The 288358-nt window shown below is 38.1% G+C and overlaps 1 protein-coding gene across 3 annotated transcripts; it reads left to right on the top strand.

Moving 5' to 3' along the window:
* Positions 1-132599: 132599 nt before the first annotated feature.
* Positions 132600-264844, top strand: CBLB (Cbl proto-oncogene B). Of its 3 annotated transcripts, XM_051635894.1 has the most exons (19): positions 132600-132696; positions 133710-133868; positions 142852-143102; positions 197334-197480; positions 209367-209523; positions 213619-213740; positions 216446-216583; positions 218182-218269; positions 221079-221210; positions 224959-225162; positions 233030-233215; positions 235416-235781; positions 239490-239584; positions 245897-246040; positions 250547-250635; positions 250736-250867; positions 252175-252315; positions 254361-254480; positions 260999-264844. In XM_051635894.1, the coding sequence occupies exons 2-19, from the start codon at positions 133722-133724 to the stop codon at positions 261259-261261; spliced, it is 2922 nt and encodes a 973-aa protein (XP_051491854.1). In that variant the 5' UTR covers positions 132600-132696; positions 133710-133721; the 3' UTR covers positions 261262-264844. The 3 variants fall into 3 exon arrangements, with proteins under 3 accessions (XP_051491854.1, XP_051491871.1, XP_051491862.1); XM_051635911.1 differs by lacking the exon at positions 142852-143102 and having other exon boundaries at positions 132618-132696; XM_051635902.1 differs by lacking the exons at positions 132600-132696; positions 245897-246040 and having other exon boundaries at positions 133692-133868.
* Positions 264845-288358: the final 23514 nt, after the last annotated feature.

Genomic DNA, 288358 nt, shown 5'->3' with positions numbered 1-288358 from the left:
TATTCCTGTTCTGGTTTGGTTTGGTGGGTTTTTTGGTAGCTGGGGAAGGGCCCCAGGAGTGGCTCCAGTAAGAAGCTGAGAAGCTCCCCTTGCTTCCAAAACCCAGCTAAAGATCCATTAGAGGGACAATAGATGCACCTCAGTGATTAACATATGAAAGAACTGGTATAACACCTGAGCAGAGAAGGACTTGTGGGAGAAGAGCTGTGCTGGAGAAGGAGAGAGATGCTGGTAGTTGGTGAGGAAGAAGGGGAAGAACATGCCCAAGCAGAACTTTCCCTGCAGCCCATGGCGAGATGGCAGCTGTCCCCCTACACTCATGGAGGAAAGTGGTGGAACGTTCCCTGAAGGTGCCAGGAGGGGTGAACTTGGTTGGTGGACTTGGATGTTGTGGCCAGTGGATCTGCTGCTGCAGACTCTGATTGTGCAGCTTTGGAAGACCCCAGGGCCAGGGGAGGTGGCTGTTCCCGAAGGAGCCTGTGACTCTGTGGGAAGCCCAGGCTGGAGCAGCTCCAGATCTTGTGGGAAGGACTCATGAAGGAGACATTCGTGGAGGACTCTGTCCTATGGGAGGGACCCTGTGGGGAAGCTGGGAAGGACTCATGAAGAAGAGGATCATGGAGGACTGTCTCCCATGGGAGGGACCCTGTGGGGAAGCAGGTGAGGACTGTAAGGAATCCTTCTTCCTGAGGAGGAAGGAGCAGCAAGAACCACCAGCCTGTGAACTGACTCTAAACCCCATCCCCTGTCCCCCTGTGCTGCTGGGGGGAAGGAGGGAGAGAAATCAGGAACAAAGTGATTTGGTCCCGGGAAGAAGGGAGAGGTGGGATAACATATGCAAGTCCTGCTCTTGGTGTTGTCTGTGTCCTGTGTGTGTTTGATTATTGTGAAATTAAATTATTATTTTTCCGCAAGTTCAGTCTGTTTTGCCCAGGACCTTAATCAGTGAAGAACCCTCCTTGTCCTTTGTCTCAACCCAGGAGCTTTGTCCTCCTCATCCCAGAGTGTGTGTGTGTGTGCAGGGGTAGTTGAGTGAGCAGCCATGGGGCTGTTCCTTTGTTGTTGTGTTGGGCCCAAACCAGGACAATTCTTAACCAATGCCATTTTTATGTATGGCTGTGTAAGATACCACATCTAGAATGCAAGAGGCCTGGTTTTTGGATTATGTTTCTTTTGGGACAAAGCACTGTTGCTCCTCAGTCAGTGCAGTCACTTCATAGCTGCTTCCATGATAAATTGGCACAGCATTGTACCATGGAAATTGGTCTTCAGTGCATTATACCAATTGTTGCTTATTAACCAAGTAGCTTGAAGCATCAATGTAACACCTGCTAAAACAAAGTAGTGATGATTGTTGATTGTAGAATTCCAGCACTTCAGAGCAGAAATCCAAGGCTCCTCTAAGGAGAGAGGTGTGCCTCTTAAAATACTGGTGACTGTAGCTAACCAAACGGCTTAGGGAAAAAAAGCCATTAAATAATGGGATAAACAGGTTTCATCAGGCAGGTTATTTAAAAGAGCAGAGAAGCTCTGTAGAATGCTCAGTGGTGCGAGATCACAACTACAGTTTGAGGGTGAAGAAATATAAAATTTCCACAAAGAGGGGTATAATTCCTGTGTGATACTTATCCTAAAGTTGTCAGAGGACTGAGAAGCTGAGAACACACATCATATAAAACTGAACTTGAAAGAAAAAACCGTGCTAGATGATAAACTGAGGACTTTTTGATAGGAAAGATCTGACAGAAAAAACAACCTTTGTCTTCCAGTGCACCTAGCTCTGGGCAGCACAAAGGCATCATTACATCCCAAAAGGAAAATACATCACTGGGTGAGAATTCAGGTGCCTGGCTTTCTAATTTCAGCTCTGTTACAGCTTTAGAGAGTAACCTTGTCCAAGTCATCCTTGAGTAAAATCAAAATAACAAAATCCTTCATCAAGTATTATGGGAAATTCTGCAATCTGCAAAACATCTTGAATGTACAAAAGCCTTCAGTACTTCATGGCATTCTTCCCCAGCATGAGTGAGTCCCTTTATGGGGGCAACTTCTGCCCCTCTCCTGAGCAGGGCATGGAAGGAGAATATCAACATGGGTACTTTTTTATACTGCAGTTATCAGCTTTGCCTGACTCTGGGGTAAGATTCATTGAAGGACTCAAGGACTGAGGTATGCCCAGAATGATCTGGAGAATATTCCAATTTTTTCTGAGCATGACACATTAGACATCCTAAGGGAAGAGCTAGTGCCATAAATCCTAGGTGGATCCAGTGAACACAATCTTTTACACTGTGCATTTGTTTTTCTAGAAGTGACAATAACATTGGAGAAGGAGGAGGCTGATTCAGTGCTCTGCCTGTGGTCTTGCAAGTACGTTCTTTTCATCTACCCTCCCTCCCAGCAACATAGGCTCCAAGCATGTCAGGAGGAAATGGAGCGAAGTTTTACTTCATAAGTATACCATGTAGCAAATGGAGCATTAGTTCCCTCATCTTGAACTTAACAAGTATTATAAAGGTTAAGAAAAATATTTTTAGGTTGAAAGGAAGTATTAAAGCATTCTTCAGTGCTTTATCCAAAGACAAAGATGAAGGAAAAACCTTGGAAATGGAAGCAGGGCATCCCACTAGCTGAACTGAATAAAAGATCAAAAGGGAGAAAGCTGTGTGAAATAATTCTCCAACTATAACTCAATCTGCATTCAAACTCAATTTGTGGATGAATGAATGATGGAGATCAGCTTAAGGGAAGTGAGCTCCAATCACCATAATTATTACTACATGAGAAGATACAATCACAGCAGTCAAAACACTCACTAAAAATACCACCTTCAGCCCAATACTACCTTTACAGTAATTTTATTTTTAGGCAATTTCAGTTTGTGAAAGATGCATTAGGTTTCATGACCCCTATGTAAAGGAAGCAATATTTTATTTGAAGGATATGCTTGTATTTGAAGATCCAGGAACACCAACACTGATCCAGTCAAAGAGGGAATGTATTTGTTCCTACAATTATATTCAACAAAGGGAACTCTCTACTCTCTGTTCTGATTTTGGATTAAAAATGCTATGCTTAGTATGTAGCAAAAGTATAATCATATATAAGTAATGATTTTAATTGTAACTAATCTGTTGTTATTACTGTTGTTGCTATTATTATGGATCTAAAGGGTTCCTAGGAATATTTATGAGGCTCTGAACCTGGAGAGGTTAAAGACAATACACAATGCAGACGAATATTGCAAAATGCAAGTGAATTTGGTCACAACTTGTAACAAAGACATGCCAGAAAAGAACAAGTCCCATATTTGAAGCAGCATTTCTCAGTGAAAGCTGAACTTCTGGTCCCTGAGACAGGAACGCATGACAAGTCAGCTAGTGAAATGGCCAGAATAATTCAGCAGTGTTGTCATGACATTTTTTATTTTCTTCTAGTTCTGAAGGGGGTACTAGTTAGCTCTTAAGAAAAACCACACATATGGAGTTGGCTGAATTGCTGCATCAGACATGAGACCTGGCTAGACATTCAAAGTACATGGTTGCCTTTCCATTTATGTATCAACAGTGCAACTGATGTAATGTAACAGTATAATTTACAAATGCAGAAACAGTGAAAAACTCATTTGTAGAAACATACTTCTCCAGACTACACAACATATTCACTATTTATCATGAGTATTGCTCAGAAAGCATTCATGACTGATCCCACTAACTCGCATCATGTGCTCATTGCAGCCACGGAGCCATCTGCTTCCTGACCAAATGACTCCCAGACCACGAGCAGCACTCCCCACGTTCTGATTCAAATGTATAAATATTCACAGCAGTATTCACAGATGGATTTATGTTGGCAGGAGTATCTATAACATTTTCCACCCTGGGAAGTAAAACTTTTTAGGAAATAAATCCATGGAGGTAAGGGAAAAGGGGTCAGGCATTCTGTAAAGTAAACGTATGTGAATGGATATTTGGACACCTTTCTTTTTTAAGTGATACTCAACCATCTTTAATCACAGCAATTGCACCTAAAAGAAGAAAAAAACCAAAACACAGCAAAATCTTCTCCATAACAGAGAATCATCATAGAATCATAGAATGGTTTGAGTAAGAAGGGATGCCTCTCCATCGTATCTGCCGCTCCCCAGGATTTTCCACCTAATAATTGTCAAACAATCCTCTAACAATTAATAAAACCTAAACAAACAGAATAACTTAATTAATGGAAATTTTAAAAAGCTATAACTTCATAATAGGCCTGTGCTGATATAAAACCATACTGATGTTAAAGCTGAGGTCACACAAGACCCCCAAGCCTGAAGTCTGTTTATCTGTGACAGTTGTTAATTGTATTTCACCTCACTTTGGCTCTTCCTTGATTTGTGTGTCAAACAGCCTTTGATGAAGTAGGTAATTAAACATTTCCAAAGCTATGCAATTAGTGTTATGGTTTTAATGAAAATAAACACAGTAACAAAGCTCAAATGTCTGATTACCCCCACTCCCACTTTTTTTTGTATTTTTATTTTCTTCTAAGTGAAAAGTAAAACTGGGAGAGGATCTAGCTTCAGCTTTGCCCTTGAAAATCGGGTAGTGTTGTACAATGTGTTTTGAATTCAGTTTGCACTCACAGCACACAGGCACACGGCTGTAATGCCACTTTGATAGCAAAAGCAGACTAAAATTAGAGCTGCAAATGTCCGTGACCTCGAGAATTATCGCTACTGATATTACAAGCAGCTTATTAGTATGTAGGCACATACAGGAAGTTAAACCATTAAAGTCTGATCCTCATGGATATTGTTGCATCTCCTGGAAGACATGAGAAAGACTATTTTTAAAACTCTGTGGCTTCAGGATTAAAATCTGCTTGCACAAAACTCTTTCCAACTAATGGTTCTCTCTTGCAAGTATGTAGTGACTTGGCTGTTTTTCTTTTACATAGAAAGGATTCAGAAATTACAATGGTAGCTGCATAAAAGCATAACCAGATGTACAGTACTAATACTGAGTATTGTGGTTCACATATACTCTAAACCAAATTGAAATCTTAGTTCCCAGGAAAGTCTGTACTGGGTAATAAGTTTTGGATAAAAGTCTCTCTGGTAGCTAGTGTAGCAGAAATTCCAGGAAGCCGTTTTCAAAGCTTCAAGATTCACTTTCAGATCCATTTCTATGTGCTTGGGGCCAAAGAATATTTAAAAAATTAAGTCCTAACAAGTAAAAGCACTCTTGTATTCCAGAAGGAAGACATTGAAGGGAAAGGAAGACACACATTCATAGGAAGCATCAGGCCAAAGTTTATGATAGGTCTTAGTTTTCTCTAAACCCCACTTTTTGCTGGGTTTTTGTGTGTTTATCAACAGCCTTATGTCTAGCAGTTAAAATGGCAGAAAATATCCTTAAAATATTAAATTAAGTACATAACGGTAGCTCTTCCAGTTTTCTCACAGCATTACATATGCAATGTTTCTCTTCAGGCTGCAGATCCTGAGAGGACAGGGGAACAATAAGGCAAGATTTTCCATTTCCATTAGAAATAGTTTATTTTTATCATTCACGGCTGCAGAGAAAAATGTGCTCAGAAATATATTTCACCAGCATTCTAGAGGCTGAGAAACTGGGGAGGAGGTGAATCTAAACTGTATAACTGTATTTAATCCCAAGATATGGGGCTGGGGGAGGAAAGGAGAAATTAGCATACTCACAGTGTCAGAAGTGATGGCACTAGCAGTATGACCTGACTTTGAAGGCCACCTGCATGCAACAGCCTTCATTTCATGTATTGTTCTCCAGATGCTGAGGATAGTACTTCAGGTGGCGACACTGTTTATGATGCCGCTCTTGGGCAGAAAAGAGGGCTGACTGATCACATGAGGAAGATTTACATCAAGCATGGCTTATATCATTCAAACTATGGTGATTCAGACTACCAAAGGTAGGCTCAGAAAGCTGAAATGTAATACTGCACACTTTTTATGCTATGCAGCAGGGTTACAGCAAGGTGTAATTCATTCTCTTTGGAGAAGGAAATCAACTTCCATGAGCCCGGGGAACCAACAAGGCAAAAGTGTTTCAAACAGATGTTACAGAATAAAGCACAAAGACAGCATGGGAGAGAGACAAGGAAGGGACAGATGATTGTAAAGGGCAATGCTAGTCTCTCTCCATACAGAGGTGTTATTTGCTAGCAATAGCTTTATTAATGGCACTATCAATCTCTCTTTGAACATAATAAAGTAGTTTTGCCACAATTTCCCACTCTATGCCTGAGCTATAGCAGGGGAAGCAACAGTGACTGGCATGCTAAATTTGGGTGTCACACTGACATGCTTGGCACAGGATGAAATGTCTGTGCTGGAAGCTGCAAGCAGAGCTGTGTTCACATCACCAATTCCCGGCTGACGAAGCACACTAGGGCTGTGGGCAAGGCATCATATCAAGCTTAACAGGCTCTACTGGGCTTTTTCACTTAGTCCCTGCAGCAGCACTGGCCAGAGCCAGCAGAAGAGTAGGAGAAAAAGCAGCAGCTGCAGCACAGGTGCCATGGAGACATGCAGAAGGGAAAAGAGCATGGGAGATAAGAAGACAGCAGCAGGCATTTCAGACAGAAGGGGGACCCTTGCTTGTAGAGGGCAAGTGCAAACAGATCAGAAAGGTTATGGCAGCCACAACTGTGAGTGTCACTCCAAAAGCTTTGGGAACCAGCAGTCTATTCATTTATCCCCTTAGCTGCTATCGCTAGCAGAGCCAACCAAGGGTAGCAACAGTGGGGAGTTTGGGCAGAAGTTTCCCAGTCTGAGCACAGCCCATGGTTCTATTATGTCTCTCTATAATGAAGCGTTTCACTGATGCCAAGACAGTTCAAAGAGCAGATACTCTGAAAAAGGTATTCTCAGCTGCATTTTTCAGCAAATCGCCTCACGAGCAAGACTCACTCACAATTAGTTATGTTGGCAGCCAACATCACATTGCACCTAGTGAGAGGCATTCACTAACTGAATGTGACATGCCACCATAATGACGGATCAAACTAGGACATTTCAGAAGACAAAGTGTTCCAATATGAGAGGCTTAAAGAGACACTAAAGAATTTATGGAGAATGAAACAGCCTCAGGGAGGGTGATGAAATTATCAGCCTCACCAAGAGCAAGCACGGAGCCAAATGGTGGGATCATATCATCCCATGCTACTCACAGACAACCTTGTTAGGAGGCTCAATACATTCGTCTTCTTAACTGAAGCTGAGCTGAACTGATATGAACATGTTAGCACCATCAGACAAAAAAAAAAAACCTTCAGAGAGGAAATTTGTAAACTTTTTAAAATGTTTGAACAGTGAGATATTTAAATTAAGAATGAATGTTAAATGCAATTAGTGAGCAGGAGCTGGTAGATTTTTTTTTATCAGAACTTTCTTTTTTCTTTCTGAATATAGATATATTTTCTTAAAGATGTTTGGTTTCCTTTATATATTTTCAAATTTTCACATTAAAAAAAAAAAAAAGAAAAAAAAAAAGAAAAATAAAGGATTTTAGAGAGGAAAAAAAAAAGTGTTTTCTAAAAAGTTAAAAAGTCACTTCACCTCCCTCCAAAAGTCCCCCTCTGTGATTTCAGTGAATGCTCAAAAATACTTTATGGATTAAATACAACAACTCTCCACTCCCTTCCCTACCACCACACTCTGCCTTACTTGAAGTTGCCCTCTTACAACAAGGATTAAGAGACTGATTCAGTGACTTGATTTTAATGAGACCTGAAAGCACTCAGTTCTCTGTGGAAATGAGTCAATGCTTCACCGTCTAAGTCCTTGAGATGCGGAGTGGAGCTATGCTTTTATTCCAGCTTGCTACCTGCAGGCAGGAGGATGTATCCCCAGCAGGGCTGGGTAACTGTTGCACATTTTCTGCATGAGGAGCAACAGCGTTAAGGAGGCTCTGGCATAAACTGGGCAACTGGGCAGTTTTTGTTACACAAGACTGATCTGGTCAGGCTCAGCCACCAACCAAAGCAGACCCTGCCAGCCTCCTCAGCTGTGTGCTGGCAAACGCAGCCCGTGCTTTTGGCATGTGTAAACGCTCCCCTGGAACTCAGCAGAATTGGCTTCAGCTCCTCCCTTCCAGAAAGACTTCCTATGAGACCCCGAGAAAGTCACATAAGGACAAAGGTTTTTTAAAGTATTTAATTTTTGCAATTTTAATGTTTTTAAATTATTCAGACTGGGCTTGTAGGTATTGTTGTGTTAGATAGATAATGTTTACACCAGGATTGCAAGGAAGGGCAAAATGTGTGACCAATACAAATGCATACAAGTTGTGAGGTATCCAAGTAATACACAACATGGGCCATGTTCTGCTGTGTAATTCACATCATTTCTGTAGAACTGTAATATTAAAAAAAAAAAAAAAAAAAAAAAAAAAAAAGAGAAGCTTTAAATATGTAAACATCCTTATCTATTTCCTACAGGTTTGCACCTTCTCTTTGGGGTTTCTTCTCCTCTACTGCAATAACCTGAGCCTCGCACGTCCCCCCACTTCACACCTGCTAGGCAAGAAATGGCCATATGCTGTGGGTTATCTGTAGATACATGCCTGTATATTGGCAGGACACTGTGTATGTGCTAATTGATTAGTTAGTTCGTGCAATTGCCAAGTTTTCTTCGTTTCTGACAGTATGGGCAGCATTTGGACGGATTTCCTCTTCCCTGATGCCAGTTTATAAGTACTTAATTATCTCTAAGACAATTTCAAATTTTCCTGAAATGGAGAGAGAAGGCTCTAAACTTATAAGACACACAAAACAACTGCATTAATTCAATTTTATATATAAATTGGTAGACTACAACAATGTGGGCCTAAATCATCTTACAAGGGGTTCTAGATGGCACCGCATTACAGTTTGAAAGATGTGCAGACCAGGAAAGCCACCAGCATGTCCTAATCCATACAAACAGAAGCCCATGGAGTGCTGGTTTCCAGCTACCAAAATGTCTCAACAAAACCTGCCTCTTCAACATGCCCAATGTCCCAGCATAGCCAACATATTTAGAAAAATAAAACACTGTATTTGTACAGAAACCCAAAATATTATTTGAGATTACCTGAGCCTCCATTTTCAGTCTCAATGTCACAGGTGCTTCCAAACACCTTAAATATTAATTTAGGGAGGAAATGTATATACATTGTGACTGCTCAGACTCTCCTCCCAATAACATGGGAGAGAAGGGACAAAAGAGAATAAAGCAAAACTGCTTTGTCCTTCCATGGTCCACTCTGTGTCTTCCTTGAAAGTCTGTTGAGCCTGAACCCAGCCCTGGCCCTGGCAGCAAAGAGAAGGCATCAAGGGAGATTATGTGCAAAAAGGAGTATTACTGGGAGGACACCAGTGCTATATACTCAGAGCAAACATCTTAAAGTTCAGAAAACATATAGAGTAAAAGGCCTTATGTTCTTCCTCCATCCAGAAAATGACAGGCTTGAAAAAACATTAGGGAGGACACTATCAATTTTGAACTGGCACAGGCTACCTCTCACAAGGAGGATTGCTCCAGCTGCCATAGAAGGATGGAGCTAGGCATTAAATTAATTGCCTCCATTCTCCTCTGCTTTTTTGGGGACAGTGATGTCCTCTTTTAGAGGGCAAACCACAGAGTATGCCCCCTTTGGAAGCTTCCCCAGTGCTCACCTGGAGCCTGAGCTTGTACTGACCTCCTGTATAGCACATCCTGCGTTTAATTCAGGGGAGCTGTAGCACATAAGGCTCCCACTGGGGCCAAGGCCACTCAGCACGTTGCAGGAGGAGGTCAGGAGCTTCCATGGCCCAGCTCCTATTCGAGGCTGACAACAAAAATCCAACTGCTCAGGCACAGCTGCAGCAGCAGGGCCCCTTTTACTGAACTTGAGTCTGATATGCCAAGCCCTGCTGAGCCTGTGGAAATCAGGTTTACAATGGCAGCTGCAACCATTAGCTCCCTCTTTTGTTATTTCCAGCATTATTATGCCGTTTGCGAACTTCGCTTTAAATGACAGACTATATAGGCTGGGACAGATGAGACTTAGCAAAAAAGCACATGTACACACTGACACACAAAGTGTGACAAACTCCAATGGCAAGGTTGTGCTAATAGCTTGTTATTTAGTGACAGAAAATCACTGTTAAGATAATACAGGCAGCCTAAAACTCTAGCAGGCACTTGACTGAGACAACAGGCAGACCCAGAAAAAGCCCCTTTCACATCATTCCACACAGCACTTAAATGCACACAGGACACAAAAACTGCAAAGAAAACAACTACCTTTCTGCCAGAAAAAAAAAAAAAAAATGCACTAGCTTGGCTCATGTATGTTGCACAGGGAGTAAAGCATTCTTTTCACAGAGGAAAAAGGCTGAACTTTGGGAAAGTTTTACTTTAAATGGGACTTCTAAAAGCAGCTCTTAGAAGCAGCTGTTCTTTATTCCCTTTCCTCCCCCATACAGACAAGCCTTCTACCTTCAGACTAAGTCTTGACCAGGATATCAGGGAGAACAGCAGCAAAAATAAAATAAATTCATGTTTCTAAAGGCCTGTTCCACATTTGAATGCTGAACAGACTTTGGTTACCTAGTTGCACACTGACTGATAGAATTGCACTTCTGCGATTACCTAGGGATACAGATTTAGTGTTCCAAAGGCATTTAACTGACCCCTGTGCATATGGAAATAGAGACTGTGTGGAGAATGCAACATCCACTGAGGCAGTTCACATCCAATATGGCATATTACTTCAGACATCAAATTGTCTTTATCTGACACTAACTGCATGCAGAGCTGATGCAGGTGTGGAAGCATAAGGTTACATTCAGGTGGCAATACACCTGTGAACACATGGAACTCAGTACGGCCATGATATGTTGCTCTGCCTGGAACCAGCTCAGGTTCAGAGCTGGTCCTGAGCTGATCCCATGCGGCTGTTCATACAACATACTGGTCAGTGCTCCTCAGCACAGACAGGGCATGTGCAGTCCCATCTCAGCATAACCATTCTGCTCAAGGATGCAAACTGCCTCCAGGCTATTTGTGCTTGTAAACCTTTCCACATGGGAGCACACTGAATAGTCCAAAGACACCAAAGCTTGTTTACGTGAGCCCCTCTCTAATGAGAAACAAGAATATCAAAGGTTCCATAATCCAAGATATCCCTCTTCCCCATTGCCATATACAATGACAGCCATGCAGGAGACAAACAGATGCCATTAATCCATGCATATCCATGCAACCAGCACAGCTGAAGAGGCACAGGTGTTGCTGTCAGAGGAGCTGTGTTAATTTATATCATCTAAGGATTAGTATGCAAGGGAATACGCTAGACAGGGGTGGCAAGGATTATTGCAGTCACAACAAATTTGTTCCTACTGAGCCAAAAGGACAATTTCTCACTTGACAAGGCCAGTAAGCCACTGACCCACTGACAGCCCTTGTTTACAAGAGTATGTCTCTGTAACCCAGGGAGGGAGACATCCCAGTATACCCCACACTTCACTCTATGACTGCTAATTGTCTTGGATGACACTTTATTTATATAAATAATTTAGTTGGTGTATCCTGCCAAGAAGACACCTGAGCCCTACATAATCTACTAATGCTAACTTTAATGATCCATGTCCAGCACATGGGCACCACCACTCCCTGCTTCCCCAGCCCCTCAATAAGTCCTTTGCCCATCTGTGCAGAAGGACAGATTAAATGATCAAGGACTAACAATGGCAAGACCTAGGATGGAGTGACTTAACAGTCTGCATACAGCTTCTGTGGGATCTGATGGGCTTCCTCAGAAAAAGCGCTCTGGAGATGAGGCCTCACTACAGAGTCTTACTGTCTCTGGCCTCTAGTTAACACAGCTGAATTATTTGTAGTAAAACAGTTGATCCAGTCAATTTAGATGCCTCTTCTCATCTTTGAAACATGGAGGATCACATTTGTGAATGAGTCTATCTTTCATCTGGTTTTAGTAGGCAACAAACCTATTCCAGTTTATTAAGCTGTTGGGGTATTTTCCTAATGCTCTAGAGCTTAGCCATGAAAACTTAACCTAAATGTATGTGCTTTTTGTAAGGGATGAACATAAGCTTCAGTAAAATCCACAGCTTTTAAAGTTTTAAAAACTTTCAAATTAGGCTGAAATCTAACCTTGTAAAAGGTGTCTATATAGGCCAGGTGCTTTTTAATCCATTACAAGTAACAGATGTTTTTAACTGATGTCTTTGTGTCTTTTCATAGTACCAGGACAGGCACTGTAAGCTTTGAATACAAATGGAGAGACTTTATTCTTGTCTGGAATATGACAGCTGCTTCATACTCATTGCCTGACATACAGTAAAACAACCCCAACAAAACAAAAACAAAGAAACAAAACTAAACCAAAAACCAAACAAATAAACAAAAATACAATGCCGAAACAAAACCAAAACCCTATGACAACTGAAATACATAAAGTTTGTAAAAACCTAGTGTAACTCCACCTGAAAAGCATAAATTTGTTGCCAGTGTAGATCCCAACAACTCTGTATCATGTAGCTCAGCACTTCAAGAATGGTGCTTTACATTTCATAACACATTATTACCTATTAGTGAGAGACATTTGTGCCACACTATGTTATAGAAACCATATGATATGCTGAGTTGTATCTCAGACTCTAATACTATAGCACTCTCTAAGGACCCATTTCTTCAGCTATGTCCATCAGTACCCTTTCCTCACATATTTTGTCCCATTAAAGCCTGCTGTTTTAATTTTATGGATTATGGATAAAACTTTGCAAGATGAAGCTGGATTGCTAGAGTGATGACAACCTAGAATCAAAGAATCATAGAATCATCCTGGTTAGAAGGAACCATGAACATCATCAAGTCCAACTCTAATCTAAATCCCCCTACCATAACCTAATGCACCCATTCAGTCCTTAAATCATGTTGCTAAGCACTATATCTATGTTTCTTTTAAATACTTCCAGGGATGGCAACTCCACCACCTCCCTGGGCAGCCTGTTTCACTGTCCAATCTGCACATGGAGAGCTCAGAAAATTTACACAATAGTCCAGGCTGAACATAATGACAGTCAAATGTTTACCACTGCTGGAACAGAAGAGTGTAGTGCTATTGCTAATTCTCTCTCTTCTACAGCTAAACAGTTTCAGTCTCCAGGATAACAAGTGAAGAAATATTTACCCATATAACATGCATGCACTATACAGCAGAGCTGCAAGCACACCACATGCAAGGACACTAAATGTCAACAGTTCAGCCTCAAGCAGGTGCTCACATTCAAAACCAAAAGTATTGGTAACCTTTTTGCCAGATGTATTTGGCAGAAAGGTCTATGTTGAAATATAGGCTCCTCTATAGCCTCAATAATGGCTTCTATAAATATTAACTAATATCAGGAATGTAGGAAAATGTAAACAGCTTCCCTAGCCACTGTAAGCAGACACTGCTTTCCCTCTTGTAAATACCAAGTGTGGATATAAAACAAGAAAAACCTTTTATTATGAAAAAAATGGGAAGGCAGGGAAAAGCACTGCTGTCTGATGGTGGAAACCCCAAAAACTAGTATCTTCATTATTCTTGGTCAATACCAATGGACATCAAATACCTCTTTTTCAAGTATTCCTGACAGTATTCCTTTGCTTTGGTTTCCTCGTGAGCCTTTGGTCACTTCACAAAGGCAAACACCTTTTCATTTGCTACTGTTACTCCTGTGCCATATCCTGTATTTGACAACCACCTCACAGCTTGTTGGTAAACATTAGCAACATCCAAACATGTCAGACTGTTCCATGCCCAGCCTCTCAGAGGTCTTGTCCTACATTTTCAAAACATTTTATTGCTCTGTGACATTTATGACACGTAAGTCAGAAGACATGAGTCAGTTCTCTCCATAGTAGGCAACAAAATGCCTCCTACTCTAAATTCCTTCACCTCCACCTACGTCACTACTCTCATCGATGTTACCTTCACACAGTACTTCAGTACCTCTGGATCCCTCATTAGCTTTAACAGCAGTAGAGCCAGATTTTGATTCTCCTGACCAAAACCTACTCTAGCATGGATAAAGAGGAAACCTGATCCAGATTCCTATCACATGTCAGTTTTATTGTGATCAACAAGAAGGTTCATTAGCATTCACAATCCTGGTACATAGATAATACCACTGCTAATATTCAGTATTCCACATGCCTCACCCTTGACACTTTACAACAAGAACTGAAATAACTTGACACATGTACCTTCACTTACAATGCTCTCAGTGCAATTATGTGACCTCTCATATCACATAACAGAATTAATATTAGTCACAGTTTATTCACTCATATGCCTGGAATGCATGGGAGGTGCCACTTCAGCTAACAGATCACACGTCACCTTTCTTCCCTCTGTTTCAGGCCTTAAGAATTCTGGACAACTGAACTATTACAAGATATTAAGCATCAACATCTGAAAAAGATAAAAAGGTTAAGACATGTGGTTACCCTTTTGTTTCCAGTTTTCAATGAAGAACAATAGGCCGTTTCTCGCTTGGCAGTCATGAGTTACAACTCTTTTGTCACAAAGGAAAACCCAGTCCATCACCCTGTACATTGTTCTTCACTTAGAAATTTTGACTGATGACTACATTCCTTTTAATTTATACCTTCTTCCTCCTTTCCCAGCAAAATTCTAAAACTGGCATTAAGACTTTTTCCCTGCACGTGCCTAGTGACTCAACATGTGCTTTATTTGTGTCTTTAATGAAGTTTCCTGTACTCCATTACCACCCACCACAGAGGAACACTGCCTTCTGGAAGCTGCAGAGCAATGTGCTCTAGATATATGGAAAGAAAAGGTTTGTGTGCCAAGCCCAGCAGAACAGCAACTATCCAGGTTATCAGGAAACAGGATATTCTCTTTTCAGTCTGCCATTAACTTGCTTTACAGACCCAGAGACACTCAGCTGTATGTTTCAGCATGCCCCTTTTGTAAAGCAAATAGAGCAGTACCTTTGTGAAATGCTTTGGGCAGAACACACTTGCTAGGTCTTGTCTAGAAGCCACACTGGTCATCAAGAACCCTCCCTTCTGGCTTCCCTATCAGATTGTACTCTATGGAGTGCAAAAACATTGGTACACATAAAGATGTACATTGACGTAGCATTCAATGGTGACTTACATGAAAGTGTGGGTTTGCTCTGGGTTCTCTGTAAATACAGCAGTGACCAGATCTAAACAGACAGTTTGAAAAAAATTCTGGCCTCAAGCTTCTTCCATGAGCTTCCATTGTTTCCAGAGGTTCTCACAAGTTTATCCTGATCTCTTAGACGAAATGCTACACAAATCAGAAGAATCTCAGTGCCATGTTCTTTGGTGAATTCACAGGGAAAACAACTTTCTTTTAAGATTAAAGGATTTAGTAACCTGTCCAATTAACTATTCCCTCCTGAATTAAATTCATAAGAAGAGTTTTCCACTCCCAAAATCTGTTTTCTTAATTCTTAGCCATTCTTCCCTCAGCCACAAACCTTTGTACGAGCAGTATAAAGGATTTCTAGTTATCATGGGAGATGCTATCTCATTTTTCCCCATGCTGGTACTAATGAACTCCACCAGAGTGATTAATTTATCTTCTTCTTGATATATTTGCTCGTGTCAGCTCCAGGAAAGATTCTGTCAGTCAGGTTAACATTAACATTACAGTATCAACTCTTCAAAGCTTTAGCTAGATCAGATATGATGTAGACATGTCACGGGGATGGTTTTCATCTATCTGACTCAAGGAAAGTGAAAATCAGGTGTAGGAGACTTACTTTCGTCCCCTGGATTTTTCTCTCCACTCAGTCTCTCTCACATGCTTTCAGACAACCAGGGGTTATGCTGTGACAACTGGGAATGCGTTTCTCAGGTTCTCTTTAGATTTGCAATATGATTTTTTTTTGTCCCAGCACATCCCTTGATCTCAGAATTAAGTAACATTAGAATGGTTAAAGTATGAAGAGTGACATAAATGATTTACCATGCTTTGCAGGCATATCCAATGGGAGAGGTGATATTCTCTTTAAAGTGAATACACTTTCCACTTTAAAGTGGCAGAAGCTGTATGAGTAAGAGAAAAATATAGATATTAAAAGAAGATATATCCCTGTTTTCCCCAGGCATAAACATCCTTCTGTCTTCTTATCTATGTTTCAATCATCTGGTTTTAGATCATTAGACTCCCAACATATATATAGTTGGGGGTGATATATGGTAAAGAGAGGAAGAAGAGCAGAAGCAAAATTCTTATGAACACCTTCTGGGCCTGATTTACAGAAGGCAGCAATCATGTGGGGTGTGGCAGCTAGGAAAAGCTGTTTCTTCACCTAGCTACAGAAACAAGGTTCAGTAAAATGAAAAGACAAGATGCATGCTTCAGGACAGAAGCATGTGGTGCAGGACAGAGATTGTGCAAAAAAAACCCTCACAAATAAATATAGGTATGTTGCCTTTCTACCTGTCCCATCCCTGTCTCCCCACAGCACCTCTGATCTCCCTTCTCTCACAAATCGAGCTGGGGCCTCTGAACTGCAGACATTTGGTCGCCCTTCAGGAAGCACCTCTGGTTGAAAAACGTATCTCCTCTCCCCTGATGTTTCCTATTTGTTAATATTCTCTGCTGGAAATGACTTCTCCGAAGTTACAAACTGTGCGTCACACAAACACACACTGTTCTGCTGGGAGAGCTTCTGCACAGAAAATCCACCTCAGAAAAAATCAGCAGGTTAGCTTAAAATGTTAATTGGGTGCTTTGAGTAAACTTGACTAATGTTCCCTAATTTGAGGTTTAGGGAGTGCTCACACTAATCACTGGGCTTCAGGCAGTAACTTCTCATTTTGGGGTTCAACGTGAGAAGCCTGAGGGAAAAAACATCTCCAGCTAGTTGGGCTGTAACTAAAAGGAGGTATATATTTACTGTTGCCTTAAAGGAAAGATAATGTTTAACATTTTGGGAATATGCTTTACAGACCATAGTCAGCTATCTAACACACTCTAATACGAAAAACTTCAACCCACATCTGAGACAAACACAACATGCTGTTTAAGAAGTCATTGATTAAAAAGCATCAGCTAACATACCACTTTGTTAAACTTGACAAAGGTCAAGACTGTATTCTCTGCCAAATCCCAGTGTCCCACACACCCTCCCCAGCTGAATCTTGCACTAATATCTTCCATCATTCCTCACACTACTTTGGCTGAGCATGCAAGCCATTGATCACATCAAACATGCAGCTTAACTCAATATTATCGTGGTGCTTCCAACCTCACAAGGTTTGTTCTTTCCTTAGAGATACGAGTAGTAGAAACATTAAAAACGTTATTAAACGAAGAGAGGACTAGAAAGACCCTGTCTTGGATCACCTAGACACTGCTTTCACCACCACAAGCACTGAAAAATATATATATATGTATCTGCAAAATTTAACAAGACAGAATGAACTTACTAAAGTTAGAATTTTAACCACAGTAAAGTGTTCAAATTGACTCCCCCATCAACTTAGCTGATACAAATTGTCCAAATTTTTATGTATGCTTCAATAGTAGTTAGTAGCACATCATCATCTCCTGGGTCATGAGGACCATACCCACCAGTATGTAAAATCACCATCCCTTCTATATTAAGATGAGAACTAGAGCTGGTTTAGTGGATGGTGAAGGTTGCTGAGACAAGACTTCTGATTATGCTGCCTTGGAGAATGCAGGAGGTTTTGCGGGAAGAAGAGACCGATTCTATTTCAGTTTCCTACAGAACAAGACACCACAGCTGCACTGTCATTACACAGGGTAGAGTCCCAGCTTTAAATGAGTTAAGTAATGAGTTTTAAAAAATCCATCTCATACTGTATAAGCAATTTCAAGGAAAGAAAAATCTGTTTTAAAACTGAATTTTCTATTATGAAAATTATGAAGTCAAAGGTTTTCTTCAAATGTGCACAAGAGGGATGAAGTTTTCCCCACTTAGAAACTATGGCCATTGAAACATGCACTATCAAAATCAAAGTATAGAGTACTGAGAAATGAAACAGAAGTTTCAGGTTTGAGTTTCAGCAAAGCTCTCAACAGAAGACCAAAATTATGTAGAAAGAATGAATGTTGATAAACACAATAGAAAACAAAGCTTTAAGGACAGTTGTTCTCTAATTATTTATAAGCAATTTTTTTTTATTTTTTTTTTTTTAAAGGGCAAGGGTTTTTTTGTGTGTTGCTTCAAAACGCAGTCAGTACAAAATGTACAGGCTCAAAATCCACCCTGTGTCCAGGATGTGGAATCCACACAGGTTGCCATTACAAATTACTCAGGGGACACCTGCCCTTGAGACTAATTCCCTGTCTGTGTCACGTAGATCCTTAATTTATTATCTTTTAAGCACAATGTATGTCTCTGTTTTGTACTTAGGGAAATTGGTCCTATGATTGCAGCGTGGCAAGGCACGCATGAGGCAGCTTTCAGCTGACCAGCTCATATTACAGCTGACAAGTGGAAGGAGCTATTATTGGTCTATGACTTCTTGGTAGGTGACTCCTAATACCTCTGCCACTTACATTAAAGTAGAAATTACAGCGTAGACATGCTTTTAGCATGTCTCAGCATAAACAACCCTGTGCTACATGCTCAGGTGTGTACAGATAGATATTGATAGACTGAGGAGGCACGAACACTCGTAGCTCTTTACAGTGCAGAAACCTGATGGGAGGCTGAGCTACTGTCCTTGCTGAAAGCCAGCCCACGTTAACTCTGCCTTATACAGGCAAAGCCCCAAACATTGCACAGAGGGAAGGAAGTTATAAAAGGGATGCCCTTAGCTTACTACTGACAAAAAAAGTGAGGGCTATCCAAATCTGTCTGTTTGTCTAACAGTTCTTTTCTTTGACTCTGTATGAAGCTAGGCCAACTTTAAAAAAAAAAAAAAAAAAAAAATTCAAATGGACAGTTGGTAATACCTGAGTAAACCAGGAATCAGGTTCAAGCCATGTTAGTATCCGCTGGTGCTTTCTGTGGGAAAATCACTATTAATCACTGCACCTGGCCTGAACATGGGTAGGTTAAAAGCTTGGCTATTTTGATTACTTTCTTGGCTACTTCCCTAAGTCATCATTTTGAAATCTCAATATGAAACACAATTAATTGGGGGGAAAAAATAGCTAAGTCTGATTTTTGCAAACACAGCTGTGTAAGAAATGTGTGCCCTACATAACCCAGCTCTAATGAGCACAGATAAGTGCAGATCTGTGTTTCTATCCCAGTGTGATTTGGTTAATCTGTGCTTTCCTACAAACATTTATAATTTGAAAATACTAAGTGTAATGAAGAATTAATACTGTGGAGTTATAAAAATGTTAGAATATCATATATGCAGCCTTTATATGCAGCTCAAGTAAAGCAGGCCCTGACCCAGCAAAGCACTCCAACACATGCTTCATGTTAAATCTGTGAATATTGTCACTGAAAGCAAATGAGAAAACTTGTGTGCTGAAAGTGTTTTGTTGAATTGAATCCTAAAGAAAGAGGGGAACTGCACAGAAGACTCTTTATCAGAAGCAGGAGAGATAATTCCCACCAATACCAAAATATGACAGGACACTTTCTCCACTGGTTATTTGTACATCTAACTCCCATTTACCCATGCCATATAATCATAAAATTCCCAGGAGTAAAAAAAAATTTTTTTAAAAATAAAAAAATTTACACAATTAAGGGGAAAAGGGAGAAGGAATTTTCCTTTAAATCATGATGAATAATCTGTGACTTCAAAAAAAATTATTTTGCAATATATCATTACCCTTTTAGGCACCTAGAAAATTATGATAATAAAATAAAAGTCCTCACCAGTTATAGAAAGCATTAGGTTAGTGAAGGACTCACAAAAAAAAAAAAAAAAGAAAAAAGACATGGCTCTTTCTAAAGCAAATTATTTTATATATTACTGTGATAGTATATAGGCATCTTGGGGAGAATAAAAATTAGTCCAAAGTCACACAGACATGGATACATGCAAAAAACACGAATCAGAGTAAATTTCCACTTGAAGGTGAACCAGAATACTAAGCAGACAGGCCAGGGAGAACATGTCAAAGGGACAAAGCAAACTGGATATTTTATTGCATCCCAGGCCAGTGAAATGGTTCTGATCTCCTGAAATGCAATCCCCTATCTCTTTAATCCAGAGATGTGCAGGTCTGCACTGTCCCTCCTGCTCTCACTCTGAGTCACAAGTAGATGCCTGTAGCCAAAAAAACCCACAACGTATCAACATGGATAATTAAAGAATGAAGAGCAAAGAGTGGAAAAAGATATCCCTTTATATATCTCATCTTCACTGTTACTCTACCACCTCAGTCATCATGTGTGAATTGAGTGTGAGCATGACTGCATCATCGATTATACCTAAGAAAAGTATTCTGTGAACAGTGGCCTTATGTCAGTAGTTTTTAGATTTTCTATGCTGAATCACAAACCTTTGTATGAAAACATGGTGAGGAAAGTGATAGAGATATTTTGACCAATTTGATGATTAAGCCCTGGTGAAAAGTTGCACATCCTAAATAAAATCTTGCCAAAACCAAACCTCCTGTCAAAAAGTGCTCATCCATTGGACTGCTAAATGTTTGCAGGTTTTGTATAACTTTGCATACGTGCATCAATACTTTATTTGCTGCTTTGATTCCCTGAAACAAAGTTGTCACCTATCATTTCAGTCCCACGCAAAAGCTCCAGGCTGCTGTCAGAGTACCTTAGCGTACCTTCGACACAGAGAGAGGCAGTCGCTGGTGTAATGTCAGCTGACCTTAATAGCACACTTCCTGGGAACAGAATTCAGCCTTATCAAGAATAAAGAAAATTTGTATTTTGAATTTGGAAAAATGAAAACTGTATTTTCTTTACTGAAGCTAGTCTCATCTCATTTCCACAACCAGTAAGATTACTTTAACTGACAGGTTTTATTCAATTCTGTATCACAGTGTATTATTTTTTCCAGTCAGTCATTTTCAGATTATTAAGGAAATATGGCAATGAGCAATTTCCAGTAGTTTGAGAAGCACATTTAGTACAACCCATACACCTCTGACGTATGTTTCACCCAGCTGAGGGCAGTGTCTTGTACATAATAACACACACCCCTCATGAGAAACCCAACCACAGACACATCTCGGCTCATGCTCCTGAGACTCTGTAAGCCTCAGATACCAGTCTCAGAATAATCATACTGAAAACGACAGCTTTCTCAGTGTCAAAGATTACTTCCCTTGAGGCTTCTCAGTTCCTTCTTCTCAAACAGTTTTCCTTCCTTCATACTCATGACTTGGTTCTCATCTACCTCTCCTCTTCCTCTTTTTTCAACTCAGTTGTCTTCTTTATTCTCTCCAGTCTTTCTGTCCTTCTTCTCTCCCCTCACACTTAACCCTTCGGTAAAAAGAAGAGAACCTATCTCCATTATTTATGCATATGTCCACAAATACTTGTTTGAGGCTTGATTCAGGGACATCTCTCTTAAAATTCCTACTGACACATAAAAACAGTAATGCCTACAGCAACAAAGCAGTTTACAAACTTGCAAGGAAAGATGAAATATTCTCTGAAGATCTTTATCATAGAATCAACATACGCTCACTTTTTTACCAGTGATTTCGGGCAGCAATGAGTTGAAGATGTCTCAATCTCCATCATAAGGGGGAAAAAACCCACACCAAACCTTAATGCAAATATTCCTAAACAGAAATCAGTTTGAGTAGGGGTGAATGAACAACATGGTTTGAGTTTGTTTTGTATATATATAAAATTAGTTCTCTTATCTCAAGACTCTCTTATGTTAATCTTCTCCATGTGTTGTGTGAAATATTCTTTATTTGGGAATTTTCTCACATCAGTTTTGTGTGAAGAAAGAAATCAGACATACTTTACTGCTTAGCTATCTTGTGGAGTCCAAACAAATAGTCCCACTAGGTGACATCACCCTTACTAACCTTTAAATAATTCCACCTACACAATACTCCTTCAGCAGCACTTACACACCATGAGGAGGAACATTAAAAAAAAGAAATCAGAAAATGTTTCCAGTTGGACTGAGTCAACTGAACTTTTGACCAGCTCATGACCTCTTCTGCAGCTCCAGGTTGAAATGAGACATACTAAGCTGCACAAGTGTAAAACTACGCACATGCACTTAAATCTCCTTCTATAGATACATACTTGCCCTCACAAAACCATTCTACATGACTGCAGTAATATTATGACTATCTCATACATAAACTGAAGAAGTAATGAAATGGCTGTGACCTTCTTATACAAACAAATTATGGAAGAAGGCAGATCACATTTTTGCAATGTTAATTACCTAGGTACAGCTCTACATATGCAATATTCATAGAATAACAGAATAACTTAATGGTTTAGGTTGGAAGGTACCTTAAAGATCTTATACATCCAACCAGTCTGCCATGGGCAGGGACACCTCCCACTAGACCAGATTGCTGAAAGCTCCTTCCAGCCTTCCAGGGAGGGGGCAGCCACAATTTCCCTGGGCAACCTGTTTCAGTGTCTCACCACCCTCACAGTGAAGAATTTCCTCCTAACATCTAACCTAAATCTACCCTCTTGCAGTGTAAAGCCATTACCTGTTTTTCCCGCCACTACACACCCTTGGAAAAAGTCTCTTCCCAGCTTTCTTGTAGGCCCCTTCAGGTACTGGAAGGCCACTATAAGGCCTCCCTGGTGCCTTTTTTTTTCCAGGCTGAACAACCCCAACTCTCTCAGCCTGTCTTCATAGGAGAGGTGCTCCAGCCCTCTGATTGTCTTTGCAGCCCTGCTCTGGCCCTCACTCCAACAGCTCCATGTCTATCTTGTGTTCTTCAAAATGAACATAAATATTACACACTGGTTTCTCACATCATAGCTGCTAGATGTTGGCATGCCCATCTTTGCTGCCTGAGAGCTCTCTGGTGGTTGTTGTCAGATTATTTATGTGCACAAGATAAGGTGCATATGCTCACCAAAACTAAAGTAGAAAGAGTTTATCCTTCTTTTGCCATTGCCTTAGTGGAAGGAGTCTACAGAAGAACTATTAAGATCACACTTCCACAGTTTCAGTCACTGCAATTGGCAGTGACTATTCTGGCAATCCCTACTTTTATAGCAGTTAATAAAAATACTGTAAGTTAAGTCTAAATAAGAGTTTAGAATCCTTTCACCTTTGAAATAAAGTACAATCATGAATGGCTATGTTCCAAAATACAAAGATTTCTGTTCCTGCTTTTATGTTGGCTTCTTACACAAGAAAGAAATCTAAAACAAAATCCCCAAATGCAGCAGTTTTCCTTACTTTAAATAAATTAAAATGCAGGCACTTTTCTTCCATATTCTAATGCTCTGTATTTTTACACAAGAGGACGTATGTTAGCTGTAGTGCCCTGGAACACCAATGGAGAAAAATAACAGGTAGGTAAGAAATCAGCTGTCTCTTCATTTAAGAAGTGTTAGAGTGTTGATAAAGCAACTTTCAAGATGAGGGAAAAAAAGTATTTTCAGCTTTCATCTTTTTTTCTCTTCTGTATTTTGTTTTCTACCACAGCAGATTTTAATACTTTTAGTACAGTTCTCATAACACATTACCTTTTGTCATTGATAACCCGTCAGGGTATCATAGTGATGCTCTTGCTACATCAGTGGCTTCCTAGGGAGAACACAACAGTGACAGATATTCATGACTACAGTTCCACTACCGGGTTATATTTTCCCCCAATTCTCTCATTTTCATTTATCTAGCTAGCAATATTTCTTCATCTCTCATTTCTGGAATAGCCAAGGGCCCAAATTTACGGAGATAGTTAAACTCCTACAGATGGAGATAGGGTTTGGGTTGTTGGTTTGGTTTGGTTTGGTTTGGTTTGGTTTCAAATGTTCTAATTCTCTGAATGAATATATATTTGCACCTTTAGGTACTTCAGTCTGTTCCTATCCAGCCCTATGGATAGGAACATCCATATGTTTATGGAACAACAACTTGAATACATAACCTTGACTCTTAGATCACGCTTAATCAGTCTAACCTCAGCTGAAACACATCCCTTGAGTACCAAACCCTTCCTCTCAATGACTTTGGAAGTATTTAGCCATTATTTGTTAAGGTTTGCATCTAAGGTTGGTACCAGTTTCCACAGTTTCTCAAGAGATCCTAAGGACAGGTCACTGTTTCTTCAAATGCCTTTAAAGGTATGTTTACACTGCAAGTCAAGCCCAAGTTTGAAGTTGCTCTCCAGGTCAAACCTGCTCAATCTCTTTGTTGCTTATATTCCAGCATACACCCAGCTACAGACTGAAAACAAGCAGGCTCAGGAACTCCCTGAGGTGGAGCCTGGACACTGACAGCAAGGTAATGCAGGCTGACCTTTCTGTTCCTGGTGATATGGGTAAGACTTACTTATCCAGAAACAAGAAGGCACATCTTATTCTATCCTAAGCTCCTCCTAACCAGTCTGAACATTTTTAGTCCAAGCTATAGCAAGTTTGTATAGAATCACACAGGCCACAGAAGTCACCGAGATTAACCTCCTCTGAGCATACTCTTAATCTCCTAATGCATTCAAAACCAAACAACTTAAAGTGAACAATAAACCAGTGCAAAGGTCCTTCAGCACTCTCACTACAGTTCTATAATTATACAGGACAAAGTTCAGATAATAGAGATCATACTTACACAAACAAGCGGACTAGCACACAGAAAATTATGTTGCTAAAACTAAATCCATGATGTGTCCTCCTTTTAGGTAAACAGGCTTAAGTCTTCCATGCACACACACCTACTGAGAAAGAGAGTAGAGCTTGTGCATTCCCCTGTTTTAAAACAGGCTGTTTAAATTCCAACTTGTAAATGACCCTTGCATTAGTCCTTGTTAGCTGTTGGGAGCAAGGATAAAATACAAGAAGACAGCAGTGTTCTCCAGGAGTACCTATTTCAACTTACTCTGCCAGACATGTGAACAAGCACCAGGAGACTGGACACTCCAGCTACTGCCAGCTGTGCAAGATGTACCAAGCAGCTGCAGTGTCACGGAACAGCACATATAGAGAAAGAGAAACACCATGCACAAGTTTATTGATCCACTCTCTCTTGTCCTTGCATGACACTCAATAAACAGAGCTTGAGGCATGGTGTTGTAAGTTTAACATTTTAAAGGCAAAGGAGAAAAATCCAAGAGCATTTACAGAGAATAAGCAAAATATGACATATGCCCACTCAGTGGGAGTAGCCAGATGCCTAATGGTGATTGCTGCACGCTCTTTCATCTAAATAGACAACCAGAAAGGAACAGATTAAAACACTTCATGTCATAACGCTAGGTTACTTCATGTCCTTTAATTCAGAAATCTGTGTGCAGATTTCTGCGGTGCAAAACAGTAATAATAGAGTCCCAGCTCAGACTGCTTGAGCTCATAGATGTTACAAAAAAATACAAAACAAAACAAACAAACAAAAGACCCAACCAAAACCAACATGAAAACAAAACTAAAACAAACCAAATAAAACAAAAAAACTAAAACAAAATTAACACCCATCCTTTTGAATGTCCTTGGCACTATTCTCCAGGCAAGGATCAATACCTATTTCCTAAGACATTTATTTAAGGATTTAAGACTTCCAATTGAGTCCTGTCTAGGGAGGTGTTCCCTTCCCTCCACTGATTTTTTTTTCAACTTAAAAATGAAAGACAGACAGGCAGGCAGACAGGTAGACAGACAGAAAGAGAAGGAAGGAGGGGAGGCAGGGAAGGAGGGAGGGAGGGAGGGAGGGAGGGAGGGAGGAAGGAAGGAAGGAAGGAAGGAAGGAAGGAAGGAAGGAAGGAAGGAAGGAAGGAAGGAAGGAAGGAAGGAAGGAAGGAAGGAAGGAAGGAAGGAAGGAAGGAAGGAAGGAAGGAAGGAAGGAAGGAGGAAATTAATTTCCTTATTCTGATTTTGACTTCCATCCTCTCTCTCACCTATCACAGTTTTTTTTTAATCTCACAGGTTTCCTCTTACAAATTCTTTCCTTATTACAGTGCTTCAGTTCAGAGCTATGTACCACAGCTGAGTTTTGAACACTGTTATCCCAGCAAGGTTCAGCACATTTTAGGAAGACCCTCATTTCAGACAAGATGGGTTAATTATGAAGCTGTATGTTCACAGCACTATTGATTTATTTCAAGAACATCCAGTACATACAGTTTTCTCCTGGAGGGACAAAGTTTGCAAAAGAGTATCCAGATAATGCAGCACTTTCTGGCTGTTCAGAAAGGTTTAAGGCCAAGTACTGCTCTATTACAGCTACTGTTTCCAATAGGAGCAAACACACAAACTAACAACAGAATTTAACCCTTTGCTCTTCCACAGCAGATTCTCTCCAGACTTATGTGAGTGATGATAACCAGACCAAGTCTCAGAAGTAATGTTCCCACTGCTAAATTTATTTGTTTAACTTTTCAGTGACTATGTTAACAGAACCCACATAATTCCAGGAAAAGAAGGAAGTGCCTTCTGAAAGTCATCAAAAATTGCTCATCTGTTAGTAAGCATGAATCACTACTACAGCAGGGTTTCCCAAAAAGCATCGTAAGAGTGAAAAAAAAAAAGAAAGTACTCTTCTTTTAATCTCATTAGTTTTTAAGTAGGAAAATTAGGTAAGTAGTAACAGGTTTTATATGTGTACAAAAGACAAAACGGTGTCTAGTTTCCTGTTTCTGGAACATCTAATCACTTAATCATAACTTGATTCACACAGTAAGAATTCTGTGTTAGCCTTCAATATACCTGTTGCAATGTTATATAAATTACCTGTACATTTGCACGAGGCTGAATTTCAGAAAGGCTGAAAAGAATAATATGGACATACCTAGACTGGCAATATCCCTATGTACCAGACCAAAGATACTAGAACATGTGGTGACTAGCAATTGGACATATTTTTTACATATAATGTCAGGGTTGTATAACCTGCATACCCTGAGAACAGCTGTTGGGCTAGACTAAATAGAGAGTGAGTACCCACAGTGTTCTTTGGATTTTTATGAATATATCCTCTTTCCTATAACTTAAATACAGTCATGATTTGATTATCTTGGAAAGACATATTGGCTGCACATTCCCAAAAGGAAATTAAACAATCAGATAGAAAAGTTAGAAAAGTTGCAAACTGTCATAGGAATTGCTCACCAGAGTGAAATCCATGTGGCACAAACTGAGCCCTGGAATTTGAGAATGGTGCATTCAGTCACCCACAGTTTAAGAGGGATAAAAGCTGCCAACTTCTCTGTCTGATCATCTGAATGAGATGGGAAGTAAATACAACTGGAAATCATCATGCCTTGTAATACTATTTTTAGCTTCTCTTTGTTTGCTCAGTGCATTGGGCATAAATATTACAGTTTTGAGATGGAACAAGTCTTACTATGCCCTCTAATACATCCTTCTACAGTTTCCTAATCAACCCCGGTGGAGCATTCTATTTGCCTGTCTGTGTTTGCTTAATGAAGTTTCCACCATTTTCTCTGAAAACCATCTTACATCTAATACAGAAATTATTCCACCTGAAAAAGGCTGGGTTGCAAGTTGTCTAACCTTCTTATTGGTCTGCTCTCTTTTTCCAGGTTGGGACTTGCTGATCACCTAGGTCTTTCTTTCTAACACTGGCTGCTATTCAGCCTAAATGCTTTCTGCCTCTGGGTTAGCCCCATTTCACGTGCCCACACCAATTCCTCCTGTTTATCTTCATCTGGCACTTGAATAATCAAGAGGATGATCCTGTGCAACATCACCTGCTGCTTAGCCAAGTTAGGCACTTAACACAATTTGAATCTCTCCTTGTAAGCAGTCATGTCAGGCCCTCTGATCACCTGTGTTGCCATGTGCTGAATTTCCTCTGATTTGCCTGTACCTAAGCATCAGGAGCTTCCAGAAATAGTATCTGAAACCGCATCCTATTCTTATGCAGGGTTTTGAACTGCACTTGGACAAAGTGTGGAAGAGGGGAAGATGCAGCTTAAATTCCAAGTGGCCAGTTACTCTGGCAGCTGCATTCAAGGTTCTCACAATTCCATGCCACAATGCACTAATCTGCATCCAAACTACTCTTTCACAGAGAGGAGGTGGGGATGGAAATAAGCAATGCAAGAGAGCACTGCAGGCTCAGGGTATTTTTTACCAGGGAAAAGTAGAGGCAAGAGCTCTTTGCTGTTAAGGACCAAGAAATGGGTATCTGTAAGCTCTAACACGTCAACAGATCTCAGCTGTTGCAGTACCATCCACACTGAGTGGTGCAATCATATCAAGCTTTACCAGATGAAAGCCTTTGAGCTGGATTTCTAAATGAACTGGAAGCTAATTCAGATATGAGGAGCTCCAGTATCTTCCCACTGTAAGAAACAGTGCTGCAACCAGGCTGTCTGCTCTCCTTTAAGTGATGCCTCCAGGAAGAAGGTGGAGGGGGGAAGTCTCCTACTATATTTCAGCAAGCCAGCATGAACACAGAAAGAGCATGTCTCATTCTCTAAAGGGCACAGCTCAGAAGAAAATGACTGAATCTCCTCCCACCAACAAACTCTATCTTCAGGCTCTTTTTTAGAGCTCATTCAAAGGCAAATAATGACTTTGGCTAACTACAGTGAAATTATGTCACTGAATTACTGAGAATGAAAGAATATCTTGGCTGTTTAACGATGAAAGGCAGGTACATGCAATGAGAATGCTTTCCCCATCTCAAGACAAAATAGCTTTTAAAAACCTGCTTAAATTGAACACAAAATTAAAGGAATCCTGTAAATGTGAGCATTTGCATGCTGTCCCCAGGAAATGCTCAGCTCAAATAATGTTGCCACAGCTCAGAGATGCCAATAAAGAAAAAAAAAAAGAACTTGCATATAAATCATGTTGCTTTATGGTAATAACAGCTTTCTTGCCAAAAGGTGTCTCTTCATCTTTTGTTTTATTACATTTGTGAATCTGCTCACTTTTCTCAACAAGAAAGCCCTAAGCCAAAACGGGTGTTACAGTATTCCCTGCAAGGAGCTACACCTCAAATCCTTGCTGATTTCCAACTGGCTAATGCTACTGTAAATATGGGATAACAGTGCCAAACAAGGTCTCACAGCCAGATCCTAAGTGAATATAAACTAACACTTCAATCAACTGCTGTGACTGAGAACTGGCCTCTTTATTAATTACTTTCTCTTGTGTGTTACAGGGCTCTTCCACAGAGCCCCACTAAAGCCCTGGTTAGTATGGGACCATATTTTCTGTACCTGTGGAAAAACCTTATCAGCATGAAGCATGGTAAGCATACAAACAGTTGTCAACCACTTAGCGCTTATTATTCAACCACATGACAATGAACACCAGGTTTGTACAGCTCTGGCTAGAATTGCTTTGCCACCAGAAAAGGGATCAAAAAATAAGCTAGACTGAAACTAATCTGACAGTACTATAACCAAGGTCATGTTCTGTTCATTGGCTGCATGAGCATGTGAACTCTACAGTTAACACCAATTCTGGCCTACCTTGAATTATGCTTATCCAAGACCTGCTCTGTTCCAAAATATGCTGATATTACAGTATTTTTTCTCACATGACTGCAATGCCATTTATTGAATTTTTCTTGCAAATGAAAAAAGGGAAGTGAACTTTGTGCAGGGCCTGCTAAACTGTTACACTAACTCTGGGACATTGCCCAATGGAAACATCTCCTGTCAGTTCAAAAGATAGTCAAGATACTGACCCAACTCACCATTTCTTTCAGTGAACTATGATGCCTCCAGCATACACATCCACAAGACTTTTAACACAGTTTTCTTAACATGGTCTTTGTCAGTTTCTTACAGCTTTCTGTGTCCCCTGTCCATGTACCCCCTGACTCCCCTCAAGATTTACAGTTCTCTGTACACTTTACACTCCTTTGAAGGCAATGATACTTGCAAGCCTAGGAAGGTTTGGATATTGCAGGTGCAGCAAGCAGAGAAGGCAGCTTTTCCAGCCTCTCTTCCCTCTGGGGTTCCTAAGAGGAAGATAACTATCAAGGACTGAAACATTTTTTCCATGGAGAACTTCTTGCTGCATAGTGGTCCTCCCTTTCAGAAAACTCTCCCTCTGTGTGGTAGATGGGCTTCCCTAGGAGTCATGGCAGTTGTGTTAAAGGACCTGGGTTACATGGCTCTCTCAAAGACCCCAGGGACCCCACAAGCCTGAGGAGTTGGAAGTGGAACCTCCTCTGAGTCGTTCTGTGAGCAATCAGGCACAAACCACATGGGTTGTGATCATACAGACACACCTTGTCCAGGGAAACCAAAGACTGCCCCTCACCCCATAGCTGTTCTCCGGTGTCCTCCCTTTTCCTCCATATGAGACAGCAACAAACTTTAACCAAGGATTTGGGTGCCTGAATTGATACAGTAGTGGTCTCTGATTTATTGCTTTCCACTCCTTTCTGTTATTCCAGAACTTCTTTTTATCTGCACTCTTCTCAGTATTTACCTTCCACCCCTTCTTCTCTCTGTTTACAGGACAGACTGATTGCAGCAAATTACCAGTTTTTCACAGACCAGAATTTATGACTTGGATCACAAAGGATAGCAGAATTATTTAAAGAGTAGAAAATATATTGTATGTTGTTTTTTCTATGACTTTTCTAGAGATTTTACTATTGGAAGGGGTAAGAACAAGCAATATTTTAATAGTGGTGTCTCTTACACTTAAAGGCTGCTCTATGTTATTCAGTGAGGACTGTCTGATATCTAACAAGGAGAAGACTTGGAAAACTGGAAAAATAGCCTGAGGGACTTCAGTCTATTCCCACGGCCTCTGAGAGCAGGCCAGACCCAGAGATCTGCTGTTGATGCTCAGTGTTCAATGATCAGGCATGTGGATTCTCTGCTCACTGTTACCAGTCACAGATACATTTATTAATTTTGACACACACACACCCTTCCCTCAAGCTTTCCCCCAATTTTCCTTCACTTCATACCACTGCTGAACAACATCAAAGATCCTCTGTCTTTAACCAAAGGCCCATGTGAGCAGCTTTCTCCTGAAGCTTTCTCCTCAGCACAGCTAACAACAGTCTTCTCAATTCAGCATTGTTCTGAAGCATCTTTACCCTTGAAAAAAGGCTAAATATTTTTGTTTGCCAAAGGCTCTGTGAGTCATAGGCAGCATGACTCCTGTGGTACAAACGAAGTTCAAGACTGAGGTTGCATAGTCTATAAGAAGAAAACTCTCAGGCAGTGGAAACATTAGTAGGTCCAGATGCCAGACTTCCTTCAGCAGAATTCATGCAAAAAAATGTCACATTTCAGCCTCCTGATTTGAAGACACCATGGTTCAATGCATAGGCAATATTTGGCTATACAGCTCCTCTCTCAGAAACAAATGTAAATTAATGATTTACATTTTATTAGCTAAGAAGTTAGTAATGAGAGTCATTTTTGCTTTACTGTATTTTGCTTTGGGTTCAAGGCACATCATGGGTGCATGAGTTTTCTTGGGAGGCAGTGAAAGTCAAAGGGATATTAATATGCATATCAAGGGAGGTATTGGCTTTTTGTTACATAAATACATGTGATAAGATCACACAAGCTGTCAGGATCAGCTACAGTATGGGGCACTTACTGAGGTGGTTATGAGTTGTGGTTGTTCCTGATAGAAATTTCAAGACAGAAAAAATGCAATAGTATATTTTGCCATCAGGAATACCAAAATAAAATTTTCCTTCCCGTTTTCCCAATAGGGTTTCCTCAATATCAAAAGGAAAATATGAGTTCAAGTGTAGTGTATGGCATTGGGTTGGTCATGTTGCCTTGTACACTTTTTAGTGAAGACAGCTTTCTATGGATGTATTCTAATCTTGCAACCAACAGATTATGCTTACTCAGGCATATACCAAAATTAAACAAAAGAGATCTCTGTGGAACTCTTTTCCAGTAAGCTTTAAGCTGGTTTCGTCAATGATATAATTTGAACATCTTTTTGGGATAAATGTCAGTGAGAGACTTGCAGAGAAAATTTTAAAGGAAATGAGTATAATGACACTGCTGAATATTCTACATTTTAAAGCATGTATTTCAGGAAAGGGTATGGAAAAAAAAAAAATCAATGAGAATTTTTCAGAAGGGAAAGATCCCACTCTGTCCTCCCTATTGCAAAAGGGCCCCAAAAAGCCCTCATCCCTATAGCCTCTACATACAGCAGCCTCTAACACCAGCAATGTGGACCAAGGTTAAAGAGCTTTATTCTGAACATTCCCTTGTATGTTTTAAGGACATGGCCAGGGCAGCAGCATAGCAATTATGGCTACATAAAGCCTCGAAGCCCATTTTGTAAATTGTAGAAGTCATGATAATTTTGGTTCCTAGGCCTGTCTGTGGGTCTACCAGGGCAGACATGATCTGAAAGTCATCGGTTAAATCTTTCTTTAGATTAACAAGTGAATTCTTTGTTGCATTTCCCTCTGGTCAGTTTGCTACAGGAAAGCTCTGCCATTCACTTTTGCTCTGCTTTTACTATGGAGCAGGACTGGCAGCTTGGTAGATTGTTTGGCTTTTTCCCTCCTACAATTTAAGGGGAAAGCCAGACAAGATGCAACTTTTCTCTAAATTAGAACCATGGGCTAACCACATTATAGGCTCTGTTCTCACTCTTTCCAATGTGCCTCCCTGCTCCTTTCCCCTCCCTGCTCCCACCAACGTATTTGTGCTCGGTTTAACTATTTATAAAATAGCATCAATTACATTACATCAATTAGATTACTCTCACAGTAATTTTATACTGAAAAATTGCTTTTATGGCCCTTTGATGTAACAAAGAATGTCTTTTTTTCCCCTTGTTGCCATGCCAAGCAATAAGTCATTGCCACATTTACAAGAATCACAGAAAAAGTGCTGAAAGTAAACATAAAGACAGCTAATCAGCTCCAAATGCACTTATCTTCACTTTTCTCTGGTGTTTTTTTTTCTGACCTGTTAGTAAAGACCTGCAATGACAGAGACTCCATGACCTTTGTAGATGATCTATTCTGGCAGTTCACTTGTTAGAAGACTTTTCTCAACAGCTATCTTTAATTTCTCATATTGCATTTGAAGCCCATTATTTCCTGCTCTATCTGGAGTGGACTACAAAATTAGCAAATGACTGGAGCTATCAGCAAGACTCTTCCACATGAGAATATAAAGTCTCCATTGGCAAGGACATGGTTGAATTAGTCACTCTACATCTTTTGTCAATAAAGAAAGGTTCAGAATGCACTCTTATCCACAGACTTCTTGCATTTATTAGTAATTCATTTTCCAAAATAAAACTAAGTTTTTAGATTTACTCAGTCTGCTAGATTTGGCATCTTTCTATCTGTGGCAAAGCCCAGCTACTTTACTGTTGGACTATGTATTAGATAGTGGTAATTCTCTATAACTATATTTAACATGAAAAAAGAGTTTTTAGAGTTCTACAGCATGAACATACCAGTACTAGATCAATCTTCAGCTTAGAAGTACTTCTGGATTTTTCAGAAAATAATAATTTTTATCTTGGCAGCATCCATGCGTAACACTTTCTACAATATCCAGTTGGCTGGTGACTTCATCCCATCCCAGGAAGTGCTGATCTGGCTTTTTCTCTTCTTATCTAAACTCCAGCACAGTGATCTGGCATGAAGCCACAGCCCTTGAGAAACTCATGCTAAAAGGAGGATGCCCAATGCTTCTTCAGCTATATGGCTGCCAAGGGAACATCAAACTTCCAGTGCTTTGCCCTGCGGAGCTGTGCCAAGTTCAAAGTTTCCATCATTATCGTCAAAGTGGTCCACAGTCTGGCCTATTTACTTGGCAATTTTGGATGAAAGACAGAGAATAGCAAAAGGTACAGGATAACTGGGCATGTTTGTATGTTTGTGCATACGTGTACACTGTGCTTTCATTAGGCTGCAGTGACTTTGTAGAGAAAAACAAACAAACAAACAAAAAACCAACAAACAAACAATAAAACTTCTTTATATGTGGGGAAAGTTAAGAAAATTAAAAGGAAAGTTGTCGCAGTTTCCCATGTATACAGTAGAATCTCTTCACCCTGATATACCACAGGCACATTTTTTTAAGCTGAAATAAAAGGAGGTTTGTTTCTCAAGAGTTCCCAAAAGGCTTAAAAAACCACTATTTCAAAACAAATAACATCTGAAAATATTTAGATAATATGATACAGCAACATAAAAAAAGCCATAAAAAAAATTTTACCTCTGGCATTAAATCACATTTACCTGCTGCGGCTGATAAACCAAGGGATGGCTCTGATGCAGTCATAAGTAAGCTCACAAACTGAATTTCCTCTCCCAAGGAACTTCTACCACTGACTTCACTGGAGCCACAATTTCACCCATCCCATTTACTTCCTGATCACAGTGATTTTTCTGATTTATGTCAGGGTAACATCTTGTTCTTCTGAGGTATGGTCTGCACTGTATTGACTGGAGAAAAACACAAGTATACTGGTTGTTCTAACAGCAGCTCTTCAACTAACTAAAACAGATTTCCACTCTTACCCGCTTAGATTAATCAGTGACTTTTGGAAATAATCACTTTCTCTGCATGCGTTTTCATCAGCCTCCTAGCAATATTTCTGATCTCCCCTGCTTCTGTATGTTGCCATATATAATCTCAATCCATTAGAGCAGCAGTGGGGCTAATTGTGCACCCTCACTTTCCAGTGGCAATGGTCATGCATATCCCTTCACTCCTTTACTCCATTAGAGCCATACTGGGTGCCTACTGTGTGCTTTCTCCTTGTGAACACTACCATACCATAATATTTTGATGTACAAATCACACAAGTGCCTAGCTATGAAGTTTTCAAATAATATGCCTTTTAAGAAGGTGTAATTACTGGCTGTTTATTTTTAAAGTGATGTCTTAAACTTGTACTTCTGAATTGTTCCCTCAGTTACTGAGGGCAACCAGGGGCAAAGTGAAAGAAAACATGTATTTCACCTATTGTCTTCCTGCAGGAAGCTCCCAGTTTGTTGCTGAAATCCTACAGGAGCAAGTGCTTCTGACAATACAACCTGCCTAATGAGGCAATATCGGTGAAGAATATTGGAAACTCATCTAAAGAAAACTAAAGGGGAATAAATGAAAAAACAAAACAACAACACAATTCTGACTTTTTTTTTGGACAAAGACTCCAACAAAATCGTGGTCTCATGATGAAGCACATTCCAAAGGGTTCTGCTAAGCTTGGGCATGCCTCAAAGGGACTGGTGCCTTCTGGAAAATATTCTGGTTTAGAACAATTACGGTTCTACTATATTTTTCCTGGGTTTCTCTCCTTTTTCTCTCTGCCATGAAAAATCCCAAGGTTTTACTTGAGTGAAACCATCTGCTCCTGTGGCTTAAAGAATACCTGAGTTCTAACGCATGGATTATGAAAAAGCTATCAGCCCTATAGTTGGTAGTTGCACTTAAAAACATAATTTTGGCTCTTTAATAGTCAGCAAGACCCAAAAGTGGAAGATATTCAGGGCCCATAAAGTGTATTTCAGTCTGCCATAAGCACTATACTTCCCAGGCACAACACGGAATTTGAGGTTAGAAGCATATGCTTGACAATCAAAAGCCCAGACAAAAGAAATAGTTAATACACATAACATCACATCTCTAGGTCCATTGGGAAAAAGAAAATAAATGCTCCTAGCATCTCCTCTTCTTTCCTGGCAAGTCATTGTGGATCACAGTGCTACTAGCAAAGTTTGGTAAAGTAATTTCACATTTTCACTTTTTAGGTCCGTTATTGCAATAAAAGCCAACCACCCTCTGGCTCTGTGTTCTCTCTAGAGGCCCACAAAGAAAAGAGCTTATCATCTCCTCTTATAGAAGGCTACAGCAGAAAGATTTTATTTATTCATCTGTTTACTGAAATATTGATTTTGTAGCTTATATTTTTCATGGAAAATAATTAAATCTGGTAATCAGTTATTACTGTCCATCAGGACCCATAGCATTTCACAGTGGAGCAAGACTCCTGTTCCTAGGATTACCAGCATGCCTACAGTAATGAAAAAATATTGTTGCAGAGACAAGATTAGCACAAGTAAACTCTACTTCAGATGAATATTTTAAATTATATATTTTGTTAAATCATTTATATTAATAAGGCTTAGTGAAGTGTTTATAAATTATACTTTATATGATTAAAAAGGCCTCTATTTTTTGAGCTTGAGAGATTTGTAAGGAGCAAAATAGAGCACAACAGATGATAATGTTTCTGTGTTTCTGCCTTCACAGGAACATGCTGCCTGGGAACTGTAAGACCTCAGATCTCCCACTTTTTTACATCCAAAATGAAATTAGTTTGTAACAAGGCTTCTTTCTCCAGATCATAGCTATTAGAGTTTGTAACCGGATGGATGAAAGCTTGTTTGATAAATTCTTTATTACATATCCTCTTGCCAAGCTTTTCTCAAGGTGAGCCTGCACTTCAGTGACTACAGTGACATGACGTTGTTAACTTTACGGTAATTATCTCAGCACCTTACCACTGTAGCCATGTCAAATCAAGCCACAGACCTAAAATCCAAGTTCCATTAACCTGTGCAGTGTTCCAGGCTACTGCATCAAACATGCAAAGCCTGGTAACAGAAAGTTATTTTTAATATATTTGCACTACTTCCAAACTTAATAGTATAGCTTAGATGAATTCTGCACTGGCCTTAATTGTTCTCAAGCACATAGTCCTTCAAGAAGATTGGAGACCATAGAATTTATTATGTAATTACATATCCACGTTTGTCATGTAGAACCTAAGCAATCCTTTTACCTACCTGCAAAGGGAAATCTCAGTCAGTAATTTAATGGTGGGCTTTTTTCAGGCTTTTCCACATATGTAAAGACCTTTCTTGATGCAGTGTAGGAGAATGGAAATACAAGATGTGGCCCATGTATCTCTCCACATGTCTTCTCTAACAGTTTTTATGTGCTGGCAAGTAGATGTAAGCTCATCTCCTCCCTCCCTCAGACAATGTTCTGTTGGCACAGTAGGAAGCAGATGGGAGCTTTAGTGAATTTTTTAGGGGTCAGTGCATGGAAATGCAGCTCTTGAGCAAACTCTTTAGCATAACAACATGTGGCACTAATGCTCAAGTCTGCTGTTAGCAAGGTTGGGATCAAACTGGAGAGTTAAGCCAAGCTGTGATTGTTTCTATAAGTTTTTAAAATGACATGTTTGGCAGCTAACAGCCACCTCAACCTGGGAAATCTTAGAGGAAAGGGACTCCCACTTTTTTCTCTCTTCTTTGCTCTTACAAAATCGTGGTTCTAAACAAAAGCGATTTGCAAGGCTGTGGGACTCAGCAGACTCATTTGAAACAATTCATAATGAAAAACCAGTTCAGACAAATGTTCACTGAAACATTCAGAAACAAGATTAAGGCAGGGGGAACCAATTGACTGAATCCTGAGTTCTTGCAGCTACCAGAGTATAGTCCAATTCAAAAGACCTTGGAAAAAGATGGCCTTGGCAAAGTAAAAGGACCACACCGGTCATCAAGCAAGTTCCCAAAACACAACCTTAATCTGGTTAGATCACCATTCTTTTTATTGAAAAAGTGATCTATCATGTTAAAAAAATCAAATTAAGAATATATTGAATCTGAGGAAGAGGAATGGGGGCAGAAGTCTTTAATTATAAGCAACTGTCCTTAATTTCAATGCACCTCATAAAAGTTGAGACACCTCAGACAACTATAGATTATAACTGTACCTGAAGGTTTAGACTCTAACCCCACACTCTCTCCTCCGTGCTACTTCTTCATCCTAGCATAAGGGGAGAATTTTCCTGCCACAAAGAGATCCTCAAGTGGCATAACAATAACCAAGTTATTACCTCAGAACAGGGGCACTTCTCATGGGCTGTGGGAGGAGATGGAGAATAGTAAGAGCACAGAGTATCTGAGAGCAGGGCACAGGGCACTGTTCCAGCTGATGTCATATATAACTTACCCTTCGGATGCTCTAAAACATGCCAAGAACTGATGCAATCTTCATGCTGTCCCAGGAAGAGAACAGACAGATACCACCTCTCTGTAGCACAGTGGCTCCTGTTCTGTGCTTTGTAAACTATGGGATTTGGCTTCAAGTCTATATGGGAAATTCCAGCCAGACATGCAGGTGGGTTCCAACACATCTGACTCTCTTCCAAAATTGGGAAACTATCAATGTAACAGGCTGTGTCACTTAAGGTGGACTGGTGATTTGCAGCCATAGGGAACCCAAATGGTGATGCTATTCCACTGCTTTTCCCAAAAAATCTTAAAAACCCAACTGATCCTTAAAACAGACATTAGAATCACTTTCATAAAATGAAGTCGTTTCCCCTAACTGAGCCAATTCAAATGAAATGACAGTATCTAAAAATACTTATTCCAGACTTTTAACTTTTTCTATTAGGAGCAGCCTAAAAAATCTGTGTGAGAAAGCGAGACTTGGGCTTTGTCTGTGACGCCTTTGATGGTGGCATTCAAAGTCATGTTCTAAAGATCAATAGCAAAGATGATTAAGGAAATTGTAGTCCATGTTTGATTTTCTGTAAGGAAAGGGAAATCTAGACTCTAATGGATATTTCTGCCACTATTTAACAAAGGAACTGTGCCAATGTTGGCTTCTGCATAACCCAAGCACAGATTGAAATTCTGCCTCAAGGCTGAGGACAGAATACAGTCCTTCAGAAGTAACTGCTCCAGAAAATGTATGTATCCCCTAGGTTTTTCTCCTCACAGTGTAGTCACAGGTTGGTGTTGCAAGTTCTTCAAAACACAGTGCTTTTCAAAAACATCAATGGGGTCTTGTTTCCAGGTTTAGCCTGTCTGAAGGCTCTTGACCATGGTGAGCAGTGATGCTTTCTGCTAAAGGGACAACAACAAAATAGCACCCTTTCCTTCCATCTACACACATGCAAGAAACACTGGCACAAAATCTTTCGGTATAAAGGCAAACTCTGCTGTGAAATCTGCTTGATCAGAGGGCTGATGGCTAGTAAACCTTCCTTACAGTTTGTCAGTCTCTCCAGAAGAGATTCTGGGAAAGAGAATTGCTAAAGACAAGGGATTCACACAAATTTTAATAAGAAACTAGGGTAGGTAGTGGCGTTGTTTACTCTGCATTTACTTCTGGAATTTTGCCATGGGAAAAAGCAAAACACCAACACATTGGTAAGTTGCTGCAGATTGCAATACTTGTAGAAGGGCTGAATTTTAAGTTGTTTGAACACACCCAAAATCAGAAAATTGAGATAACACCAACAACTGATGATGCAAATGTATGTCTTTTAAATAAAAGCATCTATACATAATGACAAGTTCAGTAGCTCCACCGTGTCCTTGTGATGCTGAGCACAGGCCAAGGACAATAAACTACAGCTTCCCAGACTCTTGAAACCTTAGCTACCTCTACTCTACCAGTATGCAGATACCGGTAGTTCTTCAAACACATTCACCCACATAAACAGTTAGCCTGTGAAAATCACCCACTCATTTGAGTAAAAGACCATCTATCAGACAGGAAAGCTGCAGAGAAACATTTTACAAGGGCATGTAGTGATAGGATGAGGGGCAATGGCTTTAAACTGGAAGAGGGTAGATTTAGGTTCAACATTAGGATGAAATTCTTTACTGTGAGAATGGTGAGATGCTGGAAGAAGTTGCCCAGAGAATGGATGCCCCATCCTTGGAAGTGTTCAAGGAGAGACTGGATGGGGCTTTGAGCAACTTGGTCTAGTGGGAGGTGTCCCTACTCATGACAGGGGGTTAGGAACTAGATGATCTCTAAGGTCCCTTCCAACCAAACCATTCTATTATTCTAGGTTTCCCAGAGTCTATTTTTTTTTTTTCCCCTTTTTTCTTTTTTGCATATGCTTCCTCTGGTGAGCTATCTTGTTGCAGGTGCTGTGGCATGGAACTAAGTACCTTCTTTTGGAGCCTTGTAAAAAAGCTCACTGAGAGCCTCACCTTACATTTAAGTTTCCTCTTACGGTGCTCATGCAGCCAGAGCACAATCTATAGTGCCCATCACTGCCTGAGACAAACCTGTACATGCATCGCGCAAGAGGGCAGAAAGTCAAACAACAAAACACCAAAGGAGCAGAGAACAAAGCAGCAGAAAGCCATAGAGTGTTATATGATTTACATGAAGAATTAAGAAAGATGCATCTCCTCTTCCCTTTTCTCAGCCTTCAACATTACTTCTACTCCTGCTTTAGGCAGCTGCAGCACAGCCTGATCCAAGCTGTGGCTGCCTCTGGTCCTCAGGAAGACAGCCAGCACATGCTCAGGAAATGTGGCTCTGAGAAAAATCCTACAGGGAGCGAAAAAAAAAATGCACTTCTGATAAGGGCTGGCTAGAAAAGAGACTGAATTGTGAACAAAGCCACCATAAATATTCTTTGTAAGTAAGCAGGATTACATGTAAGGAAATGCCTGACTTCTAACATAAATTTTTCTTCCTACCCAGATTGCTGTGGATTTTTACAAACTACCTAGTTAAAAATGGTTTGATAATTTCCCTTTTTATTACATGAATTCTCTATGCTTCTTGAACTTTATATCCACCAAGATCTGCATTTTCACAGATTCAAAATTCCCAGACAATAACTTGCTTCAAATAATTTATATACAGTTTCTGTCTCACCAATAAGCCACCCTCCACTCTTGCCTTGCTCCATAACACAATCTTAGTGATACTGATAATTTTCCAGGAGCAGAAGCAGCTATTTACGGCACATGAGCTATTACCCAGATCCATCCTTACCACTCTACCTACCACTTGGATGGGATGGAGAAGGTAAATTTTAGAAAGAAATTAGATAGCTGGCAAAGCCATAAGCAGCAGTTTGAGAAAAATCTTTCTCATTTGCACACATCTGACCTCACTGGTACTCATAACTGATTAACATCAACTGCCATAGTAAACAATTCACACAGAAAGCTGTTACTAGTTTTACTCCATTGATACTGATGTCTGAAATCTGTAGCTACAGTGGATTACCATTAATCATTAATTATGGCCATCTATTTGCACAGAGCATGCCTGTGTGATGCTGAAGTCAGGTGTTGAATCTTCAGTAACAATTCATAAGATGTCCACCTCTGTGGCTGTACAACAAGCCGCTTTACCTCATCTCTCATGCGCTGCCACCACTGACATTAGCCCTACCACAGGTGCAATGTGTTTTCATGTGTAAAACTCAGGCTTCTTTCACACTTCTGAGTAGGGGAGGAAGTTGCAAGAGACTAATGTTTCTTATTTGATGAAAAATACCAGAAGAGGTGAGAAAAGCTAGATGGTAGCCAAAAAGGTCAAGACGTCAAAATATGCAAGTGTGATACATTTATTACTCTTAGGCTTCTAGTTCAGAAAGACACAGAAGTCCAGCTCCTGTCAGAAATCTAGGGAGAAAAAGTCCACTTTGCCTCTGTATTTACAGGTACACTTACTGAAGTTTCTGTAGTGTTCAAAGCCCTTAACCTCCCTCTCCAGCAGTGAACAGGGTTGTAAATTTAACTTCATACACATGCTGATGTGTTGGGCTGGATTAAGGCCACAGCACTTGGTACCTTTCAGGCTCATCTCATGAAGCAACTCCAATCTACCTCTGCACAAGGCTCCCATGAGCAACTGAGCCCTGGGTGACTAATAAAGAAGTGAAGCAACAGCTAAGGCAAGCACGGGTTTTATACCAAAGCAGATCTCACAGTTTCCAGCTATCGTTACTCGCTTGAGGCCAGACCGGCAGAGTCCCACGCAGCACTTCGCAGCTCACAAGAGGAAAAAGTGAACCAGCTCCCTTCGTACCCACACCACAAACCACCTCTCCTGGGCCAGGACTGCTGCTCTGCTCCTCGCTGCACTTTCAGGAACCTGGCAAACAGCCAGGGCCAGCTTTGCTGGACTATTTCTCATGCAGCTGACTCGATAATTTCTAAATAACTATAATAACCATGGCTTAGTGTGCAGGATTACAGCCTAGTCTCAGCATGTTCTTGTTGCATTTTAGCTTGCCTTCTCTCCCAAAACTGGGCAACCCAAGAGCCACTGACAGGAATAGCCTAGTGAAACTGTGAGAAGAAAATGAGCCTCTGGCACCAGTGAGGTGCCTGGGAGAATAAAACACCAAGGAAACTGTACAGATCTACAGGTCACTACTTTTCTCTTGCTCTCCTTACATCATCTCCCAGATGCAGAAAATCCTCAGCCACAGGCTTATAACACAATAAGCTTCCACTTTGTTTTAATATATTTTCTCATATTAACTTCAGCCACAATTAATATAATTTTCCTTTAAAAACAGTTTCCTCTTTCAACAATAAATATATTTCAATGAGTTTAACCATTTTTCTAGTGAAAAAATATGTTCCTTTTATTGTAGAGAAGTTCAGAATATCTTTTTTATTTCAGTTTCCAAGAGATACTACATAAATTGATCAAGGTGGCATTATTCCACCTGGCTTCTAAGCTTCAAGACAGAAAAAATCACTTTATTTGAAAATCCTTGACATTTCAGGAGATTACTATACTCCCATTAGTCTGCAGTGTCACTATCACTACTTTGTGATGTATATACATGTCCAAGCTAAAAAACCCTTCAGCATCTTCCAGATTTTGCTGTTTCTAGATCTCTTTTAGCATGAACTTAGTGACTGTTGCTTCTGTCATCAAAGTCTTCAAAATCCAACAGATATTTTAAACATTTAAAAATGAAAAATAAGAATTGCCACATCATTTTTTTTTTGTTCTCTTACTCTTTTGTGGGGAGTTCCTCATTGACAATCCTGTTACAAAAATCTAAAGGAAGAAAACAAGTGGATTTTTACAGAAATGCTCTACACTGGGTTATGAAAAAAAATCCTGGCAACTGCGACGTTTCTACCTAATCCTGTGTTTCAATCAGAAGGAAAAAAAAGAAATTTAAAAAAATTGACCAGTAGTATTATATTTGGGTCTATGATTGTATTTCCAGAATTCAGCAATAACATCCCAGCACATTTTTTTTTTCCCTTGGCATATATTTTTCAGATATGGAAACAACCTTTCCAACATATGTGCACTGGTGTGAGAAAACGCACAAACACACCTAAATATAGATAAAAATAATAAAGATAGCACTTTTCAGTTTAGAAAGTTTGCCAGACCTCCATCATTAAAATTCATTAAACATAAGGCATAAATTATTTAGAAGGAATTAGACATGCTTCTAGATAGAGCACTAAGGAAGGAGGCTCCTTATGGCCACAAATGATTGATAGTGATAGCAATTAGAAAATATGATTGTGTTCTGCAGGAAATTTCAACTTTCTAAAATTTATTTTTCTTCCAAATCTGAAAGAAAAACTGACATTCTCGTGAAACCTAAAGTGACCCCCTCTAGGCTTTTCAAATAAAATTTAAATTTTTTTCCTGTAGTTTTCTTGTTTGATCATACAATGCAAAACACATTGTAAACAAAAGACAAATGTCTAGATGAATGTCATATTAATATTTGGTTTTCAATTTCTTTACATGCAGTTGTACTGAAAATGGCATGTCCCTATGCAAAATCTCTGTTTAAGTGAAACAGCATTTTCCAACAGGAAAGTGTCTTTTCAGTTAATTTTTTCCAGCATCTTAGTTTTTTTCATGGTGCTCATCTTGGATGACAAGGAAACTAATTTAGTGCAAGCTTGAAAAAGTGGAGGCTGAATTCTGTCTTCTTGTCTCTCTCATCTACTTGTTCACAGGAGGGGAGCTGCTTCAGAATCACTGTTTTTTAAAAATAAGCCAGAATTAACTCTTCTTTCACCATATCACAAGCTATGAAATCTGGTTTCCTATCACCCTTTGCCTTCTGGTGGATTCTCTTGTGCCTAAGGAGGTGAAAACTGACTGAAGAGTTTCCTGCTCATTCCCTGTCTGTATCATGAAAACTCTCTGACATTCCACTGAAAATGGGAAATGTTGCAGCCTTTCCCTCAGTGGTAATAGTAATTGAGCCCCTTTCCTGTATTTAGTCTTCTATTTCCCTAAAATGTTTAGGAAATTTGAATATTTTGGACCTCTAGTGCTCTGTCATATTTGGCTGAAAGTGCTCTGACATTATTAGGCAGGCACACAGATACAGATGCATGTTGTGGTCACAAAAGCATAATCTCCCAGGAAGACAGGATAAAAAAGAAAATTGCAATAGCTGCCTGTATATATGATTGTTGGAAATATCCTCCCACTCTTTTGCAGCCACATTCAGGCAAGGAACTGTCTATGCTATGAGATAATTAGCAATGTGATGAGCAATTCACAAATGAAGAATGCTACATGAATCCCAACATCATTATAGCTGTGAACAAGGTGATTATTACAGTTAAGATTGCCTGAATACTTGCATTCCTAGTTTGGGGGATTCTTATTTTTTCCTCAAATACGCATAACTCTACTTCTTAGTCCAATCCTACTCTCTTTGCCCTTGTGAAGTCAACTTCAGTGAGACCACTGAGCTTCCCCCTGCCATCTTCCTGGAGCTGATCTTCTGGAAGACTCAATTAAAGGAATTCAGCTGCTGTTAAGAGGAGTTTGCTATGGTGGGAGCAGCAGAAAGCTATACATTTGGATTTAAGAAGAACTTTAGCTTTCTCCAATAATAGAAATAAGAGCACAGAAAGCATATCAATTGCAAAATGGTATCTGCAGCCTACCTTTACAAAAGTATACCTTCCAGCCTTTTTTCAGAGGGCAATATATTCCTCAATATACAAAGGTCATTTGCATTACAACCAAAACAGGAAAAGAAATAACCTTAAAATACAAATCAATAATATATTCAGTATGTAAATCAGTATCTTTATAAGCTGTGATAATGAGCAACAAGAAAATCAGTACTATTCCAAACTACCTTTTCTTTCTGTATTCTCTTAGTATCAACAGATAAACAGAACTGGATGATCTTGCTAACTGCCACTCACAGCACCACAGTCAGTATATATATATTATTTTAAAACAGCACATAGTAACTACATACACCATTTAACCTTGTGAGAAGCTCTCTGCTTCTAATCTCACTTTTGTGCAAACCAGGGATTAACCTAACCATGTACATGTAATCAGCCTCATGGCAATGTAAAGCTCCAGAAACTACACCCTCACTGAACCCACACCACTTGTTAAGTGTTCACAAGTTATAAACAAAGTAATCAAAACTCAGTAATTTGCTAAAACCAAATGTAGTGATCATGAGCCATCTTCTAAGGATTAATCAAGCGCTTGAGCCTTTTGCATTGCCACACAAAATTCAGGCTACGGATTTATGAGTTCTCTGCCATGTGCATAAGGTACCACCCCACAGCAACCAGCTAGAAACTGACCACAGACAGGCTTTTAGTTGTAGCCAGTGAAGGGTCCTATTAACTTCTGCCCAGGTAGGGCCAGATTGCCCCAGCCGATGTTTGTTGAGAGTCCAGGCATGCACACAGACTGTTTCTGTGGAGCAGATGATGTATGACAAGATCTTACCCAGTGCTCACTAGGTGATGTGTCAAATTGCTTAATTAATGCCTATGCCAGCTGCTGGTATGGAAAGTGTTCCTGCCAGGAAAACATAGAAAAAGGTGATATTTCTTTGTTCACCTATTATACAAAGCTTCACACAGAAACAACATGCCTTGGAGAATAAGTCATGCAAGCTGCTGAAGAGCTAGATTACTCTTTAAATTCACAGGCAGTTCTTGAATCAGATTTACTCCCTCTGAAGAGTTTGGAGCTCAAGTTTCTGACAAAGTGCCTGCATTTTTGGTGACCATCCCTCTTCTAGGAACAATTCCTTAGTATATATACAAAAAAACAGACCACTATCTGTCAGTCTTTCCCTTACCGATTTTGTCCAACATTAGGAAGCCAACTCAAAGTTCTGGCACTGCTTAGTAAAAAAGGCAAGCCTAAAGACAAAGTGGTACAAGAAGGGACAAGAGTGTCACATTTAGGATTACTTCAATGTAATGGGTCTTGTAAGAGGAGCACTGGTTGTCACTCAGGCAGACAGTCTGTCAGATCTATTCTGAGTCCTTGTGAAGTACCTGGCTGCTTGTTGAGGTTCACCTGCAAAATCATGCTGGGGCATTAAGGCTGGCCAACAGATTCGTTTTTCATCAGCACAAGAAAATGATACTTTGCAAGGCCCCTTCTACGTAGCTTGGTACAAGTTTAGAGGTCAATGAAAGAAATATAAAATAAATCCATTTGCATTTGCAAACAGTCTAAATAGCACACAAAGAGACAAGGAATGGAGTGGTTTTATACTAGATTTTAAAGCCAGTTTTAGAGACCTCAAGGAAAAAAACAAGTATTTTATTAGCTCATTTTTACAATCTAAACAGAGGTATTTGGAGAAGGACAGACAACTGTACATCAGTCTTTTTTTAGGAAAAGAAGAAGTATGCCTAGAGCTGGTATCCCTTGTTTTCACCTACTGTAATTATGGTAATACACAAAAAAAAGAAAACAAAAAGCTTACGCAGCCCTGATTGTGCAAACATCTGACCCAAATCAGAATGTGTCAGCAGTCTTCCTCTAAACAAAATGTACTGCTTCTGTAAGTACTGACAAAAATGAAAGGATCCTTGTGTGCTTTGCAAACATGAAAAATATCAATACAGAAACTTGCTCAAGTCAACTGCTCTCAAACTAAGGTATAAAAAATATTTCAGTCCCATCATGCAGTGTGTAATATCTGCATGTGGATGTCTCATACTCATAACACACTATTTGGCCAAAGGCCCAAAGACTTAGTTATCCTTTTGCCTAAAAAGCCACACTTTCTCTACCCATGGGAAAAGCAAAGGAGATAGTTTTCAGAGAACAGTAAGCTTTCATTATGACATTCCAAGATTTTAATTTTTTGAGTAAATATACTGGTTTTTATCTTTTTCATAACAGAACTCTTCAATCCATGTTAATATAATGTGTCAGCCTGAAGCTTAACCAACACCCAAGGCAGATAATTAATTAAACAGAAATTAACACTGGCATGGTTCATTTTAGGTGTCTTAAGTGGTTTTAAAAGTTTAATATAGAGAAGGCTGTGAAAATACAAGGGCTAAACACCCAAGGGACACTAAGGAAAAACTGTGACCTTTTGGATGTCTGACTTTGCAGACACAATTGTTTCAGTGGTTTTCTCTTTCACACCATTGTTTTTTTGTTGTTTGGTTTGGGGTTTTTTGTCTGCTTCTGTCTGAAATTCTAATTGAGACAAGCTTCCCAAATGCTGCTACCCGGAGGTCACAGGAGAGCCTCCTGGGAGCTCTTCACATATCTCACAGCACTAGATTTATGCTTTGCATGAAAGTAGGCTAACACAACATCCTGCAGCTAAGCGTAGCTTTCAAGACTCCTTTACAGATATGATGACCATCAGTAACCTCATATTCTATTGCTTGGTATCAGTGCTCTTCTCAGAGCTGACAGGAAGTATTGCTGAACAATTTTGAACAAGTCAGTTTTACTTCCCTATTTTCATGGTTTATTATGAGTTTTGCCTATGTGTCTCAGCCAGCCCCTGAGTTTTGCTGCCTAGCTCCTCCACAAGCAGATTTTTACTGCCTCCTTCCACAGTTTGCTTGTTAAAAGGTTAAAATGCTATCATAATTTTACCTCCACAGCTAAAAAAAACCACTTCTGAAAGCAGCATAGTTAGCACAGAAGACCTAAAGAAAATAATGCAGGGAAGCTGTGGATTAAACATTCAAATTTATTTTCTTATTGCCTTGTTTCCCTGGGTGCCTTTAACTTCCTTCTACCAATAGGAGAATGTTCATTCTGAGCAGCACCTGCACTGAGAACGACACAGCCACCTGGGAAGTTCAGCTGCCTGCAACAGTCACAGATCAAGCAAAGCTCCTCGGGTTGCCCTCTTTGCCCCAAAGTCACCACAATAACCTGGAGCCTTGTCCTACATCTTCTCCTACTTAGGCCAAATCCTTGGAAGTCAGATTTGCAGATAAGACCCAGCTACCTCCAGAGGTGACACCATCAATGAACCAAGCCTAAAATATTCTTGCAAAAACAAGAATTAAACTCCTAGCTAGTTTGGGAGATACAAATACATACAGAGAGAGTATTTGGAGCAAATCTCATAGGATTCACCTCAGAAACTTGAGCTTTTGCTAGCTAGCAGAGAAAATTAAAATGCCAATGAGGATATGAGACAACAGTGCTAAAGCTAATGCCATTTCAGGCTCCTCCTCTCTTTCATTACCTGAATGATACCTGTGGTTTCTGCTGCTCTTTAGCATTGCAAGTATTAGTGTCTTCTGCATCTTGGCAATGACTTGTTCCAGCTAAAGTTGTGTATTAATTTAGCAGGAAAATCCATTTTAATTGCCTTCCCCACCCTCCCACCCATTTTTTGGGCAAATTCATCTGATCTGTTAAATGTCAAACATGGTAAAGATTAGGGAGTTCCACTAAGTGGCAGAATGAATCAAATGTCTTAGTTGCACAAGAGTAGGCTGGCAACTCTCTGTTAAAAGCCCACGCAGTAAATTTGGAGCTGCTCTTTCCCCCTTCTAATCAGATCAGCTGTTTGACAGTGTAATGGCTGTGCCAGAACAGTTCAAGGAGAAAGAATTGTCCTCAGATACATTTCCATGAGATCTGGACATTCACAAGACAAAAATGAAGATACAGCTGAATAACTACAGGAAGCAGTAAATAATTATTTTAGGGAATATTAAGCAACTTCTAGATTTCCAAAAGTCTACCTCACACAGAAAAGGACTGCCAAATCCAGCTTTTGGTTTTGAAAAATCTAGTGCTTGTACCTTACCTGACAGAGTAAAGCACCAAGAACACAAATCTGGATAGAAAGTGAGCTTAGATGTTAGAATTAGGCACTCTGCCTGACTGCCCCTCAAAAATAAATAAATAAATAAGATATTTGATTTTTTAAAAACTTTTGCACGCATGCCAGGAGCAAGTCTGGCACTCCCTCTGCTTGGAAGTGCCATATTCCACATTTTAAATATGAGGTTATGGCATACAAAACCTTATCCTCTTTAATCAATAGTTCAGCCCTGATTGGTGGTAATTCAAAATAATCTCTTTCTGAGACAAGTTTTCATAGGCAGCTTGAAATAATTCTGTCTAGTGCCCAGGGACCTGAAACAGACATCACAAATGGTACTCATTAGCTGAGCCATCTGAGCCATGGGGTCTTAACTACCCTTCTGCATTACTGGAAGAGCTTCCCCACTAGAAGCAGAAAAGAGCAGCAGAAGAAATATTATTCTGTGCTTATCCTAAAGAGTATTGTTAGAGCCAGTTTCACAATCCCTAAATTCAGATCTACAAAATGGAGTCTCCTGAGGTGAACTGCTATTAAGGAAATACTACAGAGTCTCTGCTGGAAAAGTAAGACTTAGTTTGCCATTCCTTAGAATCCATTGTAATGAATTCCTTTCACCCTAGATTGACACACTGCCCAAGAAAGATTATAAAACACGTGGCTGTCACTATTAGTACTGAACTGCTGGATCTCCAAGACTTTCTGGGAAGCTTTATCCTATCCATTACAAGTAATGTATTCAGGAATTCCTATTTCATAACCTCAGCCTTCTCTAAAGAAATAAATTAAATTATAGTTCAAATGCAAGCCAAACAAGTAACTTGAAGTCTGAACTAACAAAGATCATACGTCTATCACCAAAGCTGTTAGGCTTCGTCCTTTTGTCCTTACATTGTCCTTCTGCCTCATTAAGTTTGTTCTGTCTTAAGAAGCATACAACTATGTGAAATTCTAAGAATAGCAAAACAATAGGAAAATAATATCCACAGATATACTCATGCATTCCCAGTTGTAATTTATTCTGGCCTTCTTTATTCCTCTCTGGATATTTTTCCAGGAACTTGAAGATGAGTGGTTAGTACTCATGGAAACACTGAGCTTCTGTTCTTAGCAGAAATACTCACAGACTGTATTTGGAAAGTAGCTGTGCTTAAGGAAAACAATACCTTAATAATTTAAAAAACATTAAATATACATCCAGGTAAGGAAGACGCCCAGTCTAATATCTGTTAGGCAACTAAACTACAGAGTGGACCACCACAGGATTTATCAAACAAACAATCCACCCTTATCAATTCACAGGTGCAATAAACAAACTGTTTCTTACAAATTCACTGGATGCTTATTAGCAGGATCACTTACTGAGAATTAAATCAGTGGGTGGGGCTGGGTGCAGAAAGGAAAAATAAAAAAACCCCACAGCATAAGCAGAGCTGCCTACGTATAAAATGTAGGCCATTTTCACAACCAATTGCTCAGTTGTTAAACAAGTGGTGAGCAGTTAATACATACTCACTTAGCCACAAACACATTGTGTGACAATTATAATCAGGAAACGGAGAATGCAAGAGCTGAAAGAACTAAGGAAACAAGTAAAGGAAAGCAAATGACTTAATCTCTGGTCTCTTAGTTTGAATCAAATCTGTACTAGTAGACATGAAGTTGTAACCTTCCACTGTCTGACTGTGAACTGGCCCATGTAAAATGAGACAGTAGACTTTGTCTTGTCCTACTAAATTCAAGACTCAGCAACCTCCTCTTCTCCTCCTCTTATGCACTTGTGTACACCTTTCTCAAAAATGGAGATAGTATTGGCAATAATAACAAAGATAGACCAAAGCTTGTGAGCACCGGTACATACTGACTTCCGAGCTCTTAGACATCATGAATGTCAGAAACAGAAGCAGCACAGCAAAATATAAACATTCAGAACCACTGTGTATTTTCCTCAAGGATGTAATCTCTTTCTTACTACAGAATTTCCTTGCCTGGCCTGACCATAATTTTCCCGTCACTACAGAATTACTATCATGCTTTAAACATTAATGTCTGGCCAGTTGCTGATTAAGGATCTAAATAATAATATCTCAATTTCAGAAGCTCTAAGGCTAACAAGCTGAACTAGAGAAAGATGTCATGCTCTCTCATGCATAAAAATTGAAAGAAATTATGTCTTATGTTAGAAAGATTTAGAATTTGTTCAACAAAAAGTATGTTACAAATTTTACACTAAAATGTTGAAGTTAGTGGGTTTTTTTCCCTCAAGCAAATAAAGTGTTAACTGACTACAGTTTTCATAACCCTTGTGAACATATTTGTGGGGCTTGGATCCAGTTTTGAAATAGCTATAAATTACTATATTTTGGCACCAATATTTTGTAAAGATAGAGGACATGTACAATTTTTATTTGCTGCAATAATCATTCAAGATTGTTTTATATAAGTGGCACCTACAATCTGAAACCTGCAGGTTTGATGTTAAAGACACCTGCCAAATAGAATCTGAATTTGCCTTCATGGGCTGTTAGCCAAGAAAGCTCTACATGAGCACTGGTTATGACCTAGTTTTTACGACCTTTGAGAACTAAAGAACAGGGTACAGTTAGTGCTACCAGTTCTCATCTTTTCAGCCTTGACTAATACTTTGTCAGAGGCAGTGAACAACAGTTTCAATATAACTCAGTTTTTCATGACTCTTTGGAATAAATTACCAAGATCTGCATTCAAAGAGAAAAGACATGGGATCTAGAATTAGCAACAACCAGTTCCCCAGTTTCCTGATACAATAAAAGAACAGGAATGATAAATTGCACTTACATTCTGCCAAAGAGCAGCCATACAAAGTCTCAGTAATTTGGAAAGCAATTCAGCCCCAAAGCATTTGGATTAGATTCCACCAAATGTTGTTCAATTGTGAGATTCACCTGGCTGAAGAGCAATACTTCCTGCAGCAGAGGTATGGGTACTTCAGGCTGTTTTGGGTTTTTCTGGGTTTATTCTGTTTTGGTTATTTTCAGGGAAATCATCAGAGTCCATTTTGAGGCTTATCCTGCTCCTTCAGACGCATAAGGCCCCAGTGGGGTTCAGGGATACCAGAGCCAATCTCACCCCCAAGTCTTGTTGTTGAAGCTGAGCAAAGGCACCAGCATCAACAACGTTCTCCCTTTCCATCTTTTTTCCTGGAGAGGGAACGCAGACACTGCAAACTAAAGAGCTGATTGCAAAGTGATTTAGTCTGCAACAGCAATATTTGACCAGTTCATAGAAATGAAGTCAGTACAGGCCCCTTCCGTGGAGCCCTCATAATCACTTTTTAAAGTGTCGTACAAACGAGGCTGGCTGAAGCCAAGATGCCGACAGAACTTACATTGATTAAAGACAGTCTTACCAGCGCTCTCATGCACCAGTGGTCTCTAAACTAATTCAGCATCATCAGTAGCACCTTCACATCAGTAGCAACTGGCCTTATTCACAGCGAGTTACCACTTCTGAGGCAACAGCTGAATTCAACAGCTTGTAGGCCTCCCTCCCACAGACATCTCATCATGTAGGTGTGGAGGACTCAGAGGTGCAAAAGCAGGAAGGAGCTGCTGATACCAGTGTTTGATGGCTGTTGGCAGACTTAAAATTTTACAGACCACACACAATGTCTCTCACTGCTCCCTGTTTTGTGTCAGCACGTTTCTGCTCATAGAAGGCTATGAGAGCAGTAGATACCATCAATATATATGTTAAAATGATTGCTCTATCACCCAACAACACAGGAAACATTCAGCCTAATTGTATAGATTAAAGTGTTTTTAAATGAGCCACCAGAGACTGAGAGGCTAAAAAGAATCCATATGTCAAGCTGCTTGAGATTGTGTTTGGTTTTATTTTCCCCCTCCTTTTATCTCCTTTAACACGCATATGTTTAGCTGCTTGAGTCCCTGCCTTACAGAAAGTGGCTATAGCAGAATGAAGCCTCACCAGCTGAATGAAATTGAAAACCTGTGTGTGGAAGGTGGACATGAGCTGTGAAGGCATCAAATTTGTGCCTAGACCTGGAACATGTTAGTCTGAAGATGACAGGTTTGGTGGGGAAAACCAAAGAGCATTTTTTTCTAGCTGAGGTGCAGATCTCAAAAATAGTCTCAGCATTTTAAATACATGGAAGAATGTTGACATACCCTGCTTAGTACTGGACTAAAAATTATTTTAGCTCATCTTCCAAAAAATGCAGTGAGTGCAGTTGGAGGATCAGAAGGCTGCTGCCAGTACAGCTCTGCTGGAAGAGCTGAGGAACTTCCTGAGTACTTTTGTCTAAAACAAACAAGAGGCTTTCCAGGAAGTTCTGAGTAATCATCCAACCTTGTGCATAGCTCAACAGCTACAGAGGGAAGAAACTATCTTGCGATGGGGAGACAAAAATTTAAATAATCAAGAAAATGCACAAGCCTGCTTGAGGATATTAAGAAAGAACAGACTGAAACGTGCCCTAGAAATTTCAGCAAAGAGTAACTAATCCACTGAGACTCATGAGAGAACTCCAAAAACATGAACAAAATTCCAGCATTTGTAAAGACAGCCTACTGACTCCCAACAGGGGATTTCCTCTGGTGTGTAACAGATGAGTCTTCCCTCCCCTTCAGAGTTAAAAGTTCTTCCTGACTTAGTGTGGGCCTCTTAAGGCTTTTGCCAACTAAACCAGCCTCTGTCTTTGGAGACAATAGGGGTATCTATAGATAGGGATATCTTGTACAGAACTACAAGAGACTAATGTGTTTCTTAGCATCATAACAATTAAGAGACCCTGCAACCTTGATGGTTTGGAAAGGGATCCCATACCCACCCACAAACATAAAATCAACTCCTGTTAGCAATACTACTCTGTGAGCAGTTTTTCCAACCAAAGCAAATTAACCAGCAATAACAACGCTATGGCCTTTCCAGTCAGACAATCCTGCTTTCTATGCTTTGGGTTCTCCTGCACTAGGAAGCATCAAAGGGACTAAAATAAAGAAATAAGAACAAGAAACCAAAACAAAACAAACAAAAAGTAACACTCCCCCTCCCAAAAAAAAGATGAGCAGAAAGAAAATTAGCTTTTTCATGCCTATGAATGGACACTATAGAAATCTTAATACTGAATATCTCTCAAATTTAATTACAACATGGATTTTTGTGTTTATGCATATGCACATGTATGTATATAAATATATGCAAACAAGTGTCTATTCATGTGCTACAGCTGCCTCCTCAGCTCTTAAGATTGGCTGTCTTTATGCCTGTGTAAATACCTCTATACACCAGAGAAAATGGAATTAAATTCCTGGAAATTCAAAGGGGGCCACAAACACACACAAATACACACTCCCCCACCCTCCCCACCCCCACATGCCCCGTTACAGGTCTCTGCTGTTACTTTGCATTACATAAATCATAATTGCAATGTGGTAGGTTAGCAATAGTTTTAGGGGCACAGATACCACAGAATGCAGTCTGTACTGAAGCCTTCTCTACCATTCCCCCTTGGCTATCAATACTTCCATGTCAACCCCATAGTAGAAACCTTAACTGGTGGCCTGTATTGACTGCAGCTCATTGGGTAGCCCTGCAAAGATTTGTCATGCTTTAAGCCAATTTTGTCTTGTGTGCAAAACAAAAATGAGCACACCCCTTGTCTCTGAGATAACCCTCTTTAAACCTTCATATCAGCACAGAAGTATTTCAGTGGTTTCTTATATCCAACTCAATCCTGTCTCTGAAGAATCAGAGCAAGAGATGAAAGAAAGACTGGATTACAAAGAGGAATTTAAATAGTAGTGTTCTGGCCTTGTTACAAAGTAGTAATTGTGTTTGTGCAATGTCTAAAAATACATTTTTATTTTTAAGTGGTTAACGACACCACTGTTGGCTTGTTGGGTTTTTTTTCAATCTGTACAATTTTTTTAAGATAAGCAGATTCTGAAGTGTACATTGTCTCTTGTTCAGTTTTCAGGAGAACTGTGGGGCTTTTTTTCTTTTTAGCTTTTTAAAACTAGGATTGCAAACAGATGCATGGATGCCTACCCCACCCTCCTTTCCTGCAAAAGAAAAAAATAAACAACCAAGGTTGATGATTTCTTTAGAGCAAACACCAAAATAGTCAAGACAATAGAAGTTGTATTTCAGATTCATAACCAGGGTCAAGCTTACAATCTGCAAAGCATTCACTCTTGACATGCTCAGGAGGAAAGGACAGCTCTGTGTCAGCATCAGTCTCCTCTGTGGAAATACAAACCTAATTCTATGCCCTTTGATCTGGTGGTGATAAACAGTAGAATGACTCAAGACACCACTTCTTTCCACTACAGTGTCAAAAAAAATGAAGCAGCAAACAGTTACAACCTGCATGAATACTAATACCCTAGCAGACACAAGAATTTGCAAAATGTAACACTGATCTTCCTGTCCCTTCTATTTCCACAGTTGCATTTTGGTTTACATTCATACAAACGTCCTCCTTTTGCACAAAAGTCAGATTCTAGTCACAGGAGTTAACCTGGGGAAAATAAATTTCAGATTAAAACATAGGCCTGATTTTGAAATTACAGATGCTGGTATAACGTAAGAGATTAACCAAACCTAGTGATGTTGCTTCAGTGCCAAACCAGAGTCTGACTGGCTTATGCCACTAATTTGACAAACCAGCAGCTAGTCAGCTACTCAAGACCATGCTTAAAGTTAGAAGCAAAAGAACAGGATTATTGTTATGGTCATTATTATTTTTAAATAATCTAAATAGGTGTAGTGCTTTTTTATTTTTAATATATTTGTGTATAATACATTAACTGTATAATAGGTTATACTACAAATTGCAGACATTTCATTGAAACACACTGAAAAACTAAACCAAGACAATTACTTTAGTCCTCTTCAACTCTGGAGCTGGGACACCAAAACCTGTGATGCCAAAATCAGAACAGATTATGATCCACTAAAAGCAAATAGCTTCCATGAAGCATGCAAGGAACAGGAGCTCATGGCATTGGCCTAGTGTTAGAGGGACTTCAAATTACACTCAGTGTCAGGGCACAGCAAGGAAATATTGCTCACAGTGTAACTCTGGGAATCCCTAACGTCCAGTGCATCTTCACATGACAATGAGGATGAGCCAGGGGTTCTATCCCGGTCTAAGCAACATTAAAATTTACACCTTCCTTGAAAAATGCAGTCACATGATTATTCTTAGGAAAGGAGACTGGACAGTCTCTGAAAAAGCTTTTCACAGAGTAAACACCACCTTGAATTTCATCTGGAAAACCTGTCATTCAAGGATCACAAAGCATTTGTGCACACTAATCATACATTTCAATACCTATGTAAACTGTAAGGCATAACTGTGTCCAGTGTACAGGACAAAAAACAGTTCCAGAGAAGATAAGACAACATTCTCAAGAATGCCTATTCATTTGGGAAACCTTGGGGATTAGGGGCATTCTACCTGCAAATCTCTCCATAAGTGAAGTACCAGCTTCTTTGGTACCTTTGCTCGAATAGCCCTTTTTAAAGTTCACAACACTTCCAAGAAAAAAGACTAAGATTTTTCAGGATGTTGAGACCTTCAAAATGAATGGACATTTTTGGAAGTGTTAACCTTATGACTGCACTAAGAATGTATGCTGAGCCAGTGACAGAGTTGGAAATGAAATTTCTGGGTCCTAACTGCTTCAGAAACTAAATAGCCGTACTTTCCCCTCTCTCCCCCTTTGGTTGGTATATGGATTTCATCTGTCATCTAAGCTGCCCGCACCTGTAGCCCAGCAGCTGACCTCCAGCAAGCAGGCAAATTTTGAGACCACAGTAGAAACCGGGCCCACAGTCTTCTCATTTTGATTTAGCGTATTCGTATAGAATGTGGATAATACACACAATAATGTTTTTCTCCTTCTCAAAAGTATTTTGTGTCTCTCAAGTATATTTTTAAAGTCTGTGAGCAGGTAAGTGCATGTCTACAACATATGGCATTTCTAACAGCTGGCTTGGACTTTTCACTTCTATTGCTTTAGAAATCCATTCTTATGAGACATCTAAGAAAGGCTACAAATGGGGTAGAAACACACAGGTCAGTAGATAATCCCCCATAGACCAAAACAAAATCTGCCATTATGTAAAATGCTGCTACCAACTGCACAGGACAAAATTTAATATTAACTCTTAAAAACTGAGTTTACAGGTCTAACAGTTTTACCAGAGCATGAGTAGCAAACTCAACCTGCAGCATTAATGAATACGCCCACAATACATTAGGAAGGAATGGCCAAGATGTTTTTTTCAGCTTATGCTCCTTTTTAACAACGCACACTAAGTTAGGGCCAAATGTATTAGGACAGTGTGAGAATTTTGTATAATGAATAAGTACCCCACAAATTGTTCCTTCACATAAATTAGTCCAACCCTAATGAAAATGAATCCTGAAAACTATATTCTATGCTCTGAAAAAAGGGTCTGGAACAAAGGTGTCTTTAGAAAAATAGGATATCTGATAGCACAAGTGCAAGCAATCACTTTACCCTGACAAAATCTGAGTATATATTGGAAGAGCAGGAGTAGGCAAACTAATACTAAGGGACCTCTGCATCATTTACAGGCCATTTACACAGGATCAACTCCCAAAAAATGTTTTCTGAATGATGTTTACCCTGAAAATCAGACTAGCACATGGCTGCATTGAAAATCTTTCAATGGCAAATGACTAGTAAAGGGTCTCTCTATCTACTCTTAATTACTTGAAAAGCAGAAAATGCTGCTTCCGTCCATTCTCCGTTGCCTCTCCTTCATTTCTGCTTGAGCCTCAGGCCCAAATGCTTCAAAGGCACAGAGCAGTTCCTCAAAGGGCAGTCTGTGCCACTCTATTAGGGTGAAGCTTTTAGCTAGTGGTAAGAGGGATAACTCCTTTCATCACTTGTGATTCTGCTGGAGGGGAAAGCTTAAGAGGGAAGTGCATGGACTCCGGGCATGAGTGACAGGGAGGGAATTCCTTCACAGGAGGTGGGACGAAAGCCAACACTAAAGCTGGGTGAAAGTTGTCCCTGTAGCAGACAGCCCTATCTATGCCATAATGATCGTGGGGGAATGGAAGGCACACAGCGTGGGTATAGATTCAGCTCTCCACAGGATTACCTGCAGGCCATCGGGGATGGCAGCAGCAGCAGAGCTGATAGTGTCCCGACTGCTCTCCCCAGCCACACAAGCACCAGCCTCTGCAGTCAGAACACTGCAAGTCACATACAGCTCATCCACCATGCCAGATCCCGTGACTTGTGTTAAACTGTATTTTGTCACTAGTGTCACCTGGCTGGGTCAGTCCTTAAAGAGAACATTTCCTACCAAGGGGCTTGTTACTGTCTTCACTGTGAGTTTACTTGGGTCATCCAAAACAGATACATTCAGTTTAACAGCTGACAAAAATCACAGCCTGCAGCAGCAGTAAGGCTGCAATGGCATTAAGCAACTGAATAGCAGGATAACATGGCATGATTGCATCCACACATTCCTTGTTTCCTGTGCTGTAAGCGTGCTGTAAAACTAAAAACTCACCCTACAATTCAAATATGAAACACTGCTCCCCCACTGACCTGCCTTTTCCCTTATTATCTACATGAAGCTGGGGAAAGTTCTCACTAAAAGATGATAATTCACTAATTAATTGCAATCTGGTGGAATTTGTATCTTCTCAGTGCAAACATCAATAGCTACACAAGGCTGCAGAAAATGAAGACCCTCCTACCATAGCTACTGAGATTGCAAGCTGTTTCAGACAGAGATAACACAGTTTTTTGTGCCCAGTGCTGCACTGAGCACAGCAGAGTTCAGATCCAGAGGACTTCTCTAAGTGTAAATGAGACTTTATGCAGAATTGGACAAAAGTTGCAAAGAAGAAAAGGAGGGGAGCTACAGGCAGTATTTAATCTTCAAAATACACCACAAGCAATATCCTAACATAATACAAGCACAGCTCCACTAAGCCAGGCACTTAAAAAGCCATCAAAGATTTTTATCAAAGATTTTTAAGAGTTATTAACCTGTTTAAGACAACTGGGCTTCCACAGTCCTGAGCTTCATTTCATACATCTCTCCTCCATGATCCTGCCTGCTTCCCTGCTGGGTTCCAGAGTCCACTATCTCCTTCTAAAGTGGTAAATGGAAGTTGGAAAGTGAAACAAACCAAGATATGTTAAGAGTCAGGAATACGTACCTATGCTGTATCACTGACCAAGCATTTTTCCCCTTTCTACAGCACTATCCACATTTATGACATGCTTCACACAACTAAAAGCATAAGGACAACCCTGTCAACTTAACCAAAACAAAACTGGGGACAGTGGGTGAGGGACAAGAAAAATGTAATCGTCCTTAGCCCCATCATATTGAATCTCACACTACGCTGAAGAGGCTGAGGTACATCTTATATGCATTTTCCACTCTCAGTATTGTGAATACATTCATTGCAAATAATTTTACACAAAACTGCAAAACCCAATTTTGTTCTGTTTGGGTTTTGTTGTTGTTGTTGTTGTTTGTTGTTTGTTGATTTTTTAAGTATGCAGTTAAAAATAATTGTTTGATGAGTTCTAAGAGTAGGGGATTTAAATGTGCTTTCAGTTTGGAATGGAGTTTCTTGCTTTGCCTTAGAATAGGTGTACCATTTTGCTGGGTATGTTTTGACTCCCTTTCCCAGATCTAGATGTGTAGCGTGAATCTGACATAACATCTCAGACATTCAGCAGCATTTAGAGTTATCACCTATATTTAAACAATGGATCATATCCAGAAACTTAAACAGCATTTTTAGAGATGTGTGTAGTAATCTTCATTTCACATTACGGGAAACTGAGATGTGATGACATTAAGTCCCTTGGTGAAGGTCACCCAGCACATTAGCTGCATCGCCTCCTACTCATCTTTTTCATCAGGCTGAAGCACACCTAGATAAAAGTCTGGGCCACAGTGCCTGACCTATTTGAAAATTCTCCTACCACAATACACGCTTCAGCTCAGGCATCTGGGATCTGGGACCTTAGTAACAAGAAATCTCACCCAGCAGGAAGCACCGGGAAGGGGGAGTGAAACGACCTAGGCTCTAGTCCAGACTTCTCAGCCTGTTGCTCATTGTCTTACTTAGCATCCTGTCACCACCAGCATCCTTGAGAACCCACCATTACTTTCAGTGGGCAGGCCTGTGCCCTTCATGCCCTACATACATGCATTGATACTTTTCTTTCCTCACACAACACTTTCAAACTGGACCATGGAGTGCAAACTACTGCTATGTTGGCACAAACAAACCTAATTATTTTAACTAGGTGGAGAAGAAAATTGTCTATATTTACATGGATTCCATAAGTATATTTCCATTATACAAATCCCACCTAGAACCCTCAGCAATAGCTAGTCTTCTTCCACAGCTGTGTTTTATTCACTATCCATTTCTGTGACAATAAGATGATTAGTCAGGAAGACTAATAGAGTCGCAACTTGCAGAAATATTTTATTTCTACACTGTTACCTAGTTATAGTAACACTACAGAATCACAGAATCACAGAAGGTTTGGAGTTGGAAGGGACCTTAAAGAGCATTGAGTTCCAACTTCCCTGCACGGGCAGGGACACCTCTCACTAGAACAGGCTGCTCAGAGCCCCATCCAACCTGTCCTTGAACACTTCCAGGGATGGAGCCCCTACAACGTCTCTAGGCAGCCTGTTCCAGTCTCAGCACCCTTACATTGAAGAATTTACACCTGACCTCTAGCCTAAATCTCTTTTCTTTCAGTTTACAACCCTTACCCCTTGTCCTTTCACTGCAAGCCCCTGTAAAAAGTCCCTCCCTAGTTTTCCTGTAGGCCCCTTTCAGGTACTGGCAGGTCACCTTTCGTTGTTTCCTCAGTGTCCTCAGTAGGTTAGATTCGTACCTTTCTGAGGCAGTAGCAACCTTTTTTTTTTAAATATACAAAGCTCTGCACCCATACTGGACCATACTTGATTGTGATCTAGTCAAGTATGATTGAAAATCGTCAAACAATATATCAGCTGGCCAAAGGGGCAAAGGAAAAGTAGAAAAGAGTGCAAACCAGTAATTTATATCAATGAATACACACGTGGTTGCATCCAAATACCTTTCATTTTCTTTTCTGACCAAAAAAAAATTATAATAAGGAGCAGATGCTCTGCCAAGGATACAATTACTTTTACCATTTGACAATCTGAGTCAGGAGAATAAATTTAATATTGCAGGTTTGAAGCCCATACATCAGAGGCCCCATTACTCCATTGAAACACAGCCATGCAGTGACCCTGCTATTGTCTGTACACTGAGACTACTATCATGAAAGTCTGCCAGAAGAACACAATAGGAACAATGTACCTATTTGCTGGGTTTTGTTAATGCTAACATTATTTTCTGGGTATTTTTTTGCCTTTCTCACATGCTAGAACTTAGAAATATGAATGTTGTGCCTCTTGAATTCTCTGTTTGCTTATTCAATCCAGGGGAAAAAAAAAAGAAAAATAAATAAATTCTAGGGCATCATGACTCTCAATACTTGTAAAGCCAGTATTTCTTTTACAGAGTGACTGTCAGAGCAATGCTGAGATGATGCAGATGTTAACATGAAACACTTATTGCTCATATATCCTTCCTGTCATAACTGCCCAATTGAATGATTTTTGCCACAGATGAGGGAGACAAAAACTCTTAAAACACAACTCAAAAGAGGCTACTTCAAGGTATTTTCTAATGAACTTTAATGCACAAGCCACTTCCCTCATCATGTTCTTTCTGAGGAAAGCCATCAGGAAGTCCATGCATTCATTAGGAATCTCCTTGCAGACCACAGTATTTCTTTGTTAACCCCTAGGGATGTTCCAGGAAGAGATTATCAGTATTTATGGACTGGTTATGTTATTTTATAATCCAGCAAAAGAATGAAAAGTTACAAAGGGCAGTTGGCTGCCTGCTATTATTGAGGATCTTTTTCTTTTGGTTTAAAGGTAAAAAAAAAGATGAACAAGCAAAAAGAAGGAAGGGGAAACATTTTTTCTGATCAATCAATAACTGGACCTGCAATTAAAGTTGCTTCATGTCTATCATCATTTCTTCACACAAATTCACTTCTGATGCAATTAGTCCATTAGAATTAAGATAATCTGGACAGAGGGTTTAAAATCAGACAGTGTCTGTTGTTTCTACAGTCAAAATCAGACTCCCACAACTTCAGTTAATTTAGGTAAGAATAACAGGTTTTATCCCAATTACTAAATTCTGCTTTTTATAAACACATATCCAACAACCCTTAAAGAACACAAACTACTTGTGGATTAAAATAAAAGACAAAGACAGTTTGGACTTTCAAGCTTTTAAAAGTGGACATTCAATTAATTTCCATATCTGTTATTTCAACCCAGGTCAGAACTTCCTAAAAAGTAGAGGTCAGTTGTAATACAGACATGTGAACTGAGTTTTGGAACTGTGATCTGCATGCAAAGTTTGCCCATAGCAATGTTCCTCTTCTCATGCCTGCAGCTGGGCAGAAAAAAATCCACAAATCAGCATCATACATATACCCACCTTTAGTATGCACATATAAACGTACAGCTATATTTTGATTTCTCAGAAAACCGAGAAAAAAAAGGATCATAAATTCATGTGCTTATGTGCTTTTTTTCCAAGATGGCTGACAGACCCCCAAAATAATACATTTGTATCTTCTAATTAAATTCGGGTCGTGTGGTAGTTTATATGAAGGTGAAAAAGCTGGGGGAAAATAAACCAGGTTCAACTTCCTCACAACAAAGACAGACGTCAGCTCCAATTCTCATTTATTTCCCAAGTTTCTCTCAAAAAATTATTATGGATCACTTTTTCAAATGTGTTGCTTTTCTGTTTCTAAGCTTTTATAGCAGTACCTAAGTTGAAAGCTACCAGATTCAAAGCACACATTTTATTTGCTAATAGTGTATAAGCTGATGCACCTAAGAATCTCTGTAACAGTCATTACACATCTTTTTATATATATATATATATATATATATATCAAACCAAACACTCTTCCTTAAAAATATAGCTTACCTCAACTCTGAAAATGCTCTGTTAATTCTTCCCGTTGTCTCCATATTCAAGTTGTCAACATAGATGCCAAGTAGTAAAACACATTGGGTTTTTAGTGTTCATCTTTTTTTCCCCTCATTAAACCTCAGAGAAGAATGGGGATGAAGTCCTTCCTGGGTCCTGTTCTAGCTGACCTCCTTTTAGTCTGAGCTCCATGTAATCTGGAATTTCTTTTCAGAAAACAGAGGCCAAGACTGTATGTACAAAATTTTATATGGTCTCTTCAGTACAGCAAAAAGTCACAAATATAATCTCCTTGCCCTGAAAGTGCTTTTTATCAGTAGGCTATAATACAATCACCTTTGTAATATCATCAAACTGATAATTCATTCGGTGCAAACAGTAGTTGCCCCCTGATGCCTCTGATGCTTCCACGGGGCTCTCTTCACAGGCACACACCTCACACTAAACCCCCTGGCCCAAATGTATGAAATATTCTGAGTCTGCCCTATGTTCTGTGGTTGCATTCTCAAGGCACCTGTGAAATTCAGCCCTTCTTCTGGTAAGCAGTAGGTATTTAATCCCTCAAAGAAACACAGGAGAGGAAATTATGGGAAACACCATCTTGAAATGAGGTGGTATAAGCACTCTGTACAGTCAGCAAGGTGTATGCACAAATGAAGTAAGTCATATGGTTTAACATGGACCTCTGGATGCAGCTGGTTAGGACCTGAGATTTAAATTCCCTATGAAAACAACTGCGAAAATTGGCAAACTGTTCCAGCTCAGATTTGGAGAACTCCTCTTGCTTCTGCCCAGTGTTTTAAGAGCAATGGTAGGAAGACTACCTAAGAACAGGCCTTATACAAGCCACGCACAGGAAGACCGCAAAAGATTCCTATCAGAAGACATGGGAAATCTCAATTCATAGGATACACACAAAACGTACATTATGGAGTATGTGAGTCAATTCAGTTCAAGTGTTTCTGAGGGGAGGAATTCTTCGAGCCCACAAAGACAAAGCTTTGAATTAAAACCTACAAATAAAAGTTACAGTAACAAAATGAGTAACAGCTATTCTGTCCCTCCAATAAGCATGCACTCGTACAACTTTTCTTTTTTTTCCTTTCCTTTTTTTTTCCTTTTTTTTTTTTTTTTTTTCATACAGTATAATTCTGAGTCTTTGCCATGAGCAAAAAGCAATTTTCCACCACTTGGACAAAGCAGGAGAAAAATCAAAATGGGTAAATTTGACTTTCTGCACCAATGGGCTCAAATCAATTCTTACTTCCAGCATCAACAGTTTTTATAGGCGTTTGAAGAAGAAGGGGGAATGGAGTTCATGAAACCAATAAGAGGGAGGGAACAGTTACCAGAACTTGCAGACTGTAAGCACAACTTGCTTCACAGTTTATTTTCAGGTTGATAAATTTAGCTTCCAGTTAATAAATTACCCAAAAAAACCCCAACACCCACCCACCCAACAAAAAAAAACCCAAAATAAAACAAACCAACAAACAAAAGGTCTCCATTGTTGAAGGAAAGGGGGTAGGGTTTCATTATCTGAGTTCTTTGCAAGTAAATTAGACCAAGCAGGAATCAAACCCATCTGAATGACACCCAGCCCAGGCCTATCTCTAGTAAATGGGTCAGAGAAGCATTAACACCCCACAGTGACTTCAGCTTTTTTCTGAAAGCAACCCTGCCTGACATTTTCAAGGAAATCTGATTTTGATTTAGGTTTGTGGTTTTGGGTTGTTTTGTTTGTTTGTTTGTTTTGTTTTGGGTTAGTTGTTTATTTGGGGGGTGGGATTTTGGGGGGTAGTGTGTTGGGGTGTTTTTGGTTGGTTGGTTGTTTTTAAATCCCTCCCTCACAAGCCATAACACTTTGTTTTTTGCCTGGCTACACATCTCAGCACCTACCTCTCTCTCTTTCCCTCTTCCCATTCCCCACCCGCTCCTCAGAAAAAAGGAAGAGGGTTTTTTCCTCTGTGTTACCACTACAACACTACCTTGGTACCAGAGTTGCTTTAAGTGCTGGACAGACAAATCTTTCCCTAAAGTTTCTCAGGAGAGCCAGTGCACAAAGTTGTTGTAGCAGAAATATTACACCAGCAGCTGGACTTCAGGCTTCAACTACGTTGGACTCGTTGCTCTATGAGTGGCCTCTCAAACTAACCAAAGAATGTAAGTGTCTTATTTGAAATGCTCTCTCCCCCAAACACCTGGAAGACATGCATTGTAGTCAGGCAGAATAAACATAGAAGAGTACTGGAAGAGAAGAATGAAATGTCTGGAGAAGTGGAAAGTTCTCAGCCACACCAAAGTCTCTCTGAAATCTGGGCATATGGAGAGGACATAAGGAGCCAGTTAGTGTGCCTGTTCTTTCTGCAATTTAGTGAACGTACAGAGCAGGGTTAATTTAGATCATTAGAGTATGAGTCCTTATGGGGTCTGATGCCTCTGGGGAAGCTGCCTTGGTGGAGTGCTGTCCTGCCTGAAGAAACAGGTAGAGAAGGTTAAAAATGAGCTAAAAACTCCATTGGCTGAGGCAGCAGCTGGCCTGGAGCCCTCCCTCAGCCACACACTAACAGGAATTTTCCATCTGTAGGAGGACCAGTTCTCTGCCCCAAGTCTTTCTGTCCAAGTGAGCAAAAGTGTCAGCAGATTGCATCCACAGGAGAAGGAAAAGAGAAAGAAAAGGAAGCGGGGGAGGAAAGAAGGAGAAAAAGGAGTCTGAGACGGCAGCAGCCACTACTCTTCTTCCTGTGGTTCTGCACTGGCAAAGCAGCTGAAGTGTCTGCACCCTGCCACAGTTGGACCAGTCACACCTACAGCTCCTTTGCTGCTAACAGATGTTGGCACCAGTTAGATCAGTGACTTCCTTGTGTCAATTAAGATCACTACAATACTAATTTTTGCAAAGATGAGCCCATCTTTCCTGCACCCTTAACTCTGTACTAACACCTGTTGAGTCTTGCAGTCTTTACAAACAGGGGCTCCACAGGGCAGAGATGAATTTAACAGTGTCTACCACAGTGCAGCCCTTATTCCTAGCCATTATCACTACTAAATATCATAAAAGTAGTTTATATTTGTTTTTCTACACAGACATACTATCCCTTGCCTGGGGCAAAAGAAAAGCTTGTCTCCCTGCTCAACCACAACAGGAGACTTCAGTGATTTTCATTTAACAGTCCTCAGCGTAAAGAAAGCTCTTGCAAGCAGCTTTGATCCCACTGAACTCAAAGAGGGCTTTCAGAAGACTCTCATCTCATCCAAAGGACAGAGCGAAGTCAGTTGTACACCACAATACTAAGGAGACAGCAGGTATATTCTTCCCTCCCCCTCAAGAAAACTACTGCCTGTTCTCAGAGCAGTCAGCCTTGGGAAAATGGCTTATTTTCTAAAAAAAAAACAACAACAAAACAAAAAACTGACATAGTCCTGGGATGCCTTGAGAGCAGATGTTTTCCCCAGGAAAAAGAAAAAATAACACACAGCAACAGCTTTTCTATGCAAACTGAGCAAGATTTACAGCTCTTTCCAGTCCCTGATTTTTCTTTCAAGGATGCTCCAGTCAACTAAGATTAAAATCTTGCATTATGAAAAGTCAAGCTGAAGTCAAACAGGATGCACCATCCAGCTGCTCAGCTAAATCCAAGTCCACTGTTCACTTCTCCAGACCCCTTCCAAACATGGCACAGCATGTCCTTGTAGCATACAGAACATATGGGCAGTCTTTAACACAACCCTCAAGAAGAAATACTCTTCCTGTAACAGAAAGCAAAAGCAGGAATTCCCTGTGTTCAGATCTAATCTGCTTCAGTCATCTTGCTGTAAAGCTGTTTTCTATACTGCTAAAAGTGAAATGCTCAAGTTACGCTGCTGGGGTTTTAGAAGCCATTAATGCAGCATTCTTGATTTACTTTTTTTTATTATTTATTTACTTTTAGCTTTTGAACCTTAAGGAATGGCAGAAAACTTTATTTCTGGTTCCTCTGTGGACTGGAAAGAGATTCCCAGTTTATAACAGTTTGGGTACCTGAGGCTTCATATAAACCACCACAAAAATCTTAAGACCTGACAATATTGCAGCTTCACACAGCTAAATGGTGCTTAACAATGCCTTTGTCAGCCTTTCACAGAGGCACTGGTAACTTCCACAGGGACACATTGATGAAGAGTGGAAAGGCCTCACTCTTCTGTGCCCAAGACAGACTATTATTTTGCATGGCTTTTTGTTTGCTTCTTTTTAAGTTATTTAAGAAGCAGGAGAAAGAAAGAAATGGAAAACTGTAGATGTCTCAAGTTTTGCTGCTGTAACAGCTGAAGTCAGGGCATCCTTTTTAGATATCTTGTTCTCTATTATTAAGTTGCCTTAGTTCTCAGAACAATTCCAAATGCCTTCTTTATTTCTTCAAGGGAGATGGAATAATTCAGCTTAAACGTGATTTTGAGGCTGCCCTGCATTTATCAGCACAATGGTTGCAAGCAGGTGTTTACAGTGAATGGCTTCCATTCCAGCTCAGAGGCAAGTTACATCTGCTCTGTAGATAGGCAAAACAAGAATGTACATTCAACCTAACATTTTTCCATCCATCACATGGTAGCATGTGAATTGTGTCATTTGATCAGGAATAATGTTTTATGCATCTGTGGTCTGGACCATTCTCATTTTAGTGACATAACCCAGAGAGAAAATAAAAACAGATGGGGGATTAACTGAGGGTAAGAGGGAAGGGACAGTAATTACCAGTTTCCTAACATGATAAAAAAGGAAACAGGCACCGCAACATGGAAGTGTGAAGATATTGACAGAATTTTTTTCAGAACTGAGAAGAGAAAACAAGTAGTGTGGTTTATAGGGTTCACAGAACCACTGACTTAAAGGAATTCCAGGGAACCATGCTATGGCAAAAGCAGGAACATAGAGCCCATTGCATGATGAAAAGGATGGGGAGAACAGTCTCCCAAATAAAGAAGGATAAGCAAGGGGTATTAATGGAAGTTTTAGAGACACATATCCTGGACAAGGGTTAAAATACCAGCCCTCTTTTGTGCTACTACCATGAGAGCTTGAGGTGTCAGGTAACTGTTAGAAGTGATTGTCCCTAAAACCCTTGAGGGTGGTACATGTAGGTCTTGTGGGTAAAAATGGAGAGGAAAGACAAACCCCTAGCACATAAGGAATATCTAATCTGGAAAGCAGCAACCCATAGTTGTAGACTTCACAGCCTATTGATGCTGTGAAAGAAACCATCTCCTTTAAAATAGAGGAATTCCATACATTAGGGAACTTGATTGTGCTAGATGTCTAATTCTGTGGTATCAATCACATCCTTAACTGCAAATTAAAGTAATACCTACTGAGCAGCTCTTCCAGAGTCTTGGATGGCAGATGAAAGGAAAGAGTAAAGGTTTGTTCCTGTTAATTGTGATGTAGCATGTGTGTGACATTCCCCATGCACATGGTATGTGGCGATAAAACAATGCGCAATAATGAAAAATAAGTTCATGAAACAGCTCAGGAAAGCAGTGTCCTAAGACATTCCAGGAGATTCCAAGATTCCAAGTGTACTTTGTGGTACACTCACCTGATCCAGCTGCTCTTCTTTGAAATTCTAAATAGTCAAGAGCACTCTGGAGTAGCAGCCTAAGTTTACAGAAAAGTTGTAGGATGTGTGAGTGACCAATAATTTCACCCTCTGGTTGAGAAGTGAACTGAGCTTGGTGTTTATCTGAATTCCCTCCCTCCTCTCTGACAGCCTCCATTTCATCTATTATATAATATTTTTTTTTTCATATATATCCTTCCAGCATATCAATGATATACATGTTAGTCTTTGCTGGGGTTGGGGACCATTGGCCAGCAGAAGTTGCTACGTACATTCATACGACTGAAAGGGTTTCCATTCCAACCTGTTCTCTACAAGAGCAGTCTGTTGGCTGTTCTAGCACACACACATTGTTTATGCTGCTTTTTCAGCCATGATTTGCTTACAGCCTGCTGTATGACATTGAATAATCTCTCCTCTCAGGAGTGATCTCCTCAGAGATTTACTAGGCTCAAGACCACACTGCACAACCAATATAAGATGGAGAAAACAGCACAAAGCTACAAATCTGGGTTTGACTACATAAACTATAGAACCTGTAGTAAAACCTGCTGCTGATAATCACTTAACTTTTTTGATAGGATTATAAAATTCTGAATACCCCGATACTTATTATAATAAAGGGTAATCAAAGATATATAAATAATCTGAAATGTTGCAAAATAGGTTGTCTGGGTACATAATACCAATACTAATGTAGAGATCAAAAAGAGGGAAACCAGTCCACCCTGGGGAAACTCTAGAGAGTTGCCATAGCTCTTCTTTGTCCCCAGTTTCAATTCACAGTTCCCCATATCTCTTCTAAAATATTCTTGATGTGTCTTGTAAATCCTACTGCAAATAAAAATGTACTACAATTCCAGTTCCTATAAAAAACTCCCCAAATTTCCAAATGTTAAAACAAGTTACATCTGTTACTTGGCTGTCTTTCCATAATTTTGTCCATCTTTAAATTCATAGCAAGAATTCCCTCTCATGTAGGCCATTTATAGACAGGCAACTACTAGGGAAGCAGCTATGTATTCTGTTGGAAAAGCCAAATATTAGTTGAATGGTTTCACCAGAGAGAGTATGATGCCATATAAGGCAAGTACCAGATGGGAAATTAGGATACCTAGGCTCAGTTCTCAGCTCTGCTGTTGATTCACTAAGATTCTGGGGCACGCAATCCCTTATCTATATGGTCCTGCTTTCCCCCATCTCTAAGGCTTCTCTATTCATATTCACCTTTGTAAAGTGCTTTCAGTGCTTTAGAGAAAAAATATGCTATTATTCTAGAAATGACAGAGGACGAAAAATCAGGCGCCTCTGTCATTTTAGTGAAAGTCAAAGCTCCTTTGAATCCCAAGAAAAAAAATCGCAACCTTTCGACTCAAACTTATTCTGCAGTCGTCATGGCAATTAAGCTATGTATTCAGTGTATGCCACAACTTTTTGGAAGACCAGAGCCTTTGCTTATAAAGGCTGGCCAGTAAACATGTATAGGAAAATGTATGTATAAAATAAGGCTATTCATTTTCTGTGACAGAAGGATACCTTGACCTGGAGAGGACTTTCCCTCCTAAACAGATATTTCAGTTGTTTCCCCAAATTACAGCATAGCTTGTTTCTCTTTCTGCTGAACTTCTTGCTTGTATGGAAGTGCATGTAGCGTGTAAGAAAGTCTCAGCTCACTCACAGTCTGGGCAGCTGAAATAGGAGGGGAAGAAAGCTGAAAGAAAGCAATAACTTGCCTTCAATAATTATTAAATCTCCCCATTGGTCCTCTTCCTAGGCACGATCAGAGAGAAACTTCCTGCTTCCTTCAACATACAAAAATACGGGATCTGCAATTACTTTACTGAATTCAATATGGGTATAAGATGACTTCATTTCCCCCAGGAAAACTATTATTTTTTCCATTTTATTTACTTTAAACAGAAAAAACCTTAAAAGAGAATATCAAGAGTAATAATGCAGAATGTTTACAAATCCTTTGAGTTGTTGTGCTGGGTATTCACTAAGTCTTGGGATCCAGTCCGGTTATTTTGTGGCTCTCAACTACTTTGCAATTGCTTCTCAGTCACTTCCTTACTGCTATGCTGTGGAGACTCTCAAGTGAGACTGGAAGGCACACAGCAGCAAAAGCATGTTTTCTCCTTGAGGGGAGCACGTCGCATATTGCACTGCCATGCTCATTCAGACCTGCAGCACACAGGGGACAGATGGTAAAGATGATCTCTGTACATTAGTGACAGTTCTGATACATGCCTATGGTCCCACTTAAAATGTATCACAGCTGATGTAGGGCCAAACCCATGAAAAGTCAGTGAGGATCTATCACTGTCTACAAAGTTGAATTAGGCTTAGATGACTACAGTATCTTTTGGAAGACTAGAAAAAAACCAAAGCACATGGTGTCACAAGCCGATGCCAGGGGTGCTGTTTAAACTTATGTGGGGAAGAAGAAGGACTGCTTCCTACACATGGACAAGGAAGAAAGCTCTCATTTTTAGTTATTTCCTTGGTCCTAACATTCCTAGTGATAGAGGCATTCATTTACTGGTAAGATCATCCTAAGTACTTATGGAATAGGCTGTAGCCCAGGTTCATAAACTGTTGTGAACAGAGATGTGGTCATGCTTCCATGGCCTCTACTTGTATAAAACACCAGACTTGTGGCTGCTGTCCCATCAAAAATTATCCATGTGTGAGGCAACGGAAACTGCTGGGGGAAAGAGCTTTTCTCCCACCAGCACCACTTAATACGTTCATCATGTCTCCTCTCACAGCAGAAGCAGCAAGCCTTCCTCTCCGTTCCAGCTCTTCTGTTTCTTACTTGTTATTCCTTTCTATTGCAAGAGGAGCTTTATATTTGCAGCAGTGAAATTAAATGTTGCCTATATGGGCAAAAATTTTAAATAATCTGTTAATACCTTTGTGAATTATAGAAAATGATGGGATTCTCCTCTGAATGATGCTAAAAGAGGAACCTGACGTGGAGGTGCAACAAGGTAATTCAGAAATTTCATGGGGTAGGGAAAAATTCTAACTCTTTGAATACCAAAATATGTGACATTATAAAATGAATCAAGCAAATGGAGAATCTGCTGGTAGGTTCTTTCTTTCACATCAAAAAGAGTAGAAGCCTCCAAATGCTTTGTTGCTGCAGCACGATAGAGACTATATTGCCATTTTGCTTCTACAGTAAAAACACCATCAGAAAGCTAAAGATTTGCCCTCCTGAAACTAGCCAAAGAGTTTCCAGGGAATAAGATAAAGGACATGAAGACTACCTGATACTTCTATAAATGAAAAAACAACATGTCAGAGAAACACTGAAAAAAAACAAACCAAACCAAACCTAAAAACCAAACCAATCAACACAAAACCAAAACAAAACAAATGAAAAAAACCCACTGGATGCGCTCTTATTTTCTGCTACCTTTGATCTGATACTTCTGGCCATCTGGACACAATGAAGACAACTGAGAGGAAACCTGAGCATTAATGACAGAATAAAAGTTGGTGATACTGGATGAAATTTAGCACATTTGTCTAAGTCAATTTCAAAGGTTCTCTTGCTCGTTACAAGCTATTAAAACACTATATTTTTCCACCAGGAGTGAGTCAAAGCAGTAAACTCATTCACCAGTACATACTGCATGCATCTTTTTATTAGGATGATAACAGCAAAAACTGCCACTATTTCATAGAAAACAATGGTGCATTATGAAGCCCTCTTAAAAAGCAAGGATCCATTCCACTGGTATCTGCCAACTATCACATCTTAGGCAATTCAGTACAGACACTTACCCAGGACCAAGTCTCATGAACACCAGCCATCCGCCCTTGCCGAAAAGCACACACAGATACCTATGATGGAAATAAGCCAGTGCACCAGGGAGCCTCCTGCCTGACACTTTTTAAAATGAACTATTGTAACTCTGTTGAAAATAAATCTCTGTATTCATATAAAATTGTATGAGTGTTTCAAATTTGTTTTGGAAAAGGTAGTTCACTCCAATTTTGGTTTCATTCCAAATTCAAAGCCTCTCTTGAAATGGAACCTCCACCCTTCACACATTTCTACTAGCAAGCACTATAGAATACTTCCACACTGCAGTTTTGGTTTTCCTGTGGCTGTCCTCTTTATGCTACTTAGTGCCTGTACTCCTTTTCTTCTCCAGCTACTAAAGGTTTTAAACCACGTGTTTAAATGACTTGTTGAAATAAGGCCAGGAAGAATTAGTAATTACGATTCTCTTCTTGCCTCCCATTTTGCCACTGTACTATTAACATGTAATTAGGGGTCTAATTTTTAGTTAGGTGTTTAAAAAAACCTGAAGCAAAGAGTTTTAAATTATTAATGACCCATTTTTTTAAAAGGCATCCTGAAATAAGTGTACTCTTCACATGTTTAATGATCATAATGCTCTAACACATTATTCTTCAATTACACGTTTGCAGAGAAAGGCAGTATTTTCCCTAATTAGAGATATTATATTTCCCTAAAAGCAATTATGGTCTACAGCTACGAAAACTACCTTCACTACATGTCAGGCTTAAACTACATAAAGGAAGACATTTTTCAAATGCAGAAGGGTATAATGATACCTGTGCAGGTGCTTCTTCATTGTTGGTGCCATAGATGCTTCTTGTTCTAGAGATCATATTATCAAATACTTATTTGTTAAGGCATTACTAAAACCAAATGTGATATAGAGACACAGGTCTACCACAAAAGACATTCATACAACTATAAGAGGCTGTTGCTTGTTTAATATTCTATAACCAGTTTGGCAGCTAACTAATTCTAGTGGCAACAGGGAAATTCATCATCAGGAAAGGGCCTGCAAAGTCAACTTATGCCTGCTCAGCACGTATGGCCCCACTAAGGACAGTGACGCATGAAGAACAAAATAATTCAGCCTGTGAGAACAACACAGTGTTGTGGGCTGTAGTACTTCTCATGCTCAGAAGATTTGTTGTTTACTTAAAGCACATGACCCTTCTTTCTCCCAACTGATCTAAACCTGTGCAAGTCTTCTTGCAAAGACTCACCAGCTTGGGTGAAGGTAATGGAACCTCACTTCTTCATGAGGACAGCACTTGCAGAAACACAGCAGATACCAGTTTTCACTGACAGGCATCAGAGGCCATTCAGCAAAACACAGAATATCCTCCTTTTAATTTATTTTCCATATGTTTTAAGACTGAAACTGGTACATGGCTGAACCCACACACAGAACTTGTTCTGCACCCTATACTATACTTAAAAATACCTAGAAGATAAAACAGCAAGTCTCTTATTTTCAAGCATCTCTTAATATTTGTATTTTGATAACATCTAGGGTCCCAAACTTCAGATTGTTCCAAAACATCAGCTTTTGGTTAAAAAGTGAGATGTTAGCAGCAAGAAAAGGAAAACTTTTAAGTTCATCTTCAGCTGAGCAGATGCAAGTGTCAGCATGTATGAGGCACAGGTAGGTATATGCTGCTGATGACAGACAAATCAGAGCAGTGTTAACCCTGGAAACAGAAGCACAAATAAAGCACACTGTACACATCCAAAATGGTTGGACACAATCAGTCTGGGTGCAGATATTGGCAGTCACATGACACCAAGCCAGCAGATTAAATTTGCAATGCTGCTTTCAGACCATAGCTGGTAACTCTTTCTGGCACAGTACTGGGTGGATTTAGTAGATCAAATGTTCTTTATCTTGAAGGAAATGCTGTGCCTTCTTTTACAGCATCTGAATTACTTCTAGCAGTCCTCATGCAATATCTTGGACCTTTGCATGAGTTCTGCAAGGTGATTATTTCCATATCCACTTCTCTGAAGCACCTGACACAATATACTGGAGAGTTTCTCTGAGCACAGCAGTAAGAAAATGGAAAATAGCATCTATTCCTATCCTCAACGACTACTGAAACTTACTGAAGAACAGCCATTAACATAAAGACCCCTGCTAAGATAAGAGCAAGATCACTCTGTAAAACAGCTATTCCAAGTTCAGAGCAGATCTATGCCATCAAAGCAGGGTCATGAACATTTTTATCATGAGCAGCCTATGGGACCAGAGGAGCATAAATCAGCCTAGTCTTCTTACCATCTGGGATACAGCACATATAATTGCAGACACTAGAGAATTTTCTGATTTTATTGTCACTCTTGCAGATAGCAAGGTTTCTTCGAGTGTTCCCTTCTTGTACAGTGCCCTATAAACCAAAAGGGCCTTGCTACCAATCTTACAGCTGTTTGTGTTCTTAGAAGAAACAAATCAAAGTGAACTTCTTCACTCAAGCAAACTCAAGAGCTAACTGTTATGGTAGTATGCTATACACCAAATTTATGAGGAAACCACACATTAGAGTTCTCAAAGCAATATAAAAAGTCATTTCAAAAGGTTTATTAGCCAATATGTATACTTCATTATGGGAACTGATTTTTAAACCATCTCTGTGACATATTCCACAAGGTTCCACAGGGGCCCTTCCTAAGTACAGGATTATTTGATACTTTTCTTAATAAACTGGATGATGAAAAAGACAGTGACATTATTAATTTTGCAGGTACATCAAACTGGGAGTGACTGCCAGTACACTGGGGGATACAAGTATAATTCAAAATGATCCTGAAAAAAAGCAAAAGAGAGGTCTGAAAAAAGGAGGATGCCATTCAACTCCTAAAATGCAAGTTAGCATGCTGAGACAAATAAAATCAATGAGGCAAATGCCAAGTGGGAATAAATGGGTAAAAAGGGAACTGCTGTAAGTTTCTTAGCAAAAGGATCTCAAAGTCGAGATAGCTCAGAACTCCTAACACCCCCTCCCATAATGCCATAAATGGGCAGAAACAAACTAAACCTCAAAGCAAGCAGTGCAGGGTAGATCAGTAGTCATCCCTATCTGCTCAGCTACACTTTCAAACATCAGGTTGTCAACATGATCAGACATGTGAAATCCCTTAAGTTAAGGCCCTTGGATGTTAAACATTCAGAGATTAAAATATGTTTTTTCTTGATTTCTTCAGGAATACAGTGCAAAGTCTGCCTCATTAAAAAACCTTTGCCTGGCGATCACAGCTTCAAAGATCAATTAATCTCTAATCCCCACAGATATGCCATAAGGAAAGAGAAAATTCTAATCTATGTAGCAAGAAATGATGGCCAGCATAGAGAAATTCTATTCTGGATCTGGACCTACTAAGATAGCTAGGTACGTGATTAAATGGTGAGATGCTACTTAAGGACAGTGATTTTTCATTTGATTTTGTTTTTTTCTTCCTATCGTGTTTAAAATAAATACAAAGTACTAGCAATTTTGTTTTTTTTCACTTTCTGTATTAAAGAAACGTAGCATAAGTAAAGCAACCTGGCTCGCATACTGATTTATTCTGTGTGGTGACACAATTCCAGCAAAGAACTGGGATTCCTAGCAAACAGGAATTAAGGATGGAGTGATGATCTATTCCTCTCATTGTGTGGGTGTTTGAGATCAGCACCAGATGTCATCTCTCTTCCCTGCTCCTGTACCTCAGTACCACATAACATAGTAAGTACTAACACAGCCCTTCCCTCTCTCCCTGCTTGCTCCCAGAAAAGCAGCTCATTCCACAAACATGTCCTAAATCTTATTCTTGGAAAGATGAGCTAGTAAAATATTAAGCAATAATCAGTAGACATTTTAATTCTCTCTCTCCTCTCATTTCCAGCTACCACAGATTTACAAGGAGACTCTTAGACATGTTGCCCCACCCCTGCAGCAGTGAATGATCTAGCTCATGTAAGAAAGAATGGTTAGGATGACCCATGTACTCCCACCCCCCCCACCCCCCCCCCCCGTGTAGGTCCAGACCCATCCTCCTCCCCTGTTATTACAGTAGTGGCATCTTGCTGTCTTTACTTTCAATTCACTATTGTAAAACACCTTCAGCAACACTATTTTTGCTTCATTTTCCCTTTAAGCAATTGCCAGGAAATAAAGTCACTAATTTTTCAGAAGTCTGGATTTCAAAGTTACACTTGTCACCTCCTCACAAATAATTATTTTTCCTGTAATCAGTGCCAAACAGTTCCTAGGTACATTAGTACAGAAGCTCGCTGGGATTCATATGTGAAAGTAATCCAGTGTTTAATAACTTAGTTACAAAACGCTGTCACCAATGTTTCCTGAAGTCCTTGATTAGTAACATTTTTGTTGCAATTAACGATGAAGGTTCTTGAGGGTTTTGCCGACATAAACATGACTTGTTTAAACAATTACTCTGCAAAAGCACAGATTTCAATGGTGGGTTTTTTTGTCCTACAGATGTTTCATCTTGGCACTGGTCAACTACTCACCATTTTCTGCCAGCTTCAGTGATCCAGAGCGTCTGCTCTGAGGTTTTGGCACAGACACAAATGTGTAACACTGGAAATTCACTGGGAATCACAAAATGTGTTTCCAGCTTTCAAAGGTTAGACAGAGAGTCAAAATAATCTGTCGTACTAATAGTTGAAGGTATTCTACTATTTTGGGATGTTGCTTACACCACGTCAGCTGAACAAAATTCTTATTCCAGGCGATAGTTGTTGCTGCATTTCCTTGAATGAAGAGCATACCGATCTAAATAAATTCAGAAAAATCATATAAGTAGGGGTGAGCAAATGCTTAAGGTTTTCCAGAACTGCAGCAGCTATACATGCTTATCCAAGCTCATGTTTCTGGCTAACGTGGGACAAGGAGCATAACATATATTTGTACACTTGTAAGGAAAAAAAAAGTGAGGCTTATTATGGTGGTTACTAAAGTTTATAATTCTTCTACAGACTATGACTCATGCTTTAAGCTGAACTTTATTACAGACGTTGGAATAGTCATATAGTAAATGGTGTGATGCAAGACAGTTATTTGACTTTTACCAGTTTCAATATTACAAAGTAGGAGGGAAAAGCTGATTTCTCCAGGACACTGATGCTTAATGACATCACAGACATTGCCAGAAATTCTTTAAGTAAGGGTCCCTTCTCCCTTTTCAAGTTCCAAGCACAATTTTAACAGGGGAAGCATCAGGCACAACATTTGGACCCATAAAAACATCTAAAATATTATTGAGATATTGAAAGAAATTGGATGGCAAATCGATCTATTGGAAATTGGACATTATTTCACTGACTAGAACATGGAAAGAAACATGAGCATCAGTTGGACCTTGAGCTCTCAAAAAATGATAAAATTGACTCAAATCAGATAAATTCTGGCAGTTTGCAGTAGCCAAGAAACTGGCATCTAATCATTAATTCACAGCAATGCAACTCTTAGTCACCCAAAGATGGGACTGAGGTGATTAAAAGGCCTGCACACTATAAATTTTATGCTAGAAAGTCAACTGTCTTTTTCTAGTTTATTAAAAAAAAAACAGCTTTTTTTTTTTTTTAAACAAGAGTGCAACTGCAAATATAGACCAGAATACTGAAATAAAAAAAATAATCTTTTTCATCTTCTGCCACAGTTTGTCAGCTCACAGACTAGGCATTCAACCTGCTGTCAATTATTAAGGCCAGACTGTGTTCTGAAGAAAGCCAGGGAGATGTTAACTAAAATGAAACTAAGGATGGGTTTGACAGCTGAGCTCTAGCAAATGATGCTGTTGTAGTTTATAACCTCATTTTACCCAGCAGTCCACCCATTCTTAGGGGACTAAGGAAGTAACACATGCATGAATCCCCACGTTTTAATTTCATGCATTGGCATCTTAGGCTGAACTCCTTGTTGGGTGTTTTAAGTTGTCAAAGTTGTGCACAACGACATTTTGCTAAACATGTTCACAACAGTGAGGTCTGCTCAGTCGTCCAGGTTTTTCCTGAAAACCATGCAAAATCTCACTGGCTTCAAGGAGCAACAACCAGGAGCAAGCCACCACCCTCTGATATTATTATCACAGGAGTGGTGTACAGTCACAGAAAGCAAATATGATTTTGCCTCACTGCTGATCTATCGTCTCCTTGCTCATGCTGCTACCACCCTACATGTTTAGCATGAATATGTCATTATGAGAAACTTGCATACAAACTTATCTAATGAAATTAGAAACTTATCGCTTCAAACTTCAACTGTGTCTCAGTTATTACTACATTCTCCAGTAGAAATAACTGGGTATTATTGATCAGAGAATAACAAATTAGTACCATCACTGCACATTAAGTTACTTCAAATGGTAAGTACTGCTTTAAGACTTTCTCCCTCACGGCTAAAAAGAGCAATTTAACTGCTATATTTCCTGAATTTCCCAAGAAAGATCTTAAAGAAAATGCTTTTCTGAGTATTTAAATACAGGCTTTCCATTGCAGCTCAACACAATGGGCTATGAGAATTCAGTATTTCAACACTGAATTTGGAATTATATACAGTAACACTGTACTCCAAGAACTGTGCCATTTTAACTGCATGAGTCATTATGTTCATTCAGCAATTTGCACTTCTAGGTGGCTGCTGCAGAGCTTGGCACTTAGATCCAAGTAATTGTGATATATTTTAATAATGCAATGTATCCTGCTGCTTATGCACTCAGCATGATATTCAAAATACAAGCAAATGTGTAGAGAAGGAATAGGCACAGCACGTAGGTAAAAAACAGAAATAACTTTGGGTTTTACGTTTGGCCATAGGTAGCAACCATACCTTAGAATTTCAAGTACATTTTGTTGATTATTCCTGTTTCAGTATTTACCACTTGCTTTAATGCATCTCTGTATCTACCAGCTCAAGTAGGAGAAGAAAAAGAAATGAGAAAAAAGAGAAAATCTGCACATATGGGATTATGTCCCAGTTGCCACTCTGCCAGCTTTGTTTCTTTCCAGTGATTCTGTGCTCTTTACCCAAGCTGGTATGTTTGTTATCACAGAGACTGCAATATCTACCTTAGTATTTCAAGATATAACAACTAAGACTTTTACTGCATTACTTTAGATAGACCACGAGCCCAGCTGCACAAAGATTTAGCCAGCAGAAGAAGAGTTAATTGTACAGTCACTATGTTTCTATGACAGAGGAAGGAAAATAAGTGTGTATCTCTTGCTGATGCATTATATAAACAACTTTACACTCACTTCTTAGTCACACTTGTAAGATTCCTTGTGTTAGCAGGAAGCTCACCCACAACAGATTATTACAAAAAGGTCTCTTCTCCTGGGTCCTAGATGCATATGGACACACACACTCAGAACTGAGCAAGTCATCCAGTGATGTTTCTCATTAATTTAATTGTCAAAGCAGCTCATGGAAAAGCACTGGAGCGGAATGCAAGAGTCACAGCTGTGAGAAACATCCTAAAGTTCAAAATCAATTCAAAGGCTATATTAATAACCTGATGATTTGGAGTAAAACAACCCTACTTAAGGAAAGGGACAGAAGACAAGACAATTTCTTGTATTGTGTGTGTATATATTTCTAGAAATGTTCAAAAATAAAAAGTGAAAAACTAAAAAATAGGCCTAGGCCATTACATAACACCATTAAAGTGTTTGTGTATGTAAAGGGTAAATAAGAATTAAGCAAGCTTGAAATTAACAAAGATTGTATACAAATGGAGGGAGATTCCAGTCAGCAATAGTTTAAAACAGCTGAGAATCCAATCTGTTGTCCTTTCAATTCTAGAATCAAAGAAAACTACTGTGGGTACTGATTAAGACCTTTCAAGATTTATCACATAGGCACTAGTGCTGTAATTGAATGCATTAATCCTAAATCTTGTGCCCACCCATTGTAAATCCTTTTGCTTTTGTCCTGTAAGACATTCTAAGATTTGCTTATAATTTGGAATGCAAACTTGAAATACTGGTAAAAAAAATTGAAAATTCAGAATATTTCTGGTATTGCGTAATAAAAACATTCTAACATTTCAAAACTGACCAAAACGATTTTATCAAATCAAACAAAAAAGACTTGTTTTGAACTAACTTACTCCAAAATTGTAGTTTGATGTTATTTGCACATTCTTTCTGCCTCACTCAGAATCAGTAGACAAGACTGCACAGGGCTTTGGTGTATAAATGGAAGGACAGATGGAACCAAGGCAAAGGTAGAACACAATGCAGCACAGATGTTATACTTCAGAGAGAAAGCCTAACCCATGAGGTTCGTAGGACTTTCAAGATAGCAAAACACTTCCTATGTGCTGCAGGCATCTCTAATGTCTTCAATTTAGAGGCTAGTTTGGCACCAATCTATGCTTTTCTGGGATTTGTGAAGCCAAATGTTCAGACTTCAGTCAGACCAAAGTATTTGTCTTCAGTTGTAACAGCACAAAATTAGAGAAAATTATTGCTAAATATTTTCTTCAGCTGCAACTTTTCATTATACAAAATCTGTCAGAAATTGTCCAGCCAGCTATAAATTGAAGTTACAGTATTCAATCTCATAACTTAAAAACTTGGTCATGTAAATGAAGTAGAATCAATAAAATCTTAATGTTTTGTCATTTTAAATTGTCCTTTTATTTTAAAAGCAACAGTTGTAAGTATATTAAAGTTTATATTGCAATTAATGTTGCAAGAAATATAGTCAATTTTGTAGCTCATCTAAACCTTATCAGATCTTTTACAGTGACTTAATGGGCTGTTAATGAATCTCTTCAACAGGAATTTGATCATAAAAATTATGCTTTTCACAAGATCTGAAACTACTCAAGCTTATTCCAATTAACATAAGATTGAGTTGAAATTTTTGCCATGCGAAACCCTTTACAGTTTATTGTGGCTCTTGTTTAAAATGGAGTGACTGAAAACTAGAAAGGGAGAACATGAACAGAGTTTTATTTCTAAATGTGTGAAAGTCCACTTATCACAGGACTGGGATATTTGGACTTCCTTCTCACTGTCTCTGGCCTTGGGCCAATCACTTAATTGCCTTGGACTTCCAGAATTCCTTTCTATCTCCATTGATGTATCTCATCCACCTTAAGCTCTAGAGATCAAAGATATGACCAGTGTTCAGGATGCGATTGTATGACAATTAACAGGTTTTGCACTCCTGACCCTTACTATTTGACTTTACACCAGGGCAATCTTGCCTGATCATGCCCCACCTTCACTATCATATAAATTCTCAGTAGGTTGATGTACTAACTGGAGACAGTCAAGAATGTACTGTTGACTAAAGGGGTCATAGCTCCCATTTTCTCTCTCACAGCATGTTGCAGCTCCCCAGGTATGACTTACAGTATGGTGAGATTTGTCCCTAGCTTAAATGCTAAAGTGATCTGAGTTATTCATACCCATGAACTGTTCTTTCTTCTCCTTGACCAGTTGCCTTGCAAAATGAGGGACACGAAACTCAAGTCAAGACCTCAAAATACTGCTGCAATGTCACTTGTAACTAGTGCTGCAAATTCTCATACTCCCGTCTTCCTGACCTATCTACCCATTCCTCCAGAAATTAGTAATCTTCAGTTGTTGTTCCTGCATATGCTTTTAGCTACTGTAATCACAATGCATTGAGTAGCAGTTTATAGAGACTGTATGAAGATTAAACCTATAATCAGAAAACAAAATCAGATGACTAATAGCAAGCATGTCAATATTGATCTGAATTCTCATTATGGATACCCTCAATCAGAAAGTGTTTGTGGATGTGGTCGTATGCTTCCAAATTAACAATATTTTTGAAGCTATACCCAAAAAAATGATTAAAATCTGCTGTATCCCTTGCAGTTAAAAGCTTGATTTAATTATTTATATTTTTTCCCCCCAATAAAAAGCTTAAGATTTTTGCTTTCTATTCAAGAGTTCCTCTGTGAAAAAGAATATACTGGGGTGGGGAGGGTGGTACAGATTTCAGTAAAAATTGAGCATAGGTCTTCAGAGAACCAGTATGGAGAGAAAAAAAAAAGATTAAATACTGCAATATAAGTTTAAGATATGATCCAATATACACTGAAAACAGCAGAAAGACCTGCCTTATGGGACCCTTCTTTCCTTTTGATCCCAGATGGAACAAATCCATCTGAATTAATCATGAAACTCAAAGCTTGCTATGTCAAAATATTTGGTTTATAGCCCAAATTCCCAAGCCTCTTACAGATTTGTGAAATATTACCAATCTTGGCTACAGTTTCTATCTATTCTATAGTTTGTTTGCTGTGGTAATTTGTATGCAGCTGCTAAGAAAATGCACTAAATGATCTTGAAGTAGCATCTAGACAAAAACAGAGGTCAGAAATTATTGGTAAATATGAAGGCTGTGCATAAAGCATCACTGTGAGAGAAGGTGTGAAGTGATAGAAAAACACCCAAATACAACACTCATCAAGACAGTACCCCAAACAAGAGAAAGTCATTCATCTTGGTAAGAACATGAAATGAGAAGAACTATAAAACTAAACTGTGATTAAGAAATCTGAACTTAGGAAAATAACCTGTTTGACAAATAAAGTACATCAGACAATGACTTTTCAAAATCTAGCATAAAGATTTACAAATCAGTCATATTGTTTAAAAAATAGATATTTACATCCAAATTATAAAGTGTTGAGTTTCAAACCAACCATCTGTATGACTGTAATGCTACTTTTAAATCAGGTACATTAACTACCATTATTTCCTACACTTATAAATCAGTCATATTCGCAAAGCAGTTGCTTGATACGGAAATTATGTTCTTTAGTAATAAACCAGGTGGCACCAGACACATAAATTACTGATAGGAATAATAAATCTTTTGACCACTAGGCAGATTTCATAAATCAGAAACTCTGCATGTACCAAGTGTTTGTAAATGGTCAATTATGAACAATTTAGCAAACCAATGTCAACACAGAATCCCCTAACACGCACAAAACTGTGAAGTCACAGAGGCAAGATTTGCTTGGTTTTTTTTTAAAGCTAAGGCTCTACTGTACTCCCTGTTCTATTTGTCACTGTGCAATACATTGGGAGTTTGTTTACTCAAAACTAGGAAGCTATTTAATTTTTTGAGGGCTGGCAAAGAGGGAAAGGTGGAGAAGGGAGGAAGATACTAAAAAAGTTCTTGTTCCTGCTTTTTTGTACTTCAAACAAAAACTGAAAGTCAAAAGCTCTACTACCTCATTCTAAAAACTCTTGTGGATTTATTTTGCCTCCTCCTCCCCCCCATGATTTTCTGAACTGTTGTATTAAATGTATTTTCAAATGTCTTTTTTAATTACCATTATGTATGTGTTGTGTTACCAGAAGTCATTTAGCAACTGCCGTATTATGAAACATTTATTTTAGTAAGAATTAAAAATAAGGTGAATAAGTTTATCCAAGATAAGGGGAGGATTAACTGTACTTTTCTGTGGTTGTCTCAGCAGAAAGGTGAAAGTAGTTCTTAAATGCAAAAGAGCCTCTGCTATGCTGCATTCATTTAGCAGAATACAGCCTTTGTCAGGTGCAAGTGATTTCTAAATAGTTCAAAAATATGGCCATGTAGGTGAGTGTCTGAACATTTGCAACAAGACAGAATAATAAAACCACCTAGATGTTATATTTGATGCATTATTTTATATATTATAGCGATTCACACAATTTAGAAGAGAATTCCCACAGAACATTCCTATGAAACTTAATGCTATATTCTAAAAACTGAAAGAAATTTTTTAATAAAGAACAAACAGGAAGAAATCAACAATATATAATTTAGGAGGAAAAAGCCACAAAGATTTCAGTTTGATGTAAATAGTATGGTTTGGTTGACTTGAAACTATTTTCCTCTAACCCAATTTGGCCACTAAAATGGATAACTGATAATTGACACAGGCCGATTATCATAGTGATATCTGATATCCTTCAGAAAAAGGACATGGATGTTGTTATAGTTACTGATGCGAGTAAACGACAGCTATTATGTGATAGAGGTATAGCTAACCATCATTTGCATCTTTAGCATTTACTGATGCAAGAAAATTAATGTGTGTGGGACCATTAAATGGAGATACTACTACTGCTGTCACTTCTGCAAAAGTGTATGAAGCTGCCAACCACAGCTAGCAGAATGCAGGCATAGACCCTGAACGAAATTCACAGACAGTGGGAGATTGGGCAGGTAACAGAAGAATAGATGGGAAACAGATATTTGACAAAAAAGTAAGCACAAAAAGGCTTCACATCAAGAACAACTAGTGTGTTTACTTCCACACAGAGTTTATCAGATTCAAGGAAAACATCTGCAAACCATGGAATGGAAGAGTTACTTCACAGCATGCTGCAGTAAAATAACCAGCAGATTTGACCAGGTACCAGCTGACAGTAATAATAGTTAGTAATTAACTAATGCATTTCTCTGAAGAACTGAAGAGTAACAGTTGAGGTTATGCACAGAGATTTAGCTGTTATTGTAACAGCCTGGGAATAAGTCTTTTCCATACTAATAGTCAAGATTAGGGCTAGTGCAAGCTTTTGTCCACACTTTAGACAAAATTGCATTTTACTGCTCAACGATAAGAAAGCCATGGCCCCACTCTGCATTTGGCTCTACCAGCCAGGAGGGAGGGGACCAAAACCAGTGGATAGAAACAGGCCATACTTTGCTTCAGATTTATTTCCTACCAACACCACTTAATAGTTTCAGCTAGGTCACGAAGAGGGTACAAGGTGGGGGCACAGCAATGACAGAAACACAGAAAATATGCATTTTTTACCTATGCTGGTGTAAAAAAAAAAACAACAAAAAAAACCCAAAGAAAAACCCCAACTGTAATCTGTTGCTCTGCATCTTTGAAAGGGTTTGTTTGAGCTCAGGGTCATTAGCCAAACAGTGAAAGGGTGCCATGCCACCTGTGACCTTTGGGAGCACCAGATATACTTCTCTTCCAACAGGACTCTGTCCAAATCCACTTTATCTTCCTTCATCCCACATCCTTTGATCACTAAAGCTGTTCTACAATTCTGTTGCCTTTCACCATTTTTACTTTAGTCCTTACATTTTCCACACTGAACACGTATCTGTTAAAGTAAATTAAGGCCATTAAGCTAAAGGCAGTTCAAACCAACAAGGTGCTATTAAAGCTCTGGCTGATGCTTTTGAATTTTAAAATCAATGCAGAATGATCAGGCATATTCAATACTTTACACAAATCTACAGAGGCTGCATAAAATTTTTAAAAGCCTGAATTAATGGCCTGATAAAACTCATTTGTTAATTTAAGTAGGATTGGAGTTACAGGGTGATTTACTGAACATGTAGATTTTTAAAGAACATAAAACACCGTGCAGAATGATTCAGCGATTTCAGTAAGAATCATTCAGGATCAGTATTGGAAACCCTGCCAAACAATTTGTGCTTTCTTTTTGGGATTCAGAAGTGGTGGACATTTCTTGAAACTAATAATGAGATATATATTTTTCATCTCTTCTTCACTAGTTAAAACCCCTCCTAGGTCATTAATAAAAGGAGGGAGGAATAATAGTCTGAACTCATCTTCTGATGAGCTGACTTTAAAATTATTAGTCAATTAAATCTCACAATAAACCTAAGAGATTAGGTAACCATATTCATCCTTTACCTGCTGAAAATGGAGAAAGCAGAAGTGGAAGGACTTATCAGAGATCAGATGCTTACTGAGTAGGAGGACGACAAAATTCTCTCACTACATCTTTGACAGACCAAAGATCCAACAGCCATTTCCAGGTATTAATCTGTTCTTGCCTGAATTTAGCGGGAATCTTGAAGTTAAATCCAAACCAAAGTGTTAATTCTCAACCACAGGGATATAAAAGGCTCAGATCCATCTATTCCAATTACTCAAAATCAAGAAATAATTTAGTCCCCACATCATTAAGTCATGTGAACTCTGTGTCACAGCTATTCAGACTTGGCAGTGAAGCCACAGCCTGAATCTGAGCTTTCTGAATCTGTGTGTTTTACTGCAAAAAAAAAAAAAAAAAAAAACTAAGGCTTTAGACAAGACAAAATTATTGCTATTAGACAACACGAAAAATTGCATTGAGAATATGGTGGAAGTAGGAGAGAAGGTTCATTAGGCAAAGCATACCTAATGTGAATAGAATTTTGGACTGAATAGTCTGCCAAACAAATACACTTCCACTGTTATTGCAAAAATAGTGTGGGAACTTTTGTAAGCTCAACTGACCAGAAAAATTCTGGTTCACACGTCATACAAAGACAATTTGTCATCAGTAGGAATTTCTTTAGCAGTCAGGGGAAAAAAATTCAAAATCCAGTGAGTCAATATGACTTTTAGAAAGGTAGGATCTTCTCATTGAGACAGTGGTGACATTCCATAGAAAAATGGTACTTCTGACATGTTCACACTCATTCATTTCAACGTTTGTGAAAATTTATTCCAGGCTGCAGATGAAGTTCCAGAAGGTTTTATTTGGTTGAAAGTACCGAAAATTTAAATACTCGAAAACTGTTATCTCTGATTTAGGTAAGAGAAAACTAATTTCTAATACCAAAAAACAAAAAACCCCACAAACTTGTGGGGTTTTACTGTCCTCAGTATGAACTTTTCTAAATTCACTCAAATTCAAAAGTACTAGAATCAGGAAGAGACTCTTCCTGAACCTCTCTCACAAGCTGAACTCCTCAACATCCACCAAAAGGGTTTTGAAACCTGGAGACTAGGTTTTATTAGAAAAATACATTCAATATTTGTTATAGAAACATATACTAAAAGCCAGTACAGAAATATTGTAACCAAATATGCCTGTCTGCTTGTAGGAAGTAACCTCTTTTTTCAAGTGTGCTTTCTTTCAAATCATCAGTTAATCAGTTTTCTATGCTGCAGCAAACTCTGTAGAGTCCCTATGAAAAACACTTTTTTTTCACCTCTCAGACCTGACTTTTTCTTCCATTGCTGTTCTTCCACCACCCTATCTTCCACCACACCAACTCTAGGCTGGATACACATGGGTGAGATGCAGGCATACCTTTCTCTTCTTTTTGGCTTTCCCTCTCATACCCTAAAGGTACATTTCTTACCCAAAGAGGCTTAATGGACCCTACAGAAAAAGACAAATGGGGGCACCACCTGGGAAGGAGCAATTTCTGAAGTAGAAGGAAAGTGGAGACAGTTTCACTATTCTAGAGCATAGGAAGTGGACAAAGCAACGAGCTCAAAGTAGCATGATACCAATTTCTTGAAAATTAGTTTGTAGCAATATATACAAAAAGGGTCAGAGACAGAGGTTCCATATCCAGAATACTTGCAGGGAAGTGGGGGAAAGCATCACCAAAAGCACCATGGAGGCACTTAAACTGTTCCTTACAGTCCTTTGTAGCTGAGTAAAAGCAGGAAATGTTTTTTTGTGTGCTCTTAAAAATACATTCTCTTCTCCCACCACTGTAATTTGAAACAAAACAGTCCTAGCATTTATGCAACTGTGTTCTATCCACAGGTTTTTGAGATAGCTATGGAAAAGTGGCTATGTATTCGTTACCAGATTGTTGCCACATTATGAATCAAGCTTAAATATAATTTAAGCCTGGTTGCCAAACCACATTTGTTTATCCAGTATACTTGGATAATGTTGAGTTCAAAGGATTAGCAGTCAAGAGAAGAGAGAATTATAGAGACTGTTTATAAATGGAGGTTTGGTTAACTGGGAGTTTACTGTATATAACCGTATATTGCCACACAGTGTTACTAAATATATAAGTCCACTCTATTACATAGTATTTTTATAAAAACAGATGTGGAGAGAATAGGTGCCCTTCTCAGACTTGAAGACGTCTTACCCTTCCAGCTCATCAGATTTGACAAAACAGCAAATAGCAAGAATCAACTAAATCAATAGCCAGGCAAGCCAATAACATGGAAAACCAAATTCACATTAACACTTAAACTTACTATTGGGGATAAAACTTTTTAAAGCCAAAGTTCAGCAGTGTTAGGGGTATAAAGGAAAAGTGTAGAACTTTTCCTACACCATTTCCCCTTTTTACCTTAGACCTACAGGAGGTTTCAAATCAGGAAAATGTACAGGAAGGGGATGTAAAAAGAGATCATATTTGTGAGAGGTAGAAGATGCAAAGCTGAAATTCTGCTGCAGAAATCCTATTCCAAAACATGGATGTTGCTATTGCTCTTACCAGATGTTTTTTATAAAAAAACAAACCCTGCTTGAACACAGGAAGAGTCCCACAGTTAAAGGGATCCAGCAGACGAGAGGAAAGTCACATTTTGATATGTCTCTTTGCAGACAATGTTTTCATGGACTCATACAGAAGAGGCTTGGCTCCAATACCACTTCCTTCCCCCCATCCCCCATAGATGCAAAAATGTCTCTGTGTGCATGTGGCCAAGCACATAAAACCCAGCAGTATGGGCTAGCTGCCCAAGTAACCATTTCCTGGCCCCTATAAGGAAAGCTGTACACATCAGAAAGAATCTCAAGGACAAGACCAAAACCAAGTATCACCAGTTTGACCATGCTGATTGAAAGGTTAACATGTCAGTTAGCATTAGCATGTCATGTGCATGTCATTGACAGATCTTAGTCCATGATACGGACATAATATATGTGTATTTAAATAATCTGATAAAGTGCTGAACATTACAAAAAAATATTTTATTACTCTCTGTGCTATCCATTGTATTAACTTTTTAAAGTTTTCTCTTACTATCTTCAAAGAGCCTATAGTGAGAAATTGTACTGTTTATTTACCAGCTAGATTAAAAATATCTCTGATGGGGTGGGGATTTTTATCTCTTTTCTTTGAAATGGCTGCAATGCTGCCAAATCTGCACACCCTATTCACAGTCCATCCACCAGCAGACACCAGGACTCCGCTACTGACAGAAAGATCAGGACATTTTTTAATTCTTAAAAGTATGGCAAATCCATCACTGAATTGTATTTATAATTTTATGTTCAAATGTTATAATTTAGTATCATTTCACTGGGGTTCTGGTTCCTATGATGGTCATATTTCACTTTCATAGACTTGTACAAAGAATCATTGAGGGTGGAAGGGACCTCTAGAAATTTTCTAGTCTGACCCCCTTGGTCAAAACAGGGTAAACTAAAGCAACGTTGTGTTGCTCAACATCAAGCCTAACTGGACACAGAACATCTCTAAGGATGAAGACTCCACAAACTCTGGGAACCAAGCCAATGGAAAGGCACTCTCCCAGTAATATATGTATATATTTTATTGTGCTTAAATGTATCATATTTCACACCCAGGGCCTCTTGGTCTTTCACAGGATACCACTGAGAAGAATCTGGCTCAATTTTCTTTACTGCCTCCCAAGAGGCATTTATGCACATTGAAAAGATACACACAAGGTTGACTAATCTCAACTTTTCATGTTCTCCTCACATGACTATTGCTTTAAGTCCCTTAATCATTGTAGTGGACATTCAGTAGACTCATTCCTGTATGTCCACATCTCTTTCATACTGGGGAACCCAGGAATGGACACAGCACTCCTGATGTGGCCTCACTAGGGCTTCCTAATGCAATCCACAATGCAAGATGATATTCCTTGCTGCAAGAGCACTTTGCTGGTTCACATTCACTGTGGTGTCCACCAGGACCCCCAGGTCTTTTTCTGCAAAGCTTCTTTCCATGCCCCCCAGCATGCACTGACACATGGAGTTATATGTTCCAAGGTATGGGACCTTTCACATCCCTTTATTGAACTTCATGTGGTTCCTCTCTGCCCAGTCTGCCCAGCTTCATCTTAATGGGAGCACAATCATCTTTTTCTATTGACCACTCTTCCTGGTTTTGTACCTTTTGTAGACTTTCTGAGAGTACATTCTGCCCCATCATCCATGAGATTAATGAAGATATTAAGCAGTATTGGCTCCAGTATTGACCTCTGGGGACCACCACTATTGACTTGTCTCCAGGTGGATTTTATGTCCCTTTGGGCCTCACAGTTCAACCGGTTTTAAGTCTACCTCACTATTCACTTAATTAGGCCAATACTTCATCGGTTTGTCTGTGAGGGTGCTTTGTGAGACAGTGTTGAAAGCCTTACTAAATCTGAGTTTAACATCCACTGATCATCTACTTGCATTCACCAAGTCCATCATTTTATACAGAAGGCTCTCATGCAACTCAGGCATAATTTCCCCTCCATAAAACCATGTTGACTACTCAAATCACCTTCTAATTCTTGGCATGTTTGGAAACGGTTTCCAGAATTATTTGCTCCATCACCCCCCCAGGGACCAAGGTAAATTTGACTGGCCCGTAGCTTCCCAGATCTTCTTTCCTGTCTTTCTTGAAGACAGAAACAACATTGACTCTCTTCCAGTCCTAAAGAACCTTCCCCTATCCCCTAACCTGATCCTTTTCCACCAAGGTAAGTTTTTCTTTCTGTAGACTTTCCCACAGGTCTCACGGGCCTAGGATTTGTGAGACAAGGCTTACCAGTAAAGCAAAGAAGGCATTAAGCATGCCAGTCCTTTCCATACCATCTGTCATCAGGTGCCTTTCCCTCTTCAGCATTGGGCCCACATTCTCTCTCCTCCCTATGCTGCTGATATACCTGTAGGAAAACCTTCTTGTTGCTCTTAAGGTCCCTTGACAGATTAGGTGTAGCTTTGGCATTTCTAACCCTGTCCCTGCACAACTGGTCTCTATACTCCTCGTGGATCACCTGACCTTCTTGCCCCTTTGAGTACACTTCTGTCTAACTTCATCAAGAGATCGTTGTTCATCCACACAGGCCTCCTACCGCCTTTGCTTGAATACCTGCATGATGGGATGGTACATTCTTGAGCTCAGAGGAGGGAATCATTAAGAGGAAAACAATAATAGAAAAACCTAAGCAGCTCTCTATCCCACAGCATTTTTCCTAGAAGACTCCTAAACAGGCCCAAAATCTGGTCTTCTGAAGTTCAGGGCCTTGTGATCCTGCTATTTGCCTTGTTTCAGTGTCTCAGGATCTTGAATTCCAGCATCCCATGGCCAGTGCAGCCAATGTTGCCCCTACATATTCCTGACAAGTTCTTCCTTGTTTGTAAGTATCAGGCCCAGCAGAGCAGGGTCCTGCACCAGCTGTGTCAGTAAGTTACCATCTATGCACTCCAGAAATCTTCTGGATTTCTTGCACCTTCCTGTGTTAACCTTTCAGCTGATACCAGGCTTGTTAAAGTTCCCACGAAGACTAAGGCTTAAAAACGTGAGGCTTTTTTCTGTTGTGTAAAGAAGGTCTCATCTATTACTTCTTCCAACTTCCAGACTGTTTGTCCAGATGAAAAATACAGGTATTTTCATTGCCAGGCAAACAGGGTAGTATTCAGTATTGAAAAGGTTCTTTGCTTTATATCTGCAGCACCTTTTTTCTGTAGTTCCCAGAGTACTCTCCATGCCTTACATAAAACAGTATTACTATTCACATTTTAGGCAGTGCACAGAGTGTAACTTGTTACTTCCAAGTACATTGGGTACAAATAGTGGGAAGTTTTTTCCTGGATACGTAGCGGGAAGCAGCTATTAAACTAGCCTAGCTGATGCATCACCTTTCAATGAATACAGCACTCAAGACATGTTCATGACTTTCAGATGTTAAAAATTAACTTAGACATCAGGACAGCAGAAGCTGTCCTATCGTGGGTGAGAAAAATAACTGAATAAAGAATACATGCAATTTCTCATAATGAATCTTTATGATATGGGTACCAACATATTCATAGATTTTTAAAAAATTTATAGCAGTCAGCCTTTATGAGCACCCTAGGACACCTGCTGCCTTGGAGCAGCTGAGAGATTGGCTGTCACAGTCTTCTGGCAGATGAAAAGATGTAGCTGTATGTCACTACTGTACTTTCTTCCTCTGGCTTTAGTTGTATTTCACTTCTGAAGCAGTTGGGTAACTCTCATTCAGTCATTTTGGCTAAAAAGAAGTTACAGGGCAAAGGGATGGGAAGGCTATGAAGAATAAGGATTGCCGCATTGTCCACAGAAACCAGCAAGCCCTCCTTCCTCCACCCATCCTCTTGTTAGTTCCCCATAGCCTAATGAACTCATCTTCAAAACAAGTACCTATAGCAGACGTTACATCAAAGCCTCCCAAAACTTTTGCACTAATCTCTTCTCACCCTTTCTCTCTCTCATTGCCCCTGCTCTAAGCTACAACGCATTTACTTACTGTCTTTATCTTGGTCCTCTTTTGATAGGAGAGCCTGCAGGGCAAACACCACCTCCAAATAGCTTAAAGCCTTCTTGTTCAGTTTCTTGTGGGCAAGACCCTTACTTCAAGACCTCTTCAGAATCAAACATAGTTAGATCTGTTACCAAGCCTTGCACAGCCTGTAAGGTTGAACGTCATCTGCAAAACATTACTTTAGTAATTCAAATTAGGTTACAAATCTTTTGTAGCAAAAATGATTATTAATTTCCTTGGCTGTTCCATAGTTTACACTCTCTCTTCTTACTGCCAAGAGCAGAGAAGTATACTCTAAAAGAAAAGTCTGCTTTCTTGGTAATAGCTATGCTTACTTGTAAGATACCAGGCAAGCATCCATAGTTTTATTCTATCACATTTTGGAATTAATTATCTTGTGCTAGCTATTCAGTTGTATCCTGTGTCACGTATGTACACACTGACAGCTATAAATAACAACATGAATTTTAATGCCCTGATATCTATAGTTTGGCTGTTATATGTGTTTAAGATTCCTAATGACTTAGGAACTAACTATAGAAATTCCATGTATTTTAAGTCTCAGCTTGCAATAGTCAGGATTGTGGCAGAAGAGTCTATGGATAATACACCAAGATATTTCATCAGAGGCTGCACAAAAGGCACCAACTGCAAATTTGTGTAACCTTGATTCTAGAAGAGTCACAAGTTCATGGAAGAGGGAAAAAAAATAATTAAGATTTACCAAGCTGTAGAGAAATCTCTAGCTGTTTTCTGCCACAGTACAGTAGGCTTGGATTTAGACCCATAGAAAGTTTTAATGGACTGCTTCATTTAAGTCAAGAGAATTGTTGCTGTATCTTCTGTGTGGTGCATTAAGTCTAAATTAAAATAGAACTACTTAGAGAATATATGTGCTGATTTCAAGATTTACAGCTATTTGATAGTGATAACTAGTTGCATTATTTCTATGTGCTTTGCTAGTTAGGAGAAGATCATAGTGGCAGAGAGCCATGAAGGAGATTCAAGTGTGGCAGGGCCTGTGTGTTGTGTGCACAGTTGCATGAAATAGGCCTGTAGTTTCAAAAAATTCCCTGTTTTGAGTAACTAAGCAAAGCATGTGCTGAGCACAACCTCCCTCAGAAGACATTTTGTCTCCAAAATCCCCAAATGGCATATGTGTCTTCCTTCTTTCCCCTCCAGGATTTTCTCTCTCTGCCTTTTCTTCTCTGTTGTCACACCAATTTAATTTTCTTTCCTCCCTCATCCTGTTATAAGCTTTCTTAACAGCTCTACCAGAGCTCTTAAAACTGTATGCAAATGAGACGGCAGAGTCAGGAACAGTAGTAGCTCCTCATAAAGCTTTGGACATACCTAGTATTTCTCTTCTCAACACAGAGTGATAAAATTAGGGTGGTCTGGTGCTGCAACTCTGTCAATTAAGTCAGTGATATCATCTCACCAGTCTAGTGTTGCATGAGGAGAATGACAGCACTTCTAGTACCTTTCCCATCCCAGTTATCCTGCTGATGTCCTGCTGATGTCCAAATTTAAGCAGTTTACAAGTGATATTCCTACAACCAGTACCGCTATTGTTGTCCCCAGAGTCAACTTGGTGCCCCTCCCCTTTCTCTAGATTTCTTGAGTATAGAGCTGATGGAAGAAGAAAATGAAATGTCACTCTTTATTATTTCAATGAACATAGAAAAACCCAAACAAAATCTTTACATAACATTCTCAAGTGTAGTGAATACATTCAAGTTTTCCTATACATAGACTCAAATGAGAGTCCTGAAAACAACAAAAAAAATTTACTCTCATCACCTCCACTTACAGGAAAATTCCTCTTTTCATATGGAGAAAAGCAATTCCAGGCACAAGACATTTACTATGTGACAAAGCGCCACCACTATTTTTGCTTATGATCAACTTCATGGCTACCATAATCACCTCCTTCTGGCCTAAGCCTTCCAAATGGTTTAAATATTAATTAATTTATTTTTACAAGAAGCAATTAAAAAAGTACAGATCCTGAAGCTAATTATGGAAATGCTTTTTTCCATTCTGGCTCTTCCATAACACATTAGACATAACGTCCAACTATTTCTAGATAGAGGGACGTAGTCTGGCAGCTCTGATACACTACTTCCCAGACTACTGTGCATATATTGAGCAGTATGCAATCAAAAGAAGAGCAGCTTCAAGTGGACATGTGGCATCAAAAACCACTCAGCATATCTGAAACAATTATGTGAGTCTTTGGAAAAAAGAAAAATCACTCAACAAGTATATGGATGTAGACAAGGATTATCACACTTTTTTTTCCTTTCTGCTGCATATATCTTCTTATTGCCTAACCTGTTTCAGCTTGTTTCCCTGTTCTTCCTTGAGGCTTTCATGTCACCATCTCTCAAGGCTTCTGTAGCTTAAAGCTGAACTTCCACAGGGACCCTACAGGAAACAAAACCAAAAGCCCTGTAATGAGCAAGTTGCAGCTGTTACTAAATCCACCATCTTTGCTGCTTCTCGTCGCCCATCCGCCCTTCACATTAGTAAAAACAATTTCAGATTCTGTAAGTTATTATGCGTTTTAATGCAGTATGTTGAGTTAGGAAAATCAAAAACAGGAATAGCCAGTGGCACAACAAAGAAATAAAACTGTCAAGTAAGGAAATACAGACTTATCAAAATGGTTCCTGAATCTTTCTGAAGATACTCTTTTTCCATCTTCTACTCATGCTGCCTCAGGCACCTCACTGGAGTCTAAAGATGCAACCAAAAGCTCAACCCTCTCTGACTGTCAAAAGCAAACATAATTTTATCCTTACCACCAAAAGTTTTTTTCCTTTATAAAGCACAGGCAGATAACAAAAGGCACAAGGAATGAACATGTTTGAGGTTATCAATTTACTTTTTGCTTAAATACCTGCTTTATGGCCATGTGGAAATCAGGAATAGTTTACTCTTTATTCCAAATCTCCTAACAAAATCACTAATTAATAGATGATAATTTGATTTATCCAGTTTAAGAGCACTTGTTTCTTATTTGACATTAAAAGGACCAAATTTTACTCTCATACACCAGTGAAAATGGATGATACATTACTCCATTGACAGGCATACTTAATTTCCAACTGCACAAAGGATGAAATCTGAGCATGTATCTTTAAGAATTTCTTCAGCACTAGAAAACCAAAATAAAAAAATTAAAATATGGTTTGCTTCCAGAAAAATATTACAGTTTTTAGTGTTGCTGCTAAGAGGACATTAACAAAAGATACGTTTAATGCTATGCTTTTGTTTTTGAGCTGTTAGAATACAAATATTATAGAATGTACAGTGCATTTTTCCCCTCCTATCTGTATAAATTATTTGTTAAATGGCTTCAGGCAAGATGCTCATAATCTGATCCAATTTGTTCTAAGAGCAGTACAGACCCTACTCATTGGCTTTAGTAGAGACAGCTTAGGCTTTTTTCCCTATTTTTAGTTTCAGTTTATGGATCAATAAAATAGGTAAAGGCACATTCAAACTGCAAAATAAAGGGCTAGGCAAAATTACCACAGATCATTATAGCTACATGTAGTGTTTGTATGGTGCTTTGAAAATGATAAAGGATAGAGGCGTTTGCTCAGTAGTGTTATTAAATCTATCTCAGTCTAATTTCAGATGCCTATAATTTGTGATTGCAGATATGTCCATAGAAGCAGAACAGATCTCTACAGATCCTGCAAATTTACTTCCGGTAATGGAAGCCCATTTCCTCCTCTTACTTCTTCATTTCAGTTAGGAAGAAGGGGGTGTGAAAGATCTGTATTGTTTATCCCATTGATGATATAACTTTAAAAAGCATAATCTGTTTTGATACCTTATCCTTTAAAAAGATGGAATGTGGACAGGAAGAAAGGAAACAAAAGCCAGTCTCAATGCTTCCAAGTGCTAAGAGCTGAAGCTTCAATAACTAGTGCCTCTGCTGTGTAGAAACTCTGTAGAAAGACCCTGAAGTCAGATCCTCTTGCTCTTTTGGCTTTACCAAGGCAGCCCAAAATGGGTGAAGAGGGAAGCGGCTGTAGTCAAGTAGAGATGAGCAAATACCTGAAAAGCATTTGGGTGCTCATGCAAATAAAATGCATTATTTGAGTCAAGTGCAATTGTTGAGGGACATTTCTCGGAAGCTTATCAGCCAGTAATGCCTCTTTTGAAGCATCAGATACATCCAAGAAATGTGTGGCTTATGGTGGCAGTGTCATTGCTCTCACCATTGTTTTGTTGTGAGATATATTCCACAGCAGAAAGTGTCAATACCTCCTTACTAGTAAATCTATGTCTGACTAATTGACCATGTATGTTGCCTATACTACTCCTCACTTCAAAATGGAATGTGATTTTGTTTTTTTCTTTACTTTTTTTTTTGGTCTAAGTCTTGAGTTGTTGCCCAAACCTTTGAGGCCTTCTATCTAAAGAACACTTCCTTATGAAGGAGCTAGAGCATTCATAGCCCATTAAAATACAGCTAAGTAATTCACTTTGGAAGTGAGCCTAGCTGATTTGAAGCCTCGGGCTAAGAAGTGAATTGACACTTGGTTGAAGTGGAAGAAAATTTTCACCAGAGACAAGCAAACAATCCATAATTCCTAGCTCTTGGTAGAAGCTGTGAGAAAGAGAACAAAAGGACTAAGTCCTCCCTAAGAAAAACCTACCCTGGAACCGGCAGGCAGTTTTAGAGAGGGTGTTTTACAGTACAAAGTCCTAATACAGTAGGAAGGATTTCCAATGGAAACTATAGGTGTTATCATAATATGACTCATAAGAGCAAGCAGGACAAAAGTTCAAAAGATACAGAATAAATTTGTAATGAAAGGAATAACTATCAGGTAACATTGGATTTTATGCCTTTTTAGAAGTAACAATATTCAGCAAATCTTCACTGAATCATGCAACTAAACTGAAAAATTTGTACACTTAAAAGCAAAGCAGAAGGATTTCTAGGACCTCTGAAGAAAAGCTTGAAATAATGTATGTAATACAGAAAAAAATAAACAAACAAAACCCAAACAGTCAAAAGCCATAGTTTGTTTGGCTGTTTCTTTCTTAACCTAGGTTTGGTGAACTTGTGAAGTTATAATTACTGTAGTGTTTAAAGCAGTGATCTGTCATATAATTATTGCAGTGAGATTTTGTGTTATTTTCATTAAAATAAGTGAAATTGTGTGAGAATGTACTGTAAGTAGCTGCTGTTTTCTCAGCCCATAAATTACTAGAAATTATAGCTTCACTAGGATGACTTTAAAGAAATTAATATCTGTGTTTAATACATCAGCAGGCCAACTGCTTAGAAACAGTTTTAATTTGCATGGGATGCACTGATTAAGAGAAACAGTTTGGTATCATTGCCAAGACTCTGGATGGACACATATTTGCTCATGCATGGCATTTTAAATTTGAATGACTAAGATCACATGTTGACATTGCCAGGTTCTACTTAAAATCTGAATTTTAGCACTGGCTTTCCCAGTGGCAAGCTTAGAGAAATAACAAATTACTTTTGCAAATCCTCCTCTACATTCAGAAAAGTGCACTATTCCTATTCAGATGTAAATCTGTCCGAAGTTCAAAGTGATTAGATTCCCATGATTAGTCACCCCTACGTCCCCATGAGGCTGACCACAGTAGATGGAAACAGTGGAAGACTTCTGTCAAGGAAATAAAGCAGAGACCACATCTTGGGAACTATATTGTCATTTCAGGAATACTTCTGTCACAAAACGTTCCCTTCAGAATCTATTTTTCCAACACAAGAGGCTGGAGAGATAAAAAAATGGGCACCTTAAAACATTAGGAGAATGAGCTGCTATTTTGCCAAAATCAGCAGAAAGAATTGTAGTATGAATAATAACCCCTCAGTTCCTCTGCAACATGAACACATACATCTACACATGCAAAAATAAGGTTCCCTTGAGTTTTATACCAAACTGACCTATTTGTATCAAGTGTTAGGTAACAGCGGAGTTTTAAAGCAGATGAGGGAATCTCCTATGGGAAAATAATTTCCAGACAGACATTCACAAAATCGCTACAAATCAGTTACTATCTCTAAAAGACAGCTCATCTTCCAGGTTTAAAAATAATGTGGCAATGAGAAACCAAAAAATTACAATTATAAATACCATCCAATTAGTCTAGAAATTATGGTTTCACTTGGTATTTCTGGTGAAACCACCACCAGTTCTGCACACTCTGAGTCCATAGATCCAATGGACTAAGACTGGAAGTATGTGCTCAGCATCAAAGACAAAACGCAATGAACAATTATACATCCCCAGGAAGAGTCCCGTGTCAGGAAGAAAAATGCAACTGTATTTCCAATTTGCATTATTTTCTTATAATTGGAAAGCCATTGCACTAAGCTCTGTATTCAGTACTGGGATTTTTGGTTTGGGTTTGTTTTGTGTTTTTTTTTTTTTTCTTTTTCTTAAAGAAAATGAAAAAAGCCTATTGAACAGAAAGAACTTGTTGCCTGGTATTTAAAGCCACAAAATGTGCTTTTAGGTTAACAACGTAACACTGCAGAATACCATCACTACCGGTTTTGAAGGCAAAGGCTGCTAAATCTGAGATTTACAACCTGGGAAGAAGATAAGTGGAAAGCTATGTCTGCATGACCAGAGTAGTGGGTTTTTACAGCACAGCAGTGGTGGGAGCCAGCAGCTGCCAGAGGTGTTTTTAAAGGATAGATGATGTACCTATCACGATCTTAAACAGCTGGTTCCATTCAGCTGCCTCACACAGAGCCCTTGTAAGCACCCAGGAACAGGTTCCAAATTCTGTTCCTGCCACTAGCTGTAATTATATTAATACATCACTCCTTTATGGCTATTTAATGTTTGAAACACATGACATCCTGAGACTAATGCACCTATGTGCCAGAAGTATAGAACAGCATATTACAGAGAGCACTACTGGTCTGGAATTCTGCTTAAATTTACTATTGCCAGTTTTTCCAGACTTAAGAAAAAGTGTTCCAAAGGATGCACATCCTGAGTTATTCCTGCTGTTTAGGGCCTCAGATCTGCTTCTGCTGTATTCAATCACACCAAAGACAACAAATTAAAATAAGTTGTAGCTCTTGTTCAGCATAACAAGCAGCTACTTATCATAAGATGAGCATTAGCAATGGGAAGGGAGATTATTCCCACATTACAGATATGGAAACTAAACTCTCTGCTCAACACATCATGTAGATAGTAACAACGAAAGCAAATTCTTGCAATCCCAGAGTCTACATGTCTGTAGTTATCCCAGAGCATGAGCTGGTATTGCTTTAGTGGCGTTAGCCTTGGGCAACAAATAGAAGCCTCTGACTAGTTTCATTTGTGTCTACATTGCTACTAAGTCATTTATGAAACATTTCTTTCTACTGGTACTCCTAGCTCATTTTATTTTTCTGCAAAGAAACAAAAGGTATCCCCTGGAATGGCAGCTTTCTAGCAAGATTCCCTCATCTCCTTCTGCCTGACACAAGACCTTTAGGACAAGGCTTATCAAGAACGGTAAAACGTAGCGAAGGCCACACACAGACAGACTTGTAGGAACTTGTTACTAAAGCATATCCCATAGAAAATAAAATAACATTTGAAAAACATACAAAACCAAATTAATTTATACTTGCAAGGATTTGCATATACACAATAATTCCTAAGCACTACTTTAGAAATAAGCCATAATTTATTTATGCATGAGCACTCCTTGAGGCTGAGTATTCTACAAAGTGAAGGAATTAAAAAAACCCAACAAAACAAAACAAACCCACAAAAAAATAGCCCAACTCTTGAATTCACAGTGACAGATAATAATTCAAGCTAAACGCGGATGACCCTGATTGTTACCCTTAACATTATGTTAGTTAAGCAGTACTAGCTCTAACCAGTATGCCTCGTCCTGCTGGTTTGGTTTGGCACGGGTTTTGGTAGCATGGGAGGGGCCTCAGGGGTGGCTCCTGTAAGAAGCTGAAAAGCTCCCCAGGCTCCAAAAAATGCAGCCACACCTCTGGCCAAGGCGAAGCCATCAGAAACAATGAATGCGCCTCTGCGATTAACATATGAAAGAAGGGGAATACAAGGCCTGAGAGAAGAGGAGAGGGGGAGGTGAAGGACAGAGGTGAGAGCAATGCATTAGCAGAGAGGTGAGAGCAGTGATACGGAGGTCGGTGAGCGAGGAAGTGCCCGAGCAGAGGTTCCCCTGCAGCCCGTGGTGAGACGAGAGCCTGTCCCCCTGGAACCCATGGAGGAACATCGTGGAGCAGCCCCTGAAGGAGCACGGTGGAGCGACTATAGACCTGCAGCCCGTGAAGGACCACAGTGGAGCACGTGTGGACCTGCAGCCACGGAGGACCCTGCGCCAGGGGAGGTTCCTGAAGCAGGCTGTGACGCTGTGGGGAGCCCGTGCTGGAGCAGCTGGCTCCTGATGGACTGCAGCTCATGGGGTTCGTGAAGGACTCTCTCCCACCGGAGGGACTCATTTCGGGGAGGTCTGTGAAGAATTCCAGCCCATGGGAGGGACCCTGTCGGGAAGGAGGGGAAGACTGTGAGGAGTCCTTCTCCTCGAGGAGGAAGGAGCTGCAGAAAACAGCATGTGACGAACTGACTCTAAACTCCTTTCCCTGACCCCACGTACTGCTGGGGGGAAGGATGCACACAAACCGGGAACAAATTACTCAGGGGCCGGGAAGAAGAGAGGGGTGGGGTATTTAAGCTCTAGTTTTTGTCTTGTCTTTGTCCGGTTTACATCTGATTAGTGATAAATTAAGTTGATTTCCCCACCCCCCCACTCCCCCCCAATTTGAGTCCGTTTTGCCCGTGACCATAGGTGTTGAGTGAACCCTCCCTGTCCTTGTCTCGACCCATGAGCTTCTAGTTGTTTTTTTGTCCTCCCCACCCCACAGTGGGGGGCGGTTCGTTGTTGTCACCCGAGCGGCCACACGGCTGGTTCTTTGTTGTCCGGCCCAAACCACAGCAATCGTCACAGTCTGATGTAAGAAAAAGACTATCCTTCTCTCCAAGCCTGTATTTATTCATACAGTGATAAACCCTTTTTTTGTCTTGAAACTCCTTGGAAAGTAATTTTCAGATCGCTGCGGTTACTGATTTTATGTTGTGTTGTTGTTTTGTGATTTTTTTCAATAGCAACTTTTTCCTTCAAGTTAAAGAAGCAGAAAACAACATAGATTGGATTTTCCATCAAAAGCAGAATTAGATAGCTAAAAGTTATCCAGTGTTCCAGAATCATTGCCACACACAGCTCAAGTTGTAGCTGGTGAGATTCTTGCTTGCATTTAGGATGAGTGTGTTGAATTCCTTCTACCCCCAAATCTTTGCAAACACCTTATAAAGAGAATGAATACCGTTTGGCTACTGATGAAATAATGGTTGTGGTCCAAAAGCTAAATATACAGCTATCAGATAATTACAAACATAAGAATTATAAACTCTAGCATGCTCTCCCTTCTATATTCTGCTAAAAATTTTAAAAATGCAAAGAACCTCAAGAATAGTGATAGCTGTTTTTCTCCTTTCAGCGTTTTTTATTAAAATTTTAAAATTTTGAAAATAAATTCAAGATTTATTACTTAAAACAAGCATATTCCAGAATTTGCAAGGGACAAGAAATCTGATAAAGCAGCATTTAAATCCTAGATACTTTAAGAATTAAGTTGTCTAAAGATAAAATTCTTTTAAATTATACATCTCTCATGACTTTTCAAAGTATCACTTCAAATGACCACTTTTTTGGCCATATGTTCTAAATTTTCTTTATAATTTCAAAGAAGAATATTCTATAATCACCAAATAAATTTGATTAAAAGGAAGGGTGAGAATCCTACTTGGCAATTCTACAAAAAATCAGTACTTTCTAAGTCTGAACTTGCAGACATATACAAAGAGAAAGACAGAAAATAAAATTATACTTTTTTTTTTTTTTTTTTTTCCAGTAAGGAGACTAGTTCAAATGCATAACAAAATCACCTAACCACTGAGTTGACAAAACAAATTACAAAGAACATGAGAAAAATTCAGCATTCTGTAAGTTACTGAATTTGCTCTACATTTTTACCCACTTGCCCAATCCAACATGTTATTTGTCTCCTTATTCCCCACCGTAATTTAGCTGCAGAAGTTGATAGGGATGTCACATATAAATAAGAAGGTATTACTTTTAAACTTCATTCAAACTCAAGGACAGGTCCAAATATTTGGTTCAGCTGCAAGGAAAAAATGTATCCACATTAAGGCACATTTTTCACAAAAGCTGTTGTTCAATCTTAACAAATGCTTAAGAGTGTTCTGGATCAAGCCTACCCATATGAACTTGAGCTTTTTGCAGACTTAAAAAAGAAAAAAGTTCAGAATCAAAGTAATTTCACTGAAAATAGATAAGGTGAAAGAAGCATGTATTGTTCAACAGCAATTGCAGAACACAGCAATACTAACTTATCAGCTTCCAAACTTCAGTCACTTCCAACAAGCTCTCAGTTTATAAAGTGAAGTGGCACCACCAGGGTGTTACTGCATTTGGAAGACACCAGCATTTCATGCGTAACATAACTAATTCATATAGTCTCTAAAACTATGTTGCAGAAGCTATAGAAAACATGATGAAAGGGTAAACCATTAGAGGGTACTGAATCCATTTCATTGTCATAGGAAAGCAACCCATAAGACAAGTAACTCAAGCCTCAAACGTCACTGGTGTTACAATCCCCCCATTTTCACATTTCCTATATATTTTCCCACATGGCAAAGGTCAGAAGAATCAATTCCAGCAGATTTCATTTAACAAAGGTGGAGCCAAAAGACCTTAATGAATAGGCTCATCTACCAAGCTTCAGTGTATTCAAGGTTGATGGATTGCTTTTTGCTACCAATAGAAATAACCTAACTAATCAGCTCCAAAAAGGTTCACCAGAGTCTTACTTCTGTTAGTTATTCTACGAGGAAAATTTGCATTGAGTCTGAACTTGTCTATGGTGAATAATAGACCTTAAAGGCAAAACTGTCATCATGGGTTTTTCTCTGTCTAGTCACAACAGATTAAGAAGCCAGCAATCAGAATTACTTTTCTTGACACTGGTGTTATTTAGATTTGCTTTTCTGAAATCTCTGTTCTGAGACTTGGAGTATTCTTGGCACTCGCATACTGTTAAACTAGAGATTTAAAGAAAAATTAATCAAGCAGGCACAATTATGAAGCTATTAGAAAAAGTATTTCAGCTAAGTTAGAGTAATGAGAAAAAATTCTAAAAGATCAAATAGCTATTCTGTGAAAACAGGATGCCAATCTATTTACATAAATGACTAAGCTTCATCAAGGGGTAAATTTAACTGAGGAAAACAGTGGTAAGATACAGATTACTGAAAACACGGTGTATTCTAGGCCAATTGTGCAAAAAATAATGACTTTCACCTCAATATAACGCCCTGCTTAAATGTTTTACAATTCTTCTGAAGTGGGGAGTATACCATAAGACATACTAAACTCCACTTAGCTGCTGAAGTACCTGAAAAGGCAGATGGTAGCTTGAATATGCCTTCCTCAGAATTAACAAATCAACAACAAATGGAAACGTGGGGTCATCTATACTTTCAAAACATAAAATTCACTTAAATGGTCTGTGCCAATGAATCTTAGTTTGGGTTTTCACCCAAGAAAATAATATTTGCATGAATTTGGCAAGCTCTGTGTATTTCTACCTCTCATACTGCTCCTGGACTATTTCAATTAGAAGAATCATAGAATGGTTTGGGTCAGAAGGGACCTCAAAGATCTTCTAGTTCCAACCCCCCTGCATGTGCAGGGACACCTCCCACTTGACCAGGCTGCTCAGAGCCCCATCCAACCTGGCTTTCAACACTTCCAGGTATGGGGCTTCCCCAACTTCCCTGGGCAACCTGTTCCAGTGTCTCACCACCTACACACTAAAGAATTTCCTCCTAATGTCTAGCCTAAATCTCCTCTGTTCCAGTTTTGATCCACTACCTCTTGTTCTCTCACTACAAGTCTTTGAAAAAAGTCCCTCCCCAGCTTTCCTGCAGGCCCCCTTCAGGTACTGGAAGGCCAGCCAGTACCTTACCCAGCAAGTGGTCCATCCATCAAATCCATATCTTTCCAGTTTTGACACCAAGATGCCATGCAGGACAGTGTCAAAAGCTTTGATGCTGATGACTTTGACAGAGATGATGGGAATGTATGGCTAGGAGTATGGACTTCAAGTAATTCTGTACTACAGCTATCTCTGAAAGGCTTCCTCCAGAACCTATAGGATAACCTTGTTGTTATGCTGTTACATTACCTAAAACAGTTTTTCACAGTAATTACTTTGCCTTTGTACATTCCAGGACACCAAGTTCTGAGTTTATGTTCCATAATCATCACCTATCTCAGCATTTCTATTCATTTTTTTCTTGGCAGGCAAAATAAATTCAACCTGGAGATGAACAGAGAGGTACATAGGAGACAATGACTCCTAAGCGCTAAATTTAGATCAAGAGAAATGACTGTCAAATTTTGATCTCCTGATACCTCCCTTGGAAAGTGAACATAGCAGTGCTCCTTATCAGTAGTAACTGAACTTCCAGGCTTGGTACATTTCATAGTCTACATTGTGACCTATTCTACTTTAATTTCCTAAATGTATGAATTCAAATGTTTTATCATTTTCTTCTGAAATGTTTAATGTTTTTTGTTACTATTCTGTGTTAATGACTGCTAATGCCACTTTTCCTGTTCCACAACTGTTCGCCCTACATCAGCATTCCCAACCAAATTTCCCTACTCTTGAGGTACCATAAGTCTTAGTTCTTTGGTGTTTAAAGGTGAAAGTCAGCATCTATATCCAGATTCTCACTGGTTTCTGTGCATTAATTTCCAAAGGAGTTAGGTGAATTAACACTGTTGACAAGTTATACCAGAGACCTTTCAAAATCTGACCCTATGACCTCTCTCTACACTATTTATTTAGGCTGCATATAGACTATATGCATAGAACCATATAAACTCCTGGATCCTGATCCACTCATCACTCGGGTCAAGAACTTGGCTAAAACTTATGGCTTTTTTTTGGTTATAAGCATGAATTCTGTTTTGTCAGGTCATGGGAAGACTGGCTGGCTTGGAGGAGCTTGTGTTCACCTGGCTCTTAAGACTGCTGACAAAATGTTTATTGTTCATCTAGATCTGGAAGCTGAGGTGGTCAGAGTCTGCAGTTTCAGATACAGTCTCAAATTAGTCTGTCTCAATTGATTTTTTTGTTCCTCACATTAGCTATTCTTACACCTTCTTTTTAGTTACCTTCTTTCACATTTCTCCATTGGTAAGTAAGCAGGACAAATTAGAGCCCTTCTTCAAGTCAGTAAGACTGCTGCCTTTTGTTTCAGTAAAAATACAGACCCTAACAACTGGAGATAAGCACCATTCCCTCTGTATAGTATAATTTAATTTCTCTTTTGAAGCTTTATAAAGAAGTAATAAAAAAAGCAAAGGCATAAAACACATTATCTGAGGTACAGGCTACTTCTGAGCCTGCAGCATACTATAGGTATGAAATCATAATTTCAAACAAGTATAATATACACTACATGAAATGTTCCAGTATGCTCTTCATATCCAATTGCCCGAATACCCTGCAATCTGCCAAAGGCCAGAAAAGTGTGACCTTAATTTTAAGACTGTAAGGCAAAAAAAGAAGGGGGGAAAAAAAGAGGAAAATGAGAAAAATACTAAGAGAAGGAACTTCACTACTCTGTAAATTTTCCAAATCTGCAATTCTTTCTGGAGTCCATAATGTACTGTAACAAAAGAAGATGCTGCAGCAGGTAGATCTGGACTGGTCTTCCAGTCCAGGCTGGAAAATATCCCTTTCACTGTGTACTGCAGAGGTCACAAAGTGCACAGGAAACAGTGGGGAAAAAAATAAATCAGAAGTTAACTTGACATGCTAGCATTATTTACCTGTCTGGTCTTGCATTCAGTAATCAGTCTATTTTCAAGGGGATCACATAATCCAATGAAGAGTTGGATGACGGACAACATAACTTTAAAAGTCTGAGCAGTTCATGTAAAACCTAGACACAGAACAGTACATTCTCCCCAAAGCATAGACACTACCTGTTTCTTCTCAGGTTAATAGCTTTTTGTTTTACCTTAAAAGGTTAACACCAGTTGTTTTAGTATATTTTATATGTATATGTCAACGGTTTCCTTACTCCAGTTTCCAAGTGGGAGCGCAAAAGGTTTCATTATAGCCTTAGATCTGAGCACTGATTCTAACAATGATTCTTCATGAAAATTTCCAGGGCAAACAGAAGCAAACCAGGTCTGCCTGTGAGGAATAAGATGCAGGTAGCAAACATGTAAATGAGGAAAATAAACCAGTAGGAATGTTTTCAGATAATTCTCATTATTCAAAAGTTTTTAATTGGTTGAATCTTTAAAAGTCAGTTAATGTAAACTCAGGTTATGCCACTGAACTCCAAGTAGTGACACAGACTTACATTATTTCAGAGTTATGGTTTGTATTGGTACTGCCTCTAACTTTGCAAGCATGAAAGAGAGATGCATATCTTTCCTTTTTTTTTTTTTTTTTTTTCTCTGGCTTAGGGCAATGAATGTCACTGAAAGGAATTTTTCCTTTTGGCTGTTACTCCCGGGTGGCACTATGCCAGCACAAAGCAAAAGCTGTAGAAACAGTTTTGTATGCCTATGTGGGTGTGGATGAGTTATGCTAACAGAGCCTACCCACCGGGCAGCTATAGGTAGATGTTTTCTTTCTGTGTTCAGTGAGGAGTAGGGAGAGAGTAAGAATTTACCTTGTGAGGTTGCTTAAAATACCTTTTTTCTTTTTGGTCTTTCAAATGATTAAATCTTTCTTGGCTGCTAGGCCTTCACAGATAGACAAGCACAAACATCCAACTTGAATTCAGCCAGCTATATAAAGCAGTTCTATCTACCTCAAAAAGAGGTTTCTGAAAACCTGACAGACATTGGAAAGGAAGGGATGTTGTATTAATGAGAATTTACATCATGTTTACTTTTGTTATTTTTCTTTTCTTTTGTTATTTTTCTTTTCTTTTGTTGAAAGCAGTATTTGGTCTTCTTTTATCACAATTTCAAGAACAGCTTCTGCATATGCAAACCTTTCTCTATGTGTACAACAGGGCTTGGGCAGACACTGGTCTTAAGGTTTTAGATCCTTCACTCCAGTTACAGTAAAATATACAGCCAGATAAGGGCATTCACAGTGCAGTCATACTGAGGACAAGAAACTCCTTTTCAGTAAATCTGATTTCAAGGATTTGGTAGCAAACTACACAAAAACTTCAACTGTTGAGTATGGATAGTATGGTAGCATGAATGCACCTTAATCTCAGCAGGTGCCATTACTGTAGCAATTAAAACCAACCAACCAAGAAAACCCCCGAAACACAAAACTAACAAACAAACAAACAAACAAAACCAACCCCACAAACAAAACCCCAAGTAAAATAAAACACAAAAACAACAACAACAAAAAAAGGGCTAGTTCCTGGTTCTTGCACCAAAATTTGGGGATGATTAGTAACATAGTCCATGCATCTACCTTGCTGTCCAAGAATATCTGTTTCCCTGGTCATTCTATCTTCTCTCTAGGCATGCAAATGTCCCCTTGACTGTAATAAAAATAGCCCTGAAATCACAGAGGGGAAAAGTCATAGCTTACACTCTTTCCCATAAATTCCTATTTCAGCTGCTTTTATTCTTTATGACTCATCATCACTTGCTACTTCAGTTGCCCTATGGCTTCTGGAACTCATGCAAAAATTTCCAAATTTAGGTAATTTGATGACATCTTAGACACTTCAAGGATGACTTCAAGGAGAAATTTTCTTGATCCAATGTGTGTATAAAAATAAAAACAGCTAGTGGTAGACTTTGGAGGAAAAAAAAAAGTTGTTTAAATTAAAAAGCAATGCTTTCTGTTAGGACTTTTCACCAAATATGTAATACTTAGTAGCAGCTAGACTACAAATGAAAGGCAAGACAAAGTAATTTATGGTATCAGAATGGTCTTAATTTTATTTTATTTTTAAGAGGATAATTGACACAAGCACCCATAGTCTGCAACCATTTAAATGCCTGGCACTATTCATATCCGTGACAGCAAAATAGGATCCCTCATATCATTTCAGAGGAACACAGGCACTGTCAAAACATGGTAGCCTCTAGAACAGCAATGAAAGTCTTAAGATCAGGTAACACTGAACTCAGTTGAGAAGGGTGGAGGGTGAGTCTCATTAGATGATTGTGTAACACATCCAGCTGCAACAAGGATCTCCCAGGCTGCTTCAAGAAAGGAAACTCAGGTTTTACCCTGAAGCAAGGGTTTTTACAAACAAGTTGTGAACTAGTTATTTTTAACCCAGATTCCATTTGAACAGCTTTAAAGGTAAAGAAATAGTTGACTGGTCTGTTATATCACATTCCAGAAGGAAAAAGCCTTGTTCATGTTAAAATAAAAGTATGTAAAAAAGTGAAAACCAACAAAGCTTATAATGTTTCCTCTTAATGGAGAGAGGTCGCAAATATATACAAAGGCAAGATAATTTCCAGAAATAAACTGCATTGCTACAAAACCACTTTATTTATGGTATTACTGCAATTGCACACTATTTTGCAAACCACCACTGGCTAGACACACAGAGCTATAAAGCATACAAGTTGTTCTTTAGTATGTCTCTGCAGACTCTGAACTTTGTGAGCTAGCCATGCTGAGATCAGAGTTTGAGACCCAAACTGTGGCTTAGAACATGCTGCACATCACAGAATTTCTGCCCACTTAGATACCTTGTTTTGGAAACAGATTCTGTGGCCCCCTGACTTTTAAAGTTTTCATATCAACCTCTATGTTGGGGGTTTAATTTCTTGGTTTCAGAACAGTCAGCCCTAGGCAGCCCCAGACACTCAAGTATCACAGACTTTTGGTTGAGGCTGGCATTTTTAATAATCAGTTGCAAGAATGAATTTGCTTCTGTTGTGGTGTTTAGGAGACATACTTGCAAGGTGCTTCTTTGCTATTTTAACAGTTAGGAGTTTCTTTTTAAAGTGCATTCAGGGGGTCCTGAGATAACAACTGCAATCAGCACAGATGAAATTTACCTTACCAAAAGGTAACTACATCAGACATTATATAATATGTAATAAAATTATAATGCTGTTTCCTGTGTAGCAGGCAGGAATCTACTTTTTTCCAAGATCACACAGGATTCCCTACCCTGAGAAACTATGGCATGAGACTTCTTCTAGGGAAGGAAGAATGATTAATAGGTTGCTATATCATTCCTCTTCCCACACAAACCACAAACCAGGTTTTCTACTGATTAATTAGTATTCCTTAAAATGAACAGTATGATATTGTCCTTAGTCAGATTTTCAAATGGGGAAAACCAGAACTATGGAGTCACTGTCCAGCAAAGGATGATTCAGGAGTATGAATCTATTTTTGTAATATATTCTTTAAGTCCTTTGAGTTTAGAGTAAAGAAGACATATTACAAGAGGAGAGAGAGAGAGAAGGAAGTACTTCAGAACCTCCCTAAAATGAAAAACAGTTGCTGGGCTGTTGCTAAACAGCTGCGGTATTATAGGCTGACATGGCATTTGAGTAATCAAAACCATTAATCTTTTTATTACGCTGATGAAATTAATTCAGATGGAAAACATCAATTACCAAGGCATTTTTGTTACTGTTACTGGTTGAAGTGTATTTTTAAAATAAAGTAAAAACGGAAAAACTGTAAATACAATTAGAATTGAAGTGACAGTCTAACATGACAAGTATCTGCACAGTTTTAGTACAGTAAAATACTATTATTCATAAGCAAGCGATTAAGTTAGTGACTAGTTTATTCCAGTAATTAAAACCTAACATAGTTTAGAAATGAACCTTTGAAATACCATCCCATCTTGACTGTATTTTTTTTGTTTGTTTGTTTTGTTGTCTTTGATTCACAGAGATACTGGTAAAATACTCTTGCTGTTCGACTTGCTTCCTATTATGTTACAGAGGTAGTTTGCTGCATCTTTAGGAGCACCCTAACTTCTCTCTGTACACAGAAGAGCTGTGGAAAAAGTATAAAGGTGTTGAACATTCCAGGAAATACACATAAGTCCCTACTAGCAAAAACTTGTCGCTCAACAAGAACAAACTCACGCCCTTATACGGTGCTGTACGTAACTTCTTTTTCAAGAAGGTAAAGCTTTTCAAAGTGCCAAGTGACACACTCACTCTCATGGCTAGGAGCTCTGTCTGGAAAAGAAACAAAAATCCAGGCCCAGAAGAATAATAGCATTGTTGCTTCCTGCTCCTGTAAATGTTAAGGAGGAATCAAAACATACTCATTCACAAAGAAATTTAAAAAAATAAAAATAAAATAAAAAAAAAATCACATGGGAATTAACCACATTGCAGGACAATTCCAAACCCTTATGAATTTCAGCAATTAGGCAGCTGTCTACACAAATTGAAGTTTTCTTTTATAAGTTCAGAATGAATCATTAAGAGCTGAAATAGAAAGTTACTTTTAATACACTAGTATGGATTAAAATGAAAGGACTCAATTTCTCCTGTCTTCACTTGTTATTCTCCAGGAACTCTTAACATATTGATAAATCCATATCCATAAATACTGGTAAAATGTGTTCAGTTACACTGATTTATTAAATAAATTAAATCTTCCCATAGTATCATAAGCATATATACTTCTTCACTATCTATTTAGGACCAAATTCTGACTAAGATCTTGCACTTAAATAAAAGTGGAAAAATATGCCCTGAAGTGTATAAAAATATGGCAATACTTACATAAATGTTTCAATGTCTCCCAGTCCTCAAGAGGTGTGGGAGTTAAAGTGCTGATAGACAGGTACTCAGTGACTTCTTTATGCTGTTACTTCACTCACAAGAACTAAAGACGTGTACAGTGCATGTATTTAGGAGGATTAATCTACTTTCAACTTCTTTGTTACAATTCAGAAAACTAAATTCATGAGCCAAACTCCCTCCCTCTCTTGAGAGAAACAGACACCTAACTTTACTGTCAAAATGAAGCATGAAATTACCTGCACTGCCACCACCAATTATATTCTAATAAAATTAGCTTTTAGGTAAGCACATCAATGCTGGCATACAAAGCATTTCTACCCACAGGTCACTAGCTCAAATCAGTACAAGTTTGAAGGAAAAAGCTGCTGTATGGAAAAGTGGTGGTCAGTGTTCAGTTGCGAGTGAGCAGTGGTTGCTATGACAACTCGGCCATGATATTTTGCATAATCTGAGAGAAAAGTCCAAAGACTGGATAAATACTGACACCAAGTTCTTCACTTTCCCAAGTTAGTGGTCCTCAAAGGTTAGGGAGAAACCTTCCTTGTGGAACAGTCTAAGAAAATGCAGCTGCAGCTATCTGCTCTGTAAATAAGCAGAGGTTGAATTTCAGCACCCAAGTCTGTCAGCAGCATTAAGAATGACTTCTCTCCTGCTGTCACTTTGATGCTAGCGGCAGAATTTAAAAACAAACAAACAAACAACAACAAAAACAACAAAACAAATGGGGCAGGGAGCAATGGAGGAGAGAAAAACAGTTAATTCTATCCTTGTACACAAACATGCACTTATCTTCCTGCCTAAATTTGGAAGGAAGTCCTTTCATACTCAGCATGTTTCCTTACAGCATTCCCAAAGAAGAGAGAAAAAGACTTTGATTGGAAGAGTTATATTTTCTAGGTCTTATTACATGTAAGATGACACTAGAGCAGACAGTACTCCTTGAAAGAAGCAAGGACTTCAGCCATAACTGAAAGGACTATTGCAATGTTGAAGCTGGATCAGGCTCCTTCACTCGGTTCTCAGTCACACAGACATGCTTTTTTAAATGGATGACCAGAGGAGACTGGCAACACTCACTTCACTGTAATTTGCTTGGACATATACATCTTTAACAGGAACTATCTAGCAAAGAGCTAGAACTATGTTCACCACGTTCCAGCTTTTCTTGCTTCCTCTAGATGTCAATCCTGCTAAAGTCTGCATGTAAGCAGCCCCGCCTAGGCTTATGCATGTAGTTGGAGTATATAATATAAAATTATTTTATAAGGTTAACTTGTAACACCCACTCATTATTTCCTATAAATAACCTAATAGAAAATACTCAATAGGGGCTCCTAACTCCTACTTGCTAAGGGAACTTGTGGCCCCCAAAGTTTAAGTCACTCTTGAAAATTAACCACAGGCATCTTCCAAAATCTGAGTATAGGTCTTCATGAAGTGACATTGCCAGAGACTTTCGAAATTCTTTAAAACATGAACGTACAATTACTACAATCTTTATTAGGGGTATAGAGCATATATGTGGTTAAAGAAACCAAAAGATTTCCACAGCTGTCAGAAATTTTAAGTTTTTCAGAGTCTGCAAAATACCACATATATATCATTTCTATGTATTTTAAAATATGAGCTACACTTACTTTCAGTGTATTACTATTGCCGCTTTCCACCGTTTAAGATCACAAGTAACGTATGTTCACTGTGTCCTAGATTTCTGAACGCAATAAAATTAAGAGCTTTTAAGTATTTGCCTGCTAAATTGTATGTACCTACCCTGAAAATTATGTATCCATGATGACATATTTTCCAGCAGGCAGGATTGTGTTCCAAATACTTGGTGGCCTAATTAATGGAGAAAACCATGCACAAGTTCATTCCAAAAGCATATAAACAAATAAAAGAAATGGAAGCATAAAAACATGCTTAGACATTGAAAATATACTTTGAACCCTTGGTAGAATAAAAATATGTTCCCATTCAGCTGCTATAATTTCCTGCTTCTGAAAATAATTCCTTCATCCATTAATGGTCTATATAATGCAAGCATCCCAGGATCTGGAGCCTATTTGAAAGTAGACTGGCCAGATGGCAGTCAAAAACATATATAAGGTAGTTTCCCAAAAGTACACATTATAGTGTTTTACATCCCAAAAAGAGGAAGACAGAAAATGGACTATGAATCCCACTCCGGCTGCTGGTTCATCCAGACTCCTACTCAATTTAAAAAAGGGTATGAGCTCAGGTGTAGAGACAATCTGTTAATAGCAAAACCAGTAATAACACAGAGAATAAACTATTACAAATGTCTTGATAAAGGAATATAATCTGTTAAATGAATGTATTTATAAATGCCCAAAAGTATTCTTTAATACAATGTACCTCCTTTTAACTGAATCATGTTCATGGCTTATGCTGCACTTTCAACAATTCTTCTTTGCAAACTGGTTACTCATCTAACAGCAAAATTCTTTAAAGATTTTATAGGTTATGATTGTTTGTTACTATTTGAAACTCCACGTCAGTTGCCCTCAATGTCCTCCTACATTCGGAGATTCAGTATGTTAGTCTTTAAATTAAATGCAACATAGTAGAAATGAGCAGGGGGAAAAAAACAACTCAAGATAAAAACTATGTAACTACTATTCTGTTTCTTCCCTTGAGTTTAGTTCTGTTTCACGCTTTTTGTGTAGCTGCCCTGGGTGCTTTTTTTTGGCTTATGGCAAAAAAACCCCCACCAAACCCAAACTTAAACCAAAACACTTTCAATTACATGCAAAACTAGGTCCTAAAGAAAAGATTTTCTGGAAATGCTAGCAGCTTCTCAGATGCAAATGCCCACTTTCATCACAAAAGATAACTGGACAATGGCCAGCATCATCCAAAGCAATTCACAAAAAATGCATACAGACACACATACAAAAAAACTCCAAACAACATTAGGTCTTAAAAGAGGTGAATGCACAAATATCTGTTAGAGAATGTAAATGAAATAAAGATCAAAATTCTGTCCCAAGATGGAGAGACAGCAAATAACAAAGACTACTAACCAATGTATTTTTCTTGCTGCAGTGCAAAGATAACAGACTGCAAGCGTGTTACCATTAGCAAAACGGCTGAGCTTTTGTTAGTAATCAGATTCAGACGACTTCTTTGAAAGCTTTCCTTAGATGTAATAAAGTAGTGACATGGTTCTCCTAACAGAGCTTCATACTTGTAGAGATTGTGTGGCATTACAGAAGCTACTTTTGCTCTCTGGGATCCCTAAAGGCTAACTCTTTTAGTTTTCTTACCTGAAGCACTTGGTAGCTTTGTCCTATTCCTCTTCAGCCTCTTCAGCATCAGTCACTGGTGAGCGAGTTGCATTTACTTCCTGCAAATATTCTTGCATGATGCCAAGTAACCAAATAACCGGAGCAGTTGCTCAGAAAGACAAGCCTTTGAATGGGAGAACTCCTGAATCAGTATTGAATCTAGGCAGTCCATCTCTCATTCTAGCAGAACACCCCAAAGGATTGTTTGCTGAGCAATGCCAAACTTCTAAGAGTTAAACATTTACAAAGACAAATGGTTGCAGGTTTTGTCACTAAATGCTTTCAGAGATACTTCAACTGGTAATAAAAGGGAAAAGCAGTTACCTATCCTGAATTTGCAAATTTAAATAGGATGGTTTTGTATGCAAATGTTAATATGCAATAAAACGGCCATACAGTGTGAAAGCTACACTAGAACAGATTGCCCAGGGAAGCTGTGGAAGCCTCATCCCTCCAAGTGTTGAAAGCTGGGTTCGATGGGGCTCTGAGCAACCTGGTCTAGTGGGACATGTCCCTGCTCATGCAGAGGGGTTGGAACTAGATGATCTTTATGGTCTCTTCCAGCTCAAACCATTCTATGATTCTATGAAAGCACTGGGATGTAGGTTGAAAGGGACTTTGCTTATCAAGTAGTGAATAAGCTGTTTAAAATTAAAATCTGTCATGGATGTACTCTCTTAATCCGTATTTTGAACAACATCCAAATTCAGACTTGATACTGAAACAGGATCAGAGTTGTTTCAGATCTGCCAGGACCAAACTTTTAGACTGTCATTACTAGATTTTGGGTTAGATTATAAAATTAATGACTTTCGATCTGTTTCTTAAAGCTTTCTACTCTCTTAATATAACTGAAAATCAGATTCATAAAACATGTTTCTTTTAAGCCTGGTTCCATCATGAATTTAAATTTGTGTATAGATTAGAATCCGAACCATATCAAATCTTAAGGAACCAAAACTTGTACAGAATTCTCTGATTCTGTCCCACTAGCCTCATAACGCAAAAGCTTAGATTTTAACACCCTTACTTCTTATTCCAATATTCCCCAGCCTGAAGCATGTTCTACCTAATAGAAGGTAAACTAAGACAACTGCACAAGGTTTGTAAATTATGCTACATATGCTACATTTTATTACAAAGTATTTTTTAATGAAAATTAAAATCTCTATGAAGTTTCAACAGCTCTACTTTTGAACATTTAGTCTGATTGCCATTGTTCAAACAAAACCATCTTTGTCATATTTCCTTTTTGTGAGCAGAACAAACACAGGACTGGAATAAAAAGTGGCATTGGAAAATGCTTAGAGGTGGATGTTCCTGCTACTGTTGCTTAGGGGCTGTCCCTGTCACACTCAAATAAGACTTCTAAAACTTGATGATTGTTTTTTTGTAGCAAAGGAAGTGATCGAATTAACCACAGACCATTTGTTTCTCCTGTTAACTCATTTAATTTCTTACTTATGTCTAAATATATTTTAGAGTGAAGGGGTTTTTTTACTTGTTAGAGATTACTGTCTGCATGTCTAAGTAGGTATTTTACCCGTACAATTATCAATGCAAAGACACAATTTTTCTTCCTAAATTATCTCCTATTGCAGCACCAACTTGAAATGTCTTTGCAAAATAGGTAATTCAGCACTCCTATCAGACCTTTCAGAGGAACCATGGCTGACAAAAAGTGAAGAACCAAAATAAATGGATCATATTAAAAAAAAAAAAAAAAGAGGCAAAAAAAGCTGAAAGTGTAAGTACTTTTAAGAGGAGGTTAAAAATCAACAGAGAATTATCTTCTTGAAAGTAAAAGTGTAATGCAACAAGATGTTCATTTAACAGCACAACTACCTGTGAAATAAGAGGAAATAAAACTAATTTAAATAAACCACACAGCTATCCTTCAGAGAAGCAGTTTGTGTAAGAGTCTCCACTGCATTTAAGAAACATTGTGACCTTTATTTTCTTCAGTCTGGTTTCTGTTGATATAGCTTATGACTTGGTTACTTATGAATTCAGAGATAAAGAGAGGTCCCTTTATAATTCTTTACTCTCTGCTGAAATGTGTTTAAGCGCAGAGGAACAGAGCACTTTTCTGACTGTTTGCCCTCTTTTCAGACTAGATGGGTTGGAAGACAACCATAAGAGACAGCTTAATATCGCTTCTGCTGCCTGTTTAGATTAAGTGAAACAATGCAGAGGTTGAGAAAAGCAGTAAAGGTTACAGTTTAAATAAGAGATAAATTACTACTACCAGGCAGCAGGAAGGAAACAGGAGGAATTCTGACTCACAGGTGTGTCTGAGTCAGTGTTTCTTGTGAAGACAGCTGGGAGAGGTGGTAAAATTATGCATTTCCCCTTGCACGGGCTATGATTTCAAAACACAGCCAGTCATGAACAGCCATCATCATCACAACGTCTCTCCCGCAGCTGCAGCAGGAAGACTTGGAAGCACCAGGACTGCATTCCAAATACTTTACAAATGTGTAGGATAAAAGAACAACTTCCCTCCTCCTAGCCCTATGTTTACCATCTAAAATTCAGTGGAAGAAACACTTCATGCTTAATAACATTTATGAACAAAAATCTATGGTTATAGTTTCCAGTTGTACACAGACCCATCCCATTTTCACTGCTTTTGCATTTCAAATGACTTCCCAATTACTGCCTCACACACAATATTGCTCTTAAATTTTAAATTACAATCACAGGAGCATGTGTGCTTATTTCACAGAGATAATTACCACGTGTATTGATTGCAGTGTCAGTTCTCTCTGAAGGGAACTACCTATAAATTTTCCTAGCTTGTTGAACTGAGTAATTTCCACTTCTGGTATACACAGCCTTATTTTCTGACTGTAGCTGAAAGCGGATTTTTAAATATTACTGTAAGAGATTCTTGTAGTCTTTTGTAGAGGACAGGATTGTGAGAACTACACCTTCCTTGCAGAAGCTGTAGACTAACAAAGAGCTTCTCCTAACACAGTAAAAGCCAAGTGATTGCAACCTTCATATCCTGACACAGAATTAAATTGTTCCCATTACAGTAGAGGTGCTCTGCATTTTCATCGTTGGACTCTTCTGAAAAATTAAGGTATACTTCCTTGTTACTAATGACCTTCACTTCAGTACAGATTTGACCCATAACTATTATACATGTAAATATTCAAAAGCTTTTACAGCTTCTTCTAAAGCTTGTCATGAGGGAAGAAAAGTTTTGGGCCATCCATTACAAGGATTTCTGTCATCAGAGGGGCATCAGTCCATCTTGAATATCAGATTCTTTCTGATCATTTGGGATCTACCTTTCATTGACAAGTAGCCAAGGACACTCAATACTTAGTGACTATCAAGCAGAGTAACTTTGACCTTCTCCTTTTCCTCTCTGTGTTAATGTACCAAACAGCTTAAGTATTGTCATGCACTCTCAAGGTAGGGAACTGTCTCTTAAAAGTTACTGGAGCTCTTTCCTCAAGAGAAAGCCACCTTTTAAAAAATATTGATTTATTTAAATTATGAATCGTTTGCTGCATGCTCATTCTTTTTTTGAAGAGTCACATGAACAGGCAGGAAATGCATCTGGAGCAAATGAAAAGATCTGCTCCTGGATCTGGGCCTGATGCCAAAACAAAGCATCAAAACTTGAACTGAGGATCTGAGAACAAAGCAGGAGCAGAGATGTCCAGTTACACAAGTATTACATGTTCAATTTAAAAGGAACAGCAATTCATTCTTAGAAGTAATGCTACTTTCCTACTGAACAGTGACAGTTAACCAGAATACTGAAACCCACTTTTGACCTCCTATGTCATATAGTCTAACAAAAAAAAATATTTCAGAGGCATGTGAACCATCTGACTACATACTGTAAGATGTTAAAAAAGGATATCATAAAACTTATACTGAAACTACTGTGAAAAGAACTCTATGGACAAGAAAGCAGCAAATGCTGATGCGCTGAGCTTTACCAGTAACTATTAGTGATTTATTACAAAACAGCTGCATTGGGACATTTAAACTGGCTTCCCCGCCATTGGTAGCTCTTTGTTACTAGCTGGAAAGACACTCTCAGTTGTACTTGCCTGCTTGGTATTTAGCACCATTCTCCACCCATGCAGCCTACTCAAAATGGCACCCACACTAGAAATTTTACACTTTCTCAACTGCTACTTTCCATCTGTATCAAATTCCACAACATTCCAGCTGCAATTGCAGGAGTCAGCCAAGTTTGTTGTCTTTATGCCTGCTCTGCTGTTCAGTCATTCTCCTTTCTTGTCTCTTGCCCTCCTGGTTAAGTTGGGCAATTAAATTCCAGTGTAAACTATGCAGGTTAAATGCTAAACAGATTGCATCTGATATACAGTATTTTAAGAAGCAAATAAACAGACCAAAACCAACTGAAAAAGTAAATGTTGCCTTGTTCCTGCATTCAGCTTTTACTGAAGTTGATACTTCATGAGGTTAAGTGACCAAAGCATTTCAAAATGTGTACAGCTCTGGAACAAGCATTGCATAATTCCTCTAACTTGGCAATGCACCTTATCATTATCAATAGGTGTCATAAAAAAAAAAAATGAAATCAAAGATAGCAGTTCAGTTTGGTATACATACACTGCAAGAAAAAGCAGCTCTTTCTGGACCATTCCCATTGTTCTATTCCCACATCAACTAAAAGAGACAATGCTGCTAAAGAAAAGCCTCATCTCCCTCATTCCCTACTCTGTGCCTGTATTTAGTGCTGACTCCCCTCAGTCATAACATCTCCCACAAATGCCTTCCAGAGGCACCCAGTTGAAAGCACACCCACGCAGTTACCAATCCAGAGGCCGCTTCCCTCTGTGCAGAAGTCAGCTTCCCACACACCTGCCTTTGTTACAGAGCAGCAGTACTGAGGAGAGTAACTTAGGAAACCTCTTGGCAGCTCAGAGGGAGGGCAGAAAAGGCTTTCTTGAAGTAAATTTTGTGATAGCTAAGTGAATAGAAGGGACTAATGTTTTTCAAAAGTGTAGGAATGGAAACAAAGCAGAATGGCAACAGGGCAGTAAGCATCTAGGCTTCCTACGTTTTTGTTATCAGCTATGTTTGTTGTTTTTTTTTTTTTACAGATCCGTCATCCGTAAGATAAATTAATTTTGAAACGAGCAAAAAGCTTTGTTTCAGGAAATACTGAACTCATGCTAGTGAAGGACTGCAAAGAGTTTTAGATGAACAGTTCCCTGGAGCATTTCTCAATGGATAAGACTCTTTTGGTCTTGGAGGGGGACACAATGCAGAACTGCAGACACAAGCAGGTGTGAGAGCCCTTTTTTGGTTGCTGTTTTTCAGAAAGCCTTAGGCTTACAACCAAACTGTCCAGTGACAGCAACAAGTAAGAATACACAAGACAAGCACCTCAGCTCAGGCAGTCTATTTTCAAGCTCTTTCAAAGCCATGCAGCCAGGAAAGGGAGAGAGACCTTTTGAAAATAGCTTAGAAATAGCACAACTGTACCATCCATGTCTATTAATAACCCCACCTATTAATATGGTTACATTACATGAATTTCAATAGGCCTTGCCTTCAACATGAAGATTACAACTGAACAACTGTATTTGTTTTTTTTGTGATACACACAGTGTCACTATCACATTGTAAGCAAAGGCCTCTGGGGAGCTGACAGGAAAAGGCACAGAAGAAAAAAAGAACAAACATTGACAGAAACAAAGGGCATACCTTCCTTCCATGCCCTTTCCATTACATCAAAGTGGATTTAGAATACAATTGAAGATTTCTTCTAAATAGTTTAATTCTTTATTGGTGAGTCTAACAGATTACTTTTTTTTTCCTTAAAATAAACAGCAAAATATCCAACATTTTAAAAAGAAAATTAACTTTGGTAGGCAATTATTTTCCCCTTGTCCCTCAGATAGTCATGTAAAATAGCTTTTACTAAAATAATGTGCAAGACAAACTAATAACGCTAATGGGAATTTGAGAGAGACTCAAGATAACAGAATCATAGGGTGGTTTGGGCTGGAAGGGACCTTAAAGATAATCCAAGTCCAACTCCCTTGCCATGGGCAGGGACACCTCCCACTATACCAGGTTGTTCAAAGACCCATTCAGCCTGGTCTTGAACACGTCCATATAGGCTGCTGGCCATGGTTCTTAGTTAGCTGTGGACTTTAAATGCATATGGAAAAATGAGATGCCACTTTTACTGAACAACGTATTTTCTGATCTGTGCAAAAATTGCACGATCCTGTAATCAGCGAAGTAATTAAGGAGAAGGCTGGGCAAATATAGGAATATAACACCCTCAGGATACATGTAAACCTTCTCACCTTAAAAACAAAATATAAAAATCTGCATAGTGATTCCTTCAATTCTTCCATAATTTGTATATTTCTAAAACAGGTCTATTCATGTCTTAGCATTTCAAGAGGTTTCAATCATTTTATATTAAGTCTGCTAAATAAGGGTTTTTTGCATTTAATTTTAATGGTGAATTCATAAGACTCAGGTTCTCCCAGTCATCATGCCAGCACAATGCAGAGCAAAAACAGAATGTAGGGCACTGCCACTATGAGTTTTTAAAAATACACAGCCTTCATGTCATGGTTTAATTAATTTTCTTTTTACTGTAAGTTATCACACTGCCAGCCAGTATTGGCCTACACTTTTTATTCATTTTCCTCACCCATTCATTCTTTTGCAATAACTATGACTGTGAAGACTATTTAAAAAGACCACTTCTTTCCATCACACCAGCTGTAGGTGGAGATGAAGAAACTGACTCATTTGCCTGTATGGGTAAGTTTTAACTCAAAAAGAGAAAAAAAACTCCAAGAAATGGAGCCAGTTTTACTTTTAGGCAGCCCTTGGTGTCCACTTTTTAAAAAGTCTGTGGAATTACAACCAAGTAGTCAAGATTTAAAGTTGCATTTAAGTAAGCTCACCTGTGGACAAACTCTGAGGCCAAACACACCCACTTTCCTCAGGATAGAGTTCTGCCTGTACAATAAGATATTAGGAGTTGCCTAAGTTTGTTTTTCCAGTCCTCACGCACATATACACAGACACACATACAGATTTTTATATAGACAGTGAGGCCCTGAACAACAGAGAATTTCCTGTAGAAGTCATGCACATTTTGCAAGCACATTTACATCTGTGCTGCTAACCACTCCTGAAAAGCCACAGTGAAAATTCAACCTCATTTTAGCAAAGCACTTGGACATAGATGAAGCATATAAAAGTACTTTAAAAATGAGAGACTGAACACAGCACTAACCAGAAAGTGATTAAGCACAACTGAGGACATAAATCCACAGAAGTAAGTAAACTTTACAATTTAGAAGACAATCTACAGAGCCACATTTTACATTTTGATTAAAATCAAAATAGTGCCAGTGATGTCAATTTACTCTAACTTTACCTCTCTCCTGAAACAAGCTCAATATATTAAAAATATCACAGAATCTCTGCGGTTGGAAGGGACCTTTAAAGGTCATCTAGTCCAGCCCCCCCTGCAGTGTGCAGGGGACTTTTTGACTATATATACACCATACTATCATTACATTGTAAGACCACTGTTATAGAAAAAGGTTTGAAAACACGTAAAATTTACACAATGCTGAAATGCTTCACATAGTAGTTAAACATCAGTCATAATTAGTGCCATTGCTTTTCCTGCCGATTCTACAAGCTTATTATTCTGAAAACAACATCAGTTGAGTAAAAACCACACCTACCTAATGTTGTTCACACTCCTGTGAGCCTGTGGCAATTTCACTGAAAAGAATAGTCTTGCATTTTTCTTCTCTTTGTTTGGACTAACCTGACATAATTTTTTCTAGATTATATTAAAATTCCACTAAAATACAATAAAATTGTGCAAACGGGATCCAAATGAGGCTTCACATAACTGAAATTGCGGGTACACTACTTCACAGAAGAGCTGCAACTGCAGGAAATGTATTACATTCTGAATTATTACCAAAGTTTTGACAAATTCTTATCCTACTCCTTATTCACAAGCAGCTCATAAAGAATATTTTAATATTTAACATTCTGGCTGGCAGTTTCAGTTAGAGTTTTATGGCATTTTTTCTGTTCTGCACAGTGGAAGGAGGAGTTACATTGAAATACGCAGAAAGAATAGAATTTTTTTTTACCTCAAAACTCACTTCCCAGGCATCGCCTCCCATATTCAGTTGAGTTTCACTATTTGAGAAAATAAGTATTCTTTCAAATTGAATTGTCACTTCTCTAATACCACACAGATAAGCTGGTCAAAGTGAAAATGCAGGAAGCTCAAGAGAGCATCATTGTACAGTAGTATCTGGTAAAAGAAGCTGAACTATAAACTGAGTGACAGATAAGCCATGTGCGTAATTTGGAATAGATCAAATGCTATTCACATAAACTGTGAAGATCCCACATTTCTTTCTTTTAGAAAGAGATACCTTACTAAAGCAGCAACTTAGTAAATATAGTTTTAGCTGTGGTACTACCAGGAAAGATTCAGAAGTTGTGGAACACATGATAAAAAAATGCATTTGGTTTAACCATAAGTAGTCTTGCACAACATTTTGCTTTCACACCATTGCTCCTATCTGCACAATGCTGAGCTGCAATAAACCGTTCACTACACCATTAGAAGGAACAGGTACTTGGTATAAATACTATCCTGTTTGCTTGAAGAGGACTCTACGTGGTTTGGCTGAGGAAGCCTTTAAAAATTCTCTGTTGAAAGTCTTGAGCCAAGCTGAAATCAGTTCTTCCAGCATATGGACTTTGTCCCTGGAAGGTATGCAGTCTCCTCACCTGTGATAGTGAAAGATGCAACTACATCCCAGCCACATGAATAACATGGGGAGAGTCTTGCCTAGGCTCTGTGCACATTGACTCAATCTTCCTAGCATTATGTGTCAGCAGTGCAACTGAGCCCTCCCCCAAGCCTATCACCATCTATCAGTTATAGCCTTGGGTTAGAAACAATAATCCAAACACATCTCAACAGAGGAAGCCCAAACTCCATTTAAAGAGCACAGAAGAACTGAAGAGTTAATGAACCCATTACTCATTTTATTCCCCATTAATCTGACAAAATTTAAGTAAGCTGGACATGGAAAATAAACAACCTGAGCCATTAATCTATGGCAAAACTAGTGTGCTTGTTCCAAAACAACTTCAGAGTAACAGGCACAAGCAGATGAAAGCATCCAGGGTTTTTAGAAGTACAAAGCAACTCTGCACCTTAATACACCCTCTGAAAGAGCAACCATGACATTGAGGTAAGTTTTCAGAAATCACCAAATATCTGCTTTTGTAAGATCAGCCTGCTTTCTCAAGGATTCATGAATGGACATCTAAACAGATCACTATTTACTTTTCAAAATTCTGGAGACATTACTTATATATAAAAGAGAAACACATGAAAAAAGTTTCAAAGACACAGGACAGGAGGAAGCTCCAGCCTTTTTTTGTAGGCTTGGACAACAAAATCAAACATTGAAAAAACAGTTGCTGACATTCCGTTCTATCAAAGCTGAGTTAAGCACAACACACTCTCCAAGCTGCTAGCACAGAAAAATATTAACAATATTTCTTACAGAAACCTGTAGTATTTAGACTACCCTCCTTCTGCAAGGGGAGAAGCAGAAAAAATAAGTCAAACTTCAAAATTACAGACAATCTAGGAAATATTATGAAGCCTGTCTTTTATTCACATCTATATAGAAAAACTGAAGAGAAATTTTCACTTAATGTGACAGATTCTTTACTGAGCACCAACCATGTACTGTACCTAGTGCCAAAATTCTACAGCTGTTCAGAGATATAAGGTTTTAATCATAAATATTCCTTAAAATTCCTTAAAAATTGAGCACTGGAACACAGTCTGGCTAATTTGTGCAAGAGCAGCATAATGCCTATGAGAAGCTGTCATTGAGCACAGATGACTGCTGCCTAGGTAGCAGAAATTATCTTAGATTATTTGCTCATCTTCACTTTGATGAAGAAAGAGTCTGAGAGGAAATGAACTTCATAGGATGACACTTTTGGTTATGCCCTATAGTGTTATACTATTTAAAGAAAAGTTGTAAAATTCTATATACTTTTATTTTTAAAAAACCCACACAACAACAAAACAAGCAAGAATAACAGAAAGGAGAGAGAAACACACCAGCACAACAGGCTTATAAACCAGTATACCTGCTTTTGCATTTACTAGCAAGTGACTGATAACTGAACAAAATAAAAACACTAAGAAATGGACCTGTGGAGGGTGGGTGTATGGAAATCACATTCTCAGTCATTAAAGCCACTTTTGTGCTGTTTGATACAAGGGTGACAATGCTCCAGTGGACACTTTCTTACTGCCTAGACAATGAGGGCATCCATGTAGAACTACATACACTGAAAACTAGACAGGAAAGTGACAGAAATTGTGCAAAAAAGGTTAATTTAAGCTTCACTCCAGTATCAGTTTTACTTTGACCTATTTATATTTAATTTGACACAACATGCCTTAATCTGAAACTTAATGGAAACAAGCACTGTAATCTGCCATACAACAGAATTAACAGAAAAATGAAAAAGCACATTTCAATATACTAATCACTGCTGTTCAAAATATGTCTGCTTAATGCAGCAAAATGAACATTTCAGAAGGCAAAAGTCACTTATTCCTCTTCCCAGAAGTCCAATTCACTGTTTTTCATTTTTCTCCTAAGAAAAGGAGTCTTGTAATAAAGCAGAAAAATACAATCACCAATTGCATTATGTAAAATGAGCGACAAATGCACAAATCTTGTAAACTCAGTCTGAGAATAAATAAATGCTCCGAAGCATTCAGCAAATAATTACAAATATCAAATGGATTCAGTTTGTGTTTACAAATGACCCATGCAAAAGGTAAAAAATTACTGAGTTCTATTAAAATAGTGACTTGTCTTACAAAACACACAGTTTCCTTTCAGTTCAGAAAAAGAATAACTTATTTTACATGAAGGTAACTGAGCAGGGAAAAAAACCAAAATAAACAAACACGTTTACTGCACCAGTCAAAGAAAAAAGGTTCCTGCCTTTTCTCACAAACAAAATACTGCTAGAACCTGAAGCATTCAGGAGACACAAGACACACCATAGACTCATAGTCAAGGAGTCAAGAAGATCATAGCACAAAAAGTTTTCTTCTTTTAGGAGGATGGACGGAATGTTAGAAGCTACAATAATGAGTGGAATAGAAGAAGAAATTAAAGCAAATAAATAATAATGCTTAAGTTATGAGCTCCTAGCACTGCATGATTTCCCTGTTTAACTATAAGACACTATCTTACTAAACTGAAAATATTGATGCTTGCTGCCAAAAAGCATCTAATTCAAATATTTCAATTAAAGCTGCTATTAATGTAGTTCAAATCTCCCATAATTGAGGTTACTTTGTGTAGCAGAAGCACAGAAAAAGTCTTTTATATGCTAAATCACATCCAATAGACACAGGCTTGTGTCCTGTCAAAGTTCAACTTCTACTCCAGAGAAAGATGGCAATGGGAAATCCCTACCGACCGCAGCTGACTACGATCATTCACCACAATTCGAAAAATCTTAGAAATTCTGGTGAAAGCAGAGATATTTGAATGGAAAAGAATGAAAGCTACCAATGCTCAAGTCAAACGAGAAATCCCAGTTGCATTTGGGCAGGATATTACACAGGATGTCGGAGTTAAATATTGTCACTATTGTTTTATCAGACTGAGATTAGGAAGAACTAAGATCATGACACTCAGAACAAGCAGGGGAAAAATTAAAAATAAAAGATATTGACATTATTTTTATGCTATCGCACAGATGGAGTAAATTAAAGAGGTAGTGCTAAAATGATAAGACTTAGTTAAAGCCTTTGCACCTGCTATGGCAGATGGGTGCAATTAATAACAGAAAAGAAACAGAATAACTCAAGTAAAATTGCTCCCTGAGGGTCAGGTTGTTTTAAAATTAAGCTGACATGCTTTTTTAATACAATATATTAAGGCAGGGATGTGTTTTGAAGTGGGCTGTCTAGTTTACAGCAAATGAACTCATTAGCAAGGTGTAAAGAGAAAAACAGGCCTGGCCCCACAATTAGTTTTCATACTGGTTTTGCAAACAGAGAATGCATTTTCTAATTGTTCAGTCAAGAAAATTGTTGTGTTATATTTTGCATAGGAAACAATATAATACAGAAGTTTTGTTCCTCCTAGTGTGAAAAGAGGATTTGAATATGCAAGCCTGTCTTTCTTAGTAAAATTATTGCCCATGAACTTCCAGTGTACCTTTTAAGGAGCTCACTCCTCAAGAAGTCAGTTGAAAGTAAATTTTAAATATTTGAAGTCCAACCAAATTAACAACGACGACAGGCACCGTATTACAGTGTGTGTGCACGCACACATGAGTGCACATTTATACACACACCCCAACTATTTCTGTATAGTCACCATGACCTAGGCACAGGATGATCTGTGGTGTTAAATTATTAGGATACTCTCTAGTAGTTTTGGCCTGTGTCAGCTGGTGGTTTCCCAAACAAATCCCAGGGAGGTTCAGGGTTAGCACAGGTCAGGCATCACTCCCTGGATGCATGTATTTTGGGTGTGGGGGTGTGAGAGGGTGGTGGTGCAATTTTAGGAAGACTAGTTGGCAACCAGCCCTGTTGTACTATGCTGCCCAGCCTCAGGGCCTGTGAGCAGTGCCTGGCCCATTTTACTTCCAAGTACAGACAGAGCCAAATTTAGCTTGTCTTTCCCATTCAAGGATAAAAAGAGGATTTAAATCCTCTGCAGAGAAAATTAATGCAGCAACACTATACTGTCATCAGTTGTACTGCCACAGCCTGCTGGAGAAATGATGGATTTCTACAGTGCACAGAAACTTTGAAAAGTAGGTTGCTGGTTTGTTTTGTTTATTTTTGTGTTTTCTTTGGGTTTTTGTTTGTTTGTTTTACAGTAGTTCAACAGCAGAGTAGGTTAAACTGTTATTTATGTTTCAGGTGTGAAAAATCTTTTTCATTTCTAGAAACCAGTCACACACACACAAAAAGTAGGCTTGAATACTCGATGACCACGAAAAAACGTAATCTAAGAATATAGAAGAAAAATAGAGGTAGTTGAATTCACTAGATTATAATCTAACAACAAACTGCCACTGTTATCACCCATTTCCTCTAAGTAATTACCCACTAAGGCAGGAAAAACATCTATTATTATACCAACTTAAATTATCAGTAAAAGAACTGAGTACCACAGGTGATTGGTTTTGCCTTCTGTATCTGAGTTTGCTACAATAAAACAGGTAAATACATTGCAATCTACTTTAACAGTTACACACAATGGTGGCTTGCAATTTAACAACCCTCAAAACCATAAATAAATGACTTAATTTTTTTTTTTTGAGATGTGGAGAGCCTAACATCCTTGAGGGCACTGTAAAATAACAACATGAAAGGATTTTCTGTTTGCTCCGGTTTAATATTCTTAACAGCTATTAGTAACAATTGGACGGTGGGGGGAGGGGAAGATGCTTAAGCCATTGTGCATTTCTAAAATGGGCTAATTACATTTTTTTTTCCAAGCAAATAGCGCTGGAACTTAAAAGGTATCTTTTGTTACAATAGTTATCTTTTATCTATTGTTTGTTTTAGTTCTGGTGTGGGGTGTTTTTTTTGTTGTTTGTTTGGTTTGGTTTTCGTTTGTTTGGTGTTTTTACAGAACAGATGGATTAGGGGCACCAAAACAACAGCAGGTTCTAGTGGCCCTTGGAGCCTCAGCTTCCCTGCAAAGAGGGACCAGCTGTTTTCTGCTGGGGCACTGCACGCTCTGTGAAGAGCCTGACCTTCCCCGAGCACAGCCATTAAACTGCTGCCTGACAGTGCACCACAGAATGCCATACTCCCGTGAACACTTGCCTTTTCATAATATTGTACATATTCTGTCAAAACACTGAGAGATTACTTTGAAAGTTAAAGGATGTTGGGATAGCCAGGGTATTGTGTTACAATTAGCAAAAAGTCACTTAATATTCAACTCTTGAAATAGCTGACTTAAGCTTTTACAAGCACTGCTACCCTATCACTTAACTCAGCATATTGTATACTGTATTAACCTTTAAAAAAATCATACCATACGTAAGGGCAATATTTTATTTACGTGGCTACAAAAGAAAACCTACATCTGACCTCTTCATTGTTCTTATGTTTCAGTATATTTGGGCCAAAAGTCATTTCTACCAGAGCAAAAAACCCACACAAAAGAGAAGAGCTTCCAAACCACATATATTGACTGACTGCAGAAAATCAATAATATTTTAATAGTTGGTGAACAAAGAAAACCAAAACAAACATTCTTCTTGCTTCCAACCATGTCAATAGCTCTTTGATGGAATTAATTCAAGAGGAGCAACATAAAGTTTCATTCACAAAGCTGTCTTAACAACTCCAGAGGAATGAGAGTCACTGGGAAAGCAAAAAAATAAACAAAACAAAAACAAAAGCAGCTAACAGATAGGAAAATACTGCAGTGGATAAATGTAGCTGTTAGTTTAATTTTAATCTCTTATGTCCCTATCAAGCAGCTGGGCTTTTAAAGAAAATTTTGCCTCTTAGTAAATGTTCAGATCTGAAATCCTTACCTTATAAAGCAATTTAAAGGTTCAAAGCAAGGCTGCTTTCACATTGTCTTGATTCCTTTTTCACATCCTGACTCACAGCCACCTTCATTCCATTATTTTCATTACAGGACTCTACTAAATCCTCTCAGCAGTCATCCAGACATCATTACATGACTGGTTAGTACCTAAACTAGATTGAGGATCAGTCTAATGTAATGGGGAATTCTCAAAATTTGTCACCTCAGAATTACCTCATTTCCATTTTGTAGTGTTTTCATCTGTGATTAAAACACTTAGAACAGCAGTTCCAAACTGCCCTCTTTCTTTAGATAATAAGTAAAATATTTAGTGTGACAGCTTATGAGTAAGATATCTGTGGAGGCATTTTAATTGTATGTACATAACTCTGGGGCCTCAACCACACATCAAATTTACCTAAGCACCTTACATATAGCTGAAAGAGAAAGACACTCCCCACAAAGAATCAAAATATCTGATTTAGGTTTCTGCTTTCAATCACCTGGGCTCTCTCACTGGACCTATACATGGCAGATTAGCTTCTTAATTTAGTCTGTTATCTAGCATGAAGTTGAGCAGTACGAATACCCTCACACATGTCACTCTGGATGGTTATGTTAACATACTACTGCCGGCTTGCATCGAAATATTCCAGGTGGCCATTGCCTTCAGCCATCACACCTTCAAGGGCCTTCTACCCTTATGCATCCCACAGATCCAGTGGGCAAGTCACGTTATGTTCTCCACTGCTCACAAGCACATGCCTCAAACTTCAAACATGTAGCAACTGTTCGCTCTTCCTCCCTCAGCTGCCCTCTATCAAATTGCTCTTTTACTTTGCATGCTTGAAACCACAAAAACAATGCTGTGTCTTCTAGTCCTTCCACAGCATAGCATGCAAAAGCTTGGCCAATCTGTAACGCCCTTGATACCGAAGCCATAGGTATCCCTGTCCCCTGCTTCTCCCAGCTGGCTTGCTTCCAACATACATTCACATGACCCTCTAAGGACTGTAAATCCCAGAATATTTGCAAGTACTGCACAGCATAGGGAATGAAGGACAAAAAAAAAAAAAAAGCGCTATTTGAAACGCCTTCACTTTCCCAATAGAGCTGGCTATTCTCTTAATAACACAACACACATTAACAGGGATGCAGGGAACTGAGCTGCTCGTTCCTGCTGGCTCTGCACTGGCTGGACTGCAAGACAACATGACTCAGCCCCAGGCAGCTACCAAGCTCAACTCACAGATCAGAGCTCTTGGCAGCACGTGGAATAGAAAGAGAATGACATAACAACAATGAAAACAAAACAATCAAGAAAGAGAACCAGAGACTGACGTTTCAAAAAAATGTCAGATTCTCAAAAAAATGTCAGATTCTCTACTTTACCCACAACTAAACTAGAGATAGCAACAGGGCAAAGCAGTTGCTACCAACCTAATCTTAACGCAATCTGAGCTCCAAATTAAAAAAGGACAGGAGGAGCTACCAGAGAAAAGTTTTGAGCCAACATAGGGAAGAGAATAATTTACAGAGCCTACAGTGAAATGAGAAGCTTCTAACCCTCTTAGGGCTGGTACCTGCCAATTCATATTTTAAAGCGACAGCAAAAGAATGAGGAAGACATTATCGATAGGATTTTTGTTATTGTATCTGTGCCATGCTCAGTATCTTGATACGTTCTTAATAAATGAGAAGATGCCAGTACTAAAAATACCTGTAAGTGGCAATATAAATAAAAGGAACACTGAAACACTACAACTATTTCCTATTGTTTTTCCTGACTTCTATTAAAACCCAAAAAGCAGAAAAAATAGAAAAAAATAATCAAGAAGCAAATTATTAAAAAACCCCACAAGTTTACAAAAGAAACTACTACAGAAAACACCCCCTGATATTGAAAACCCCCAAATTTAAAAACACTCCTCTAATATAATTGTCTTCAGAAAACAGCCTCTAACAGTTAGGTGTTGTATTTTTGGTTCCTCGTGTGATAATTAATTAGAAGATTAACACTTGCAAAGCATAATTACTCCCTGGAACATGTTCAAAAGACTGTGAAGTCAAATGTCTTGTATTTTATGCAGGTAAGCCTCACTCTCTCCTCCCCAGCATTCACAAGTAACACACAAATTTGAGAGGAAAACTTCCTCTAAAGGCAGAACATCCTCCTGATCAGCTGGGTTTTAGTTACTCCACCCCCACACAAAGTGCTCGTATCAGAACAAATATACATAAAGGGGCACTTTTTAACTAGAACGTGTTTACACATTCCCTCACCACCTTCCAGAGCCTTTAAGGCCTCATTGCTTTGGACGGCTCTTCAGCCCATTTCCAACATGGCAAACGTCAGCACTTGCTTAACAGCAAACCTCTCCCCTTCTCAAAACTCAAGAACAGTAACCATACATACAGAAGGAAAGTAAGTTCCTGTTCTTTGAGGCCACAAAAAAAAACCCAACACAAAACAAACCCAACCAACTCAAAAGCACGCAGGGGAAGTGCAACAGCAGAACACCCCAAAAGGCTGCTGATTTTGAAGGCGCATCAAGCGCTGGAGCAGACAGGGGCTCCCCAGCTTCTCCACAGGAGGGGCACAGGGAGGGACGCGCTTCCACAGACCCTAGAAGCCCTACGGCTAGGGACGAGTTCAGCGACCCCTCCACGCCGCCCCTTCCCACTCACCGGAGGCCTCGACCCCCCCCCAGCCCCAGGCGGGCAGGCGTGACGAGGCGGGACCGGAAGCTCCATCTCCCTCCCCCCGCCCCCAACCACCGGCCAGCCCCGCCATCCCTCTCAGCCCTGCCAGCCGCTCCTCCTTCCCGCCCCCTCCCCATCTCCCCGGCCGTCCCACGGCCGCCGCCCCGCCCCGCTCACAAGCCCCACGCTCACTCGCTGAGCAGCCACGTCAAACAAACGCCAGCTCCTCTGCCCACTGGCCGTTCCGCGGCGCGGCTCCCGCCTTCGGGCAGGGGGCTGGGTTCCCCGGCCCGGCCGCTCGGCCCGGCGCGGCGCATGCGCGGGGCTGCGCGCTGCCGCGGGGGTGGGCATGTTCCGCGGAGAGGAGCGGCCGCCGGGGCGCCGCGGCGAGGGGGCGGGGGCGGGAGCGGGAGCGGGGCCGCCGGAGAGCCAGCCGCACTTGCTGGGCGCCGGGGGAGACGATAGCCTGCCGGGGGCTGCGAGCGGTGCCACAGACAGATCTGTGCGTGTGCATATGTCTGTATCTCTCTCTTGCATGTGTCTGTAGAACTCCTCTCTCTCTTTCTCTTTCTCTCTGTGTGTCTCTCCGCACACGCGCGCACATAACCCGCTCGCCGGGCGGTGGGTACGGGCAGGGCGATGCGGGCGGCAGGGCAGTAGCTCCTCAGGCTTTCCTGCGGGGCGGCGGCGCCGCCGGGCAGAGCCCCGCGGGGCGGCGGGCGTGTGTGCGCGGAGCCGGCGCCGCGGCCGCCCCTGGCGCGGCTGCCGGGACGGGGCGCGGGATGCGCTCCGCCTGCCTCCCGGGGCCGTGAAGCCCGGCAGCGGCGGGAGGAGAGCCTCTTCCGACCTGACGCTTCGCCCCGCGCTCCGCTCTGCCGCCGCCGCCGGCTCGGGCTGAGACGGGGGAGAGCGGCCGCCGCGGCGGGGGGCTGAGGAGTCTTCAAGCCCCCGCCTGCTCCTGGCTCTCGTCGGCGGCTCGTCTCGCCTTTGGCGCAAAGGCGTGCGGTGCTGGTCTGTACGTACGCGGGAGCCGGGAGTCAGGTCGCCGCCTGCCCCTGCTGCCCGGGCGCTCGCTTGCCCTGCGGGTCCCTGCCTGCTGCCTTCCCCGCTTGTGTGCTCTCCCCTTCTCCTGCTTGCCCCCTCGCCTCTTCCGTACTTGTCGCCTGGTGATGGGTATGTGCCTTCGGTCCGCCGGCGCGGTGGGGTCCGCGGCCCCCCGAGCGGCGGGGCCGGGCCTTCGGGCAGCCGTGGCGGGCCCCGCGGCCGGGGGTTCCCCCTCCCTCTCGCCTGTTGATGTTGACAATAAATCCGGGATTCCTTTTGCCAGTGTAAACTCGGCCCAGGTGGGTTTACGCTGCTTGTCACGAAAAGTTAAACTTGTTCGTAAACATGCCCTGGTCTTGCCCTTTCCTGCCTGTGAAGAAGGAAGTGTTACCTCACTGGCTGCGGCGAGTTTTATGACAAGAGGTTTTTGGAGCACCTTGTGAGTCTGTGTTTCTCTGTCATTGTGGCCAGCTTGGCTCCCAGATGGCCAATTCCCTGAACGGCCGGAACCCGCGCAAGGGACGGATCCTGGGCTTCATCGATGCTATTCAGGATGCTGTGGGCCCCCCTAAGCAGGCAGCTGCTGACCGGAGGACTGTGGAGAAGACCTGGAAGCTCATGGACAAAGTGGTGAGTGTCTGTGTGCGTTGGTCTATACACACAATGAAAAATGGGGCTATTTCAATAGGTGCACATGGGGAAACAGCGTTCTTCCTGCAGCTCTAACTGCACTCCTGTGCGTGCCTCGGGAAGTAAGTTTTAGGTTATTAAAGCACCAGTTGTAGATGTATTTTTTTCCCATGGCCTCTGGCTATGTTTCTTTAAATCTTGGTTTATGGAGGGAAAACAAATGTGTGTGTTTGCCTTAGGCTAGTGTTATTTTCAGATCTTTTAAAATGACTCGAAGAGCTGTCCTAACAAAAAGCTGCTTAACTTTGACTTGTAATCACGTATTCTGTGTGTTTCGTGTTGGGTCACATTGTTAGTCCGCAAACAAGACCTCTGAAGTATGAAACTTCAGTTAAGCTAATTGCCTCATGAGACACGCTTATGATGGCAACACAGATACGTTTTTGCTTTTAGGAATGTGCGTGGGGACTGGGGGATGTCACTCTTGTCAGTTTAGTAAACAGATTAGTATGGCATGGCTAACTTAAGTGTGTTCTGCATTTTAATGATTTCTAAGTGCATATACTCAATTTTGAAACTAGAGATATGCTGTACTGAAACTTATTTTTCAGGAAGTGGGAGGATAGACTATAGCATTTTATATCTTACAGTTCTCTGCATCAGCCTGATATATTTTGTTTAGTATTGTACAAAATGACAGATTGTATGATGACAGATCAGCTAGGGGAGTTGCTTACTAGTGGTAGGTAGTCTGTTTGTAGCAGGAATACCTGATCAGGAGATGCAGGTGCTCTGTTTTGGGTTTGAGGAGATACTTGAGAGTTTCCTCTTGAAACTACTGATGAGTGAGGATTACTACTTGTGAGCCTTGGGATTGTATGTAAAGAGATTTATGAGTTTTTAACTCAGTGATTCTTAATGAATTAGTGTAACTGTTTGCTTTCCCTCTGGCTCTTGTAAAATGCAGATGTTTAACATTTCTTAAAGTTCATAACTAGTTATACTGACATGGTGGAGGTCATTTCTTGTTAGATGTCTTGACAAGTGGTAATTTTGAAGTATTTGACTGAGTTCTTGTATCCTTTCCAATGCTCCAATAATAGCATCTCCATTTCTGATGATGATTATAAACTTAAAGACCAGATGTGATAGAAATAGTTAGTATAAGAAAGACTTTGTTGGTTCTTCCTTGTTAATCATCAGGATGCTGTAAACAGTGAGCATCTCATAATAAGAACTGCAAGTGTAAATACTTGGAATCTTCTTCAGTAGATTGAAGTTATTAGTTTGGAGACCAGGAGCCTGGTTTGTTGCTGTTGAAACCACGTGGGAAATGTACTGCTTAATTTCCCTGTGTCAGACAAATCTGTACAGTGATGTTGCTCCCTGATCAGCTTGTATATTCACAGTTATCAGAAAATCTTAACCCTCACTGCTTGGACCTGTGGATTGCTTTCAGTCAGCTAATACATAACTACGTTTGACACTATTACAACGAAGTATCAGAACAGCCAGTATGGCCTGTTCTGTAGAAGTCACTGGAAAGGCTGGGTGTTGTACTATGCTTGCTTTTTCGTTTTACTAGATAAGTGTCCTCAATTTGGATCTTTAATGTATCCTCTTTAAGCTACTCTCAGTTAATGAAATTTTATTTTCAAATTATATTAAAGTATACCAGACAAGATGATGTCATAGTATGAGAATGCCACAGCTTGCTGCTTGAGTTTTTAGTGTTTGGTACTTACCATGCAATGATGTGTTTGAGCAAATTGTGTATGTTGGCAAACAAATTTAAGTCTCTTAGACTTATTTGACACTAGGCACAGGAAGGTCGTTTTCTCCTCTGCCTTAGATCAAAACTAGGGATTAAAACCAGAAATAGAAACCTGCTTAATTGACCATTGTTCCAAATCCCATTTCTGGAGAGCATCCTACAACAGATTGCCATAGTGAGTCACTGACCAAATTAATACCTAGTGAAGGCAGTAGGCTCTGCAAAGTTGGTGGGGTGCCACCCATGGTAAGAATTGTGGCTTTGAGGCCTATTTTGCTTGTTGTAATAACAGTCATTTTCCTTGTTTATTCTTTAACTATAATAGGTGTGATAACTATCTTTTTGCTGCAGGAGGTAGCTGAAGTTTTCTGCCATTCTAAAGATGATAGGGGAGAATGGAAACAAAGCAAAGCTATTTGCTTGACCGAAGGATAAAGAAAGAGCAGTCTTAAAAATTTGCGGCAGAGCTCAGTAATTTCTGGTTATCGTTTCTTTCTTTCTTTCTTAAAAGTCCCATTCTTTACCTTTCCTTCATTTCTTTCAGTAATTTCCTACTTTGGCAGATGAGATTTTTCTGTATGAATTATTTTCAACAACCAATACTACAAATATTGCTACTCTGTAGGACCTATACTAGACAGTGGTTTTATGGTGTATGTAAAAGTTCTGGCTACTTGGATGCCATGCAGACTTTTCTGTCTAGAATTGGTTGCATGTCATGCTTTGAAATTGTTCAGATCTCATGGTAATGTTTGTTTTTCATGGGCTGGTGCTACAGCTGTTAGAATAGGCAGAAGGTTGCAGTTCTGGTTAAGTGTCTTCTCCTTAAACTTGTTACCAGTTTGAAAAAAATCAAGAGTTTTGAAAGAGTTCTTTAACAGTACAGAATGTTGGGATAGTTCTCCTGGTTAGAACCCTGTTTGTAAAAGTTACAGTAAGCCACATTCTTGCAGGTAACAATAATAATTTTTTTAAAAATCTTGTTTTAAGTAATCAGTGAATATGAATTGTTAACTGTATGTGTTATATCTGCATCTTCCTCTTTATAATTTGTTCACTGGGATCTGTACTTTTTGCGATTTACTGCTATGTCTTTTAAAACATGAATTGAAAATATTAACTGCATTATTAAAAAGGCATCTTAGCATCGATGTCCAGTTTTCCTGCTGCTTTTCTCGTGGGTAAACAGTAGGTTTACTATTAAGAACCAAAAATACTTTGTTTCGTTCCTTTGCAATGCAAATAATATTCATTTTATGGTTTGGAATGATAGCCCTGCTTTCCAGTGCTAGCATTGTATAGGCAAGTTGACCATGTATCTCTGAACTTCTAGCAAGCAGATTACTGTTTTTAAAATGTGGTGTGTGTTTTAGAAAGCTCCTATACTGTAAATAAAGAAAAATTTAGTGTTATTAATACGTAAATCCAAATAAGATATGCATACATTTTGTGCGATTTTTTTTTTTCTCCCCCTGAGATTCTAAAACTGGTGATTTTAAAATCTAGAAATTAGCAGTTTATTATTATTATTAGATGGTTAGGGTTATTGTGAGAACAACTTTAGGAGAGAATGCCTATTATGTAAACAGGGGAGTAGTTAAGTCAATTTACTTCTTGGGCTATTTAGAGCTGGCTGTAGTATTATGCACACTTTACTATTGTGGGTTTCAAGCCAATAAAATTGTGACACATTTTGAACAAGTTTGGGGTGGTTTTTTTTGTTTGTTTGTTTTTAAACAGGAATATTTCAGTAGTTTCAATCATCTTCTGGTACCTTTATGTATTGGGCCTGAAAATAATTATATTTTCTACTGTGAAGATTAACAATATTATCTAAACTGGGCACTCAAGTCATCGCCCACACAGTTGTTTGACTATATACATGGGGATGGCAACTTGATTTGCTATTTAATCATTACCCAAGAGCAAATTAGAATGCATCTCCAAAGCTTATGCTGTTAACTTAGTGAGTAAAAGCTGTATGATCTCTGAAACTTAGCAGTGTGGGTTTCTTTAACATTTGTCAGCATCCAAGTTTCCAACAGCATCTAAGTGAGTGTACAGAGCACAGTAGTTAAAACATGTCTGTGTTGATTCTGCTTCACAACGTTTTATGAAATTGTTACATTAATGTGCAACCTCCCAAATCAATTAAATGTCATTGTTCTACAAAGGACCCAGAAGATACAATTATCAAACCATGGTATACTTAGGTGTATTACCTGGCCAAAGTTGATAGGAAATTTTATGTCCTGTATACACTCTTCGAGGAAAAAGAATAAAAATTTAAATGGATAAATGGAAGCTTGTCTTTTTCTAATCAGAAGAAAGTATAAGTGACCCTCCAAAGTCAGCTGTCCTTGTGCATGTGTAGCATCAGCATTGTTACTCCTTATTCCTCCAGTATGGAAACATCTGGCACAGTTGCAGTGTGGTAGCTGTTGAACAAGCACTTACTGTATTCTCAGCTGAAAAGATCGATGTGCAATCGCTTCTACTTATGTTTTGACTAGAAAGTTTCTTTCAGATAGAAAACCCGTATTTCCAACTCTGGAAACTAAAATGCATTGCATTTAATGCAATTTCTGTTGGGGGAGGGATGATGAGGGAGCATAATGTTCAGATTTCATTAGTTTTCCTGATTAGCCCCTTCATCTTCAGAATGTATTGTTGGTAGCAAGCACTGTGTGTTGTGGTTTTCCAGAGAAGTGTTATGGTCTCTTACTGCAGACCTACCTTTATGGTGACTGTGTTGTGTCAAAACATTTTACTTGACTCATTTTTTTTTTTGTACTGCATGGTGGAATGTACTAATTCAGTAGACGGTTTTGAAGTGTAATTTTTTAAGTGTGCAAGCATTGTGCTCTGGTTGTTCTAGTCCATTCACTGCAGCTGAAAGCAGTGCTTAGCGGATGTCCTACTCATTAGATACTTATTCTGTTTTAGCTGAGTTACTTTCCTTGTATTGTCTTTGACTAGCATTAGGTGTTTAAACAGATTGTGTTAGGGCTGCTATACTTTGCTTGAACAAAGTTCTTTTGTCAAACGTCTCCAGGGCTTTCAACTTTATTGTTTGCTTTAAAAAGTGAATAGAAGATACAGTTTTCCATAATAAATTAATTTTATAAAAACAATAGGCATCCATTACTCTAATCTCTGAAGATGCTAGGAGATAATGCCTTATAATTAAGTCAAATATCTTAAAAAATGTTATGAGTAGTGGTATTTATTGGGGGGGTGGGGAAGGGGAAGGTAGGAGAGAGGGGAAGAGAGGATTGGCTTTTTTCTCAATAGGCACTAGAGTAAGCTTGTCTGGAAGACAGATTAGGATAGTCCCTTCGTTTTTCACAATCACAATTGCACTCTTATTGTTTCTGTCATTTTGGAGTAAATACTTGGATTTACCCTGAGCAAGGAAGTGAAAGGAGCTTAGCTTTGTCTCAGTTTCTCAATGGGAGAGACATTTCTTACTAACTTGCTGATTGAATGTTTTTGATTATTTTAGACTGAATGCTTGCTAAATATATACCCGCTTACTTCCAGTCATAACAATACACAAATCACAGAGTGATATGATTCATGTCCGCTCCTGAAGTGTTGGTGAGGGTTGCTTTGTGAAGTGCAATATGGAGGTCTTTATTCTTGGCTGTTTTTTTTTTGTTTGTTTTGAGTTCTGTTTTCTTTTGAAGAAAGGTATGTGTGCCACTTCTGGCGCACTGGTAATTCTTTTGCGTCAGCAGATGTCATTTCTTATTGCTTACTTCTAATTGTGAACTGCTGTGGTATGTGTCAGGACATCCTGACTCTGGAAACCATATGGTTTACCAGCCATCTCTTTACAAACTTACTTCCTCTGAACTGAAGCCTTGTGTACTCTGTAAAGTAACGGAAACCTTGTACTACTTCCCTGGATTGTTGACTTCAACTAAACGTTAGCATTTTTCAATGAGAATGCATAAGACTAATTGAGTTGTACTGTAGGAGAATTTTTGTATGATTTTCTTAAAGGCTCATTCTGGGGTTGAAGGTTCTAGTAATATGCTGTGTAAATTCAGCAGAAGGTGAAGTCTTGTAAACCACGATGGCCACAGGGTCCTGTTTTGATGTGTATGACTGTATGTAATGATACTGTACTGAAGGAGACTTTCTATAACATCTCAAAGATATACTAATTCTTCTCTGTAACTGGATTTTTTTGTATAGTTGAACGGATCAACTGTTGAAAATACACTAGCTAGCATAAACAATTTGCTTTTTCCTGTTTTTATATTTTTAATGTTATTTCTAGTACATACAAAACCACTTGTATTCTGCTTGTTGGCACATCCCATTGAAAAGACAGATTTCAGAAAAATGATGAATTTTTTTATTGTGAGATTTATGTTAGGATACATAAGGAGTTCAAAATGATTGAAGCCTTCTCTGCCTGCGGTCTGCTCTCATTGCTGACTTTTTTCCCTGAATAAATATTTTCCTCTTTTCAGCTGATTTTTTTTTTTTTACCCTTGTGCTTGTTTCCCCAGAAAGTTGTAGCACCTAATAAGTGATAATGATTTGGGTCATCTGTGGTTGGCTTTGGGAGAATGTCAACCTTGTTTCAAGTTTTCACTAAATCAGAAATCACAGAGGAAAAAAGTTCATATGAAAAATGCCTACATTTTTCATAAAGATTTTCACTTTTGTTTTTGGGATTCCAGTTCTTCAGACTCCTCTACAAAAAGAAATTTACATGTCTCTCTGCATGGATGATCTTTAGATCTGTCTACACATGTAAAAGTCTTTGCTCATATTTCTGAAATCTCCTTAAAGAATTCTAGCTGTCAGCTTAATTTCAACATAACTGAAAGAAAATATTTATTCTTCTTCATAAATCTCTCCTGTTAGTTCCTTTCTTGATCTTCTGTGGTGATACTATCATCCTGCCTTCACTCAGGTAGCTCCTTTACTTGAATTGCTCTTTTAAAGTTGTGTCTGAATTTTTCAGATTGAGGTGTGATTCACAGACAAGTGTAACCTTTTGCATCAATCTGGTCACCTAAAACTGTCATCCAATTGCTATTTTGCGTATCAGTAAGTTCAGCTTTCCTTTTCTGACCTTGAAAGAATTTAATCATATCCAAGCTTTATTCTTTGAGAATGCTGTTGCAAGCATCTTCTAACCCACGATTTGGACCATGTTGTCCTCTTTATCTTGATGACCTTCTCCTTATCACAATAAAGAAGTTATTTTCAGTTTCATTGTCTTGCTGTCTTGCTCTTGCAGTTCCAGGCTTCTCCACCTGATTAAGAGACAACCAAACATCTTTATGCTTTTACCTTTTTTACTTCCTTCCAACTTCTTCCTCTACTTAGGAAGAATTCCTTTATGAGCCACTAAATTACTTTGGAGCTTGCTTTGAAAGTATTATTTGCTGTTTATATTTAGAAATACTTAACTGCTAGTGCTTTGAACCACTCTAGTATGTACCCGTATTTGCCTGCATCCATCTGCTGTCTTACAGTTTTCTACTGAGATTGTAAACTTCTCTGTGGAAAGGACTGTCTGTTCTACGACACATCAGAAGGTTTCCCTGATCTAGTAGGTCAAAGAATAATAGAAATGGCTAAGATAAAAATGGATCAGTGAAATAAGGGGAGCTATTGCAAATGTCGTGTTTTAAATACTGCTTCTGAATGGTCCTAACATTTCTGTAGTAGTTACGAGTTTGTTCTAGTGGTGCTATTCTTTCTTAAAATTTGTTAATGCTTGAGTTTTGTCCATTTTTCTGTCTCCACTTTTCTATGACACCAGTTACCTAAATCTAGTTGCCTGCTGTGTTTTTGTGCATATGTTTTAGAGAGGAAAAACCAATTGTGTTTGCTTTGGTGTGTGGTGCCTGAAGCTCTCTTAGTGGCAACCATCTTAAGGCATTGAATTTCTAATGGTGCTGGTGGGTCAGCAGTAGCGATGTAGCTTTGAGTTTAGAGAGGTTGATGTTACAGGGTTCGTGTTTGTCGTTTCCCCCCACCCCAAATGCTCAAGATTGCACTTTTTGGAAGTCGATACATTAGTAGGAATAGGAGTCTGCTTTCAGCAGTATTAAGATGTTTATATAGCCTCATTAGTTACCTCAACAGATTGTCAAAGTCACTAATAGATATGTAGCTATCTCCAAATGATACCTATAAAAGTTTTATACCACATGGAATTAATTTTTTCATAAGTATTTGCATATGTACAGCTGCACACACATGTCTAGAATGTGTACCTCTGCAGTGTTTTAGGTGAGCGTGGATGGGTCAATGCAGTAGCATTCAAAAACTACGTGTTAGGTTTGGTCCCTTTTGCTTTCTAGCACAGACCATTACAGAACAAACTACCAGAGAATATGAGTAGCCAGGAGAGAGTTACTCTAACTTTGTGTATATTGAGGAAACAAACCCAGTACCAGCAGCTTCCAGAAACGTTTCCAGTGAAGACTAGATTCCAATAAAGGTGTTCAATTGATCTGAAACTTACTCTTTTAAGTAATATATATTATTCAGTTATTTTTGTGCCATTTAGGAACATGATGATTCCAAATCCATTAAGATGTTATCTTCTGTTACAACCATGAACTATAATATAGTTTTTCTTTCCTGGTTTACGATATCTGTTAGGGACTTTAATCTCTGTCTGTCATACTGAATAGTTTTTGAACCACAGGTGACATTCAGAACATTTTCATATATGTAAACCTCTTAAACTTTAAATTCCTATAGGTTCTGACAGATGCTGTTGTTGGATAGAGAAAAGAGAGAACTAGCAGATGGCAAGGTAATTTATAGAGTCAGTTCTCAGGAGACATTTAAACACCCATAAGGAAGTTCACCTGCAACAAACAGATCTGTAGAAATCTACTGCCGTTGGCTTTAATTGCATCTTGTGTTTTGATAATATACTCCTTAGCAGATAGAAGGCAGGCAAAGGCATTCTAACTTTAGAAGCAAAACCTCCAACTACGTAAGTTTGTTTGCTAATTATACATATTGCAAGATGAAGTTAAATTTTACATCCTTTGACATTAGAGACTATGTTGGGATTTCATGGAATGTATGTAAAGTAACTTTTAATTCTTTGTACCTGGAGGTGAGAGAAGTATCCTTGCACCTATTAATTTCAAGTTGTCAGATCAGTGTTCTTCCCCAACGTATTTCTTGTCTTTTACATGCTCTTGTTTTTGCTTATAGGTAAGATTGTGCCAAAACCCAAAGCTTCAACTCAAAAACAGCCCACCTTACATACTTGATATTTTACCTGACACTTACCAACATTTGCGACTTATACTAAGCAAATATGATGACAACCAGAAACTTGCACAACTCAGTGAGAATGAATATTTTAAAATCTACATTGACAGTCTCATGAAAAAGTCAAAACGGGCTATAAGACTCTTCAAAGAAGGAAAGGAAAGAATGTATGAGGAGCAGTCACAGGACCGGTAAGTGAAATATTTAAATATGAAGTAGATTGTCTGGCCTGTCTACTTTCTTAACACTGTCTGCAGCCATTTTGTCTTGACATTTTTAATTATTTAAAGAGCCAAAATATTTATTGTTTGGACTCACTGACCCTGTGGGTCAATCAGTAATTGCTGGATTTGTTCCACTGTGTGCTCTTATCTGTCACTTTGTGACCTTTAAAACCAAGTGCATTTCCTTCATAAAACATTCATTTAATTGCAATTACTTGTTCACAAGGTCTTACAATATGTAGTTTTTCCTCTGGCAGAGTGATTGTTACTTGGATCGAGCTTGACTTCCCTACTCCAGTTCTTAAAACTGTGGGAGCCATGATGGATATTGACTTAAAGCTTACAAAAGTGATGAAATGGAGCTTAACAATACTCGTTTTTGAGATATTGTGTGGTGTTAGCATAAGGTGATGATAATGTTAGTTTGGTGCTGAGAAGCCTTTTCAGAAACCTAAGGGATTCCTAAATTGCAATGGTTCAGTTTTAATAACAGAGGTTAATGTCCACTTCATGTGTACTCCTTGTGGTGAGTGAAGAGGTTTTTAATACTAGATTTTATGGCCTAATATTGAAAAAATAATATTTCAAGAACTTCTGTGCAAAATGTGCAGGGTTTTTTTGGTAAGCGGTACAGCAATGTTGTGGCAATTAGACTCTACCGTATGTGGTATATCTTTGAATCTATTCAAATAAAAGATAGGAATGCTGTTTCCAGAGCCTCCCCTTTTTAAAGGAGTCAGTGGAGAATGGGTGATAGAGAGGAAGTGAATGAAGGATCGAATTCCTGCCTTTCTGTCTGCACCTGAGCTCAGAGGCAGGGTTGCAGTATAGTTTTACAGCTGGTGAAAGTGTTGGTAGAAGCAGTGAAATGACTACATTCTTGTAAATGTCACTGCTGTTATGTTTGATTTATACATATGCTCCTTCCAGATCTTTAGCAGTGATTATAGCTATTCAGTATATTGTGGGAGTCTCCTGTACTTGATAAGGGGTCTGAATTTTGCTTGACATATAAAGATTTTTTTTTTAAGTACATAAAGACTGTCCAATTTTGGGAATACTTGGAACAATTTGCCTAAGAAGAGCAAAGTACACAATTAAGCTATTTTGGTAATGGGTAAAGTTTTTGATGAAAGTTTTTTTGTTCAAATTCATAAGTATGTAAACAATGTTTTCACTGCAGATACATTCTTACCAGGGCTTCTGAAATAGTTGTTTAGCACTGAGCCTGTGGATTCTTTTTAAATATCCCATTCATTGTAAGTACAGAAGTCATAGTGTTGCAAATGAAAAAAGAACTTTTTATGGTAAGGGAAGTCTGACTTAGATGTTGCATTATGTAAACAGGTTTTACTTTGACTTCCCTATGTTGTATGAAACTCAGATTAACCTACGGTTTTGCTTACAGTTAGCAACAAATTAAATCCAGTTTCAGTGTCACTTTTTGAAAGTCTGCTATATAGTCTGAACAGTCATTCAAAAGTGTCTTAGTAACTCTATCAGGTTGCTAGTGTTTTCTTCTTTCCAATTACTGACTTCATTTCCTGCATAAGGGTGACAGTGGTGATAAAAGGATGTCTTTTCTGAAGCAAACAATTTTTGAAGAAGGTGCAGTTAATGTATTTACTGTCATTTATTTGGGCCATCCTTGTGGAGATGATTGGAAAGGAAAGATTTTAAAACTAAGCATAGTAATGAAGCGCAGTGAATCACAGTAACTACTTCAGACTGTCTGAATTTGTATTTCAGGAAGTATCAAGTATTATTTTGCCTGTCTGATGGAGTTTGAAGCTTGAGGAAGGAGGTACAATAGAAGTGTTTCTCCTGTGCTGAAATTCTTAGCTGTCCTTCATATGCAAACTGCTTTCTGACATGCAGTCAGAATGCTTAAACAAATAAAGTGTAAGCGTTGTTTCAGCAGTTCATGCTTCAATCCGTTATAATTTAAAGTCTACATCTTTGTGACTTCAGTACACCCTCTTTCATCTACTAGTGATGTTTTATCTGTATGCATGTCCTAGTTTAAAGTTGAGTGAAGGTACACTTGTTTGCTGAGCCCTATGACTGTCTTCTCTGCAGTGCTTCAACATACTTAACTGTTACTTCTTGATAAGTTAGGGAAAAAAGTTCATGTGTTTAGCGTCTTTGCTTCCAATATGGAAGCATTATTTGTTTATGCCTCAACATTATTTGTTAATGTTACCATGCAAACAAGGAGTGATTTTAATAAGTGTTTTTGAAGATGTTTCTAAAATGACTGTCAAGTTGAAGTGTAGTTAACTTTTTAAAAATAGCAAGCCAAAAAACTCATGTTGGCACCAGCCCTGTTTCTGTGGGTTTCAATCTTACATTTCTGTTTTGATTTTTGTTAGTGTCTCTGGGTTTTAGAGATAAAAGGTCATAATGAAAGAGAGAAACTGACTGCATTTGGAAGCATTCTCTCTATATATTTGATTGGTATACTTTTAACCCATTAGGATTATTTAATACTCTTTTAACATTTATTGTGATGGTACATTTAGGAACCAATCCCAACATACCAATGACACAATACATGTGTTTTTTATTTGCCTGATGACACCAAAATGACCCTAGTATGAGGAATCTGTCATAAATTTTAGTTCTTAAAGATTCTGGGTATGAAACAAGGTAGTGTGCCAGACTATGTGTAAATGACTGAAACAGAAGCTTACACTATGATGGTGTTGCCTCTGTATCCTGTGTGCCATGTGAAGTACATTTGATAGCCATTTAAGAGTAGATGGTGCTGTCATTCTGTACTGTATGGGATGAGTCTTGCTCAGTGAAGGAAGTGTTTACAAGTGCTTACAAGTTTGTTTATTTTGTATGAATTGCATCTACCTTCTGGGTATGGTGGCTAGTATAAAATTATGTGCTCTTAATAGTCCTCTTGCTTAATGGAGAGATAATGTTCAATAAGTTCTGTAAACTGTACTAGGTAGAGGCTGCAGAGAAGTTTTTTCTATATATGAAGTAATTTAAAGGTTGAGGTTTTTTTGTAATAGATACTTTTTTAAAGGTTATTAACAGAGGCTTATTAAAATTATTGGTTCAGGTACATTTCTCTTATTAAAAGGCTGTGTCTTTGAGGGTCTGGGGTTAGGTTTTTGTATGTGTTCCTCCCCCCCCTTCGTTTATGGAAAAGTGGAATAAAGGTGGCAGGCATAATTTCTGTGAAGTCCAAACTTCCTTTTGTCTTGCTGCGTTCCAGAATCATGCATCCAGGAAAAGTTAAAACTTTGTAGGCTGGCTATTTTTTTCAGACAAATATGTTAGCCAGGTGTAGAAATCAATCACCTAAGTTGTTACTAGAAGAATATGGGAGGAATAAAGTGAATATGGGGAGATTGCATTTGGATTAATTCAAGATGCTGGACGTAGTCTTAATGGCGAGCACAGTAATTACTTATTAATGAGGACAAGTGTGAAATTTCCTGTGCTTATCTGTAAGTTGTGTCCTTTGAAGGATGGAACTTGTTAATTGTCTCTTTTAATATCGCATGCCTCCTGCTATATGTCTTTTGTACGAGGAGAAGAAAAAAGTATAAAACCAGGATGTATGCTTATTTCTAATATTCTCTTAAATGCTGCTTGGTTTTGGCCAAAATTAGCTAGCTACTTGATTTAATTTTCTTTGCAAGAAGTGGAAGAGGAAGATGAAAGAGATACTTCTGAAGCAGTGGGCAGTACAGATGAAGACAGCAAGAGGAGAGTTGAGGTTGTTTTGGGCTTAATGTTAGAAGAGGGGTGTGTGTAGGGAAAGTAAGAGTCAAGGAAGTCCTTCAAGGTGATCAAAATCCCACTCCTGTTCCTATACAGAAAGTCTCACTAAATTCTTTTGCACATCTGGTCATTTGGTGTCTTGATTCAAATTGCATGCATCTAGGTTTTACAGGTTGCTTCACTATTAGTGCAGAATTCTTATGTTCACCAAGTCTTCTAGAGAGGTCTTAGACCTGTGATTCGTGTGATAGATCAGGTTCTCTGTTGTTACTGTTCATGTTGGTTAGTGAGTTTATAAAGTATTCCTTTCCCTTCCTTCAGTCTGGGTTGCCAACTGAGATCAGTTAAGGTTCTGGATTCAGGTTCCTGAACTGGCACATCAAAGTACATAGCATTCTCGCTAGAGACCTTTCTGCCTACTTTCTACCTCCTTGTTCTAAAAGTGTGGACTTGATAAGTAACATGGATAAGCATCAGGATGGACTTCAGTTATGTCAGATGCAACGCAGGAACAGCCTTTTGTCTGCTTCTGTCCTGTGGTGAGAGGCACCTTACCATGCTTCTCCGAATTACCTCATCTTGTACGACAAACTTGCTGTTTTGTTTATAGGAAGTTAGGAAGTTTATAACTTAGCTGGACTTGTAACTTGTTTGTGTCTAGAGAAGATCTTACTGACTGAGAGAAGGATCAGGAAGACTATTTTTAATTCAGGATGATTTTATTTGGCCAAGATTGTTTTGGCTGATGGTTTTCTTGTTTGACAAATAGAATGTATAGAATAGATTCCAAAAAGTATGTTAATGGCTCTTTTCATAAAGCCAATTTTGGCTCTTGATTAATATCACATAAATAACTCTGTAATTGATAGTAAGGATTGCAACCTTCACCAACATGGATTGGATTTGAAGTTGTGATCTTGTGGTGAAAGTTATTTGATCCTTAGAGTCCCATGATATGTCCTGTTTTCCAAGCATATTACGTAGGTTTTGGTCTTTTGTAAATTCTAAGCTGAACCGCTAAGCTATACATGCAACCTGTGTGTTGTCTGATGTGATCTGGAAACTCCTATACTTAAGCTATATCAACATGTTTTAGAGATCAGATATATTGACTGCTTTATTCTAATTTTGCTGAAGGTGAGGCAAAATAATCTAGTATTTGTCCTTTCCTCTTTTGTATTTATTGACCTGTATTTTCAGATGGTTCATTCACTAGATTTTTTTTTGTTTGTTTGTTGTTTTGTTTTCTGTTTTTTTTTTTTGTTTTGTTTTCTTTTTGAAAAGAATCCACCTTTTAGTCTGCTTGAACGCTTCTGGAGTGTTGATTCATTGCTTGAACTCTTGTGCTGTCGCTGGAAAAAAGATGACACTCTTTCAATGTATAACCTATAATAGAGTAATTGGGAATGGAACTTGGCTACAATAAGTAGCCTCTAGCCTCTAATAAAGAGGCTTCTCCTGAGGAAAAGAGAGTGCATGACTAATTGGATGGGGTTACATAGGAGAAAGAAATGCAACGAGATTATTTTTTTTGGGGGGGAAGCTTTTATGTTATGGTGAGAATTTCCACCACTTTTCTGCCTTTTCATTAGATGTGATGTAAAATCAGATGTGAACCAAAGCAGCTTCAAGAGAAACCCTTTGGTGTACCTGAACCACATGAGTAATTGAGCTTTAGTGCTAATTTAGTGAAGCACAAGCCATTTACTATTTTTGGTGCTAGTCTAAATTAAACAAGGAATGTTACACAAACACTCTGTTCAGACAAAGAGACTCTTGTTGCAGAGGGCAGGTGAGAACATGTGGAGGTTACAAATGGTAGGGCAGTGTTATGACAGCTTGTTCTCAGTATAAATGCAAACAGGCTGTGTGACTGAGTTGTTGTAAGGCAATATTTAAATTTTTAGATGTTTTTGATCCTCACTACTTTTGGGAGGGTATTACCAAATGACAACAAGGGAAGTATTAGTACCAAAATAACTTAAAGGCAGTTATTCAGATTGGAGAGCAAGACAAGGGTTTTAAAGCCACAAAATATCCTAAATGAAAAAATAATAGCTTGTAAATTCTTATAATTGGTTTAGGTCCTGGATTCATATCTACTTGAGTAGAAGAGAGGTAATACATGCACTTTGTTTGACTTTTACTTTTTATTCTGTTATAAAATCAGGCAGCATTTTCTGTGTTAGTGCGAGTTGTCTTCAGACATTTTCTTAAAAGTCATGTGGTGTTGATAGTCACGTCAGAGCAGAGTTCAGCTCATTGTGAGGGGATGTACACAATCTGATCTCTTTCTTGTTGCATCCTCATCCCTTCACCATGCTTGTTTGCTTGGTCTCTACAGGGAACAGCTGTGCTTATGGAGACAGGCTGTGGTTGCCAACTATAAATAGAGCAATGTTCTTAGGTATGATAAAGCCCAGCTGATCATATCAAGACAGTAACTTCAGGATCTTCTTGAAGAATAGACAGCCCTGACTCCTGAATTTACTGTGTGGAAGGGAATTCTCCTGTAATGGACCTGAAGGGATCTTTCGTATTTCACTTTTGAGTGCTTTGTTAATATTTAGAAAATTTGGTCCAAGCTTCTCTTTGTCAGAGGTATTCTATATTCAGCAATAAGCTATTTGTTTCACGGTGTCTTCAACACTACCCTTGTGATGGCAGCTACTTATAATGTAAGAAGAAGCACAGAGAAAGCTTTTAGAATAGGGTGTCCATTTTTATGACATGTATGTCTAAGTATATATCAGCATATCTAATTTTAATTTCAGGTTATAAAAATAAATAGTTTCCTTTCCCTCATGTTCTGTGGCATTGTTTTTCATTTAAAATTAGAAACATGATAGAAAAAAAACAGATTTGTATTCTATAAAGAAATGAAAAGGAAGTTGAGAATAATCACTTTCAAGGGGTACACTTGCAGTTTAGTTAATAGAAGGTCTTTTTGCCTGCCTATGATGAAAGTAAAGCCAGTTTACAAAAACAAATATGCTGTAGTGATCATGTTTTATCCAAAGAATGCTTGATCAAAACTCAGGCTAGAAGACATGTTTTTTTATGAATCTAAGCATATAATAAAGAAGCTTTCACTAACTTATAAAGAATAGGAGATAACCTTCATCTGAAAAAGGGATTAAACTAATGTTTTGGATAACACAGTTGACTGAATTCAGAACAAAGCAGAATGAGATATTGATGGAGGTGGTAATGAATGGAAAAAAACCTATTCCATTTGTTGAAATGTATAGTGCAAGAGAGAGTATGTAGATAATTTCATGAATTTTTAAAATAGTTTGTAATCATTTGACATGAAGATTTTCTTCCTATTCTGTTCTTTGCTTCAATATTAAGTGAATTTATTTTAGCAATCTTAAAAACTGCACGAAAGAGTTAGTGTAATTATTTAGGAAGATGCATTCTGAGTACCTCCTCTGCTTGGGGTTTTATCAGTGACTGTACATTTTCAAGTTAACTTTGGATTAGAGATTATAGAATAATACTATGCATTCTCTAGAGTGATGTAAAGCTTAAATATTAGTAATTGATATGAGAGGAACAAGGATTATTAGTTCAAAAAGTGAGTTTGCTGTTACCTGCACAAAACAATTTTGATACTGCAGTCAACATGGTTTTACCAAGGGTAAGTCATATTTGACTAACCTCATAGCCTTCTATGAGGAAATTACTAGGTGGATAGATGATGGTAGAGCGGTAGATGTGGTTTATCTTGATTTCAGTAAAGCATTTGACACCGTCTCCCACAGCATCCATGTAGATAAGTTGATCAAGTATGGGTTTGGTGATCAGGCAGTGAGGTGGATCAAGAACTGGTTGAAAGGAAGAAGTCAGAGAGTTGTAGTCAATGGGGCAGAATCTAGTTGGAGGCCTGTGACTAGTGGAGTCCCTCAGGGGTTGGTACTGGGACCAGTGTTGTTCAACATCTTCATCAATGACCTGGATGAGGGGACAGAATGTCCCCTCAGCAAGTTTGCTGATGACACCAAGCTGGGAGGAGTGGCTGAAATGCCAGAAGGCTGTGCTGCCATTCAGAGAGACCTAGACAGGCTGGAGACTTGGGCGGGGAGAAACCTGATGAAGTTCAACAAGGGCAAGTGTAGAGTCTTGCATTTGGGGAAGAAACACACCATCTACCAGTACAGGTTGGGGGCTGACCTGCTGGAGAGCAGTGTAGGTGAAAGGGACCTGGGGGTCCTGGTAGACAGGAGGATGACCATGAGCCAGTAATGTGCCCTTGTGGCTAAGAAGGCCAATGGCATCCTGGGGTGTATTAGAAAGGGTGTGGTTAGTAGGTCAAGGGAAGTTCTCCTCCCCCTCTATTCTGCCTTGGTGAGGCTGCATCTGGAATATTGTGTCCAGTTCTGGGCCCCTCAGTTCAAGAAGGACAGGGAACAGCTTGAAAGAGTCCAGCGCAGAGCCACAAAGATGATTAAGGGAGTGGAACATCTCCCTTATGAGGAAAGGCTGAGGGAGCTGGGTCTCTTTAGTTTGGAGAAAAGGACACTGAGGGGCGACCTCATCAATGTTTACAAATACGTAAAAGGTGAGTGTCAGGAGGATGGAGCCAGGCTTTTTTCAGTGATGACCAGTGATAGGACAAGGAGTAATGGATGCAAATTGGAGCTTAAGGTGAATATCAGAAAAATTTTTTTTACTGTGAGAGTAACAGAGCACTGGAACAGGCTGCCCAGAGAGGTTGTGGAGTCTCCTTCACTGGAGACATTCAAAACCTGCCTGGACACATTCCTGTGTGATGTGCTCTAGGTGACCCTGCTCTGGCAGGGGGGGTTGGACTAGATGATCTTTCGAGGTCCCTTCCAACCCCTAGGATTCTATGATTCTATGACACTGTAAGATTACTATTTTGACATGTTTCTTTCTTTTCTATGGAACAATTTATATTGAACATTTTATCTGAGAGCCAGCTCAGGAATATAATTTAATCCATTTGGAAGAAATGTGACTTTATATAAAGACTGTACAATGAATGCAGTTATTAAAAACCAAACAAACAGTAGAAATAGCACACAGGATCAACAGTAAATTGTGTCTGAAAAGAAGCACAATCTTAAAACATAACACACAAGAAAAAATCAATTAGAGATCTTATATGAGGAATGAAACTTTGTGAGCAAGCAGCCAGATGACTCATCTGTATCTCATTTCTAATTTAGATGAATCATATATTTTGAAGTTTTCTGTTTTGAATGCAATCCAGGTAGAGCTAAAGGATTTATTATTGAAATATTTTTGGATTTGTCTCCAGTGTATGATAAAACATCATGTATTTTCATCATAGTTTGCTCAGGTTACCTGTGTCAGAATCACAGAGCTGTCCTGTTTCATAATAGAAGATCCTTAACCATAATCTGTTTATTGGACTAGATGATCTTTCAAGGTCCCTTCCAACCCCTAAGATTCTGTGATTCTGTGAAATGAAATACATATTGAAGAATGTATTGACTTTATACTTGGGAAGATCATGACAGATCAGAACATTGGTGAACAAATATTTATGTTAGTTAATTTCAGTAAAAGTTGGTCATAAAAATTATGACTTCACTGTTGCTGATATTCCTGATGTAAAGGTAGATTTAACTGTATTTCTTCTTAATGTAATGTAAGAAAGTAAACTAAAAGGGAAACATGAAAGTAGCAGATGCATAAGAAACAGGCATTATTGGTGTATATATAATGAAATATTATAATCAGTGGTAACTTACTGATTGAGCTAAATTTAATTTCTGTGTGGTTAAAGTTGTTGTGGTTTCTCTATAATAGGATCTCCTATGCAAGGACTTTTTTTTATTTTTTATTCTTTGAGTGGTCAGACAGCACAGATGTAATTTCAGTAGAATATCTGATGCATCATATAAATCAGAACTCCACTGTGAACCTACACAGTCCACCTGATGTGTTAGTTGTTTACTGTTATTAGCTGATCTTTGGCAAGCTTTGTCAATGTACAGTGGGAGAATTTTGTTGGGCAAAGTAATTGAATTAAATTACTTTTTTCCCCCTCTGTTTGATAGCATTATGGAAGAGTTCTCAAAATGTCTTCCTTTCCCCTAAGATAAAATAGTGAAACTATATGGCCTTGAGATTTGAAGCAGTGATAAATAGGAAAATTATTCCTCTCTTCTCTGGCAAAAATGCTTATGAAGATTACCTTCTCTGTTCCACATTTTGTATGTGAAGCTGTCACTAATAATAATTTGAGTCTTAATTTGTTCTGTCTGTGACATTGAACATATATGTGTAAGGAAAGCCACAAATATATCTCATTTTAAAAATTAACCCCCATTTTTATTCTACCTTGCATAATATCCTCCTATCAGGAGACATTTTATATACCGAGTAATAAGCTATGGAAGTCCTACCAGCTTCTGTCTCTCCTTATCTTGAACTCAAACCCAACGTATTGCACAGTATCTGTTGATATAACCAAGAATTGAGAATATCTGGATTCTCTTAGAAAGTACTTGGCATATTGCAAGTTTGTTTTAGGCCCTGGATAGTGTTGCCAGAAAGAAACTGATCCATGGGCTTGTTTACAGGTGAGTAAAAATAAGTATATCTTGCAAAGCTTGATATCTGAGGTCCAGTATTCATTTTTTTTTCCCCCTAGTATCTGCTAACTAAGTTGTTTAAAGAACCGAAACTTACATACTTAATGGAAAATCTGTGATCACTCCTCAGCTTGTGTAGAGGATTGTTCTGTAAGAAATTCTAGTTTTGCTTACACTAAGTAAGCAATGCTTAATAAGGTTATTTTTTCTTTTGTGTGTGTGTGCCAGGTCTTAGTGATATCCTAAAGACTTTTGCTAAACCCTTAGTTTGTCCTGAAAAAACCCAACCACAAACACCTTCATCAGGTCTATATTTGAAATATCACTGCCTCTTTAGGAGGAGATAAGTTCATTTTTTAGTTATCACTCATAATATAGTACATTTTGGGCAATACTGTATTGTTTAAAAAATTACTACATGATAAAAAAATTTCCTTTCTTGTTACAAGTCAAAGGGCATTAATGCAAGACAGACAATCTTATTAGCATCTGTTTTCAAACTGTTTAAATGGAAATTGGTTCTTATCCAACAGAATACTCTGTGAACTTATTTCAGTTGATTCTGAGTCATGAATGTCTGTCATGGCAGGTGTGATTGGGGTGCCCTACACAAGGACAGGAGTTGGATTCAATGATCCTGATGAGTCCCTTCCAACTCAGCATATTCTATAAGTCTATGAAATGCAGGGTCTGTGATAAAAGAACATTTGTAAGAACAGTATTTAACTTTTTTTTTTTAAGCAGTCGTTAATTGGAGAGATCTTACTATCCAAGTGCAGACCTTTAATTCTTCATACTGTCTACTGTGAGACTTTGTAAAGATGAAAAGAAGCACCTTCAGATTTTTGCTTGTCAACGTTTTAAATGGCTTTATGGGTCTATGGATTATGGGGCTACAGACACAACATAACAGTTAAAAATGAAGTTATCATATTACTGGATTACTTTATTTAGGGTTTAATATCAAACTCCCTGTACACTGTTCTTATTTTTGAAGAACACTTGGTTTTGACAGGAAAAAAAATAAAAATCAACAATTTCATTAAACTCAAAGTTGTAAATTTCAGCAAAGATGGTATGTAAGACTTCCATCAGTACACTTAGGAGTAGAGCTCTCCAAGTTCTCTTTAATAATCTATAAATCTCATGCATGTTTAAGAAAGATAGAATGCAACAAATAAACCTTGAAAACATCTCTATTTATTGTTCAAACATACAGGCAGTTGGAAAAAATTCTGAAGTGGAGGTAGATGTTACAAACTTTGAGCCTGTGTTCCAAATATTGTTTGTCATCAAAAGTGTCATCAAAATCTCTGCGAAGAACATCTGCTCATCTAATGTACTAGCAATAAAGGAAATGTCTGTGTTACAACTCAGCTTGTTTTTATATTTTTTAATATTTTCAAGTGTTTGTTTTTAAAATAATAGAAAAAAAACCCAAAACACTAGTGCTTTTGTAAAGTAATATTTTTCTAACTTTCAGCTCTGAAACACTAAAATATGAAAAATATATATTCAATTGCTAGGTCATCTCTATAATGCCAGGTGGATCACATACAGAGAGTATGGACACCTATCCTTTATTTGTAGTTTGGTTACTTTTTACCGGTTACCTTGATCATCATAGGTCATACATGTTTGTTAAGTCTTACGCCATTTAATTCACAGTCCAGCACTTCCAGGTTTTGCTAGAATAAAGAGTAGTATTTAGGGTTCTGTGCTTTTTAGCTATAGTAGCAGAGTAATGGTGAATGACAGGAGCACTGATAAAGGCTTGTGTCTGTTCTAACTTCATATGAATTTTTAATCCACTTCATAGCTGCATCTTACTGACAGCTCATTCCCAGTGGCCAATGCTTCAGTGTTTTTACAACTTAATGATACATGTTCTCTGCTGCAATTGGGAAAATACAGAAAATATGGCACATATAGCCAATTTTTTTTTGTCTAGCTGAGTAATTCGTATGTCAGCAGGCTGAAATTCTCTCCCCCATACTCTTTTAAAAATTATCTTCAGGATAGCAGACTGCAAGGCTGTTGTATTATTTTTTTCAGAACTCCACACATCCTTTTTACTCTCTAATTCACGACTGTAGCAAATGCACAAAGATTCAAAGGGGGAAAAAAAAAGTACCTAACATCCTGTTCATGTGTTTCCTTTTACTGTTAATCCCCATAATTAATGCCCTATGAGGAATGGGGCTGTAATCGCTTACAGAGCACAGTCATGTAAAAAGACAGTGCTCATCTGGGAGGTGTTCAGTAGTACGGATCACTGGTGATCCAGTTGGTCTGCAGCTGTCCTCCACTCTAATGCATATGTGGTTTCATTAACTACACGCATATCTGTCTGACAGGCCAGTAATGATTGTCTGAAAGGAACCTTGCCTTATGAAATTGTCAAAGTGCCACTGAGAGAGACTGTTTTGTTTTCTCTCTTTTTTGTACTTTCATTGGAAGAGAGGAAACAAAATGGGGGAGGGAAGCTGTTCTGTGAGGGTGAGGATCACAGGTCCCAGAAGTCACTTTGAAGTAATCTTTAATGAAGTCCAATACCAGGAAGAGACATGTTTAAATACCATATAGCTGTTTTTTTAGTGCCTTAAAGGAATTGTCCATACAGAATGCTCTTCTGAAAGGGCTGAGGGCTTTTAAAAGTTTTCATTTATTTGTGCTGTATGAATTTAGCGTTACTAATGTGGAAATGTAAAATGGTCAACATAAAAGATAAACATAATTTGCTTGGATATTAAAATGTATTTTTAAATTGACTTAGAGGACAGACGGTTGGATATTTGTTTTAAAAAACAGTCTTTCATTAAATCTGTGATTTCTGGAGATGCAGTTTGTTACTGGAGTGGATGACTGAAAGGAGTTTTGACATGAATACTTTCTCAAAACCTATAAGCCCAACTCATCCAGCTATTGGAAAGATTAAATGAATTGCTAAAATATTAGATAAATAAATCAGTTTATGTTTACTGAACATAAAACAAGCAAAAGGCAACACCCACCTTCTGGTATGTGTCATATTGTAGTAAGTGTATTGTGTTTAAATCCCTCCAATATAATGGAACAGAAAAATCCTATCTGTTAAAGAAATTTGAGGCTGAGTTTATGAACAGATGTCAGGAAAAAAAGAAGTGTGAATATACCATTCCTGTGTTTATTTACACTTCTTTTTTGGGTAATCTTCTCTGCAGGAAGTCTTTCTAAGGCAATCTTTTCCCTGGGCAATTATTTGTTCATGCTTGTTTTAAGCCTATTAGAGAATTCTGTCTTATGCTTGATGTGCATAAGTAAGCAGGGGTTGGGGGCCAATGACAACTAAGCCTTACAGTGAAATAACTGACAGCTATGAAGACATTGTTCAAGTTGTTGGGTATCCATTGAGGTGATATGTAAGATACCTGTCATATCTGTCTGTACCCTGTTGAACGCTAGTTCCATAAATGCCAGTCATTTGCTGTATAAACAGGAGGGAAAATATTAATCACTGGAACCTTACTGTATGGGTTAGAAGTGCCAACAGAAGAAAAAACAATTCTCTAAGGACATGTCATGTACTTTACCCTGTACAGTTATGCCTGGAAGATTCTACAGCTTTCCTGCATGGTGACTTTTCTTGTTTTTGTTTTTTGAAGCTTAGCTAAGGTTAGGAATTTGATTTGCAAAAAAATGGAAACATAATGCCAATTTTTAGTACAACTTCTATATACTCTTCCTGGATTTTCAATTTGCTTTATATAGTAGCAGATGGTCCATCTATTGTTTTTATTATTCTTTTGGGAGTTTGACCCTCGATAGTGGGTGTGTGCTTTAGCAAAAAAAAAAAAAAGGACAACCAAAAGAAGTCTTTTTCTAATGGATGCAACTCAATTTATTAAACTGTCTTGATGACCTCCAAAGCTCTTAAAATTTTTTATTTAAATGCTAAATATTGTACTTAAGTTTTGTCAAAGAGGTGTGTTTTTGTTTTGTTTTTTGTTGAAGTATCAAGGGTAGTTTTGATTCAAAAGGATTGTTCACTGTCATAAGCACGGTTCTGGGAAATGGCATAATTTTGCCATATGCTTGGGATTTCGTTTGAGATACTATGAATAAGCAGGATCAGTGCTTTCAAAGAGGCATTCCTGCTGTCCCACATCAACCATGTGGGCTTTCAGTTAAGCTTCCCAGGAAGACAGCAACATATGTGTGCACAATGTGTGTATTATATTGGCGCCCACTCACAGTGTTAAAGATGTGTCAGCATTTCCAGAATAATTCCCTATTTTAAGAGCCTTGTTTTAGCCTGCATATGAAAGTTGTCTCTGTTGGAACTTCATACACAGTCTCAGCCATTGTAGTTTTCAAGTGTGAATTTTTGCCAGGTGAACATAAGCTGAATTAAATTAATGTATGCAAATTGAATGGAAGGTCTCTAGAGGCATGGTGTCATGATAGACTTTTTTAACACTGAAGCAGTACCTTATTGTTAAGTGAACTGAAGCTATTATGGATGTCCCTATTTTTGAAGAACTGAAGAGACTTCTTTTATAAAATAAAGTGATCCTGCACTTGGTTCTTGTGACTGTTGCCTAGTCTAAAAAGCTATTATGTTTTTCTAATAATTACATGTGACTTTGAGGAACTTACAGTTCCACTGAATTTCTTTCAGCTGATGGAGGTTCTTTTTATCATTGTAATGGTCTAGAATTCATTGATGTTTCCATTACATGTCAAATTAGTATTTTTTTATATACTGAGAAATGAGTACAGTCTGTGGCAGATTTCCTTGTCTTTAAACCATATTCCTCCAAGTTGTAATGTTTCTTGATAGAAAACCTTTCTCTGTATCCTTTCAGAAGCCATCTTGTTTAATACATGCAGGAGGGCAAACTGTGTGGCAGGACATGCTGATTCTGTAGTATGTGGGTGTCTGTGTAGGAGCAGAGTTCAGATTAGATTTTGAAACGACCAGACTTCTAGCTTTTAGTTTATGTTCCTAAATGATAACTCGCTGCTACAGTTTCAAAAGCTACATGCTGTAACCAAAATGTTGTGATCTTATAAGCCTGAGATTTACTCATGTGTGATTATAATTGCTTGAACAGCAGTTTTATTTTGAATAATTATGGCTTCAGCCCCATTTGGTTGAATGCCATCTAAAAACCTCTGTCTAAAATGGCAAATGGTTCTGTAAGTAGGCCTGTGTTTGAGCAAGAGCAGGCCAGCTAGACGAGCCTGCAGTTTGAAGATAAGCAAATCAAGGTTCTCCCATGTTTTGAAATCCAAGTTGAGAATTGACACCCCTGGAAATAACTCCTCTGTACATCCCTGATAGGAAAGGTGATCAAGCAGGACATCCCTGCAAAAACAGTTCTGTTGTGCAGGACATTGCTGCAAAAACAGTTCTGTTGTGCAGCTCTGCTGGTCGTGTTAGGGACATCCCAATAGGTGGTCCCACATTTCTGCAGTGGTAGATTATCCTTCTAATTATTGTTTTATATGGAATGAACCCTATTCATGGCTTGCTTGAACCTCTTGAGGGGAACTAAATTCACAATAAATCAATTCATTTACATAGTGACAGCAACTGTGCAAATTGCTGGCTTTTTAGTTTGTTACCTCCCTTAGGAAACACCAGTAAGTATTATACCCACTGTAAAGGAATATTCAAATTACAGCAACATGAGATTTCCTGTTTCTGTTCTGAACCCCCTGTTGATGCACTCCCACCAACCAACCAGAAACACCACCCTCCAAACTTCAGAGAACCTGAAACTTTGACTACAAAGAACAGTGAGCCCAGACATTGCATGAGCTTAGCCTCCTCCCTGAGCTGGAGAGGTTAAATCCAGAAGTAAACAGTAGTGTAACCTTTTTGCCTTTTTTTGGAATGGGAAGAGGGTGCAGGGGCAAGAATGATCTAGGTGATGACCTGGACCTGGATGTCATCAGGTCAGCGGTAGAGCTCAAGGCACATTAATGTGTTGAGTACACAGTCCAACTGCATGTCTGATTAGATGAAACATTGTAGTCTGAGTTCCTTTTAATGTTAGTCCAAGAAAATTGCATGGCTGAAATGTAGTCTACAGGTCATTAAAGCATTGAATCTTATGTAAAGCTCTAATTTAGAGTGCAATAAATATGCATAGACGATCAGCAAATACTGTGTTCTGCAGTAAATAACATCAGGATTATGTTCATAAATGTCATTGGAAGATTAAGGTAGTCTGTCTTAATTTTCTCCATCTTAAAAATGTGATTATTTACTTAATTTATTCATGTTTGTAATTATGTTTATCTTTTCAATGTTGGACTGCACTGATACTTGACTAAATTCCTATGTCTGATGCCCGTGCTCATTTTTACGTTTCCTCTGAATGCTCCACATCAAAGATGGAAGCAATATGCAGGAATCTCAGACAAAATAAGAATTTATTTTAGGCCATTATTCTTTAGGATACCATCAAATAATCTTGGAACAGCAATGGATGCATCTATGAGTCAGTGAGTGTTTGAAAATATGGGAGTGTGTGTTATTTAAATTCCATATAGATTTGATTCTGCTTAACAAACTGTGCTTGGTAACTTACTGGTTTTGTGTATCCTTCTGGCATTTTTCATGAAGACCATACATTTTCTAGATTTAATATTATGAAAGATACTTTTAATATTTAATGGTATACTCCATTCAAGTGTAACTAGCTGGATGGTAAAACATACACCCATTGTGATAACAAAAAACCCCCACATTGTTCAAGTAGCTTTGGATTAGTCATATTTCTTACTTTTTTACTACTTTCATTTCTGTGCGAGTCCTACATGCCCTGGAGCTCCCATTGTAATAGTTCTGTCTCATTTTCATGATTTTTGTGATTAGCCTTCCTTCCCCACCACAGTATTGCTAAAATGGCCCCAGGGTTGTTTCTTCCACAAGACTTGATTCCCTTGTGAATTTAAGGATGAAGGTATGGCCCCCTGGGAAGGGAAAAAAAAAATAGTAAGCAAATACAGATGTCCGTGACTGCAGTGATATAATGTAGTTTTATACTGGCAGTTGAGATTTTACATGCAGTTTAGTGTATAAAGGAGAGAAACAGGTAGTACTAATGCTGTCCCATCAAGGACTATTCAAACAATTTCATGCATTTAAATAGATACTCTTTCATGTTTGAATAATTAGAATACAATTCTGTTTTGCTAGTCAGGCAAGTGTTCACCAGACCTTCACAGAAAGCTTACTTTATTCTTTTTGATGTCATTAATATTTGAGTGGCTGTTTTATTTGTACAGAGCTTTACCTCTTCGAAGTCATGTTACAAAGGGTAGTTAGATTTTTATGTTCAGAGAGGCTTATTTTTAACAACTGCACTTTAGTTGTTTAACTTAGATACTTGATTGCACTGGGAGTTTTGCTTTGCTTCACAATTCAATATGTGCCCTGTCTAGTACGATTAAGTTGTTTGTGGAAATTGCAAATGAACCGCTAGAGGATAGCTATTCTGCAGCCTAAATTTATGCTCTACAAATTAAATAGCAGAAACCTTTTCTCACTGCTCTAGTCCTAACCAAATATTATTAAGATATTAAAGCTGCAAATTGATTTGAAATTCTATTTGTAAAATGTGGGACAAAGCAATATCATGGAGATGCATGCTAAAATAAGATCAGTTTACTTTTACCCGTCTGTAAGTGAGAGAAGTGAATTTGTTGCAGTCAGAACTGGGACATACTACATTTGGCTTTGTGCTGCTGTTCTGAATAAGAGTTCAGAAAAGGTAGGTATGGCCAGAGAGGGTTGGAGCATAAAAGCTTTCAGAGGAAGAGTGAAAGAGGGGGAAAATACATGAAGCCAAACTGACACGCACTTGAATCTGATAACTGTGGCCTGTGACTTTTTGGCAAAAACAATAAACATGAAATGAACGACATTTTCTGTTACAAGGTTATACATTTAGCAGTCCATGACCAGTTATTTAGTTTGCATAAAAGCAAGTAACGCCTCAGATTCCCTTTTCTCAGAACCTCTTTTTAGGGATAGAGGCTCAGTAATTTAGAATAGTTTATCAAATTTATTGACAGAGCTCCCAAGGAGAACACAAAAAAACTGTCTGTGTGACTGGGCATGTCTTAATTATCCTTTGCTATATGTGACCTTGTTTTGTTACTGAAAAATCAACATTCACGGGGTGTTTCAATGTGTGTAATATAAATTGATTCAGTTTGGTTTATAGTACCTATTTAATCTGGAATTTGTGAGAAAATCGGAGAACAAAGTTTATCTACCTCTGTTAAGTCAAAGACAGTTGAAGGATTTGAGTGAACACAGTGAAGAGCTAAAGATTTATTAGACAACTGAATGTCTATTCAAATGTAATTTACCCAAAAGTAAGGTTCTAATTTGACATGTTCTTTTTTCACTTAAATGAAGGGGTATTACTGAAGTGCTTTTGTTTCATTTTCTCTGTCCCATACCACAAGTTTTAAGTGGAATGCTGGATGATGGTTGTCCAGAAATCTTCTGAACAGTGAGATCCTGCCTGTCTGAACTGCTTCCTCTGCTGCTTCTGCTGTCATTGCATCCCAGGACTGTTGTTAGGGTGTACTTTTGGAAGTCTGTGTTTGCAGAATAAAAGATGCTCCTTTTCAGGGCAAAGATGACCTCAGTAACATACCTGAAGAATGTATGTGTCACAGTTTGGCAACACACTTTTCCTCCTCTGAAAGGTTGTATTATCCCAATGTATTTGAATTAGCAAGCTATCTGTAATATTGACTGAGAGGTCACATTAAGTATGTGAGAAGTTGAGCTTTTGCTTTTTTCCCCACGGACTTGTTTTGAATTGGAGGGTGTGAGCAAATGACACCAGCTAACATAATACTTGTAATAGAGAGCTGCAGTCTACAGGTCTTGGTTTACATTACTTCTCTCTCTGTTGGAGATACAGTTGCTCTATATTTTAAAATTTGACTTAGTAAAATAGTATTCTAGGATTAAGGGTTGTTGGTTTTTTTTTAATAAAAAACCCCAAAATTCTTGGTGTTTGAACTTTGCATAATGATTTTAATAAGAATTTTATGTGAGGAATTAGTTTATGCATATCAAAGTTACAGACATGCTGTCATGTCCCTGTCTAAAGCTTGACAAAAGATAGATGCATATACAGACTAGTTTTTTAAAATAGTATTGTTAGATAATTGTTGCATTGTATTTCTGAAAGTTGGTACATGATCATATCTAATAGTGACCAACATGCAGGCAAGGATTCTGAAGCATTTAATTCCCACTGTCAGCCACTGGTGTTTGATATATATTGCACAAAGGCCCACCTATTAGTGCTGTGTGAAATAAGTATAAGTGGGATTTTAATAATATTCCTAGCTTTTATATGGCATTTAATTCTTAAATCTAAAAGCATTTGTGTGGTTTATTCAACTAGAAATTGTGGAAATTGAGATACAGAGAGGTGTGAAAGTAATTTTCCTAAGATTATGTAGCTTGTTCATGGCAGTGCCAGAAACAGATTGTCCAGATCTTCAGACTCCTTGCTTCAATTTCTGTATCACTGTATCATGCTAATGATTTGCTGCTTCCATATTTTGGTTAGAAAGAGGAGGATACATAAGATATTTTACTTTATTTGAACCCCTCTCTGACTGAGAGATTTGCTGTAAGACCAGGTCAATTTTCCATAGAAGAACTAGCACTTAAGTTGTAGAGTTACTAGGACAGATTTGCTTTCCATATGGGTGGTTGCCAAGCTGGTTTAAAAACTCTTTAGACATTGCCTAGCATCATGCATGCACATAGTGTATATCACGAATTAACAGTAGAACCACAGTACACAGCTAAATTTCCACAAAAAGTTAGATTTTTCTGGTTTTGTTTTTTGAACAGAACAAAGGCAAGTGGGCTTAATCAGTTTTAAGGTTGGTTTACTGCTCGAAAATGGGAGAGTAAACTTAGTATCTGCTACAGTAACTGAAATAGAGCATTTTGGAGTTAATGGTATGTAGAGGAAAGATACGTTTTGTAACATCTTGTGAAAAAGGCACCCAGATGAGCAATAGGCATTAATGACTCATTCGAGATTAAGCCTATATTCTTACTGCTGTTCTTATATCTTGAGTATTCAAATATCTATAAAGAGGGGTGCAGGTTTTAAAACTAAACTGAACTGACTTTGATTTTGTTAATTTTTTTTTATGGTGTAATTTTTAATTTCAAAGTTCCCACTGAATTTTGTCTTCAGCAGTACTGAATGAAGAAATGCAGATCTCAAAAATTATTTTGCCGTAGGAACAGAAATGGTTCTTCCTCTGTTGGCTGTTGTTGCTGTGCCTGCCTGAGTGTAGGAAATGCCACAGCATCTCATGTTGAGTGTCTGCATTTTCAGTGTAGAAGTACTCCCAGCAGGGTTGCGATACCTGAACAGAAAACTTGGGGATACACATAAACTAGTTTCAGACTTGGATTCACACAGATCATGCATTGAATCTCATGGGACTCTTATTAATGTTTTACTCCTTTTTGAATTGCTACTCATTTAGTTACCTTTCTATAATGGAATTTCAGTGTCTTTCTGAAAATAAATAAATTATTGTGTAGTGTTGGAGAGTCCATTCTTCAATTTTACACATTTTCAGAATTTAATTTCCCCTGAAGTTGATCTTAGGACTTCAATAACTGAGAATCACAGGATGCTTGAGGTTGGGAGGGACCTCTGGAGTTCATCTGGTTCAGTCCCTCTGCTCAAGCAGAGCAACCAGTTACCAAGGGACTAGAGAGTAGGAAACGAGAAGAAGGGGAGGGGAGAAAAAAAATATATAGAGAAAACAAATTAATTGTTTTCCTCACAAGTTTGGGGGAGCGTCCATCTCTTGCTTTTTATTTTGGTTCTTAGAGGAAGCAGCCATATCTATGTGTAAACAACTATTCTCAAATATTATGCATTTTGATGTTGTAGCAGTTGGCATCAAATAGAAGTGTTTTGTAGGCTATCGTTTCAGTTTAACTCTATGTATTGCATAGACTCGTGAATGAAATTAACAGAATGTTGTCTATTGATAACTGAGTTTTCCTGTCCCTTTCCCCTAGTTCCTCCCCCCCATTTTTTCTTCCTCTGAAGAGTTTTGGGGTGGGAGAAGATCTGATGCTGCCTTCACTGAATGATGATCCACTTCATGTGTTAATAGACATCAGCTGAATGATGGTAGCACTGAAAAGACAGACTGGGTAATGCTTACTTAACCACACAGAGAAATTTAGGCCTCAGTTTCAAATGACTGGTGAGGAGACCTCCCAGCAACCTTTAGATTCAGTAACCTGTCTTACAAGAAATAAGTGATATTGGAAAAGAGGAAACTTAGTGTGGGAGAAGGTACAGTGGAAGAAAATATTCCCTGGTGAGCAAGTGGCTCAGGTAGCATGACTTCTCTTCAGTCTTTAAGCTGTAAAAGTTGTTCAGGTAACATAATTACATGCTGTAGAGTAGAAGGCAGCTAGCATGATGCAAGGTTACTTCATTTTGCCTGCTGGTTTATTTGTATATTTTATACAGAAGAGTGCGTGCAGTTGAGCTGCAAGGAAAGCAGTTGAAGGTAGAAGACCAAAGTCTTGCCAAAATTATATAAATAGGTAAAAATCAATAATACTGTTTCCATTGTTTTTCAGCCATGCCGTGTGCACTTGTAGGTGCACAGGCACCTGCTTAGTCTAAAATCAGCCTGTAGCTTTCAAAATAAAGAACAGAGCAAGATCTTAGAGCAATATGGCTTTGTCACCCCTAGTTTGAATAGGGCAGAAGCATGGAAGCAACCTGTGGTCTAGATGTGTTTCAGGAGAAAGCATTTTAAATACAATTTAGATTTATGTAAGAAAAGGTAGAGTTATGTAAAGTTTGAAGAAATCCTATAGCATTTCATGAAGGGGTGTTTCTGAAGATGGTAGAACTTTGACTATAAGGATATTGTGCTGGAGTTCTTCATTGTGAATGGTGTGTGCATATTGAAGGTGGATGTGGCCCTTATAAGGCTGTACTTCAAAACTCATCAGTCATGCAAGTTTTTCAGCTGCAGGATTTAGTTATGCTTGGAAAAGCAGAATATAAATTTGCTACACTATATAATACAGTGACATGTAAATCTCAGGATGTATTCTAATGTGTAAGACATGCTTATTTTCTTTAAACACCTTTAAGTAACTCAAGCCTCAAGTTCATGTGTACTTTTACTGATTTGAAATAACTCAAAAGATGTTCTTGAGCAGTCCTGTCTTCCCATCTTTGCTCCCAGGAGTCTTAGTTTCTCACATGTTCTGAAGGGAAGTATATAAACCCCTTAGCAAGGAAAGGTGATTAGTGCAGAGCTGCTTTATTTATGCCTGCTGACACAAGAAGTGGTTGCAGTCCACTAGATTATGCATAGTGAGATCATAGCCTTGGTGATGCAGTTTACGTTTCCAAGTTTGTCAGTAAGATGTGTATTTGTCAGTAAAATCCTGATAAGCTGGCTTTAAGTTTAGGCAAGCACATTTGGATGTAAATTTCTGGGGTACTTCTCTTCCACTATGTATCTTATTTTGTGATCCTTTTTGACATGGCATTTTGGGGTTTTGGCTCTCTACTGACTCTGTCTCTTTGTATTTGCTACAAGCTGTTCTTAATTTCTGAGCAACATTTAGAGATATTGCTGTGACATACACATGCACTTGTGCTGTTTGTGCTTGGATAGTTGTCAGATATGCGTCTAGTTAAGGTCTCTACATGCATACACTTTATTAACATGCCTGCTCATGGTGGGAGTTGTGTGTATGCACATCTATAGTTATCACTCAGTTTTGTTTCATTGCTTTCAGAATTTTAAAGCAAATGGATAAACTTCTTATGGGACAAGTAATATACATGTGGAGAGAACTAAGTGTTTTGCAAAGGAGAAGGAATAATTTTAAATCAGGCTCCTCTTTAGATATTTGGGGTTGCATTTTGTAAAAATGAATATAATGCTTCCAGACCACTGTAAAAGTTGCTTGGAGTCAACATATGTGAAGTCTTTCTAAGTCTATTAGTTTAAGTTTTCTATTAAAAAAAGAAAAATAAATCCACAGAACATTAGCATTTGAAGATAAATATTTATAATTTCAGTGTTTGTATTTTATGGAAACAAAACAAAACAAGGTTTTAATTTCATTGTGTGGCTTCTGCCATTTAAAAGCTCTGTTTGAATAATCATTTCTCCAAATGTGTTTGTTCAATATCTTTATCAATGATCTGGATGAGGGGATAGAGTGTACCCTCAGTATATTTGCAGTTGACCCTAGATTGGGTGGAAGTATTGATCTGCCTGAGGGTAGGAAGGCACTACAGAGGGACCTGGACAGGCTGGAACTATGGGTTAAGGCCAGTTTTATGAGATTCAACAAGGCCAAGTGCCAGGTCCTGCATTTCGGTCACAACCATAGGCAACAGTACAGGCTTGGGGAGGAGTGGTTGGAGAGCTGCCCAGCAGAAAAGGACCTGGGGGTGCTGGTGGACAGCCAGCTTAACATGAGCCAGCAGTGTGCCCAGGTGGCCAAGAAGACCAATAGCATTCTGGCCTGTATAAAGAACAGTGTGGCCAGCAGGACTAGGGAAGTGATGGTGCCCCTGTACTCTGCACTGGTGTAGCTGCACCTGAAGTACTGTGTTCAGTTTTGGGCTCCTCACTACAGGAAAGACATTTTGTTGCTGGAGCATGTCCAGAGAAGAGCTACCAAGCTGGTGAAGGGTCTAGACAACAAGTCATATGAGGAGTCGCTGAAGGAACTGAGGTTGTTTACTCTGAAGGAAAGGAGGCTGAGGGGAGATCTCATTCCCTCTACAGCTACCTGAAAGGAGGTTGTAGAGAGGTGGGTGTTGGCCTCTTCTCCCAAGTAATGATAGGACCAGAGGAAATGGCCTGAAGTTATGCCAGGGGAGGCTTAGACTAGATATTAGGAATAATTTGTGTACTGCAGAAGTGGTCAGACACTGGAACAGCCTGCCCAGGGAGGTGGTTGAGTCACCATCCTTGGAGGTATTCAAGAAATGTGTAGAAGTGGCACTTCAGGACACGCTCTAGTGGCTGAGGTTGTTAATTTTTTTTTTTTTGTGGGTGATTTTTGGTGGTGTGTGGGTTTTTGTGGGTTTTTTATGTTTTTGTTTGGGTTTATATGTTGATGGTTGGACTGTGTGATCTCAGAGGTCCTTTCCAACCATGATGATTCTGTGATTCTGTGAAATCTTTAGCTGCTATGGAACATGTATGTCTATTCTAATATTTAAAAATATATGGGTCTGTGTTCCTTCTTGTCACAATACTGTATATTTTTTTCTTTAAATGTTATGTCTGTAGCATTTGAAATCAGCTGTTCTGTAGGGTGAAATAATTTTTAAAGCTCTCTGTTGAAACATAACTCCTCTAGAAATAGCAGGTACTTCTAGTTTCATGCTTTTTAAACTTGGAAACTTCAGTATATTAGCCCATTTGAATAACTTTTAATAGTTCCTTTATACAGTTCTCTATTTCTTGAAAATTTCATGTGTTTCAGTAAGTAGAGGATTTTAGTGCCACTGCCCCTCCCAGGACACTCTGCTTTTTTTAAATCAGTAGCTCCTTCACTGACTTTGCTTGAGTAATCATTGTTATCATTTGTAGGGCGGCCTTCTGAAGGGGCTTTCCTCTTAGGCTGCATTAAGCAGGTCAGTCTTGTAAGCAGGCTGTGAGGGAATCCATGCCTTAAAATGTAAGGTAGATTAAAACAGTGAGAAGTGGTTTGCATCTGTCAGCACCATCCCCACTCTTCCTGCAGCTTTTTTCAGGAGTGTTGCCACTGAAGGGCTGATTCAGCATCCACAACTGTGGGGAGACTGCAGCATGTGTGTCTCCCTGGGGTGGTTCTTTCTGTCATCCTAACATCCTCTGTGACATCTTCTCCATAGATTTTTGTCTTAAATTCATGTTTATTTCATTTTCACTGTTTATTACACTTGGATGGCAAATTGTTTGCTGTTAATGTTCTGGGCTATGAAAGGCATGTCGTCAGTTTATAGAATCCATAACATTTGTGCCCTTAAGCCTAAAGAGAAGACCAGCTTTCATGAAGCTGGAAAGTCTGCTTTGTAGACTCCAAAGTTATGGCAAACAGCATCACAGAGCAAGTCAGTTCAACAACTTCTGCCATCAGAGAGGCCATACAGCTCAAAGAATGACTGTCCTCCTGCTTCTGCTGAAAATAGTAGACAGGTTAGTAGTTCACTGTAACAGCTGTTCATCTCTGTGTATAGTGCCAGTAAAAAGAAATATTTGTCATGGTCTGCTTCCTCCCTGTGAGATGTTGGGACGAATTCTACTAGCACAGCAGTCTGAACTACATTTCAAATACTGTTGATTGTATCTTGCTGTGACAGGAGCAGCCCCTTATTGAGCTGCTACTGAGCATGTGCTGAGCAGGACAGTCTCAGACTTCCTCTTCCCCAGCAGAACTGTAAGACAAAAGTCAATGAACTGCAGTGTATGGCAAGGTACTGAGTGCTATTGCATTACTGAAGTCTTGCAAAGGGGGGGATTTTGTAGGTTTCTAACTGTTTTTAAAGAGCTGTTTAAACTTAAATTAGTAGAACACCTCTGTAAACCTGTAAAGTGAATTTTATTTCTTTACCAACTCTAATATAAAAAATCATAAGCTGTGAAAGCTTAACCTTTCATTCCTCCCTTTCACTTCTAAAGCAGATATCTGTCTGTAAAGTGATTATTTTTTCTCTCTGTGTAAGAAAGTGTTATTGGAACTCTGACTGTATCCTGAGTAAGGATATTTGTATCCTTGCTGACAATATCGTTGTAGGCATGAGACACACAAATAACCAGTTGAGTCTTTATATACAGACAGTGACTTCCAAAAGGAGTGCTACTGCTTAGCTTTTAAAGATATGCTTTGTTAAATCTCGTGCTTAAAGCAAGTAAGAATTTTTGCACATTCAACTTTTGAAATTGAATTGGAACTCTCCAGTGCAGTGGATTGGCTTGTTAGACCTTCTTTAAGATTATACTAATATATCAAAATATTAAAAGCATTAATATTGCAACAGGAGAAAAAAAATATTTCTTGGTTATTGACTGTTTGTGTACGAAGGACACAGTTTCAGGATCAGCATTTGTACAACCTCATGACTGAATTTTAAGAGGTGATCTGAAGCTCAAAACATTCAGTTGAGATTCAAGACAATGCCAGTAAATTCTTTTTAGTGTCATATTTTATCTTTTTTATTATTATAGTTGAGCCTGTAGTAGTGGAAATACTTCTCTATTCTAGTTCTGTTCATTTTCACAAATACAGCCCTGCAAAGTCTGCTGTTACTCTTTGCTTTATAGACTGTGCCACTATAATGTGAATTTTAAAAAGTGTTAGAACCAGTAAAGTTGTGATACCAAGTATTTGAAAGTTAAGCAGTACAAGGATTGCTACTTCAGCTGGCCTTACAGGTTTAGTACAAAGGACTGGAAATATGTCGCACTTCCTTCAGGAAATGAGACAATTACTTTTATTCTGGTGATCTGCATGATGTGATACTTCAGGATGCCTTTTGTATATATGCATTTGGATACACTTTTCATTTACATCATATTCAGCATTACATAGTATAATTTCACAGTATTTATATAACCCCAGTAGTTCCTAATACATTCAGAATAATTTGCCATTTTTTATTTTACTTATGCATTGTGTAATCTCAAGACTTTTTTTTTCTGCCCATTTGCCTTATCCATTACTGAATATCAAACTGTTATTTCTGTTATGGCATCTGTAACAGAGATCACAGCAGTGTCTAATGTTTCACAATAATAATTTTTATTCAGAGCATTCACACCAGGATAGCTGTTAGTAGGGAAATTGAAAGAGTAACAGTAAAGGTAAGCAGTTGTTAATTGTGATTTTCTAATGGAGTCATGTCTCAAGGTTTCCACACCACCATCTGTTCAGTCAGGAGTCTGATCATCACAGACAGCTTTGTGAATGCCAGATCACGTTCAGAGGCAAGCCATTCTATGTCCTGAATGAGCAGGAATCTCTTTGGTCTCTTCTGTACTGCTAGACCCTGTAAAGGCTCACAGTTAAAACAGCTAGTCTTAATTTTAGGTTAGTGACTTCAGAAGTGATGGAGAAATGGTACCTCTTCTTGAGCCCTGCTCTAACTTTGGATGAGTTTTTGTTTTCTGATATGGGCATGTTAGAATGGGGAAAAAAAGCACTTTAACTTACATGAAGTCTTTTTCAAAGTCTTGTTAAACTTGAGTATAGCTGTAATCTGAAAAGAACCGAGGAACTGGGCAGGTGCTTCTGGGAGTATATTTCATGTTCAACTTGCTGTTGAAATAATGGAACCGGTTGGTGCTGCTGACTGCTGAGGACTCACCCTCTATTTTTCTCCTGGTTCAGACAGTGCTTTGAAATTGCGTTTTCCAGCTGACTTTTCTTCTATGCTGATTTTTGCTTCTGGAAGGGACAGCTGCCTAAACAGTTACATTTTTATGGTTGTTTGATACTACTCTTCATGTTTATACTTTCATGGACAACTGTTACAGATTATTTCTACTGGTATTACTAGGAGCTTTATAATGAAGTATTACATCTTTTTAACATCATAGGGGAGGATTTGTCTGGAAAATTAATATAAAACACTGCTTAAAAAAGGAGAAAGAAAACTTTTTTTGATACTGCTAACATATGTCATGCATACAGATAGAGAATGCTTTCACTGTTTCAGAGAAGTGAAGCTTCTCACATGTATCATGACTGATCTTTAATAGCTTGCTGGCTATCTTCTAAGAAATGTATTTAAAGTATGTTTGTGTAGGAGGTTCTATTTTTGTATGTTCTGGCTTTTATTTTGCTTGCCAAAGAAATCTTCAGTGTTCCTCTTCTGTATCTGCTTACTGGTCACAAAATGAAGAAGTTCATGCTTTTAGAGAAGAAAGTAAAACAATAATAATTCTTGAAAATAATTAGGGGGAAGAAAAGATTTATCATTTGGATTAATAGAAAAATTAATATAGTTAACTACTATACATTGGTAAGAATAGCTTTAAAACCCCTGAGAATAGAGTATCTTTAATTAAAAAAAAAAATAACCTGGCTTCCACCATTCTACCAGATCAGTTCTGAAACAGCCTATGTTCTAATAATCATCATCATCATCATAAATAAAAGGATTAGGCCTATTTGTTAGATAGCCTTTGCTTTCTCCATTCTCTATCTTGCAAATAGTGTATTGTAAGGATGAGTTTTGAATGGTAAGTATTGGTAAGTACTTTTTTAAAATCACAATTAGAACCTTTTTATATTTTATTATTTTCCAAAAATTTAATTGTAGCCGAAAGTGAGATGAAGCTGACATCCTTTGTGTGTCTAAATGAAGTTGGAGTGCAAACTAAGCCCCCATCCCGAGGTATGCAAATGTCAAACATGGTATGAGAAGTAGGAAAAAGAATCCTGGACTGTGGATTTGTCCCTGGGAGAAAATACTACTGCTGCTGTAAATAATGAACTTGATAATTTTAGGCCAAGAAAGTAATTCAAAAGAAAACATTTAGATTTCTTTGCATACAGCAAGTAAATTAATGAGTGAACAAACTGACGGGCGCTGTTTCTGAGAGGCTTCCAGGAACAGATGGATTGAATAGCACTATGACCTCTGAAACATGTAATCAGGAAAAGGGGGGCGGGGAAGGAGAAAAGCAAGTTATTTGTGGGAAAGAAAATTATAACCGTGTGAAGTACCCCAGAGATGTCATAATGATCTTAACATACTGTGCAATAATGCAACTGGTACAAAAATAGTTTTGGATTTGTCAGACTCTCCACGTCATGGCAAAACCTGCTACTTTCACATATCTATGACCAACTTGCAGTACTGGCTTACCCTATAAGAGGTCCAGTTCAGATTCAACAAGCCTGCATGCTATGTTCCATGTAGTGGAAAGTTTCTTTATCCTCATGTGTACCTCCAGGCTAAATAGATGATGTGATTTTACAGCAAATGTGGCCGATTTTTGGTGACATGCCATACACTGTAGAAGTATATGAATAATACAAAAATATTTTGAAGAGATGTATTTATTGGATTATAATATTATATGCTATGAAATCTATTTCCTGTGTGTGAGGGAAGGCCATTAGCAAATGTATTTGTGATTCCAATTTTTGCTTGTTTTAGTGGTAAGTTGAACATCTAGCTCAGTGGTCATCAGCAAGTTGCATTTGAGGTATACAATTACAATGGAAATAAAGTTATTATTGGTGGAAACTGCCATCAAAGAAGAGTGAGCTAGATGAAAAACTTGCTTTAATTGGTATTTCCTTATTACTTTAAATATTTCTTAAGGTTTTCTTGAATGCTTATTTGTTAATCAAATTTAATCAGCCTGTAATAGTTTTCAGTGCAAACATAAATTATTATTTTACACTTTGTATGCTTATAGTTTTCACAGACCTACTACTATGTATTGCAGTAACAGGGTTTGCTTGTTTTTCTGTTGATGGATTGTTATGCCTAAGAACTGTCACCACTAGTCTATTTTTACTGTCTCGACTTATTTTAAAATGGAGTAGAAACACTCACACTATGATGTGAAATATTTTAAGAGTGATGATAGTACTGCGGGTAATTTTTCCTTGATCTTTAATGCCTTAAAACTTGCAAATGCATAATATTTTAAAATCTGTGTCAAACAAACGGATGGTGATATTTCTGACAATGTATAATGTAATACAACCATGTATGTAGTTGTACAGTTGAAAATCCAATTTTGTATTCAGTCTGTCTTCCCTCAGTCTCATGCTTCTGTTTATCAATGAGCAGGAAAAAACTTGATCATTTCAAGCACAAACTTTACAAAGTAACTTTAGGAGTTCCCTTGTTCTGAAAAGCTTCCTTCTTAGTCACAGTAAAAAGTCACTCATTTTCTCAAATTTTGTCCAAATAGTTAGAAAAATATCAGAATAAGCACTACCACATAGCAAGCTTTCTAACGCTAATAAAAAGTTTAGTGCTTTAGGTAGAAATTAATTCTCTGCTTGTGGTATGATTTTAGTATGTTTGGGGTGTGATTGGTTTATGAAAAAGTTTATTTGGAAAAACCAAAAATATACCAAAACCAGATGCAGACAGGGAACAAGTTTGGCCATGTCATGGTATCATTGTTGTAAAGTAATGATACTAGAAATAAATCAGGCATTTTCAATCATGATTATAAACTAGCCTTGACTATGCTGACTTTGTACAGTTTTCTGCCTGTGTTTTTTTCCCCACTCCAACCTCCTACCATGCTCATAAATGTATATGAACCACATGAGCTGATGTTACATTACATCTCAGCAGAAAAAATAAACTTTCAGTATTTGGTACTATCTGGCAGGGTATTGCTACAGCAGCTTTAATCTTGTGTTTAAGCAGTAGCAATAATCCTTACTTGAGTCACAGAAGTCACTTTTGATACTATGCTTACTATAATATTTAGGTGACACAAAGGCAATAGTGTATATTAATGTAAAGTTTTAATAATATCTAACATAGTGCAACTTCTGTGGAAGTTCAAAACTCTTCATAGGTATTCTTAAACTTGGGATATGGTGAGCTGTTCCCATTGTTTTTTCAAGTGAGCTATCTGAAGGGCTATTTTAAAAATTTTGTGTGCTTTGTACATGATTGAATTTTCTTACAGAATGTATACTGCCCTGTTTCTGATTAAGTGCTGTCTACCATTTCACAATGAGGCTAATTAATCAATATTTTGAAAACAAAACGGAGTGGTGTTCATTCATGTGTTTAGAGAGGCTTTGTTATTGTGTGATTGAAGTTGTGAACATTTCTTACAATGTAGTCCGACTTCTTGGTCATTGCACTGAAACAACATTTAGGACAACAATTTGGGCTGCTAGAAAAGAAAATAACCAATTAACACAACAGAGGCACAGAGAAACAGAAGAGATTCAGGGAAATTTATTTCTCTAGATGGTGCAGAGTCTGAGAAGTAATAAGTAAGAAAAGAATTTAAAATGTTATTGATAAAATATAATTCAAAATATTGGCGCAAAGAGAATAAAATGTGTCCTTACCAAAGTGTTTGAACAAAAAGGATTTAATTAAACTGATCTCATGTGTGTGTAACTTCTCTCAGTGCCCTTCCTGGTTTGTATGATCTCCTCATTGCCCAGCCCATTCTGTCAGATTGTCCAATCCTTTCTCATGTTAGTGAGCAACCCTTCATTCCTGAGGGGGTCTCTAAACTAATTCCATCATTAAATGTTTTTTTGGTTGCAAAATATAGTCCTTAATTTGTCACTTACTTTCCCTGCTTTTCTCTTTCCTCTTACTTGGTGACTGTAGAGCTGCACAGTGGGATAGCAAAAAATAACGATATAACTGATGTGGCTTTTTAATTAACTGATCCTGATTCTGGTAGTTTGCTCTTCAGCAAAGTCAAAGGATAATTATCCCTTTGAAGGGGAGCTCTACGATGTCTTGATTGAACTTTTGTTTTCTCTTGAAAGGTCTGTGGCCATTATCATTGAATGAGAAATAATGGGGCAGTGCGGTTGCAAATATAGTCGATATCTTCCTTGCTCAGCAGGCTCTGTGCACTGGTACAGTAGACTTGTTTAGTGGTTATTTTTCATGAGCGCCACTGTAGAAGACAGAAGAGAGCAGCTTGGGTATCTTGTGGTCTGTCATCCCTGTCGTTCAATTTCACGGTGGTACGTGCTGGGGAGGACAGAATGGGGTCTGAGCCTGTTTTTTGCATCATCTATAGAGCAAGTGGGTGCATAGAGCAGAAAAGCTTCAGAGCCATTTTGCTAATGGCCCTGACTTGGAAAGGTGGGTTGCCTTGCCTTCAGATTTCATTACTGCTTTCCGTTTGAACTTAAGCCAAGCCACAAAACCTTGCTTGGGCTCTCTGCCCATTTCAGACTTTACCTTAATAAAGTTAAATTTAAAGAAAATTTTGTAGATGCCAAACAGATTGTGCTTTATAAGTAGAATGGGAAAATGAAAATATATTAAACATGTTTTAAATACATGAAGTCAGAAGTTAAAATTTTATCTAAAATGACAGGCTAGCTATCAAGAACAGACTTGGCTGTTATTAAAGAACTTGAATCTGTTTAAGAAACTAGATGATGCATCCCCTCGTTTTCCAGATCTCGCCAAAATTCACCTCCAGAATTAAAAATGTCCAGCCATTGGTCCCAAACAGAAGGAGCAAGGCCTGAAAGCTGTTGCTGGCCCTCACCTTCTCCTGGCACCCCTTTCAAGGGCCCAACAACTCTGGGGCTCTGGGCTTGCCTTGCCACTTAGGAATTCAAACATCTGTCCCCTCCTGCTCGAAATCTCACAAGAAATGCCCCTTCAAAACTTAAAACATCTGGCCATTTCTCCTGAACACAAGGTGGGAAGCCTGAAAGCTGTTGCTGGCCCAGGACAAGGGGCCATGGACACAAACTGGAGCATAGGAGGCTCAAGTTAAACATAAGGAAAAATTTATTTATTGTGAGAGTAACAGAACACTGGAACAGGCTGCCTGGAGAGGTTGGAACACATGTTCCTGCGTGCTCTACTGTAGGTGATCCTGCTCTAGCAGCGGTTTGGAACTAGATGATCTTTAGAGGTCCCTTCCAACCCCTCTGTGACTCGCTGGTGGGGAAGGATCTAAATCACGTGAGTGATATACTGTGTTAGTGTCAGACCAAGAGGAGTTATTTACCGAAGGGTTTTGGGCAAATGTGTGAACATTTACTTCTGCCACAGCAAAATAGTTTACATGAAATGATGGATTGGGAGGTGGAGGAAAAGCAGAAAGGGAAGGGGATCGAGAGCATTGTTGTCGTGAGTCAAACCGTGACAATACAGATACAGAAAGTATCAGAACTTTACCTTTTCTTAAATTACTGTGCAAAATAACAGTGGTGTGGCTTGGCTCAGCCAGTGGGGCAGATTCTTGTTTGTTTGTTTTCCTTAGCTGATACTTTTAATGAGGAGTGAAAGGGTCTGGATTGCAGGTTGTCAGCCTCCATCTAGTTTCATATCATCCTCTTGGACTACTTTGGGTAAATGTGCTCTGTCATCCAGTTGCTCAGTTTCCTGTTCATAAAATAAGGATCCTGCAGGGCCATATTTGTGAATTCTACAGAGGATACTGACAAAAAGAAATAACTTTCATAGTATTACCTTTCATTTTTGGAGTATGATCATGGTATAGATAACTATGGAACACAGCATGCATCATGCTAATTGATTTTTGTCTAGAGAATGTGATTTTCATTTGCTTCATTTGTGGTATGTGATTTACAAATAGTGTTATGTTTCTTTTTTAAAGCAGCTGAATGAGGTGCATCTTTTTTAGTATTGGGGGAACTTAAAAGGCCTTCAAGGGCTTGCTTGTATAGGTCACATGCAGAAGTGCCTTACCACTTTGTTTCTGTTATAGAAATGAGAATCTACAATATATATATATTTCTGTAAGTATTCCATTTCCTATAGCAAACTGAAAATTCATAGGGAACTGTTTAACAGCTCCAAATGTGAAATGTCTGCTTATTAAAGTAAACCTGAGTACGTCTGCCTTCTGTATCACATGGTGTAGAATAACCTTATACCACTTTGTCAGAATGATTCTGCTCCTCATTATGATGATTTCATCCCTGAACAGGGATGAATAAATCAGAAAGGCTTGAAAACTTTTGCCCATGGTAAGCAAAGGGAGTGTACTGAGGTGGAGTGTTGTTGAACCTTTTGATTTTGCTGCTTTGGTTTTGTTTCCAGGTAAGAAGGGAAGACAGGAAGAAGTTATATTTGTATGAGGGCTATGTATTTTCAGTAGCTCTGTTTCACTGGTGAGAGAAAGCTTCTAAGTAGTTTTCCATTTGTTGTCTGTTTTTTTAATTGTTAAACTTCATATCTAGTTGAAGAATTGCATCCCATCCAAAATTTTGTAACTATCAGATCTTCAGTTTGTTTAGTATTCTTAGTCACTTTGTCTTCACTCTTTGCTCTTAATGAAAAATAAAAATAAAAAAAAATTAAACCCCCCAGCATTCTCAATGTATTTACTGCTTAGTAAAGGTGAACTCTGGAATTTTCCTATTTGCTGCATAAATAGTTATTTATGTAAGACAAGCACTAGCTACCTTCCTTCCTCAGATTATAAATGACCCACGTTAAGATTCACAAGAATGTGCGCATATTAGGGAAACTCCAGTTATGACTTATGAAAGTTGAAAAGACAGCTAGGTATTCTTTGCTTAAAAAAAAAAAAAGTTACATTTTCCACTATACTCAAGCAATACAAAAATGAATTATAGGCAAATATGACAGTGTTTAGTGCAAGAGTCAGTGGAAGGACAGGAAAACAGCCAGGATCTTCTTTTCATTAGAATATAAGCAGAAAGAGATTTGTTTTCTGTGACTTGCTAACTCTTCAAAAATGCTTAAAGCACAATACTGTTTTTGGCACCTAAGAAGTATCTATACATCATATAGCTTTAGGCTGGCCAGTTAGGCCTTGCAAGGCTTCCTTCTCTGTTACTTCAAGTAGCTATTTACATATGTCCAAAGTGGTTTCTACTTGCTATTTTCACGTGACACTTTGACTTGGCAGTATTTCACATGCACTGGGTACGAAGCAAATAAGTGCTAGACATTTGACTTTTCTTAGCTGAAATAAAAGTAGTTAAATTCCCCCCCCCCCCCCAAAAAAAGGATAAAACAAGCCCAGTGATGTACATTTCAGCAACCTGTAAGGCAAGAGCACATCAGTGATTTTAAATAGAGAGGAAAAAGCCATTCCAAATATAGAACTTTACAGGAAAATATCTCATGTATGAAAAAGACCTTCAAATGGAAAGAACTTGCACAAACCAGCACTGAATAGAGTGGCGCTTGCTGAGGATGTGTCAAGATTTCCATTAGATACCTCTATTTTGAGAGGTTTTGCAACTTCATAGTAGAATTGCAAGGGAAAACAATTTGCTCATATTTTAGCTGAAAGAAAAAAAAAACTATAAAAGAGGAAAGTGAAAATTTAATTTGGTGTTCAGATTCTTATATTGAAAAAAATCAAAACCAAAACCAACCCCCACCACCTAGCAAAAAAAAAACCCCTAACCAACCACACTAATTCCCTAACCTGAATTTTTTCTGTTGCAAGTTTAGGACAGGAAGTAATAACATAGCTAGAGATATTTAATCCTTGCTTTGCCCCCACCCTCTCCCTTTGCTGAATCACCTGCTTGAGCTGTGTGTGTGACATCGTGGCTATAGGAGGGACAGCACTGGTGATAGGTATCTTGGCATGTGCAAAGGTAGGGAGTGATGCTTATGAGGAGGAACACTGGGAAGTGACCCATTGAACATCAGCTCAGAATTCAGAGGAGCTGAATTATGAAACTACATCTCAAAGTCTTAATTACATTACATTATTTCCAATATACACATAAAGAAAACTACATTTTCCCTGGTAGCTTAATTTGAGCAGAAGAAATCTGGTGTTAGTGATGTGAGAGAGGTCAAACAGAGGTAAAAAAAAAAATAAATCCACAGATTAAAACAGGGAGAGTATCTTCTGGGTTTTTCTCCCAAGTGATCTCAACAAATGTTGGATAGCAGAAGGATATACAAGTAACAATTCTCCATAAGCTTCCTTTCATTATACAGGTAATCTCAGAGTATGTAGCACTGTCCCTTAATATTTGCATTATGTTCTTTTGTAAAAATATTAGATTTGACTGTAAACAAAATATGCAACTTCGTAAGTACAGGCCAAGGAGAAATTCTTTCCTGCAAACTCTCGTAGCTTTATTACCACCTTTCCTGTAAAAACAATAGGAGTGCTGGTAATTCGAGTGGACTTCATGAAGTTTGACATTTCTCCCTTTTTAGGCTAGGAACTGGTCTGTCTCAGTTTAGAGCAAAATGTAATGCCATATAAATCCTAGAATATCTCAGTCTTTATCAAGACCTGATGTTTTCCTTCTGGTTTTGATATTCACATGCATAACATCTGATTACTTTAGATAAAAACTACAGATGTAACTATACTTATAGCTCTGTGTATTTGTGTCATAGTTACATTCCAAGATAATGCAGTGTTTTCAACAGATGCTGAAATGGCTTTGTGCTTTTGAGAGTGAATATTCACGGTGTTACACTGTAAACATTCTGGTATGTTTTATTAGAAAATATGCATGCCAAATTGTTTTTTGCCCTCTATATATTAAAAAAAACCCCAACATTCTCTTCTTCCCGTACTCTTTTTTCTTGGTTTTAGTTGCTGGCATTCACGACTGGACTATTGTCTTAAACAGAAATGATTGTTACAGAAATTTGGGTTATATCACCACTAACCAGATATCTTCAGGCTTCCTTTTTAATTGATCAGGCACTTAGATATTTGCCAAGGTTCACTGTTGTTAAAAATGTATCTTTGCCTTCTTCACTTTTTCCTAAAATCGAGAGGCAAATGTTAGCTATGTGTCCACTATAGTATATAGCAAAAGCTATTTTAACACCCTGTTTTGAAACAAATTCAGTTACCCTGTTGTGACATTGCAGCCAGCTCACAGACTCATTAACCCCTTAGATAAGTTATTGACATGGTAATAGTCTTGTGAAAGAAGGAGCAAAGGTTCTTTGTGGTGACTTCAGGGGTTAGGTGTGGCTGGTAGTTTGCCCCAGGAGTGGAGCACACCTGAGGCTGTGATCCTGTTAGTGGCAGTGATGGAACCCCTGCCTGATCCCTCCTTTGCTTAGAGGTGCTTTCACAGAATCACAGAATCTTAGGGTTCGGAAGGGACCCCGAAAGATCATCTAGAACAACCCACCTGCCAGAGCAGGATCACCTAGAGCGCATCACACAGGAACTTGTCCAGGCGGGTATTGAATGTCTCCAGCAAAGGAGACTCCACAGTCTCTCTGGGCAGCTGTTCCAGTGCTCTGTCACTCTCACAGGAAAAAAGATTTTTCTGATGTTTACGTAGAACCTCCTGTGTTCCAGTTTGCACCCATTGCCCCTTGTCCTGTCACTGGACATCACTGAAAAAAGCCTGGCTCCATCCTCCTGACACACGCCCATAACGTATTTGTAAACATTGATGAGGTCACCCCTCAGTCTCCTCTTCTCCAAGCTGAAGAGACCCAGCTCCCTCAGTCTTTCCTCATAAGGGAGATGTTCCACTCCCTTCATCATCTTTGTGGCTCTGTGCTGGACTCTTTCAAGCAGTTCCCTGTCCTTCTTGAACTGAGGGGCCCAGAACTGGACACAATATTCCAGATGTGGCCTCACCAAGGCAGAATAGAGGGGGAGGAGAACCTCTCTTGACCTACTAACCACACCCTTTCTAATACACCCCAAAGTAGCACAGAGCATGGGAGGGACTGACAGTTAGTGCAAGGGAAGGCTTTTCGTTCCTGAGGGCGCAAAACCTGTATCTGACGCAAGGTACATAAGTGTATGACTGGTGTCTGATTGTGACACATGTACCTGAGAAGTCTTAATTGCAACTGAAAACATGAAAGGGAAGCAAGGGGCTGGGGACAACACTCAAAGACAATGTTTAGGCCCTGGAGCCTGAACAAACACATGTCCAGTTCAGGGTTTTTAAAAATTAATTTTATATTTTGTATTTATTTTATATTTTTTATCGGTAGTGTGATTTTTATGAATCTGGTAATAAAAGGATCACCTCTTCCTGTGTAATGGAGGATAACCAACATGACTGTCTTTTGTGCTCCATTGAAGAGACTTTTTGCCAAGGTGCACAGTCTCCAGAGGGTGAATGGTGGCGCAGAGGAGGCAGTAAGTGCCCCTAAAGGTATCCCAGAACAAACACACTAGTTCTGATAGAGTTTCAGGAAGTCATACCTGTACCTCACCATAAGCTGAAACCTTTCCTGACATGGAGATAACTAATCCCATGAAATCTGAATAAACAGTGAAGGATTGGATGAGGAATTCTTGAATTAAGGAAATTAAATATTTTGTGGTCAGAAGAGATAGCACAGAGATTTATTAGAACCCCAGACCATTCTCTAGATGACCTTTCTGGGGCACCTTCCAAGAATCCACTGCATCTTTGCCGTTGACTTGAGTTATCTTTAGCAGTATAACACCTGGTCAAGCCATCTGAATGGAGACATCCACCTAGAATCAGAATTTTCTTATATGTTTCTGGCTTTTTATCTTTAGAGGGACCTTGTTACTCTTTCAGTTGATTATAATAGAAGCTGATCATGATACAAGTCAGTAGTTAAAGATTAGTAAATAGGATAAGGATTTATTACTTGTCAGAAAACAGGTAATAAACTGTGGAGTGACACTTCTTGTGACTTTATTTATTTTTACTCCTTGCTATGTAAAAGATATATTGGGGCAAGATTGCAGTAGATAGTGCTGGGTGCTGCAGACTGTAGCCATTCATGAAAGGAGGGTTTATGGGTTTTGTTTGAATCTACATATGATTATTGCATATCTATTAAACCATATTAACTCATGGATACATGACATACTCTTATAGCATTGAAGATGAAGCCTTTGTCTGTTAACCCTTAACCTGTCACACTCACGGCTTTCGTGGCTGCCATTAAAATAGTAAGTGTCCCTTTGAGTTCTGGATCTTGGAATAAGTCACAGCAGTCTGATAGATGTTGATGGGTTACATTTGACTAATGCTTCGATGACATACATTGGTGTTTGTAAGCTGTTATTACAGCAAGTCATACAGTGCTTTATCTTCTGTGCCTTTCCATTATTTCAGGATTTTTCAGAATTTGTAGGTTGAAAGGGTCTCTTTTTGGTTTATCTACAGAGAGATAGAGTATATGGTGTCAACTGTAAGTTATATGCCATACATTTTTGTAAAGATCCCTTTCCAGTCATTTCCTTACAAATATTTGACCTGAAACTTTTGCAGATCTTTAGTTTTTGAGCAAAAATCATGAAGCTGGATTTTATTTTAAACTAGAAAGTTGGAAAGGAAGCCAAAGAAAATTTCTTTTTTACCCTAAATAGAAATACTTGCAGTTCTGTAGGTTTGAGAGAGAGTATTCAGCAGAAGTGGCTAACCAGACTGTTACGAAAAATGTGCTATGATAATTTTTGAAACAAAGCATAACTGCCTATGATTTTCTTATTTTTCCTAATTTTTTAAATCAAGATAAGTCTTTTTTAAATGAGAATCCTAATACTTGTGGAAAAGCATAATTTTAGGTCAAAGTAATTTAGAAGGGATTGTATGTAGCTTTTTCTTCTGCTTTTTTTTTTTTTTTTTTTTTTAATTACAGATTTTCCATGGGCCTTCGTGAGTTTCCAAAATTAAGCACATAGTGAGCTAGGTCGAGTTAGGCCATTTGAGCATAGCTCCAGATTTACAGTGGGAGGAACTTTGTTTTCAGCGAAGACTTGTTTACAGCAGAATCCACTGAGCTTTATGAATTGACTTTGAAATTACTTCAGTACATCTTGAAAGCGGGCTTAAATTTCCCGTGTACAAATAAGATGGATGTTTTTATTACATGCTTCCAGTTCCCCCACACAGCCTTGGTCATAAAAATAACCATTGTAAGTATTTAAATACCCATTGTAGACGGTTGGCTGTGGACTGCAGGAGGAAGATGCAGTGCTGTGTGTTCATGACATTAAACATGTTGGCCCTGAGTCACAGGGTATCTGCACCTGTGCACTTATTTGCAGCTGTACAAAGTTGGAATGGGTGACGTTTTACACTTGTTGGTGCTTTAATTTGCACAGGTGCAAGTGTGGAAAGCTAGAACCTCACATGACACACTCAAGTCTCCAGCCTGGAGCAAGATGTCTGTGACCTCCCAGCATCTGCTCAGAGGGTCACACCTGTTTCGGAGAGATCCTCTGCAATGTTAATGTTCTGTGTTTTGACTGGTTAAACTTTGTAGCTGAGAACTCAACTTTCTTCTGTGGGAAAAGTGATCCCTCTCTTGAACACATTCCTATCGCTTCATCTCCTCTTAAAATTACCGTTGAGTGAGCTGAGAGTTTAGATTAGCTATGATTTATTTAGCATTGCACTTTCTTCCAAAAGTAGCTACATTGTCCCAGTGCCATTTTGCTTAAATGTGCTATTAAAAACATTTAAGTGAAGCCAGAGTAGACTGTTCAGAATTAAATGCTGTGAAACACATTATTATTTCCACAGTTGAGATTCTTTGAGTAAATATAGCAAATTGAAATTGGTGCTTAGCACAGTCTCAATTCAGAATTATTTACACTGTTCCTAACATATACTGAAGGCTTGCTTATGGAACTAAATAGCTTTCACATTCTTCAAGAGAGTTACGCACAGCCTGTGTGAGATACTGTTGAATTGCTCAGTATTTTTGCACTGTTGCTGTTATTACTAGTCTCCTTGCACCAGACTGCAGAAAGGTGAAGAAACAGAAAAATCAAATTGAGTTGCTCTTCACATACTTGTACATTTTGCCTAAATTATTTTTTTCCCCAATATACTGAGGTCTTTCTTAGTTGTTGAAATCAAAACTTACTCTGCCTTGTTAGTCATGTGTCTTCTGTAACTAGCAAGTTAGTCTGTTTTGAATTATATGTGCAATTGAGGTTGCTAAACATAGAGGAAAATGTGAACTATAAAGCTCTGAAGGAAGAACCAAAAATGCATATTTTCCACTTTTCATTTCTACCTTTTTATCCTTATCTCATTTTCTCATTTCAGGGCTTTAGAATCATAGATTCATAGAAACATTAAGGTTGGAAAAGACTTCTAAGATCATCAAGCTCACTTTATAAGTATCCTTCTTTACCCCTCACCTTCTAAAAAAATGTTTTAATGTCCTTCCCAGTTCCTCCTGCCATTTTTCTCATAATACCTTCAGTAGGTCTCTTTATGTTTTAACTAACTTCACTCATGGCAAAACAAAAGTTTCTTCTGGCTGGCTAATCTTTTAATATTCTAGACTTAAGCAATGAGTCACTCTGACATACCAGTCAGATCTTTTAATACTCAGGCTCTTTGGAGAAGTATTTGGGAATTTTGTATGTTCAGGGTATTAACATGAAGTATGGTTCTTTCCCTTCCCAAACATTTACTGTGATCTGGTGGAATTTAGACTGGTATGAGAGCGCGTGAGTGCAACGTACCGGATGCTTCATGTTTTGCTTCGGTCTTTTCCAAGGATGAGTGTTTTGTAAGAGAACACTGTATGTCAGATGCTATTTTATCTTCCATACTAAAGAGGGGGCTCCCCTTGTGGAACTGTGGAATGTGGCTTGGTGGGTGGGAAGCAAGAAGCCCCAGGAAAACTATTTGGCCTTTGCCTTCCCTGTTCCCCCTTTCCTGTCTGCCTGTCACCTTCTTTCCTCTCTCTTCTCTGGGAGCCAGATGAAGAATTTACTTTCAGCCATTGGGGAATAGGAGGAATGAAGAAGTAATGTGGGATTTCTGTTGGAAACTGGTGCACAGGGCCTTGCTTTTTTCTGGGAAGGCGGCCAGGGACAGGGCAGGCTGTGCAGGGATGTGGGGCACAAAAAGTCTCCAAAATACTGTCTTTTTGTTGATAGAGATTGAGAAGTTAAGGTTGGCTGCTTCTTTAGTATATGACCATTGTAGGCAGTTGTCATTGTTCCTATATTTCAGTGTCTTTAGCAGATAGAGGCTTTGCAATTTATTTGACTATAAGATCAGACAATAGCTTATGATCACAAGTATTTGTTACAGTCATTCAGAGATGGATCTGACTTGCAACAGCGATAGTATTTATGTCAGCTAGTTTCTGTCACTTATGTAGAATGAAAACTGCTAGTACTAGTGAAAGTGGTTTCCAACACCAAATATGCCACAGCAAGTGGAGCTCTTTGTCACGAGTTTTTCAAACTGTGCCAAACCTCAGCAGGCCATCTGCCATGGTATCTGGTGCTCTGAGCTTCCCAGAGATGGAGGGAATGCACTTATAAATTCTGTTTCCCTCCACTCCAGGTGTAAACAGTCATCCTATTATTCGTAGTATAAAAAGGCAATTAAATATATGCTACACTTTGGGAATTAATGCTCCTTTCCTATCCCAGGATGACTATCTGAAAACCAGAAGTGGGAATATGTTTTTGACGGAATATTTTAGTCTGTTGGTTCTTTTGAATGTATGCTTTTAAAAATTTAGCTACAGCATTCAGGTATTAGAGAAATCTTGGGTCCATAAACTAAACATAGTATATACAATTTCATATAATCTTAATATAAGTATTTTCAGGTGGCAATAACTTGCCAGAATATGTATTGCAGTGATTTGAAAATTATTCAGGAAAAAAGATTGATTAGAAACTTACAGCTGGATTTCTTAGTATCTAGAGATTTTTGTTTGTTTGTTTCAACTTAAGATTTGAATTATGGTGTCTGCTGTTTTCTCTGTTCTTACTTGCTTTGATAGGAGGAGATGTAGTGCTTCAGTGTTTGATAGAAGAACATTGTTGTCTTTAGTTTTATGTTCCTGTTTCAAAGCGATTTATTTTCAGAGGCTGGTTGATTGTTATGGGAATCCATAATCACAGAAAGTGTTTACTTTTGCAAGTAGCAAAGTAAACTGCCTTGCTAGGCAAAACTGCACAAGTGTTTAGTCCCTTGGGAATAAAAATCGGGTGTGACACTTAGAACCTTCATACCTTAAAAAAAATATTTTTACTGGAAGGAATTTTAGTGTATTTTATTTCCAATTGCGATTGTATTCATGTGTATTGTTTTAATAGCTTGCATGTGATAAGATTTAGCAGTAAAATGTACAGATTGTCATGTTGCCACTTAGAATTTTCATGTTTCCACTCCAGCTGTGGTAGTAACCTTTTCTCATCCTCCTTGGACTCTTGCCCTTTATGAGCTTCTTGGACTAATTTTAGAAATGCTATCTTACTTGGCTCTCACTATTAAAGTTGATTATCTTGGAAGACATCTGTGATTTGGCTTTGCCATCAGCCCTCTTAACACTACTCACTTCTCCAGTGTCTGCAAGTACCCTTCTGGGTTCTTGTTGCATCTATCATTTTAAAGCACAGCATAGTGCTCTGCTCCTGAGTGACCCTTGTACTTCTCTGGATCTTTGCAGCATTACAGCGTTGTCTGCCCTTTCCTACTGCCAGACTTTGCCAGGCTGCTCTCTTGGTGGAGCGCATAGCCACAGTTGTGATAGTCTGCAGTTTGGGCAGCTGGGGGTGAAGAAGACTGATTGTCAAGTTAGATGATGCTTCAATTCACCAAGGCATCCAAAATTAATTATAAGGTATTAAAGGTTTTGTATGACAGACAATTGTATGAGTGAAGTGGTCCTGAATTCCTAAAACAGACCCTTAATCTGAATCAGTATGGCCATTCTTGTTTTCCATGGTGAGCATAAGCAGATACCTAAGGAGGCATAAATGGGGCAAACATGCATAATATAGTCTATTCCCCTAGTACTCTCCCAGCCTTCAGCCATTTTTAACTTGGGGATTTCCTGAACCTGTTGTTCTTTGTTATGCTAGTAACCTTCAGTGAAGCTGCTCTTCTTGGTGTTTTTCCAGTCTCCCTTCAAGCCTATTTAAACTTGCCACAGTGTCCTTGGGCAACAACTTCTGTAGATCAGGGATTTTTTAAACTTGCTTCCTGTCAGCTTCGTTTAATGTTCTAGTTACTGTCAGACCCCATCCATCTTCCTTATGCCACTCGTAATTTGTAGACTGCCAGATTTCCTCTGTAGTTACTTGTCCAAGGTGAAGAGTCCCAGCATACTCAGTTCCTCTGCAGTTTGAAGCCACTTCTTACCTTCAATAATCCTTGTTGTCTCTTGATGTATCTCGTATATATCTGATTCTTATACATCTGGTTTGATAAGACACGACTGTGATTCTGTATGGTGGTATAATTGTGTTTTCTGTTTTATTCCCTGTTCCTTTGCTAGTAATTAATAACATTTAGTTTGTGTTTTTATTGCTGATGAGCACTGAGTCAATATTGTCGTGGAATTACCTGTCATAATCTAGTGTCTTGCTTATGAGTGGCAATAGTTAACTCAAAGCCTGCCCTTTTGTAGATCAGGTCAAAATTATTTTTTCAGATACATTGTTTTGCCTTTATTTATATTGAACTTCATCTGCCATTTTTGTGGTTCAGTCACTCTGCAGCTATTTGCAAATATGTCAGCCTTATAGCCTTTGAATAGCTTTATGTAAACAAAAACTGTCACCTTGCTGCTCGCTGCTTTCCCATGAATGTTCTGAACAGAACAGATCCCTGTATAACTCAGCTAGAACTTCCCTCCATTTTGAGCATAAACCCCTGATACCTACCCTCTGCTTCCAGTTTTTTTAGCCCAATTGTTTATTCATGCCAGGCCCATCCATCTTAGGGCATGGCTGTGTAGCTTTATTTTCTCCCATATTGAAGTGTCCACATGTGAAAATATCACCACTGGTTGAAAGCAGTGGGGGATGGGCCTTGTTCATAAATGTAGCTATTGCAATAGGGTAAGTTTCTTAATGTTGTAAGGGGAAAAAAAAAACCCACAACATTAAGCAGGTTAAGCTGTAAGTTTCTTCATTGGTTACTGTGCTGTAGTCAGACAAGAAAATGTTCTTCACAAAGTACTTTCTCGTCTTGTTAATTTTTGTCCTCTTCCTTTGCTTCTTATGGGAGAGGCAGCAATGAAGAAGCAAAATGCTTTATTTTGATTTGTACAGACAACTTTTCTGCTGAAATTTGACATGAGTACTTCCTGAAGGTAAAGATGCTGCCTCAGTTTTCATGAAAAATACAGCTGTCTGTCTAGCTATATCCTTGCAAGTTTTAGCATTGGCTTTTACTCAGTCCAAATTACTGATGAAAATATTTTAGCCAGTTCTGTTTTTTCTAGTTAGTATGAAATCACACACCTTGTTATGAAAAGGAAATCTATTAGACTTTTCCTAAGGTCTGTGCTGTATTCCCAGGTGGTGCCATATAGTTCCTAATTGTCCTGTTAGATTTTTACTGACCTGATCCTCATGGGATGAAAGTAGGTATAGCATCATGAAAGTATTTCAAGTAACAATTTGGAATAAACTGATTTTTCTTTACTTGCTGTTCTGTCCAGATTAAGTTCCTAACACAAACTGACAGCAATGTACCTGGTTTTAAATGGTTTAGAAGTGCTCTTGGGTATGCAAGGGGACAGGGGGCTGATTGCCGGAGGGTGTATATGAAAGTACGTAAGGTAGGTTTGTATTGGCTTTTGGCCAGAGATGGTGACTTTCTTCTCTGAATGCCAGTCGCTTTACTCAGTAAATAAGCACAGTGATTATTCTAAGACTCACATACTGTTTTAGTACTATATATATTTTTTTTTTTTGGTATATTTCTGTGCTGTATGCATTTGTGTGACTGAATGTTGCAAATAAGCTGCATCTAAACACTAATGCTTAAATAATTTTCAGTGTATGATTTCAGGTAGATTTTATTACAGTGCATCTGAGGAAACAAATTTTTATTGTATGATAGGAATTCAGTAACTAGGAATTGCTTGAGATATGGTTCAAAGGCTGATTATTTTGGTGTGTTATTTAGCTCTAACTTGGACTTTCAGTTTGGTAAATAACATGTAGTTTAGATCACATGAAAAAAACCCTTAGAATGCTTTAATGAGTGGCTGTATACATGGAATCTTATTTCAGGGCTTGACATTAAAAATTCTTATTTTGATGTTTTTGAAAGTCTGTGAAAAATTATATTTGTGAAGATGTACAGTTGGAGAATTCCTCTACTCATGTAATTATGATACTTGTAACAGGAAGATATGTGGGATGAAGAGGGTTAGTCTTTGTAAAGCAACAAGCTCAGCTTTTGAGGAGAACCTCCTACCACTGCCACAGAACACTTATATATAAATAATGTACAAAGCTAAAAAAATCCAAGAACTTTAGAAGAAGTTAGGTTCTAGGGCAAAATGTGCAGTTCAGCATTGTCTCTTGATCAAGTCTCAGAAGCAGCCTGGAAAATTCCCTTTTGGCCAGTCTCTTAGGAATGTTGGAACAGCTTGTTGACTTGTGCTCAGTGGAAATAGTGTGACACAGCAGGTACTAAGCACTTCTGCAGGTTATGGCGCATTTTAAAATAATCTAAAGATAAAAATAGCAGTTTTGATACTTGTGTACATTCCTAAGACATGAAAGTTATGAATGATAAATTATTTTAAAACTTCTGTTCTTATCCCTTATCTATAGCAGAAGACCTGACCAGTAAAAATACTGTTACACTTACTATGACTCACAAACAAAAATTATTTTATAATATTTTTAAAAAGAATTTTAAAATTGAAAGGGTTTCAAGAGAATTGCCAGAAATAAGATTGTATGTGTGACTGTGGTTGGTCCCCTTTCTGTTTGTACATTGAGATAGTCTCTCAATATGTTATCATGGAATCACAGAGTGGTTTGTGTTGGAAAGGACCTTAAATATAATCTAGTTCAATCCCCCCCCCCGCATGGATGTGCTATATCCATGGTATGGATAATCTCCAAGCCATGTAATCCTTGCAAGAATTATGAGGGTGGTGATTATATGGGGAAATGTGAAACCTGTTGATGCCATCAGTTATACCTCTAGTACATGGATGGTATGAATTAATGAGCTCACTTTGAAATGAAATTCAAGATGTTAACAGTCCTAATCAGCTACTGAAAAATTACATCAGCCACACTTCTGCCTTTAGCAGACTCCTTATTTTGGCCAAGCATTCTTTTGAATATTCCTTCCACTGGAAGAAATCTTTGGAAGATGGTGAAGGCATGCTAATTGCTTCTTCCTGTTTCATATTAATTGACTTGTGTTTTTAAAAAAAGTTTTACATATTTATGTATTCAGTGACTTAATTCAACATTTCAAGAACAGGTTTTACCATTGTTCCTGGGGATTTATGTGACAACTTCTGTTTAATTTATAGACACAGATACTTGGCTTTACACTCAAGTCAGTGTACAGTTAGTAATACAGGAGGAGGATGTAGGAAACAGAGTAGTGTTAAGTAACATGTTGATGAGTGGAACCATTGTGCAAAAGCAACCATCAGTTAAAAAGTAGGAAATAAAACTAAACAAACCAGCTCTATTTCTAAATCTCTAAACATAGCAGATTAAGTATGTTAAATCATCTGTTTTGTAAGGATGATATAGTAGCTCAGTCAAATGTTTGGGTAATAAAATCAACAAATCTATTAGCTCTTACTTTATGTTATTTAAAATGTCATAGAATTGACTATCCTTTACAAAGTTGTTTTTTCTTTTTTTCTTTTTTTCTTGTGAAGATTAAGATAAGTTCTATTCAAATTTCTTTTTGTGAGTAGCACTCCTTAGAAAGTTTTTTTTTAAAATTACATATGTCCTTTTGCCTAAGTAGAGATAATAATTGATAGGGAAAATTGTTAGATCTTTAGCTTGTTAACACACTTTTTTCATTTTTGAGAACTTAATCCTGCTTTATGCAGACTTTATTTCTTTTGTTACTATAACTCCTGCTAACACTCTTTGTGTTTTAATTTCATGGATATATTTGTTACCTCATATACCTGGGTACTAGTGAGAAAAGAGATTAAATAACTTTCTGAGTATGTGGAGACATCTGTGCTGGATAAGTGTCCTTTAGACAGAACTGGAAGTAATGGAATTTTCAACAAGCTGACAAGAGCTATCCATTATTGCTGCTGTATGGAGTGTTTGTTAACAAAAACCAAATATAATCCATGGATAGAACTTTGCTTAAGAGATGATGGTTAGGCACAACTGTGTGCTGGCTCATAAATCAAAGATCAGAGAGAGTAGTGAGTAGACAGACTCATCAGTTTGTAGAGAGTCTTAGATTCTGAGAAACCCTGGCCATCTTCCTTTCTTTGTATTTGTATTCCATTTGCTTAACCAACCTGTATATATTATGTCCATTTTTTTATATTTGCATACATGGGGGAGTGTATACATGCTATAGAAATGACAGCTGATAAGCAGTTTTGAAAGATTAAATGAAATTTTGAATTCTTCAAGCATTGTCTTCATCTATTTTGATACTCTTCTGATCTTTAAAATGTGAGAAAGAAAGGAAGCAGACTGCTGGTGGAAATTGGTGTATCAATGCAAAATGATTTCTAAGTAAAGGAAACTTCAGGGTGACATTTTGATAAACTTTTTCCCAGACATCCTTGCCCAGATCTTACCAAAGTCAGCCATATTGTCCTTTCGGTATCCCTCCTGAACAGCACAGCTGCAGTAGGCTTGCACAGTACTCCTTGAATCTGTCAGAGAGATGCTGACAGAGAGACATTCAAGGAAGGGTACTGCTTTCCTACTCAATGTAAATTCAGCTCCTTCATAATTCAAGGAAAAGCAGTAGTTGCCTCCAGCTAGTTTCTGACAATTTTATACTTGTTTCTAATGTTGCATTTAATTATTGGCTGAACTTCACCATGGTTAAAGCTGCCTTTTTTTTTTTTTTCTTTTTTTTCCCTTTATTTTTTTTTCCCCCCTCTCTTTCCTGGGCTTACAGAAGAGGGATACTAAAGCACAGAAAAAATATGATATTTGTCTGTATTCCTTCCATGAGTCAGTGGCACAAGTAGGAAATGGAGCTCACACTTAGTCCCAAGAATATTTCATCCCAAGAATAGGCCCATATACCTTGGTTCCTGAATAATACCCTGTCCTTATATAGCTTTAAAAATAATTATTGCAAAGCTCCAGAGTTGATCTGATTGCCAAATGTGATGGTAGACAGTTGTTTTGTTTTTTTTTTTCTCCACAAGCATGTTAACAGGAATTGTTGTTTTCCTTTACTTCCTCTGAAGTGTTAAGGAGAGCTCTGTTGTTAAAATTATCTGACTGTATTACATACTTAGTTTTCTAAAACAGCAGTGTTGGGTTTTTTTAGTTTTGTTTTGTTTTTTTTCTTCCTATGTTTACTGTCTGTGGAAGGGGAAGTTTTGGAAGAGGAAGCGGGGGGTGGGGGGGGGGGATGTCAAAGAGTCAGGGTTATATTGGTTTATCAAGAGTGAACTGCTAGGAGAGTATATAACTTTTAGCCATGTTCCAGTGTCTTCTGGAGGTCTTCAGAAATTCACGTTTGTTCAGAAATACTTTTTTTTTTTTTTTTTTTCCATTATTTGTCCTGAACTTAGTGCATTCCTGTCTGTGTCACTTGTTAGCAGTTAATGACAGAAGTGTAATCTGTCAGGGGGCTTTATGGGTAGCCATGATTTTCCTTGTGGTGGCAAAATAAAAGCAGGCAACAATTTGGAAAGGGCTTTTTTCACAGAGTGTAATCCCAGAGCACAAAAGATAAATGCTGAACACATGCAGAGAAGAGTGGAAGAACATGGGTCTCTATTTCTCTCGTTCGTACCCGAATCACAAGACTCTTATTATGTCCCTTTGAATTAATAACATGTATTTTGTAGGATCCCTGTGTTTTACTGCAACTCAAGCATATGGATCAGAAATCTGTTTTGAATATAACTAATTATGTGAAATGAGCTCTGTACATATGCTTTGGATTTTGAAGCTTTAATATTTAGGGGGGATAGATTTTTTAAAAGTTAAAATAATTCACCTTATGACAGCATTTAAAACTTACTTTTATCTTGGTTCATAAGTAGTTAGGATTTGCAGTTTTGCCGACTAATAGAGCTGTACTTCTTGTACAATTATTCTAAGTAAGAATTACAGAGGAATTATCTGTTATTTAGTAATAGTCTGGTATACTTTTCTGTCAGATCTAGCTGAAAAATATTCTTAGCTGCCAAATGGATTTTATTCTTGCCCTGAAGACTGTTATTCTATGCCTGGGGATTGAGTTATATATTATGAACCTGGAAAGTTGATGTAGTTTCTGACAGCCGGTTCTTGTTTAGCAAAATGTATGTATGTGGATGCAGAAAGATTAAACACTTACTAGATGTAATGAAAAAGTAAACCCACCAGTAACGTAGTTTTTTTGGAATGACATAACCGCAAAGTAATACAGTCTGACTTGTTTTCTAAACTGTTTTTTTTTCTAGTAATATGCATAGTTGTAAAATAAAAATAATTTTCATGGGAGATAGTAATACACAAATATAACAGTAGAAATGGTATAGACATGTAGAATGTAATCAGTTTTATGCATTTTCAAGTGACTGCATGAGATATAAGTAACTATTGCTCAAATGACTTATTGACTGTGAAACTCAGTAATTATGAAGGATCAAGGCACAGGTGTATGCTTTGTTTTGTATCTTTATGTATATTCTGATTCTGCCAAGCGTATTTGTTTGGAGCTTTCCAAATATGGAGCATGCTGAGTATTATAATCCATTGATGTGCATACATAGGCAGTAAATACAGGACACAGGTGTTCTTCCCACCTCCTCAATCAGGCAGTGGCTGAAGGGAAGTGACACTGCGCAATTCCCTATCTTAATTCTGTTTGCTAGACCATATTGCCTTCCAGAAAGTTAAATCAGCTTTCATACAGTGATCACAAAGTTGACAGAGTTAAAATATACCTGTTTTAATGCATGCTGGTCATGCTTCACTTTGCTGTTTAATACATCCAGGGTGGTAGGACTGCTTCCCACCTTCTACTGCTGGCTGCCGCAGCACTGATTATGGCTGAGATGTTGTTACATTTCTATTATTAAACCCTGTTTTCAAGTTGTGTATGACTGGGTATTTGAAAAGTTCTTCAGTTATGAAATCTTTGCAGTACTCTCTAGCCTGACCTCCCTCCCCAGAGTGGAAGAGAAAATTGATTCAGAATATAGTAATTTATTGAAAAGTGAGCAAACTCACAGTTCTTTTTTTCAGGCTTTGCTGCCTGTATTTTAGAAAACTTGCTATTGAGGTGTATCTCCAGAAGATTAATTTTTAAATCAGGAAAATGCATCTTTCTTCTGATTAGCAGGAAGATGTTTACTGATTCAATAGACCTTTACAAGTTTACACTAAATGAAAAATCAATTTTTGATTTTTATACTTTAGGTGTTCTGAACGTGATTCAAATCGTGTTCCTTCTTCAGTAATCTGTCAGGTAGAAGCATGTCTGGCAACAAATAGCGTATATGACTGAAATTAAGTTCTGCAAGGGGTCTGAACTGTATGGTGTCAGTTTGAATTGGCAAAAGAAAGTTAGCAATGACTAAGCATAAATCAAAGGAAAAACATAAAGTAATAGATTTTGAGTATGTTACAGATAATATGGAAGAGATTTACACTACATAGTACATAAAATGCAGTTGATATAGCATCATTTAGTGTTAAAATATTATTAAATCTTACTACAGTAGCTATTGTATTATGGAGAATAATAATCTCATTCAATTTTGTATAAGGAGGCGGTGTGGATTGATTTTGATGCCTGAAAGATCAGGTTTTTCTCATAAACATAAAACCTATTCTCTTCAGAAATAAAGGAAATGTTTGTGCTCTTTACCAGGAATAACACAGCTAAGAAAAGAAATCCCACCTCTAACCTGCTCCAGGTTGCCAGGGAACATATATTACAATTTTAAACCCTGAAGACTGGCTACTAAGACATTAAAACCATTGTTTGTCTATAATTTGGGTAGCTCTTTTTGAGATGTACCTTCAGTATGTACTCTTAAGATACCTCTTCCCCCTGCTAGAATATGTAGAGTCAAAGGGTCTCTCCAGAGTGTGTATCTTCTCAGGTCTTCTGTGCCACTGGACAGCCAGGACAATTGGCCCTCTGCTACTGCAACAGCCTTCAATGTGGCAAGGAGAAAGAAAAGCTTGTGCTATGGTCAGATATGCAGACCAAGTTGATAAAGACTGGTTTCTTTACAGCCTCTTGGTGGGAATGCAACCTAAAACAGGTGACTCAGATTCACCAGTTTGTTGGCTTCCCTTAGGATTATTCACCTAAATGCCAAAGCTGAAGGGTTTAGTTGTTGTTTTTCAAATAAATAGGACTTGAATACCTTGTCTTACAGTTACAAATGGAAAATAACATGTAAAGTTTTTGATCCTGCTCCATCTTTATATGGGGGAGAAAAGGGAGTCATCGTAACTTAGAAAATGGAGCCACACAGACTGCCAAGTGGATAATGTTATGTGCTTTTTGAGATGCCCTGGGAAAGTTCTCCCCAAGACAGCAAAAATTCATGTGCTAAAATGGATTAGACATTGTCAGAAGAGTGAAATTCACGGATAGGGAGAACCACTGGCCCACCCTGATGGCGTCATCTCTGCGCCTTGTATAATTCTTCAAAATCGTTTTTAAATCAGTGAGCTTCGTATCTCTGGCTCAATAACTTTAAGATCTGGTATCATGGAAGCATATTTAAGAAAAATTGTTGCAATGTGTGCTTCTAAAGAAAAAATATCAAAGTGAAAGGTTAAGACGATTTGTCATTATTTGATACTGAAGAAGGACTTTAGATGATCGTTTGGTATAATAAGAATCAAAATTAAGGAAAGACAGCTACCATGTAAATGAGCAAGAACTTGCTGTTTTGAACATACAAGCTGTGATGAAAGTTCAGGCGCAGATAAGATTCTAGTTGGTTTCAAGTTTCAGCTTTGCAGTCAGATAAAAAGAAGGTATCTTAGTTTGATATTAGAACATTTTTTCTTGATTGTAGAAATGCAGACAAAAAATGTTACATTTTTCTTTGTTTTAACCAAGTTGTGTAAGGAAACAAAAGTGTATAGATGAACTTAGTGACTGGTACTGTTCAAAGAGGATAGGAACAGGCTTTATGATTTAAATACAGCCATTTCGATGCATGTCTATACTGTGCATTTGCTTTCCAGTTCCTACCAGTTGTTGGTTCTGTTCTCATACTGTAGCAGGCAATGTGTGTGCATGGACACATGCATACAGACCACACACACTCACCTCTGGACAAGGGGGTGCCCCCAGATGGCACTTGTAATTGACTTTATCCCTTAGTTCACTGCAAGACTCAAACCTCACAAATCAAACAAGCATTAGGAAAATACGTACTTGAAATGAGCCCCTGCAATGCAGTACCTTGCTAATGTAGACAGAAACCTGGGCAAGGGAGAGTTCTGTTCAAACTTTCACCAAGTCATGTTTGCATCTGTCCTGGGTACAGAAAGCTTCTTGCTTATTCTTGAGCCTGAGGCAGGCTGAGGAAGTGACATTAAAACAACTGTTTTTTCTCCCTGCATCAGGCTCCAGTTCTGAAGAGTAAAATGATAAAGAACACAGGTGTATAATTGAAGTACGAAGGAGATGGGAAGGAGGATAGCAAAGAACAAATCCAGAAAATAAGAAATGGTTGGGCATTGTAATTATAGGCATTTGATTATACTGGAGGAATTAAAGGACCAAAAGCATGAGCCCTGCAACCGTTCTGAATCTTGAGGGGAGGGACAGAGAAAACTATATTTTGAGTCTTTCTGTATAATGTTTGTTGTTTGTGTTTGTTTTTTTAAAATGTATTATCTGTCTTACTAGTATATATTTCTGCTTCTGAAGTGATTAAATGAAATCAAATGCACATGCTTAATCTTTAGGGGATCAGAAATGTATCTGGAATATGCATCTGAGAACTCAAATCTGTTCTGAAGAAAGATCTGCTGAACAAATGATTTTGTATTCATGGGGGCTTATGATAAATACATCCTCAGAAGTGCATGGGAACTCAAACTACTGATTTGTATTTATTTGATAAGTTTTCAGTTGAAAGCTCAGTGTTTTTCTTGTGTCAGACAGTTATTATTACACTAATATGTAGGATATACAAGATACTGAGTGACTGATGAAATGTATTGAAATTTAAGGATTTGATGCGATTTATTTTTTTCCCTATTACATTTGCAGGAGAAACCTAACAAAGCTGTCCCTCATCTTCAGCCACATGCTAGCAGAAATCAAAGCTATTTTTCCAAATGGCCAGTTCCAGGGTGATAATTTTCGTATCACCAAAGCTGATGCTGCAGATTTCTGGAGAAAATTCTTTGGAGAAAAGTAAGTACTAACATTTTGCAAAATCCTTAATTTTACTTATAAGCATGAAACGGAATTTATATTTTCAAAATAATGATTATAAGTATTATGTGGGTGGGCATTTTAAAGGTAATTTTTTGTCCAAGTCTTTAAATTGGCTGAAGTTGCTAAATTCATCATTAACAAACTTTTTTTTGGCAATGTTGTAAGTCACTCAAAGGATGAGTAGAAGTGTATGGGCAGTTCTATTCAGGGGACTTGCAGTCATAAATTAGACTACATTGCATTAAGTTTATTGGTTCCATTCCTGGGTGAAGACTGTATATTGTTTTCATGGCAAATCATGTCCTTTTTATATTACATGTGTATATTCTACAAATGATAACTCTAAAGTTTGAATTAGGAACTTGATATTGGTCTCATGGACAGTGTGTTTCTTTATCCCATCTTTAACTTTCTAACTACTACAATACTTAGTGTAATTACAAGTAATTGAAACAGACACTGGAATAGGCTGCCAAGGGAGGTGGTTGAGTCACTATCCCTGGATGTGTTTAAGGGTCATTTGGATGTGGTGTTGGTGGATATGGTTTAGGGGAGAACTTTGTAGAGTAGGGATGATGGTTGGACTCAGTGATCCCAAGGGGCTTTTCCTACCTGAATAGTTCTATGATTCAATGAAATAATGCTTTGATTCCTTATTTATAAACTTTTTTTTTTTTCTACTGCTGTACTACCTATAACATAGTCACAGGGGATGGTGTTTTCTTTTGTTCAAGTTCTGTTACAGAAAGAGATATAATAACTGGAGGTATGTTGGAAGATTTAATCAGAAGCAGGTTTTGGACAAACTTACTGTTCAAGAATGAGTCATAAAATTAATGCTAAGTGTGACTTGTAGATATGTGATTAAATCCTTATAGCAAATGCAGTATTGAAGCTGGAAAAGTAGGCAGGTGTGAGTGTTGGGGTTTTGTTTGTTTTAGGGAAACAATTTCATTTGTGACACAGGCATAGGCTAATAGAAGATGCATAGCTTCATCACTTTAGATATGCATAGTTTATTAGTGTAACAGTGACATTAGAGAGAGGAGGCAAGAGGTTTGTATATTTTGCAATATAATGGAGCAGTCATTCTGGTCATCACATTGTGGTATCTTGCACAATGTAGGCCATAGCAAGTCACAGAACAATTCCTGCAACAATCTGTTACATTTTCTAAGCAAGAGCAGCTCTTTAAAATATGGCTTTGATTCTTTGTTTAGAATCCTAGCATAGTAGGTTGGCACTTCTGCAAATTAATTTTGTTCAGTGTGAATTTACAAGTTTCACTTTTTTTTTTAACTAGTCTAAACACACCTACTGCCAGCTTCCATTACACTGTTATCAGGTAACTTGAGTCTTCTAACATATGTATTTCCCACATAAATAATGTTAGAGTATGATCAAGTTGCTGTATCAATGGGAAGGTGATTGCTTTAATGTGAAGATGATCTTCAAAATACCTACAAAACTTCAATTAAAGTTATCGGATTGATTAATTTACATCATGTGGGGTGCTCTATCAGATGAGGCTTTTAAAAAACATGGCAAGAAAGACAGGAACTTTGAAAAAAAGTTCTAATCACCATCTTTGTTCACTGTTCCTTTCCCTTCTTCTCTCCTGTTTGCTTAGCAGCTCTCAGAATTTAAAATCTCTTTGTGGTCCTTCTCTTCTCCTGTTGGGCTCTGTCCTTGAATGCTCTTTACCAGCTGTCTTGATTTGTGTCATTGGGATTTACAGATCTCATATTCTGCAAGCTGTGCTATTTCTTTCTGTCATTTCATCTTAACCAGTTTAATCAAGTTCCCTGTTCACTGTCATGTTCCTCTTTGTATTTCTTCACTAACTTGTATTTTCCATGTGAGATTCAAGTCCTTCCCTTCAAGTTTGCTCCTAGTGGTCCTGCCAGTTTCTGCTGGGAGATGGCACAATAGATAGGTACTTGAGGTGTCAGACAGTAGGGTAGTGTAGCACATTAATTAAGTTTTTATCGGAATAAGGTTAGTAAGAATAATTTTTCAGCTGCATTGGTCCATCTGAACAACTCAGTTCCTTGAATTTCTTGTCTTCCTCCCTCTGCTCCATGCCTTTCTCTCGTTCACACTTGACTCTTCTCTTACTTGACTTACCCCTGGAGCGCTTCTTTCACATCCTTTTCAGGGCACCAGAGCTCTTGCCATGATGTTTTTTTCCTGCTTATGAAAATTTTTTTCATAAAATGCAGCTTTAAATATGAGCTTTCAGTACTAACCCTCTGACCTCCCCCTCCCCTGCCCACATGTACTTTGATAAATTTGGTTTGGGTTTTTGGTGCTTTTGTTGTGGGTTTTTTGTTTGTTTTGGTTTTTTAAGCATCCATGCACCAAAAATGCCTAGGAATCAAGGCTATTTTGAGATGTCCAGTTAATTACATATGTAACCTTGGTTACCTAGTATAGCCGGGATGTTTTCTGAGTTCTGTCATCTCAGGTGCTTTACTTTCAGACTAGGTTAATAACCACTGTTATTAGTGTTCCTAGCTTTTTTCTAATGAACTGAAGCTGTTTTAGTTGCCTGTCTTCTAAGTGTTGAACTGTTGATCTGTGTTTGGCAGCTTTACCATTATCTCAGGTTTAGTTAGTTGTGCTTAAGTAACCTAAAACATGTAACAGCATGTATGTCCAATAAACAGATGAGGAAAGGGTTTATTTAGCATTATGTTTAATCTCCTGGTTAAACAAAATGCCTGAAGCTTTTTAAACATTAATTCTTTTCTAATCCATTTAGAAATACGTGGCAAGTGTACCTGTAAGCCACATCTTTTACAATGGGCCTGTCATGACAAATTAGTTTGCAAATATGCTGATATCACTTCCTTGGAAACAGAGCCTACATAAAGGTTTTGGGTGTTGCAAGCAACTGATAAAATCTATTTCTAAACCAACCACCTAAAGAGAGGCCCCTAGGACTATCCGAAACCTCTGGCTCTGGTTAGGTATGCTGTGCAGCGAAAGAGCACAGGGAGGAACGGTGTTCCCTGGCTGCGTCTCTCTTTCATGCGGCAAGCTTGGACTTCTCTCTTGTTTGTAAAAAGTAGCCCTTACTTTGAGGTCACTAAGTGATGCTGCTCAACATTAGAGCATGAATAAAAAATAAGTTCTGCTGGATCTTGGTTTCTGAAGTGAAATTGTAGCACAATAAATCATTCTGATGCATCGTTTGATCTGTTTGGAAGGAGGGAAATGGAACTATTAGATTAATGTATTATTTTTAATTTTATTGTCATAAAAATAACCTTATTGTTTCTAAACATATAATTAATTGGAAGCTCTTATGGAATCAATTTTCTGTCTTGATTTCTTTCAGAAATGTTGTCATTGTTTTCTCAATTTGAAATATTCTAAATAGCAAGAAGGAGATCAATGGCCATTTATGTTTTCAAGTTAACTTTCTGGTGTACAATTATTGAAGACATGACCTATGCTTCTGTGTACAGAAACCAATATATTATAATTTGCTGAGGAATAAAATCCAAAAGATACAATTCACAGGAGTCCAGTTTGTAGTTTAAAAAAAAAAAAACACACCAGTATCTGTTTTGTTTCCTTGCTCTTCTTCAGTTTTGTTGTTTACATTTGTCTGTCTGAACACTTGCTGCAGAATTGTGCAGCTGTAAATAAGTGTATTCATCCTGTTACTAATAAGTATCATCAGATGCAGTCATTCTTTTTATGTTTAAAGCTAGTTAGGTGTACGTTCCCATCATTTCATACTCAGCAAAATAAATGGCTGGGCTAAGTATTTCACATCTCAGATGGTTGCACATGTAGCTGCTCTTTGAATTTCTGTGGAAAGCACAGAAATAGAGCTCAGCAAGCAATCTGAATGGATCCATCAGAGCAACATGCTGAGATAACTTCACATATTCTTGGCCTTCAAATACCTCATCAACTTTTGCATTGTTGGTACACCTCTACAAAACTTCTAGATAGTGTCAGGAGCTGGAGAAGCTTGGATGGGAGAGAATGCTGTGGTACTTGTGAGAGCAGCAGCAAATATGTTCATAATGGAAATAATTGTTGCACTCACATAGGTAGAGAACAAAAGTAGTAAATAGTCAGAGCCTTTACAATTGTGAGGTTTTCCAGTATTGCATGTTTCAGAGGAAGTGAAACCTTGGAAGTGATGTGATGTTTGGAAAGGATCTGGACAGACTAATGTGGCATTTTGGAATGTATAGGGCAAATTGATAGATCAAGGTGGGAGATAATGACATTTTCATCATCTGAATGGAAGGAGAGTGTGGACAATAGCAGCATGATGAAGGAAGAAATGGAGGAATTGATTTTTCTGCAAGGGCAAAGTAGAATATGTATCCAAATTAAAGGGTAGATGAGAATGTCAGCCACGTCAGATAGAGGGCCCAGGATGGTTTAGGTGTATTTGACATTGTCAAGGAAGCTGACAGAGAAAGGCTATAGGGGATATGAGAGAATGGAGAGAATTTTGGATTTGCTTTGTGAAAACAAAAATCAGGAACGAGTGAGAACTTTCCAAAGGCTGAATGACTGGAGTAGAGTGAGAATGGAGCTCTTTGGTATATTCACAGGCTATGAGGAGTAAAGAAAATAATAAAATCATAGAATGGTTAAGGTTGGAAGGGACCTTAAAGATCTTCAGGTTCCAACTTCCCTGCTATGAGCAGGGACACCTCCCACTAGACCAGGCTACACAAGAGCTCATCCAACCTGGCCTTGAACACTTCCAGGGAGGGGGCATCAACAGCCTCCCTAGACAAACCTATTCCAGTACCTTACCTCATAGTGAAGAATTTCTTCCTGATGTCTAACCTAAAAGAAAATAATTTGTCCCTGCCAGTGGCAGGGGGGATTAGACTAGATGATCTTTAGAAGTTCTTTGCAACCTAAACCATTCCATGATTCTGTGACCTGTTTAATTTCCTGTGTCATATACACTGGAAACAGAGACTGGATGTCAGTAGTTAAGTGACGATATTGGAGAGAGAGGAATTCAGTTCTAGGCTTGGCCAATCTTTTGTTACCTGGGAACAAAAAGAATGAAGAAACTGGCTGAGAAAGAAGTAAGGAATAAATAGACTCAAGCTTTACACTATGGCCAAAGTCAAAACATTAGGTTGAGAACTATACCAAGAAAGAGCTTGATACTGTCAAAAGCAGGAAAGCAGTGAAATTGAGACAGTGTGATTTTTTTTAATTTGTACTAATTACTAGAATACAATTATTGGAGCAAATGGTTTTACTGGAATGAATCTTCAGCTATGGTTTACCATTACAGATGTGCAGAAGCAAATGATATTTAAATGTACAGCAAAACAGTAATGTTAAATGGAACTGTGAAATTGTAAGGCATGTAATCAGCAGTTACATTTGTTTACAGATACTTTACTAACCCCCAGTGGGTTGTAAATATGCATATAAAACATAATTTGACGGCTTCTTCATTACCCACATTTTATCACTGTAGTAGGGCTTGATGTTAATTTCCTCTGGTTCCTCACTCATTTTAGTAGCACTTTACATCTTTTGCTAGTTTCCTGTTCTGAGCAAAAATGTGCAAAATACCACTGGGAGTGATTCTGAACTGAGAAGGAAAGTGGGTGAGATGACCTAACAGATCTTTCCAGCCCCTGAATTTCAAAGCTACAGTGAAGTCATGCAGGTCTTTGTACTATTGAAATTTGTGATTTGTGGCTGTCTTCATGTTGTAGAATGAATCAGCAGGGAAATGTCAATGTTGTTAGACTTTCAATTCTCCATAGTTCTGCCATTTATTTTAACTTTTAAGGTTTTACTCCTCATTGTGAAACTTAAAAAAATTGAAAACACTTCTGTTACTGTTGTTAAATAAATTGATTTCTCCCTCCTTTTAGTTTCTGAGGAAACAGAAATTCTTTCACTGGTAGGGTCAAACACACTACTCTTTTAATGCTCTGACACCTCTCCTTCCACCTCCTCCCAGACTGAGACCTGAAATGTATTTATTTTTATTGGAATTTAGGAAAAAATGTGGCTGTTGATTTCTGTGGAGCAGTTAAATAAGGTATTTTAAATTGATACTCCAACTTTTGAGTAGTTGTGGTTCTGCTGTGGTCAGTGCTTTACAGCTTGGGATAGGACAGGCGTAGCCTCTGTGGCTTGGGTTCAGAGAAGAAGCAGTAAAACAGGCAGACCACAATGCACAACTTAACTTGAAAACATTTAGCTGTCAGAAAGCAAGACCTCAGATAAACCAGGTTTTAACACCTTATTGATCCTCTTACTTTATTACCTGATTTCCTGTTCTTGCTGCTGAAAGTGCTCAAGAGCCCTAGTGTTGCCTGAACACTAAAAATACCGACTGAAGAGGTGCTCCTGGTCCAGAGAGCTTCAAATCTGAGTATGAACTGAAGTGTGAGGGGAAAAATGGTGAAAGAGGAAGAGGCAGTGATCAGAATGCCCCAGCCTACATCAACATCAAGACATGTTTTGGCAACAGGAGCTTTTAAAGAGAAGGATGTAAACAAGGAATGGGGCTTTAGAGGATGGTTCTGGCTGATCGGCAGCACTGGAAATAGGCTTCTTATTATCCTTGTTTAAAAACTTGAGCTGGAGGAAGTCTGTACCATTCCCTGGGTTCTAGTGAGAAATTATCTTACATGGTCTTTTTCATACAAACGTAAGATACACAAGTTTTAACAAAAAGATAAATAATATTATAGAGAAGAGCTAGTCAGTGGAAAGCTGCCAGACATTAATAAAAAACGTAAATGGACAATAGTAGTCTTTGCAGCTATTCTGGGTGACTAAGAATAAGGTAAAATTGCATGTACAAAGGATAGAAAAAAGAAAGTTGTCATAGTTGGCACACAAGATTTTGAGACAGGAGAACAGATTCTTGATGGATAGGCAACGGAGGCAGTATTTTAAGTATAAAAGGATGTGCAAAATCATGGGTGTGCTTTGGATTTGCGGTTAGAGATCAGATTTGGAAACATACAGGTAAGCGTGTACCTCTTTGGGTAGACTTTCTGTGTCCCTCAAGGAAGTTCTAACTTGCTGTCTTTCCAGTAATATCCAGTTATGTGGCTTTGAAAGTAGTTATTTTGGTGGTATGTTGTCTCCATTTCATAAGGCTCATTTTCTTTCTTTTACCTTCTCTTTTCTCATGTTAGATTAATCTGTATTTGTTCTGCATTATGTCACTATTTAATGATTGTACTGGCACGATATGGCAGAATTCCTTTTTTTCCTTGGGACTGAACTTCTCAAGCCTTCTGTGTGTCAATTGTTTGTGCTGTAGTTCAGAAGTAATGAAAACGTGGCCTTTCATTTAAAACTGAAGCAGCAGTCTGAAGAAATGCTCTGTTCAGTGATGATAATCAAAATCCACATTGCTCACTGCAGACTTGCAAATAATGTTGTTTCAATCTGGGTCAGTATTTGCTTGAATATTTTTGAATTTGCTCTGGATGCAGTCATGTCCCATTAATGCTATGTTTTCAGGCAACATTTGAGAGTCTCTTGCCGACAAAAATGTGAACTGTGAGTTACACGGGTATATATGTTTACCTTCCTAGACATACTTGTGGTCTGCTCTGGTTCAGAATGGGAGCAGTGTCACTTGACATTCCAGAATTGCTGCATCTCTGCCATTTTACTGAAGTTCTGTACTCTGCATACTCAGAAAATATTTGCTTCCTCTCCAAGTTTGTTTTAATATCTTTTGCTTTTTAATAATGCAGCAACGTTCAGGGAGTTTAAGAAAATCCTATGTATGCATGACTAGGGCAGGAGGGAAGGGAGGACCTAAATTCCTCTGCTGAATTGCTCAAAAATTACATGCTGAACACTAATCCCTCTGCTTTAGGCATATGGAAGTTGTGTGGATGGTGTTAAGTCTATCTGAGATTAGAGTGACATCTACCTTGGACGTGTGTCAATAATAATTTATAATAATTATATACCATCCTATATGAAAGTATTTTTTAAATACTTGTACTTCGATCAGGACATTTCTGAATGGAGCATTCTTTAAATATATTTACTCATTTTACTATTGCAGAAGAAATGTGGAGAAGTAGTGACATTTTGGGAGGCTTGAGGGAGAAATTACTTACTTCAGGGGTTTTGACAGGACTCTTAAATAAGAAGACAGCTCCAAGGTAAATGCTGAGATAGTATTGTTTGTATGAGAGAGATGGTGTGGGCAGAAATCCTCTTCAGGAACAATTATTCAGGATCACTTGTTTTGTGTTTTCTTTCCTAAAATTGGCATAAGCCTGCTTCTGTTACAATAATGAGGAAAGGCAATACAAAGACACTTTATGAATTGTTTCCTGAAAGTTTGGCAGGATTGGCAGATTAGGTTTTCCTTGTAAAAGGTCCTCCACAACCTTTTTCTGCTTTATAAGGTGTGTGTTTCAGCTCCCTTCATATTTTTGTTTCCGTCTAAAATTAATCTCTCTGAAGATTTTGAACTAATTTGAAGTAATAATAAAGCAATATGTAGCACAATAACAGTATGTACATGTAGTCAGGTAGCTTTGTATTACTTCATTGTCCTGTTTTTTTTCCCCAAATTATGTTATTAAAAAAAACTGTTACCAAAGCCCTGGGTGTGTCTCTTCATATTGTGTGTCTTAACTTTGGGCATCTGAGGGAAGTAAAGTCACTGTATAGCACTATCCTCTCATAAAAGATACTCCCCAGAACAGTGTCTCAGCTGGAGTCGTGTGTGTTCTGCTGCAAGGGCTAGCTTACCTAACTACAACTGAATACCTGAAATACTGACACACTGCACCTCCTCAACCTAATTCTACAGAGAACTAATGATCCTGGGATGTCAAATCACATCTTTTTGATGAGCCCTAGTAGAGCTGACTGACTCATCTCTTCCTAGGTCAGCCTAATAGCATGAGGCATGTGCAGAATACCTGCCAGCCTTTAGTTCAGGGTATGATTAGGGTGTGATGCAACAAATACTACTAAGACAAAGATGACTGAAAATATTTATAGGAGATGCCTTGTATGGTTCAGGAGCTGAATGCTGCAGGCAGCATTTCATTACAATCAGGATCATGTTTTTTTCTTTCTGTAAGGGCAACTTTTAAAATTTATTTTTAATTATATATATATTTGAACAACACTCAAATCATGCTATTAACTAAGATGGTCCTAATCTCAACCTTGGCTTGATTGGTCCTGTTCCCTTCCCTTCTCAGTGCACCTGCCATCTCCCCAAACAAAAAATAGCTCTTTAGATTTGAATAATGAAAAGGTGTTTTCAAAGGCTGTATAGCTCCTAAAACACAAGAAAGCAACAGCAGTGCAATGTTAATTCAAACAGAAACTCAACTTGTCAGCCATCTATGAAAACCTCTTTCACTCCCACATCACTGTGGGAAGCATTCTGTGTGACCCCCTTCTTGGTCTCTGCCTGAGGAGGGTGTTTCTCAGCATGCCTGAAAGGTCACTGGATTTCAGTGCTGGAGGAGCAGGAGAAGAGAGTGTTGCAGGATCTTTCTCTGGCTGAAGAGTCCACAGCATACTCATTATTAGTGCGTATGTGTTGTCTGCAGGGTCTCAAGAGAGCAAGTGAATGTGTACTGTCTGGAAGGTCTCCCTCCATTTATATGTATAAACTGGAGAGAGACACTGGGGGAGAAATAATCCCTGGCTGGTTCTGTTTCAAATTATTTAGGAATTATAGGTATATAAATTATCTGCTGAGAAACAGGAATTAACAGGCTTCAACAACCAATTCTCACTTTTATTTAAGAAGGCAGGAGATAAGAGACCTATTTCAGAAAGCTGCAGAAAAAAAAAATTATCTGCTGAATTTAGTGAGTTTTAAGTTGGGGCCACCACTTGTTCTTGGAGAAGTCTCACAAAATAAATGTCTATGTAATTTCATTAACTAATCGCCAAAGTACCAGCCAGCAGTGCTCTAAAGACATTCTCCTGGAAACTTTTCTTTGTTCTATCTGTTGGTGGGGTTTTGCGGGTGCGAGATGTTACTGAATAGATAGCAGAAGATCCTACTTCTTAATCACATCTGATAGACTTGTTTTCATGGAAAACAAAACAAACCCAGCCACAAAACAAAACACTTTAAAAAAAAATAATAAAAAAATCCCATTTCAGTGTTCTCCCATTGCTGTAACAATTTAGGGTGGTTTACAAACAGAATCAGAACACACTTCAGAGAGAGGGTTACAGGAACTGAATAAACAGTAGTCTCTTGAACTAAGACAACTTTTAACACCATGAGAGCACTGATGTTTTCCAACTTCATTCTCTGAACCTAGTACACTGTTTTGTTCTGCATCTACCATAATCAAAATTTGATGTGCATTCTTTCTTAAATGCCATCTGATGTGGTATCTCACTTCAGTTCTTTGTGGTTTCCTGTTTTTCATACACAGATGAAGGTATCTGCTGAGATCTATTAAACTTCACATTTTATCATTTATGACTTTCTCAGTATAAGTAACAAGTAGATTTCTTTCCACTTACAAAAGTAGTGAATGCCTGATGTGATTAAATACAGGACCATGCTTTCAGTGTTGAAGTTCAAATTACTACTTATTTTAATTTAGATTAATAGCATAATATTTATTATGCAGGACCAACTTAAAACAGTTTGTCCATTTTCTTTTCACAGCACTGTACTAGTTAGTAATACACATTTCCACATAAGAAATAAAATAAAATATTTTGGATCTTATAAAAATAAGGCAATGTGAACTAATAAAAAATCCACAAAATATAGATGAGTTTGTGAGGCCTGTGTCATTTTTAATTTTAGCAGTTATTAAAAAAATATTGCTATGAATGTGTGAGATCTTTTTACATCCATAAACTAGTTATATGTTTGTAAATACTTACATACTGGTTGCATTTTTGTTAACTGAAATGCTTTTAAAATATCATATAATCCGTTCTCAATATGAAGCAGAACTTTTTAAGAGAAGATTTTATGGCTTTGCAAAATCTGGATTTGACCTTAATGACATGAGAATAATTGATATTATTGAACAATTTATCATAGTTTTGAGAATGATAAAATAGAGCATTTTCAAGTGATCAGCCTCATGTCGAATTCCAAATACAAGTGTTTGATTGACAAAATAACTAACCTGCAGTATCTCAAACTATGCAAATAGAAAGTGAATTTGACAGAACGCAGTTTTGTATTAGAGAGGAGAATTTTAATTTCCTTATATTCTGATTTACCACCTTTTTCCTCATTCAATACTGTCTGAAAATACTCCCCATCTGGCAATAATGTGTGAAGGTGAAGATCTGAGAAGATGTGTCTTCTAATAGTTATGTAACTGTCATTGGCTATGACAGGCCTTGGACCAGTATTGGTGGTACCTGGTTGATTGCTGTCACATTATTTGACCAATGGTTATGAGCTTTAGCTATAGAAAATGTCATCACAGTAGATTCTAAACTGATGCTTGTAATTCTGAGAAGTGCGGCAGTGAAGAAAGGAGCTTTTTTACCAAGCACAGAGCTGGTCCTTTACGTTGTCTTTGAGAAGGTATGAGATTGGTTGCAACACTTGCCTGGTAAGATATTTCATTTTCTGTAGAGTTCTTTCTGTTGCCCTTCTAAGGAAGTTGGAATATTTATTGTAAAAAAATGACACTTTGACTGCATTTAAAGGAAGGTAAACTGTTCTTTCATTTCCTTAGGCTGTTTTCAGAAATCTTTATTTTTAAAATATTTTTGTGTGTGTCTGTAGAGAAACCAAATTAATGTTCCACTTCTTTAAATGTCCAGTTCTGATGTTTAAATAGGATATCAAATCTTAAATATGTGGTTTTATTAAATTTACTGTTTCCACCCCCCTCACAGAACTATAGTGCCATGGAAAGTATTTAGGCAGTGCCTTCATGAAGTTCATCAGATAAGCTCTGGTTTGGAAGCAATGGCTCTTAAGTCCACTATTGACTTGACCTGCAATGACTACATTTCAATTTTTGAATTTGATATCTTCACTAGATTATTTCAGGTAAGGTTTTAAAATTTTTGATGCTTGTATGTATTTGGGAACCTGAGGCAAGTACCTATGGGTCCAGGAAGCAGATTTTGAGCAAAAACTGAACTAACTGAAGCACTATAATTCAGAAATAAATTGTACAATTTTTTTAGTTCTTCAGAGAAAAACTGAAAACATCCAGCAATACCTACTGAATTTCTGCACATATTAAGTAAGATCATAGTATCTTTGTACTTGCTGCTTACTTATTTTTCACTATTCTTAAATGTATTCTTAGAAATGTAGACCTACAGATACTTACCTAAGTTTTGAGTTTTCATTGTGCTTTTGTACCTATGTATACTCATATGAAGTGTTTATACAAACACATAAGGGAAGGTGCATATGACTGTGGGTTTTTTGCTTCAGGATAAATATAGACCCAATGCTTTTCTTTCTGAACATGTTTTTGCCAGTAATGCTCTGCTGTTTATTTACAATAAGGGACTGTCTTTGGGAATAGCATTACTTGTATTCTTGTTAATAGGTAATGTTTATCTGAAATGAGCTTGTGTGTATGTTACATGTCTCTGTTATCCTTGTGTCCCTTCTACAGAACGTACTTGAGGTATTTCAGTCAATATAAAAGTAATAGTAATAGTTTGCATCCATATTGGATATACTAATTCTGAACTTATCACTTTGCATATTTCTTTTGCAAATAGGAATTGCTGAGGTATACAACCATTTATTTGGTTGTTTACTTTCTTTACCCTGTACACTCATAAATTGGTGCACAGCCTCAATTTGGTCCAGAGGAGGATTAGGATATTAGGAAAAAATTCTTCACCTTAAGTGTTATCAAGCACTTAGGGATGTGGTTTAGCTGGGAACTTGGCAGTGTTAGGTTAATGGACTCAACAGTCTTAAAAGTATTTTCTGATCTACATGATTCTATGATTCCATTAATATTTATTAGCCCATTGGAGATATGTTCGAAATGCCCATTTTATGTGAAAGCATGGGCCATATGTTTCTTCCATGTTATTCTGTGATAATCTCTGTTTAGCTTTCCTGGTTTTACTGTTATGGGAAAGGGTGCCATTATGAAGTTGATACTAAGATTTGTCAGGAGATGATTAGTGGTTTTAGTTTACAGTGTTTTGATATTTATGATCTCTTCTCCATTTTGAGTCAAAACCATATGAAAGTTGAATATGTTATGGTGTAAGTCATCTTTCTGTTTAACAACAAACATTGATCACTTAGTCAAGCACACACGGGTTATGGAAGTTTGAACAAAGCTTTGGGGGTTCTTTCTGTTTGACAAAATCATAAACTAGAAAATAGAGATCATTGTAAGTTACGCTGCTTTGGCAAAATCTCCGTAAGCTTTGCCCTTTGTATGGAGCTTGATATGAGCAAGGATTCCTGTGTTGAACTCTCCTGCCTTGATATCAGTTTCTACTTTGTCAAAGTTTCTCCCTTTAATTCAGTATTTGGCAAACTACTCTGGTGTTCAGATTAGTAATCAAACCCAAATCTTGATCTCAGACTTGACTGCAAAATGTGTGAGTCTCTGGTTGCAACATATGTCACTATGAAATGTGTTTATTTATGGTTCCTTTCTGTAGGTTTTTTTCCCCCCTAAGCATTCTTCTCATGAATAGTAACAGAGTTTGGGGAATGTTTTTTGGTTTAGTTTAATCTGTACATCAAATACAAATTTAGATGAGAGGTCAGTGATTTGAGAAGTAACTGTGTTCTGATGCTGCGTGGGGTCCTTATAGATTGCACTGAACTTCAGGAAAGACACATCAAATGAGATTTATTTTCCTTGTTCTGTAAGCCAGTGAATTTATTTTCCTTTTCTGTAAGCCAAGGAGTCTCTGTTTGCATTAGTTTCTTTGTAAGGTCATTGCTAGTTTGATTCATTACCATGCCTTGTGCTAGAAGAAGCGGTCAGCAGTACTGGTATGTGTAAGAGAAGACTGGTTAGGCTTAACTTTTAATTTAAAAAAGGAGTAAGAGAGAGAATTTTTGTCAAACAGATCACTAGCTGGTGCAATAGCTGCGCAACCACTGAAGTGAACTTGCACTGAACTTGGTCTGAGAACCTCTCCCTGAGGTTACATTTTACTTCTCTAGTTTTTAAACAGCTTTTGTAACTATGTGCATACACCCACAGAGAGAAAATCCCAATTGTTTAAGTAATCAAAATACTGTTTTGCCAACTGTGGGCTGTGTTACAGAAAGGCTCTGTTTGTAATGATGCTTATTCACAGAAGAAAGCAAGACTACTTTGTATGTTGAGATCCTGTAAAAATGAAGTTGCTCCCCCTGCCTCCTCACTGTAGACATGCACAGCTTAAAGTGCTGCGTTCTCTGGCCAGAAATAAAGCTAGCATGATGCAGATGCTTTGAAGGGAAGAAACTTCATTCTTTTACTGTTAACATGCTTGGTTAGGTAGTCCTTTTGTGCAAAAACAATTCTGTAGATAATTAAATGCACAAATCTTTTCCCATTTAACATTTCTGCTTCTGTAATACTCTGTGCACAAGGCCAGCTATGAGTTCTTGCCCTTTGATTTTTCATAGTGTCTTATAATTTTCTAGGTATAGCAGTAGTGTGATATTCTGTAGAGAGTGCAAGCATTTGAGGAAGTTACTGTCTACGGAAAACTTGGAAGCTTGATTGTTGTGACTAACCAAGGAATTTGCAGGCTACTTGAATTTATTTTTTAAAGTACTGTTGCAAGCCGCTATATTACCACAGTTGAACAAAATGTCTAAGTACTGAATGTACTCATCCTTTTTGGTTTACATGCATGCATGCACTTGAGTAACACAAGAGGAGAAAGAACATTGCATTTTTGTGAAGTAAGCATTGGTGTGGTAAAAGGGGAAGAGTCAACTCCCTTATTTCACTAGTTAGGGCAATTAAAATTTCTCATATGATGAAGCTTCCTGGCACCTATTTTTGGTGAAGGTGCAGAGAGGAGCTGGCAAGAGGTAATGTTACATCTAAGATCATGATTTGTTTCTTTTTCTCCTTTCTTTAGTACAGATTTGAACACTTGAGGTTTCTTATGGCCTCTGTACTGAAACTTTGCTGTTTTAGTTCATGTGTCTGATTTAAAGAGGTATTAATTGTAAAATAAAACAGACTTTCATGCATGTTTAAGTAGTGGTTAGGGTTTGCCTGGGAAATGTATCAATCTCAGGCAGAACTGTTAGGATACTCCACTCAAGTGTGCCACACAGGCATTTCATTTCTGCCTTACTAGCCCTTAGAAGTCCTTTCAAAGGGAATTGGCAGGGCACACAAGAACACAAGCCTTCTCTTGTGTTGCTTAACTTCACCTGCCTTGATCTTTTAAAAAATGCATTAAAAAAAAATCTCCAAACCATTGAGAGGCAGTTTCTTTTCTCTCCAAATGCTGGCAAGGAACACTTAATGTATTTGTTTTAATCCACTACTTCAAAAACATCCTTCATTTATAGTAAACAACTGTTCTGTAATCTTCAAAGTGATAGTGTATCAGGCACTGAGTTTTCTGAAGCATTTGCTATTTAGGTCATCAAAGACTGTGATGAAATGCTGTAAATATTTGTTTTGTTTTCTGGCTGTAGTACCATTGTGGTAACTGAAGAGATCAAGAAGTAGAGCATAAGAAAAAGAATGACAGCTCAAATTAGCGGCGTTATTAGGTTTCATTTGTTAGTGTTACTTACCATTAACTATGAAAAGGGCTGCAGGACCTCTCTGGCATAGGCTTAATTGTGTTTTTATTAAACCATCATGGAGTCATACTCTCCAGGTTCTAATTAAATATGATCTTTAATATTTTATGTAGCTACAAATAGGAGAAACCTTTAAATTTCTTCAAAAATCTTAATCCAACAGTTTACAGTTAATATTCTTGGAATAATTCTTTTGAAAGAACCCTTGTAGCAAAGTTGGATATATAAGACAGTCTTTTGTACTATTTAGACCTTAACCAAAAGAGTGTATTTTTCATCTAAATATAAAACACTGTAGGTCTCTCTGACAAATTTACTTGAGTTTTATTAGAAGTCTGTAACTGCCTGGCTGCATCTGTTTAATTGTTTGCCTTCTCTTTTTAGCCGTGGGGTTCAATCTTAAGGAATTGGAACTTCTTAGCTGTCACGCATCCTGGATATATGGCATTCCTGACATATGATGAAGTTAAAGCAAGGTTGCAAAAATACAGCTCTAAGCCTGGGAGGTAAGAGGTTTTGCTTATTATTGCTTTTCAAATTAATTTGCTGTTTCAGAAGCTACATCATTATTTTAGGTTCATGCCTCTATGTTGTGTTGTTCTTCTCAGTGCAATATTGAAATGAATTTTTAGGGATGGGAAGTTTTGTGTGTAACAGAGTGAATCAGAGTAGTAGTAGGCATTTTTAATATACTTTTGATTTATAATTTAAAATAGTTTAATACTAAAGCTCAGAACCCCACATTCAAAAAATGCTGACCTCGTAGATTTCAAGACATTGGAACTTTGTAATCATGGTCTGCTTTTATGCCATAATTCTTCGACAGTGTTAGGAAGCAAAAAAAAAATTTATTAGCACACAAAAGTCTAAATAAGTGCAAATAAAAAGGAAAAAAAAATATCAAACAATAGCATTGCATTTCCTTTCTTCTGAATTAGGTACAATAAACAATGCATTCTTGAAAAGCATGTTTGAAAAAAGAACTTGCTTTTCAAAATTTGTGCTGAATTGTTGTTTTATAGTAAATTAAAAATCATCTCATCTTTCATGGTAGCACACTTTAAATATGAATCAGTGCTTAATGTGTTCCTTTTATGTTCTTTTTTCTTTTTTTTGCCAGTAATGATTCTGCACCTAGAAAAGGAATCTGTCAGACTCAAAACTATCATGATGTATAGAGTTTTTAAATAATTTCTATGCAGTCCTATGCATACTGAATTACACAAACTGAACTTAGAATCATAGGGGTTTGAAGGGACGTCTGAAGATCATCAAGTCCAATCCCCCTGCTGCAGCAGGAACACCTAGGGCAGATAACACAGAAAGGCATCCGGACAAGTTTTGAAAGTCTCCAGAGAAGGAGACTCCCCAGTCTCTCTGGGCAGCCTCTTCCAGTGCTCCATCAGCCTCTCAGTAAATAAGTTCTTTCTCATGTTGAGGAGGAACTTCCAGTGTTAAAACGTGGTGCTATTTCCCCTCGTCCTATCACAGGACACCACTGAAAAGAGACTGGCCCTTTCTTGACATCCACCCTTCAGATATTTATAGGCATTTATAAGGTCCCCTCTTAGTCTTCCCTTCTCAAGACTGAACAGCTCCAGGTCTCTTATCCTTTCCTCATATGACAGATGTTCCAGTCCCTTAGTCATCCTCATATGTTGAGGATGAAACTCTTACCATTTATGCCACTTCTTTTGTCCCTTTTTTTTTTTCCCTTCACTCAGTTTGGAGAAATAAAACTTAATTAATGGATTTAATCCTATAATAATTTTTTATTTTGCTAGTTACACATTTTAGTTACAAAGCCTTGTCTAACTTTGCTGCAGGATCACATGTATACATAGTTCAAAGTGCATAATTTTGAAACTTGTTTAAGAAGTCTAGTAACAGTTACATCCATATTCTGTAAGTTGTTTCTTTTGATTTTTAGCAAATAATACACTGTATCTTGTTAAGTTACCTGACTAAGTGCAGATATACAAAGTCTTGTGGTTCTGGTAGAATAACATTGCTTTTTTAGCTTGGTTCTCCTGAACCCTGCTACAGAAGTCAGGTAACTACTTTGATTTTGAGAGCACTTATTATACATAGTATTTTCTCTATCATTGATTCTGATTCTGTGATTATAAAAGAGAAAGAAAAGAGAAATTATCCGAAGTTGCCTCTATGTTCCATGTAAATAGAGAGTTAGTTTTAAGATAACTTTCTATTGCATATCAGAAAATTACTTTCTGAATTGCTTATGTGAATTGCTGGAGTGTGAAAGAGGAGAAATGAAGTGAAATTGCTTCTTTAATCTATCTAAGGCATCCTGGAAATTACAAGATTCTGTTTCAATGAATAGTTACTCTTCAATGTAATATTTGGTCTATTGAAGATTGTGCAAGCTATGCCATACTTCATTGATGGCTAAGATTTCTCATTTTAAACAGTTTGTAAGGAAATAAAATATTGATCTATAATTAAGAAAAACTGCTTTGTAGTACAAAATTGAGTTTGCAGTATTTCACTGTGGAATGCTTTTCTGAATGAGGTGTTTGCATATGAGATGGTCTGACATGAAAGGGATAAGAGTTTTATTATGAAGAACATGCTCTATACTATTGCTTATAATCTTCCTTTTCTTCCTACTGTGCTCTATGTTATGTATATTCCCACCTCTCACTTGTAACACACAAGTGTTTCAGTTGGGTTGGTATTATCTTGAAGTAGTGTTTCTTCTGTCCTGTTCACCTCCTCTTGTACACACGAAATGAACGTTGCTAGTAAAGCAGTTTTTAATATTCTTCATTTACGTTTCTGCTGCATCTAAACAGTTCCCCTGTATACACAAGTATGTATGTATATGTTGTAGCTGTGGAGACTTGATAATATAACACACTGTTCTTGAAAAGGTTTGTGGACCTGTCTAAATATATGCAATAGGACTTTACAGGGAATATGCAGCTTTCACTTGGAGAACTAAAAAGCAAGCAGATGAGAAGTTGGGGATAGGGTGCTGCTGTTACCTTTTTTCTGCTGGTGAGAAACTCACAGCATAGAAGATGCAATTTTATTTAAGGTTATACAAAGAACACATTGCAGAATTGGGAAACTGACACAAATCTTCAGAGGCCTAATTCGGTGTTTTAACCAGAGGTCACCCCTCCTCTTTCCACTTATTTTGCTGAACTGTGAACACTGACTTTTCATTCATCTTGTTTTTATCAAGCTACATTTTCAGACTGAGTTGCACTCGCTTGGGACAGTGGGCCATTGGATATGTGACTGGCGATGGGAACATATTGCAGACCATACCTCACAATAAGCCTCTCTTTCAGGCTTTGATTGATGGCAGCCGGGAAGGATTGTAAGTACAAATTTCTAAGGTCACCATAGGTATGAAATCCTGATTTCCTAGTTGTCTTCATGCTTATATGGGTAGTTATTAAAGATCTTTAAAACAGATAATCTGGATATGGTGTTTAGCATTCCTTTGGCATTTGAGGACAATCCCTTTTATTAATTTGAAAAACACTTGTTTCCAGGTTATTCCACTAACCAAAGTTAAGCAAAGTCATATCTCATAGCAGATAAATTCCAGGAGAAAATAAAATCGTTCAGCTGTCACATTGATTCCTTCACCTGTCCACCCTCCCTGAAAAGAGTCCCAAATGCACTTAAGCTTATTGAACTATTACTACTGCCAGTTACTTATGTTTCTAACTCTGGACAATTATTTGAAAGCTATGTAATTGCTTTTTTTGTATATTGTGCAGCCAGAACATTTTCCAGGTTTTAACAGTTTACTGGAAAGATTTATAATTACAAAAGAATCTGAATTTATAGGGAGAAGTAGCACACTTCTAGTTAAGTTGGCTGAAGTAAGAGAGAAAATTTGTTACCAAAATGTTTTCACTGGGATACGTGTTTTGTTATACCCACATGATGTGGGTTCAGGAGAAGGCTGGATGCGGCATTTAGTGTCGTGGTCTAGCTGATGTGGTGGTGTTAGGTCATGGGCTGTACTTGATGACCTTAAAGGTCTTTTCCAGCTTTGGTGATTCTGTGATTCTATTGTAATAATGAAAAAAAAACAAAAAAAAAACAAAACAAAACAAAAAAAACACACACACAAAAAAAACAACACAAAAAAACCCCCAGGAACATTGATCAATCCTCAAAAAAAGACTGAGAAACCCAAGAAACCCTTTACAAACTTGCCGTTTTTCTCAGTCCTGCACAGTCCAGTAATTTTTTTTCAAGGTATGATGATTTCATGCTTGTAATAAAAAACACACTTACAATGGCAGTGTTCCTAATGAACAAAAACAGAGCAAACAATTACTAGGACTGAGGATATTTAATGCAGTCTCAAGTTTTTGTATCCTATGTAAATATAGCTTTCTTAGTGTGACTTAAGAACATGATGTTTCCAAGTTACATAAATCTGAATGTAGAACAACTTAGGGTCTCTGTAATACCATTTAATCTATTATTAATTGCCCATAGTATTGAAATGCTCCTGTTTTCTGTTGCTTAAAATCCAGTCTGCATCTTGGATTCTCAGTGTAGATTCTTGTCATAATATACACAGATTTAAATGTTATAATATACATATATATATAATATTATTAGAGACATACAGTTATATATATATATAAATACAAATAAAAAAGAATGTGTGTTGCCTTTCTGTTCTGCTCCATTACTTAAAAGTAATAACCACCAAGTGTGGTGCTCACATTGGACAGATCACTAGGAACATGTTTGCAAGTATAATGTGAAATGAAGATCTAAAATAGTATTCTTTTGAAGTACCCCCAAAAAGTTATGCAAGATGGAAGATGATGCATTTTAGTTCATGTCTACTGTAGCTTGTTCTGCCCCTGTGAAATTTCATGGGTAATATTTAGCTACCAAAGCTAAAGAAATGTGTTTGTTTATAACAGTCTTCTTGTGATGCAGCTATCTGTTCCCAGATGGACGAAGTTATAATCCTGATTTGACAGGATTATGTGAACCCACACCACATGATCACATAAAAGTCACACAGGTACGTTGCAGAGTTTGTCAGCTATTCTGTAATCTTCACTTCCCTTAGTATCTCATCTAGCAGTGATAATAAGCTTTTTTTAAATGTGATAAATAAATTCATAAAAGAGAAAATAAGTTGTTGATAGAAGGGCTTAGATGAAGAGCAGGATAATAATCCTTTAAACTCTATAGCTGATGATGGTGCAGACAGTGTGTCTTGGAAAGTTTTGTTTATCCTAAGCCTCTTCCAAGTGAGAAATGTGTTGATGGTTATTAAAGATTTTTCTGATATGTATGATACAAGTTTATGTGGCATGGTGTTTCCTTGCTAATAGCAGATGCGAATACAGAAATAAATCAACATCAAATGTTACTTTTGAAGTCTGAGTAGGAATGGTACAGTTTATTGAAAGGTCCAGGAGGGAAAGTATAGTTCATAAATCACAAAGGTACGTCTCTCTCTCTCTCTCTCTCTCTCTCTCTCTCCTTTCTTCATTGTCTGTTGTGCAAATTAAAAGAGAGATTAGGGAAAAGCAACAAAAATAATTAAGTGCCTTTAGGAGCAGCTTTGCAGAGAAAATTAGAGTATCTAGACATGCTTGTAGTCTTGTTTAAGTGATAATGTGATAAACTAATGTGCAGATGTTTCATACTCAAATGATAGGAAGTAGCCACGTCAAGACAAATGCTTAATTAAAAATTGTGCTGAAATTTACAGTAGAAGGTTAAAGTATACTCTGTAGAGCACTTTTTCCTGACAAAAGCATCTGGAAGACTTGAGGATATGTTCAAGAAAAAGACATCAGACTAGGTACAAACCAAGCAGTTTCAGTTGGTCTTCCATTTCTTCAGAGAAGACTGGATGACCTGCTGAAGCTTCTGTAATTGTGAGTGCTCTTTATGCATTTCACTTCCAGAAATATTTTAGAAAAGAAGTATTAATTACCATCTTTGGTATTACCAGGAATACCATGATGAAAATATGTTTCCTAAGTAAGAGAATTCCTAAAAACAATTACCTGAAGGTCTGAGTACTTCACCTTACCTGACTTGCCTCTTTTCCCTTCCCTTCATAAAATAGTAATAAAAGAGTAATGCAGAGATATCACATATTAGTGTTGCACAGAATGATTTTCCAGCCCTATATTCTTACTTTTCCTCAAGAAAGTGAAAAGCACTTTAGGCATCCTCAGTGCTTACCTTGTTCTTCACAAGCCAGTTATGTTGTATTTTGAATTAACTGAATGAACCCAATTGCTTCTGAACTTGTAGTTATGAAGACAGCATTAGTTAAATCTGATGTTAATTTGACAGACTCTGAACTATGTGGATGCTGCCTTAAATAATATATAACTGCAGTAGTTTAAAGCTGTCACTCTTGCTGTGTAAACTAGGAAAAGATGGTAGGAAAGTGGTTGCAGGGCTAGATTGCTGCAGGGCTAGATTGCTGCAGGGCTAGATTGCTGCAGGGCTAGATTCTTTGTGAGAGCTCCACCATATGCATCTTTAGTATATACTGAGTACAGCTGCAGATATGAGCTCTTTTAGTTTCTCTTTTTCTTACCCTCATCTCCTCTTCCTTTTCTCAGCAGTAGCTGCTTATTTTCCTGTGACCTGGATTCTACTTATTTTAAACTTTCAAAATTTGTTTTTTTTCAAGACTATAAAAGCTTTACTTCTACACAAATTTGATTGTCAGATCCCTAAGAATACCTAATTCTAGAAAACTGTTCTGGGCTCAGTTTGTATCTATTGTTTATTCCTCCTGAAGGTGGTTTTTTCACCTTCCTGTCAACCTTGCAAGGATACAAAGTACTGAATGATGTGTGCATGACTGTTGTCATGTTATCCTGCGGGTGTTCTTGACATAATTCGTCCACAAGGGTTGTTTACTTAATTTAACCATACTTCATCTGTGCTGTAGGTAGACTCAGAATCATGGAATGGTTAAGGTTGGAAGAGACCTTAAAGATCATTAGCTTCCAACCTCCCTGCTATGAGCAAGGACACCTCACACTAGACCAGGTTGCTCAAAGCCTCATCCAACCTGGCCTTAAACACATCCAGAGAGGGGGCATCCACAACCCAGGTTGCATTCCAGTGCCTTACTGCCCTCATGGTGAAGACCTTCTTCCTGATGTCTAACCTAAATCTCCCCTCTTTCAGTTTAAAACCATTACCCCTTGTCCTATTGCTGTCCACTCTGGTAAAGAGCCCCTCCCCAGCTTTTCTGTAGCCCCTTCAGGTACTGGAAGGCTGCTATAAGGTCTCCCTGGAGCATTCTCTTCTCCAGGCTGAACAGCCCCAGCTCTCTCAGCCTGTCTTTGTAGCAGAGGTGCTGCAGCCCTTTGATCATCTCTGTGGCCCTTCTCTGGATCACTTTTGCTTGTCAGTTCTCAGTCCAATAACTTCTAGCAGTTTTAGCCTTGAAAACAGTATACCTAGAAAAGAAAATCTCAACTTTGTTCAATTCATCACTTAATTTCTCACTTAAAGCTATGAATTCATTCTCTTCCTCTTAACTCAAAACAAAGAAAAGCAGGGTCTATGTCTTGCATGGTAGTTACATGTGTGAAACCTAGTAGGCACAGATATTTAAACTTTTTTTGTAGCATATATTATAGTATATAAGAGATTTGGAGAAGCAAAAAACCAAGCTGTTTGCTAATGCTTAGTGTGACTTTTAAATAGATCAGTAGCAATAGTTTCCTTGATAAGTAAAGTGGGTTGGAAAATGGGACTCAGAAATGTTAGTCACTACTGGTGCTTAAGTATGTTCTTTGTGAACGAATCACAGTAAAGAAATAATCTCTTGACTTTCTTTACAGGAGCAGTATGAATTGTACTGTGAAATGGGTTCCACTTTCCAGCTGTGTAAAATCTGTGCAGAGAACGACAAGGATGTGAAGATAGAACCTTGTGGACACCTTATGTGCACTTCTTGTCTTACAGCATGGCAGGTACTGTCATAGTTCAGTTAGTGGAGAAGAGGATGGATTCCTCTGTTACATCCCTGTTTACAGTGCAGGTATATGTTTATTTTCCAGGTACTTAGTAAGAGGGTTCAAGGACCTCTGTATTTAAAATTACGATATTTTTCATTTTGTGGACCAAAATCTGTGAAAAATAAAGTTCCAGGAGTCATTAAAATCTGGACTTGTAGGCTTGCCAAGGCCATTTGCTGACTGCTGCTAAGTGGAAACTATTTCCTGAGCACAGTATCTTCTCAGACAGTGAAAGCTGGCTGTTTTGTGCCAATTCAACCACCCAGGTCACTTCATGATGTGTTCAAAAGGCATGAAAAGGACAGGTAGCAGCTGGGAGTGGATAACTGATGAGGCAGCGGTTTATAAGGAGACAGGATGTCTTTGGTGAGAGAAGGATTCAGTCAGTAGTACAAGTCATTAAATGGCTTAGGATTCTTGAGTTTCCTGTTAACAGCATGATAAGCACTAAACCACCTAGCTTTAGACAGTTGTTGTGGAAAGAGACTGAATGGAGGGGAAACTCTGATCCTTTAATGTCATTACAGAACATCCCCAAAAGCACAGACCTCCTGGTGATGCAATTTGGTGTGTTTTGTCCATCTTGTTTAAGGACATGCCAATCTGTCGGAAAAGTGAGCATTGGTACCTTTTTTTTAGCGTGGTTAACAAGCATTTCACTTAAAATCAAAAGCAGAGGTCATTCCTTTTTCCCTAAAAGGTGCTTCTCAAACTGAATCAATTCTGACTCCTTTTCCCCTGCCCCTTTGTTCCTTTTTATCTGTATTTTGTGGGGAGAAGTTAGAGTTATCCCATTCTCAGGCAAGACACTGTTTCACAGGCATCAGTCTTTGGTTGCAGTTAAAAAATCCTTGACTCTAGACCATTTTTGACCTGATTTTGAATGAATTAATCTCATTTAATGAGTTTGTATTCTCATAATTGAGATATGGCTAAAGTACTATAGGTTTTCTTTTTAAATTCCTAAGTAAGAATTCATTATTGGCAAGCCAACACAATATATCAGAAGTACAATTCGATTTTTTCTTCCATCAGCAATAAAACTTGCTGGAAAAGTATTCTCAGTTTATGATTTTATGTTCCTTCTGAAATTTGAGTTTGATGCTCCAAAACCAAATCTTTCAAATTGCCCACAGATGAGAAATTCTGAGGAAATTCTATTTTAGACATATCCAAATAAGAATATTTATTTCACTTCTAAGCAGCTGCTGAGTTGGAGCTGTATTTCTCATTTCAGGAGTATCATTTCTCTGTCCTTACCAGTTTCATTTTGAATGACAGAGAGGTTTGGCCTTGATTATCTTTAGCTAAAAAAAACTCTGCTTAGCTGAAAAGACTAAGCAAAAGGGCTGAAACATTTGTGCTTTTGATTGCTGTGTGTCTCATAGCGTGGTAGAAGCATGTTCCAGTCTTGTGACAGTGATGTGCCCTGATTCTGGAGACTTGAGAAGCAACACGCCTCAGTACTTTAGCCAATGACAAGGGATTCAGGAAGGGGACAACAAAACATTTTAGGCTCAGAGAACTGACATGTTTGAAAACATCAAACTTCATCAGAACATTGCTGCAACCAGCTGTAATCAGCCAGGTATATTTTGGACTTCATTACAAATTTAACTTTCATATAATTAGGAAGACAATGAAGAAATATTAGACTGTAACAGCATCCGCTGTTGCGAACTTCTGGTGGGCTTGTGTTTAATTGGCAGCATAATGGCTCATTAGAGGTGTGCCTCAAGAGGTAATAGAGATGTTTTAAATAAGCAGAAAAAAATTGAGTAAGCATTGTCAGATCTGCATAGAATACTAAGGATGATTCAGAGTTGTTCACTGTTATTGGAGATCAGTCTCTCAAACAAGACTTAGTTTAACTGTTTCCTTTTTTGTGTTGTGGAACCAGAGTAAAATGTCATTTCCTTCCACAGAAATCTATTATTGTCTAGAAACTACCTCTGAACTTGATTCTATATGCATATGGGCATATATGCTGCATTGTAAGGCTCACAATAGCTGTTCTCAATGTTCTAAATCACCTTTCTGTGGGCATGGACAAATGTCTAGGCATCCCACATCTTGGTTTTAATTTCTCAGTTGTAATACTACTGTTAAATGAAAGTTTCTGGTGCTGTGGTTGGTTTCCCAATGTATTTTGGTGATCTTAGTGCTTTTCAGAAGAAAGGAAGGAAACAGCTACTTCAGAATTATTTGACAATACCAATACAAGTGAACCTTGAAAATTAAAAGGTTTGTGTCTTGTCTGCAAAGCTGTTTTTAGACAATGAAACTGTGTATGAAGGAGGGAGGACTTATGTTCATTTTGTGGTGATTACTTCAGTAAGTCCATACAATTTGGAGGCACTCTTTGATGTAGTAAGTGATGTTGATTAGACCTTTTTAATTAGGGTGCAAGGCTGTTAAATGTAGATTACACATATCTTTCCATACAGTATGAATATGCAGTGCTAACCGTGGAAATAAACGTGACTATTGTCAGGAGATATTTTTTATAGTTATGTGGCTTTTTGAATGCAGTTTTTCCACGAACTGTAAAATCATCTGACTGGCAAGTATCTTGATAAAAATAATGCTAGAAAATATTAAAGCTGTCCTTACATCTGAGATAATAAAAAGTTGTGCTTGCTTGATAATATTTCAGGATAGCTAGGTTTTTAGAATTAATTTTGGTATTTGTATATTTTTAGCTGTCTACCTGACTGCAAATATGACATAATGTGATTTCTGAATTCAGATTGAGTTACCTTGATTTCTGAAGGCTTCAGGGCTCTTTTGGGTGTGGTTATTTTATTTTTAATTTTTTTCTGCATTGTGCCTCTTGATGGAAAAAAATCTTTTAAGTGCCTGAAAGACTTCTCTCTGATTATTTATTCATTACTAGTCTGAAATCTACTCTGAAGGCTTTTTGATTACTTCGGACGAGGAAAAAAGTTTTCTGAAAGGACTAAAAAGAATTGAAATATGGTTGCTTGGAAGTTACTTAACATATTATGCCACTTAGAAATTAAAATTCAAGTTATTCTTGTTTCTGATAATGTGAAAATAGTTTCTGGTTTCACATAATTTACTGAAAATGTAATAAAGTCCTGATTTGCTACTTAAACATGCCAAAAAATGTCCGTAGCTTTCGATATTTTGTGTGCATATCACTGAATGATGGTAATGTTGCAGCCATGATGGAGTATATGTAAGTTCTTCAGAGTATAAAAGTTGCATGCCTTGAGCTCATGTGGATTTGCTAACTTAAAATTAAAAAAACACACCTTATATTTGATAACAAAGTTATATAATTAAATGCATTGTCTCTGTCTACTCACTCTGCCTTCTTTCCTCTGAATAAATAGTAAAATTGTAATCCTAAAAGGCAATAAGTTACTTCCTGACCTTTAATATTAAGACAGTTACAATTTTGGTGCTTTGTAGAGATAATGTTTGCATTTTTATTAGTTATTTTTAAGTGAAGCTTAATATTTTGAAAAGAGACAGCTTTAAAGGTGCAGCCTTTTTACCATTTACTATCGTTAAATATCTATGAATCTATTTCCCGTTTACTCCAGTGCTTCTTTACAAGCTCTTAGAGACCTGTTAAGGGCATTTTTATGTAGAAAGATCTAAGACATGTTTTTAAAATTACTTCTACTTTTTATTTTTCTTAAATTATGTATCTTTTTTATTTCTCTTGCTACAGGAATCTGATGGCCAAGGCTGCCCTTTCTGCCGCTGTGAAATCAAAGGAACTGAACCAATCATTGTGGATCCCTTTGATCCAAGGGATGAAAACTCCAGGTGCTGTAGTATTATGGATAGCTTTAGTATACCTATGCTGGACTTGGATGACGATGATGATAGAGAAGAGTCTTTAATGATGAATCGTTTGGCTTCGGTCCGAAAGGTAAATTTAGATGGATAAAGCTATGTGTTTGTAAATGAAGCTGCCTTTAAACAATGAGAGACTGAGCTTCATGATCTAGATTTCAGCAAAACACTGAAGAGTTCTTGGCTTGAAAAACCAAAACGCATCAATATTGCAGCAATAATACTGAAGATGAATAGGAGAAAAAAATAATTCCAGATTCTTGGCTTATGTGAGCTAACTTTGTTTATGGTGAAGGAAGCATGAGTTTACACCAGCTGTGACTCTTATCCAAAGTACACTATATGAAGAATTCCCTGAACTTTTACTTGTAAGGAACAAAACATATATGTTTGTGTATATATATATATATATATATATATATTTATATATATGCACACACACACAGAATATATTAGTAGTTTCCTGCACTTGTGTGTATGCACATGCACAGAATGTTTTAGGACTAAACTTGAGCTTCTAAATATTTTTATTAATATTTTTGTTTTGTAAGGGTGACTTGTAACCCAGTTTGTTTTGCGCATGAGTAGCTTTTAATCCTGTTTCATCTGAGTTGTTTGTGGAGGTTTTTTTCTGAATTTTTATTACTAGGTACTTTCAGTGGGAAAAGTGTATCTGAGACTACTTATAGGGACTTGGTGTTTTGGGATGTTTTTAGTCCTGAGAGAGCTCTCTTAGATTCTGGGATCTTTCTTTGCTCACAGGAGATTTTGTCATTTATAAATAAGCACTATAATAAACAAAGATTTATGTTGGTGGTTTTCACTGCTGTATTTTAGCCTGAAATAGATAGTGTCGTAGGTCGGGCAACGCTGAATTTTGCAGTACAGTTTCTATATTTTACCTTTTACTAAGGTCATCTAGATTGAATAGTTGCCTTGGAATCAATTCTATAAAATCTTACTCTTACATTTCCTTATCACTGTATTTGTTTAAAAACAAAACAAAACAGTAGAATGTCTGTCAGTTAATATACATACTTTTGATATCCTTCCTAACCTCTTAAGCTGTATGAATCATTCTTGTGTTGCTTATGTAATGCAACATGGCCTACTCTTGGGAGCAGCTTTATGCTTCCTGCCTGGACTTGCAGGCTGCAGCCTGACCTCTGTGAGATAGCCTTGAATTGATGGGCTTTTATAACACTATCACTTCCATGATAAGGCAAAAATGCATTATGATTTTATCAAAAGAAGGAACAATAGGCATTACTACAAGAAGTCATTTTCAGTATCCACGAAGTGCTTGAGTGCTTGCATGCTTTCTAATTTTACACCATTTAATTTAATTGTCCAGTGAAAGAAACCAACTAATTATCCCTGAAGTTTAAGGAACAATATTTTCCACTCTTTGTTAGTATCTTGAAGTCCTTACTTAACATTGTTGAATTATCATATCACCTGGGGATTTCCAGCTGCTGTTTTCTTCTTCGGACGGTTACCAGTGGTTGTACAGTGATGCTCTTGACACACACCGACCTGTGTGGAGTATGGCATTATCTATATACACTTGTTAGTAAAGCCTTCATCACCTTTGTCTGTTTCTTTTAATCATTATTTTTCCTCCTATACGGTGTTTTTTCAGTCCCTGCTGAAATGCTTTTCTTTCCTCTGTGACTTTGTGTAGGATTTTACTCTTTCAATTAATGTTGTTAGTAGGGACATGGTAGTGCATAATGGCTGCATTGTAGTTATTTGATTTGTTGAAACAATGGAAGTTAGAGGAAAAAGACAATAATTTAGTTCTTCCAGTCAAATTGCTGAATCTGCTGTTAGTTTGTAAACCCAATGCACAAATTTTCGATTCTTATTTTATTCCAAGGATTGTCATATGTTTTCTCAACATAAAGCTGTTAATACCTTGAAATCAAATGGGCTGATTTTGCCTCAGATCACCTGGCTAGAGTATGTGGTATTATTGAGTAAACCGTTTTGTGGAATATCTGGCTAATATAGAGCTAGAATGTTAAACTTGCTGGAAGGTTCCAGGGACATGAAGTCCTGATGAAAGGGACTGAAGTGCCTCACTATGTGTTGTAGAAAAATTCATGTCAGTCTTTATTGTCTGGAAAGCCATGTGAGTGGGACACTGTTCAAATGTTTCTAAGCTGTTGCTACCAGTTTTCACTACCTTTGCAACTTGTACTTCAAAATATATTCATAATGCAAAGAATAGTTGGAGAAAGCTCATTGTGAAAGCACAGAGTCAGGTTCATCACCGATTGAGGGGCCTGAGTATGTTTTTAAGTGAGCTCTTCTTGACAAAATGAAAAGCTGAAAAACACTGTTTGGAATTGTCATTGAAGTGTAAAGAAGATAAATTGATTTTATCACCTGTTTTACCTGCATGAATTTTGAATATAAGTTGGATATCAGAATAATACCAGTTCTGCAGTTTATCATTCTGTCTCTGAAGCATACTCACAAGCTGTAAGAGGTATCTGAATTAAGTCCCTGAGGGACCTTGGGCTTGAAATTGCTTTAAGGAAGAGGATAATCACAAGGCCACATACTCATTCTTTAATGGAATGAGTAAATGGATGCACTTAAAGAAAAATGGATCACTGCTAGGTGTTGTATGTGAGTCAGCAGCAGCAGCAGATCAGCTGTAACAGACTTTAGAGAAATCCATTGCAATTAGTCTGTTTATCTGCCTCATCAAGCAGCTGATTTTTTTTAAGTTCCAAATTGTCTTCCAATATTCTTTATGAAAGAAGATGAAGAGTGGTGCCAAAACCTCTGTTAATTGTCTCATCACCGAGAAATTTCCAGCACCATGGTATCAGATTAGCTAATGTTGTTACTGCCCAAAGTACTCCTTTTCTCAGCTCAATGTCACTTGTGCTAGCCAGGCACAACATTTAGAAATGCACATTAAAAAAATATGTAGATTACAGGCTCAGGAAAATATTAAAAATGGCTTTTTTAATTTTGAAAGAGGGCATTTGAGTCTCTAGTAGACTATTTTTATTATTCCATAATGTTAATATTCCATTGTCCCAATGAATTCAGAGTGATCTGTCATTTTACCTTGTACAAGATGTAACTTCTATTTTAAAAAGAAAGAATAAGGAAAATGCATAGTGCAAGAGTTCTTGTTAAGAGCAAATAATTTTGAATTCCTAGGTCCTAATTGTTTGATCCGAATAATAGTACCTGAAAACAGAGGAAAGCCCCGGCAGTATAGGAGGCAAAGAGGCTTTCAGTGGCTTAAAGGGAATTAACATTCTTTAAAACACTTCATTCTAAAACTGGGTGAAGTAACTTTGGAGAGTTAATCCCAGAGAGTTCTCTGGGATTAATTTCCTAGCTTGTCTGTATGCACCAAAAACTGACTTTGATTCACACTGTTAATTTGAAATAGTGGCAGGAAACTGCCAAAGCTGAAAGCCACTGTTTGTCAAAATTAGGCTTCTTCCAGCAGATGAGTTAGGTCAGACTTAACAAATCATGACAGAAGGCCTTGGCTCTCAAAATATGGGAGCAAACTGTTTTTTACTCCTCCACCTCATTCCCATACTATGACATTGACTTTTTTGTGGTAATGAAAAAAGGTAGGTATTACTTGGTAATAATGGTTTTAATTTCATCATTAAAAAAACCAAAACAAAACAGAAATATGTAAAAAAAAACTTCAAATACATATCCAAGTATTCCCTTCAGCTGAACATTCTTAACGCATACATACATGTCACTTCCTAATGGTACATGTGGTTTTGGGAATTTATTAAAATCCTGCCACACAACAAGAGAGTCCTTATCTACTTAATTATTAGTGTTTGAAAGAGGCATAGACCACGGGAGGCAGTGTGCCTCCTCCCTTAGATAAAATATTTTACCGGTTCCTTTGGGCAGTATATTGATGACTAGAAGAATAAACCTTTCTGTGTAAAAGATGTTCATAGCCTTCGGTGTTAAGCTATGTAACTTTATGTCCTCATATACATTTTGAAGTGCAAATTACACTAACCTGTTTAGGTCACAACTTACCCTAACAAGAAATGACAAAGGTTTGACATACTCTTACCTGGTTATAAATGAAGAAACTTTAGGGAACTACTTGGAAATGAAAAGTCTGCTTCCGGTGTAGGTCTGCTTGGTCCTACTTAGATGTCTCATTATGCAATTTAGAAATTACTGAGTTTGCTCTAGCAGGACATTAGCAATTAGGATAATAATCCTCCATCAGTTACTTGTTCGGATTTGTGTTCATGCTTTTCACATGTGCCTGTCTGGCATAAAGGCTTTTGAAGCTAAAACTCTTGATTCAGTAGCCCAACTGCTAATACTTCCATCAGAAAAACCTTCACTAGAAATTGTAATCAATGTCAGAAGTAGCCATGTGCTTGAATTCACAACTAGCTGCAAACTTATACCAGTATATCCCAGTATTAAATACATCTGATTAAATAACACAAGTGTGATCCACTCTGTAGTACAAATGCAAAGTCAGTCACAGCTGCTTTTCCCTTGGCAGCAGTCATGCCAACCAGATGAAGTCCATGTTGTTACGAAGGAGTCTGTGTTCTTTTCCTTAATTACATCTTTATTGCTCAGGTCTGTGTGTGTTGCAGCAGAGCCCCTTTGTATGCTGAAGGTCTGTCTTCTGTCACTGCCAGTTAATTTATATTTGTTTGTGTCTTAATCGCTTGCTTGTTTTTTCTTTTTGTCACTGTGCTGCTCTCATTGCTGCTTTATTTCCAATGAATAGAAAATACACAAAAATCTCCTATGGGTGACAAACAGAAACATTCTTAATCTCTTCATCCTTAAGGAGTCTGCCAAAAAGAGTACTTAGTACGTACATCTGTTAATGGCCTGACATCCACATGAATTGCAGCCATCTTGTTGGCCTAACTGTCAACAAATATCAAATGATGTAGCTAGACAGGTTGGATGGGGGTGGATAAGAAATATATGAGTGGGTTTTTTAATAATGCTAATATGATGGAAATTTGAATGCTGAAGAAAAACTGTTTATTGCTGTGGAATATTTTGTTTTGTCTTATTTTTTCAGTAGATTATAAAAGGAATAACAATTTTTCATTTCTTCCAGCAAAGCATTCTCTTTTGCTTCAGCAGTAAGTGATGACATGGATTAGGCTTCCTTGCAGGGTAGAAACTGGTTTTGCTACGACCTATTTTCCTTTACTTTTTTTGGGCCTCATAAGTTATTATTTAACAAGCTGTCCATCATCAATCCTTTTTTTGAAATTTCTGGTAGCATTGTGGCTGTAGGCAATAGAAGTTAGGGGACTGAAAGACTATTTCACACACTTAAGACTTGAAAAAATTTCAGTTTCATTTTGGCAGTTGAGATTTGCCATTCATGGAATATGGTGGAAAGAGATAGCTAAATAACAAATATATATGAAACAGAAGTTTATCACATAATTTAATCACTTTTAATTTTAATTTAATTTATCACTTTCAACAGGATGAAAACCGTATCAGGTTCTAAGAATCTTGAGTTTTAAAATTCATTTTCATAGTGTTCTAGTTTCTGTTCATTACCTACTACATATTACTACATATTAGGTGTGTCAGCCATTTGTTTTCATAATTCTGAAAATAACATCAGTCCCCAGTGGGTTTTAAATATTAATATTTCTGTGATTTCTGTCTCTGTTGGAGCTGGATGGTTGCTATAGCAGGATAAAAGAACTCTCACATGGATGAGAGCAGTAGGCTCACTAAGGGAAGAGTAGTTCTGTAGAGCAGAACGAAGAGAAGGTTGTCAATGAGAAACACTGATGGATGTTCTTACAGTGCTGTCACTACGATGTCGTTCATTTAGCTGTAGATTCACATAACTACACACAATGGTGCATTTGAGACTGTCAGGTTACCCTCTCAGGAAGTCAGGTTATTTAATGTGGTGGTACAACCATTAGAGCATGTTAAATTCCAAATAAATGTTTCCTGTCCAGTACTCCATTTTCAATATTTTGTATTTTACTTCTTTTTTTGTTTTGAACTCCTGTTGTATCTATAGGATTGTTTCTTAGATCTTTTGGAGCAATCACCTCCTGACTGAGACACAGCATGTTGTGTAACAACTAAAATTTATGGGCTTACTATAACACTTATTTTAAATAATTTTATCTTTTTGGTGGTGAGAAACCTTCCTGGTTGGTTCTATTTTAAATAATTTGGGAAATAAATTAATTTTCTATCTGATGCTGAAGCCAAAGCATTGAATATATTAGATGGCTCTTGGCTTTTAGAAATACTTGATGGAGTTACAACTAAACTTTGAAAACTAATGCTATTAAATGGTACAGTATTTATTATGCTGTTTAACTGATAGATGCTTTCTGTTAAGGAAACTTAATTGTTTATAGTAATTTTATAATTATGGTTGCTTAGGGATGCTTATGAGATAGATATGTAACATAGTTATTCAACTTCCCATAATGCTCAGAAAGTTTTAAGAGTTTAATTCATGTGTTTATCCTCATGGTCTTCCAGGCAAGGTCAGGGACATTCACCAATTAAAGAAAATAAAGAAAATGTAAGGACTATATTTAAGCCATTTAAGATGAACATTGTAACCACGTCTTTATAGAAAGGAGATCCTGAGAAGCTTCTGGTATCCATCTCAGTCTCTGAAATTGAGTGTGTATTTGTGGCATTGGGCTTACAAGTGTACACCAAGTGGTAACACCCTGTGTATTACCAAAACAACCATTCTGGCAGTTGAATTAAAGTCTTCAATAACTCCTCACTCTTCTGTCTCATTTGTTCTTGCAATGTTATCCAGAAATACTCTGGTAGCTCCTATTTCTGAAGGAGATCTGATAGCAATCCCAATTATATAATAGGACAGAATATTAAACTAAGCTGTAATGCTTGGTGTGTAGAGTCAGTATAATAGATTATTTTCCTGGATCTCCTTTTGAATGTATGAAGGTTTCAGATTCTTTAGCATAGTCACTATGTGTAAAGGCACTGTTGTTTACTTGTTTACCTTGATAAAGAACTACCTAGTCCTATCCTTCTCTTATGCAAAGAGAGGAAAGGTTTCCATCAAAGTGATTTGGCTTATAGATGGGTACCACAGAGATGGCAGATTGTTAATCTCCGTAGGCAAGTTATATAGGAAAAATACTAGGATTCCTCCGTGTACAAGTGACCTGAGTCTGATGCTTGGTGTGAATGTCTTCCAGCTACTGGTGTCTACTGTCAGGGAAAGCCCATAACAACATAAATACCCAGGTTTGCTTACAGTATACTGATGCAAACATAGTGGGTTCACAGAAGTTACTTTAACTGTTTATGCAAACAACTAAAATGTTTTTCTCAAAACTCAGATCAGGTTTAGGAATTAGTTACAAAAATGGGTGGAGCCTGTACTGAAGATTGAAGTCTTTGGTTGTGATGAATCTTAAAGGACAAGTCATAAAAATAAAATAAAAATAAATAAAATCAATTATCACTTGTGGGAGGTTGTTAAGTGTATAATTAGTTTAGTATTTGCAAAAAACAATAAACCGAGTTGTCCTAAAATTATTTTTGTAAATCAGCAAATAAATGAGGAAAGAAATAACTGCTGTACCTTACTGATGATTTTTGATTCCTAAGCTTTCAGAAGACACATACATTCAATTTTCTATGGGAGTATGATTTGAAAATGGGCTGTAGTTAACAGACAATATCATAGCCTTTAAAGTCAATATAGAATTTTAGATTTAGTAGAATCTCTATCTACATTTGTGATTTTTTTCCTTTTTATGGCAATAATTGCTTATTTTTTAAACAAATTCTATTGATTAAGAGTAGCAGGGTAAGTACATGACAAGTGTCAAATGTTTTAGTCATGGAATGGACATTGCATACTTGGTCATCAGGTAAATGCTAGTAATATTTTTTTTCTGTCTTGAAAGTGCAATGAGAGGCAGAATTCACCAGTGACTTCCCCCGGATCTTCTCCTCTTGCACAAAGAAGAAAACCACTTCCAGACCCCTTGCAAATCCCACATCTTAGTCTTCCACCTGTACCACCTCGTCTGGATCTTATTCAGAAGGGAGTAGCACGGTCACCATGTGCCAGCCCAACTGGATCACCAAAGGTAAGTATTACTGAACCGTTATTTCTTCACATATGAATACTGATAAATTGTATTTGGTTGTTTTCAAGGTGAGCTTGCTTTTTTGTTTTAGAAGGTAGACTATTATGAATTTTTCCATGTGTATTTTCTTTTTCTGGAGTTCACTCTGTCCAAAAGAAGTTTAAGTCCCTATAGCTTACAAAAACATCCACAATGATTATGTCTCTCATCTCCCTCAGTTGACTTTAGTGAGTGCATAAAGTCCCTTTGCATAAAATCTTGCATAGTCAGATGTTTGCAGCTACATGTGTTGATCAAACATGACCACTTTTTGTCTGATGATTATATTGCGCTTGGTTCTGATCAGAATTTTAAAGACATTGCTGTAAAGGATCAGTTCTGTAATAAACCCTGATTCATGAAAACAAATAGAAATGAGAAAGTTTTCTGAAAACAGATGTTAAGGTTATCTCATTTTAATTACATGTTGTTTATGCTCAATATCCACAGTATCCTTATAAGAAAAATATGTGCAGATACTCTGCTTTAAAAATCTTAACTGGCATATATTAGGATTCAAGTTTCAAGGGAAATAATAAAGACACTAATACATTTTGTACTGTGTTTTATGAAACTAATTATACTAAAGAGTTAATGATTTTTTGATTGGATAACATGAATGAGAACAGATCCTATGTTTGCTGCTCTCTGTTTTGACTTAGTCTTTTTCTTCTGATTGCTGTATAGAGAGGAGAAATGAGATTTTTATTTTGATTTTTAGATAATTAATTCAAGTTCAAAACATGATTTGAAACCTCTGTGCTTATAGTAAATCAGCTTGAAGTACCCTATTTATTTGTCAGTTTTTTACTTCAAGCTTGTAACTCAACCTCTTTTAAAGATTCTAGTCATTTATAATTTAGAGGAAGAAATAGAAATGTGAATAGTTTCTTTAAGCTTCTCATTACTTTTTATATTATCAAGGGGATGTATAACACATTGAGGACATATGCCAAACATTTGGCACTTCCAATAAATATTAATTTTACTATTGTGTATTTTTACAACCTTTTTGTCTTCTAAAAACCAGAACATCAGAAATACCATTAACATTGCTTTGAATTTTTCATTGACGTTATTTTGAAAATGCTAGTTTTCTCCTTGAAAATTTTCCTGAGGGGAAAAAAAAATATTTTCGAGAGGTTAAAGGAAAATAAGATGGGGGAAACAAGGAATAATTTCATACTTAAAAATATATATATATATAATTTTTTAAAAAAGACAAGTAAACCTGCCAAGACTACTTCTTCAGTCTAAAAACTAATTTCTTTCTCTGCAATGGAGAACTATAATTATACCTATGAGCTCTAACAGAAGATTTGGACCTATCCATTACATTCCTGCCTTGACAGTGAGAATAACTCTTAAGCAGCAGCTGAATAAAGCAATTATTTAGTTAATATACTGTCCTATTTATATGAATAGACCTGCAGGTAGAATAACTTTATTTTCAATTTAAGTAATGTGTGGAGGTGCTTCTCGAACAATACTTGTGGGCTCGCTTGTGGAGTGCTATTTTTACTTTAAAACTTTTGTGGCCTTCATCACTTCAAGTGGTAATAATATGCAGGCTTACCAAAGTCCATTAAAATTACACCTTCCAAAGGAAATAATCTTCCCTGTATTTCTTATGGTAGCTCATGGTAAGTGAGTAACATTTCATGAAGACCTGGCCCCAGTGTTATTTTGTAAAATGTTCTTAGTAATTCACTCCTAATGAAAATGTTTCAGTTTTATTGTATTTGTGCTCTTAGAATTTATACAGCTACCTGTATAAGTTCCTTTCTTTCTGGTAACTTGGTTTTCAGCTTTTTCCAAACATGTCTCAGAATTCGTTTCAGCAGCTAAATAAGTGATGCAAAGAACTCCGGAAAAAAGTTATGGGTCGGATGAATCTGCCTCAGTCAGTTTTATTTTCTCCTGTCCACCTTCTTCCTTGGTTTACTCATACCATAGTAGAAATGGGGGCATGCTTTCTGAAGAGAGGCCAGGTTGTCTGCAGAGTGCAAAGACAAGACTAACATAAACTGCTGGCAATTCTTCTTGTGGTACTTTAATAATATCTCCATTAGAAATGTTAAACTGTATTTGATCATGAGAGAAATTTGCATGCCTTATATGTAACTTTTGGGGTTTTTTTTTAACTTTCTGTGTTCTTTAGTCTTCTCCTTGCATGGTGAGGAAACAAGACAAACCTTTGCCAGCACCGCCACCTCCCTTGCGTGATCCTCCACCCCCCCCACCAGAGAGACCTCCTCCAATTCCACCAGACAACCGGATAAGCAGACACCTGCATCATCCGGAAAGTGTACCTTCCAGAGACCAACCAACACCCCTTGAAGGCTGGTGTCCCAGAGATGCATTTGGGACAAGTCAATTAGTAGGATGTCGAATAGGGAGTGATGCTTCTCCCAAGCCAGGACTGACTGCAATTTCAAACATAAATGGAAGGCACAACCGCCTAAGTTCTGAACCAGGATTTATCAGGAAACATAGACGTCACGAACTGCCTGCAGAAGGTGCCAAGGTATGAAATGAGCTGAATGTGTTGAATCCTAATCTGATAGCCTACTACAGCATTGTCTTGCATTGGCAAAAGTACTTTTTGTATTGGTCAGTGTTGATCTGCTGTTTCTGAATCTTTCCTGGTGATTATTAACAATAAGCTGATCATAAATAAATGGATTGTTAAATGCTGTTAATTGTACATGAGGGTCTAATTTGCACTTTTAACATGAAACCTTCAAAAAATGGCTTGGAGAAAAAATTCTAGATTTGCTATATTCTTTTAACAAATTATCCAAACAGTTGGTATGTGATAATAATATAGCACTGTATGCTGTAGTATAGTTACATAGAATCTCAGGTCCACTTTGGAGTGTCTATCCCAAAATTGCATTTGCTGATGGAAGGGTACATATTCTATTTACCTCTGTCATAGGCCAGGTGAAGACTTGGTAACCTCTTCAATCTTTCTTGTATTCAATAGATACAGATGATTTATACAAATATACTTAAATAGTTAGATATATGCATTAACATAAAAACCTAAATATTCTGAAGGTCAGTTGTGTTATTCATTAATAAAACATTATTTTAAAAAGAGCATGAAATTAGTCATGATGTTCAGTATACTCTAATGGAAAAGATCTAACCTGCCTTGACCCTAAGAAAGAGGAAATGAATGTAACCAAAGCCAAGCTTAATGTGGAATCATTTATATTTATCATTTATCTTTACCACTGGCTATATAGGCAGCATCCTTTCAAGTGCTCAGTGGTACAGCACCAGCTTTGCATTGTTTGGTTTGGTGTTATCACCAATACTGTAAACTTTATTCAGGATAATTAGCATTGCAGCTACCTTTTTTTGGTCAATTGTCTATAACTGTGGTGTTTCTTCTGTTAAAAAAACTGGAATTGTTTCTATATGTTAATTGAAAATATTGGGGGAAGAATGTATGGAGGGAATAGTTCTAGCATTAGGCATCTTCAGACAACTTGCAAGACCATGTAGAGTTGGGGATGCCTAGATCTGAAAAGACGTCAAGTGATGATGGCCTAAGAAAAAATTCCTAGTTACGTGCTAATCAGTTTTATCAAAGCAGCTCAGTAATTTATTCACAGAGCAAGTTATTATCTTAAAGCTCCTCTTTGTTTTCTTGAAGACTACATAGCTTGGATTTGTGGTTAGAAATAATCAGGTTTTCTCTCTATTTGCTTTTCTCAAGGTCACAAGCTTTTTAACCTTTCTGTCTCCATTTAATTTCTTTTTACATGGATGTTTTGGTTATTTGAAAGTACATGACTGAAATTCAGTTAGTATTGGTAAAGAACATTGGTATATTTGATGAAAGGTTCTTAAGAAGTTTATGATGTTATATATAATTAGAATGTCCTTTTATCAGCATTGAGGCAAAACACTGAAATTTAACTTGCCACTGGGCTGTTATTTAAACTGACATAGCATTTCAACCGACTATAAAAGGATAGTGGGTTTATATCTTCCGTTATTTACCTGAAGTCCTGGCTAACTGGGGAGGTCCCAATGGACTGGAGGGTAGCAAATGTAACACCCATCTATAAGAAAAGCAGAAAGGAGGATCTGGGAAACTATAGACCTGTCAGTCTGACCTTGATACCAGGGAAGGTCATGGAGCAGATAATCTTGAGTGTTACTAGAAGACATATAGAGGACAACCAGGGGATCAGGCCCAGTCAGCATGGGTTTATGAAAGGCACGTCCTGCCTGACAAACCTGATCTCCTTTTATAATCTGATGACCTGACTATTGGACGAGTCAAAAGCTGTGGATATTGGATATGTGGATATTGTCTATCTAGACCTCCAAAAAGCATTTGACATAAAAAAGCTGGCTGCTCAAGGCCTGGATGAGCACACGATCTGTTGGATCAAGCACTGGCTGGACAGTCAGGCCCAAAGAGTGGTGGTCAATGGAGTCAAATCCAGCTGGGGCCAGCCACAAGTGGTGTTCCTCAGGGCTCGGAGTTGGAACCGTTTCTGTTTAACATCTTTATTGATGATCTTGATAAGGACATAGAGTGTATTATCAGTAAGTTTGCAGATGACACCAAGCTAGAAGTGTTGATCTGCATGAGGATAGGGAGGCTCTACAGAGAGACTTGGATAGATTGGATCATTGGGCTAATGTTAATTGTATGGGTTTCAACAACGCCAAGTGCTGGGTCCTGCACTTGGGCCACAACAACCCCAGGCAACGCTCCAGGCTTGGGGAAGTGTGGCTGGAAAGTGTCTGGCAGAAAACGACCTGGAGGTTCTAATTGACAAGTGGCTGAATATGAGCCAGCAGTGTGCCCAGGTGGCCAAGAAAGCCAATGGCATCCTGGCTTGTATTAGAAATAGTGTGACCAGCAGAAGCCGAGAGGTGATTGTGCCCCTGTACTCAGCACTGGTGAGGCCACACCTGGAGTATTGTGTCCAGTTTTGGGCACCTCAATTCAAGAGAGATATCGAGGTGCTGGAGCGAGTACAGAGGAGGGCAATGAAGCCGGTGAAGGGCCCAGGGAATAAATCTTATGAAGAATGCTTGAAGGAGCTGGGAATGTTTAGTTTGAGGAAGAGGAGACTGAGGGGAGACCTCATCAGTCTCTACAACTACCTGAAAGGTCATTGTAGAGAGGTTGGTGCTGGTCTCTTTTCACAGGTAATCAGTGACAGAACAAGAGGGAATGGCTTCAAGCTGCAAGAGGGGAGGTTTAGATTGGACATTGGGAAGAATTTCCTCACAGAAAGCGTGGTTAGACACTGGAATAGGCTGCCCAGGGAGGTGGTTGAGTCAGCATCCCTGGATGTGTTTAAGGGTCGTCTGGCTGTGGTGTCGGTGGATATGGTTTAGGGGAGAATTTTGTAAAGAAGGGATGATGGTTGGACTTGGTGATCCCAAGGATCTTTTCCAACCTGAATAGTTCTACGATTCTGTGATCTTGAAATAGCATTCCAGTTGTGGTCTGATGCAGTACTGAAGCTGATGGGATGAATACATGTCAAATCGGAATAACCTCTCATTGTAAAAGTGCCATTTTATTCTAGAGAATTTAGATATGTTGTTGTTTGTTTTTTTTAACCAAATGCTGTTTGAACTCTCATCTTTAGGTTATAGATCTAAACCATTTTGTTAAATAGAGCAACTGACAACTCTGAATTATCATTTTAGGTTCTATGCACATTCACAATGGAAACATTTAATCAATTTTCTTCTCTGATTCTTATATCAATTGTAATGCAGCCTTTTTTACTAATTGTAAAAGCCAAGAATTGGGAAGACAATCCTGTAGGTAGAGAGGGTGGATTCTAGTAGGCACTGTACAACAATTTAAAAAAACATTAATATATTTAGCATGCCATACCTGTTGTTTTCTCACCGTACTTACCTCTCTCACTTTGATCAGTTTGCAATCTCAAAATCTTCATTTTCTCACAAGCAGTTCAGCTGTAATTGAATAGTTCCTCTAGTAACAGTGATGTGGAACTTCCTCTTTTGGTGAAATTTTAAGCTAAGGTGTTCTAGCGTGCCCAAACAGGGTGAGCTGAAACAGGCATGAAAGTCACTTCAGATAACAGCTCTCTAAGTGGGAACTTGTAGGAAAGCCTTTACCCATGATCTTTTCAAGACCTATTTTGTAATACCTAGTCAATGAACATTCATTATGATAAACAGGAGGAGAGTCAAATTGTAACACTTACGTGATTTTTAGGTCTTTTCAAATGGTCATCTGATGAATGAAGAATATGATGTCCCTCCACGGCTTTCACCACCTCTTCCATCTGCCTCCATCATCCCTAGTATAAAGTAAGTTAACTTGCTTGTAAAATAAATGTGTTAAATAATGTTTGTTAGTAGCACCAATTCTCTGGTGCTAAAAGAAAAACAGCAAAAATAAATAAATAAAATTATCTAATATAACTCAGTGATACATTTTCCATGAACTTTAATGTGGCTTTTCAAAGGAAATGTAAATTGTATTGATTAACTGGCAGCAGTTCTAATGTTAATTGAACATAGTACATTTTTATAGGAAGAAAGAATAGATTGTGGCAGAACTTGCTCACAGGCATTTGGCAGTGGGAGCAGACTGGTTTTGCTACTACTACTACAGAATAAGTGTTGTCAGAGCCATTTCTCACAGATGAGAAATTATAGGGAAAGCACTAAGAATAAAAAGCTAAATTCTTGTGCTTTCTGCCCCTAATCTAGTCCTGCTTTCTGTGCTTTCTGCATATGGAGCTTTATCCAGGGTTCACACCAGTACATTTTCTTTCTTGTGCCTAAAAACCAATCAAAAAGTATTATATCCTTTTTAAAGGGAGTCAGCTGTTCTTAGTTCCAGAATATGGTTTTCAAGTTGCAGACTACTCTTAATCTTGCAGTAAGATAGCTATTTATTTGGTAGCAAGATGTTGCTGTGCATTGCAGGTTTATCTTTGGGCTTTGAATCACACAGGGTCTTCTACAGAAGTAGAGAATTAAAATAGAAAGCTTGGAAGTGCTATAAAGTAGTTTGTTGGGTTTTTTGTGGTTTTGTAAAGAAATCAAAGCATATTGCAATCTTTTACGATATACTACAGTTTCTTTCCAAAGTACTCCTTGTGACTCTTGCTGTGAAATAAAATAATGAGGCAGTTAGTATATATTAACACTGTGTATTTTCTCATTAGTTTGTAATTTTGCCTTATCTGCAGCACTTGTTCCATTGTTGTTCCGTTAGTGGTAACATAGGCAACAAATATATTTCAGCATTTTATTAATATGCTATTTTTTCTCTTCCTAAGCACTAGAATGGAGGTGTAGTAGAGCACTGACTTTTTCACTCAAAGGCATGTGCTCAGGTGGAATAATTGCTGCATTGAAGTTCTCCATGTTTACTTTCAATTTAGAAGCAAATTTTAGAACATTATCCAGAGTTTTTTGTAATGGAATTGTTAAGTAACCTGCTTAAGGTAGGATATCCCAGGAGCACTCTTTGGATACACCATGTCATCAGTTCCCTCGATAGATTAATCTCCTTGGCTTGACTACTTCTTCTGTGATACTGTGCAGGCCCTGGAATGTTCCACACCCTGTCAGTCAGAAAGAGAAAGAATTAACTCTGGCAGACAAAATAAATACTTTCATATTCCAAAGCAAGTTGAATTCTGAAGAGGAGAAAGATTCTTATTTTTATTTTCCTAGTGTCGAAATAACATTCTGTTTCATGAAAATCCTGGGGTTTTTTATCCAGATTTTTGCAAATGTAGCCTAAAAATCAAAATACAATGTGTACATATGCCATACAGTGTTCAAATCACAAGATATCATAGCAATGTGGACAGACATATCCATGCCAAGTCAATATAAAACTAGAAACGCATAAATTTAACTTGTTCAAAAGAAATACCTTCATTTACTAAATTCTTCTGAGCAGAAAGCTGACACATTCAAACAGAAGAGAATCTTCATACATTGAAAGTGCATTATACAGTCATATTTTTTTCTGTGAGAGCATCTATTTTCGAGTATGCAATGAGACATCCAATGAGACATTTCGTATTCTATAAATATATTAGGAATGTCTAGTTGCTTTGAGGTAGTTGAAGGAAAAGTAGCACTGAAAGGTGGTTCTGCTATCCCTTCTATCTTGCTAAGAATCTTTGAATGTGAAATTATAGTTCCATTCAAGGTAACTGTAATGTGGAAATCCCTGTTCCCCAGAAATCAGCCTTTGGCATGGCATTTCTCCAGCAGTGTTAGAAGTAGTATGGCTGACATTCAGGTTCTAGACATCTGAGAGAGGATGCTCTGGGGGATGGAATGTGTCCTTCACTCATAGCTTGACAGGCTAGTGAGTTTGGATGCATCAGCTGTTTGTGGTAGTTACTGTTGCAGGCTTCTGCTGTGACAAATAAGTTGTGTCCTCCTCTGTGAAAGAAGGTGAACTGCTTTGTATACACTTTGCTTTTAAGTGCACTCAAGGGCAATTGACAAGTGTTGACTTGATCATGTGGTCCATGTAACTTAACACTTAGGAAACAAAGTTTGCTTGAGGCCTTTTACAAGACTAAAGCTTTTGTCTGCAAGTTAGAATCATAGAATGGTTAGAGTTGAAAGGAATCTTAAAAATCATTGAGTTCCAATTCCCTTGCATTGACAGGGACACCTCCCACTAGATGAGGTTGCTCAGAGCCCCATCCAACCTGTCCTTGAACTCTTCTAGGGATGGAGCTTCCACAGCTTCTCTGGGCAGCCTGTTCCAGTGTCTCGCTACCCTCACACTGTTGTAGCAAGTAGTACTTTGCATGGAGCAGAAGAGTTGATAGTAAGGAACCGATGTCGGTACTGTGCAGGTTATGAGGCAACAGTTCAACTAGCAATAGCCGTGCTGCATGAACATGAACAGTCTTTAGCAATCAGAACATAGTAGGGGCATACTTGGAGTGCATCATATATTTTAGTTTAATCTGAAAAGTATTCAAGTTGTGCACTCCTCTGGGCAAATCGAAACATGGTAAGTGGGGAGATTAAAGGGATTCAGTTCAAAAGTGCAGTCCTAATCCAGACTGAAATACATGGACTGCATGTTCTTTGTGTTTAAGTTCTGTGAGTCAGTTTACCAGCAAATGATGGAAGGGGAACCTTTCCCTGAAATACTTCTAAGTGCAAGATGTTAATTTCCCTGGAGTTCTGTTTGCAACTAAGCTGGATATTAACTGGCTCAATAACAATGAATTCTCACATCTCTTCCTGTTTTGCTTTTGGCCCTTGGGGCTCAGAGGGATAGGAGAGATTTACATCTAGCTTTCTGTTCAACAAACCAGAAAATACAGTCATCAAAGTCTAATTTCTAATTCTGACTTTCAGTTTTAAAATATTTCCACTTAAGGAGTACAAAGGGAACCTAAGGAATATATAACTACACTGGACTGGTCAGTTTTGTATTCATCTGCACACAAATCTTCTAAAAGTGTAAGAGTAATGAGGGGTTTTTTAATTATAGAAAATTTCACCAGCTTGATAAACAGATGCCTAAGTGTTTCATGTCTTTGCTTATAATGACAGTGCTCATCTGTTTAGCTACAAAAAGCTGTAAAATATTTGTCAATTTATCTTACCTAGGTGGTTTTGTATAGAATAACAGGATTAGTCTTAAAACAACATTTAATAAAACAATTTCATCTTGAAGAAATTTCAATAATCATGTAGCAAGTGGGATAGACGTCTAGCAGAACAGATGTTAGAAGTCAAATACCATTACAACTGGAGTAAATTGGAAGATAAAAATATTTTTTAAATATTATTTCTGAAACAGTAATAAAATATAATGTAAGTGTAGAACAATTTTAGGACCCTAACAGAGTATGTTAGCTATATGTTAGTACTCTAGCTCTTCTACTGATATACAAATAAAAAGCGCCTTTCAGATATTAATAACATAGTCGTATTTATAACCTGGCAAATATTGTCCTTACTTTAAAGGTAGGGAAAGAGAGACTTTACTAGTGGGAAGGACTTGCCTAAGGCTACACAGTATTCAGAAGCAGAAGACTTGGAACTTTTTTTTTAATAATAGTTCTAAACCAGTAACAGTTTCTCAGCTGTGCAGTAATGTTGGGAAATGGACTTTGGCATATGTATACACACTAGTATCCTGTGAATAAAAGGTGCAGCTTTGTTATAAGTTAGGTTACTGTGACTATTGAATTAAGAACAAAAAAAAATAAATGGACATGAACTAGAAGAGGGGAAAAATAAGTTGTTTTCCTTGAGTATACCAAATTTATTTGGTTTATAAATTGTCATTAAGTAAATCCTCCAGCTTTCTAAAGAACTCTTCTTATCAGAAGCCTGATAAGACTCGCTATTATAGTGCTGTACCTAGTTCAGGTAATGATCAGGCTCAGTTTTATTCTGTGGACTTTATTCAAAGTATTCCAGAAATCAAAGTCTCTCCTATAACCAGCTTCAGATAGGGTCTTCAGAGAAGGGGGTTTTTGATTGGTTTTTTTCCCCAGTGATAGATAGCCTTCGAAGAGGCCTTCAAACAGCCTGGTTTGGTCAGAATTGGACGTTTCTGGACAAGATATTAATATTTCAAACTTTACTATGTGCATAAGGCAGCAGTTGAATTTGCAATTGTTGTCAAAAAGCACAGGCTTAGATATCTAAAACATCTGAATTATTGCACATCCACAGAAATGAGAAATTTTTTTCTGTGTGGGCTTTTTAACTCTCTACCTGAGAATACTACAGAGTTCTCAATGTCCCAGTATGGTTTTACATTGTGTTCTTTAAATGGCCATACAGCAGTGACACAAACCTCTTGTCCATCTAGGAAATCAGAGATGGAACAAGCAATTTCACACTGCATTGCTGTGTGAAATTTTGCTCCGCCTACAGAAGGTAGTTGGAAACTGCAATACAGTTTGCAGTTCAGTGTCATAAATCTTCTTCCCCCCATCTTTGGCTAGCGTGTCTTTGCAAAAGAAGGTGGATTCCCATCCTTGATCAGCTTGTCTTTGATGTCAAATGTATATTACTGATTGAAGGAAAGATTGTCTGAGAAGTTACAAGTAACAAAGTAACAAGTAACAAAAGCAGCACATCTACCCCCTTCTTTAGCTGTTCTTTTTCTTTCTCGTGTTATTTATGTGTTTATTTATTTATTTAGTGAATGGCTAGTGCTCATTGTCATTAGTTATTTGGTTTTGTTGACAGAGCACTTGCATGTTCTGCAGTCATGTGGCATCATCTACATTTGATAGTCAAAGACACGTTTTTACTTTGTGAAGAATTGTACTGTGTGAATCAGGTGCTACTTGTGTTGATAAAGTTAGGAGATGGGCTTTACCCATCTTTTTGCTCTTTCCATTATAGTAAAATCAAGCTAATTAGACCACAAGAGAAGAAATTACGTCCACCACTTTCTCATATTTCCTTATAGTCATTAAGAATTTCCCTAAACGATGTACGAAGACAGTGTATCTTGTAACATAGCATGTATTTCAGCTCAGGGGCCATTAGCCATACTTACAAGCCATGTATCACAATGACTGTGAATGCATTGCAAGTCTTTATTCAAGGTCCTTTAGCTGTTGGCTTTTGTGACAAAGAATAAAGGTGCTATTTACTGTATAACAAGGTGCTATTTACTGCATAATGTAATATCCAGATTATTTTTGAAGTAATACAGTTACTGTTCTTCATGTTTTCGCTAGTTTACGAATCAGATTTCCATTTGTGCATTTCATGTATGATCAAGCTGAAGTCCTTAATGTAAGCTTTTGTATTTCAAATGTATTGGAGTAATTACTATAAGTGGAGGGTCTCTATGTATAAAAGTCTAGATGGTGTTGATTGCTAGCATAGCTAGTTATATTCTTTGAAGGCCGAAAGATATGTTGAGCTTGTTAATATCTAACAATTACTTTCCCCAGGCTGCTCACTAAAATGAGTTTTTTGCACATCATTTAATTTATACTCAGTAAACTAGATAGTAGAAGTTACGTTTTCATTTTAAAATAATTCTTGTATCCAGCAGTATTCTCCACAATGAAACTTGTCACCTGTAAATGGAAATTGTGAAGTCTACCTGTTTCCTGGGCTTCCACCACTTTTAAGAAGTAGTATAAATCACAGTCTGGGAGGACAATTAAAGACAATTATTGTATGAAGTAAAAATAATTTAAGATACAGGCGAATTCCGGGAGTTCAATAATGTTATGGCTGGAACAAGGCCTCACTGAAAAGATGAATGTCCCCTAAGTCACTGAGCCCTTCTAAATATTACTTGCCCTGAATTAACTTCAGTTTAGTTCTTTTGGTAGGTGCAAACAGGTAAAGTCTTGTAAGTGCCTATTTAGTACTCTAATTCTTTGCAATTCTCTGTTCTGTTGTGCTTGCTTAAAGTAGCACTCTTGGAAGATCAGCTGCCCTTTCCTCTGTGCATTCTCAGTGACAAAAAAACCCAGTAGCCTTACAAGTTTTAGTTTGACATGGGGTTTTTTGTTATCTTATATGCAGCAGAGATAAATTAAGGATGTTTAGGTTAAAGAGGTGTGTTTTCTGTATCCTAGTGAGGTCAACTGTGTGACAGTTAAAGCTAAACTGATGTTTTTCTCATCTCCTTAGATGCCCTGTTGCTTCAGCAAATTCTCTGTCTGATAAGTCAAGAGATCACACAGATGATGATGATGAATACAAAGTTCCTTCTTCACATCCTGTAATACTGAGCTCACAACCACCTCATAATCATAATATAAAACCTCTTGCTCGGTAAGGTCATTTAGCAGACTTGAAGGCAACTTATTTCCAAAAAATCTGCTTTTTCCAAAATTTAACTAGATTCAACATTTATAATGATGGTTATGCTTGTCTGCCTTCTAAAATGTCTTATATTTTCAAGCTTGGATAACTTATGTTTCTGTTTCATTTGACCACCACCATAGTCATAAAATTGTGCAGTTTACTTTTTTGTACCTCTGTTGTATCAGAACTGGGTTTTTTTTTTTTGCTTTTGGATACCATTTCTGCAGTTGATCCTTCTTTTCCTTAGGTTGAGGTTTTCAGTACTGACCAGGAGATTCGACACCCATAACTCTTGCAAATATAATTTTTAGGAGAATTATGTGACTGAAATTCCCAAAGTCAGCTTTGAAAGCCTTAAACTTTGACATTTTATATAACTCATTTTAAGAATCAACATAGTACCGAAAAATATCTGAATTAGCAGCTGTATGAACATACTTTTATTCTCTTTTTGTTTCATGTGTACTGTGTCTTTTTGGCTTTTCAAGCCTATTTCCTAGTATATTTTCTCAGGAAGAGAGCCTTTTTATAAAATTTAGATGGAATATCTCTTTTTTGCCTTCAACATGTTCTAAAACGATACCTTCAAACTGTGACAGTTCTGAATTATTAATGGGTTATGGCAAGGAGGTTTGGAGCCAAGGAATATGGTAACTGAAGGCTTTGTCATTCCTAGGGAACGACTTGGTCTTTGACTTGTAAAAAAAGTCTGAATGCCTGGAGTTAAGAGAACAAGTCTTGGAAAAAACAAGTGCAAATTCTCTACTTGTTTTGTAGGACAAAAGTATGATATGAAAATCAAGTATTGATCTAAAAAGTTCAGACTCTTCTGCTATTAAAAAAATGCAGTGACATATTGTACTTTGACATAAACTAGAGCCCACTATCAGTAAATCTCAACATGCCTCTCATCTCAAAATTAGGCAATTACAGTTTTTAGACCTCTTTAATCAGACATTTAGAACAGGTGAAAAAAAGGTCATAGTCTCATCATTCCTTGCATGCAGGTTAAAAATTCTGTCTTCATTAGAAATGCTGATCTGGCCTTCACTGTGTAGATGTGAATATTACACGGTTGTCTGAGCATTAGAGTCTTGAGTACTTAAATTGCAATCTACCTTATGAGACTTAAAACAAAAACAAAAAACCCAAAAAAATCTCAATGTTGGCTGAGCAAAATAATGAGGAAAAAATAAATAATACCAAGGCCCTAATACTTCCTACCTATGCCATTTTTTATCTGAGTGTGTTGTGCTTCTGCATGGAAATGTCTTTCTGTACCATGTGAAGTCATGTAATAGAGGCTGAGTTGCTTGCATTACTAGAGTTACATAGAGTGTAGCCTTTCTTAGATATGAAGTGTATGACAGGAGAGTAGTATGGTGACAGATTACCTTGGTATAGCAGCTTCTGAGAGCTAGGCTGGTAAGTAGTGTGGTGCAATAGGAGTGGGTCTGCAGAGGGAACCAACTGACTCCCAAGCACCCCACAGTCACATTGTGTTTTGGGAAGTTTTGGATTCAGACTAGCCCTGACATGGTCCTATGGCTGGCTACCCTTTAGTAATTGCAGCACATTGATGAGCTCCTGCAGGACATCTTTTGAGAAGCAATTGTCTGCATGCTCTGAGACCTCTCTGCAATGGAAACCAAAGTTCTGTAAGTGGGAATGACTTGAGGAGTTTTGTTTCAATTCATACTCCTAACGTGAACTAAAATGCTAATATCTAGATGGACCGTAAAAGATTCTTGAGAAAAGAACAAGCTGGAAAACTACGAAGTTCTGATTTTCTGGTATCTTCCTTTTGCAGAAAAAGAGTTAAGTGCTTTCAGTTGGCTAGTGTGAGATTTCACCAGACCATTAGAATTATTAATAGAGGCTGTAAATGGGAAGCTGATGTCAAAGGTTTTTTCTAGTTTTTTATTTTTTAGCTAGCATACTTGGTCTTGCACTTACGGTGGGTGTTTTAGCATTAATCCAGGACTTGCTACAGAGAAACTACCTCAGTTTGCCATTCAGGTTGCTCTATGATTAAAACCACCAGCTCTTATTACATATTCTGACAAAAATTTTAACTTGAAACAAACCATTCTCCTAAGCATTAAAAAAAAAAGGAAATACTATTGAATATTTCTGTATTATTATATATGATGTTCCATATACTTAAAATTTCTCCTTTTAGCTAATGTCAGTGCTTAGATGTGAAAGCTGAGATAAAGCTTTGAAAAATAATCTTGATTCTGGTTGATGCTGAATTCTTTTAATGCAGTTCTTTTAATCTCACAGGGAGAGGAGTGTCAAAAAAAGCTTAACTATTCAGCATTGTTTAGCAAAACTGTCAACAATGTCTTATGTATCTATTTAAATTGTCCTAAATTTTTAGCTCCTCTCAGTTCTGTCCTCCATTGTTATTTTTTCCTATCACTTTCTTAAGTGTTGCTTCCTCAGTTCTTGAATAGAACTTCGAGTTTTCAGTTAATTCAAGAGACTTCAGAATTTCTTCCGTATGTTTTATACATTAGGAACTATGGTGTTCTTCCATCCAACCCCCAAATTTATATTCCCTCCAAGGCTTTTTGCTCTTTTACCGGTAGATATGACAATCAAAAATATTGCAAAAATAACACAAAAAAATATTTGCAGTTTTATTTTCTGGCAGATCAGTTGGTTGTCCAGGCTGTTGAAGCTGAGCATCTCTTCCTAGGGGTGTGACAGGCTTAGCAATGAGAAATGGAGGGAAAGAATTTCAGCATTACTAATTTGTCTATCATTAGAAGAATTATACATTATTATATTTACTATCTTTGCCTAAGAAAGCTTTTTCCAAAAGGAAAAGAACCAAAGTGTTGCCTGCTAATACTCATTTGCTGCCCTTTTTTCTGGTGTTTACTGTTAATGTGAACAGGTATTTCAGCATGATTCATAAACTGATCACTTAACTGGGCTCATTATGACCTAAAGACTTCTAAAATGGCGCCATGTTAAGTTATCTTAGTGCCTGTGGCTGGTTAGGTTATTGAAAACGCAAAATAGATTCAAATTAAAGTAGAAAATATTCTTAGTTATTTAGTGTATATGCTGAAGAATCAAAGGAACTGTTACATACACTGCATTTGAGAGATGGAACCAATCTAATTGGAAAGATAGAAGTAACACTTCCTCTACCTCTTCCCTGGGGAAATTAATTCATAACAAAATAGCTCTTACCATTATTTGTTTTGTTTTGTTTTTAATAAGTTTGTAATTATTCTTACATTGATTTCATTACTCCTAGTTATAACTCGTGGGACCACAAACACGATTTCACTTCCTCTTTCCTATTTTTTTATTTTAAACGATTCCAGACCTTTATTCATCCCTCTTTTCCTTATGGCCAAAGCTGATAGGTTTATTAATGTTTGTACTGTTGGTAAAAACCCAAGATGTGGAATTTTAGCTGTACATAGCTCTAGCAGATTTGCCAGTATTTAGTAATAATGGTGCATGGTGGGCTGGGATTTTTATTTTTAAGCTGGAGTTGTTTAGCGTGGTGGCCTTTTTCCAGGGAAACTCTCTGATTCTTTCTAAATATTCAGGGTTCACAGTTCCAATGACAGGAGTAATTTCCCAATTCTTTCACATTTATTTAAATAATATTTAATATTATGAAAATGCTTTTGTTCTGTGTTTTTCCCTTCAATGGCTGAACAGTCATCTTACGAAAATAATCTGCGATATTTTTCTGACAAGATGATAGGCATCTTTGTTCTGCTTGGTTTAGATGATGTTCATATTTAATTTGATACTGTTGTTTAATTTTGAGAGCATAATATGCTTCCATTTTTAAAAACTAGTAAACTGTGGTGGAAATATCAATGAGACTCAGCTTTTTGATACAGAAATCAATAGGTGCCTGCAAAACTGCTTTGGCTAGTTAAATTATTTTTTTGTTTAAGTTTGGCTAGGATTTTAGTTGGAATTTATTATTGCTAGTGGTGTGTTGTGGTGTTCTATTTGGGGGTTTTATTGTTTTGTTTTATTTTGTTTAATGACTTTTCTGTGTACTTCAGCATGGACAATTATCAAAATCCACATTTCCTATACTGTATTTCTGCTAGGGAAAATTCAACAGCTGGGAAGACAAAATAGGATTGGGACTGTAACTTAACTGGATGAATAAACTAATGGCATGAGTTCTGAAGTGAGAACTGTTTAGTGTTAGTTCTTACTATGTCTTGTATTGCAGCCTTGAGTAAGCTATTTAAGCCATGTCAATATCCCACCAAGAAAGCAATATAGTCCTTCAAAGGAATTTTATTGATGGTTAACTAGTATCTGCTCTCAGTATAAAAAAAGTCAAATTTAAAATTGGTGCATCTTAAAGTCTTTCATTTGTTTCTACATAATCGACTGACAGCTTAGGTACTTAAGTCGTTCTGGGAATTAATACTTGGATAACTGGTTAATTGCTTTCTGTTTAATGTCCGTCTTCAGGGTGTGTGAGAATGGTCAATGTGCTGGAGTAACAAATGGGACACACAGTAGTACTTCTGAGATGAAGAAATCAAAATATCCTGAGTTAGGTATGTTTTTACTTTTTTACTGTTTAGCAAGAAAATTTACTCTGTGCTGTTCTAGGGGTACAGCAAGAAAACATTCACTTCTTCTGATTTTGTCATTCAGGAGATGTCTGTGATGCACCTACTGTTTCCGTACCTTTGCCACCTGCACGACCTCCTACCAGAGACAACCCAAAACACAGCTCTTTGCTCAACAGGACACCTTCCGATTATGATCTTCTGGTGCCCCCTTTAGGTTGCAGACTTTTTACTGATTACATTTCATGGTTAACATTGCCTAGATGAACCAAATGCCATGTGTACTGAAACACAACCGGTATTAAGTATGTTAAGAGTCCCAAACAAGCTATGGGCTAAATATTACAGCTGTAAGTCAGTATTTCTATCAGTGATCTGTACTTGGTATCTGTCTGGAAGCTGTCATGCAAGACAGATGAAAAAACCTACTAAATCTGTATTCAAGCTATAAAGAAAAGCAAAATCATTTATCCTGAAATATTTTTTTTCACCTCTAAGTAAAAACTAAATTAAATTAATAAGTTCATTTCTATTTTTTTTCCACTATCATGGGACAGTTTGAGGCTCACTGCTGCCTACAATCACCAGAAGCTATCTTTTCTGTTCTGTTCTCCTACACAAATGTCATTGAGCTCTGTAAATATACTGGGATTGTGGTTGGCTATCACCCACCTTCATTGACAAACTCAACTGCATGGTTGTTAGATTGTAGTGTATGCGCCATCATCCAATTTTCTGATTCCATAAAACCTTTTGAACATTTGCTATAGAATCATAGGATGTTTTGGGTTGGAAGGGATCTTAAAGATCACCTAGTTCCAATCCCCCTTCCATGGGCAGGGTCACCTCCCACTAGACCAGGTTACTCAAAGCCCCATCCAACCTGGCCTTGAATGCTGCCAGGGAGGGGGCATCCATCCCTGCACCATGCTCTGTTTGGTCCCTGAAGTGTTCCAGAGTTGCAAGAGTACATAGATTTCACAGCAGAAGTGCATGTAAATCACACTGCTTCCTAACCCCTGGACCTGTCTGCACCACCTTTGTGTAAGGAGTACATTCTTTTGTCAAGCCCTAGAAAATTCAATTTTTATCTGGGGCCAGAGCTTTAGAATAGCAGATAAAGAGAATAAAAAGTACAAATGTAGCAGATTCAGTGTAGTCAGCATTGCTGTTTGAATATATGTATTTTTGTTTAGCTACTGGAAGATAGCTGGTATTTTACAATGATATTCAATGGAAGCTTTCATTATAATACACTCTTTGCAAATGAGCCACTAAAAGAAACCTCTTCCCCTACCCCAGAAAAGAAACTGAGCACTGAAAACAGTCATTCAGAGCAAGTTTTAGAAGAGGATTTTGCCTATTAAGAGACAGGTTTACAATTTCATTACTGGACTTACTGAACTGCTAGATGAACCCTAGGAGTAGCCCTTTCAGCAGCCAGAAAAAATTAATGTTAAGCATCATTCTTTATTCTACAGTTCTTAAGTTTTGCTCATCTAATAATTATTTTCTAAAATGCAGGTGAAGATGCATTTGATAGCTCACCCCCTTCCCTACCACCCCCACCACCGCCACCTGCTCGGCACAGCATGATAGAGCACACAAAACCTGCTGGCTCTGGAAGCCGACCTCCTTCAGGACATGAACTGTTCCTTAATTCTGGTAGGAATACAAAAGAATGAATGTATTTTATTTAATTTTCCTTTACTTCTGAAGCTTAGCTGTTCTGTGATAAAGTTGTTATCAGGCTTCAGAAGTCTGTTTTGTCTATACTTCATTGTACCAAATATTTAAAAATAGGCTTGTTTTTAATGGTGATGAAACAACTTGGAATATAAAAAGACTTAACTTTTCGTTATCACAAAGTAATGAAATAAGGTCAGTATTTCTATACCTGGCTAGATATTTTGGTAAATTATATTTTTATATTAAAACTTGTTACTTGTGAAGTGCCAAGTTTTCTGTTGTAATCTGTGATACTAGTCTGTATCCTTTTGTCAACTCCATTTTTTTTCTATAATAAACCATAATTTGTGGGGTTTACTTTCAATTTGCACCTTTGGGAAAAGTGAACTTTTGTAAAGTTTTGCTGCAAAACTATTATTAATAGTGAACACAGTTGCAGGTGCTTGCAGTTCATAACCTTTTTGATAAGTCAGTCTCTTCCTGTGACACTTTTTCAGTCCAATATTTTGCATGTAAAATGTATAAAAGCTATGTTCAAAATTTATAAATTTTGTCTTTGAGTTGAAAAGTATTTGATTATCAGGTTAACCTGACTACATTCACTGCTGATGGAACAGATTACACTGGGATTTTTGAGAGTTCTAGTACGTACCCATGAACTTACTTTTTCCCTCTGTGGAAGCTTCTAAAGGATGTTGGTGTCTCAAGTGTTTGTATCCCAGGAATATTTTCAGTGATATCTACCTTGTGGTGCAGTTAGATGTCATCTTCTTTTTCCTACCTTTTTTTCCTAGAAGCTGTATGGAGAAGGATAAATGAAATGTTTTGATGACAGTATCATGGAAATGCTAGAATGGAGATGACGAGCAGTCCTCGTGCAACTCCAGTAGTAGGCTGAGAGGTTGTCAGGTGTTTGGCTGACCTTTGTGAGTGATAATAGCTGTGGGATGAAAGTGAGCTAGTTTAGGCTGAACTGGAATAACCTTTTATGGAATATTTTTATTACTTAATCCAGTCTGAATGAGTGCCTCAACTGTAGAAACACAAGCTGCACCATTCAGTTTTAATGGGAATGGAGAGGAAAGATAGAAGCCCTCACACAGATATGTACAGCCTCTGTTGATCTGCACGCAGTTCCCAGGAACGTGCAGTGTTTCAAATTTTTAAGTGTTATTTCCAAATAATCTAAAAACCATCACTGACAATGTTAAAAAAAATTAACAGATTTTAATAAAAAATCTTGAAAATCCATCTCCAGCCATATGTATACTGAATATATATATATATATATATATTTGTATAGTGAATACCATCTTATAAGATTAATTATACTGCTGCTACAAATATATACATCTACTTAAGGATATATGGTTGTGTGGATTAGCCTTTTTTATTCATATGGTATTTCTAGTCATATTACTCATTTTGCATATCGTCATGTAGGCTGCTGTAGATTATTTATTGTGAGTTTTTTATTGTCGTTCCCATACGAGTCTTGGGAGTGATTTCACAGCTATCCATCAGAACCTGTCAGATGAGAATAATAATCTCATAATCAACAGCAGCAAAAATTTGGACTCGCATACAAACACTCTTATGAGGCCAGAGCAGAAGCCATGTCCAGTCACAGCCTTTAACAGTCCCTGTAATATTTACCTGTGGCTGGGACAGTATGGATAGGAAATCTACCCTCTACCCTGCAGTCTTTGTGAAGTGTTACCAAAGTGAATAGCTAGGATATTTCTAATTGTGCTGCTTCAGGCTTTGCAATTTCTTCCAGGCTTTGCCAGCCACAGTGCTAGAGATGTTCGAGGTTGGGTAATTGAAAGGTACCTCCTGGATGTAAACAGGTCAGTGCAGGATAGGCAAGCTTGGAGCTGTGCTCCTGTTTTTGTCACTTCCAGATATCCTTATATGTCTACTATGCAAGTGTTGAATTTGGATGTATGTGTGCATAAGGATATGCTATGAATAATAATGATCATTATTCTAAGACACCTTTTTTTGTTCTGTTATTACAGATCCTCATTTTGATCCCATAACTGGTCACATTCCTTTGCCACCTGCTCGGAGAGTAACTGGAGAAAGTGTCAAAACAAACAGGGCATCTCAAGACTATGATCAACTTCCTCCCTCTTCAGGTGAGGTAGAAAGCTGTTCTTGTAGAAAATTACAACTTTATGAAGCAAGTAACTTCCATCCATAAAGTCCTGTAAGGCTTTTTTTTGTCATTTCAGGCAAAAAATGGCAATAGAATTATTGCTTTACAAAAATACAACATCATCAAAGAATAACAGAAATTAAAGTTGAACAATAAATGTAGAAATGGCTACCTGTTATCTGTAGGTGTAGATATTATGGAATCAGTTTCACCAGCTGCCAAACTGAATGCTTATGTGAGTTGTAATGTTCCTTATTTTTTGAGAAAGTCAGAGATTCTTATGATACCTCAAATGCTCACAAGAGACCAGAATTCCTGCAGGGACTGTATGCATCTCACTTTCATCTTTGTTTCATTGCTCCTTAAAAAAAAAAAAGTAACTTCACTTTTTAAAGTGTTAATATTTTCTGACCTTTTTTGCTAATGCTTGTCTGAAGTTCTAAAAAAATGTTTAAATGTTTTTTAATAAAAGAACAGGAGCCAAAACCAATTAGAATTCAGTCTTCCAACAGAACAAGTCCAGTAGAGGCAATTCATTTGCCATTGAAATTTTGCTTATGGTTTTCAGGCAACACTAATAGTGGAAAAGCTACTCAAATTAATTAAAATAATTATAAAACATAAAATATAAAAGCTACTCACAATAATTAAAATAATTATAAAATATAAAATTACCTATATTTCAAAGTGCTCTTACCAACTTGTAGACAAATCTTTTCTTTAGATATGCATGGTATATGGGAAAGGGGGAGAATTGTCCCACCTCCATAATTTTGCTGTGTGAGGAGAACACACAGAGAAAGAGCTAAGTGATGCATTGAGCTGTTATTCGTTCTCCAGATAAGAGCAAATTGTGTGTAAGAACTCTTTTCTAATGCATAAAGAAATTGACTTAGTTCTGTGGATATAAAGATAATAATTGTATAATTGCAGCAATCACAAGTGAAAATAACGATTCATTTTTAAATCGTAATTGTATCTCTCCTTTTTAGGAAAACATAGTTCATCTCTGCCATGGTATAGGAATGAAAGAATATATTTTTCCAACTGAAACTATAGGGGAAATTTAGCCTGAAGAGTGCTAGAGATTTTCTAAGGAATATCACATTTGCGAGTTATTGCGATGCCTTTGGTAAACTAGCATTTTTGGGAGGATACCTCTACTGATATCAGTTTTACTCTTTTTTTTCCTTTTGCTAGGAAAAGAGTTTTATTATGCATGTTTTATATGTGACACTGTGAGGGATCTATTTGAGTTACAATGTTAACCTGATTTATGTAGAGTATTATATTATAAAGCAAATTATTACAATGATGTAACTGTTTTTAAAGGTATGAAGTTTTCTTCCAATTCTTGCAATTCTGTGGTAGAATAATTTTTAATTTTCCTAAATTATTTCAAAATGTTTACTAGCGAAGATCTTGGAGCATTCTTGTGTGCCTTTAATAAATACTTTTCTATCTGTATGTTTTTCATAGCCATCTTCTAAAACACCCACGTGTGGACTTTTGCTATAATTATCATTCTAAACCAGCATGATGTACAGTGACATATTCCATTTAATTTCAATTAAATTAAAACTATGAGATAGATCATTTTGTACTTCTAATTGGAAAGTTGCTTTTACAGTGGCAGCAATTCCATAGAACAGAACTGATGAGTTTCAGGATGAACCAGTTCACCTTCATCTGTGATTTAAAAAGACAACGTAGAGATGTAACTATTCAGAACTTTTGTTTTGCATTTATTCTGACCTAATAAGTTCACTTAGGAAATTCTTCATTTCAGCCTTTTTCTGTGGTGATTCTTTGAACTAGCTGGAGAAAAAATGTAGTTCACATGAAAATCTAATTATGACTTAGCCTCTGGCTCCCTAGACTAGCATGGGGAGTCCTTTAACTTCTGTGCTTTAGCTTGACTGTTTTTAAGATTGCTGTGATGATGTTCAACTGAATCATTAACATGTAATGAGAAATTTATTCTAATTCAGCAACATATTTAGTGTTGAATACTTAGGAAATAGTTCTCAACTATGCACCTAGCTATCCCAAAGGCATAGTTTTTCAAACTTCTTAAATACAACTTTTAAAAATTATTCCAATAAAATCAAGAGAAGGAGGTACTGCTAATAGTTGGTATATTTTACCTACACACAGCCAATGATACGTGGGAAAGGCATAAGAAAATTAGGCCTCCAGTATAGATGTCTGCTGTTACTGAATTTGGTTGTGCTGTAAGAAATGGATTCAAATGGCTAGTTAAGTATCTTTTTCTGCTCCTTGTTCACTCACCTGGCCTCATTATAGCTCTTGCATACAAACTTAATTTCCTTTACATGAAAATGTTTGGGTGAGGTTGTCGCATATTATTTCAGAGTGGATTTCAATTAACCCAAAGAGGACTCATCTCCTGCAATAATGTGGAATATGAAGATCATGCCTAAGAGCTTGATGGATCAATATGTGCGGTTACTCCTTTCTCACTTCCTTCCTGCTCTAGTATAGGTGCCCCCTGCGTATGTTCTGCTCCTATACCCCAGTTAGATGAGCTGAAGCTGCCACTGCTCCACAGAGGGCCTTGCACAACTTCATGATCTGGTTCTCTGATGCTTGCTTCTCAGCCTGTCAGTGAAAGACCATGGAACATACAGGAGAAGCAGCAAGGGAAGAAGAGGGCAATTTCACAGCAGAGAGGAATAGGTGGCTGGCATCATTACATATGCCCCCCTCCTGCTGTGCCACAGAGCTCTCAGAACTTTTTCTGAGGTTTTGAAACACTATTAAATGAGCCTGTCTCTGCCTTTATTCTAACCCACTAGCTAAGGGTTAAATCTAGTGCTGAATTACAGAAATGTGAGTGATAGAGGAAGCTCCTTGCTGTAGAAACTGTTAATTTAATTACACAATTAGAAAATCTATTTGAATTTTTAGTTAGACATCCACAGCATCTGAATCATCAAAGAGGATGGGAGGCTGAGAAGGAAAGTCCTGTTTAAATACCTCTATCTCAATGTCCAGATGGACATGCAGCTTAGGCTTAAGCTCAGGATCCAATGTGATACCTCGCTTCAGCTTTTAGGTTTTGTGGATATTAAGATATTGAAAGAGATGTCAGCACTTAAAAAAAAAATAATGGGAATTGAGCCAGAGGGCTGAAGATGTTAAAGTATCTGTGCTATAGAGAGATGTTACTGTAGCGAGAATAAAATGCATATGCTGCAATTTTGCTGACAGAATTAAAAATGACCTTGCTAAGTTATGTGATTGCTTAAAGTTTGTTTGGAAGCTTCAGCAAATTAAAGGTTTTATGCAAGTAGTAACTTCAGTTTTAAGCCTGTGTTAGACTGGGTAGAGCAAAAAACATCTTGTGTAACATACATACTGAAGGATCTGTTCTAGCCATTAAGAATTTCCGGTATACTTCAAGGGCAGGGGAAGGTGTAAAGTTTGCACATTAGTTTTGTTTCATCCTTGATAGTAAATTCCAAAACAAAATGTGCATATTAAAACAGTTTGAAATGTTTGTGAGAGAAAACTGGTTGGTTTTTAACATGACATACCATTATTTAAAGAATATTCTTCTGGTAGAGTCTAGGGTTTTCTAAAATAAGCGAAATGAGAAATTTGAACCTGTTTTTTATTTGTTTGGGTTTTTTAAATTAATAAGCACATTTCCTGAGTTATGTTTAATTTCTTGTCATGGTTTGACTCAGGATGGGCAGTTGAACCAGTGACAACTCTCTCAATCCCCTCCCCCCCCCACCCAGGTAGAGAAGGAAAGAATAAAGGAGAGAGGCTTTATGGATTGAGAACTAAACTACACAGCTTTAATTAAATACTAAGGATAAAAGAAAATGTAGAATTATATATACAAATGTGTTCAGGAATGTGCAAAACCCTATTGTCTTCCCCCACCCCCAACAACTCCCCCAGCATCTCCTGAGCTGTGAGCAGCTCTGAAATGTCCTGGAGCTGCTGGAGAGAGCAGCAGAGCAGACAGGAGCTGAGGGGAGAGTGGTGAGGGTCAGGAATGCACAAGCCTAGGGATCAGTGGTGATGGATGGACAGAGTCCTGTCCAGATGCCAGCCATGGATGGAAGAGAAGAAAAAGGAAGTTGTCTTTTGTGATCCCTGACCTTACACTGAGCTTATGTAGATATATGGAATGGAATACTTGGTCGATTTTGCTGTCTGTCTAGTCCACTCCTCCCTACAGGAGGGTTACAAATAGGACTTTTCTGCTTCTCTAGTATCTGAGCCTGCAGAGCAAAGTGACCTTGATGTCTCAGCAGTAACATGAACTTCCAATGTTATCACTCCACTAGCTGGAAAACTTGCTGCTAGTTAAAAGAGAACTTACTGAAGGAAAAAAAAAATCAGTAAAAAGAAAATTGTCTTAATCCTGGCTCAAACCAAGACATTTGGGAGCTGGTGGATGCAGTTGCTAAGCCTCCATCATATTTGAGAGGTCATGGCAGTCTGGTGAGGTTCCTGCTGATTGGAAAAAAGGGAACATAGTCCCTGTTTTTAAAAAGGGGGAAAAGGAAGACCCAGGGAAGTACAGGCCAGTCAGTCTCACCTCTGTGCCTGGCAAGGTCATGGAGCAGATCCTCCTGGAAAGTCTGCTAAGGCACATGGAAAATGAAAAGGTGATTGGTGACAGCCAGCATGACTTCACTAAGGGCAAGTCATGCCTGACCAATCTGGTGGCCTTCTACAACAAGGCTACAGAGATGGTGGCAGAGCAACTGACATCATCTGCCTGGATTTGTGCAAGGCATTTGACACTGTCCCACATGACATCCTGGTCTCCAAACTGACAAGGCATGGATTTGACAGATGAACCACTTAGTGGATAAGAAATTGGCTGGATGGTCACACCCAGTGAGTTGTGGTCAATGGCTCAATGTCCAAAAGGAGGCAGGTGACAAGTTGTCTATCTATGCAGGCCTGAGGCTGTATGCAGGCCATTGCTGCAGTCTCCATCCTTCCAGGCAGGCCTTTTGGGATGCGTATGAGCAGGGGATACAATGGGGTTTCGATACCATTTCCCAAAGTAGGTTGGGAGGGCTGGCCCCTCACAGGATGTTGTAACTATTTGCAAGGAATATAGGCAATGAAATTAGAACAGAATGAATCTTATCCCTTTACTGTAAATTTGTAATCAAATTACTCCCATCCATTTGTTCTTTGGATATCACCATCTTGCTAAAAGTACTATTTTATTATCTTCTATGAATTAAGAAATGAAATTAAAATTTATAGCAACACTCTTGTCTGAATGCGTGGAAACTAAGTTGGGAGAAGAATATACCTTGATCAGATGCTTACTAATGGAAGCTATTCTCATTAATCTGAAGTGTTTCATGCATTCAATGGAATTACAGTTCTCTCTGTCCAGTGTTTTGATAAAGTAACATGTTGTAACCGCAATACTAGAAATAAAACATTCTTTCATCTCTAGAAACTGCCTCTCAAGTACTTAACACTGCAAAATGCCACTGCTGTCAGTGTAAGTAAATAAGAAGTATCACAGCCAGAAATTCTTCCAAGTTATCTATCAGTCACTGTTGATGGAGCTTTCTAGAACCCTTTTTGGAAGGATTAAAATTTGTTTTGTTTTATTGTTTGTTTTATTTTTTGTTTGTTTTAAATACTTGGCTCTTGAAGTTGTTTTCTGCTCTATGCTTGTTTGTATTTAAGCTTCTTATTGTGGAATCAGTGAGGATAAAGAAGTTTCACTAAAGTACCAAGTTTATTTGAGTATGAAACTCTTGACTCTGAGAAGGTTAGCAAGTTTGAGTATTAGCTCTTTTCATCAGCACATCATGATTCTTAGCACCAGCATTAACTGTGAAGGTGGCCTTTCCATAGAAGTTAAGGAAAGGAACACTGCAGAGGAAGGATTGTGTTTTGTTCTCACCACTGATAATAATTGGACTTAGAGGTTTTTTTAATAAACCAGTAATTTCTCCACTTATGCATAGCTGCTACGCATGAAATGAATCTGCAAGATGTACCAAGTAGTGAAGGATTTTTCTCTCTCAGGCATATTTGTCTGTATTCCTCTTTGCACAACTTATGGTCCTGAACAAAATTGTGATCAAATTTATGTTTTGCTTTTTTAAAACACACCAAGAAAAAGTTCTCCAACTGTGGGTTGAGATTCAAGCACCTTCAAAATTTTGACTGTCTGTTTTCACCATCTTTGCTCTTTCATCGTGCTTTCTTTTTCTTCCAGATTTGGATAATTCATATTGTAACTTGAATGTTCCTTCACATTATTAAAATAAAGCTTCATAGCATTATTTCTGTTTTGGATGTTCTTGAGAAATTCAGCCTGTGTCTGAATTTTAAAATACGATACGTCATTAAAAGAAAATATCTTTATGTTTCTTCAGTATTTTACTTTTTAAACTGCTTCATGATGCTTGACCTACCTGTAACACTGTTTTTAAGCCAATTTATAATTATTTCTATCTCCTTTATTTGAAACAGATGGTTCACAAGCACCAGCCAGGCCCCCTAAACCACTTCCTCGGAGGACTGCACCAGAAATACATCACAGGAAAGCATACAGCTCTGACAGTTCTACAGAAAATGTGGATGCAAAAATTGCAAAACTTATGGGAGAGGGCTATGCCTTTGAAGAAGTCAAGAGGGCACTTGAAATTGCCCAGAATAACGTTGATGTGGCCCGTAGTATTTTAAGAGAGTTTGTCTGTTTTCCTCCACCGGTCTCTCCACGTCTCAATCTATAGCAGCGTCAGGATATTCTTGGAGCATGTGAATTCTACATATACACGTGTGGATTGGGGAATGAGAGAAAGAAGAGAATGGAATATTTTTTTTTTCATCCTTAGTAGAAGGGTGTTCATTTCCAGCCGTTTATCAAAGGCTCATGGCTGCTCTGATCAAGACTTATAAATATGCTGAGGCTTATGTATTTTTGCTAGCCATACTTTTTTAAATCAGGGTTGAACTGACAAAATAATTTAAAGAAGTTTACTTCCCTAGAACTTTTAATCTGTGAAATGCTTTTTCTTGTTTACAAGTTGGCAAGTTACAATTTTCTAGTTGATGCCTGTACTATGTTCCTGTTCATATTCCCTTGTACTTGTGGTCAGTTCTGTTGTAGCATTCCCAACAGTTTCCGTGCTGGCCACCCCATCAACTAAATCATCACTTCCCAGAAGTTCTGTGTTTGTTTTGTTGTTGTTGTTTTTTTTTCTCTTACAAGATGCTTTAATTGTTTTTTTGCATTTCAGCTCATCAAATGCAAAAAGTATGTGGCCTTCACTACTGATTTTTATTTCTTCTGAAATTCCTTTGCTTTTGAGAGGAAATATCTGAATGTAAAATTCATTATTCTGTCTATGAACTGCCTTTTTAAAGGTATTGACGGTAATGTTGGGCAGCTTTCTGTTTAACATGAATTCCATGACCTGTAGCCCTCAAGGTCTTTTACCCAGTTTCCACAAAAAAAATCCCAACCGACAAATAAAACACTTCATGCAGCAGTGATACTGAGTTCTCACATGTAAAAGCTCTTTCAGATTTGAGTATTTGATAGCAAATGTTCCAAAAAGTAAAACGCTCATGATAATACTGTATTTTGATTACACACTAATGGCACTGGTTCTCCATGGGTAAATTGAGGCATGCCAGAAGGAATCTTTTTGAATCATATTAATGGTATTCAGGTAAATTCCAGTTCTAGCTTCTGTAAAGTAGAATGTGGTTAATTTTTAGTTTGAGTGATTATCCTGTGATTCATTGTGGCTTGGATCAGTCCATATTAACATGAAAATTTTAAATCTTTGATGCACTGTTAATTTCTAATGCTACTGTAGAAATATTTTTGCAAAGTTCTTTAGTAACCTCCTCCTCTGTACACTTTATTTTTCTCAAGTATGTGTTTAATACCCAAAGTTATTCACTCACCTTCCAACTGCCTAGTTGGAAATACACTTTTGCTTTACATGGTTAGTGATACTCCAGGCTTTGACATTTTAATTCTCAGCCCAAACTGATGCAAGCCAAATTAAAATCTTTCCAATGTTAGAAGGGAGGAGAAGACAACTCTGTTTTCAGTATACTCAAAGTGAAAAGTCCAAATATTTCCAGAATATTTCTTAAGATTGCTGCTTTCTTGGTTTTTTTAGGAAACTCTGAAATCGTCTTGTCTTTTATTACTATTGAGAAGATAAAACCATGTGGTAGGTAGAGTATTTTTCACATTTTGAGATGTGACCAGTATATGGGAATTTTCACAGTGTGCAAAACTGAGTATGAGGTGTATAGTTATTGTTCCCTTTCAGCTGTCCATGTTGGTCTTCACTCAGAGCAAGTGATAAAAGTTGCATCACTTACAGGAACAGATCTCAGCAGCCAATGCATTTGTTTTAAAGATTCTTTTTAAAGACAGCAAATCCCTAAATTGCAGAATTCAAAATAACTGGAAACAGCCAGTGGAGATTACTGTGATATTTCCAAGTCCATTGTTTCATCAAATAATTTATTCTTCAAAGTAATTAAATACATTCTTTTTTAGCATCACAAAGCATAGTATGGATATCATTAATCTGCTTTAGTGATAAAACATCAGGAGAATTCAGGACACAGGGAAGAGCTTCTGTTCCCTTTTGATTTCAGCAAATTATTCTGAGTTTATGTCCTAGAAAAGGGCATTTGCAACTTCCTTTAAATGTTCATTGAGTACAGCTTAGGAAAAGTTTTGGTGAAAGTTATATTCTGTGCTATTAGTTCAAGTCTCTCTCCTCTGTTTTGGGAGAAGGTTCTGTGTAGTCTTGAACCCTCTTATTAATGAGGTTTTGTTTACAGCATCACTCTAGCATTTTAGCTAACTATAAATTCAAAACAATCCATATTATTAAATTGAACACTGTGATTGTACTGGAATGACTTAAGTGAGGTTCTGACTTAACTGCCAGCATAGCAATGATGACAGTGAAAAAAATAATGCTTTGCAAGGATGGGGAAACAGGCTGCAGATTGAATTTGAAATTTTGAATTGTAATGCAGAACTCATTTTCTCCTTCTTATGCAGCAGCTTAGTATAAATGCTGCTGGAACTGCTGCCTGGTAGATTAAGGTTTTTAAATTTTTCCTTCTTTCTGGTTGTGACCACCAGTGACACTTCTTTTTTTTTAGGATGTGTTAAAAAGCACTTGGTGAGCAATATTCTGAGTGGTAACTTGAAGAGGGTTCCATTTGTCTTTAAATGAGTGTGCTAATAACACTTCTAAATAGCGGAATGTGAAGACAATTTCAAAACTGTGTTGGTTAATAGTTTCAAAGTCAAGCAGAGTGAATTTGCTTTGCCTAGAGTGTTGATGTTCAGTGCACGGGAATTGGTAGGCTGAAAGGAAATGAATCTGGCTACAGTCTAGTTCTCTAAACACAGTTCTGTAAACATATTTTTTACCTTTGAAAGACTTAAGGGCTTGAGTCTGACAGTGTGTTGTGCACATATGTAACTTTAAGGGAGACTGACTTCAGTGAGGGTGCTTGAATGAGCAAAGTTGGTTGAACTCAGAAACGCGTGCTATCATATTTCATCCAATTAAATGTCTTTGCAGGCTTCAGACCATCGTTCTGATGTCTGTTGGCCTCACCTTTTATCTCCTTTTGGCTGAATTACTGCATTTTAAGCAAATTGGCTGAATGAGAAGTTGAGCAAAGTAACTGGACATCAGCAGCGTGGATCTTTTCCAAAGACTTTGAGTAGAAAAAAATTGAAATGCTGATAAAATAAATTAATGTCATACGATTAGCCGTGTTAATGGCTTGACTGGAACCCTAACATGGCCACTGATAAAATTTGTTAATGTGCAGTATCTCAAGAGTGCACCCGGCACACTTTTTTTTTTTTTTTTTTTCATAATGTGAATTTAAGATGTTTTGTACCGGGATCATTTCTTCTGTTACATTTCTCTCATTTTCAGCTTGAAGCTTTACTTTGCACTGATGACTCTGACCTGAAAGCATATACAATTGTGTCTTAAAGCTTGACAAATTTTGGAGCAAACAAGCACCATATTCTAAGCAAATTCAGGTACTACATGTTGACCTGGAATTCAGCGCTTTTAGGAACGACTTATTGAAAAAAGGACTTCAGTAGTTTCCATTTTGAAGGATTTTCTTTCAAATAACTATTTTATCTGAAAATGCCTTTTATAAACTTGTCTAACATGTGGCAAACTTAGTGATGTGTTCAATTAATTTATATTTTATTCATTCTTTTTAAATTTTGGTTATTATGTAAGCTCAAGTTCTTTATCTGTTCTTGTAAGGTGTTTTATAAAATTAATGTTAACAGCATGATGGGTTGGTCCATGATTTTTCAAGACTCTGTCTCTTCTGTTATTGAATATTATCACTTTTCATATACTGCTTTAGAAACATAGACTATGCTATGTAGGGGTCTTAGACACCACTCTTTTGTAAGCCACAAAAATGAGGCCTTGCTCTAAAATAAGGTGAGTCATTGCAGTGCCTTTATATCCCCGCACATAACTTTATTTCTACATCTCAGTAGAAAAAAAATATAAATTGGAAGTAATTTCAGAAATGCATGTAATAGTTGTATGGGAGAAAGGTGATAATCATTGAATATTTAGAATCCGAAGTGGTGAACATACAGTCCAACTGCTCATTAATTTACAGGATTTTTTCCTGAAGAAAATTGCAGTATGGTCACACTGATATTTCTTTAACATCCTGTGCATTTACGTTCTTAAGCATTGCACTTTTAATGCAAAAAATATTTTAGGAGTGTAAACCACTTTTTTTTGTTACTGTATTCCAGCATTCTGGAAAAAGATCCCTCTAGCCTCTCTATTATGCATCACAATACAACTATTACTATTAAAAGCCCAACACCATTCCTTGCAGGTTGGATTAGAGTTTCAATGATGAGATTTTCATGGTACTTTCTTCAGTCTGCGTTAAATCCTTGCCCATTATATAGGTCACTTGTCAGATTAGTAAGTAGGATAGTTAACTGTTTGGGATACATGTCCGTGGTACTGTAGCTGCCTATTTCTTTCATTTTTACTCTTCCAATGTGAATGTCAGCTGTCACTTGGATGCTTTAGGAATGTGGCAGGGATTTTTGTTTGTTAGACCCAGTCATTAATTCTGTATAAGATATCTGCCTTCAGTTGCAATGAGTCTCCATCAGCAAAATGATAAATTTTAGAACACTCTGTTACTTTGACTCCTAAACATTCTATTTGTCCTTAGATTATTTCATGTCTAGCAGGGAAAATTCTTATTAAAATTAAATCCCAAATCTGTTAATCTTAAATCACAAAATAAATCCTAAATTTGTGAACTTAATCCCATAACCTTCCTAAACATCAGGAGGAATTTAAAAGCCTCAGGTAGTATGAAACAAAAGCTCAAATTCATTGAATACCTATATTCTGACTGTGAACTGCTTGCATCTGTGTCGATTGGTGAAGGAATTAGCCAGTCTAACTGCAACAATGCTTGTTTGTTGCAGTCAGCTTTTCTAAACTGCAATAACTGCCACCAGAGCCAGCAAGATGGGAGAGGAGCAGAGAACTACATAGAAGATGGTAATTCTGTCCTAACAGTCCAAGACCCTGTCACCTATTGGCATACAAGATTTAGCTGGTTTGAATTGCCTGGGCATCAAGTGCAAGTGAAGAGTATTTGTTAAGATTACTCCAGCCTTCAACTGCAGTGTCCTTCCTTCTCTGAGAAGTTCTTTAAAAGACATGCTATTTTGGAACAGTATGCCAGGGTCTCAGCAATAGGGGGAAGTGTGAAGTAGCACTCTGCTCAGAATGGTTTTTGATGCTAGCAAAAAAAGCAAAACCATAGGGATTTAAGTGGAAACACCTGTTTTAAAGCTCATCTTGGCTTTTGAAGGAGGAGCGAGTATTCCAACTGATGCCAACCTAAAGAATTGAGAACTAGGCTGTGGTACTCACCTCTGCAAAATATCTGCTCCTCTTGGATAGCTGAACTGCATCTGTAGAATAATCAAGCTGCTATAGTAATCCATGTTTTAAAAGGCTTTTTTTTTCTTCCTAGATAGTTGGGAGGGTGCATATATTTACTCCAAAATAGATCACTTTCTCTTATGCATCAGAGTAATGATTAGGACACTGAAAGTAATAAATGCTCCCTCATTTTCATTAGACCACAAGGCAGTAAATGCCCTAAGGAGAACTTGTCTTTTGTTTTGATTTGCTGATTGAATATCACTGAATTTCAAATGCTTTATGAAGATGAGAGTGTCTACTTCATCAGCCATTCAGAAATACCTCAAGGTACTAGCTGACGTAGTTTTCTGAAGCTGTCATCTTGCTTGAACATGTGACTTCCAGGTGTTTCATCTTGAAGTTTGTATCTTCATTACTAATTCAATACAGTCCGTATAAAATTCAAAATTTTCATTCTCTGTACTTTCCGTTATGACTGTTATCAGTAGTACCTTTATTATCTAGGCCTATAAATTGAAGTTCAAATTCTGGTCTCGGAGAGTTCAGCTCAGCCTTTGACCCACAATGGACACATCACTTTGCATCCACATCTGCTCCTTCTAAGACAGATTTTCCTCTCCTCTTCCCACCCTAAATCTCTTCACAGTGACATCAACGACCAGTGCATCCTTCATCTCAGCAATGAAACACTTGAGTGTTTCCCATCTCAACTTGCAACTGCATCTGTATTTTCTTCTCTGATCCCTCGTAAGCATTCTGCTGGTCTTGTTTCTCTCAATCATTATACAGATATTGCCTGCCATATCCTAATGGCCCCTATCCAAAATGGATTCAGAATTCTGTGAGAAGGCCTATATTTGTTTATATCACTGGCATTTTTTCCTGCTCCCTTCTCAGCATGGAAATGTTATTTTGTGTTTCATGATTTGCTTGACAGGAATGGAGATTAAATCCACTGCTTATTTCAAGCAGGTCTCTTTTCTGTTTCTGAGTTTTGAAACTAATAAAGAGATCCTTTCCTAATAACAGTACTTGTGTTTGAGGTGGCTTATGTTTAAATATGAGAGTTAAGAGGTTTGTCCAAAAAATGTGGTTTGTATATTGGAAATCAAAATCATCTTTTATTACTTCTGGTTCTGAGTGAGGTGCATGTTTATGGAATAAATCATGTAAGATGTGTCATTTTCCCCCAAATCTAACAGAAATAGATGGTCTCATGAAAATATAGATAACCCACCCAGAAGAGATCCTTCAGAGGTAAGACAACTGGAATGTAGAAGCTGAGTGAGCAAGGAGGCAGTGAAGGTGGTGTGTTACAACCATGATTTATTTGGGGGGAGCAGGAATAGTGTAATGAAAAGAGGGAGAGAGGGAATGGAAGTGAAGGGGAAATGCTGAGAAGTAAGTTAGAGTGAATCAGGTGAGAGAAGACAGGTAAAAGTTTAGAGCAAGCAGCAATAACAAGAAGAAAAAAAGACATCTTAGAAAAATGTTTAAGTGTTTCAGTGTGGGTGTAGGAGGGAATTTGAGTTGTAGTGTCCAAGGGTGCACTGGAGTAGGGGAAATGTAGCTGACCATGTTTGGGGCACAGCAGCACATTCATATAGGGCATTACATGCTTCCATGTATCATTCCTAGGTGACCTGCAACAGTTAATCCGTATATTTTAGGGTTTACCTTCACAGTCCTACTTCATTCTCATCTGGATGTGGTCTCTCACACACCTCTGAAACAATGTGTGGCAAACTGCTTGGTCAGTTCTCATAGCAAGGTTGGGTTTTTTTGCCAGTGGTTTAAATTGTGGTAGTTTTGAGGCTCTTCAAAGCTTGTCTATCTGTTTTGTTTAGTTCTACCAAGACAACTGTTAGCAATAAACAAAGCTGGCTTGGAGTGTCTTCAGTCATTGGCATCATTTCCTTTGATGTGTTAGTGTTGATGAGAAGACCAGATGATGAATCTCCCAGATTATTATGAGAGGCAGAGCCTTAATTTTATCTGTGCTTTGTTTATGATGTTAGACGCTGGCTAACCAGGGCATTGCTGCAGGTTGTGAATCTGCCATCAAACTGGCTCTTGATTCCTGTTTTAACAACGTTCCTTAACAATTCCTAAACGTCTGAGACCTAATTAAAGTTATCTGTGGCTTCATTCTAAGACGTTGTGGGCATGTTCTTTGCTCTTTGTGCTTGTGTATCTTGCTGCATTCATGTGGTGCCAGGAGCATAATGCTGTAAAATTCAGCCTGTCCTGGATCCCATGTCATTGCTGTGCTTATTTAGTGGTTGACATCATTTGCCTTGTGAAACATCCAAGGTTCCTCTAATGGGATGCACAGAACAAAGGTTAATTTTTTGCTAGCAATGAGTACAGCAGTGTGGACTAACAGCTGATACACAGAGGCTGCTGCTGATGTACACTGTCTTAGCAATCTGAATTGATTTTCTTGGTTGGTTGAGCTGAAATTTATTTTCCAGTTATTTGCACTTAGGGGAGCTTGCATTATTTGTACTGTGTCATCATTGCATTTGAGCTTGCTCCACATAATATCCATGCCTCTTGAGACTGCCTGGTCTTCTCCCTTTCAAGACTGTAGCAAAGTCTGTCAAGGTGGCAGTATGAGATGTGTGGAGGGGAACTAGTTGGCCAATTTTTTAAAAGCATGTGTTTGTGGGATAAAAGGGATTTGGGGAGAAGCATTGATTTATATATTTATTTGTTTATTAAGATAATGTTTTTATGGTGGAAAAGCTTTTACCCATCAATTTACGTTTTGGAAGCTATCACGCATGCCTTTCAAGAAAGGAAGATGCTGGTACTCTTTCTTTGCTTTTTAGTAGTAGATATTGAAAAGTGGCTTTAAAGCCACATATTCTCCAACCTTTTTCTTTTTTCTCCTTGGTTAATCAATAAGAAAACTTCTGCTCTTTATATAGTTCCTGAAATTACGCCAACAGATGCACTGTTTGAACAAGATAGATTTGTTATCTGTCTCTTGGTGGGAAGTCAGTGACAAGGTAAAAAGGTGTATCAGAGGAAAAAGGGGAAGAAGGAATGTGACCAAGGTCAAGAAAGGAAGAAAATGAAAACAGATTAAGAATATATTCTGAAGGAAATAAAAGGAAGAAAGTAAATTATTTATTTGATGGGCATTCTTTCACCAGAAGTAAATGAGAAATGTGTACAACATAATTAGGTAAACCACAAAACCGCGGTAGTTAATATGACTTAATAATCCTGTTGATGCTGCTTCAAATTATCAGCAAGTTGCAGACAGACGAAAAGGGCCTTTTTTTGTTCTTGATATTATAACAAAAATATGTTTAATTAACATCATTTAAGGGACAAAATTATTCATAAAATTAAGTGGGTTTGAAAATGGCAATGGGAAAGTTCACCAGGTCTTGCAAATTAATGACTACACAAAGAAAATCTTACTTGTCATTCAGCAGTTTTGTATCAGAGCCCAGGTTTGAGAACCTGTTAAATCTAGAAAATGTTGAGACCTTACTACAGCAGAGGACCTTCTCTTTAAGTCTTGAGAAGAATCATAAAACATGTAAGTAATGGTACATTTCATTTGGGACTATGATTTTGTGTTACAGGAATGTCAATTTAAGCCTTACCCAGCCATGTAATTCCCACAATATTGAGAGTTATGCTTTATCCCATATTGAGTGCCATCGTCCTACAGTCCAGTTACATATTCGTGCTTCCTCGATACAAAAGCTGCAACAGTTTGTTCTTTTAAAAGGAAGGTTGTTGTTTCTTTCTCAGCATTGAAATCTGGGTTTTGCTTTTCAATGCAGTGGTGGAAATAATTTTTCAACTACAGAGCAGTCGTGCTCTGATTATGCTTTCTGCTCAGCATTGGCATTAACTCACACAGCCATCAGGCATGCTGAAAATCATTACTGCACAAATATAATGACGTTATTTTGGGAGCAACTGGGATTGCTCCATTTCAGGTGGCCCAGTTTCAAAAGTGACTTCCTGAGTGTCTAGCATGTTTTAAAATTTTGCAGTTGGTGCACTTAAAATTATCTGTGCACCTGGGCTCGGTAGCTGCTTTTGGAATCACCATTTAAACATCTTTATCTAGAGAAACAGTCATTTGCCCTTGGTAGGAGTTTCAGTGTGTAGAAGGCAGAAGGGAGGACACAGAGGGGAGGGAAGTACCCTCTTTCTAGTTCTGTCTATAATATTAAATGTCTCTAAACTCTAGAGATTTAGAGATCTCTCTCCAAACTGTAGGGGGTTTATTTTCCATGGTGCTAGTAAAGCTTGTGTGAGTTTTGTCACTCTAGTAGTACAATTTATGTGTTTCCATTAGCTGAAATACAAAAGTGCATCTAGAGACTGCAGAACTGTGTGAGCCAGGCCAGGAGACTCGTTTACAAGTGAACAAAGATCACTCCTGCATTTGTGTAGGAAACTGGGGAACAAATTGGACAATGCTTCATTTGCATGTCCACTGAATAACACATAAAGAGAGGGACACTCCCAGGAAAAACAGCCTATAATAAGCTTAGAAACACTTGCCTGATCTCTGTGCTGCATGTCAGCTAATCTGAAGTTCCAATGACAGTGGGCTTTCTTGGATTAAAAAAGAAAGAAGGGGAAAGTCCTCAAGACTTTGGCGTTCTACATTTGCGTCATTGAATTGGGCCTTATTCAAACCAAGGGACCCGTTTTACAAAGCCATATCCTGACAGGAGGAAATGTTGCTAGGACTTGCCTTGGAGAAAAATTGGACTTTGAAACTGGAAGTAAAAATATTACAGTAAGAAAATGGCAGGATGTTTGGCTGTGCAGGTTCGAGTGGGGTTTTGAGAATTATTTTCAATTCTTTACCTTGAAGTACTTAATCTTGAAACTTTTGAGTAATATTCATGGTTTCTGAGGTGTTTGACTGCTCCCTTTCCATTTGGGATGGGGGGACCTGATTTATTTATGAAAGTTCTATCAGATTGACTTGGCAGGGGGGCAGGTTCCACAAGATTGAGTGCATGTGGTTTTCAAAATTATTTGAAAGCTATTTTTAGGAATGCTGATACTGGAACTCATTATAAAGCAATGCCCCTGTGGCAAGGTGTAAGAAGTATTTTAAGATGGTTTATGTCTCTAAGAGACCATCTCAGTAATTTTGCTGATCTTTTGTTTATGCTGTGAGAGCATATTATTTCTTGAGAAACATAGTTGTAGCTTAATTGTATGATGATTGAAATTTAAATATACAGCATAAGTGTAGCTCATTTCCTTGCATTTCTGAAACTGAAGGTTGCCATTGTGCAGGATGCTGGAGAAGGCAAACGGAAGCCACAAAACACCTAGTCCTTGATTTGCCCATTCTACGATTGTACTTTGATCAGTGGGAGATAGGCTAGACCATAAATGATGGAAAGTAGCATTACGGGGTCAGTTGTTTCTCCAAGCTCTCTCATTGGTGATTTTGGGTCATTTTGCAAAGTTAAAAATTTGATTAGTTTGATTTAGGAAGTGGAGGAGTAAAAGAGTCAAACCATCATGAGTTCAGCAGGAGATGTCACAAGAAGTTCAAAGGATCGGTGAAAATAATGGTATTTGCCTCCCTGTGCTGGGAAAATAAAATTCCCTCTGCCAAGGTACAGAGGTTCTTATCATGAGGGTGTCTACAGTTTGTTTCCTTTCTCCCTTAATATCCTGTTTTTCTTTAATAGGTTCTCTTCCTATCTCTCCATACTTTCTGTATGTGATACAAGTAGCAGTGTTGTCTGTGTTCCTACTGTGCTGCAATATAGTCTCAGGGAAAGCTCCTCTTGAAGCACTTGCTGTGGTGTAAGGAGAAATAGGAATCTAGAGCTGAGTGGCACAAGGATGGCTTTCTGAATATTTTTGTGGTGAGGAAATCAAAGAAGAAAGCAAAACAGCTTAGAAGGAATGGAGGTAAAAAACTTACCGCTTGATAAAGCAGTAAATTGAAGCTGAAAGAAAAGAGAAAACATTGTCAGTATGTGTCCAGTGCAGGAACATGGGTTTGCAGATGTATCAGAGACAAGTGTACCTTCCTCTACACTACTGGAATAGCATATGTTAACAGGGACAAAAGCATGCTTCACTATCTGCCCTTCTATGCAGCTGTAAGCTGAACATCTTTGTCTTAGCACTTGTAAATGCCTATGTATACTTTTAGTTAGACAGCAAAGTGAGTTCTCCTTTAATTGTAATATTTATCTCTGTGGCTGCATATGGTGATTGTTACTTTATCACTGTATGGATTGTGCAAACTTGATTGTATATATATATATATTTTTTTATATGTTGGTGACAGATTGTTTATTCACTCTCAAATGCCAGGATTGTGAGACTGCACAATGCATAAAGGCTGTAAAAGATAGGAAAGTTCTATGTAAAAACAGATCCAAATAAGTCTGTATGGTGATTAAGTGATCTCAGTTTTTCTAAACGTATCTTGTTCAAGCACTTAGGACTCCAGCTCTCTCTGTAAGTTTATGTTTTTTAGATTTCTGTCAAAGTCTTTAAGACGGTGAAGCCTGACTTCTGTGTGCCTCACTTCTATTGATCTAAAAATCTAAAAGATAGAAATCATGCACATGTTTCAAAGACCTCATGATTTGAAATGAAGAACTAAAAGCTGATGGTCTGGTTTAAAGCCATTAAAAAGGATTTATGCTTGAATTAATCTATGTATCTTGTGTCTATTAAGCTTTCTGCTAATATAATGTAACAAACTTCTGCTTCTTATTCCACTCTGGCCTTTCCTCAACCAAAATTTTGTTGCCTCAAAATCAGGAGTCTTAACTGCAGAAATTCCCTCCCCCTTGGAAAATACGCAGTGCCAGGAGGAAGAAACTGTCAGGATGCTGACACATAAATGCAGTGGATTTACCTTGCTGTTTTTCTCATCCTTGAGAGTTTAGAGAAAACACAGAAGTGAAAGAAATGTTACTATAATTCTTGCCGTTTCTGATCCAGGACAAAGACTTTTTACAGTGGTGAGACAAGACCCCGTTGAACCAGGTGCTAAACAAATGGAAAATACAAATAAAAAGTTAGGTCCTCTACCAGTAATTTTTTCCCTAATGTAAGACAGAAACATATGTTAATACTCTATTGTAGTATAAAACAGTAGTAAGACAAGGGAAAACTTAAGGAAATAGACATTTAGGGGAGTACACACAAGTTAATATCTTAATGGGTGTTGTTTCTTGTACATCAACAACTGTGAAAGGTAGCATGGGAATTTCAACCAAGAAAAATGTTGTGTGGTGGTGAGATTCCCTTGAAGATATTTGTGAAATGCAATTAGATTTAACTTGCAGATAGCTGAAATGTGGCCATGGAGGAACTTTTCTTACTTGTACAAATACTTAGGATCTTAGAACCATCATTCTGTCTTCTAGTCCAATTCTCAGTAAAAGCAGATGCACATTTTTTTAATTTCACTATTACAGCTCTGTTCTCATGGTGTGCTGCTAGTTGCCTCCCGCAACATCTTCAGTCTCCTCCTTGACAATTTTCATTAGCTAGGAACATTCAGTTATAACATTGCTTTGCTTCTTGCCCCTTCTTTCTTTCACAGTAAGTAATTGTCATCTCATTACAAGCTGTTCATTACCTATCAGTTCTTCAGCTGCTTGTGTCATCCTGAAGTACCTGGCTTCCTTTAGCTGCCTCACCAGCTCTGTTAAGTGTAAGCATTTCTTGTCTGGACAGTCAAATATCAGTGCAGTGTTGAGAATCTTAAACATTCCGTGTTTTGTTTATTCTTAGGTGTTTGGCAGTGAGAAGACTCATACTTGTTTCTATGTGTCTATGGTGCTGTCATCTTTGGTCTCTGTGATGCTGAATGGGAACTCCTAATCCATAGGCTAAATGTCTCGCAGAAATCTCAGGGTATGAGCATGTAAGATGTCTCAACTTAAATAGACTCTTAGGGGTGTCTCAAGAAGAAGGCAAGCTGTGGTCTGTGGTAAGATATGAGCAGTGGTATAGTTGCTGAAGGTGTGGGTTGTGCAAATGCCATAGATCAGGACACCACTGCTCTGCGTTGCCTCCAGATGAAGGCTGCTGTTTGAGACAACACTGATGTGACTGCTTTTATCAGCCTGGTACGTCCTATGTCCCTGTTACTTGAAGGGAGGCTGCGAAGCTGAGGGAAGTGCAATTGCTGGCTGGGCAAGAATTTCCACATTATTCCTCGCACCAGATCCTGTGCTTAACTTACTCTTATCCAGTATGAACCACAGTTCCAGAAAAATGGGTGGAGGGTGCCAGCACTGAGATCAGGTTTGAGCTGGTGTTTTTAGCCCCTTGTTATTAAAGCAGAGTGTTTAATTTTTTATTTTTATTTTTAACAAAAATGCAGATATTGGCACGTGCTGTGGGTTGTAGTAAGGTGTGGCAGGCTATGGTGCTGTTACCCTGAGGTGAGTCATAGAAACTCATTTACTTGGCTCAGTGATTTTCTCCACAGTGACTATTAATAGCGTATAGTTTCACTTTAAATAGGAGCCCACTGAATTGGACATATGTAAAACAGCTCAAGTGTGCAAGAACTTGCAGGTTGTAATAGTGGAGAGCAAAGAGAAGGGACTAATTTTATAGATTGGGAAAGGAGCAGAGTTTTTTCTAGGTGGATGGGGTTTTTTACTAATTTTTTCATTCATTTTTTTTTAGGAAATCTTTAGTCTTCTAATGAAGTGTGGTTTTGAAATTACCCAGTTTCTACCTTGTAACAACTAGGTTGTTCTCAACAGGGGGAGGTTCCAGCTGGTCACTGCTATTTCAAGAGATCGTTTCCCGGTATCTGAACTATTTTAATTTAGTTTTGGAAAATATTCTTGTTCATTGTTTGGCCGCAAAAGGGTTTGGTATCCTGACTCTCTCCTGGAAATTAAGAATTTGCTTAAAATGTGCTTTGACTCTGCAGCAGCTGTGGCTTCTGTCTGCTGCAAAAGGTGCTATCTGCACCCATCTGAGTACTATCATTCCTGACAACACAATGTTCTTATTATCTGCACCTTCCATAACCGGAATCTTCTTTTTGAGAGTATGGGAGTCAAGCAAGAACTTGGATACTTTCCTCCTCCTTTTTGTCTAGTTACCTGTGCCAGTCACATGCTTAAGGAAGACTGAAGGTCACACCACTTACCAAATCTGTGGCCATGAGATCACAAAACAAATGGGAGACAATGATCAAATAAAGAAAAGTTGAAGATGGAAAGGAGGTAGAATTGCAGCAGTAGTGAGGACAGAGGATAAAATTATGGAAAATATATATAAAGCTGGTGGGAGAGATTACAGATATAGAGATGCTTTGAATGGAATTTAATGACAGGAAAAAAAAAAAAAAAAAAAAAAAAAAGGTCTTTTGCTGGAAGACTGGTTCTTTTTGCTTCAGTTTCTGTCAAGAGAAAAACTGGCTGCGGGGGAGGCTTTCCAGGACAGAGATTAAACAAAAGTTAAACAGGTGGAAGGCAGAGGAAGGTGGAAAGTAGAAAGAATCTTGGTTTTGTTAATAAAAGAATAAACAAGCAAAAAGAGTCCAGGAACTGGTTGGTAGGTGGTTTCTCACTTCAGCCCTGGCTTCATTCCATTTCTTCAGCTTTCTGTGAAGACTTTCCCATCAGAATTCAGAAATGGTTGAATATATGGATAGTGATTTTTCCCCTCGACTTCAGAGCTGTTTGACCAGAGCCTTACTAAAAGCCTATATCCTACAAAAAGACACAGCCTAACTGTGTCTTGATAAGCTTCCTGGTAAGCTGAGTTGAACACATCTGCACAGGCCAGGCTCTGGGTGATATACACATTCCTGCCCAGAAGTTTCCTGAAAAATCCAGTCCCCTGCATGTTCAGTCCACCATTCTGACATATGCACAGGAGGATATGAAGGACACATCCTCCTGAGTGTAGAGGATTTACTGTATAGTCAACCCTGAAATAAATCTGGTCCTGAAATACAAGGCTGGCTCTGCATGCATTCTTCAAACGTAGCAAACACAGGAAAAACTGACTTTCTGCAGGATTGCTTGCATGCATGAGACATCTACTCCATGCCTATAGAGGCAGAGGGGAGGGGAGAAGAGCTGTGGGGGTCTTAAGAGAGCACAGCTACAGGAGGAGAGGCTTCTTGGAGCAGTGCAGCATTGTGAATTGTCCCAGCAAGATTCACATGGGCTTGTGGTTCATATTTAGATCACCTCAGCTCTGGTACTGCTCGGTAACAAAAGGACTCTGGCCAAGTGGAAGCAATCCTCTACAAGATTTTAATCTGAGACACTACGGGCTTGGCTTTCAGAGATGTCAATCATGTCTTTCTTGTCTTTTCTTAAGGAGTTGCAGTGTTACATGCTCATTTATAATAGGGTCACAAATTATAGAAGAAAGTTTGATTTACCGTGAATTGCAGCCTCACATTTCAGCAGATATTTTGTGAGCCTAAATCAAGGTAGTATGGATTAAACTGTCCCTCTCATTTTCCAGCTCGCTATTGGAGGGTGTTTGTCAATCTAAACGTCTTTTACAGCCTGCAAAATATTGTCTTTTATTAAAATTCTTTTTAAATCCTTATCCATTATCTTGGCATTTTGCAGAAGGTAGGATTATGTCTCAAAGTATGGTTGAACAAGCTCTATTAAATGGATGACAACTTCCAATCCACTTCAGTAAGTAATGGTTCAATTTCTCTGAGGGTTGGTTGTTGTTTTTTTCCCCTTTCCATTTGATATCTCAGGCCAGGGAGCAGTATGCATTCATATCAATCTGAATTTAATTGAAGACAGCTAACTTTGATTTGCTTCTGTGCCTTCCTGTCTATGCAAACTGGCTTGCATTAATCACATTAAAACTTGGTAATTTTAATGCCATTTTTATTAAAAAGGCACATGACAGTGATGTTGCCCACAAAGTTACAAGTCATCGTGCATGCATATTAATTGCAAGTTATCTAAAATTTCAGTAAAAGCTCAAAGGAATGACATTTTCCCCTATATGTTGTTTTTAATTTGGGAAGTTCCCTTCTAATGAAAGATGTATCCTGTCCTAATGCAGTTTTCTAACCACAGCGTGCTTTAATTTTGATGGATGACCACCAAACCCTTAAGATCCACTCAGATTTGCAGTAACTAGAATTGAATTTTTAATACTTTGTTTCCTGAACTATCCTCGGTGACATCCATCTAGCATCAGGTGCATTTGTTTACTCATTCCCCCTTAAAAAAAAATAAATTAAATCACATAATTTGTATTGAGAGCTTGCCTTTGTTGCTAAGTGATGGAGGGATCATGTTATAATTTCTCACTCTAGTCACTGCTCCCTTTTTATGAGGGATTTTGCTCTGAAGTGTACATTTTTCAGAAATATCCAAAGCCCTTTCCCTACCTCCCACAATCCCCAAGTAATGTGCCAAAAATCCATCTTGTCCATTCTGAGTGCCTGCCCATGGAAACTTGAAGCACCCAGTAGAATTCACTAGGCAATTTTTCCTCTGATAGACATTTCCCATGCATTTCCTTTTTATTGTAATGTTTCCTTGCACATACAATTCTAGTGTGTATTTTCAGTGCAGAACATTAACAGTGGTTGCATAAAACAAGAACAAGAGTTGAGGATGCTAATCTCCTCTCATTTCCCCAAAACCTGTCCTTTTCTGTCCTACTTGTGTCATTCCTTGTCTGTCCTTTGCAGAGCAGTGTATTGTTTCTCGGTAGCGTTTCACTGTCTTGCTGGTGGCTGCTACTGTTTACTCAGCTGCTCTCCTTGTCCTGTGTTGTTTCCTGTCACTAGCCTTCCTTTCCTTTCTGGTCTGAATTTGCATGTTTAGCCTGTTCTTTCAAATCACAGAATCTCAAATTCACAGAATCATTCTGGTTGGAAAAGATCTTTAAGATTGAGTCCAACCATAACCTAACTCTACTAACCATTAACCTTACTCTACCAAGTCCAGTGCTTAAACCATGTTCCTAAGCACCACATCTACATGTCTTTTAAACCCCTTCAGGGGCGGTGTTTCAACCACTTCCCTGGGCAACTTGTTCCAGTGTCGTATTACACTTTCAGTGAAGAAATTTCTTCTAATATCTGATTTAAACCTTTTCTGGCACAACTTGAGTCCATTTTCACTTGTTACTTAGCAGAAAAAACTGACCCCCACCTTGCTATAACCTCCTTTCAGGGAGTTGAAGAGAGCAATAACGTCTCTGCTCAGCCTCCTTTTATCTAGGCTAAACAATCTCCTCTCCCACCTCTCAGCTTCTCTGTAGGTTTTAGATCTCTCCCTTATATTTTGCAAAGCATTTCCACTCCTTTGCTTTGTGGCACCCCCTTGCTCCCTGCTGTCCCTGATGTTGTTGTTCTCTAGCATTTACTTCCATCTCCCCTTCAGAGCCTCTCAAGGTTTCCTCCTTATCCCCGATCGCCTCATCACAGCCAGATGGGTACCAGAGGGTAGGATGCTCTCCTGCTGGCGTGCAAAGCAACAGGCTGCTTGTCCTCAAAGACACCGCAGCTTCCTCACCGCTGGAGTGCCGGGAGAGGCGGGAGAGCAGGGAGGAGAGCAGCCGGCAGGGAAGTGATGGCTGCCAGCCGCAGCAACCTGGCCTCACGGGGGAGGGTGGCCAGAGGAGCGGGCTGTAACGCAGCACATGCCGCTTTCTGTCAGGCACATGTGACGGAGACCTGGAGCTCCACCAGACAGTGCCACTGATGTGGGAGATGCTAAGTGTAGCCTGGGATGCCGTCTGTGGAAGCGCCCTTTCCTTTCCACAAGCACAACGTTTGCTGGGCTTTTGTTCATTCATAGCCAGTTTTACCCCTTATTGAAGAGGTGACAAAACTCCACCCCAGCAAAACAAGACAGCGTGTCTGTACCACCATTTGCCAGTGTCTGGATTTAGGCAGTGAGCCTAGGGGGGTCCTGACTTGAATAACTAGAGGAAAAAATGTTTCCTTCCTGGGCAGGTTAAAAATCAGATCATATTAACAAGTAAAATTTGATTAGGCTTCTGATTAGGAAAGAGTAAGCCAGGAGTTGAAGCTTGTTGTGCGAACAGAATAGATTAGCTTCAGCCTGATGTTCTGCTTTCAGTAAGAAACTGGTAATAATATTATAGCATCTGACTTCCTTGTGAGGTTCTGAACATGATACAGGGCTTTGAGACAATTGCTGGATGTCATAGGATATGCACTGGGATTTAGTCAACAACCAGGCAAAGGACTATCAATCCATTTAATTGCAATAAAGTCTAATTATAAGGAAGGAGGGAATTTTTTGCCTTTAATGAATGAGCTAAAGCACGTATGTTTGGAAAAATCTGGTAGGTTGCCGTTGTTTGCCTGAGGTGACCACTCAGGAGGGCAGATATCTCAGCTGGGGGACCCTGAGCTCACTGTTGTCTAAGACTTTATTTTGCAGAATATAGAAACACAAAAATGGCTAAACGATCACAAATTGCATTTGTGATGCAGCCCATTTCAATGCTGAAAAAATTCTGAACTATTCTTACAGTTGAACCTTTTTATTGGAAAGTGTTACAGCAGGCAAGGTCTCCAGCACTTTATGAACAGCCTAATTGCACGCAAGAAGCTACTGTCAACGTAATGTTACCTTGGATGGCAGTGGAGTTTGTGTTTTTACTGAGAACAGATTTTAGAAGAAAAGGAGAAAAGAATTCTGGGGTTTTTTTGTTGTTGAGCCTGGGTACTTTCAGCCAGGGCTTAGAAATAGCCAGCAGATCTCCACATACTGAACTGTTGTCATATTGCCACTCAAACGAGTGTCACAGAAATTCAGTGTGTTGACTATTAAAACCATATTGTAAATGCCTAACATGTTGAGAAATATGAATAATGCTTAGCTTACCTTTCTCATCAGAAGAGGATCCGGTGACAGACAGTGTGATTAATCACAGGCTGTTCAGCATCAGCAGGGGGAAGGAAACCTATTAACGCTGCCTTGCTCTGCAGGCGCTGAGGCTGTATTGGAAGGAAATGATCTCTGACATGAGGGAAGACTGACTGCTAATTCAAAAAACAAAATTTCACCTGCTGTCAAGAATGATTAGGGATCAGAAGGGCACATTTGTGATGATTCCTTGATCTTTGTGGCTAGTAAATTTAACTGTCTACAGTCAACCCCCCATTAATGTTAACTGTGATATTTTACTCTGTACCTAAAACTTCCCCCCTGCCCTAGATGTGTTAAGGCGGGACAATTTCTGCCACAGAGCCTGCTCCCTCACACTAGCTTGGGCACCAGGAGTACGAGAGGGTGAACATTGCTCACTGCTCCAAGCAGTAAGCTCTGCTTTTGCTGGTTACCTCAGGCACAGGAGTGACTGGCTTTGGATGCTCTCTCTGTGCAGTGCTTTGCTTGGCTGCATGCCTGGCACAGTTAACAATGCTCTGTCAACTTAATTTGGGGGTGGGGGTGGGGAGAAGGGGGACAAGGAGATAGAAGCAAAACAACATTTCTGCTACCACTTTGAGTTTCACTATTGTGGATTTAAATCAACTCATTTTTTGTGCTACATCACAGTTAGGCTACCTCTTTATTGCACAAATTATTTGCTTGGTCATAACCTCTGTGGATTTTGTCCTCCCTCAGATAGCTTTGAGTTAACCCATGGGAGGAAGCCAGATGTCCTGCTGGAGCATAGGTCTTGTATTTTAAGGTCTGGACAGGAAACCTGCTGATTATCCAAAGCACACATCAAGGGTAGTGCTTTGTAATCCATCAGATAAGAGTGAACAGGATGGTGTCTGCAAACAGAAACAATTCAGGAAAACAAGTTGCTGTTATGTGCACACTCTTCATGCAGAAGATAGGAAAGTGCTTGTACTTAAGTGGAACCAGGTAGTGGTATCAAGGCTCAGGTAGGTGATTTGCCTCAGAGGGCATGTGAGCTAAAGGGAACTAGTGTGAACCAGATAGCTACAGGGGGGTTTGTCTTGCAAGCCTACCTTCAATTAGGTAACTATCAATAGTACAAGCTAAACTAAAGACTGTTTAGTACTGATATCAAAACCACTGAATTTGAGTACAGATAGATTAGAATTTAAACAAATGGAGAAGAAGTAATTATAGAAGTAGGTTGCTCATTTGGGAGAAAATTGGCTGGAGAAAAGGAGGAATGAGGGAAGCAAAAAAGTGGGTTCAGAAATGGAAAAGTGGAAAGTAAGATAAAGATCAGGTAAAGGACAAAGGAGGGCAGATTTTCCAGCAGTAAGACTATGAACATTTGCAGATGGTGGTGTAGCTGTCTCACAGGCCCAAAGCCACCAAGATGCCAGCAACTCACTGTATTGACCATCAGGTCTGCTTTGTAAAGGCCTGGTGTGGGAGGGTGGAGCCAAGAGGGATAATTTGTACCTTAATGTTAATTGGTGTGGGGAGGGGTGACAGAGATGTATTTCAGTAGTAGTTGTGTGTAGTTAATAGGATTTAACAGTAATAATCAGTAGCTTTGTAGCTCTGTGTAATATCAAGCCAAATTATGTAAATTGATAACAGCCTGTTTATTATTTAAGTTTTTTGATTTATTAATTTTTAGTAATATGTTAATTAATCAATAAGCATTATTGTCACTGTCAGTTATGTCTCAAGCCTGCAATGTAAAGGGAGGAGAATGAGATCCTGAAGCAATAACCTAATACTTCTGAAATCGGACCTTGCGTGACTGTCTCTCTGCAAAGCCTGAGACAGTAAGAATTTACTGCAAGCATATCTTAAATACCAGTCTGGTTCCTCCACCTTTTAGGCTGTCTTCCACAGTAGTCTGCAATATTTTGAATTCCTCCTTTAAGGTGATTTATGTAATTTAAAAGCTCTTTTATTCCCAGTTGTAGTTCATTAGTTCCTACATGGTCAAAATTATCCAGTGGCAATATTTTGGTTCTAGTTAGTTTCAAATTATGGTACCTGTTTGGGAGCTGGAGTGAGGGGTTGTGAATTTTTACTTGGAACTTTCTACTCAGCTTTCTAAATCTGTTGGGAAGCTTTATAGCTGCCATTGCAGACAGGGTTTGTTTTTTTGTTTTTTGGTTTTTTTTGAGTAGTCTGTTATTTTTTTCTTCCCATAAAATTAAAAGATACTGGTTTAGTTTCTTTTTGAGAAAATTCTCATTTCGGCTTTAATTCCCTGTGAATCTTTTCTCATGACTCTTGGTCAGCTTTAATGTCTTATGAGTCATTTCATTATTAGTTCTGTCTCAGTTCCTCAGTTCCTGACAGTTTCTCTGTTACCACCTCTATCCTGCTGTGTTAGCTTTTGAAATAGCCAGAATTTAGTGGTTTTCCCGTGTGGATGAGCATCAGTGATACATATAATGGACGTGCTGTTTGTGATCTCTTCATACCAAAATTCTCTCCAGGATGTCAGAAACAGAGAGGCTGTTTTCCCACTTAGAAATGATCTTGCCTTTGCTGTATAGCCATGTTCACTGCTTCTTTGGCCATCTCTCTTCCATATGCCTGGCCAGCAACAAATGGCTATGCCTTGTATTTCAAGTGGATTAATTAGAGATGGTGAATAATTTTTATGCCAGATTCCTTATTATACACATCTTGTGTCAAGTTCTAGTTGGATGAAAGAACTGAGTACATTAAAATAGCATTTGAAAAGGGTTTATTACTTAATAATACCTTGAAATGCACTTGAATACTTTTCCTCAAGTAAATTTATGCAAATGATTTTGCATTGAAAGCTGAATTATTATAATAAAGGCAGCATTATGTATAGTGAAGAAGCTGAGCTATTTGGGTTTGGTAGCCTTATCAGAGTTGAAGAGGCTCATCCTACCCAGCCTGATTATTTTCACAGAGCGCAAGAAAGCTTTTTTTCCTCTCAGTTAATCTCTGAACTCTGAGTTGAATTGGACTGATTGGAGGAATGCAAATGTTTCAAGAGTTGTCTTGGTACCTACCATTACGTTGAGACTGGATTAGTGCTTCAACAAGTTCTGCTCATGGTGCCTCTGCTGGATCAACCATTAGACCTTCCTTTAAAACTTTCAAAACACATATATATCCTGCTAAATGCCAACTCTTTGCATGGATTTTGTAACAGTTAAAGTTACTTTTCAGCATTTAAATCTCTGCCCTGCTGCAGCTGGGATGAGATGGATTTTTTAATTTGTTGAATTTACCTCTGTCCAATACTATAGATCACTGCCTCTCTGGAGCTATATAAGGAGATTTGATGGCTTCCTCCATTGGAGCTGAAGATGGCTGCCTAGGGTAGCAGCTTTACAGAGGAGAGCTCTGAGTGTTTTGGGATCCAGACCCATTCTTGGTGGTAACTACTAGAACCTTTTAGCTAGAGTTAATATAGAAAAGAGTATACATAATGAGAACAGAATGAATGTTTGAGTAAGAGTACTGCACTCCAGAGAGAGCAGCAGCAATAGCATCAGAATGGACCACTGCACCCTGTCTCAGCACTATGTCCTTGGAGGGCAGTGAACACAGCAACAGTCCCAGCTCAGCACTCCCTCTTTTGCTGTTTTACTTTTTTTCTTAAAAAAAAGGATTTGCACTTAAAATAGATTTAGCTGTCAGTAAAGATAACATTTAGTGAGTTATGCTGTTATCTACTGGCAACTTCACTCTTCCCATCCCTCCCTCACCCCTTTTTTGAAGGACCGAATGACTGATTTTTCAGGCTGAGGCAGTGTGAAGGGAGGTGAGACTGTCTAACCACTGCTGGCTTTTGTTGCCAAACCTTTATTTCTTACCCCTGCCTACCACGTGTAAAAAATTCCGTGAAAAACCTCTGCTTCTCCACTGTTCTTCCTGCTATATTTTGGATTAGGAAAACCTGGGACCCAGCACTGTGCAGAAGACGCAACAGACCCAGAGTGCACTACAAAATGGATTACTTCAAGGTACAGCAAGTGGGGGTTAGGAAAACAATGTGTGTAGAATTGAAACTACCTTATTCCACACACTGATGATCTTGCTAACTCTAATTTTATCCGAAAGTCTGTCTGATCTGATTTCAATATACTATTTCTTTCTGATTAGTAAGTGCAGTCACTTTGGCCAGTTGTATGTTGTGTGTGTTTACTCTTTTAAATTAATGGAAATGAGTGTGATCTTTCTTTATTTGGAGTAATAAAAACAGAGAGAGCTTTTATATTAACATCACTGAAATTGAATTTGTGGAAATATTTTGTCTATATATGAGGGTTTATTTGATTCTTTAATTCATTTCATTTCCTGAATTTAGATTAAATTATGCTCTTCCTTCTAAATGTATTCTGTTGTCCATGCTAGACTAGCTCTTCTTGTGATGGATGCAAATATTAATGACATCTCAGATCTGGTGTGCAGACATTATTGAACACTTAGAACGTAATGTGAATTTGTATTTGCTTTCTAGTTCTGGAGAAAACAAATTGTCACCAGTGATGTACCTACACAGGTGATTACTTGACTGCTCAAATGTGAATCTCAGGAGAAAAAAGGATTAGGATCATGTTGGAGCTGAGGGAAGCGTTGCACCTGTTCAGCATTTGTAGTCAGCCTCTTTTCTAGGTAGACAACCAAAGTCTAGGTAGACAATGTCCACAGCTTTCCCCTCATCCAATGGGTGGGTCACATGGTCATAGAAAGGGATCGGGTTGGTCAGGCAAGATCTTCCTTTCATAAAACCATGCTGGCTGACCCTGATACCCTGGCTGCCCTGCACTTGCTGTGTGAGCTCACTCAAAATGAGCCTCTCCATGATCTTTCCCAGTACCAAGGTCAAGCTCACAGGCCTGTAGTTTCCCAGATCCTCCTTCCAGCCCTTCTTGTAGGTTGGCATCACATTAGCCATCCTCCAGTCATCCAGGACCTCCCCTGTTGATCAGGACTGTTGATAATGACGGACAGGAGCTTAGTGAGCTCCTGCACCAGCTCCCTCAGCACTCTAGGGTGGATCCCATCCAGCCACATAGACTTGTGAGTGTCGGGGTGCAGAGGCATGTCATTAACTACTTCCTCCTGGATTATGGGGGGCTTGTTCTGCTCTCCATCCTTAACTTCCAGCTCAGGAAGCTGAACACCTTGGGGGGAACTGGTCAGACTTTTAAAGCTTTAATATAAGCTTTATTTATATATAGGGAGAGTTTTTTTGAGTGAGGTTGAATGTAGGTTTGTGTTGAAAGATGGATGTTTTTTCCTAGAAAAAATTAAATGGGCAGAAATGGCTAGAATTTAATCTGTTACTTCTTAAGAGCAATAGCAAGCTGCTTTCTTCCCTCTGCTCTCTCAAATACAGGGATGGATAGTATCCAATAAATCTTTGCATCAAAACTGCATGGACTGAAATATATGAAAAAAGATCACATCCTTAAACATAAGACTGGTGCTGGCATTCCAGTACAAGCATTCCTGATGTTATTTATTTAATGTTATTTCTACCTGTGTAAGTAACAGGAAAAGTGTTAGCCAAAAAAAAAAAAAAAAAAAAAGAGTAAAGGCTTAGGCACCTTGGTGTTGTAGGTATATGTTGGTGCTATAGGTATGACAGTGAAGCCTTTGAAGTGTGGATTAGGTTTAGTGCAAAAATGAGGGAACTCCAGAACAATGGATATGAACATGTAGAAGCCCAAAGCATGGTAAATTTGGTATGGTTGTTTTTGTGGTTTTTGTTTTGTTTTCTTAAATCTTCCTAACTGTTCACAGGCTTGTTCATGTTCTTGTTTATTTTTCTGTTAAACTGCTGATTTTTATCTCAAGGTGCTTTGGCATTTCTGAACTAAATGTCCTACAAACAAACATCTGATGGTGAGGGCAGCAAAGAATCAATCTATAGAGAACAGGAGATGGGGAAAGAAGCACAAAGACAGGGAACAGAAGATGATGGAAGCCTCAGCTGGAACACTCGCTGGAACATATGAAAAGGCAAAACATTTGGGGGAGGTGGGTGTGTGATGAGAGGTATGTTACTGTTTTCTTACCAAGGAACACAATTTCCTAGTAATTTGTCAGGCTTTACCTTTTCAAGCTGAAATTCATTACTACATCAAAGTGAATGCCTTGCTGCTAATAGAATAAAGGTCTCTGTTTAGAATGTCAGTGAGAAAAATGTATGCATTACAGGTCATTTAAAAAAATTGTAAGTGGCTGGGATTTTGTCTTAGTTTTAAAATTGACTTTGACATAATTTGATAGTAAGTAATGAGCTTAGTTTCTGATTCTCCAATAATTTGAAATGTAGTAAGTCATTATTAAACGTGTGCTGCATCACACATGAAGCATAACCAGTTGCAGGGTGTATGTGGTGGGCTGGTTGGCTGGCTTGTTTGCAACCTGTCTCACTCCCTCTCTCCCCTCCTGCTGTAGTGAGGCGGTGCCCTTCCTCTCTGGCAGAGGAGTCAGCCGTGCTCAGCACTGAATTAAGCCAGCTTGAAAAACTTCTTTACTGTGAGGGTGACAGAGCACTGGGACAGGCTGCCCAGAGAGGTTGTGGGGTCTCCTTCCCTGGAGACATTTAAAACCCATCTGGACAAGTTCCTGTGTGATCTACTGTAGGTGATGCTGCTCCAGCAGGAAGGTTGACTAGATGTTCTTCAGGGTCTCCTTCCAACTCTGACCACTCTGTGATTCTGTGAGGATACTCCCCTTTCCAGAAGAGTGCAGGAGCCCTTCAGGGGTCAGGGAGAAGCAAATGATAACTAGAAGTGTTATGTACCTCCTGTGTTTCCTCCATCTTCCCCTGCTTGGAGGAGAAACCTGTTTGAAAAAAAACCTGTGTAGGGCAGTTCTTGGAAACAGACACATGGATGGAGATGCATTCTCATCAAAAGAAAGCCCAGAAGACAGTTGCACAGATGCGGTTGACACAGAAGGTCATGATCTCATTTCATATGTCACTGCTTAATCTTAGCTGAGGTAATTGCATACATACGGCTGGCTAAACATGAAGTCAACAGGAAGGTATCCAGCTACATGTGGTACTACAAGTAAATGAGATTTAACTGGAACAGCCAGCAGCTGAGGATATTAGGTGAGTCTCAGATGTCCCCTGACAAAATGTATCTTTAAAAAAAAAGAAAAAAAGACAACAAATTCATATTTATTCATTCTTTATCTGTGGGCTGCTATCAGTATGGATAAAATTCATGTTAGCATCTCATAATGTTCAAATAATGATCAGTATAGAATTTAGACTTACTTAGTTGTGTATGTATTTCAAAACATGACTGAATGAAAAATTCTGTCCAGGAAAAAGTGTAACATGGTCTAAGCTATCTCTAGTGCTGCATTGATGCTGGCAAGTAATGGATAATATCTAGATGAGCCAGTGTGGATCATGTGTCTAACTGGTAAGCATTTAACCCTGGTTAAGGCTCTGCCCAGCAGCTAGCCCCAGTGGCACAGTAGCTGTACGTTGGTAAAGCCCTAGAAGGGAGGCCGGCCTGTAGCACCCAGAACCAGTATGAAACATCTCCGATGCTTTGCCTTTTGTTGTGTGCTCCTTGGTCCCCCCTTTTTTTTTTTCCTTTTTTTTCCTTCAGAAGGCTTCACCTGGCTACACCAAGATCATGTTTTTGTGCGAGTGTTTTGATAGCAGCTCACATCCCCTGCACTACAGCTGTCGTTCTGATATTACTGCTTCTGAAGACTTACAGAGCTGCCTGGGAAGCCCATGGGCTGTTTTTGCAGGATGCTGCTTTTGCAGTGTGCAGACAAACCTGTTGGTTTGTTCCATGCTCAGTGGCAGTTTCCTGCACAGCCATGAACGAGCACCACAAGCTGCTGTCAATTCCCACACTTAAAACAAGAGAATGGCGCTCTCCCACTTTCCCTTGCTGTGCTTTTAAACTGTTTGTGAGCAGGGTTTATTTTTTTGGTTCAGCTGTTGTGGTTTT

Source organism: Apus apus, chromosome 1 (assembly GCF_020740795.1).
Source record: "Apus apus isolate bApuApu2 chromosome 1, bApuApu2.pri.cur, whole genome shotgun sequence".
Taxonomy (NCBI): Eukaryota; Metazoa; Chordata; class Aves; order Apodiformes; family Apodidae; genus Apus; species Apus apus.
Note: the sequence above shows the minus strand (reverse complement) of the source record. Positions and strands in the feature narration are given on the sequence as shown.

What these genes read in the sequence shown, in the direction of transcription:
- CBLB (XM_051635894.1), top strand. Translation starts at nt 133,722, where the DNA reads ATGGCCAATTCCCTGAACGGCCGGAACCCGCGCAAGGGACGGATCCTG. An exon ending in TGCCTGCAGAAGGTGCCAAG is followed by an intron (nt 235,782 to 239,489) that starts GTATGAAATGAG and finishes CGTGATTTTTAG; the next exon opens with GTCTTTTCAAATGGTCATCT. An exon ending in TCCATCATCCCTAGTATAAA is followed by an intron (nt 239,585 to 245,896) that starts GTAAGTTAACTT and finishes TCATCTCCTTAG; the next exon opens with ATGCCCTGTTGCTTCAGCAA.